We start from the raw sequence: 288,358 nt of genomic DNA on the forward strand, positions 1-288,358 counted from the left end.
ACCCTAAATCCGACCTAGGTGGAAGGAGTAATGTTATACGTAATGTGCTGCTCTAGAGGAAAATAAAGCATTGTATTGCAGAGAAGTCAGTGGTCAAAACGAGTGGATGCGAAGCAGTTTGCTATTCTTCAAGCATCTAAGTTGGCAGTTTGAATTAAGGGGAAACAGGACAGAAATATTCATACTTCACGTTTTAACTGGTGCAGATAGGCTTGGGACTATTGGAGTAAAGAAGTATCAATACAAATGTGTAATTTATGATGATGATAGTCCAGATACGATCTGTGTCCTTGTGAGTTTCTTTTTTCCTAGAAGAAAATACTTTCATGCAGTTCATATCATTTTAAGTCTATTAATAATTGTACAAAGCCTTAACAGCAGAGATTGTAATGTATATATTAATAATGCATTTGCAGAGAAAAATATACTAATGCTTTCCTAAATGCTCAATTAAACAATTACCTAATGCCACAAGGCATTAGTAATAGAGGGCAAGTATAGCCTTAAATCATTTTACGAGATTGTAGATGTCTACATGTTTTTCTAAGATGTGTAAGAGAGAAGAGGGTGTGGAGTGAAGCAGCCTGAGAGAAGAAGAGCATCCAGCCACTGTGACAAACAGCGTTGGGAGGCTGTCACAAGCTCTTTCTCCATGGCTCAGCTGGCCAGGAGATATGGATTGTCACTCCTGGGAATATTAAATATAATCACATCAGTCCGAGCCTAAAGGAAGGCACTTCTGGCTTCTTTCTTCCCTTTCTTCCTCCCTCCCTCACCCCAGCCCATCCTGGACATGTCCACATTAAAATGGAAACTGAATTAATCTATTATAAAACACCAAGCAAAAGCAGCAATCTGAGATGTGTTCAGCAAGCTTTCTTTTGAACTCAGGTAAATTTTACCTTATTTTTTTTCCCTAGAACATTTCTAATTCCGATGCAGCTCCTTTAGCAGTTATCTTTAAAACCCAATAAAAATCACCAATACAATTTGTTATGTTTCCTGAATTTTCTTTAGGCAGATTAGTAGATCTCTTCAGAGTAAAGTATAAGCGCTTATCACTTGCTGGTTTAAATTTCAACACTGTGGTTTTGGTCAGCCTGTTTACTTAGTGTATCTGCAGCAACCTTTGGCGTATCTCTGCAGCAGGGACCTAAAAAAGGAGTTGTGTAATGGAAAGTATTTACACACCACAGACCACACAATTTTTGTGCCATTCTTTTATCAGTTAAGCAAACTTTCAAGTCACCTGCCTACCATTTTTTAGATAAGCAACTCTGCAGATAAACTTAAATGACTTCTCTTAGGATCGTATGGCAATTTAGGTTAAAAAGAGCCTCAGGAGGTGTCTTCTCCAATCTCCTCCCCAAAGCAGGGTCAGCTCTGACGTCAGACCGGGTTGCTCAATACATTATCCAGTCAGGGCTTGAAAATCTCCAAGGATGAGTTTACAACTGTGGGCAACCTGCTCCACTGTTTGGGTGTTGTCACAGTAAAAAAGTTCTTTCTTATATAGTCAAAACCTCTTGTGTTTCAACTGTTGCCTGTTGTCAATTCATCTTCCCACCATGGACCCCAGTGAGGAGCCTGGCTCCATCTTCTCAGTGACCTCTTCACAGGTACTATGGGGCTTCTATCAGATCTCGTATGACTCTCTTCTCCAGGCTGGACAAGTTTCCAGTTTCCTCAATCTCTCCTCACGGAGCATGTGTTTTAGCCCTCAACCATGTTGGTGACCCCCTCCAGATGTCTAATTTAAAGTGCTAGGTGGAAGGGTATAATTGATCTACTGCCTATGATCCTGTTAATATCACCCAGGATGCTTTTTGACCTTCTTCGCTTCTAGGGCACACTGCTGGCTCATGTGCAGCTTGCTGTCTACCAAGACCCCAGGTCCTTCTCAGCAGAGCTGCTCCCCACCTGATCATTCCCCAGCCTGTGTCATTGCCAGGGGTTTTTCCTTCCCTGGTCCAGGCCTTTCCACGTGTCCTTGCTGAATTTCATAAGGTTTCTGTCGTCCCATTCCTCCAGCCCATGTAGGTCCTCCTGAGTGGTAGCCCTGCCCTTAAGTATGTGGACTGGTCCTCCCAACCTGCTGTCACCTGCAGGGTTGGTGAGAGTACACTCTGTCCCCTCTTCCAGGTCATGGATAAAGGTGTTAAACAGGACTAGGTCATAGGATAGACCCCTGCAGTACTTCACATTTTAGCATCCTCCGAGAGGTGTACACCACATTAACTACTCTCTGAGCCTGAGCATCCAACCAAGTGTTTACCCATCTCGTTGCCCACCTCTCCAGACCATAACATCCTAAGTTGGATACAGGAATATTGTTGGAGACATCACTGAAAGCTTGATAAAGTCAAAGTAAATGACATCTGCTGCTCTCCCCTCATCCACAAATCCAGTCATTTTATGATGGAAGGGAATCAAGTTGCTCATTTACCCTTGGTAAATCCAGACCTTCTCCTTCAGATGCCCAGAAATATGCTCCAGGAGGACATGAAATCAAAGTCAATGGCTTTGCTGTGGTAGGAGGGGGATTTTTGCTTACGGGAGACACTGCAGGGTGACCATTAACCTCCAACCAACCAAACACACCCAAACATTTCTGTTTCTATTGCCATGCGTTGTATTTTCTCTGCTTTCTAACCCCAAAGGAGTAAGGAGGAGGAGGAAAGAGCTGATTTAGCATTGCCTGACAGATGCAAGAGCAATTACCAGAACCCATCAAGGTTTTTCTCAGCTGCAGAGAGCGTGGAGAGCACATTTTGACAGCGTGCCACAGGCAGACAGGGTCCTGCTTTGTGTTATGTTGCAAATAAATAGCGCCTGGCCGTGTCAGGAGTTTATGCAGAGTTCTCAGCATCTGCTGAGGATCTGTCATTGAAGAGTTTCTTTTACTTCTCTGAACTGCAATACGAATTAAATAAAGCGTGCTGTCCTCAGCACACACTTTTACTGTGCCATAATAGGAATCAGAGCAGGGCAAAGCAATTAAAACACTTGAAAAAGAACAGGGAAGATGGAGACCGTGCGAGGGGCAGATCTAAACATCCCATTTCCATACAGTGGAGATGTGAGGCTGCTCTCTGGTGCAAGCTCTGAGACTGGGGAGTTATCCGGGCTACACGCATGGTTCTGACACATCTCATGGACTGAGCATAGAAATCCAGCCACTGATTCATCCTCTCCAGAAAATCCACCCCAGCAAATGTCTTCGTTCTCCTTCCCTGTGTCAAACCCAGCAGGGCAGCGTGGCCTGGGACCCACCACAGGTGATGTCCGTGTGCTTCTGTCTGCCATCACGTGTGGTCAGACGTGGAGCCCACGCATGACCAGAGCATCTTCTGAGCAGGTATAAACCCTTCCTTCCTTCCTTCCTTCCTTCCTTCCTTCCTTCCTTCCTTCCTTCCCTCCTTCCCTCCTTCCCTCCTTCCCTCCTTCCCTCCTTCCCTCCTTCCCTCCTTCCTTTCTCCCTCCCTTCCTTCCCTCCCTCCCTTCCTTCCTTCCTTCCTTCCTTCCTTCCTTCCTTCCTTCCCTCCTTCCCTCCTTCCCTCCTTCCCTCCTTCCCTCCTTCCCTCCTTCCTTCCCTCCTTCCCTTTCCTCCCTCCCTCCTTCCCTCCCTCCCTCCTTCCCTCCCTCCCTCCTTCCCTCCCTCCCTCCTTCCTTCCCTCCCTCCTTCCTTCCTTCTCTCCTTCCTTCCCTCCCTCCCTCCTTCCCTCCTTCCCTCCTTCCCTCCTTCCACCCATTATCAGGATCACATTTGCATTTGAAGAGCACTGATCAGAAAGAGGCCACTGCACCTCATTGTTAAGTCAGATTATTTTTTGTTCAACATCTCAGATCAAAAAGAGCTGCATTCCTCTTGCCCTAATAATACAGAGGCAAGAGGCACGGGGTTGTGTTTAGAGCTGGGGGCTCAGCAGTGCTTCTAGAACCCCCCTTTGGAGGGTGGACTCACCTGCCGAGCTCTCCACTGCTTTCCGCGTGTGGAAGATGTCTCAACAGGAGAAATAAAGCTGCTCTTCCTAGAAAATGTACAAATGTTCAATCACAATCACTCGCTAATATTGCTGCAGTTGTGCCAGGGAACAAAAGAGATGCCTGGCCCAAGATAAATCAACTCAGAAAACAGAGAAGAGCATTATTTGCCAGCTCAAAACCAAGTGCCCTGAGCCAACGCGTGCCATTTTTACCCTTCCCACGGCTGCCAAATGACTTGCTTAAGATGCGGCATTTCAGGTGGAGGAGCAGAAATAATGTGGGTTTCACACTGTAATACATTTATAGAGAATTCTCCCTGCAAAAAGCGTGTAACCTGAACACCCAGTTACAGGGTTGCTTGGAGACATCTTTGGACTGTCTCCATGCTCTGGATGCTCAGTGTGTTCTGACATGTCCTTACTTTGACTTAAATTTGTATTGTCTGTTCTTTCTATTTTTGTTTCTATTTCATTTGTATTTCTGTGGAAAAAAAAAAGAAATAATAGCATCTTTGGAATGCATGTTGGTTTCTGAACACTCTCTTTTTGCTGAAAGGTTTGTTCCTGAGAGACAGTGGCTAAAGCTCACAAGCTCCTGGCTGAGTAGATGCTGCCCTAATGAACCAGAAGTATAAATTCAGCTCTGTAGCCAGACTGAGAGGTCTTTGCTTTCAAGAAGAGTGTTGAATAAGAAACTACAGAAACAATTTGTGGGAAGGATGCTGTTTTAAAATACAGTCAGAAACATATTTTGTTATTTTTGCAATGTTTGTTAGAAAAAAAGCTGCCATTCACCTTGCTTGAATATTATTCTTATTTTCAAGCCTTGCATAGTAACATGTATGATCTCCATGAGCTGACGACTACAGGATACGGCCATGCTGCTGCATCATTCCCTTCACCGGCATTGCTCTTTCCCTGCCAGATCCCTTTCTGCCCATTATCCCTTCTATCCAAACAGCCATTTCCATCCCTGTGCCCTGGCAAGCTGAGCCAAGCCAAGCCATTTCCTTCTCCGGGATGCAAGCTGAGGTTAACCTGAGCCTCTTTTGTTTTCAGCTGAGTCTTTAACTGCATGGGAATGTGTGTGCTGAGAATGCTAACAGAAAGAGACATCTTTCCAAAACCCATGGGAAATATTAAGGTGAAAGAGAGAATTGTTGTTTGAAAGCCCCTCTATAGACTTTTCTCTGACTGGAGATTAGTGAGCCCTTTCTTAGCCGTAAGGTTAGTTTTTATAAAGACTTAATCATAGAATACCAGGTTGGAAGGGATTTAAAGATCATCTGGTCCAACCTTTCTTAGCAAAGTACAGTCTAGACAAGATGGCCCAGCACCCTGTCCAGCTGAATCTTCAAAGTGTCCAGTGTTGGGGAATCCACCACTTCATGGGGGAGATTATTCCAATGGCTGATTGTTCTCATCAGGAAAAATTACCCTCTTGTGTCCAACTGGAATCTCCCCAGGAGTAACTTATACCCATTACCCCTCATCTTTTCCATGCGATTCCCTGTAAAAAGGGAGTCTCCATCTTCTTTGTAGCCACTGGATGGTGATGAGGTCTCCCCTAAGATTTCTTTTCTCAAGGCTGAACAAACCCAGTTCTCTCAGCCTTTCCTCAAACTTCCCTTTTTAGGCCTAGGGCAGCGTTCAAAAATCCAAGCAGAGCAGCCAACACCACGGAGCCAAGACAGTGCACATCGCCGCGGTGCCGGTACCGCGGCGCCGGAGCAGCCGATGACAGGGCGGTTCTTCCTCTTCACGTGGTTTCAATTCACTTGGCAGGAGGTTTTTCTGGCACCAGGGAAAACAAAGCGGCAGGCAGCGAGCTTTGTCGGTAGGACTGCGAGGATGTCAGTCTGGCCTTTGGTGTTGTAATCCCTTATAAAGATTAGAACTGTTTTAATCAGGGTTATGAACTTTTCTGTTTGCTTGGGGTTTTGTTTGTTTTGGTTTGTTCAGTTTTGGGGTTTTTTTTTGTTGTTTCACAGAGGCATCATACCAGGAAAAGCCACAAATATTTTACTACAAACATGCTCACATCATTATAGTTTATTGCCCTCCCCAAATGGAAATGCACTTATATCACTATTAAATACTTACTGCTTTAAAGTTTACCAGTTTAAAAGCTTTAGAGAGAGAGAAAGCAATGCATTAACAAGTGCGAGGGTGAAGCGGCTTCAGAGGAAATACAGCATTTGTATATTATCTTGATTTTCTGTTCCATAATGAACAATGAGCGCTAAGGACATTCCCTGCTGCTGTGGCCACAGGGGCCAGGCTCAGTCCTTTAGCTTGGGTAGTGAAACAATATTTTCTGTGACTTTCATAATTTGCCTGAAAAATTGATGGGACAACTCTTCCCAGACCATTTGCTGGAGTATCTTCTCCCAGCGGTAACTGCGCTTGCTGTGGTTCTTTTAACAAATGTTTCTACCATAGCCTGTTATGAAAAGACCTTTTAGAATTAATTGCAAATGTTCCCCCTGATTTTAGGAGATGCTTGATGGAGTCATGGATTTTTGTACTTATACTTATGGCACAGAGCCTTCTCACTCTGCTGCAGCCCTTGCTATGTGAAGGAGAGTGAGTCTGACCTTAAACGTGCCGGTTTGGCTGCAAAAGCAAACCCGGTGTCCGGCTCAAATATCCACATCACTGTGCGAGGCTTGGAGGCTGGATCAGATGAACCTCAGGAGAAACCAGCCTCAAATTTCAGATAAACAACGTCAGGCAAGCAGATGCACAGGACTTGCCTTAAGCAAGGTTGAATGGTATTAAAAGACTAGAGTGGAAAACAACAACAACAAAAAATTAATAAAGAAGAAGCCCATTTAATTAGGCATTAGAGCCTCTGATGGGTAGCAACAGGGATCTGCAGAACTGGAGATGAAAAAATGCGATGCTTCAGATGACTCACACACGAGCCGTGAGTCACCTATTTGCATTTTTTCTTCAGCAGCAGCAGCAACAAGCAGAGGTATAAAAATTAATCTGAGTTCTTAGGGAGTAGCCTGTTTGCAAACCACACAGAAGAGCCATAGAATATGGCTATTTAATTCAAATTAGAGTTATAAAATGCTGATAATGTAATTGTATTCTCTAGTAATTACGGTCATGTCTATATGCTTCTGATCACTTACCTTGTGTTGGGGAGGGTAAGTGTTTTATTGCATCTGATTAAAGATATGAAGAGTAAGGTGGAGAGCTGTCTTAGGAAATAAGGTCGTTGACTTTCTTTTAAGTCAATATTGCTACTATTTAATTAGTGGCAGGAAGACAGAGCTCAGTTTACTTGGATTTTTAATGCAGCAGAAAAGCTACTAAAAATTCTGCTGAATATGTAGTCTAATCCAATTTGGGAACCCTTACTGTTTTCTGTCTTTGGAAATGATATATTTTGACATTTCTGATGTGTGGAGATGAAGGTGGATGAAAAGTTTTTGGCCTAGAAGCCCTAGGAGTCTCAGGCTGTAAGAGTTTCTTAGCGTCAGCTTCGTAAACCCCCATGTACAGCAGATACAGCGTGATGGGGACTTTATAGCACCTGAGAGCAACAACTCTTTTTTTTAACCACAAATGACTAGAGTTTGTTTTGCAGTAAAACCTACCAAAGCTTCTCATTAGACAAATACCATTTAAAGAAAAGGCAATTTTAATTTTTAAGCTCCTTTTTCATCAGTAAGGCACTAAAAATGATGCTTTCACATGTTCTTTAAGGGGCATTTCTCCAACCATCCTGTAGCAAATTGTGGTAGAACCAGTGTGAAACAACACTGCCAAAAACACTTGCCACCACAAGACTTACCTGAGAGGCCAGTTTGACATCCAATTTTGATCATTTCATTGGTTTAGAGTTGCTTTTATCTGATGTTTTACATACAGCTGCTCAGATCCTTCTCTATTCCCCCGTTCTTAGGGCATGTGAGAGAGAGATGTTTCATCCCTGGGGGCAATAGGGCTCCTTGTGAAATGCAGTTGCTCTTTTGCCTCCCTCTCTCCCCGACTGTGCTTGGTTTTGCTATTAAAACAATACTAAAAAAGCAATTCAAGAATCAGACTTATCTTTATCCTGAAGGAAAGAGCTTGTTTTGTTCAGACCTGCCAGGTAGGGTCCGTGCAGTTCTCTGATGTTTAATTTTTGGCTGACATACAGCCACTTTTCAAGTCTCTGGCAGCACAGGAAGAATGTATGTGGAGGTTTCAGTGCACAACCGAGACGAGAAACCTCACCTTCCCGCTGCTGTTTACTTCCTCAGCACATCTTGGCAGCGTCCCCCTGGTTTTCCTGCCATGTTTCATGTCTCCCACATTCATCATGCTGCTCCACAGCCAGCTCTGCTCCACACAGACCACCCTGCAAGCCTGGCCAGGACTCCAGGAGCTTTCTCGATGTGTCTTCTGCTGGCCTCCAGCCTGCTTTATTTGTCCTGCCATACAGCAGATGCAGAATGTAGGTCAGGCAGGAAGTGTTTACTTTCTCCCATGCTTTGGTTGTAGACCAGGTGCATTGAGGAACCAGCCTTGCAGGGATGGTCTTGCTCCTTAAATCCTCCTTCCCTGGGCTGCATTTCTGGGGCTACCACAGCAGGTGACTGACTCGTTGCCATCTCCATGTCCCCAGTTCATTTTGTTCAGGAACAAGAACAGTGCTCTGCCAGAACCTGTTTAGTGATTGGCCCCCTGTACTGGGCGCTGGTGAGGCTGTACCTCGAATCCTGTGTTCAGTTTTGGGCCCCTCATGACAAGAAAGACATGGAGGTGCTGGAGGGAGTTCAGAGAAGGACAACAAAGCTGTTGAGGGGCCTGGAGCACACGTCTGATGAGGAGCGGTTGAGGGAACTGGGGCTCTTCAGCCCGGAGAAAAGGAGGCTGAGGGGAGACCTTATCTCTGTCTACAACTACCTGAAAGAAGGTTGTAGCGTGGAGGGTGTTGGTCTCTTCTCCCAAATAACAAGGGACAGGACAAGAGCAAATGGCCTCAAGTTGCACCAGGGATGGTTCAGATTGGATATAAGGAAAAATTTCTTCCCAGAAAGGGTTGTCAGGCATTGGAACAGGCTGCCCAGGGAAGTGGTGGAGTCACCATCCCTGAAGGGGTTTAATAGATGTGTAGATGAGGCTCTTAGGGACATGGGTTAGTGCCAATGTTAGGTCAATGGTTGGCCTCAATGGTCTCAAGGGTCTCTTCCAACCAAAATGATTCTGTGATTCCCTGTACCAGGATCTCATTGACGGACTGTGTAATGCCCTGGCCCTGCTTCTGATGGCAGAGTAGAACAATGTTTGTCCTGATCTTCCCAACAGTGCTACAGCTTGTAAAAGGTGCTGCTGAGTCTTAACATCCCTTAACACTGTCTCTCAAATTACCTTGGTCTTTCCTGGCTTCTATCACATTCACAAGGATGAGAGTTCCCTTCTGCACCCAGCTGGCGATCATCTCACTCAACCTCTTCCTCTCTTCAGCTGGCTGCGCTATGATGCTCTGTCTGAGGTACCACTGATGTATTGACATGATGTTGGCCATAGTGCTTTCCTACCGAGACCAGCAGCAGATACATGTCTGTTTTGAGTGCCCCCATGCCTGTTCCCGTCTCCTCCTTACTCATTCTCTACTTCTATTTCTCCCAGACATTTATCTCCACATATTTGGCCTCCAAGCAAATACCTGCTGGCTTTACCACTTCTCCTTCTCCTTTGGGTTTATGTTTCTCTTCTTGTTTTCTGCAAGAAAGAGATGATACGTGGCTGGAGAGAGGACAGGAGGGGACTGGAGGTGGTGCCTTTATGTGCCAGCTGGAGGAGAATTCAGTCCACCAAAGGAACCAGGAGGCAATGAGTGATGGAGTTGCCCTTTTTGGAGGGATGGAGTGACACAGCAAGGATTCCCCTGCCCCCTTCCACTTGAACTTCCAAAATTGTGATCTATCCCTCTGAAAATGTGCTCAATTCCTAATTAACGAAGTCTTAGTTTGGAGAGCACCCAGCTACCAAGCCCACTCATTGCCATACACAGATAATTTTGGCTTTATTGACTTTCTTTAGCAATGGCAAATACTAGTCAGGGATGGCAATATTGCATTTAATGATAAAAAAGCTGACATGCCTTCGTGGGGAGAAAAAAAAATCAGCAAACCCCTTATTAAAGTGCTCTTTAGCACTTCAAAGCTAAAGAAAAGGCAGCAGAAGAGCCAGCAAGTGTGAACTGAAGCTGGACTAACTCAAATGGGAAGCTCAGATGACAGTTGCAGCTATAGCCATGGGTAGTTGACACCAATGTGTTCCCCGTTCTTCTGAGATCTTCAGATTGAGACAGATGCTATCTGGAAGAGATGTTCTCATAAATTATCCATCCTGTGGCTTTCTGCTGCCCTCTTATCGTAGCTTCTCCCTCATTTTGTGCCTTGTTGTACATCTATCACGTGTCATCACATCCTCACGATGGGGCACTCATGTTAAGTCACTCAACTGGAGGCCATGTGTGTTGTCCACATGGAATGGGAACACATCAAATCACAAGTTCTTCTAAAAGAGGAGTTCGGCATGACAAGTTTACTTGAACATGAAGCAGTGGGCGCTGTTATAGATGGAACAAAATGAGACATCATGGTTCTTGATGGCCTGGCAGTCATTGGCATTTCTGGCCTTAATCGCTGGAGTTCATTAATTGATTAAGCATATATTACTGGGTGACGTTGGCTGTGGTCTGGCTACATTACAACATGCACTAGGTAGCATTTAATTAGTCTAAAGTAACACACACCTACACCACAAGGGTACTTAACCTGTCTTAACTCTTTCTTAAATTGCTTTAGCTTCTGCCTGGAAATTACTAAATTCTGTTGTAATTGATTTAAGAAAGGGTTAAACTGGGTTAAGTACCTCTCCATTACATGCTCTTACTGCTTTAATTAGGTCAATTTAAAATCAATTTAGAAAACTTGCACCGGCTGGTTTAGCTAATGTAGATCACAATGTAGATGTGGTCAAAGAGCAAAATAATTCGCTGAGTCATTAATCATTTTTTATGGCCAAATGTTAGATGGTCTCTGTGACCCAAACTTAAGCTTTTGGTAAGCCTGAGTCTGCTGGGGCTGAAATGGTATTAAATGAGAAACAACTCCTCCATCCATGCTGTCTTAGACTCAAGCCTGGTTGGGCTTGGTCTACTTGTTTGACACTAGAGGTGTTGCTAGCTACAAGGCAGTCGGCAACCTCAGCGTTGCCCTGTGACCCTCAGGACAGCCTTCACCCACCTGGTCTGCTCCAGGCCTCAGTTTTGCTCCACCAGGACGCTTGTTGAAACAAGAACGACCATGCAGGTATTTATTGATAACAAACAGATGGCACAGTTGTCAAAGGTTGGACCTGAAGCCCAAAGCACCCTCATGGCTGTAACACATGATGTAGAGGAGAGTACTTCCATAATCACCCACTTCTGCAGCTCCTCCCTGGCATCACACTGGGATGCTGGTGGATCCAGAAACAGGGGGGACCACCAGGTAGCACTCAGTCTAGGTTCACCTCCCCACTGCCGGTGACAACCCATGGACAATGAAACCTAAATGGGAAGAATCACAGGAGATCAGTCTGCAGGACTGAGAGAGATCATCCGTTCTACCCCCTGCCTCCAGCCAGGACTGGCTATGGCAATGGCATTTATGACACAAGGGTGATCAGCTAGAGATCAACCTGCCAGGAAAGAGATTAAGGTGATGGGGATGAGAATCTGTGAGGACCACTGGGCAGAAACCCTGGGGCTCTTGTCCCACAGCCCAGTGGTTTGGACAAGAAAGTTGGGAAAATAATTGCAGGCTGTGCTGAACCCTGAGACGAGACACAAACACGATGAGCACCAAGGGACAGGCCCAGAAAGCCAGGAAAACCTCATTGCTCGCTGCAAGAGTCCATAACTTGGCCCAGAGTCAGAAGGGGAGACCAAGGCACATCATGGCATGGAGACATCCTGCTGCAAAGACACCCTCCTCCAGAGCAAGAGGTGGCTGTGGTGATTTGGGAAGGAAAAACCACTGAGCACAGATCCGCTTCCTCGCATTACAACTCTGCCCACAACATCGGCCAGAGTACCAAAAAATAAGAACATCAAGACAACCTCCGGACTTGGAATGTTTTGGGGTTTTGTGTGGGGCAAGGGGCAGGGACAGCTTTTGCTTTGGATGGGAGCAGCTCCCTGGCACCACTGTACTGCAGATGAGCAATAATATAAACTGGGAATCCTTGTTGGTGTGTATTGGGCATGTCAGTGTTGCCCTGAACCAGTTAACCATGCCGCTATCAAGCAGTTGTAAAACATCGCGGTAAAATCATCCTGATATCTGAAATATATCTGAAACCCCCGAAATAGCCAGGGGTTCAAATAGTTGTATATCAGACAGATTCAAGCACAGTGACTTGATCTGGTGACTCCATGAAAGCACCAATGCCGGGTCAGGACAAAACTCTCCATAGGCCACTGTCACCCTCCAACAGTGCCATTAAAAAAATAGAATGGGGAAGGTAGAGAATCACACAGAATCACAGAATCGACTGAGTTGGAAAAGACCTCAGAGATCATCAAGTCCAACCCTTGGTCCAACTCTAGTCTGTTTACTAGATCATGGCACTGAGTGCCATGTCCAACCTCACTTTAAAAACCTCCAGGGACGGCGAGTCCACCACCTCCCTGGGCAGCCATTCCAATGCCTGACCACTCTCTCTGGAAATAATTTCTTCCTAATATCCAGTCTAAATTTCCCCTGGCAGAGTTTAAGCCCATGCCCCCTTGTCCTATTGCTGACTGCCTGGGAGAAGAGACCAATCCCCACCTGGCTAGAACTGCCCTTCAGATAGTTATAGAGAGTGATGAGGTCACCTCTAAGCCTCCTCTTCTCCAGACTAAACAACCCCAGCTCCCTCAACCTCTCCCCATAGCTCTTGTGCTCAAGTCCCTTCACCAGTCTTGTTGCTCTTCTCTGGACCCGCTCCAGCACTTCAATGTCTTTCCTGAACTGAGGGGCCCAGAGGGTGATCATTTCTCTGTTTTTCTTCCTCAGATCTTGGCAAGCAGCAATGTGAGAGTTTCCTGAAGCCATCGTGGCCCAGAGATGCCCAGAACCCTCTATCTGTAAGAGCGAGATAAGGACTCGGCAAAACAAGTCGATTCAATGTGAATCATGCTAAGCCATTTATTACAGAAACAAGTCTCCTTATATACGTGACTATATTCTAATCACGCGTCCACACTCCAAGCATGGATTCATTAAATGAGTATCGTGGGCTGTCCATGCTCTGGAGTCTCACTGATGATACGTCTGATGATTCACGTCATGCCAGGACCCCGGTGATTGTGGAACGCCCCTCTTTCTCACAGCAGACTCTGCCCTCAGCTTCTCGAAACAGCCTTGAGACACCTTTGAGCCTGAGTAATTCAGCAACAGATCTTTATCTATCAAGACCCCTTCACATCTATCACCTGGACTAAGCTCTTCTTAAAGCTCTTCTTAAATCTTGCAGCAAGGAGTCCCATGGTTTAATGACTTCTGGGTATGAAACCATTTCCTTTCCTGCGGTTAAAGCTGTTTCCTGCCAACGTCTCCTGTGGATCACCAGGGCGAGAGCTGCGGTGCTACCACAGTGGTGAAGGATGCTCAAAGGGAAAGGATTGAGTCTCATGTGCTTGGAGGCTGTTTAAAAAGGCAATTCTTAGCCGAAAAGGAATGGGAATCTGGGAATTTTCATCCAGTACCTGGGCCAGAGGGTGAATGAGCAGGAGGGCGAGCAGCTGCAGGAGAAAATGCAGGTTGCCCCACGGTGCACCCATCCCTTTCTGGCTTCCAGGCTGTGCTTGGAGATGAATGTTTCACACCAAAGCTGAATTTGGGGGAAAGACAGAATTTCCCAGGTCAAATTTCACATTATTTTTCAGGTGTGCATTTCTCTACTGAAAGCAGATAGACTGGAGGAGAAGTCTTTCCTAATAGATAGTCAATAATTAATTTGCTTACCCCAGAACTACGGTGGTTTTGAATTCTCAGCCAAATAAGTGTTTGGGAAAAAGCACTGCTGTGTGATTTTTATCTACTTGCGGTAGTTGGACCAGCTTGTTCTCCACCCCCAGCCAAACTTCCCAGCTGCAACATTTAAATCTCTTAATAAATCACATTTCCCATGGCTTTTCATCACTGGGATGTGTCTTTTCCAACTCAAGGCCCTGGTTTTCCATCCTTAGAAGAGCCAGAAAAGCCGCAGCATTAGTTTTTCCAAGGAAATCCCTGCTCTGCCTGTTTGTCAAGCTGGATGTGAAGAGAATCACACGTGCGGAGCTGTGGGGACATCAGTCTCAGGTGCTTCACAACTGCTCATTCGCAGATTTGCAAAGGCACCACAAATATAACCATCTTGTTTCATACAGTCACAAAGCCATTGAACCTGCAGGTGTGCGTGCAAATTTCAAGGAGATTATTTGAATGAATAGTTATTCTTGCTCTGCAAAGACACTGCTGCAATCAACTTCTGCACTACTGGGTGGGCTCATTTCTATTTATTTGTATTTATATGCATAATTGTATGGACACTTATGCTGCACAGATTGTTTAAAGCTACATCAATGGGTCCAACCCTTGTCTTCTGATTCGCTCATCAGGAATATTATTGGCATGTAAATCTTTCATGAATAGTTGAAGTGATGTGTCAAAAAATATATATATTGCCACATACCTATATCATTACATACATATATATATATATATATATACATTCGAGATAGCGGTTTGGAGAGGTTATGTTTCTTTAAACAAAAAGTGACCATGTGATGAATTTAAATCTACAAAAGAAATAAAAATGAAAGGATGTATCTGAAAGCAATATCTTTTCTAATAGCCATAAGGAAAAAGGGGGTGTATCTCATCTTAGAGGTTGCACTTTTAAAAATACCATCGCACAGCACACATAGCACGTAATTACCCTCACCATATTCCTAAGCCTGAGAGCTGACAGTTACAGCTACCTGCAAAGGTACCGCCTGACGTTTCTGGGCTGGTACCCGGCAGAAGCCGACCATGAAATGTCACCGGAGATGTCCCCAGCTGCTCCACATCAGTCCTATCTGCAGCTTGGAGAAAAACATGAGAATGCAGCGTGATCGAGAGAGAGTAAACAGCTTGGAATGGGAAGGGGAAGCAAAGTCCTACTTCTCTGCAATCAGAGGCTGCTTCTGAGCGGAGAGAAGAGCTCCAAATTCTGCTCATTTGTAATATGTTGTCAGCTTTACATACAATATGTAATTACATGTCAGCCAGTCACAGTGTCCCCATTTCATGAGCTGAAGGAACAGATTTTATTTAAGACTGCAGAGTCCCTCTCCGAGACAGCTGGTCGTGCATGGGAATGTCCCACAGCCACCGTGGGGACACGGGGGACACTGTGGCCCTGCTGTCCTGCACACACGTACCCACGGAGACGACAAGAAAAAGTGACGCTTGTCGTTCCCTTCTGCCCTTGTCTCCGCTCTGTGGGGCACACGCCGCTTGCAGAGCGAAGTGATGGGTTTGGGCTGGCGCTGATAACCCCCTGTCCATCACAGCTAGGTTCAGCAGAGTGAAATCCTGCCCAAAGCATATCTGAAAGTGTATTATTAAATAATATATGGATATATAAATAGCTATTACATATATTATGTGCATTAAAAAGTTAACACAGCTGCTTGTGTTGGGATCCAGCCCAGCAGCGGGGCAGTGGGAGCAGACAGCCCTTTCTAAAGGCACTTTCCTCCCCTCCATCTTCCCTTTCCTCCTCCCTGCTCAGCACCACCACCCACTTAGTGCTGGCATTTAAGCCCAGCATTAAGTCAATATCAAATCCTCCTATACTCCAAATCATTTGGGGTATAGGAGGTGATTTCAGTCAGCTCTGACAAAGGGATGGAAAAACTTGGGGTTTGGGAGGTTTTAATTCATTTAAAGCAGCTATGGCCAAATTGGCAGTGGGTGAATCAGCTGCACATTTGCAGTACCCTCAGCAAGTGTTGACTCGCAGCCCAAAAAAATGAGATGGGAACCATCAGGGGTGATGCCTGGGTCATGGGTTACGTGCCGAGAGGTGGTGGGAAGGATGAGGATTCAGCCAGAAGTGTTTCAAGGTGAAGAGTAAAGATGGAACAGAGGCCCCAGAGATGAAGGACACTGGGAATTCAGGACATCTCAGTTGGGGTCCTCCAGGCCTTGCTCTTCCCTTTCTGGCCAGTGCTGTGCAGAACAGTGACAGAGCTGTGTTGACCACCATCCCTCTCTGATGTTTCCAAACTAAATCTCATGTGTTGCTTTTTCCTGGACAGTAAAAATCTCACCTCAGGGTCTGGCACTTTGTCCCAGCAATTAATTATTTACTCTCTTGCCTCACATCAGGGTCCAAAGGCCTGGTCACCTCTGAGAGCCACGTGGACCCAGTGCCCAGGCAGCAAGTAAAGAGGAGGGCAGAGAGGGTGGGCATTGACTTCCTTCCACCACAACGATGTACCCCAAAGCCCAGGTCTGGGGGATGCACCAGCATTTGCCATTCAAATAGGTGCCAGTAGATTTTCCAAGCAGAAAACAAAAAGACATACCTGGGAAAAGCACCTTCCTGGCAGTCCCACCGAGCCAGAAGCTGTAAGGGTGGTGGAGAGGGCAGGGGTGGCTTGAGAAGGCAACAGGCAGCAGAACGTCTTGGTCAGCACTGTGAGCAGGAGGTTGGTGGTCACTACAGTGACCTAGGACATGCTCTAGCTCTGATACACCCCTGCTACAACCCAGCTTACTGGTTTGATCTTTTATTTTTTTGAAAGCCTATGGTAACTCACAAATAGATTTCCATGATTTCCTTGAAAATAAAATCACTGAAACCCAAATCATATAATTCATTCTTATTATTCATTCATCTATATATTTTTCCAGCTTTCAAGCTCTTGACTACTAAATAAATGAAGTGTTTCTTTATTTTCAGTATTAGTGATCCCAGATATTCATAATCTCAGGCTACCTGATACCATAATATTTATTGAAAGTAACACATCTGCAGTTTGCTTTGTTTTCTGCCTTTAATGATCTGAGCTAATATGCTGAAGTCCTTAGCAGCAGCTGTCACAGTAAGAAACTTCCTCTTTCAAAAAAGAAAACAAACATTTTCAAGGAATCAGACCTCTGAGAGAAAGTACCCATTGCCACATGACATAACGTTATGTCAACGGTTTTGATTGCGGGGTGACAATAAAATCCTGGCAGATGTATTGTTAACCTCCTCTTCTCCCCCTTCCCTCTTTTGTCCCTCCCTCTCCCCCCTTCTCACTGTGGGCAGGCGATTGGGAGGAAAAGACAGAGAGAAGAGAGTTGGAAAAATTAAAGATGTTTTACTAATGCTACTGATAAGAATAGAGAAAATAATACAAAATATACAAAACCCATCTTGGAAGTCTCAGCAACTTCAGAGCCGGCACCCGAAGTCCTGGACTGGACTCTGCAGCCAACTGGAGCTGGATTCAGTCTCTCACTAGGCCTCAGTTCACAGGGACGACTCGCAAGGTCCTCTCCTAATGTCGGCCATAAGGAAAAGGGACAAAGGAAAAGGGAAGGGATGAGATCCTCGTGATCTCCCACTTTTATATGAAGTATTCACATTAATGGGATGTTATACTCCATTGGTCAGTTCCTTGGTCACCCGTTTCTCGTTGTCCCTCTCGTGAGATGTCCATCCGTGCTTATCAATAACCTCGCATTCCATTGCTATGTTTACCAAAATATATATTTGGTTCTCCAGGAAAATGCAGCTAATATGAAGGCTTTAGCTGACAGGCAAATTCACTAAAAGAGAAACTTGTGTTTTTAACAAAACCAGGACACATTATTACTGTTATCACCACGGCAGCTTTTTAAAAGGAGGAAACTGTCACAGCTGGAAAATCAAACACAGATTTAGAAAATTCCAGTTCTGTCACTGTCTGGACATTTGGGGCGAGCTGTGGTTTCACGGGGCTGCCTCTGTCACATGGATCCCTCCGGTGAAGGGAACAGCCTGTTTGGAGCCCAGGGGTTTGTGGAACTGCGCTGTTGGTGGGTAAAGCCACACAGCTCACATCTGTATCCAAATTCTCCCTAGGGTAATCAAAGAGGTGCTGGAAATACACGCTGGTTCACACTTGAGCATAGCATCTTCCCAACAGAAAATCCCCAAATCCCCAAAATCTTGTTTCTGGATGACCTCCAGCCATCAGTCTTCACATCTGCAGTATGCAGCCATCCCCAGGCCCCTCAGAGGGAGGATGAGGAGCGGTATTGGGGCTGCCCACAACCTCCCATCTCCTTACACACCCCAGAAGAAAGAGCAATCATTGGGCACTCAGCATTGCCAGGAGAGCACAGGACACAGCTGGGACTCAGCAGAGGTTTGGAGACCCATCCCTTGCCACACTGGAACTCTGCAGAGCCGTCCTACCACAGCACAGCCACTAACAGCATCCATGTTGTTCATCACACAGCACCAGGAGAAACCATGCACCTTCACAGCTTGTCCACATCAGCCCTGAAGAAGCTTCTCGTCATGTGCTATCACCTGAGTAAATCATCCGCTGGACTCCACTCCCCAAAATACCCCAGCAGAGAAGGAAACGAAAAGGTGAGTGGGGAGTTTTTAGCACCTGCTGAACATCCAACAGCTGGCCAGCAAACACGCTTTGGTCCCTGTTGCTTTTCAAATGTGACTTGGCACTTGCATGCCCATGTGGGAGGCGACACCACCATGCCCAATGCATGTCTGGCTGAAAAGCCTTGAAAACCCTTTTACTAACCCATGTGCCAAAGCCTCAGGATGGTTTGGGCTCATGGTAGTGGTTGGTGCTATTACACAAAATCACAGGAAGGTTGGGGTTGAAGGGACCTCTGGAGATCATCCAGTCCAACCCACCTGCTAAAGCAGGTTCACCAGAGCAGATCACACAGGAATGTGTCCAGGCAGGTTTGAATGTCTCCGGAGAAAGAGACTCCACATATGATGAAAGACAATGAATAGATGCGATCTTCTCATCCCACTCCCCTCAAAAAAAAATTGATTCTTGTGTTTATGACAACAAGTATTTTTTCCTTTACCTAGTTGATTGTTTCCCTTCAGGGTGGGGACAGGTGCATAGTATTATAATATAAATAGCATGCATTTGTCCATATGAAATTGTTTCCTGCTCTTTTACAAACTATTTCTCCAGTTTGCTGGAAGTTTTCTAAATGGAAATCCTGCCTTCTCATAAACTTACAGTCTCTCCAGTTTGGTGATCCTAAGCAAACTTAATAAGCTATTTTATCACCCAGATCATTAGCAAAAATACACTGAACCCTGGAGGAGTCCTGTTTCTGAGTGCAGGCATCTGAGTCCAGTTTTCCAACTGGTTATGTACTCGCACTATTTTTCTAAATGATATGTTCCCTTTTGGTTTTAAATATGTTTTAAGAGAACGTACTTAAGGTTTAACTTGTCTTAGAAAAGGTTATAAGGAAACTTTGGGTATTTCTGGCATAACCTGCTTAAAACAGGCAACTTCAGGTTGTTCAGAGCCTTCATCTTTATCCATAATAGCTCTTGTTGTGTCCTAGAAAGAAATAGTGTTGCTCGGACTAAATTTATTTCATCAGGAAATGCTTGGACTCGGACATGGCTACTTCTCCTAATAGCAAGAGGCCCCTGAGGTGTGAGAGCAGGAACAAAACCTCTCCCAAAGTCACAGGGGAGAAAAGAAAAGCCCTAGGCTGGGAAAGACTGTGCCCTATGGATAGATGGGGAGAGGGACGAATGTGCTAGCAGTGACCTAGCAGAGCATGCGGGGTCTGTTCCAGGGGAAATCTTGTTCCTGGGGATGTGTTTACCGAGCCCACGTGCTCCTCATCTGCATTAGAGCCCACTCACCAACTATAAACCACCTCAAAATAAGTGTCCCTGCCGTGGTTTGGTTTCTGGAGGTAGGAACTTTCTGCCGCAGGGCTTTCCACACAACACAGGAGTCATCAGTTAAAGCTGAGAAAAAACAGAGAAGTCACAGAAGTCATCTAAGCCAGCGTCTTGCAAGGTGACACCAAGTCAACGCCGAGTCAATGGTTGGACTCTATGATCTTGAGGCTGTCTTCCAACCAAACTGATCCTATGATTCTATAAGTGTCGCGGTTGAGACGGACAAACGACATGGACCAGGTTCTTTCAAGATGAAAGTAATAGATGCCATTTATTGCTACAAGTGCATTTTTATACAATTCTACCAGTTCATGTGTCTCTTCACTATTGGTTACAAGTTACAGCACTAACATCTCATTGGTTAATTTTTCTATCATCCATGTTATTCTTCTATCCCCTTCTCTCTCACGAGTACATCTCTCTCCGGATACTCCTTTACTCCCATCCTTCTCAAGGGTAAATCTTAATATCTCAAGGCTGATCTCTACCCTCATATTTTCTGTCAAGGATTCCACAGACCCGCTGCAGTTTCCCACATATAAGCCAAGCTTTAAGAGATGCAGTGATGGGTTTAGCCAGGCCTGGGAGCTCTGCTAGAAACATAAGCTAGTGACTGATGCAATGTGAAAATATTCCCCCGGCCCTCTCCCTCCTGGGGTTTGGCTGCTTCCTGGGTATTTTGCTTTCTGAAAGGTTTAGTGTGAGGAGTAATTGCCTGTAAAGTTCTAGTGAGACCAAGTGTAATTGATGTCTGGGAATTGAGTTAAATCTCTTCAGCGCATCATCGCACCTCTCTCCTGGTAGGGGGATTATCTGGCAGATGGAAACCGCATTCGGAAAGGCTGTTTGCTTCCCAAACACACTGTTTCTCTCCTCAGAACAGAGCAGAAAGTGATCACAGTCTGCAGCATACGAATGTATGTACTGCCCAGAAATGCCTGAGTCATCTGCCACGCTCCCAGGATCGGCAGAAATAGCATCACACATCCTCGAGACCTACTGAGCTGACCCAAAATTGAATGGCAAATGCCAGCAGCAAAGAGGCAGAGGAGCCCAAGCTCTGGGTCTTCCTTGGATCCATCATCTTGGGGTCTGGATCGTTTTTGATTATCCCATATGGCCAGAAGGTAGGAAAGCAGACTGGGAACCCCCATGCTAAAAGCGCAGGTTGTCCCTACAGCTGACTCAAGAGCTTCTGTGCTAGGAAATGTTCTCTCTTCTTGGACCAGCACAGCAGAGGACTCGTGCATGATGAAAACAGAAACCTTTATAGCCTCTTCTGTCTTTACTAGGACAATATAATAAGTACAGCTTGGACAGGCTGCTTCCTAAGCATAATTCTTTTCTTGCCACAGTGAGCAAAATTAAGGGTGGCTGTGGTTTGTGGGGTGCTAAAACAAGAACTGACTCAAAAGGGCCAGCGTGCTCTGCACAAGGCTTTCAGAGCTCACAAAAATAGCATTGCACATCTTTGAGGTGATCAGAACTGAAGCAAAGACAGAGCAAATGCAGCCAAGAAAGAGGTTTATGAGCCTTTATTTAGGAGCAGTGGCTTCCGCTGGCAAATCTCACAGTGTGCTGCAAAGTGCCTCTATTAAAGAAGTATTAACTGTGTTGCTGACGAGGCCCCCCAATGTCTGGAGGAGGGGTGTGATTTGTCTGAGATCATGAGACATCTGGATTTGAGCTGGGAACAGAGCCCAGATCCTGTGAGTGTTACAAACATTTGCTTTAATCACGTGGCGTTTTGCTTAACAGAAGCTTTGAGTTGCTCCAGCTTCGTTGCGCTAAATCAACCTGTAACAAGAACAACGTGGAACAGGTTGCCCAGAGAGGTGGTGGATGAACCATCCCTGGAGACATCCCAGACCAGGCTGGACGGGGCTCTGAGCAACCTGAGCTGGTGAAGATGTCCCTGCTCATGGCAGGGGTGGCACTGGGTGAGCTTTGAAGGGCCCTTCCAACACAAACTGTTCTATGATTCCATGGAAGGGAAGGCAGAGATGCTCTGACCTGATAGTAGGGCACTGACGAGGTGATGCCAGCTCTTCCACTAACCAGAAGCAGACACTAAATACTTCAGCAAGAAAAACAGTGACATTTTTGCTACTGAGTCAGAAAAAAAAAAAAAGTAGAAGACAATGCAAACCATAGCATGAGAACACCCACAATGGCCTAAAGCTCCCTCTGGATGTTGCAGTGTGGTATATTTGTGTCACACATCGAGGTAATTAATCATTGGCTGGCAAGCAGCTGTATCACTGTGGAGATGCATAGTTAAGAAATCACTCTTTTCCCCAGCGCACATAAGGGTCAACGGCCGATGGATTTTTCTGACATAGGGGAAAAAGCTTGGCACTGATACAGTAACCTTCACCCCACCTTAAATATATTAATACCAGCAGGCTTCACGTTAATGGGACTTTAGTCTTTAGACTTAGAAAGGACTTTACTGGTCCTTTCCCCTCCTCTCTCGCCCCTTGGTACTGCTTAACTCAGTGTGTTTACCTAGGATTTCTCCGGCTGTCATCCCAAACAGCTACTGTAAATACACTCTTTGACAGATACCCATCTAAATTTGTATCAGTTTCAATCACACCAGGTTTGATGCGACTCTCAGATGATGCTTCTGACTCTGGGAAGGAAAATCAGCCACGCATCGGGAGCGCTTTCCACGCCTACACATTCCACAAACTCTCACTGATCCGAGATGGTCCCCAAATAAATACAGAGGTGATGGCTCAAATGAGGCACTATCAAGAGGTGGGTGCCTTGGGTGGGTGTTTGGCTCCAGCATTGGAGTTTTGACCAACCCTGACCAAAATGTTTTGTATTAATCTGCCAGGAGGGACTCTCAGTCTCAAGAAAGGCAAGTTGTGTTTTGCAAAGCAGCTTAAGCTCGAGGAGCATACACCCATCACAAGTTTTCCTTATTTAATTTAGGTGGACATTTTTCACATGGTTTATCAGGCAGTGAATAAACAGTCTCTTATCCATAAGCCTCCTCCACTAATTTAAGCTAGATTCAGAAAATGATTTTATGGAAAAAAAAAAACAAGCAAGAGAACCGCAGATGTTGAAAGTGGTTTGGTTTATTTTATTCTGGCACAAACCTTTTCACAACTAAACCCACTTCAAACATTGTGGGTTATCAAGTAACTTCTCTAAGTCAAGGCTCAGATTAAATCTTTTGGTTGACTGCAGACAAAATGTCAGGTTTTGCTATACCAGGAAAACTCTTATCTCTTAGTTTGACGTATCATGTTCTGGGGTTTGTTTGGGGGTTTTTTGATGACCCAGCAAAGTGAAAAGCCAAAGTTAAGCCAACTCTTCAGGACACCCACGTTTCTAGTGTCAATGCTTCCAATTTCTCATCCATAAAACCTTATCTTAAAGGATCAGTTCTCACACAGAAGACATGGTACTCAGGAGTCCAAGTCCTACTGCATACCCCTTTCACCATGGTGGAGAAAGCTTTGCTTCCCTGGAATAACAGCTTTTCAAGAAAGAAAAGTCAATCCCATTTTAAACATTTCCTTTTAAAAAACCACCCACAAATCCCAGGAAGAGAAAACATTTGCCTTGTGTGGCTCTGTAGGGCTCTGTGGAACAAAGTCCCAGCTGCTGACTTAAATTCACAGTCAGAGAGGCCCTGGGAAATGCAGATCCTGTGGCACAGTCCCCGGGCTCTAATTCAGGATTTAGCTGCAATAGATGAATCCCAGTCTGGTTTTATGCTCCGTGGCCTGGCCAGGTGGATGGGCTGTAGGTCAGATGCTCTCTGTGCTGGTCTCCCATTCAACTCTCAAAATGAACCTGCAGAGATTCATTCCCATAAATATCCTGACGTGGAAACAGTTTGGGATGACAGATCTCAGCAGAAATTAGAGGGGAAAAAAAGAGAGAGAAGAAAAAACCTAATTAATTTCAGTTCATTGAATTTGAAACAAGGGGATTTTCGTGGACAGAAGGGAAAAGAAGCTGCTGCCAGCTCTGGCTTTCGTAACCATCCCACATCCAAGAGGGAGCAGGGACCTTCCGCAGTCACAGGGTGCTCAGCCAAGGGACAGGCTTCAGTATTGATGGGGGGACACATGACCTGGGCAGAGGAGGCATTTGGGCAGAGTGCAGTCACCTCAGCACCGCATGAGGGGAAGGCAGCAGCAATCCCAGCCTGTCCCTGCCTCCCTCCCCATAGCACCAGCCTTATCAGAAACATTAACCATGGGGAAGATGAGCTGTAACTCCATCGTGGGCTTTTGGAAAGGATGATAATCAGAGAATCATTTTGGTTGGAAGAAACTATCAAGATCACTGAGTGCAACCATAACCTAAATCTAGCACTAAACCATGTCCCTAAGAGCCTCATCTATGTGTCTTTTATACATCTCCAGGGGTGGTGATTCAACCACTTATCTGGGGAGCCTGTTCCACTGCTTCACAACCTCTTCCATGAAGAAATGTTTCCTAATATCCAATCTGAACTTGAGGCCATGATCACCACCAAGCAAGGGGGAAGCTCTAAGGAAACCAGAATGGGGATTAGGATACAGCTGGAGAACGCAGTTAAGTTGGGCACAGCTAGGTCTGGCTTTGCTGGAGCTTCAGCTACAAGAGCTGTTTGTGCAAGACAAAGCAATGCCTACAAAAACTCTGTAAGTGAAGGGTAAAGCCAAGAGCCTGGAAGAGCATTGCCTGGAAAGGACTTGGCTTCAAGGGGCCAACACAGAGACCTGGTGCCACTCAGTGGCAAACATTTGGATCAACAAAACCCCACAGTTCAAGGTAAAAGGGGTTAATCCTGTCCATGCTCCCAACACATGCTTTGCATCACCAAGCTGCTGCTGGCCTGTTAAGTTGAAGCACACATGTGGGCATCAGCTCCATCTCAGAGGAAGGAAGATGATCTTCACCAACCATCCCTCAAGTTGTAGGGCTCTGGCTGTGCCAGACACAACTGAGCAGACCCACAGCCCAATGGGTGGAGGAGCAGATGCACCATCAGCACCTTTAAAGAGCTGTTTCAGCAACACTCTCCTGCCCATAGCCCTGGCCCAGCCCCAAAACACGAGGCAAAGCATGAGAGCTGCTGTGGGAGCTTCAGTTACTGTAGAATTACGTCATGTTGTCTCCAGCACTGATGTTTGTGCAAAGAGGGGGTGAAACGGGTGCTCCCTGCTGCTGCCCCTCACTGGGCACCAGGGGGGGTCCAGCCTCAAACTCCTGCCCAGCTCAACAAGAGCAGGAATTCAGACTCCGCTGTCTTTCCAGTGGTAAAAATTTAGTTCTGTAGCTGTATCCAAAATTGAAGAATATCCACCAAGTCACAGTTGATCTCTGCAGGAGGCTGAGGGCACTGCTCTGGTTTGTAGCGCTATTTACACTCACAAGGCTATCAAGGCTAGAACACCTCTCAAATTCTGCGTCTTCCAGAACGAATCCAGGCTCCGGGCAGAGGAAATACAGTATAAAGGAAAGCAGAAGAACCCTGAAGTGTTTTGCAGAGCATTGATTTTTTTCCAAGGTAGCGCCCTGGGATTTTTCTGCAGAGCTGTTGTACTGTCAGCATACAATTTGCTCTACTTGCCCTTTCGGTTTTAATGTCCCATTAATAATGCATCTCTATATTTATTGCAGCTCGCGTTAATGTTCCAGTGTTACTTCTTGATCACCCGTTATTCTCTCTGTAGTGCTAGGCAAGGCTCCAAAACCCAAACAACAGCAGCAGTGTTACTACAGACCAAGCCACAGCCCCACCAGATCCCAGGCAGCGCTGCCAAGGAGGATCATTTATCTTGCCGATGCTGGCAGAGTGTGCGGCACCCAGGAAAACAGGAACAGCTCTGCATCCTCTCTGGCTCCAGGATCAGACCTGAACTTTTCCAGAGCAATTGAGTCAGCTCTTTTGAGGAATCTAAGCCAGAAAACTGTAAAGCATCATTAATGAGCAGCTTGCTTAATCCTGACTCTAATAGGAGCGGGAATGAGCTGTGGGGCTGGCTCTGGCCCACAGCTCAGCAACGCAGGCTTTGGTGGAGGATGCGCTAACGATGCCTACCTTGATCAACCTGGTGTTCCTGAACATGGCTGCTCCTTGACCCTTCAGCCAGCAGAGCCTTGATTTCTCACCCTCTGAGCACCACACTGTACCTCTGGCTCAGCATCCATGCTTGGCCATTGCTTGACCAGCATCCTCAAGCCTCACTGCACCAGTTCTGCACTGCAGAGCAAACCAGAAATGACAAGGGCAATGCTGAGGGAACTGGGTGGTTGCCTCACCAGGGGGTTACAGTGCACATCCCTACCTCAGGGCTTTATTACTCTCCTTTGCCTGAGGGACTGTGGGAAACTGCAGCGGGTCTGTGGAATCCTTGACAGAAAATATGGGGGTAGAGATCAGCCTTGAAGATATTAAGATTTACCCTTGAGAAGGATGGGAGTAAAGGAGTATCTCGAGATATGGAGTTGTACCCGTGAGAGAGGAGAGATGTACCCGTGAGAGAGAAGGGGATAGAAGAATAACATGGATGATAGCAAGTTTAACCAATGAGATGTTAGTGCTGTAACTTGTAACCAATAGTGAAAAGACACATGAACTGGCAGAATTGTATAAAAATGCACTTGTAGCAATAAATGGCATCTATTACTTTCATCTTGAAAGAATTTGGTCCATGTCGCTTGTCCGTCTCAACCGCGACAAGGGACATCCAACCCCCATCTTTCACATTGCAGGAAAATGCCTTAAATCCTGAAAAGGAGAGAGCCGTGTTCCTGTTTCGAGGCAGATTTCTCTCCACCCTTCTGGATGAGGCTGCACAAACACTAGGAGAAAGGTTTCTGTGGTCATCCAAGAAAGCCCTCATTTCCCTTCCCCGCCTCTGGGAACAGGGAACTCCCTCGTCCCTACGAACAGCACATGACATCCAGCAGCAGCAAAGAGTTTCAGAGCAGGAAAACTGCAGCTGTCCTTCCCCAGGCTGGTGGTCAGGGCACTGGGGAGGTGGGTTTGAAGCCCCTCAGGGCACTGCAGAGAGCCCAAAGAAGGTCTCCTGTGTCCTCACTGCCTGCCCTCAACACCACGCTCATGGGCACAACCAGACACGGTTCACCTCCTCTTCCCTGTCTGTATTTCAAAAGAAGCCACATTTTCTCTCTTTCAGTTATATTACTATTACACATTTGTCTACCAAACCTAGGGTCCTTCAGAGTGAAGCATCATCCATGCTGCTCAGCACAGACTGCAAGGAAAAGCAGGGAATGAAGATGGGTGTTGGACTCTTCTCCCAAGTAGCAAGTGATAGGATGAGAGGAAACGGCCTCAAGTTGTGCCAGGGATGGTTCAGATTGGATATTGGGAAAAAATTCTTCCCCAAAAAGGTTGTCAGGCATTGGAACAGGCTGCCCAGGGCAGTGGTGGAGTCACCATCCCTGGAGGGGTTTAAAAGACGTGTAGATGAGGCTCTCAGGGACACGGTTTAGTGCTCGAGGTTATGGTTGGATTTGATGATCTTGAGGGTCTTTTCCAGCCAAAATGATTCTATGATTTTCTGATTCTACACACAAAGTTTCCTCCTCTCCCTCCTGGCTGAGGTAGCAGGTTGCCCAGGCTGGGGGAGGCAGATCTCACTCTCACCTACCACACAGTGGTCACCTACAGACCCCATCCTCCAGCTCCACCCCGAAGATCAAGACTGACATGTTCAGCACTGAAACCTTCAAGACACTTGTTTGGATCTCAGCCTTTATGGGCAATGTTCACAAGTTTCTCCTGTCTGGCCTAGTCCCAGAGAAGGGAAAGGGTTTTGCCTTGGCTTGATTCATAGAATCAGAGAATCATTTTGGTTGGAAGAGACCCTCAAGATCATGAAGTCCAGCTATAACCTAAGTCTGGCACTAACCCATGTCCCGAAGAACCTAATCTGGATATCTTTTGAACCCCTCCAGGGATGGTGACTCCACTACTTCCATGGGCAGTACTTGATCCACCTGCCACCAGCCAGGACCACGCCTGGTCACCACAATCTGACCTTGTGTGAAGTGTCCCCAAGGTATCACATGCCCTTGTACTTGCCAAACCCCTCAGCAGATGAGGTGTCTTCCAGATTTCAGTACTTACTGGCAAGCTTCAAGTGGTTTGTCCAGAAAGGCTCTGTGTGTTTAAAGATCTCATGGAGCTGTTGTCACCAGTGCTTGGTTACTGACCTACACAAGCGTTAACAACAGAGGAACCAAGGATCTGGCAAAACAAACTTTTCTTCTCCCTGTCTTCTAATATTTAGCTTTGCTTTTGAGATGAAAGAAGCACTAATTCCTATTTGTATCCGTTCTCATTGCTTGGTTTAGGATTTTTTAAACATTTACTGGCAAGACCAAGCCTTCTGTTATGACTTCTTAAGCTTGAACGTAGCTCACTTTTCAAGCGCTGTGCAAATACAAGCTGATTTACTGTTACCAACACACCGAGAGGATTTCTTGTCCCCTATCTTACAGGTAACAAATCAGGATCAAACTGTGTATTTCGTGCCACACAAGTAGGATAAAACCTGCTGTCACGGAGGCACCCCGAGGTTAGTTTAAGGGGCAACAGGGTCCAAAACAACTTTTATCAAACCAGTGAGAAACAGGGTTTTAGCACCCCAAAAGTGACTTAAATACAGGTTCGGATATCAGTTGAGGAAAATTATTAAGGGGCAGCAACTAATACAATAGGCGGTCCACAGTGTGCATGCACGTGGCTTCACCAAAACAATGCCGGAGCCGTCCCTGAGTCTGGGAAGAGTCCACACCTGCCTGAACATGGTGTGGGGTTATTTTAAAGAGATACATGTACTCGTATGGAGTACGGAAAGTGTACACTCGCAATCCTGCGAGGGTAAATTTATAATACACTTGCAATCCTGCGAGGAGAGATACACGTGCAAACGTGCACGGAATATTACATGTGCTTATGTGCAAGCACGGGAGGAAAATACACCCGCGATTATGCGAGGATTAATTTTAGACGTGTTCGTATTGAGCAGGGAAAGTATGCGTGCATATGTGCACGGAAAGTAGATACACTCGCAATCCTGCGAGGGTTAATTTTACACATGCTTGTATTAAGCACGGAAAGTTACGCATGCTTATGTGGAAGCACAGGAGGAAAATACATGATTATGCGAGGATTAATTTTACACGTGCTCATATTGAGCACGGGAAGTTACATGTGCATATGTGCATGGAAAGTATAAATACACTCGCAATCCTGCGAGGAGAAGTTTTACTCACAGCCGTGGCGGCACGGCAAGCGGAGTCTCCATCCCGGGGGAGCTCTCAGCGGCAGCATCTTGCTCGTGCTCCGAGAGACCCGCGACAATGGGCTGAGTCTCGATGAGAGTCCTGTTTTTATATTGGCTGATCAGACCTGACTGTAGGCATTCCAGAAGCTTCTCTGCACCCCCATACTGGCTGTGGGTGCCCCTGACACCTCCAAACATCCCTGACACTGGCCGCAGGTGCCCAGCGGCTCAGTGGCGCCTCAGCACTCCCTTCTCCTAATGGCCCTGGCCAGGGTGCTCTGGGGCCAAACAAAAGAAGCTGTTAGCCTCAAACAGCAGAGAGGGAGATGTGCCTACTCCTTACATACTGAAGGAGGGAGGGAGAGAGAGGGGGGTTTGCATCCTGCCACACCTGCAATATATCCCTTGCTTGCCAAAGTGCGCTTGACCAGAAGCCGCTTAGATTTGTGAGGATCGCAGCCTCCCTTTCCAGCTGATTAACACCAAGTTCCTTCTCTTAGAGCTTTAAAAAATCCTCTTCCCCCGGCTTTCATACCTGCAAGTGCCAACCAGCCCGTTCCTGGAGTGCACGTTCAGTCATGCTCATCACTAAAGCTAAAGCTTTCCAGACAGATCGTTTGCTATTATTAACAAGAGATAGCACACAGAAAATATACAATTTTAGAAGCTACCACTTCTTTTCTCGCTCCTGCCACGTTTTTACAGCATGTCCTGGCACTCTACGGTGCAGCAGAGTGTTAAGAGATGGTTTCCAGGGAAGAAGAGCGTGGCCAGCGCCAGCACTGCATCCGACTTCTAAATCGCCTACAAATGGAAATGCAGCATCTGTACACAAACCAGAGGAAATCACCACAAGGTTTCACCATTTAGTATTAGGTTTGCATTATTTGTTTTTATCATTGCCAAAGATATTTGATGGAAGCCTTGTAAATAGTGCGCATTCAAAGGGATCCCGCAGAAAACAAGTCAAAAATAGCACAAAGAGCTCTTGGTGCCACCTGATGTGGTTCTTCACCACTTCCTACTGCTCGAGCTTGGTCTGCCACCAGAGAGAACCAGGTTTCCTCAGCCGCAAAACATGCCACTGAATTCTGATTCAGAGCAGTAGGATGCTTAAGAGGAAAAAAACAAAGAGGAAATCCCAGTTATTAATTTGCCTCTTATTTATTTGCAAAACTCCACTGTCATACTCCAAAGGGGCATTTCTAGTCTGTTCTTCTGGCATATCAGTCACAACCTCCTCCTCTATGAAATCGCATTTGCCAGCTCTTTGGGGTCTCTCATGCCAAAACTGACTCCATTTGTCCATTTTACAGAATTACAAAGCAGCCAGAGCCCCATTCATTATTCCAGCCTCCTCCCAGACTGTGTTTGGGGTACGTAGTTCACAAAAAATTGCACAGCAACAAGAACTGTTGCAAGGAAACACAGAACATTTAAAATACAGAAGATCTAGGTGGATAGAGCTACACATTGTGTGAAAAGAAGAGCTACACGTTGTGTCTCTGAGCACAGGAAGAAGGATATTTCTTCCACCTCTATTTTCTGCACACATGTGGATTTTTAACAAACCACAACTGCTCCCATCTCAGAAAAGAGCAGTTTAGATGATTCACAAGCCAACCTGCTCACCCTACGGATTAAAAGTAATCACTGCCTCAGGTGCCTTTTCTTCACAGTCTAAATGAAGCCCATTTATATGCCAAAACACGCACTCTTCTCCAGTCTTGGACACACAGACTCTCATCTGAGGTCCTGTTATTCTCTCTCCTTTTTGTCCATGAATCAACAGCCACTTACTTTGATTTCCTAAGCAGACACTAGGTAAGATCCGAACTGTAATGTTAGGTGCTTTCCTATAGCATCAGTTATTTCAGGACAGATCAGAATAGTTTTTCTGATACTAGCCTGTGCCTAAATTTTAAAAGCAGCTCAAAACTGAAAGGGGAGGTTGGCCCATCCTGCCATGATCAGAGCACGTTTTCCAAAAGAACTATCTATATTAGATAACCTGGGAGCAGGACTGACTACCCCCCTACTGAATTCATCACCATTTCCCATTCTGCAGGGAGCAAGAAACAGCAATTTGACACACAACGTGGTGTAAAACAAAGGATAGTCACTTCAGTACGTTTTCTCAAAATGAGACTATGTAATATTCAGAGGCACTTTCTTGTCCTGCTCATTTAGCATCCACCTTCTTTGTCCTCAAAAAGCATGTTGGCTGCCCCACAGCAGAACTCCTCACCACCGAAGCAGCACGGCAGCCTGGCAGGAGGACGGCTACAGGAACACCGGCCTCAGGAGCTCCAGACAGCAACAGAGAAACAAGCTGGTGCCTGGAAAAGGATGTCAAGTTGCTTCGGAAACTCAGTGTCTTTTCAGTTACAGAATCACAGACTGGTTGGGGTTGGAAGGGACCTCTGGAGATCATCCAGTCCAACCCACCTGCTAAAGCAGGTTCACCAGAGCAGATCACACAGGAAGGTGTCCAGGTGGGTTTGAATGTCTGCAGAGAAGGAGACTCCACAACCTCTCTGGGCAGCCTCTTCCAGGCTCTGGCACCTCAAAGTAAATAAGTTTCTCCTTACATTCAGATGGAACCTCCTGTGTTTCAGTCTGTGCCCATTGCCCCTGGTCCTGTCACTGGGCACCACTGAGAGGAGTCTGGTCCATCCTCTTGACACCCACCCTGGAGATATTTATGAACATTGATGAGATCCCCTCTCAGCTTCTCTTCTCCAGGCTGAACAGACTCAGCTCTCTCAGTCTCTCCTCATAAGAAAGATGCTCCAGACCCCTCATCATCTTTGCAGCACAGCATAATTTCACACACACACACACACATTTCAAATACACAGAATTTGTATGTGGATGTATTAAGCCAAAATATAAGACTAGTGAGTTTTGCTGTATTTCATGGTGCCGTAACTGCAAGGGTAATTCATTATCACAACACAATCAAAGCGATCTCTTAAGCCTCACAGAGAAGCAATGTGAACACTTGGATGAATGAGTTATTTGGGTCAAACTCTTTAGAGAATGAAAAGGTGCTGCATCTCCCGACAGAAAATGTGGCACAAATGCTCATGGCTGCAGGACTGTGAATATCTCTTACAGATCTTTCTCAGCCCATGGTCTGTAACAATATAGACTGCAGCCTGAAATTACAAATCTTTCTTTTACGACCTTTGTTCTTTCCCATCCAACCCTTTGTGAAACTGTATCTAACTAATACTTTCCCAGTTGTTTTCAGAATGGCATGTTTTTGAGACACACACAGCAGGTGCTAAGACTGGATAAAGACACAAATCTTTTACAAAGATTTGCAAAGTGAAACCAGAGAGCTACCAGTCTAATGCATTTGTTAAGCTTCAGCACAACTTGCCGTACATTTGACACAGATTTAAGGGGCTGAGGCCGAATGGAATCCATCAAGTAACTCCACAGGGGCTCTGTCACAATCCCAAACCGTCTCTCACTACCTGATCCAATCCCAGTTAGTGCGGCCCCACTGGAAGCAGGAGCTCCTCAGCTGGCCAAGTGAGCTCTGGAACCTTTCCTCTGGCTTAGAGGAACCACCGAGCACGATCAGGCGTTGAAATCTGTAAGAAAACTTGCCTATATGGTAGCGAGCAAACACCAAAGAATGTTAACTACTTGTGAGCGTTGCATTCTGATTAAAATCAAATGTATAAACAAGAAAATCTGATTTCTGAAGAGTGGCCAACAACTCTCAGCCACGTGATTTTCAGCATCTGAGTCAAAACGCTGGCTGTTGATCTCATCACAAAATTCCCCTCGGTTACACAGCCACATAATAGGGCACTCAGGATATTTCTTTGCAATGTCCTTTATTAAATACCCTCTTTGATACAGAATGTTTCAGCAAAAATAGTTTAAAAACTGTTTCAGTAATTCTTACAGGAATCTTTTGTGAAATCACTGTTACAGCAGCTCACACTGTCATTTAAAGAGTAAATCCTTTTCACATGTCAGGTTTCTCACTGTGCAGAGATCTGTTCCATGCAAAGAAGTCCTAAGAGCAGGCATTGGAAAATGCCTATAGAAACCAGGAAAAGTCTGAATTCTGGTCTTCAGCTAACAAAGAAATTTAACAATTGTGTCACAGACACATAATTCTTAGTAAATGAAGTAGCAGAACAGGAAAATGCATCCTCTAAAGCTTATAGAAATCATGACAGTGCACATAAGTACAGCAAAGAAGAGGATGTGCCTCAAGCACAAACACTTCAATACAACGTTGAAATGTCAGCACAGAACCGCCCAGTGACACTCGTGGGTCCCAGTGCTATTTTGACATCAAACAACCATGTGGCATCTGGCACAACCCCTCGAGATGGGATTCTGCCACAACAATCCAACAGCATCAACAGATTCTGCTTTGACTGTTGCACAGCCTGTTTGAGACCCAGACGGCCTCCTTCATTTCATTTTATTCTTTTCTATGTAAGCCAATAATCTCATTTTCACATTAGTGAACAGTAAATAAATGTTTCTTTGGATCAAAGCATAGCTCCTATAGGCGCAGATATTCTCCTTAAATTGATTAGGCTCATCGGGTGTCCAGATTAACAAACTTATTGGCAGAGGGAAGGTGACAGAGTATATGCCCTTGTCGCATAGCTGTAGCACATACGTATCTCCTATGATGAACATTTTAATCAGAATCCTGAAGTCATAACCACAACACTACGTAAGGGGTTGCTTGAGGTCAAACAAACCGGTCCCTCCTTTCACAACTTTTCCAACCACAAGGCATGCAGAAGGGGATCGCAGCTCATCGTGGGCACCTGTAACAGAACACAAACAAAATCACATCGGGATGTTTCCAGCGGTTTCTCAAAGGTCACTGCTGCAAAGAAAACATTTTGGTTTACAGGCGAGAAGTCTGGGTCAGGAGTCCCAAACTCTGCCAGCCCCTCCCACAACAACTATTATCTCATCCCAATCTTTTTATGCAAGCAGGGAATTAGGCCACACATTAGTAAAACTTTCCCTATTCAGCCTGTAAAGACAACACATTCTGAATTCTAAGACAACACAGATTTCCCCTTCCAGTGAACGCATTTTGCTGATAAAACAGATCACTAAAAAAAAACCCCCACATCAGTGAGGCAAACCCAAAGATTCCCTTTTCATTGCTGCCTTTTTCCTTTGTCAGACTGAATCCCTTTGATGTGGATTTTAAATCCTTCTGGCTAGACCCCAAGAGAACTTTTCACTGGAGAGACATTCCATGAATTCTTTTGATTTTGTGGTTACTCGCTGTAGCGAAATAGTGTCACAGAGATTTGGAAGCTCTCCAGATGACATGTCTGGCTAGGACCCATTTGCTTTCACTGTTTTTATAGGCCTCCAGGCCCTTTTTCATTCATCCTAACTATCAGCAAGCGGGAATTCTGTCATTAGAGCGGCTGGAAGATTGGAAGTGAAATTGTTACACTTTTGAGAAGGTTGGGTCATCTTTATTCTACTGAGCAAAACGTGCCGAACTCTGTGATACAGAGGACGGGGGGACGAGCTGCCCCATGGCACAGTGTCCGCTGTGTGCTCGCGGTTCTGAGCTCAGCTACAGATGAATAATTAAACAGCTGCTCTCCTAAGTGTGCGTCAGCTGAAGAGGAAAAAGGCTCCTTTGTTACACCATCAAGCAACACAGTCCTAAACATCCTGTTTGTTCATGTGACATTAACAAAGAGCTGTTCTTCAAGAACGCAGCCAAAGGGGCAGCACTTCTCGAATGGCACTTCTTAGGGCAGCTCTGCACAGCGGTCACAACCTTCTTTTTGCCTTCTTATTCATCGGGGCCATCAGCGAGCGCCCTTGTGGTAACTCTTTAAACGTACAGTCATCAGCTACATTAAGGCAAATTAGATCCAGACCGCTGCAATCCACATTACGACTTCCATTTTCATCCTGCTGAAATCAGTAACTCCCTCCAGTTGTAATCAGTGCGGCCTCCCTGCCAATTCGCCGTGCCCTTCTGTCAGTGTGCACTGTCTTTATTCATAATAAGATCCATAAATATAATTACATTTCATTTAGCAAAATACTTATTTCCATGGCAATATGTGACATAATGTAAATGGGAAACATCCTCTTCTACTCACCCCAGGTTTACACTTTTCCTTTCTGATTTTCAGATTAATTTTAAGTCAGTTGTAACACAACACTATTCATTAAAACCTACCGTTAGACAAATGAATCTGACCCTTTGTCTGTGTTTGAGGAAAAAAGGCAAAGACAGCAAAGTGCTACAAAGCAGAAATAAAACCAGAATCAAAGTAACAACCAGGAGGACTGTTCTCACTACAAAATTCTGAATAGCGCGGTTACAGAAGAGATGAAAATACAGGAGTTATAACAGAGACATGCAAACAAATCAGAGATAACCATAGAGACAGATAAAGGCAGATTTAGCAGTATTCCTATAACAATTCTTTAAAATCTAAAGGTTTGTTCTGAAATTGCCTATCTAGTTCTTAAAAAAAAGGAGTCACAGACCTCACAAATTATATGTGGGAGCTTACTTCATTTAAGCTGACAGAATTTTATTAGAAACATCTGGAACATTTTCCTAGGCAAGGGCTTAACTAAAATTTTAGCCTCTGGCATTTTTTTCTAATACAATTATGCGTTAGTCAATATAGCAGAAAGTTACAATGAAAACAAAGCACACGCAAAATGCTGCAGTAATTTAGTGCAAACTAAACCATTTACCCATCATTGTTGCTTCCTTCAAGAATTTGTAGCTCGTTTCAAACGTCATCTGTTGCAGGGGGGAGGAATTGGACTGAATTCCGAAACGATTCAGCGGTTTATAAAATCCTTCAAAACACATGTAATCCGCCACCAGTGAAAGGTGCCGAGGGTCCACCTCAATGCCTAAGAACGTAAGAAAGAGCAGTCAAAGCATTCAAAGGCTAACGTATTTTTTTAAGTAAGTGCCATCTAAGTTAAACCCCCTGAGTCAAATAAACATGGGGAACATCTCTATTAACATTCTCCTGGCAGTTGCAGCTCTTGGTGTGTAGCTGGCTTAACTGCTCCCCTCAAACATGCAGGAGAGGAAGACCTCACTATAATAGAAACTAATATCTCTCCAACTAAACTAAAATGTCAAGAATGCTGTAAGGTGGCAGCTGCTCTACATAAAATCAGGAAGGTCTGCATCATCTTTGTTTCTGCAGAAATGGATCACACATCTGAGAAGACCTTATTGCAGCCTTTCAGTACCTAAAAGGGGCCGATGAGAAAGATGGGGACAGACTTTTTAGCAGGGTATGTTGTGATGGGACAAGGGGTGATGGTTTTAAACTAAAAGAGGGGAGATTCAGGCTGGACATGAGGAAGAAATGTTTTACAGTGATGGTGGTGAAACACTGGCCCAGGTTGCCCAGAGAGGTGGTGGCTGAACCATCCCTGGAGACATCCCAGACCAGGCTGGACGGGGCTCTGAGCAACCTGATCTGGTGAAGATGTCCCTGCTCATGGCAGGGGTGGCACTGGATGAGCTTTGAAGGTCCCTTCCAACCCAAACTACTCTATGATTCAATTATATGTTTGTGACAGGACAGAGCTCTGACCCCTCACCGGGTTGCCCACATTAGCTAGACACAGGAGTCAGAAAGTTCTGCTGTTTTCTATGAATTTAGGCATCCACACAAAACCCCATTTAATCTGAAGAGGAATGGCACTTACTTCTAAATAATACTTGGAGTTAGTGTAACGGGGGATCATTAACAGCTCTGTCAACATTTACCTAGTGGTTCTTGAACCTGAAGGTCAGACCACACTGGGCTGCCAGCCAGCAAACCTGTGATATAACTTGTTGCTAAAATTCCCACTGTTACTAATCTTCCCTCTTTTCAATAGTTTAATTCATAGGAGGATTTAGCTTAGTTAAGGCAGATTCAACATGCCTGACTTTAGCAGCCTGTGAAGTCAGGCATCTTCCTTAATCTCTCTGACAAATCTGTGCAGAGGGCAGAACATCCAGGCAATGCAGCACAGCTATTTTAGGAAAGACATGAACTCAACTACAAAGGGACTCCCATCACTAAAAAGTCAGAGCAGGGCAAGATTAATCCTGTTCTCAGGGCCACCATGCAAGTCTAACATAGTTAGGATCCTCAGCCAATAATAGTTGACTTGTTTGGACCTTCCAGCTTGCAAAATATAAATATACCAGAACAGGAAAGCTCTGTGAACGGAAGATAAATTCAACCTTGTCTAACGGATTTTCTACTGATTAAATGGAACCTCCTAATTAACTAATGAAGTCTTCACAGAAAGCACTATAATGATTGAGATGATGAATAAGCGCAACTAAAAAATACATATAAATGTAAAGATGATGCAAAGACATAACTTTTTAAGCACTGTGGCTGGGTTTTCCCACCTTAATGATAATAAAATCTATATTTTAAAATACACAGAAATCTTACCATATACAGCAAATACATCTTTTATTTCCTTTATAATCACCTTCAGGGCAGACTCAATACCATAATTCTTAGCCATGGCATGAATATCATTGGAATAAAGTCTGTTCAGGTCCAGAATCTGAAAGTAAAAAAAAAATTATCAGAGACACAAGTCAGGACAGAAGTTACTTTGTATTTCCAAATAACTTAAGCTAAGCTAAAGTTATTTTTTCTCCATTTTTCATCAGCATAAGCAGCACCAACAGCTGCAGAACAACTAGGCAGCAGCTCAGAGTTAAACACAGACAAAAATGACTCTGGGGATTTACATTTAAGCTACTGATCACAGCCTTTTATACATGAATGAGAATATTGGAATCAAAACTCACCATAGGGGAAAATGATCTGAAATTAGAAAAAGCAAACAAACCAACCCCAAGGAGCAAGGGAACATGTTAAACTCTTGCAAGCAACTTAATGTAATACCCAGTCTGTCTCAGCCAGCCAGAACTTGTAGCAAGAGCAGTAAAGAAGATGTAGCATAAAACAATCCTGTATTTCTAGAGTTATGGGCTAGATGGCACAACCGAACTATTCATCTCCACGTCCTGCAATTCATTTAGATAGAACAACTCCCTCAAGTAACATTTAGAGAGACAGTTGCAAACACGGTGTGGAATTATCTGTCATTAGACACTGGGCTGCTGCACAAAAACTCATTTACAGGCTGCCCTGGAGAAAAGGCTCTGCCGAGCTCTCAACACCTCTGGGGGGAAAAAGGAGGAGGAAGAGAGTGTAAGAGTTAAAAAGGCCACATATCACCCCTGAGAAATGTAAATGGCACCCAGAATCCATCACCTCTCCTTAGAACACAAAAAAGATCATTCAAATGCAGGATTATAAACAGGTTACGTACATCAGAGTATCTGAACAGCTCTGCAAGGTTTATCCCTTCGGTATGCAGAACAAGTTCCTGTTCTCCGTGCTTGTTGGTACTTTCATTCAACAAGCACCGTGTGATTCCCTTCACTTCATGGATGACGGTGTTTCGCGCGACAGAGACGAGCAAGGAGGAGATGTCAAAATACACCTTCATTAGTGGAAGTGTCAGTGAAACCTAAGAGGAAAAAAAGAACCAACAACATAGTGTTGTTCTGTAAAAAAAGCTTGAATGTTGGGTACGCTGCTTTTTAGGCAAGAAGTAGACAACCTGAATTACCCAAGTTTTGTCTTTAGGAACATAAACGCTTGATGAGAATTAGAGCAGAACAATGCTAGTAACAACATCACATCCCATCCCAGGACCGTTCATCCACATTGCTTTCAAGATCTCTGAACTTACAATGACTGTTGTTTTTTGAGTGGCTTTCTCTGGGGAGTGGGGTATGTCTGTGTTGGGTTTTTTGGCTGGTTGGTTGTTTAAGATCACAGAATCACAGAATGTTAGGGATTGGAAGGGACTTCGAAGGACATTTAGACTTTTTCAACAGTCAAGTCATTGCTTTTATTCATCAAGAGCTACCCAGTGGTGGACCAAATATTTAAAGATTAAACCCCAATAAACCTCTCAAGACCCTGTTTTTTAAAATAACATTCCAGGCATTGTGAAAGTTAGAGGTCACTAAAATTTACGTCAAAAAGTACATTTGTACTGTCGCTTTTTTTGTATTAATATAGCAGTGCTGAGACAAAACAGCAGCACTGAAAAGATCTGTTTGTTATTGGAGTTACACGCAACCATCGCACAACCGCACACCGATGTTTCCATGCACCACCACCTTACCTCGCACCAAAGCTCATTTTCGGTGTCAAACAGGTAATCCTGTATCGATGGATGGCTGTCCAGAACTGCATTTATTCGCACGTCTGCTGACTGAAGTAATCGATCTTTTTTAGTTTGAGACACAAAGGAAAGATTTTGAGAACCATCACCATCTGCTTCTTTCTTATCTCCTTCAGCACTGGGAGTCCCTTCTTCTTTTTCCGAGTCGGCCTCTTCATCTTCTACATTCTCACCAGCGTCTTCTTCCCCGTTTTCCTCTTCACTCTCATAATCAACCTACAAAGAAACTACATTGTCCTTATCTGAGCCAGAACATGTAGAGAAACAAAGTGCACCATGAAACAGTACATCATGACAGCTGAGTTGTAACTATCTTGCCTGTGACACAAGGAAAATGCAACTCTGTTATAAAGAAAATAATACAACAGATTCAATTCAGTCTCTATTTCTTTATAATCTTGCCATTATTCCTCAGTATAGTCAGGGATGCTACAAGGTTTTTATGACTGTAGCAGAGCTCAGTCTTTCCCCCAGAAAAATTCTTCCCATAGTCCAACTCTGATGCAGGGATTCCCTCAGGATTTTACATTACTCTGACCTCTTGCTGAAATTACAGAAACCCACCTTTTAAGCAATAATTTTGAAGTAACGAGCATGGAAATAGATGCAGAGCCAGGGAGACTATTGATTAAGAACCACAGTAAAGTTTTAAAAACATGAACTACAGCACAGACAACCTGACTGCCAAACACATCTACCCAATGGCTGAAGAACAAGCCTTCAAACAAACCCCAGAAGATCTCTTCCATCTCTAACTTCCATGGTTCTGTATTAAAGGCCAGCAGTGATGAGGCTCAGTGATGATGACCATGGTCATCCGAAGTCCCATTCCGCATTGCTGGAGATTTCCTGCCCATTCACATCAAAACCCACCAGCACAAACAGACCTTTCTATCCCCATCCAACTCTTTTTTTAAGCCATTTGTTTCAGTGGCAGTTTTCCTTCCCAACTCAAACCGAAGCAGAAGAAATCGGGAATTAAAGCGCAGTGCCGAGCACCTATAATAAAACCATTACCTCTTCTTCCTGGTTCTTCCTCCGTTTTGCTTCTGTGGCATCCCCATCCCCTTCATCAGCTTCTGCATCAACAATGACCTCTTCTTCCTCTGCTGGAGCTTCTTGACTGTCCTGTGTCTGGAAAGCCAGGACAGACCAGATCATCAGGCTGACTGCCAGGAAGCACCAACTGCACCAAAAGGCTTTAGCCCGACATTTGGAATTTAACAATCCCTTGTTCAGTGTTCTGCTTTCAAGGACAAAGTAATTTCTGTGAGCCCGCTACTATAAAGAGATAATGAACTTACACTCATGATAACTTTTAACATTAAACAAGATGAGTATCTACAAGATAGATAAGCTATCTGCCTGCTTATGTGACAGTCTTTGATGGGACACGAGTGGCAGAAGGAACATGAGAAAGCCTTTCAATGAGAAAAGGATCTTCCCCAAAGTTTTGACACTTGACTACTACAGTGCTGCTACAGGACATTGATCTGGGAGCAAACGGAGAGTAATATGCTTTTGTCTCACTGAAGCTAAAATGAACAGGCATCATCAGGGTACAGTCTGAAGTAAACTCAGATTTAACACACAATAACTATGACTGCCAATTCCACTACAAATGGGATCTCTAGGAAGTAGAAATATTAAAGAAATACTACTTTGGAGTGAATATAGTAATTAACATGTATTACTACCTATGCTATCATGGTTATAAATTATCTAGCTTAGTACTAAATGATAAAAATTTTATTGATATTTTAAATTTTAACAACGAGAAAAAATACTAATGCAATTGTATAAGAGGTGAAGTAAACAGGGAGGAAAAAAATACAGTTCTATATAAATTTTGTTTGAAAGAGCAAGCATTTAAAGAAATTATATTTAAAGAATTTAAATTTAAAGAAATTAAATTTAAACAAACCATTTTCTGGAAGGAAACAGAAAAGATAGACAGGGTAATGCAGTGGTAGTGTTCCAAGTCATGTTACTAAAATTTAGGGAAAAAAAAATTAATGAAGTGGAGGTACTTGTGAAATGCTAAATTAAGGTGACAAATAGAATATATGAGCTCCAGGAGAGGCTACATGAGTATAGGCAAATAGCAGAAGGATACATCTATGAGGTGACAGAGACAGGAAAGATACGGGACTTTTATAAATTGATATTCATTTTTTTATTTGCAAAATTTCACAGAACCCTCCACTCCTTTAGTTCTTTAAAAATATTTGTCACTTCTAAGAACTACCGTGCAGGAACATGGCCACATTTTGACACAGTGATGCTACAGAGGATGGCAGCTCTACAGAGGTGTCCTCAGAGGACTGTCTCACTGAAGCTAAAATGAACAGGCATTATCAGAGTACAGTCTTAAGTAAACTCAGATTTAATACACAATAACTTTAATTTCCTTGTCAATTTTATGAGAATGCAAAGACAGTTTATGTACAAAGAAAATATTTAAGAAATAATTTAGTATTTTGTGTTCACATCGAAACACGCTACGCTTTTCCAAATTCTGGTTCTTAAAAGCAGGTAAAACAAGTGAGGCATTTTTCAGGAAATGTTTTTCTGTACCTTGTCTTGGTCACCATCTAAATCTTTCCGAGTGGCTTTCCGGGCGCTGACTTCAGTAAAAGATGCCATCTTTGCACTCTTCCTTTTAATTGCTTCCAGAAAAATCTTAAAGAACCTGAAAGAAGCAGCAACCCAGAACATCAAAGCTCAGCAGCACTGCACTCAATCTCAAGTTGTCAGAGAATTCATTTATTTCTTTTAATAAATTGCTTCATGACAGGACACATTCACTGGTGGATACAAAGGTACTTCTAGGATAAGGCAAATAAATTTTCTTCTCGTCCCTTTCCCATTCCTTTAAGAATCAAAAGGTTAGTATCATCTCTCTTACAAACAGATGCAGCCATGCATCCAAAACTTAAAATTATAAGCTTATCTGGACATAAAATCTGCACATCAAATTGAGCTTCAGAAGAGCTGGCTTAGTATTGGGCTTTCCTTTTTAAAATCAACAAGCACCTGCTAAATTGTTAAATAAAGGAACCCAGCATGAACTCATGTGGCCTGAAGAAATCAATGAAGTCTTTTTGCAAAACAAAAATAGCTTTCAATAGACCCTTATCATTAAATGTTCTACTTTTAACTACACCAATTTGGCCAGACATGAGGAAGGAAGCAGGGGAAAAAAGGGGAAAAAAAAAAAGCACCTTCTCTGATTGATTTTCTAAATAATAATTTAGGTAATAAAGGTTTAGTTCTGTTCAATGAGAGCACCAAGAGATACCTGAAGCATTCAAACATTTTTGAGGCTAATAAATACTTAAGCATCCAAAGATAAGGAATGAGATGCTGCTTTCACGTCTCCAGTGAAAGATCTGCCTTTGATACAATTCTGCACTGTCAAAATGACACAGACTTAACAGTCTTCATCCAAAGATAAGAAATGAGATGCTGCTCATATGCTCTTCACTGGAGACGTGAAAGATCTGCCTTTGATACAATTCTGCACTGTCAAAATGACACAGACTTAACAGTCTTCATCCAAAGATAAGAAATGAGATGCTGCTCATATGCTCTTCACTGGAGACGTGAAAGATCTGCCTTTGATACAATTCTGCACTGTCAAAATGACACAGACTTAACAGTCTTATTCAAGACGTAAAAAGCAACTGCGTAGATGCTTCTGCAAGCACCTCTGCAGCAGCTGTTGCTCTGAAAGCTGCAGTAATAAACATGCAGTGACCCACAGAGCACATGGAAAGGAGCAAATATTAACATGTTTGAAAGGAAACTCACCTTGTTTCCATGAAGTGCAAGATGTCCCTGGGCTTCACACACTTCTCCTCTTGGTAATATTCACGGGGCAAGAAATGGAATCTGATTTTGTAGAGGCGATGTTTGTTCTGCTTGCACTTCACACGCAGAGATTCCTCAATCTCAACTTTCTGCAACACCTACAAAAGCCCCAAGCAGGAACGTTACTCCTTTGGTGACGACACTTCATTTACTTCCTGCAACTCCAAAGCTTTCCATACCAGACCAGAATTACCCAAGACTAACTGGCAGACTTTGTGGCAGCTCCTGGGCAAAAGAACTCAACCCTATTGCACTCTTTGTGGCTTAAACTCCTCCTAACAATTAACTTGAACAATACTGGGAGAGGCCTCACCTCCCAACCCACTCCTACACAAAAGGCCACACTTCTTGGTGGGCCAACAGCTTCATTTTACTGACCCATGCTCATCCAGCATGACAGTATATAAGGGCAGAGCTGAGTCTTAACTCTATCCTTGCTGCTTTCAACTTGACAGAGTAAGACAGGAGAGGGTAGGGTGTGCGAGAGCACAGGAAAGACTGAGCTCCTAGGAAGAGAGGGAGCACGCAATATATCAGACTCATTCTGAATCAGATTTTGATATATTCACTCTCCAAGGAGCCACAGGTTTTGCTTGTATTGAGAACAGCAACTTGCATGAGGTTAGGAAAGGGTGGAGGACAAACAAAAACATCCTCTATGATAGTCAGAGCCAGATTAGCTTGTCTCTTAAAGACAAAACTCTAACTCTAGAGACTGACAAAAATGAGCTTAAAAAAAAGGCTATGGCAGTAAACATAAATCCTTGCCATTATGCTACTGCTATGTATGAACTATTACCTTCCCCCTTTACATTTTATAGAGTTTGTAGCCTGTGGCAACACTCTACAAGTTAAATTGAACTCAAGTCTCAGCCAGCCACAGTAACTGCAGTTATTTTCAATTCTCCTCTTCCAAGCAGATATTACAGGTTCAATATGCAAGAGGTGAAAAGAAAGGATCCTCTCACCTTGCGCCCACAGATAAGCCTTTAAAACCAGAAACTGCTACAAGGCCAGACTAAGCAATGAGCTCAAAGAGGAAATTGTTTTGCAGGCTCTCAAAGGATACACTGAACAGGAGGCTCACCTCAGCTAAGCACACTCTTGTGAGCTGCTTCTTAAGCTGCTTCACCTTCTTGAGAGCTTTCTTGGTATTGAACACAGGAACGCTCATTGTTGGCGTTTTAATATTTGCACTGGCCACCATCAGTATTTCCCGCAACCTTTAAATAAAGAATTAATCTTTTTAATTAAGCGATAAAAGCATTATATAATCAAATAAATATCCAGTTCATTCTATTAGGCAGCATGCAGCAGCTGCCAGTTCTACCAAAGCCATACGCATGACGAGCTGTGGTTACCACTGCTCTGCTCCTTCTCCCTTTTCTCCTTCCTCACCAGGCACAGCACAGCAGCATCTCTACTGCCTCAATTAGATTATCGTCCCAATTACGGGAAAAGAGATGATATTAACTTTTTCCAAGAACAGAGGAACTAATGAAGCCTGTTCCCTACAGATGCACAATGTACGCTCCTCATATTTTCTTCCTCTCCTCTGCTTCTCTGAAGTAACAAAACCATATCCCACCCAAGGCATCAGCACCCACGTTCTTCACAACAGGCTGATGATGTTGTAAACACGTGTGTGCTGATTAAAGTCATTGTCACCATGCAGAAGAGCCAGAGGAAACCCGGCTGCTATGAAACAGATCTCTAATAATACTAAACATGCCAGATTTCATAGTTGCAGTGAGATTTTGTGTGTGAAAGAAACAGGTTTAAAAGTTAGTAGGAGGATGAAGGGGGCAAACTCGCAGAGCACCACTTCTTTAGGCTGTACCAAATAAAATACATAAACACACAAGCCATTTGCTATGCATCAGACAAGAGTAAGGGGCCTTCATAGGTATTTTGTATCTGGAAAATTAATCAAAACAACCATAAAATTGGAAAACGCTGAAATAGTTCTGAAAAGGCACAATTTACAATTAAGATGAAGGATTATTTGCTCTTAAGATTACACATATACTTGCCAGTGAGATTACGCGCTATTACATGAACACCAAAAATGGCAAAGGACCCATTGAGAACAGTTTTCTCACCTCGGAATACCCAATGTGACATTCATTTCACCTCTTCCAGCAAAGTGGAAGGTGTTCAGAGTCATCTGTGTGGAAGGTTCCCCAATACTCTGAGCTGCAAGAAGACCCACAGCTTCTCCTGGGTCACAAAGAGATCGCTGCCACTTCAGGTACAACAGATCCTTTAATCTGTTAGGAAATAAGAGGTTTAGCTCAATGCAGTACAAAATAAAGAACTTGGGAGACACTGCAACACTGCTCAGTTCAGTCAAGTTACTTCTTTCAGCCAATTTCTCCTGGTAGTTTATGGATAAATACACTCCAGACACTGTAAAACTGTCTATCCCAATGTGATTTGACAATCATGGCCCATTAACACAGAACTGGGGCCTGGGCCAAACTGTATTTCAGTTCAGCTGCTAATTCCCAGAATGTCAGAAGAGAGTACGTTTACTCCTACTTGTTCATCTTATCCGCCTCACTAACTCCAAGGTGTGGCAAGAGTGTATTTTAACTGTTACTGTAAAATATTATTTTATATGTAGTGGAATAGCAATACACTGCTGTTATTCCATAAAACCTTTGCCAAAGCCTTTGGCAGCACAGAAAATTCATGTTGGGAAGAAACAGATCACCAGGACCTCTCCACTGCACATTAAATACACAGTTTCCAGGAATCTTTCTGAAACCCACTACGTTGTTTCACAAAGGTCACAAGGAAAACCAAGTGTTGATACACACCTTCCATCTTTAGCAATCTCAGTCCAAAAACAGATATATTTTTTCGGTTCAGTGCAAGGAAATAAAGACAGAAAAGTTACTACCTATCAGAAGAAAGCGTTGGATGCGTGTAACCTTGTCTGTTCTCAGATTCCCATCTGTTGATATAAGCTTCAACTCCATTTTCAAATGTTTCTGAAACAGATGCAAAATAAGTATCTGGACGCCAAACACCAAGGCTTGGGTCAGGACACTTATTTGCCTTCTTCAGATACTTTCTTCGCTTCTTCTCGTCTAGTTCATACCACATCTTCAGTAACTGAAAATAAGAGGGGATTTTTAAGCAAGCTGATTTATCTGCAGTAAAACCAAAACTAAAGAACACAGCAATCAAGCAAAGGAGGAGGGAAAGATTACCTGCGTAAAACTTAAGGGTGTATGTAACACACAGCAAACAACTCAGCTACAAATACGATATTCTCCATTTTCTGATGCTTAAACTTCTGATCCCCAATGATTTCAAGGCTCTTAACATGCTTGAAATAGTCAGTTATCTCTCCATAGTAACTAATCCAGATACCAGTGAAATACAGCCATATAAGAATGATTTTACTTAAGGAGTGAACCCCCTAAGCAGTCTTAAATCTTTCCTTCTAGCTGCCTATCACCTCGCCTGTCTAACGTTGGCGCAACAAAGGAGCTTCTCTGATTGTGAGCTGTTGACACTGAAGTCAAATAGTCCAGAGACCATAAACATAGCTTGCATCCTATACGTGCTAATCCATTTTATGTTTCTTCTTCAGTGTGCATTCAAGTAACATTTCAAATGTTGCATTTAATAAAGGAAAAAGTTATTACCTACTTAAAAAACAGAAATGAGCTACACCTATCTTTTACATGGTTTGTTGTTTGATGAAGGAGGAATTGGCTTGTGACATGAAGTCTGTCCACTGAGCTTTTGTCCTGGTTTTGTTAAAAACCAAGTTTCTCTTTCAGTGAATTTGCCTGTCAGCTAAAGTTTCATATTAGGTGCATTTTCCTGGAGAATCAGATACATGTTTTGGTAAACATAGCAATGGAACGCAAAGTTATTGATAAGCATGGATCAACATCTCATGAGAGGGGCAATGAGAAACAGGTGACCAAGAAACTGACCAACTGTGTATAACATTCCATTCACGTGAATACTTCATATAAAAGTGGGAGATCACGAGGATCTTGTCCCTTCCCTTTCCTTTGTCCCTTTTGCTTATGGCCAACATTAGGAAAGGACCTGTGGGTTGTCCCTGCGAACTGAGGCTTAGTGAGAGACTGAATCCAGCTCCGGTTGGCTGCAGAGTCCAGTCCAGGACTTTGGGTGCCGGCTCTGCAGTTGCTGAGACTTTCAAGATTGGTTTTGTATATTTCGTATTATTTTCTCTATTCTTATTAGTAGCATTAGTAAAACACTGTTAATTTTTCCAACTCTCTTCTCTCTGTCCTTCTTTCCCTCCCAATCGCCTGCCTGCAGTGGGAAGCGGGGAAAGAGAGGGATAAAAGGGGGAAGGGCGCGAGGAGGTTAACAATATATCTGCCAGGGTTTTATTGTCACCCCGCAATCAAAACCCTCAACAGCTTTATAATATAGATGATACATGTTTGTCTCAGTATATCTATCTACTGAAAGAAAAAAAAAAACACCCAACAAATAAACAGTGAACAAATCCACAGGCCAGATTGTTTTGAAGGTTATCAAAAGTGCCCATAGCAATGCAAATTCAGCATAGCTGAACAAAGGAAGCAGTGATTAGGCACAACATTAGCAGAGTTATAGATCTCAACACCTTCAACATGGAGTTTCACACTAACTGTCCAGGTTCTACCAGGGTAGATTCCTTGTGAAAGCAAGGTTGTGAAGCAGCATCCATTTGCATTTTGTGTCCATACGTACAACCGTCATAGAAATCACAACATATAGATTAGTGCCCTGATGTACAAGAAGCTGAAGCAAGAGTACTTTTCTGAAACACTAGAGGCTGGGCTGGCTCGGCCAGTTCTCATCCAGCTAGCAGATACCTGTCCATGCAAGAGAAACCTACTCTGGGTACATGAAAAAACAAAACAAACAACCCGGCAATAAACAAACAAAAACAATGCCCCAAAATCATCCACAAACGAGCTGTTTTCTAAAACCAGTGCTTCTGTGTTACCTGTAATGTGGCAGCATCTCTTCCATATTTGACTTCTCCTTCTGGAGTCTGTGCTTTAACACTTGCCATTTTCTTTTGGGCAAACAGCAGAAAACCTCCTTCTCTTTGCACAGAATTTTGGTGCCTGGCTCGCCACTTTTTGATGGCTTTGAACTGCTGGTTGGCTTGGTGAGACTCCATCCTTGTTAAAGCTTCATCCAGATGGTTTGTCTTCTGGATTACCTATTAGAAAGTTCCCTGTATGATTATCATTATTCTATGATGTTATGATTCTACGATTATTCTCTCTATGCTCACTGTAGCAGAAAAGGCAAAGCAAACTGAAAAGGTCATCTGCTGCCACTCAAAATGTTCAGCTGCTATAAAACAATTTTCCAAATGGGTTTTCAACCCAGCTGAGATTAAACTCCTTGTATCTTTAAATGACTAGCACCATTCTTTAATAACCAGTGATGATACTGGTAAAAGGAAGTCACTGAACTCAAGAGACTGAACAGTCAAGTCATGTGTGCTGAATCCAACTGCAGAGTTAGAACAGAAGACAAAAAGGAGAGCGCTTGGTGTGCTGTTGAAATTAAGACTGCTTAAATCATGCCACAGACTTAAGATTCATTCCCTTATTTTGAATATAATTGCAAAGAAAAAGAAAGTAGGTTAGTCTGAGACTGAGAGAAACAATTATGCCACCAGATCCCTATCAGATATGCCAGATGTTAACCATGCATTTCAGTCTCCTCCTTCACTCTATATAAATACTTATGATTTATGTGTTTTACCTCATAGTTTTCTGCAATGAAAGGAAACTGTTCGGGTTGCAAGAACTGAGTTTTAGGGATATCGAGGCCATCTTCTCCATATAGAAACTGCACCACGCTGCCATCGCTATCTCGTACAGTCAGGTCGTACTGAACTACCAGTCCTTCCAAATGTTTTATGACGCATCTGATCCAAAGGAAAAGAAAAGATGCTGTTAAGAGCTTACAAAGCAACAAGGATGATATAACTCTACCATGAAAAATACTGTTTTCATATCTTAAATGCACATAAGGGCTCATCAGGCATTTTGGAAGCCAAAAGTCACACAGACAAGGCACACAAATGAAACGTGCAATGATATCGCAAAGCTTTCTGCATGTTGCCCCTTCAGTTTCCTTGGACCGGAGTGACTTTGAACAAAATAGCAAATCACTCGCTATTTCTGCTGTCACTCTTCAAACAGTTGTCTCAAAAAAACGGGCATCCCTCCCTTTAGAACCCCTCACTACCCTCAGAAACAAAACAGTTCCATCTTCTGTATACTGGAGGTGTTGCTTGAATAAAGACAAAGGCCACACAATGTGGGCAAGAAAAACCAGAGTTGCTTGAAATTTGTACATCTTTACTTGTCACATGCAAAAGGATTTCTCATTGCTGCTGCTACATGCTGGAGATAACTTAGATGAAGTTCCATTTGATGTAGTCCTCCAAGTAGCCTTAGAACAAACATTAGTTACTGTGACAGTAAACACTTTTCTAAAAAGCAAGTACACTGAAGTTAATCTAAGCAATACAGGTGCTTCTTACAGTACTCTTACAAAAACAAACAAACAAAACCCCAAAAAAACAACAATACCACAAACCAACAAATCCACCCCAAATCAACAGGATCTTTTATAGGCTCAAATTCTATAAGAAGCCTCTTACCTTTGTAGGTACCCGGAACGGCTGGTTTTGACAGCTGTATCCACGAGACCTTCCCTGCCAGCCATGCAGTGAAAGAAGAATTCCTGAACACAAGCACAATATCATCAGTGTTCTACTGAGAAGTACACCGAGATCGGCAATTTATGTTCTTTCTCAAAAGCTACATATGAATGTAGGGTAAACAAAGCTGATTTATCTATAATCGCAGACACTGTATTAAAATAGCGAGATTTAAATAAACTTCAGTATAAGCACAAGGAGTATTAAGCTTACAGAAGGTTTGATCCCAGTGAGAAATCTGCCCGTCACAAATCCTCCCGAGCTAGGGGAAAAATCGTAAGGCTGGAAACAAGGCAGCGATTTGCCAGATGCCATCAGTGGGGGCCTTCGACCTTCCAGCTCTATCTGGCCCAGCAAACAAGAAATCTGAATGTAGACGGAAAAAAATGAAACATCAATTTTCCATCCAGCTTTTTCGTCACATGAGTTTAACAGTTTTTCTTGAAAATCATAGTAAAAAAATTAAAATATCCACTAAATCCTCTTAACTAAAGGTCAACATGTTCATGAAATGCTCCTGCTAGTAATGGGCAGAAAAGGCATACAGATCTCATCTAGGGGTTTTTTTAAGTTATTCCAGCTCCTTGACCCATCCTTAACATAAACATACAGAATGAGAATGGAAATTTTAATGCAAAGAGATGTGAAACTTAAACTATTGTATTTTTAGGTGCCTACATTACCATCGTCACCTCTCACTAAAACCAGAACAACAAAAAAACCCCAAAACAAACTGCCCTCTCTCTTGAGCTTTGGCCATTCTTTTCCACAGACAGATTTTTAGATGGCCTTTAATACAGCACTTGTTGCTTGGTGTCCGTATTGCAAAAGGCAAAATGAAAAAGCTGCTTTGCCATCTCTACCAAAATCAAAGTGAGATTTAGGTGCTTCTTATCAGTTGCGGAAGAAGCAAACAGAAGGGTCAATCTCCAAGAGACACCAGGAAATGTTCTCTTTTTCCTGCATAAGGTTTGAATGACCTGCTGCATTCCTGCTAGCAAAGTCTGCTGTTTCTATAAATCCCAGTTCCTAAGAATTGATGCAAAACAGAAGATCATAATAGAGATGGACTCTCCCCCATCACCCACTGAGGTCTTCATTACATCCTTCTAAAATTTTTCTACACCAAAAGCCTCCATTCCCAAAGCTCAGAATAAAAATCCACACAAGAGCTTCTCATTAGCTTCCATTCTAGGAAAAATCCCACGTGTATCTGGTAAGTATTCCAACTGGCATTACCTGCATTGTATTTACAGTGGATCCTTTGGCTCCTGACTGTACCATCAACTGCAAATTGTTCTCTGGAAAGCTCCTGTGGAGACCGAGGGGCATACAAACCTAAAGAGATGTGACGGGGCGAAGGGAACAAAACCAAACTATTAGTAAGACAATAAACCAAAGCAACTCCTGTTGAAGGCTTTCAAAAAGCCAAAGCGTGAGTAACCACGAACATTCCTATTCGTAATTTTAAAAGCATCTTGAATATTACGCCCTCAAGTTCCAAGAGGACAAGGCTGACGTGCACTGGCGAGGCAGGACGCAAAGCCTCGCGCTGAGGGCAGATGGAAATCTTCAGCCTCCAGAACAGCCCGCATCAACATTAAATTAACTTAATAACCAAGTCTCCAAACGAGATTAGTATACACAGATGCCTCGATGCCAACCTTGTTAACTTCATTGCTGTAATTGTTTACTTCCTCCTTGAATTTCAGATCAACCATGTTAAAATCCCTCTGGTCTTTGCAGAGATGGGCATCCTGCCATTTCCCTTGCACCTCTTCACATGATGCTGTTTCTGGCAAATTAAGAGCAGCTCTAACAGCCTGAAAGTAAAATATGGGGGATTTTAGGTGCTGAGCAGACAAGATTAAACAGGGCAGGATTTCAAAAAGTTTTAATTATGGGGAGAAAAAAATAATTCTGCAAGATAGACTTACTTCAATACCACCTTTTTTTGACTTTTCAATGATTTTTTTTCTTTTGTGGTCTGCTTTAGGTTTAACCAAAATATCTTCGATCCCTGTTAAAAGAGAGTAACAGACCACATCATGATCTAAACTGAATAAGAGTCAAGGAAGGAATCACATCTGGTGTCAGGGATTTTGAGAAAAGGAAGCGGGAAAAGAAAGTCACAATGAAAGATATAATAATCGTTCAAGATCAGATTAACTGCAGTTTGACGAGAAAAATCATCTGAATGTCTTCTTGAGGATGAGTGCATAGGCTGTCAACAAAACATGCAGCACCAGCTGTAATGGAAGTCAAACATTTACCACAAAATTTACAGTAGAATGAGATAAGCAGGACTCGACTAACAACGGAGTCCAGTTGAGGCCTGTATCTAGTGCAGTGCCTCAAGGGTCAGTACTGGGGACTATATTATTCTATATATTCATCAATGATTTGGATGAGGGAATAGAGTGTACTATCAGCAAGTTTGCTGATGACACCAAGCTGGGAGGAGTGGCTGACACGCCAGAGGCTGTGCTGCCATCAGAGACCTGGACAGGCTGGAGAGTTGGGCGGGGAATAACCTAATGAAATTTAACAAGGGCAAGTGTAGAGTCTTCAATCCGGGCAGGAACAACCCCAGGTTCCAGTATAAGTTGGGGAATGACCTGTTAGAGAGCAGCGTAGTGGAAAGGGACCTGGGGGTCCTGGGGACAGCAGGGTGACCATGAGCGAGCACTGGGCCCTTGTGGCCAGGAAGGCCAATGGTACCTGGGGTGGGTTAGAAGGGGAGTGGTCAGTAGGTCAGAGAGATTCTCCTGCCCCTCTGCTCTGCCCTGGGGAGACCACACCTGGAATATTGTGTCCAGTTGTGGCCCCTCAGTTCCAGCAGGACAGGGAACTGCTGGAGAGAGTCCAGCGCAGGGCAACAAAGATGCTGAAGGGAGTGGAGCATCTCCCGTGTGAGGAAAGGCTGAGGGAGCTGGGGCTCTGGAGCTTGGAGAAGAGGAGACTGAGGGGTGACCTCGTGTTTACAGATATATAAAGTGTGAGTGTCAGGAGGATGGAGCCAGGCTCTTCTCGGTGACAACCAGCGATAGGACAAGGGGTAATGGGTTCAAACTGGAACACAAAAGGTTCCACTTAAATTTGAGAAGAAACTTCTTCTCAGTGAGGGTGACAGAACACTGGACCAGGCTGCCCAGGGGGGTTGTGGAGTCTCCTTCTCTGCAGACATTCAAACCCGCCTGGACACCTTCCTGTGTAACCTCATCTGGGTGTTCCTGCTCTGGCAGGGGGATTGGACTGGATGAGCTTTTGAGGTCCCTTCCAATCCCTGACATTCTGGGATTCTGTAACCCCACAAAGTTCTTCCACCTCACTTTATCAGTTGTTCTGGTTTCTACACAACAGTTCCTTTTCCAAAAAGTAAAAATAACAGAAATTCTAGACAGAACTTCAACACAAGACGTTTAGACTGTACACTTTGATTAGGCAGGATAGAGAACTTGATGCACATATTCAATATTATCCTTTCCCTTTATGCTTAGAAGGCCAGCTGTGCACCAACCAGAACAAAAAAAGACCCCAAAAAAGGCTGCAAACAGCTATCCTACACTAGGACAGCCTTGCAAAACTCTATTTACAGAACTTTTAGCATGTATTACACCCAACAATTTCTGTTTCATACCTCTCTGCACTATAGCACTAGAGCATTAACCCTTGTTTTACTCACCCATTGTAAATCCCCTGTAGAGCTGCAGATAAGCAGTGAAGAGGCGTCCCAGACACGTTAGCACCTTCCCACTGGTTTTACCCCCATAGATTTCATAACAACAGTGGACCAGGCCATAGGCAGAGCTGCCAAAGTGAGCTTTGTCCAAAACTCCACACAATAATTCCCCATTTCTAATAATAACCTGAAAAGAAAACACAGTTATGCAGAAAAAAACCCAGAAATTTGGATCTTATGATGATCTCTCAAGTTTTTTTCTGTGAAATATACATGAAAATGAGTTTAAGGAAAAAGTTTTAAAAGCCCACATATCTGTGAACAGTTAAATATGGACAGATTACCTACACTTCCAGAATTTATAGTAGAAATGAAACTTCTGACACCTTCTGTATTTCCCCACCTATAAAGTCAAACAATGTAGACACATGGTCTAAGAAAAACAGACGGAATCTGTATCAGTCAGGATCAGAACAAGAGTTTTTCCTCACCCCCATGCCTGCCCTTTAATCACCACCTTCTGGCAGTAACTCTTGCTCACTATCTTTAACTTTGTCATCTACCTGCTCCACTTCCCATTCCTCTGCTCTATACACAGTTTTATGATGCCCCCAGCATACCTGAGATTCACACATGGAATCCAGACTGAAACATCTGTTTGCAGGTCCCTTCACCCAGGCGCTTCCACCAATCTTGGCTTTCCCAGACAAATTCAGTGGGACATGATCTTCTGGAATGATGTTTATTAACAAGGTAGAAACAACCTATATGGAAGGAGGAAGAGGAACTATTTATTTCCTATATTCCTTTCTCAACATAAAGAATTTGGCATGGAGGAGAAAAGCCACATCCTATATGTATTTTTTCCACTGAGAGCAAAGCTTTAAAAGCTCAGAAATCTCAAGCTTACAGGACAGGAATATCCTCTTGCTACTCCAGCTTTTGAAATATCAATGAGCTGAGACACAATTATTCAGAAACATACGGCGCCAAAGATTTTGCCAATAATTAGATAGATAATTTTTAAAATTGTCTTTTGGGTTTTACAGGAAAAACTGGCAAAGAATTTCCCCTCCTTTGCTGAGACACAACACTTGAATGGTAAACTCTCCCACTCACTTGGGCTTCCCAGATATTACATCAGTCTAATGATGATCTCAACCAAAAAGTCAAATACCAGAATATTTCCCTACAACCTTTAAATTCAGAGATTTAAAAGCACTGACTGGCACAGCCTGTTTACTTTAATGAACAAATTCCTTTTCTGCTCCTGTTCTTGTGAACCGCATCATGATACTTCAGTCTATAACACTGTTTAGAGCAGCAAGTAAAAGTACTATTCTAATACTGTCCTTTTAAATGAAAGATGAGGCTTATAGCTCAATAACACACATCAACATCTATGTGGTGTTAATTAGACAATGTGATCTGGCTTTTCAGCAACCTCAGCAGCACTGGTTTTAATATTAGCATTCGGCTTACTTTGGAACAACCAGCATTCTTTAACGCAAGAAATTATAAACTACCTGCTTTCCTGTCCATAATCGCTGCGGTTTCATAATGGCAGGAGGAAAGGTTTTAATTCTTCCTTTTTTGTCTGTTAGTCCTCGGTAAACGAGCTCCATATATTGCTCCCTGGTGAAGAAGCAGCCCCGGATTGTCATGCTGACTCCAGAAATCATGTGATCCTGGATCAAGCCGGGAAGTGGTTTCCCATCCTAAAGAGACAACAAGAAAAAGAGTTGGGGGGAGTAATAAGTCATGTGCTAGCAGCTCCCAAAATTATTCCAGCTGGATAAAAGCACTGAAGTCATTTGTAAAGAATGTGTCATCACAGCACAAGTCTCTACTAAATTTCTTCTGGGCACTGGCATTAAAAAGAAAGAGATCGTTTGGATGTGCTAAGCCTTGATGAAGAGAACAAGTGGAGACAGAATAGAAACCAGAAATTAAGTTCAAAAATAGATTTTGAGAAACAAACCAAACAAAAAACAACAAAAAACCAAATACAATGTAAAAACAGAACTCAATCTCATTCCTCAAACTCATGCCCCATCCCTGGAGACATCCCAGGCCAGGCTGGATGGGGCTCTGAGCAACCTGAGCTGGATGAAGATGTCCCTGCTCATGGCAGGGGTGGCACTAGATGAGCTTTGAAGGTCCCTTCCAACCCAAACTCTTCTACAATTCCATGATTCTATGATTCATTTATCATTAGACAAAACAAACAAAAAATTTCAAACAAAGTGATCTCACGTAGGAATGAATTTATCTGACAGTTTTATTTACCTTTGGAACAAGATACTGTTCATCAGTAAAGGCCAAGGTGTAGGCTTCTGCTCTACCCAGTTCGCTCTGTGGAAAATGCGCATTCATTTCATCACCATCAAAATCTGCGTTGTAAGCCTTGCAGTTTGCGTAGTGAAGCCTCAGCACTTTTTCTCCAGGTAGGATTCGGGCCCGGTGAGCTTGGATGGAGGGTCTGTGAAGAGTGGGCTGGCGGTTCAGCAAAAGGACATCTCCATTTTTAATGTGTCGACATACCTGCAAGAGAAATTTGGTTGCTGCCTATAGGGCATTTCCATGCACGCCTCTGAAAAGACCACATCTTAAAATATACACGCATGCAAAACATTTTCTTTCTGGTATTAGCATTCTGCACGAATGTTATAAGAGAATCAAGACTACTTGCCCCTGAACACCCTCTGCTCCCCACCAAACCACACTCAAAGGCTACGTATCCTCCATTAACTCCCACAAACCACAGCGATCAAACCAAGTTAATAGCATGCAAGCCCTGCTCTATCAATCTCTCCTCTCCCCTGGCAATACAGGGATCAAAGACTGTAGAAGAAAGAAAATTATGCCATTGGTAAATAAGAAAATAAACTATTTATCCAAAGCCCACTGGGCTGAACTGATAATACCCGTCACTGTACACGCAGCACTGGACATCCTAGAATAACGTAATAAATAATATGACCCAGTGGCTGAAGCAGAAGCCAGTGATCTCTGAATTCTAATATCAGCTTTGAGTACAACACAATTATTCTAATCTAGAAGAGTCTCTCAAAACATTCTCATTTTAATTTCTCTGTCAGTAACACCCATATATCAATTTAAATTATTATCAACAGGAGTACAATAAAGCTGTTTGTACACTCTTAAAACTGTTATGTTTACCTCTGTGACAGGCTCTGAGAGAACTGATACCACAGAGATAGTCTTAAATATTAAATCTCTACCATGCCTCTATGTGAGACTGGGGTATACCTAGCACACACTGTGAAAAGATTATTAATCACCAAAACTTTGCCGTAGCAGCTAAATTACAAGTTCTCAACTCTTGCAAGGGATGGAGATACAGTTACTATGAAGCTGCAAAGGTTGATTAAGCTGCATCTCTGAAGAAACAACTGAGAAAAGCACTAAGTATTTCAGAACGTTGATGTCTGTACAAACAGGTGGGTATCGCTGTGGCCATTTCTTGTTTCAGCAACTGTAAAATGAGATGGTGACGGGAAGATGGACCCCAGGTTACAGTGGCCAGGACTAAAACATGGACCACTCCTCCCCTGGTCGGTGCCACCACCAGCACGACTTACACAGAATGGAGGAAACTACTTTGTACATATTTATGGGCATCCCACTCCTGGAAGATACATCACACCTACTCCACAAGTAAACTGAATTTCAGCCTTCAGAACTACCAGCAAAAAAACTGCTTCAAATACAGAACCTATTTAATATTTCAGAAGAAGAGGAAGAGAAGACAATTTGCTGAGAAGGATGGGGAGGCAGGGGACATAAAAGCATAAAATGAAAGCAATATTTTATCTTCCATAGGGCTAAGACTTCCCAAGAATAGTCAGCTGTGAAAGAAAGACTACTCCACATCTTGGCAAGGTGTATGCCACACACTGCATATTAAGAGAAAAGTAAAATTAGGATGGAAAAACGATTTTTAGAAGTTGAAAATCCAGCTTGTCTTCCTACACCCCCTCCAACTTTTCCTCAGCCACCTACTAAAAGACAAGATAACCCCACCCTGGGAGTCTTTGTGAGTGTGGCCACTTGAATCACTAGCAAGGACAGTAGTATTATTATTTAAGAAAAGCACCGCAGGTGTGGGAAGGCTCTGAGAAGCCCTTTATCACACTCACAATCTTCAGTCCTGTCTGGGGCGCTCCTGATGAAGGGGTGAGGAGCTGCTTGGCGATGGCCTCGCGCTGGGTCAGGCTGCTGGCGCTCAACACCGTCCGAGATCCATCCTCGTTGACCACCATGGAGGCCCCTGGGTGAACCTTGGGGCCATTGATGACCGCCTGCCTCAGCTCTTTGACATTCCAGGGAGTGACCGGCTGAGGGTAAGTCAGTTTGGTCGCAAATACCTGGACAGGAGGGGAAAGAGGCAAGAAAAAAACAAGTTGTTGAACTTGGGCTTCAAACAGCACTAAGTCACTGAAAAAATAGTGTCAAGTGTTAACTCAAACAGTGTAAATGTTAATTACTTGAAGCTCTTGGAGGCACCTCGTCCTCAATCTGCTGTCATGCGAGGTAAATAGATTTCTGTTTTAAAATCCTCTACCATAAAAATAGAAACAACGTCCTTTTTACAATTTTGTATTGCAGTAGAAAAGGAAAACTCAGCATGATTTTAGATTCCGCAAACAAATCAAAAAATAAGGAGCTGGGTCTCTTTAGCTTGGAGGAGACTGAGCGACAACCTCATTAATGTTTATAAATATATAAAGGGTGAGTGTCAGGAGGATGGAGCCAGGCTCTTCTCGGTGACAACCAACGATAGGACAAGGGGTCATGGGTTCACAGGAGGTTCCATTTAAATTTGAGAAGAAACAACTTCTCAGTGAGGGTGACAGAGCCTGGAACAGGCTGCCCAGGGGGTTGTGGAGTCTCCTTCTCTGCAGACATTCCAACCCACCTGGACACCTTCCTATGTAATCTCATCTGGGTGTTCCTGGTCCATGGGGGGATGGGACACGATGATCATTTGAGGTCCCTTCCAACCCCTGACATTCTGTGCTTATGTGACCATTAGGTCTACTATTTGCAGACAGGCAAGCAGAAGAGACAATACAATGAAAAACTCAAATTCAGGGCTGGTGGCATCTCTGTGTGGCTAAAAATCATTAAGGATGAAGCTGGTGACATTATTACAGCTTTTTCTAACGGCTGCCATAGCTGTTACAAGATGCATTGTACAAAGGCAACGGGAGAAACAGGATCTACTTATAAAGTTTGCACCAATTCATAACCCCAGGAAGCAAGTACAGCTTTTTTTTTGTCTTTTTAACTCTCCCAGATGTGTTGTTCAGTGTAACACTAAGAATTTCCTGCTCTTCAATGCTCCTTTATTAACACATAGTGGTAACATACAACGACACACTGGGGAGGAAAGAGTCCAGATGAGTCAGAAAAATCTCTACATTTTAAGCTGCTTGCTGTGTAGCTGAAAGTGTTACATCTAGTTCAGTCCCCAGCTTCACCAAAAACAACCACTCCTTTATTTCTCCTTACCATAGGAATGCCAATCTCATTCGTACCAATGTACATATCAGGGCAAATGACTGATCGAGCGGCAAAATCCACACGCTTTCCCATCATGTGCTTGCGGAACAGTCCTTCCTTTTTCTCTAATAGCTTTGAAAACAGAAGTTAATGATTAAAATGTGAAAGAATGCAACATCAGACAGATTCTCCAGATATTACAGTGATGAGTAGCATGAAAATGCCTACAGGCTAACCACAAATATTTCACTTTTTTCTTATTCTATCGATTTATCTTATTTTAACTGTCTGTGACACACAAAGTCCAGAGTCTCTAAGACTCTGCCTGCCACCCACCTGACGAATACCAGGGTATTTTTCTGTCATTAATTTGTCCATGTCACTATCAAATACAATGTTGACGTGGCTCTGGAGACGAATCCAAGCGTTGTACAACTTATCTGCAATACTCTGTCCTGGAATCATTGTCAGGACAGAATGGTCCAGAGGTGCATTATTCTCTTCCGTCTCCTACAGAAACAGAAAATAGAAACTTGGATTTAAAAAAAAACCCACCTTCTATTTACTAGGCTGAAGTTATAGTATTAAATAGCAAATGAAACACAGGCCATTATTTTGCACCTCATTTCTTTTTTAAGCATTAATGATGGAAACTTAACTTTCCAATTATTACAACCAAGTGCCAAGCTTTAGAAACTGAATTGGATGGGGGATCTCCAGACATCACAGCCACATACACCAGTGGGATTTTAAGTGATAACTGCTAATCAATCATCTCCTGGTGATTGTCCTCCTTCCAAATTACACGTTACTGGTTAGTCACATCATGCTACACATCACGGTGCTACCAGTAAGTCCTATTCTTAGATAAAAATAATGTAAATCCAAGAGCTTTTTGCACCTACATCACTTTGTTTTCAGAGTCTAAAAGTCAGTTATTATCAGTCACATCTGAAACGCATTCACCGTCTGTCACCTCAAACGTTTTAAGAACACATCTCCACCTAGTGGGTAAATTCTGAGCAACTAAAAATGTTTCCAAAATGTTTTACGCTGAAGATGTAAATCAAGTTCAGCTGAAAATAAATCCAGTATCAAAGAACTCTCAGTAATACAATTCATGAGCAAATATGAAAAGAGGTACGGTGACATACATTGTTAATCACTGCTATATGACCACATGGACTGGTTGGTAGCAAACAAGCATTCTTACTAATTAATGTTATTTGTGAATATTTTGGATCTATTTAGACATCAGTGTTAAAAAATAACCACAATCACAATTGGTTTTAACATGCTTAGAAGAGAAAGTGGCTTTTTTCCTCATCATTTTTCATTCCATGAGATGCTGGAAAAATTCTATTGTGAACTGTGCCGTACATATTTCACTCTCCAGCAACAGGAGCCTGTTATGTCTCACGTAGAGTAATTCAACACAAAAACCATGACTAAAGGAGTCTGTGTAGAACGTTTTTGCCTTTGCACCAGGTGGGTGAGGAGAAACAGACATGAGCAAAAACAAATTCGAAAATAGAAAGCTATGGAGCACATCTCCAACAGTGTAAGCAGGAGCCTACCTGAACTCAACCCACATATCCAAAAAGATAACCAGCAAATCTTACCGTTTGGATTTCTTCTGTAACTTTTATTGGCTGACCTTCTTCTTTTGCCATGAAAACCAAGAGCTTCCGGATTATTTGGGCATCTTTCATGACAGCCTGCAGGTTCACAGTCTGACCATTCGTAAACAGCCGGTCTCCAACACGATTTACGGGACGATACCTACGACAGATCAAAATTACTTTAGAAGATTAAAGTCACCAAAGGGTAACATGATAAACTTCAAACATTCTAAGCTAAGTCTTCAACGCATGAAAAATAAGCCCTATAAACTGTCAGTGAGTATTTAAAAATTCTTATATTGTACTGCAACAGTAATAAAAGAGGAATGATTCCTTAACAAGAAATTCTACCGGTACTATACACTTATAATATTCTACAATAATTTAAAATACTAAAATACATTTTTTCATAGTTAGTATTTCAGTCCTTTAACAGGCTAATTTGAAATTATAATAAAACTTATCATCAGTTACCGCTGTGATTTTTATTACTATTTTTCTTAAACAGCCCGCTGACACTTTAGCAGAGCAGTGTCTGTACTACAGGTGTTTGTATCTCCAACTCCTGTGAAAGTTTCCGCTACAGCCTGTGATTTCTACAACAGTTTTTAGGTGGAAATTTTACCTCGAAGGTGGAACCACAAGCAGATCTAAAAAAAACATGTCTGGGCTGAATTCTGAATTCTCGTGGGGATTCATCCCAGGGAAGAGATAACGCAAAAAGAAACCTACGAAGATGCAACAGAAAAGATAAACTCATTATCACTGCTATCGTTTGGGAATCCAAACCCCGAGACGCACTTGGTCAATCAAGCCAAAAGCATCTCCTAAGTTAAATAATAGCGAGCTTGTTTAAAATGAAACCATTTAGGCATACTTTAGAAAAAACTCCCATTGTTCGTTTTGGTCACATATGTGATTTTTTAGAAACAATGCTGAAGAGAAACAGAGAGTATAGCAAAAGAAAAAGGCAAAATAGAAGCAGTTTCCAGCAACCAGCTGTGACTGACACCTGAAACCGCTTTGGTTCCGCTGGTAACTGCAGGCAGGTTCAGAGTACATGGAACTCAAAAAAAGAGATGGCTAAATACATTTGCAGCCTTTAACTGTGTAACTGTGGGGAATATTAGCTGTAGCACCATCTGAACAGCGAATTCTCTGTAAACAACAACTGTGATTTGTGGGGAGCCACAATTTGAGAAGAGCTGATCAAACGTATTCATTGAATTCAGCTCTGTGTTCACCAGCTACCAGTCACAAAAATCTGCCTTGCAGCCAGGAGCCCTCAAGGCAAAAGGCAAAGATTTGACAGGGAGTTTGTATGGGAACATTTGCAGATTTTGTACAGTAAATGATACAGAAAACAACGTAATGCTGCTCTTAACAACCACTACCTTCATTCTTCCACAGAGCCAAGATATATTCCTTGGCAGCCATCGGTGTCAGGTATCCTCTCTTCCCTAACTGGCTTTCATCAATAGCTGAAAAATAAAAATAAAATTATAATTTAAATAACATAACATAACATAAAATAAAATAAAATAAAATAAAATAAAATAAAATATTTATTTAAAAAAAAAAATCACAGGAGGTTACTTTGAAAGGTTTTTTCTTTGTTCACAATGCTAAGTGCTGGAAGTGCTCAGAAAAGGAATGGAAATACATAAGAAACACACTGCCTGACACCTACATTAAAATTATCATTAAAATGTTTGCTTTCGGAATATGAAATTACCTAAAGAAAGCCTTCCCCGTATGGGAAAAATAAGCCATTTCTGTGACTAACGGATATCAATATAAGTAACCGAAACAGAACTCAACTTTAACATCTGAAGCGTATGCTTTATTTGCTCAACGTTGAGCTGGACCTCTTCTTCAAATTGTCTCATCCACCAACCAAAACACACATGAAGGGTCACCCTGCAGCTGGGGAACACAGAACTGGGATTCAAGCATCACCAGTGAGCTTAAGGTTCCCATGATATACCCAACTGGATGAGACAATAGTGACAGTCAGCAATCCATTGACGTTATGAGTGCAGGCTGGCTGTATTTTGGTGGAAAAGGAAAATACATGGGTTTCAATATCCATTTCTCTTGCAGGCCAGCCCCTTGTAACCCAGAGAAGCCAGAGCACTTGACTCAATGAAAAGCAATTACCCCACAACCTCAGATAAAGTTTCCTACTCTTTTTTTAGCTAAGGTCCAGAAATCCAGATTTTTCCACCCTGAAACTTCAGTTCCCCGTTCCTTCAGACTGAAAACCTTTCCATCCCTAAAACACGAACGTATCAACACCAAGGTTAAAAGCGCTGCCTCCAAGGCCAATACAACGAGCAACCGTGACACAGGCTGTGCACAATGCACGTAACTGTACAGTCCATCCCATTTCAGAAGATATAATTCTTCACTTTAAAGAAAGCATTCAAGGGTATATCTCAAGGGTGTGTTGCATCTGGGCAGGAACAACCCCAGGTTCCAGTATAAGTTGGGGAATGACCTATTAGAGAGAGACCTGGGGTCCTGGTGGACAGCAGGATGACCATGAGCCAGCACTGGGCCCTTGTGGCCAGGAAGGCCAATGGTACCTGGGGTGGGTTAGAAGGGGGGTGGTCAGTAGGTCAGAGAGGTTCTCCTGCCCCTCTGCTCTGCCCTGGGGAGACCACACCTGGAATATTGTGTCCAGTTGTGGCCCCTCAGTTCCAGCAGGACAGGGAACTGCTGGAGAGAGTCCAGTGCAGGGCAACAAAGATGCTGAAGGGAGTGGAGCATCTCCCGTGTGAGGAAAGGCTGAGGGAGCTGGGGCTCTGGAGCTTGGAGAAGAGGAGACTGAGGGGTGACCTCGTTAATGGTTATAAATATATAAAGGGTGAGTGTCAGGAGGATGGAGCCAGGCTCTTCTCGGTGACAACCAGTGATAGGACAAGGGGTCATGGGTTCAAACTGGAATACAGGAGGTTCCACTTAAATTTGAGAAGAAACTTCCTCTCAGGGTAACAGAACACTGGCCCAGGCTGCCCAGGGGGGTTGTGGAGTCTCCTTCTCTGCAGACATTCAAACCCACCTGGACACCTTCCTGTGTAACCTCATCTGGGTGTTCCTGCTCCATGGGGGGATTGCACTGGATGAGCTTTTGAGGTCCCTTCCAATCCCTGACATTCTGTGATTCTGTGTTACAGCCTTTGAACACTGAGAGGAGGAAGATATTTGTTAGCTGTACTTCAGCTGTGAATGTTAACACAACTGGCAAGAATATGGCTAGTTTTGGAGCTTTCTGTGGCAAGGGAAGGTATTCTAAATCTGGCAACTCACCAGACCTACCAGAACGACGATTTTCTTCACTAGTATAAAACACACTCAGAGACTTTGGACTTAAAGGGGCTCAAAGAAAAGCCCCGAAGTAGCATCCTACAATGTGATGAGTGAAATCATAGTTGTCACTCAAAACCAGTAACACTGGGATACTCAACCTTTCCTGCCTTTGTTGAATGTGTGACGGACAGAACGTTAAATGTGTGATGGACGGGATGTTAAATGTGTTACAGACAGGATGTTAAAGCCAAGATCTGACCTTTCTGCTTTAGATCACTGACATTGCGCTTCTTCAGCCACAATTCCAGAGATTTAGCCTAGTATTTAAACCACAGACTAGCAAACGGCTTAAGCTCTCTCTATAAGCCTTTTATAAGGATTAAATAACTCACACATAAATCCACTTGAATTCTAACTGGCTGTGTAAAGGATCAAGGATACAACAAGAGGAGAAAAGTAAGTTTAAAGCAATTCAAACAGGTTAATTAAATCTGGAAAGTGTCACCTACTTTCTTTTCTGTCTTTCCCCTTTAAAAGGAAATTCTTCTGTGAGAGTTAGGATTACCTGATTTATTCTCTGAAGCGAGGTTGCTCATCTTTGTCCCAGTTAATTTTTTATCTGGTTTCTTTATTTTAAATATCTAGCAAAAAAATCTACCTGCCAAAAATGAAATGTCCCAAAACCACAGTGGAGTTGGCATAGGTTCTGCTTTTGTACTTTTATTCCCGACATACACTCCATGCTGCAAAAGCACAGGCGGCTTGCAAATAAAAACAATTAATGGAGTTAGGTACCCCCCTACTGTTTTAAGTTCTTTATAAATGAGTCACAAGTGCACAGCCACTGCTAGGAATCTGTGCACATTAAACACAGGAAAAGAAGTGCAAACATATTTGAGTAGAGGAGAAATACGTCACCTGCTGGCTCATCCAGAACGCCTTCCCCTCCTGCCTTATGGTACACTGCAGAAGGATAAGTTACTGTCAGCTTGCTATTATGTTCTTTTCGCACTAGTGATCTCCTGGCTCTTAAAGGGAAAAAAAATAAAACCAGGAAAGGCAGATGAAAGTTAATACAAATGTTCACAATACTTAACTTTACACCAGCTATTTACTTTGCCAGGTAGTTACACTCACTTGCAGTTTGGGCATCTCTTTGAACTCGTATGGACTTTCCAGAACTGTGCTATCAGTTTATTTCTACACTCGCATACATTTTTGACCTGATAGATAAATAAATAAATAAATAAAATACTTAAGAATAATGAAAACAATAAAAATAAATAAAAACATTTGATATGAAGAAGTTATTAAACAATTAATGTTAACTATCAACATGAACATTATTGGTATAAATGCACATACACATGTCCTTGCATTGATTTAATGCCTTTATCTCTAGTGTTCATTCCATCATCTTCGCATATTTGTTGGAAACAATGCTCACCACCCTCCTTTTTAAATTTATTTCAGAAATAGTCTTTATTTTTCAAGTCAGTACAGAATTCAAAAGCTTTTCTCTAATGATGAGTTAAGAAGGTAGAAGACTGATTAAAAAATCACTTATTTGGACTGCTCATACATGTAAAAATTACTTATAAAGTACTTAAAGTTAGTTTTGAAAAAAGGTTATTAGAAAGTAAACTCGCTTTATAAACAAATCTGCTCTAGGATGTTAGACCTCTAAATATCTTCTGCACTAACATTTTCCCTTAACTAACAATGTACGTTAAACTGCATTTAAATGGAAATGAGAATGTAATTACATAACTCTTTCTAAAAATTTCACTGTAATTCTGCAAATTTGCTGGATGCATGAGTTCTCACAATAGTCTGCAGCTCAAAACAGTTGGAGCATCATACAAAGAAGTATCAATATATATAGGTAATGTAGTGACAGCAGCATCAGATTATTTTCATATGATATTTACACCATCAAAACATTTCCCTATGTCAAGTGCATTTTCCAGAAACCTAATAGTTATAATAACAGGCAAGAGAATCTTTCTATGCGTAACTTCAGACATTTCACCCAGAGCGCACTCTAAATATAACACAGTTCAGAACTTGAGGACAAAATCTGAAGTCTGCACCAAGACAGACTTTCTTCTGCACGTTACTGTTTTAAAAGGACGAAACCTGAGATCTCAGGAGAAGTACTGATTGTACTTACATTTGAACACTGATCTGCTGCTTCATAATTCTGTAATATTTCCCGAACGTGGTTATTTAACTCTTCTTCAATTTCTGCGCCTGTTGCGTCTGCACATTGCTCTAAAAACTAAAAAAAAAAAACCACAATAAAAGAAGTTGGGATAGTTCTATAGTTACAGGAGCATCAACTCAAGGAGGAAAGGGAGAAATACATGGTACTTGCCCTGTTCAGAATGACTTCGAGCTCATGGACAGCATGTAGCAACCCTTTCTCCAGGACCTTCAGCTGACTCAGCAGTAAGTGAACCACAGCTCGAGTACACGTCAGCATGTGACAATTTAAACAAGAACCTCGAATTAGAAGGTATAATTTCTGAAAAGAAGAGAGAGGAAAGAAAGCTATTCCTGTAGATTTATTAGTTCGCACAGCAAGCAAGTAGATTGGTTTGAACTTAAAGAGAGTGCTATTATAACTGAGAAATTAGACTAATTATTAAATTTAATCATGAAGAAATAGACTGAAAAAAACCTTATTTCCTCCACATAAACCCATATGCAAAGCATGATCTGTAGACAAACTATCTGCAGACAATCTACATAAAAGCTATAGGAAAAGCCCATCATATCTACAGCAACTCTGGGACCGAGGCTGCTCGTACATTGTACTGTGACTACAGCTTCCAACAGCTTGTCCCATACAGGACCCAAAACTCCACACTAGTTAAATGAAATGTTCTGGTCACAAGCAGTATCAGCATCCCTCAAGATTCTTCATCGTCCTCAAGCTTTGGGAAAATATCAGTGGGTTTTATAATTCAGCATAGCACCAGTGGACTGAGAGCCTGGAGTTACTGCTCCGCGGTTTTGTTCCTTCATCAAATACAAGTGTTTTACTTCAAAGCTGGGATAAGACTACAAGTGGGATGGAGCTCATCTAACTTCAGTCACCTGAAAGTGAGGTTTTTAGTGTCATTTAGTAGCCTATGCAGGAGCCAGCTACTGTAAACAGGGAGATCAGCACCTCTGGAAGGAAATTCATCCCAGTTCTGGTTCCTCTTACAGGCTACATAAATCTTGCCCTGCATATAGACGCACTCCTCAATATCCAGAAAGAGCTAAAAAGTACAATGGGATTACACATCTAACTTTCAGAAGACCAAAATAAGGCAAATCCTGCCCTTATAGCCAGGAATGCTTTTATATTTAAAAGATGATCCTTCGAAAAAACTACCATATGAAGCACTTGGTAGAAATGTGCAGTCTGACCATCACTCGTTGCTTTCAAAACAAGCTTCTAACACCTGTCCTATAAGATGCACACCAAGTCAAATCTCTGCTTTACATCAGGTATCCCACATATCATGTAAATGCATCAGCTATAAAGATATTAGAAGTAAATGTCTAACTTCCAGATACAAGAAATCTTCTTGAGAGGCTTTTTTTTTTAAATTAAACAGGCTGATGGGTTTCTATACAGCTTCGCATTTTTCAACTCCCTGCTGCCACCAAACTTACACCACTATATTCTTCCATCTACTTGGCACACAAATTATGTCGCTCAGTGTGTTACTGGATAGGTTGTTGGGTTCTATGCACGTTGACCCAGTTTTCTAGAATAAATTGCTCTGGAATAAGAGGACCTATTGGGCAGAATGTACAACACAGCTACTAGGAGCAAAAACAAGCCCTGAATTCCATAAAGCACTTGGAGATCCCAGATTAAAAGTAGGCAGCTGCTCATGTAGGTTTATAGTAGTTGTTTAAAGGAAACAATGAACAACTTTTATTGTGCTGTTCATTTAATTAAGGCATGAGACCCAACAATTGGTTATATAGTTTAGTGATCAACATTCCCCCTCTCTTGTTCATCAACATTGAGTAAAACAATAGTTACAACAAAGTGCATATTTTGCAAAAGTCTAAGGAGTCTACTTGTATTGAACTATCATGGACAAAATCCTTTTCTACTACATTTGCTGTTATTAAACTCAGAGAGAAAACAGATCTTGGCACCTTTACTATTTCCAAGGACTACAAACTATGACAGCTTGAGCACCATCACCCATTTCACCAGCAAGACAATAATTAAGCATACATACATCAAAAAACAGAGGATTGTAGACAGGCAGAGGCAGTTCTATATGGCCAAAATGACCGGGGCAGTTGCTGAAGTTCTGCATGCAAGTCGCACACACTTCTTTGGAGTCTGGAGGTCCCAAAGCCAAGTCGTACAGTCCATTAAGGGCTGGATTCCCCATGTTATCCAAATACTGAGGATTTGTTATGGGTTTTACACTCAGTTTCCTGCAGTTGAAGGAAAAGAACAAAAATCAGTACTAGCCAACAGCCACATGATATTTACTTGAATGGTACCACTAATATTGACATTTATATCTACAGAGGGTTTTTTTTACTGATAAAAACATGTTATAGAGGGCACTTTGTGCATATAATGGGAATTTCTGTATCATTAACTTCATTGCGTGGGTACAAACATTCATACCACAGTAAATATTTCCTTTATATCTTTAGCCATTAGATTAAGTCATCAAGTAATTTTGTCTGTGTGTCCTGTCAAGCAGTGGGAGAGGTACAGAAAAGAATAAAAACACCTGGACAATGACAGCTGCACACCCTTGACTACACACAGAACCAAGATGTCCCTGCTCATGGCAGGGGATGGACTGGATGAGCTTTGAAGGTCCCTTCAACCCAAACTATTACACGATTCCATTAAATGCTGACAGCTCCCCAGATCTCCTGGAGAGACAACCTGGTGGAAAAAGCCACAAAAAAACCTCAGCAACAAAAATCTCAGCTCTGCGATAGTTACTCTGGTGTTAAATTATCTGAACAACTTCCCCTCGCTGAAACTTCCCAGGTCTTCTCAGTGCTGGACACTCTGTACCAGAGCCCAGGCCGGGTTGCCAGGAGTGTCGTCCCCATCATCCTTTCCTTATTCTTTCAAGCCCTTCAGCGGCCTCAGACAATGGGTCTGAGAGCCCCCCCCAAAGCCCTGCAACCCCCCCAATCCTTAAAAACCAAGGGGGAAACTCAGGTGCCGCTATGCCAGTGGCTGGTACGGGCCAGGGCGCAGCAGGACTACATGTCCCAGCAGGCAGCGCGCCAAGAGCCACGGAGGGCTGCCGGCGTTCTGGCGCAAGGCACGCCGGGAGTTGTAGTCACCAACAGCACACACCACGCGGAAAAACACCACAACCCCCCGCCTGCCTTGGATCCTCACCTGATCTCCTCGGCCGTGTACATCCCGAAGGAGACCCCAACCAGCCGCCGCCACGGCACCACTTTCGGCGGCCTCATGGTGACCGAGCGAGTCTTTCCCAGCCGACGATCCACCAGTCCCTGCAGCCAGGCTGCTGCGCCGCGGGAAGCACCACGCGGTTCCGGCAGCCGGGGGCAGGCGGAGCCGGGCGCTACCACCGCGGCGGAGGGGCGGTCTCCCCCCTACTCTGCGGGAGTGGTACCGCCCCCCTTCCCGGCGCGCACTGCGGCATGGCGGCGGGCCGGCTCGGGGGCAGCTCCTGGCTGCGGGCGGTATCGCTGAGCGGGCGGTGCTGCTTAACGGGAGGAAGGCGAGAGCGCTACCGGTAAGGCTCTGCCCTTCCCTCAGCGGAGGGAAGAGAAGGACTCGGCGGCGGCGGTGGCGCCGCGGAGGAATCAACGGGAGGGTGGGGGGTGGTCTGAGGAGTTGCGGCGCGAAAGGCCGCGCGTGCCTGGCGCGGTTCTAAGCCCTGTGGGGCGCTGTGCGCATGCGCGGTGGTGCCTTGGGCCCATGGTGGGCAAGGCGGGCTTGGCGTGGTCTGGGGCAGGGGAGCGACTCCTTTGGGTTTTTCCCTACTTTTGGTGGGTTCTGCGGCTCGGAGTCGCTCGGGAGTGCGTTTGAGCTGTTAAGTGATTCCTAGAGCTGCATCTCTACGAAAAAGCAGGGGGAAGGTTGCTTTCAGGGTGTGCATCGAGTGAAAAGGCCCCGCTCGACTGGATGCTCTTTATAGGCAAAACCTATCTCACGCCTGAAATGGCAAAATCATACCTAATAAGTTTATGTGACATAGGAACAGCTTGGTAAAGTACAGAGATATAAATTCATGTTAATACTGTCTCCCTCAGGGTCAAGGTCAGTGTAGAAGCACATGCAAATGCCAGGGTTACAGTAAGGCTTAGTGTTAGATTGATTATTGAGGAAAAAAAAGTATGTTCATGCAATTTTTTATTCGTATTAAAAGCAGTAAAATATGAGCAATTGTAGCAATCACATTTTGATTGGAAAAAGCTCTTGAGATCATCGAGTCCAACTGTTAACCTGGCACTAAACCACGTCCCTAAGAACCTCTGTCCTGCGGCTGATCTGAGCACAAAGCAGCCGCTTTGTGATACAGCACAAGCAAGTTGATGTGGATGTGCCTTCTACATCTGTGGTTACATGAGTGCTATCTGCAGCTCTGGAAGGACTGGGCACCTGGAACTAAACAGTCCTCATTTCCCTGCTCCCCCTGCTCAGGGTCTTCTGCTTGTATAAACACTATTTCAGTCTAAAATAGTTTGGAAAAGCTACTGCTTTCAGCTAGATCCTGACTATGTAACATAAATTGTCTTTTCTGATTTATGTTTCTTTCTAAGATGAAGTAATTTCTGAAAACTACTTTTAAAGCCATGGTAGCCCCAAAACTAAAGAATTACAAATTTTATGTAACATTATTTTCTTCATGTAACTTCTCGTCTCTTGAAACTAAGGCTTTAAGAGAAGCATCAAGTATGACTTTTATGGTAATAATTTGGAGTTAGTAATAGTGCAGCATTTCCAGTTACTTTTCCCCATGAATGTTTAATTAATTCTGTAGTCCAGAATTGTGTTAATGTACTTTTGCTGTACTAACGTGACTGCTATAAATTCCAAACTCTTTCTGGTTTCTAGGTGCTCTTCTAGTAGTACGGCTCTTGGGAAGACTGTGGAAAATTCAGAAGGTATGATGGCTTAATTACTAGTTCCTTGCCTTTGTCTTTTTATTCTCCATACAGCATAGTGTGTCAGGACATAAAGAACACACAAATGCCCTCTTTCCCCTTCTTGGGTTTTCTTTTGCCCCTCTTCATTGTGCAGAGATTTCTTGGCTTGACAACCCTCACCACCAACCAGCTCTGTGCTCTGAGAGCATGGGCTGAGTTGTCCAGTTCCACGAGCTGCCCTTTGAAATAGAAAAACTATAAAATAAAAATAAGGAGTTTTCCACCTTGATCCTGACAGCTTCCTTCATGTTCTTGCTTCTTCTCTGTACACCTTGCCATATTTCTGCTATGAGTTTTGTGAGAAGCATATATTGGGATGCTTGGAGTAATGTTGCACGTGAGAACAAGTTCCTGCTGGTCAGTAACAGCTCGTGGAAGGGCCACACAGAGGCAGTGGGAAAAGTGCCTGTGCAAACCCTGACTCTGGGGCTTGGAATCAGGATGTCCCACATGCTCCTCTGTGCAGGAATTTGCTAAGATGTTTTACTGACAACCTTCAGCTGCTTCTTTTGGTATTGTTCTTTTTTGCCTCTTTGGGAAAACTGGCAAAATTGGTCCTTGGGATGGAAGGAACTGAGCAATTGATGTCAGGCTGTTGGAGCAGAAATGTGAGAGGCCACTTTGCTGTAATATTCAGCAACTGAACTGCAGAAGCCACATGGGCAGAGATGGTAAACTTTGAACTGGGGGACTAAGAGTAGGAAAGCAAGGGACTGGGAAAAGCTGGGGCTCAAGTGAGAAGACACAGGATAAGGGATGACTGAAGAAGCTTGAGTGGGTAAATTGATACAATCTCTTTGACATTTGTTTACCACAGAGCCCTGATCCTGTCTTGACACACAACACATAAGGTCCCCACCAGCCTTTTCTATTATCATTGCAATAAATTGTGGCCTATATTAGATTATGGTTTTAAAATCCCCACTTTAGTACTTTCAGCTGGATCAGCTTACATCAGTTTTCACAAGATCACCATTTTCTTTGGGCTTCTATTTGTTTCTAATAACAGCTTTAATATTGTTTCTCACAGTTACTGAAGAGGAAATTGTGCTCCCCCGAAAGAAAACCTGGTGAGTGTTTACTGCTGTGGAACATCTCTTGACCTGGGAGAAAATAATTGTTAGAAAGCTAAATGTAGTCTGTCCACAAAAGTTGAAAAAGAAGGTTCAGATTGCTGTATTCCTGGATTTAATGTCCCACTAGTGGCTTTCCTGCTGACTGGGAGCTCTGGGAATATTCTTATCTATTTCTGTGCAGAATATGTACACTCCATTCCTGACCTTTCTTTTAACAACAGTTAAAAGGATTGAATTTTAAAGCATTGTTCTGTTTCCTTGTAAAAGAAACCATTCACTAAAAATCTCTAAAATCAAGTTCATTTGGCTGTCTGCACATGGGTGTGTTTCTTTCAGCAAAATAAACTTGACCATTGATAACTGGCTGAATAAATCCTGTTTAGAAATTATGCAGCTGAACAAAATCTATTTTGTTGGAAGCACCTAAGATTGAATTGCGTGACTGTACAGCAAAAATTGAGTTTATAGCCAAATGGTGTCTGCAGGTAAACATAAAATAAGCCCACCTTCACCTAAACAATTTCACTGGCCTTTCCTTAAAACACAACCGATGTCTGAAGGATCCACAGGCACAGGAGTCTCCAAGACTTGCGTCCGAGAGGGATTAATGTATCCATCCCTTAGAGATGGAGGGCTCGGAGACGAGCATTCTAGGGAATTTTTTCTGTCCCTTCCCTGTGTTCTTTCTTTCTTTCATAATATATAATAATGGCAGGAATGATAGCAGGAAACACACATGCTTTTCTAGTTTTCCCCAAGGTCTTGTCTTTTTCCTGTTGTTGCAGAACTGAGACCATTTTGGCAATTTTCCCTCCCTTTGCAAAAAGTGGTATTTTCTAAGTGCATTGTTTCCTAGAACTGGAAATCCTTATGAGCCAGGATAACTCTATGCTTGTTCTGCCTACAGTGTAATGCGTAACATTCAAAGTCTGCAAACAAATATTAAGCAAAGCTTCTTTATATTTAGGGATAAGCTAGCAGTTCTTCAGACATTGGCTTCTACTGTGAACAGGGTGAGTAGTTCCGTTCATCATGGAAACAAGTCGAGTTGCCCATCTCAAGTAATTGCCTTGCACACTGAAGGCTCTTCTACTTTGGCCATAAATGAAGGATGGGACTTTTACATCTGTTTTTAATAGGGCTTTCTCTTTTACTCAACACATTTTGCATCATTCTAATGCTAAGGGAGGGCTGTAATATTTTGATTAGGGTTTTTCTAGCATCAGGAGCAAGTTCTTTTACCATTTGAGCTTCCCATTCCAGGCACCTCTTCCTAATCTCAGTCCAGAAAGCGAGCCTTGAGCAATGAGGGGCTGCTCTTGCTAGGCCACAGCTGTAAATGCTGTGATGCCATTCTTTAATCCTATGTTTCTCGAGTTCTGGCAATTGAATCTGATCCTGCAAGTCCCCTCAGCCCCGCAAGACTTTTACAGTTGGGGTCCCACTTGCTTTGCAGGGCACTTATTGCTTGGTGTATTATGGTAAGGACCCTCTTGTTGTCACTGTGTTAATCTGTGTCTGTAAGGGAAATGCTTTTTAAACAATTTCCGAACAGGCTGAACCCTTTGGAACAAGGTGAACTTTTGTAAAATGAGCATCAGGAGGTGGTTATGGTGTAAGTGTTTATTTGCCTTAAATGCCATGAGACAGCGTGATATGACTACAGCACACCTGTGTGTTTAACTATAGACATTTCAATGCTGGATTCTCTTTTCTGCAGGATCCTACTGCTGCTCATTATGCGTTCCATGATGACCCTTTCCTTATGCCAAAAAACGCAGCCAATGCTGTAAGTATTTCCTTTCAAACCCTTGATAGTTTTCCCTCTTCCCCTTTCATCTAGGCAATGAAAACTCTAATTGGAGCCTAGTTTCGATTACAAAAGAAAATGAAGTGTCACATTTTCTTTCAGAATTTTCTCCTCTGTGTATTTCTGAATGCATAAAGACTGTGGGATTTCTGTGGACAAATCCACCCTGTGCACACAAAGTTCTCTCTTCTTCCTGCCCCTGTAGGGATATTCCAGCTGACACAGCTCTGTTAATATTAGTGCAAGTTAGTGCCTTACCTGCTGAGTTGTTCTGTTTCTCCATGTTCTTAGTCAGTTAAATAACTCCCAACAGTAATTCTTTAGGTAAGGTATTCAACCTATTGAAACTATTTACATACCTTGGATATAGACTGTGATTATGTGGCATTGCAAGCGTTGAGATTTTGCGCTTACAGTTTAGTTGAATTTGAATTAAATCTATGACTTAAAACACACAAGGTCACTAGTGTGTGTGTGTGTTACTACATAAACTACGTGTTGCCATCTAGCTGTCCTGACCAAGCCCCAGGAATTTTAGTTTTAGCACAGAGCAACTGCTTGGTAGGTTTGGCTTATGGAAGTTGCAGTATTGAGATGATAACAGAAAGGAAGAAGGAAAGGAGTATTCTCCTAATGTTATCTTTGCGTAAGATTGAAGATCATAAGGCTGAGGCAGGAGAAAGCAGAACTGGAGATGAGGGCAAGGAGGAAGTGCTGTGTGTGGTGTTAATTAAGGCGTAACGAGAAAGGACTGGGAGCTGAGAGATGTCATGGCAGATCCGTGGTATGGCTACGAGAGAACTTCAGTTCTGTGTGCCAGAGGTAAAGCCATTGAGAAGGCCAAAGGCAGCTGTTGAATGTGAAGAGTTTTAAATGAAACTGAAAAGGAAGGTCTGACTTTAGAATTGAGGAAAGGAGGTGAATGGGAATCAGGTGATGCTCTTGGAAATGACAGAGAAACATCTGAGTGCTGTAATTTGAAAAAGTTGCTTTCAAGCTTGAGGTAGTAGTGCAGCATTTCACATGTATGGTAGAGAACTTTGTCCCTTGACTAAGTGACAGAAAAATAAATTAAAGTCTCATTTAAAGAGCAGGTGTTCTTATATTGGCCTAAATACCAGAATGTTTTATCTGGAATGTTGTCTCACACCTGTATTTTTATTAAGAGGTGAAAAGGACACATGACTTTAATTTGATTCCATCAGAACACTCAGCTTTATGGAAAATGTTTTACTTACTCTCAGCCTTTTCATTGTGTTTCTTCATCTTGTTCTCTCATTCCTATGCAGCGTCTATTTTTATTGTCAAAGGAGTCTGGGAGAAATGCTGCAAAATACATTATTAAGCAATTTCCTCAATATTTTGACAAGACTTTTGCAGAGCCCAACGTACAGGTAAGCGTCTTGCTTTTAATTTTTGTTGTATTTGTGCATTGTCAGGTAGTGAAATCAACTGTAAGCCTGGTCCAAAACTAATACAAAAGGGTAATTTTGTTAACTATTTTGCAGACTGTTGTGAAAGCAGTGCTGCATTTCAATTGTTTTTCTGAAGCAAACATTTTTCCTGAGGAATCCTATATCATGTCCGATTCTTTAGATAACAATAAGAAAAGAAATGTTGTTTAGATGTTGACTTCCTAACATGAAAGTGGGAGATCAGGATACATGGTCCTTGATCACCAGGACTGCTGCTGTTAGACTGGGTGGGTTGGGAAATTATCAAAGCAGTGTATTGGGTGAAAAGTAAGCATGTTTGCTTTAGAGAGGATTTGAGCTTGTGTCTAACTTGCACTCTTTCCTTTTAGTGCTTGATGCCTGAGATTCTTACACCTCAGATTGAAGGAGTGAGTGAGGAAGCTCTAAAAGAGCGTATCCACCTCCGAAAGGTGAAAGATTCTGTGGACCTGTATGATCAGCTTGTACAAGCAGGTGTGTGATCACCTGCCAGATTCTGTGGTCGAACTCTACTTCAAGTTGTGGCAAAAATATTTTAGTAGCTGGCATGGACTGTGGGAACAATTTCATTATTATATTTCTGCATTTCACAACTAACTCCGCTATGGTGAAATGGTCCTCCAGAATTATTGGGCCCTCACTATCCACTGCTTGTCTGACATGTCACTTTGGTGATAAGGAGAACGGATGATTTCTTGGTCAAAGAGCAGGTGATCTGGTGTTGAGGTTCTTTTCCTTCTCTTCCAAAGTGGAAGAATTTCTGATGCAGTAGAGTAGGGCCTGTGGCTGGGCGATACCATTCTGCCCACAAAGGTTCTCGTGCAGTTGCATATTGGTTGGTATAACTACTTCTGTTCCAAGCACTTTGCTGCTGTGTTGAACTGGTAGAGCGTACCGGCTGGGTGCCCCTTCTGTGGACCTGCCCTCAATAAATGAGGAGGAAACGAGAAAACTGTAACTGCCACAGCCTCCGAAGGAGCAAAACTTACTGGGAAGATGAGACCTTCTCATATCTGCTCCAAGATGGAAAGGAGATGATTCCATCAAATAGTTCTTGCATCGGTTTTAAATCTGCGTCGTAGAAGGTGAAACACACGAAGTAGTCTTCACAGCAGGGTGTATGTGTCCTAGAAGTAGTTATGAAAAGCACTAGAAATTTCAGATGTCTTCTTGGGCTTGTGCTGCTTCACAGTTTTGACTGCCAGCTGCCTCTTTCCTCTCCCACTTGGTCAAGAAAACTCTACCTTTTCAGTGGCTTCAACAGAAAATCAGATACTGTAATTCAGTGTTAAAATTGGCTCCTGCTGTGGGTGGGTTTGTGGAAGTATTAGTGTCACACTCAGGTTTTACAGACTTGCTAGAGAACGCTTTTGTTGAAAGAGAACAAAGTGGCGTAGCTGGATGTTCAAAAGTTTTCTGATATGACAGCGGAATGGTGTGTTCTTTGCGACTGTTTTATGTCCTCATTTTCTATAGGTACTCCTGTATCTCTGGAGACCACAAACAGCCTTTTAGATTTGTTATGCTTCTATGGAGATGGAGAATTTACTCCAGAAAAAGAAGAAGAAGAAAAAGAGGATTTGGAAGAACCAGAGGTATAAAAAAACCTGTTGATGTCTATTTTTATTTCTTTCATATGTAGTGGGAGTGTATCAAGGTGATGTCAAGATTCTTGTACTGTGACTGCCTTCTGGAGAGATGGTGTGAGGTGGGTCAGATGCAGTCAACATTCCCAAGAGATAGGGCAGTTATAAAATCCTGTGTCTGATGTAGTAGCAAAACTAGTTTCTGTAAAGCTGAACTTAGTAGCTGGAACCCTAGTCTTGTCTTAGTTCTGCTGAACTGCCTTTAAATAACTGTTTCTCACTTGCAGCGTTGTTTTTATAGTTGCCTGTAAAGAAGAACTCTAGTACCTTTAGTGTAAAATCAGCTGGCTAATTTAACTTCCATATTAACTGCATTTCAATGAAGTTGAGGGCTCCTTGTGTGACCTCAGAGGAGCCGGTTGTGGGGTACAGTAGTAGATGTGTTGCACAATACTTGTCCCTGAGAAGACTGTTGAGGGAGAAGGAGTTTTACAGAGTATTTACTATAGTCTAATGATTCCCACCAACTCCACAAATACATATGATTTGTCTTATTAGTATGTTTAATAACACAAACGGTGTTCTTAATCTACTTATTGCTTCCTGAACATTATAATAGAAATTTATTTTAATGTAACCCATTAAAAAACACATTTGGTAGCATGTAAATTGCTGCCGAACTCCTGTGTTGTTAGCAAATCACATCACTTGCTGTTTAATCCTAACTTCAAACTCTGAGAAACTTATTTCTGCAAAAATCTCTCCAGGGGAACGCTTCAGAGCAGAAAGCTCCAAAGAGGCAATTCCAAAGAGGTTCACAGTCATCTGACTCTAGATGGAGGTATAGAAAATGTTGCCAATATTCCTGTATTTTGTGGGTTATGCACATGCATTGGTGTTATAAAACAGACTTAAAGACCTTTCTGCAGCTCATACTTGCAGGTGTTACTTGTTAAAAACTTCTGGGTTTGCTAATATTTTATTAAAGTGGTTGTAGAAGATCTCAGAGTATCACAAGTAATATATTTGAATATCAGCCCTTGGGAGTACAGCCCATTATTTGGTTATGTGTGTTGAATCTTTTTCCTAAAGGTGTCTTATACTTTGTTCTTTAACATTCAGCTTGTTCATTGATTCTAGGGAGAACAACAACGCTGAAAGAATATTTAAGATAATGCCAGAGAAGAATGCACACTCCTATTGCACAATGATCCGTGGGATGGTGAAGGTACAATTATCCTTCAGTGCTGTGAGGACTTTTTTCACCTTCTGAAGTCTCACACAGTCATAGAGATTATTTTTCTTGTTTGTTTTGCAGCATGGGGCTTCTGCTAAAGCTTATGACATGTACATAGACTTGCTGAATGAAAGACACAAAGGTAAGTGTCTCCTTGTGTTGGTTTGTGGTCGTCTAAGTAATAGGCACCCGTTGTAGGGTACGTGAATATTTCTTTCATGGCAGTGATGATTGGCGCAGGGGTACGGACCTCAGCTGGATCATGGGAGCTGAATGCAAACTGGTTCTTTCAGTGCAGCTGGCGTGTGGCTGGCTCGCTGGAAACAGGTTTGCATGAGACTTTGCCAAAATCTGAGCCATGTTAGAAGAAGCTTTCCTGTAAAATGCAATCATCAGTTAATATGAATTATCTTTCCTTTTCCAGCTGATGTACACACCTTCAATGCACTGATTGCAGCAGTCCCGTATCTAAAGGAGAGGTTCTTGGAGAGATGGGAATTAGCCAAGGTAAGGAGGTTGAGCAAAAGTGGTGAGGAAAGGGTAAGAGTGTAGGGGCTGGCTCTGCTCTGCCAGTAGAATTTTGCAGTTCTTAGAAGACTAAAAACGAGAGCTTTGTACAAAGATATTAATACCTGCTGCAAAGGAAGTGCACTGGTTTAAACATAGAAACTAACTATTGAGGAGTAGAAAATGTAGAACATACCTGATCCAAGAACTGTCTGGACAGAAAGTAATTGGGTAATTATGCTGGGAGATAAAAACAAACGATTTTACATAAAAACTCTTGGAATTGTAATTCACAATTGTATGATAGAAATGAAATTTTGAGGGGTAGCAGTAGAGGCTCTGGTTTTAATGACACAACATCAATAAAGAAAAATAGTATGACATTTAAGAATTTTCTTGATGTTCTAAACACAGATCTCCAAGCTCTAATCTGATGTAATTTTGTAGTCTTGGTTTTGGGGCAAATTAATTAAAAATTATATAGCACTCCCTTAATAAATGATCGGTTGGGGTACAGTTGTTCACTTGCAGACAGTGAGAAGGATTAGATTGAGGAAATGCGTGTCTGCCTACCTGAAAGCTGGACTATCCTCCATAACGTGTGAAGCACTAAGGATTTAGGTGTTTTGTTTAAGGTCTTCCTGAATCACATGGCTCAACAGAAGGTGCAACCAAATGTGCTCACTTTTAATGCTTTACTGAAGACTCTGAGAAGATGTGGTGGTGTAGGCAGAAGTATGTCTTTATCGGTAATAAAGGAAATGGAAGCACTTGATATAGGTAAGAGAACCAGAATGGTTAATATATTCCAGTACCGCCTCCAGAATAGTTAAGCATTCAGCAGTAAACAAAACAGTGTTCCTTAGTTGCAGGGAAGAAATCTAGAGCTTGTGGAAAAAAAGCATTTCTCAACTTCACTATTTGTTTATTTTTACAAGAGAACTGAGAAATAAAAATGTGCGAGTACTAAGCTGTGGCCACTCAGCAAGCCCATGCCTGTGAACTCCAAATGTAATCATCATCTTCAGTCTTTGTTGAGTGTTGATTACTACTTAGAATATGGTGTGTGCACTTAGTTCCTTAGGTCAAATAATTAAGAATTTTGATGCTGTAGTTGGGATTAGGAGCAGGTTTATCATTATATTTTTAGCTCTAGTTACCTCTAGCTACTCAAGGACGGGTGTGTGTATGCAGTGGGAGAGTGTGTCCTGGCACATAGGCTCTTTCTCAACTGCATCCTTATTGTAGTGTTGCTGTAGAAATAGTGAATAATAATAATAATGAATAGTGAAGAATAATAATAGTGAATTATTCACTATTATTATTATTATTCACTATTATTATTCTTCACTATTCATTATTATTATTCACTCTTTCTACAGCAACACTACAATAAGGATGCAGTTATATTTTGCAGCAGTTGGCTTCCCATAGATCAAGGAGATTTACTTCTCAAGCCAGTTCAGGTCCATATATCTACATATCTGCAGAAAAGAAGCTTTTGATCGAAAGATTTTTATCAGCAAGTTTGCTGATGACACCCAGCTGGGAGGAGTGGCTGACACACCAGAGGCTGTGCTGCCATCAGAGACCTGGACAGGCTGGAGAGTTGGGCAGGGAAACATTTAATGAAATATAACATGGGAAAATGTAGAGTCTTGTATCTGGGTAGGAACAACCCCAGGTTTCAGTATAAGTTGGGGAATGACCTATTAGAGAGCAGCGTAGGGGAAAGGGACCTGGGGGTCCTGGTGGACAGCAGGATGACCATGAGCCAGCACTGTGCCCTTGTGGCCAGGAAGGCCAATGGTACCTGGGGTGTATTAGAAGGGGGGTGGTTAGTAGGTCGAGAGTGGTTCTCTTTCCCCTCTGCCCTGGTGAGAACACACCTGGAATATTGTGTCCGGTTCTGGGCTGCTCAGTTCCAGAAGGACAGGGAACTGCTGGAGAGAGTCCAGCGCAGGGCAACAAAGATGATTAAGGGAGTGGAGCATCTCGCGTGTGAGGAAAGGCTGAGGGAGCTGGGGCTCTTTAGCTTGGAGAAGAGGAGACTGAGGGGTGACCTCATTAATGGTTATAAATGTATAAAGGGTGAGTGTCAGGAGGATGGAGCCAGGCTCTTCTCAGTGACAACCAGTGATAGGACAAGGGGTAATGGGTTCAAACTGGAACACAAGAGGTTCCACTTAAATTTGAGAAGAAACTTCCTCTCAGGGTAACAGAACACTGGAACAGGCTCCCCAGCGAGGTTGTGGAGTCTCCTACTCTGGAGACATTCAAAACCCACCTTCCTGTGTAACCTCATCTGGGTGTTCCTGCTTTGGCAGGGGGATTGAACTAGATGATCTTTCGAGGTCCTTTCCAATCCCTGACATTCTGTGATTCTGTGAAATGGTGGTTTTTGATGTCAAATAAACATTGCAAAACAGGGAATATCTGCACAACTGATTTGATGTCTTATGGAGTGTCCTTTGGCCTAGGAATGTGCTCGTTGGTACGCTCAAGATATGTTCATGAGCATAAGGGAACCTAGCTATGAAATACTGAATATTAGTATTCAATGAAAGCAGGGAAACTGGGCTGCTCGGCCCATAGCAATATGGTGCAGGGGGAGAAACTATAGGATAAATTTATCTGTGCTGTCTGGTTGGTGGGGCTGGAGACTGAATTAGTGCTCAGGCATAAAGCTCAGCCAAGAATGTCAAAGTAACTTCAATGTTTTTGCTTTTCAGAGCCCAGCCTTGCAACGTATAATCACCTTCTCTCTATATTGTATAAAGGCGGTATGTGCAATATCAACTTGTTCTCTTTAACACTTGCTGTAATGCTTCCCAAATGTGGTGGGTGAAGGTGGTTGATTAGTAGATTAAAACACAACTTCTTATGTGTGCAATCCTAATGTTATCTGAGCAGTTTGATTCTATTTAGGTGAAGAAAAAGCTAGAGGATCATAACCTCTTATAGGGATGGAAGAGTCCTTGTGGTTTTGGAACTGGCAGAACTGAAAAGAAAGTCCATTTCCTTTCCTTTTGTGGCAACGAGTTGATAAAGCCAAAGAGCAAATGTTACTAAGTCTCTGAGGAGGCTGGATCTGATGACAACGCTGTTGATTTGATAGACTGTGCCACTCACAGGGAAGAAATTGCACAGGGATTCTGTTATTCTGCAACAGCTCTGTGCATTGGAGCTGTCTTGAAATACAGCTGTGTTGGACGGCAGGAGCCCAACTGTTGGAGATCCTTTAGCTGCAAATCTGTAGGCACAGGAAGAGAATAGACATGATAGTCGTAACTGCAGTCCTTGTGTTTTAACAAATATGGAGGAACTGCTCTGGAATCTCTCTGGGTTTGGTTGTTGGTTTATTTCTTAATTGTTTCCCGTTTTAGTTTCTTTTTTTGTTTATGAAATGCCTTGCTTTTTGCAGTACAGTGTTCTAACAGACAACCTTCCAGGCCTGTTGGATTCCCTGCTAGAATGTACTTTTATCTTTCTGAATCTGCCCTGTTGTGCTGTGGAAATCTGGCAACAGTGGGGCAAATTTTAGAATAAACAAAACTGTAACTGGTGTGGAGCACCACGAGTAGGGACACAGATAGGAGAATTGTGACGCTTGTTTGAAATCACGTTGCTTGTTTCCATTTCCGTATTAAATTTACAGATTGACACTGATCACTAATGAAGTGCTTAGCATAACAGAGCTGTGACGTTGCTTTTCTGTTTGTCCCACAGTTGATCTTCACTCATCAGGCATCATCTCTGAGGTGATAGATGACGTTGAAAAGAGAAGTTTCACTCCCCAGGACCCTGATGATGGTACGGACTTCAATATATCTTGTGATCTGCCTTGTTTAAGCTTGGGTGAAAAGGTACCTGGGAAGGATGCATGCACCTTGCTTGGGTCAGTTCCTTCTGAGACTGTTTGGAGACAAAAGAAAGAACAAATTCTAGTGCTGGGAGGTTGTGCTGTGCATTGCTGCACTGCCTTCTGTGCAGAAGTAGGAGTGTAGCCCGTGTTTGAGCCCCACACAATAGAAAACACAAGGCTGTTTACAAGACCAGTTTAAGGAGGAACATCTGGTAGCAGCTTCATGAAATGATAAATGTCTGGTGAGCAGCAGGTTTTTGTTGTAGTGTGGTGTGAGTTCCTGCTCTAGTTCTTCCTAATCCTTTTCAGAAAACTGCATGGAATAAAACCTCATGCAAAACTGAAGCTTGGGTCTGTAGAAAGGGATAGATTCTGAACATGCCACATCTCACCGGCTCTTTCTGCCATGTGACTTTGTCCTTGGATGTTCGTAGCCTTTCTGTACATACAGAAGTAGACGCAGCTTCAATCTGAAGACACGTGGCCAAGAGGGGTCTGTAGCTGTGCTGTGTACAACATGGTGTTAACAAAGTGTTGAAAGCAGCTGACAGTTCTATATATGATAGGATGAAAAAGCTTCAGGAAACCAGCGATGAGTTGATATATTTTTTGACCATTCAAAGGACAAAGATTATGAGATTGTGTTGAAGTAGCATAGTAGGTCATCCTACCAGCGATTTGATTTTTTTATCCGCAGAAAGAAGCCTGGCAATAGTCAGAATGTTGTACACTGTCATTTCCTTCTGCCCTGGTGTGTGCATTATACCGTTTCTTGCTCTGGCTCTAAGCTGCTGCCAGAAGTGCAGACAGTGACGGTACCTGCTCTGCTCCCTCATGCTCGTTACAGAGATACCACCATTAGCAAAGGCAGTGACGATGGGCACAGAGCTACAGGAGTTGAATGAGCATTTCTACATAGTGATTTAAATAAAAAATGAGGTTGCTTATATAAGACTATATGATGGAGAAAAGTGGAAATTCCCTCTGAAAACACCAGACATGATCCCACAATACTGCTGCTGGCTATTTCTGTGGAAGAGCTAAAAACCTAAATGTCATCACATTATACTTCTTCAAAAGCTACTGTTTATCTGCATGCTCAGAAAGGCCTTGCTCCCACTGTGCAATGTGCAGTGCCCCAGCCAGGCTGTCACACGTTTGATTCTGCATACATAAGAAGAAAGAAACCACACTAGAACAACACAACAGGAAAAACTTGAAATCCTCTAAACTAGTAACAAAAAATAGTGAAATAATCAATTATGACAGATCTTTCAGTACTATTTAGGAACTTTTATTTTAACGACACCCAAACCCAACTCATATGCTGTGAACACACATCTTTAGACCCATAAAGTTCTTTTTCCAAGCAGTGCGGGCCAGAAATACAGTAATTTGAATGTGTTTTGCGGACGCTTTGTAAAGTTTTTCAAGATACTGTGGATTTGTCATATGGTCAATTATACCCTTTAAGTGTGATCACTACAGAACACAGATTCAGGAATAAATATACTCCATGAATCTGGAGCTTGAAAAACTGTAAACTCCAGAGCTCCACGTAAGAGCTGTTTTACTCTGGGAGATTAGATGTATGGACTTAAACACTCCATTCTCAGAAGGACTGAAACCTGAACGTGGAGTGTTGTAGCTCAGTTTGTCCTGGAATTTATTTAAATCAGCATTTCTTTTATTTTGTTTTCTTTTTTCCACTGAGAATTTTGCTAAAGTGTACAGGACTTTCCATTCTACACTTAGCATTTTTAAAATGGACTTTACAACTCAATGCACTTTGTAGTTTTTACAATGTATACAAATACATCTTAATAACTGGAACTGAAAACTGATATTTCACCTTAATGCTGCAAAAGAAATACTTTCAGTCATCATATAGGTTGTTCTGTTTCTGGCTGCTGAAACAGAGTGACCACTAAATTTCCAAAACAACAGTTGAATGCATTCATAATGATTTTAAAATAACTCCACCCTCATAATTATGCCAAGTGAAAAATACTTTCAAGTTGCCTGTAAAATGTCTGAGCAAGATGTATATGTAGATGTATTTTTACTCTTCTTCGAGGCGGGATCCTTGTGTTCTTTTGGTAATTGCTTTTGGAGAATTCAGGTTGACACTTTGAACAAAACTGAGGCTTCTTTTTCCTTAGTGTGTTGTTGTATGTGACCTGACTCTTTCCTTCAGGAACCTCTGTGTTCTCTGCAAGGCCTTTCCTTGGCACAGAGGATTCCGTAGACTGTAGCTGAAGTGCATACTGAGCACCCAAGTAACACACAAATGTTTTTTTGCACTTATAAGCATTAGTTAATTTATTAAGTCTTGCAAGGGAAAGGAAGGTGTGCTGTACCTAGCCGTTTTAAGTAAATTATCTTACAGGTCTTCCCACCATTTTGCTATTGACAACTAGCTGTTGTTTCAGTCTCTGGTAGCATCTGGTGCCCTTACATATCCTTCAGAAAACCCAAACCAGCTATGCAAAATTCTCAGCACACAAATGAAATGAGCTACTGAGCGGGACACTTTCTGTCCTTTGTCCCGCTGTGGCTTTCTTTGTCTCCCTCAGGCAGCATCAGTCCTTGTGCTGCTTTGAAACATCAGCCACAGAAAACAGAGTCAAAGCCTCAAAGAACTGGCAGGAGACATTTTCAGGGGGAGATGGTGTGTTCTTGGGCAGCTCTGGGTACACTCAAGTGCTGGGCAACCTGCCTGAACACCCATCTCTGTCACACGTGTTCTTTTGCACTGGAGTTAATAGAGAAGGTGAGTGACGTGGCTGCCTTTTTTTGTAGCCTGCCTGTTACACAAAAAATGCTGTCCTGCATCAAACAAGACAATGTAGTTTTTGTAAAACTACCTAAAGTCAAACAGATCATCTGCTTAAATGTCTCCAAAAGCACAGCAGTAGAGTTGCCTCCAGAACACTGGCTGGTGAAACTAACACACCAAAGTGCCTACATATTATGTCAATATCCCTGCTATGTTGTCAAACTGAGCTACAAATGCAGCTTTCTAATTGGACGTGTCTCATCCGTCCCCTGGGAGGCTGCGTTAACGAGCTGCTGGATGGCTCCTTGAAGGTTTGAAGCTAACAGACTGTTGTCTCTTTTTCAGCCAACTTTTTCCCCACTGCTATGCAAGCGGTGAGTACCTCTTCCCTGCAATCCGAATTCCTTTGAGCCCTCCAGCTGTTTCAGAGCTGCCTGCGAGTTTTCCAACGTGTCATACAAGGTTTAACTCTCAATATCTTCCCCTTTTCACCCGTGTCCATCACCTCCTGTAAATTTACTCCATAATTCTGCAGTTCTTTGCTTGATACCTCCTAAATTGGTAACGTCCATGCCTGTGATATGTGCATCCCTTGCTAGAGATGGCTGCATAAATCCCTGTCTGCTCTGACCTACCTCCTGCTTGTAATACTGCAGTGGTCAGACGATCTCTGCACCGAAAGGTGTCGGTTTAGGTTAGAAAGCTCTTGCCTATGTGTCACATATTTGTCTCAACAAAATGCCGAGACAGTAACTGCACTGAACTGCATCCCCTCAAAAATGTTTGTCAGCTCATTACTCTTCATGACAGTGGGTCTCGGAGGGATGTATTAAGTATTATATTCGGGAGCTTTAAAATCAGACTGGTTTATTGCAGTGCTGTGATCTTAAGGATATCAAGCTTGCCTGTCAGTTAAATAAGGCACTGGAGAAGGGAGACAACTGGAAATTCTTGGACATGGATCGGTTAAACACCTACTGGTGAGTGAAGTGCAGGTTCCCTTCAGTGTCTTGCGTGTTTTTGTCAATTTGAGTACGAACTGGAATTCGAACGTTGCGCAGAAGGGTGTTGCTTTGAACATCAGCTGGTTGTTGTGTGCACAGTTTTGGAATTAAGTGACAAAGTCCCTCTTAAGAACAGTAGTAGCTTAGGATTTATTTTTAGTTTGTGGCCTTGCCTGAAATCAAATATAGTGTCTTGGAGCATCAGTTTAGCTTAATACCCACCCAACAACTGCACCAACCAGTTGTATTTTCTACAATCCTGTTGTCCACTTAGGATGGCAGCTTAGGAGGTGACACCAAACCAGAGGCCAGGTCAGATCTGGTGCTCTGCACAGTGTTGCAGAGGTTGCAGTGCAGCAGGTGTGTTCAGGCACCAAACTGCCGTGTAATTCCACCATGTGACACTGTGATCGTAGCATCTGAAACGTCTTTACCAACATCATTAAGTGCTGCAGTCACTAAACGGATTTAAGTACTTGGAGCATACGGATTTGAAGAAAAGCGCTTCTAGGCATTGGAACTAGAGATGTTCCATTAAATTCATGAAAAGTAATTATAATCAAAATAAGATGTATTTTCAGGGCTGGGGTGATTCCTGTGATCTGACCTTATTTAATTTGTAAATAAATCAAGGGAAATTAATGGCAATTAATGTCATCTTGTACAGACGTTTTTCCTGTTCAGTGCCCCGGATCAAGGTTCCAGGTTTGTATTGCAAACCTGCACAAGTAACCAGGTTAATTTAGGTCACTTCTTAAAGTGGTTCTGAACCCCAGGTTGCATTTGAGAGGAAGTCAAGATACCTCAAGCCTGCTGGCAGGCAGGCAGATTGCATGCTTTAGAGATGTTTAAAAGGCCGTGGCCCAGTTCTTACTAATTCTACCAATTACTTAGTGTCAGCATGACGTTCTATCATAAAAAACGCTACTGCTTTTTTTATTATATGGAGTTTTGCAATCACACAGTGAAATTTCCCTGATCTGTGGTAGAAATCTGATCAGAACACCATCATTTGCTCATGTTTCTGTATGGTTTGGCTGATCTAATCGTTACTGAATTAGAACATTTTCCCCCCCGTAGGTCAAAATTCTTTTCATTGTTGTGTATGATGGAACAAATCGATATTGTGTTGAAATGGTACAAGGAAATGTCGTGTTCGGTAAGTGCATCTTAGGGTAAGCAAGCTTCACAGCTTTAGTGTGTAGCAGTTACAGTTTACTGAAGTGATTCTTTTCCTTTATCAGCTCTTTTATCCAACTCCAAAAAATATATTGGACCTTCTTCAAGCACTGGATGCAGCCAACCACTTGGAAGCCATCCCTTCAGTCTGGGAAGGTCAGTGATGGCCACATGGCTACATCAGCAGTTCAATAAAAGTCAGGAGCAATGAGTAGGGAGGTAGTTGGTCAATTTCCCGATGCTCAGAACATCCACGACCCCAATTTGATTCATTGAAATTAGTTGCCTGTTAAGAAGAGGAGACAAGAAAGCAGCTACAGGCTTTAGCACACAGCAAATATGGTACTGTCACCCAGCACTGAGGGAACAGACAGGGGTTTTTTTAGGGGTCCTTGGCAAAATGATGACAGCACCAAGTTGTAGTTAGAATTAAAGCTTTATTGTCTTCACAGGATTTTATGATTAGCATAGCATGGAATTTATAATCAGAATAGCACAGGATTTCTGTAAGCAGAATCTGTGTGGTACAATTGTATGAGTAGCATAGTACAGCATTTTATAGCACTACTGAGCTTGTGGGTTCTAATCATCTGGACCCTCTGCAGCTCGAGTCAAGTCTTAGTACTTGGTTTGCTGTATCAGCGTAAAAATCATCATGTAGCTTTGAAAAACATAAAAGAATATGAGTCACTGCTCAGTCCTCAGAGGAAGCAGATGACAGTGGAGGTGCCTCTGGCTGCTGGGGGGTCATGAGGCTCACTGTCCAGCAGTGTTTTGGGTCCAGGTTGCCACTTAGGACCTGGAACTGCTTGATTTTGGAGAGAGTGCTCTGTGGTTCCTTCCCTGTTCTGTGACAGGGTCACCACCACAGGGTGCTGGAGAGCTTGCAGGCCATTCAGGGGGGCAGTAGTCGACCTGACACCCAGGAATCTTCAGGTCGGCAGGGAGGGGAAGAAGAAATTCGTTTGGTTCATCTGCTTGGTGCACAGGACCTTCAGGGCCTGGTAATGAGGGGAAAGGGAACTAATATGAGAGCTGCTCAGTCACAGGGAGTTGTTGTTTGCCTTACAAAATGGCATTAGTTATGCTGACTGTATTACCAGGGGTTGGGAGCAGGGGTTACTGGTCACACCTACTAACTACTGCCTTTCTCTACACAGATGTGAAACAGTTGGGGTTTAATAGGAGACATGACGTGTTGGAAGAGCTCTTGTCTTTGATGAGCAGGGATCAGCACCCCAAGGAGGTGAGGAAGCTGTCCTGCTTTAACCCTGAGGAGCGGCTGAGCACCACGCAGCCACTCACTCACTCCCTCCCCAGTGGGGTGGGGTAGAGAATTTGAATAGTTAAAGTGCAAAAACTCGTGGGCTGAGATAAAGACAGTTTAATAAGCAAAACAAAATCAGGAATTGGTTCACCGCTTCCCATGGGCAAGCGGGTGTTCAGCCAGCTCCAGAAAAGCCGGATTCCATCATGTCTAACGGTTACTTGGCAATAGAAACGCCATCTCTCCAAATGTCCCCACTTCCTCCTTCTTCCACCAGCTTTATATACTGAGCATGATGTTACATGGTGTGGGATATCCTTGGGGTCAGCTGTCCCCACTGTGTCCCCTCCCAGTGTCTCGTGTCCCCCCAGCCCACTCGCTGGTGGGGGGTGTGAGGAGCAGGAAAGGCCTTGGCTCTTTGTAAGTGCTGCTCAGCGATAACTAAAACACCCCTGTGGTATCAACGCTGTTTGCAGCACAAATCCAGAACACAGCCCCTACCAGCTGCTATGAAGAAAATTAACTCCGTCCCAGCCAAAATCAGTGCAGAAGCTCAGGGAAAAGAGCTGTCTCCCCATTTCTGTGTGCAGCACACAGACTGTATTTGTCACATCAGTCTCAGAGGTCTAGTTCCGGCACATAAACCATTACGAATTTCCAGATCTCTGTGAGCTTATCCAGGTCTGCTAAACCCTTCGGATTGTCTTCAACCTATAGAGAAACCTCACGTTAATACAGACCAAGATCTCTTCATTAACAGGGTTTGGAAGAATAATCCAGCCCCGCCAGCCACATCACGTGGCAGAACTCAGGGACTTTTGGCAAAGGTGTCATCGCGGTAACTGGCTCCTCAAGCTGAGGAGGGTTAAGGGCTCAGGCCTGTTGCAGGGGTCTCAAATCCAGGTGGTCCTGCAAAGTTGCCTAGTGGGGACATTTGTCCTGACAGAAGTGATTTTCCTGCCAGGAGTAACCACTGTTGATTCACAAATTTAAATCGCACATGGGACAGACCTGTAGGATCCGAAGGGGGAATTGTACTGGAAAGGATATGTTAATTCTGGAGGTTTTGGCATTAGTAGCACGATCTTTTTTCACAGATTCAACTGGCGTTTGCCAGCTGTGCTGAAGACATCAAAGCTGTCCACGAGCCAAGCGGGAGGGAGCAGTTCCCCTTGGAATGGACCAGCAGCACGCTGGGCCACGTCGCTGTCTTGTTTGCCAGGGCTGGAAGAACCCAGGACGCTTGGTACGTGTGTGGCTGCCGTCAGCTCTTGGCTTAATCACACCAATCAAAAGCTAAGGCTGATTGCCTTGGAACGCTGGTGCAGACAAAGGGAGGGGATAAGTCTGTATTTTTCTTAATTTATTGTGCATTCTCAGCACCTTGTTGTAGTTTTGTATCTTAAAAAGAGCTTAGAACATGGTACAGCTGCTTCTGGCAAGGTGGAGTTTGATCATCGCTAAGCACTGCTGATTGCCTGCAGCTTCCCCTTCTCTAATTGTTAGACCTGTTTGGAATTCAAACTGCTCAAGAGATCAATTAGAGTTCAATTAAAGTTTTAATTAGAATTAACCCTGATTAAAAATGTAAAGAGAATATTTTTAGAACTCGTAGCTAAACACTTGAAATACTGGATAAAATATCTACCTTCCAATTTAAGGTTCTGAGCTATTTTCTGTTAAATACAGATTTTCTCTTTGCGCTGTTTCCTTTGAAACAAAGAAGTGGCAAGTGCCCTTCTAAAAACATGTAGTATTTTAAAGTAAATACGCCACCAGCTACACTTGTAGGTTTTTTTACCACTAGTTAAGCTATTCTGTGTTAAACTAATCAATGATAGAGCTGGTATACATTGCATCTGCCGGAATACAGCACAGGGTCTGTTTCACATCTGTGGGGAAGATCATTTCAGGAAATTGAGCTTGTCCGTGTTTCAGGGGGCTTAGCCAAGAGATTTAATACCTGTCTGTTCCTGTGCTTTGTGGTGGGATTTGTTTTTTAAGGGGTTTGTTTGTTTTCTTTTTGAACAGGAATATGATGGAGCGTTTCCAGCAAATCAATAGGATTCCCACGTGAGTGTTTGTGTGTTCTGAGCCTCCCCTTTGGCTGTGATTTTGTTATAACCGACAATAGTGGTCCGTAACTTACTGTTACCTGTGAAGCATGTGCGTGTCTGTCCCTGTGAGCACGAGTATGTTTATCCAAATGATTTGTTTCAACACCTGTCTAAAGAAATAGCAGAAATGCAAAGAGGAGGTTTAAGTGGTTGACCCTCAATGTCATCGAGTGAAGCTCTGGGACACGGATAACAGAGTCATTGAGTGACTCAGCATTAGAAATTGAAACTAGAACATCTCATTTCCTCTGTGTTCAGAAAAATTCGAATATGCTGTTAACCAAGCGTAGGTGCTTCAAAGGTGTCTGGGTTTCTGAAGATAAGTTTATCAGGTCAAATCCTGAATCCTGTGTGGCAACCTATTAGCCTGTAACATGAAGCTTTTCCCTGGGTTTTGGAGGAAAAAATTTAGTTTGAAGTTTGAAAGGCTGAGGGAGCTGGGGCTCTGGAGCTGGAGAAGAGGAGACTGAGGGGGTGACCTCATTAATGTTTATAAATATGTAAAGGGTGAGTGTCAGGAGGATGGAGCCAGGCTCTTCTCGGTGACAACCAATGATAGGACAAGGGGTAATGGGTTCAAACTGGAACACAAAAGATTCCACTTAAATTTGAGAAGAAACAACTTCTCAGTGAGTGTAACAGAGCCTGGAACAGGCTGCCCAGGGGGATTTTGGAGTCTCCTCCTCTGCAGACATTCAAACCTGTCTGGACACCTTCCTGTGTAACCTCATCTGGGTGTTCCTGCTCCGGCAGGGGGATTGAACCGGATGAGCTTTCAAGGTCCTTTCCAATCCCTGACATCCTGTGATTCTGTGAAGTAGAAAACAACTTCTAAGGCATAGTAATGCAGTTGAAAGAAACAGACAAACAAACCTAAGCAGCTGCTTGGTGCTCATGGAAATGAACACCTTAAATGTGATGTTGGAGATGGCAATGTCACCAAGACCCAGGACGTTCTCCAGGGCTGCCTGCACCAGGACAGTGTGTGGTGCCCAGAGCAGTTGGTTTGTGGCCCAAGGAAGCCCTTAGGCTGCCAAGCCACGTCAGAGCCCGAATCCATTTGAGGAACAGGGAAAGGAGAATTCTGAACTCATGGTGTAGCTGATGGTTTGCGGATCTCGTGCGTTACAAATGTGAAGGGAGATCAAGTCTTTTCCCTGCTGTTCCCAAATGGATCAGAGGTTCTTGTGGTTGAACTATCCTCTCCCTTCTCTGCCAAGCTCCCTGTGGCACCAGCTGCAAACACCTTCTTGTTTCCCTGCATGAAAGTGAGAGCGGTGTCCCCAGCTGCTGTCACAGGTGACAGAGGGGCAGAGCCAGCGCTTGGATGTGAAACGGAGCTGGCAGAGCAGAGCTGGCTGTCAGCAGCTCCCCGTGCCCGCGGCCAACGCGGCAGGGAGACACCTGCCTTGGGCTTAAAAGCTGTTATGGGTCTCTTTGAAGCTGGTGAGGGGTCTGGAGCACAAGTCTGGTGGGGAGCGGCTGAGGGAACTGGGGGGTTCAGCCTGGAGAAAAGGAGGCTGAGGGGAGACCTTATTGCTCTCTGCAGCTGCCTGAAAGGAGGTTGTAGCATGGAGGGGGTTACAAGTGACAGGAGGAGAGGAAATGGCCTCAAGTTGTGCCAGGGGAGGTTTAGATTGGATATTGGGAAAAATTTCTGCACAGAAGGGGTTGTCAGGCATTGGAACAGGCTGCCCAGGGCAGTGGTTGAATCACCATGGAGGTGTTTTCCAGCCAAAGCGATTCTATGATTCTGTACCTCTGCCAGCCACGTCAAAGAGGCTGAGGGCCTGATCTGGGGATTGTAAAGAGGGGAAGGTTGTTTAGGCTGTTGCTGAGGTGAGGTCCCTGTCCTGGGCAGTGAGCTGCTGTCCTCTGGTTTTATGCAAGGACAAGTATTGTTTTCTGCCAGAAGTTCACACGCACATCATATTGGTATGAGGTGAAACTCCTGGCAGGAGCAGAATGGGGCTGGTTGAGTGATCTGACAACATCCTCTCCTTCTCTAAAGCATCTGCTTGTAAGTTTGTGGCCATCTCATCCGGAGCCCCATGAGCAGCCACTGTTTGCCTTTGCTTTTGCAGTGACCAGGTGATGGATGAGTTCTTGAACTGTGCTAAACAAACCAATTGCCCAGATGAGGCGATTAAGCTGGTGAAGCTGGCGGCGGCCCTCGGTCTGCCTTCATCTCAACGTCTTAAAACCAGAACGGAGAAGGAATTTGAACTCTCTGAAAAGCAGAGGTAAGTCGGGGAACTTCATGTTACTGCTGGAGGGGTAGACAGGGTGTGGGAGGGGTAACTCCTGCAGAAAGGCTTCTCCACCAAGGCGGCAGAGCGCAGGCTTCAGAATGGCGTCCTTTTGTGTTTATGGGTCGCTTCACACCCCCAAAACGGTCCCTCAGTTTTCAATGCCACGCTGTATCCATCCCACCTAGGAGGGAAAATGACTTTCCACCATGGGGTAACCCTTATCCCCTGCTCAGATCTTTGCCTAGCTGGGTCTGGCCACCTAAAAGACTTTAATTTGAGGTTAGTAAATCAGGGAATTGGTACGGAATGGCCCTGCGTGTGGTGCAGAGCGCTGAGGCTCACAGTCAGTCTTCACTACATCCCACCAGCCACCAGTGTTGGTTGCTGAGCTGCTGCAGCCACGCTCAGATGATGGGATGAGCCTGAGGGACCACAGTTTGGAGCCAAGTCCTGCACCCTTGACATCTGTCCCACCCTTGTCTGTGTTTCCAAAAGGAAATGGGGGCCCTGGCCTGGCCTGTGAGGGCAGTAGTCATCAGACAGCCCATAATGTTCTCTTTGTTGGGGTTTACCCTGTGTTCTGGATTTCTTTCAAGCAAGAGTCACAAGAGGTGACTGATGACAGGGCTGTTTTCCATCTGCAGGAAGACATTGGAGAGTATCGAGTCAGACAGCGACAGCAGCGACAGTGACAGCGACAGTGACCGTGACTGACTGTGCCTCTCGCCTCCCTCGTGGCAGAACCGGAGGTGTCTGAGAAGTGAGATCACCCGTGGGCTGGCACTGCCGAGTGCTGCAGGACCTGCTTGGCAAGAGCAGGTTGTCCATGGTGGAGCAAGGCACAAGCTGTCCTGTTGTACCTTCTTGGTAACTTCAAACACAGCGTGGGCTGCACCAACACAGCCCAGCTGAGGTGCTGCAGGAGCGCTGCTGCCACAGGCTGCTCAGCACCTTCCAGGATTTGACACCTTGAGCGAGACTTCTGGGACTTCAACCTGCACCAGAGATAATTCCTTTCCAGCGAACTTTCATGAACCACTTAAATATCAAGTTCACTCTGTATGTAAACACCGTAAGCAATGCAATACTCATCACCTGTGGTTATTCCTCATCCTTTTTGGCGTTTTGGGATTGTAGATGTTAAAAAGCTACAATTTGTACAGCTGGAGACTATTTAATAAACAGCTGATACTAAATACTACTGTGCTCTGATCATCCCTGTGCAAAAACTGCTCTGTGATAAAGGTCAAGCTGATGCAGAAGGCAGCAGTAAAGCTCGTTGATGGCGATATTTGCTCCAGAGAGCAAACCTGCCTGTTCAGGACTGGGTGAGTAGTACAGTTTATGGGGTAGATGAAGGATGAAGGGCTCAGCGGCAGTGAGATGCTCTTTGCCTTATTGTACTGACAACTTAAAACTAGTTCGGTGAGGAGAAAAAGCCCCAGTTACTCAGTTCAGCAAGTGGGTAGTTAGTGTGTTTGATCATCTGTCCTCACTAGTGGTGAGAATGACAGGAACAGTAGGAGGAGGAAGGAGCTTGGTCTTTATGCGAGTTCTTATGGGTGAACCAAAGAAGAAACGTGCTGAGGTAGGAATCCACTAGAACAGGCTAAGTTACGTCTACTTAAACTTGGACTCATGCCTGGATTTCTTTTTTTACAGCTGTACAAATTAACAAATAGACACATTGATCACATCAATGAATTCTTGCTCCTTCAAAGGAGTAAAACAGAAGTTTTGTCTTCCTCAGGTCCTGGAGAAACACTGTTCCTCTACTGCCCAGCTCTGTTTGATTTTTTTAAACAAGACAGACCAGGAGAAAGTCGTTGAAGTCTTGTTTTATTCAGCTGACAAAGTGGCAAATGATTAATGGTAGGTTACAAACGTTATTTTGGTTGGATCACAAGCCCGCTTGGTAAGATGGGGAAACAAAACCTTTACACAAATTGTAGAGAAGCTTCCTGAAGTTGGTTGTCCTGATAACTCAAACCCAACACAAATACAACAAGGTGGTGAAGTTAAATACAGTGCAAGGAAACAAGACGGTACCCGTGCTTGGATGTAACGCTTCCCGCCCCTGCCAAGAGCTTTGCAACCCTCGGGAGATCCGAGGGTTTTTCTTTCCAGCACAAACGATTGTGAAACTGCAACCCTACCTCACTGCACCTGAGTTGTTCCCAACCCCACGGCGCTGGCGTACGCTGTCAGGATATCCACAATTTGTTTTGTTTCCAGGGTCATTCTCGCTTCGGTCAGCCAGTCGTGCGCCACTCGCCTCGACTCTCCTCTTAACTGGTTGACAAATTTAGCCGCCAGCTCCAGATCTCCGTGTTCGATGCAATAGGACGCGTAAGACAGTAATTTAAACGTATCGAGGTCGTCGGCGCTGAGCTCGGCCGGTGGCTTCAGCTGTTGAGGGTGAAACACAAGCAGCGACTGCAGGTAGGACAGGAAATATTGGTACAAGCTGTTTCTGGTTTCATCGATCATAGCCACTCTTTTGGCCAGTTTTTGGACTGTGTAGAACCGCGCTCTGAGCGCCTCCTCGCTGTACACTCCCCGTGTCAGGGACTCCGGTGGCAGGGCTGCTGTTAAGGCTTCTGTGAAGGCGTTGTCGGAGCAGCTGGCTTTGATGGCCTTCACCGCGCTCTCCAGCGGCTCCGTCGGACTATCCCCAGAGGCTGTTTTCATGCAATATTTAAGCGCTTCTACAGAAAGCCAGAGCTGATGGGCCTTTCTGGCTTCCTCTTCTGCTACTGCGTGACCTGCAAAAACAAGGCGAGAAGAAGAGTCTCAGCTGGGGGCGCATGGAGTTTAGACCAGAAGCAGCAAAAGCCTCCCCTCGTCAAAACTGCTTTCAAAAGCAGCCACCCCCTCAGCACTTGACCTCAAAGTAAATCTGCTCTACAATTTAGGAGCAGATCAAGAGAAAAGCTTTGGAGTCGTGCAGCTGGGATTTGCTGGCAAACCCAGGCCCATGTGCCTGAGCCCTATGTGCCTAAGCTTGGGTTTAGGCACCCAGGTCTGGGCAAGCGGCCTCTGGGGAATAGTGACTTCAGTCCTTAAAGAAAAGGGATTTCAGGGCTCACTCTCCACTGCCTGCTCGATTCCTTTCAGCCGGGCGTACGCGGTGTTTATATCCAGCGTGAAGTTGTCGAGCTGTTCCTGAGTAAGGCGTCTGAACTGCATTTCTTGTTCGCTGAGCTTCTCCGATAAGTTCTGAAAAAACAAGATACATACATCAGACCGGAAATGGCTGTTTAATTCTATTTACCTTATTTTTAATACGTGTGTCTGTAAATCTTGTTATTGCAGATACTAAATACAATATACCGGTATTAAGCCTTATTAGGGTGAATTTCACTGTTACGGCACTTAGAACTGTCAAAAATTCCTTGCCTATAGCAAAAGCTTTTAAGAGAAGTCTGAATAAAACCTACAATGTTCAGGTATTATATTTCATCTCTCAAAGAGGAGCAGCCCCCATTTCAGCCTTCTGTTAGATGGTACAGGACTCGCCTCTTGCTTTGCAAGGGTTTAAACATCCCCCAAATTCCCCTGGGGGTGTTTCTCATGTACCTGCTCAAATTCCACCTTCAGTTCCTGCTCCTGGATCTTCAGGACGTCCCTCAGGTGGTCGGTGTGGGCAGCAGCCTGGCGCCGCAGCTGGGTCCGCATTTCCCCCTCCATCACCTCTCGCACTTCTTCCACCTACACACACCAGCGGTTGTTACTACACCTCTATCGTCCAACTGTTTGTCACACACTGTGATTCTGTCATCCATCAACCGGCACTTTTCATCAAAGAGCCCATGTTTCATTTTAAAAAACTGTTACAACTGAGCCTGTTCCTAAAGCCTTGAAAAAAGCAGCTTCACAACCCCCAGCACCACAAACTTGTGGTTACATTCACTGGGCACTTCGTATCAAAATACTATAGAAAAGATACAGTGATATGACAAACTAATCACTCTAGTGTTTATAAACCAACTTCCAAACAAAATGTACTTCACCTTTTCCTATATGCTGTGATACTGTCTGAGTTGGACACAGTAATAAAACAGTAATATCCTTTTTAACCTGATCTTGTCTCAAACAGCCACTTGGGAGAGCGCAGGTTAGCACAAGGGAGCACAGCGCAGGTTTAGTTAAGAGCAGTTGAACAGCTTTTTGGTTTTATGAGCTTTTTTAGAGGATTGTGTCATTTCTGACCTTTCACTAAATGCACAGATGACAGTTCAGACAACTTTTTCAAAGAGCTCTAAATTAAGACCTGTTACTGAATGCTTTGAACTAACAGGCTATAGGTGAAACAATTAGTTTCCCTCATGTCAATACAACTTTCTCAACTAACGGCCAGTGTTTAATCTCATTTTCAGAGGTACGTATGTGAAAAAGGCAGCACTATTTGGCACGAGTGTCTGCCTGCAATACGGTATCTCAAAAGATAAAACCTCCAGTGCCCAAATTCCACCATTTGTAAGTTATATTTGGCTTCACGTCCAACACAGCATTAAAAGCCCGAGTTTTCCTGGTCCTTTTGAAAGAAATAAATCCCAAACCCCTCGCAAAGGGGAACAACACAGAGATACCTCGTGGAGGGGCTGCATAACCTTTAGGTGGCCACACTGGGTCAGGTCAAACATTTCCTCTGACCCAGGAATCCCAGCAGACAGGCACCATCAAAAAGTCATTCCTCTTTAGCTGGATGATATTACCATTCTACCTTTGCAGAAGTTTCTTTGCCCAACATCTCCTTCCCACCGTTAGCCTGGGGGTCACCCCATCTGAACTCTCCCATCGCTCCCAACATCCCAGTTGCTCCCCTGTGTACTTTTCTCTAACTCTCCTGCCTCCTTCTTGAGCCAGAGACTCAAGCAGGTCTGTTACCACCACTTTACCTTCCTCTCCTGTTCTGTTTCAATCTCACTTCTGTGATGCTCCAGTGCTTTGGCCACGGCCGCCTCAAATGCCTTTTTATCTTCAAGCTTCTGCTTCTCCAGGGCCGTCTCGATGTGCTGCTGTTCCCTCACTCGCTGCTCCGCCAGCTCCTTGTTCAACTGGTCGATGCGACGATGGGCGTGTGCGATGAGGGAATTTAAGTCGTCCGTCGATAACTGGTCGGCTACAGAAAACATGGGGCGTTAGGGAGGGCTGCAGGGAAATGCCGCCGTGCTGCTCCACTCGAGCACCCCAAGGCTCCTCGTGCTTGACCAACAAGCGTGTTTTATGGACAGTTTCTCAGCACGTCAAGCTCTGGAGCTGTGCTAACGCTCACCCAGTATCGCTTTCTGAGCCACACCAACAAGCAAGTGCTTTCTATCGCTGTAAGAGAAATTATCTTAGTGTCTCTGAAGCGATTCACAGCTCTTATTTACACTCCTGTATCCACATCACGCTCAATTAGAGGAGCCTTCCGACAACTTGGTCCATCTTTTTCTTTACACCTCTACATATTTTCCCCTGTGACAGCAGACAGAGCAGCAGGACACATAAAACCCCGGGGCTGACCGATACCTCCTGCTGGGTACTCGCTCACGGAAACCTGATCCTGAGAACACCGAAGTCACCGTGAGACACAGCCAGAATTACCTTCTCTCTCCAACAGTCCTCCAGAGCAACAATCACATTTCTTAGGCCAATTTGTACCTTGCGGGTTTGGCTGCTCCCAAGAGCAGCAGGGGTCACAGCTACATTTGTGTCTGCCGAGAGCTTTTGCTCTTGTTGTGCTGGGAGAGGAGGACACACGCTACGCCTGCAGCGCTTGGTGACCTGAGAACGGCACAGACTGTAAAACGCTGCAGCTCGTTTTGCTCTGGCTGCCGACGAACTCGGAAAACCAGGGTCTAAATAAAGCAAGTGCAATTCCACAGCCCTTCAGCCGTCCTGCTGGTGAGCGCTGGAGAAAGGGCTGGGCAGGAGGGCTCGGAGCAGCGGGACGTGTCCAGCACCACTAAGCTCAGCTGTTCAGCTTAACACTGTTACAAACAGAGTGGGGTTTCACTCCACTCCAGCTTTAGTAGGTTTCTTTGATCAGAAGGGAAAAAATAAATAATAATCGACCTCAGAATCAAATTGTTAATCAATATTGCTAGAATCAATCACGAAGGTCAAATTTGGAGAGGCGTGACAAGTTCAAATTAAACTAATCTGGTTTTGGTTTCAAGCAGAGGTTTCAGCGGCATCAGCAGGAGCTGGCGCTTCCAGCACCGCTCTGGAGCCAGGACTGTGGGTCTGCGTGAGGACAAACGTCTTCACACGGCATAACTGGAACCAGGCAAAGCTGCTGTTTCTCACTGGAACCTCAGCAGCAGGTATTGACCAGCTTAAATTCACAAAGAAAATTTAAACCTGGCTTTCTCAAGCCAGCAATCACACTCAGCTGGGAAGTGCTGCTAGACAAGTAGTTTGTGGTTTAAGCTAGACGTGCAAAACGACTGGAAAGGATCCCAAAGTGTTTTAGGAATGCAACACTTCACCCCTTTGTTGATATTGCTGGTAATTTAAAGTGATGTACCAGACGAACATCAAAAAGAACAGAGAAGAGATGACATTCACAAGAGCAGAACAAGTGACAGGAACTCACCTAAGTCAGTTACCTCTGCAACAGAAAGAGAAGAGGTTGGAAAAGTTAATGCACGTTCACTACAGCAAGTCAGTCATGCAAAAGTGAAATAGAAAACTCAGAGCTTGTTATAGAAATAGAAATACAGAAAATAGAAACAGAAAACTAAGAGCTTGTTATCTACAGTGCCTTAAACATAAGCCCAAGTTTTTAGGAATTTAGGAAGAACAGAATGTCACACTTAAGTGTCTCTTTATGTTATAGGCAAGATGTAGCGCAGAACATCCCAACCTCTTAAAATCACCGCTGGAAGCCCACGGGTTGATGTTGAAGTTTAGCCAGAGCAAGGAATACAAGCTTGAGGTAGAAAAGTGCAACAGGACACAGGAAATTTTAGTCTGACATTTCTAGATTCTTCTAAATCAGAAGCAGTTGGTTAAGAAACAAATTCCCAAGAGGCAGCCAAAGTCACAGACTCTAACAGGTCAGGCCCGTGTGCTTCAGTAGATCACACCACTAGGAAACTGAGTGTGCGGAAGCTACCGGGGGATTCCCGTCCCTCCCGTGAAAGCACAGTGGCACAAAACCCAAGATCCCTTTATCGTGCCCACGGAAAAGCAGCTCATGAGATTTCAGATCTCAGGCAAAGAATTGCATGAACAAAACATAAGATGCCGATTCGCTGCTTTGGTGCAGCATCCTGTATTGTTTGAGGTAAGCTACCGTGTTGATTTGGTTTAGAAATAACATACACTGGGGTAGGTAAGATATGAACAATTAATTCTTTCAGTGTATCTGTCATTTCAGGGAGTTCTTTATCGCTCTGTAATAAAGGTTTATGATAATCCCTATAATCAGAGAGCCAACCAGACAAGTACTTGATTTGATCCAAAGCTGGAGTGACCTGGCTGGCTGCTGGGAACACCAGGGGAGGGAAGAGATGTTTAAACAACCATATGATACTTGAACAACATTTTCTGAAACTCCCAATACAGCACAAGCAGTTCCCAGAATTAAGCCTCTTCGTAACATGTGCTTTTAGGTTACTTATTGTCAATGGGAATTAATTTTCACTTCAAACCAACCAAACAATAAATCAGGATGCTGGACGTGCAATTCGGTGGCTATGGTTACAGGAACACCACGAACCAAAGCGAGTGATGTGTCACAGGCACCAAGTGACCCTGAAATTGGAGACTTACTGAGCCCCTTCCAGCCGGGCTGCACGTCGGGGGTGATGCTGTCGAGCTCTCGCTGAAACTCTTCTCTAGCTGTAGCCACAAGCTCATGATACTGAGCTACGATCTTGGCCTCAGTTTGCGCTGCCTGAACCTGTAACAAACCAAAAGGACACTGGTTTATTTTTGAAGACAGGCCCTGAGTTAGCGGCAGATAACGTAACCCCCCGGACCAACAAAATCAAACTCGCTTGGGGGAGAAAAAACCCCACCCTGTGATATCAAACCTCTCGTATAGAATAATTATTTGCTGGAACTACCACTAATCCATTTTGCCTCATCCACAGACTGTAATAGATAGTCTGTAGCCTAGATAGGACCAAAAGAGTATCTTAAATTCAGTTAATATCTTTGAAGATCTCTAGCTCTTTTTCTCTGCTTGCAGCTGTCACATAGGCCTAATAACTCATCTTGTGGCAGCTGCCCCTCCTCTCAGTAAGTTCTGATGTTCTCATTATTAGGCTAAATTCACTCAAAACGCTCCTGGTGAATTATCAGCTGTCCTGCCAAGGGAGATAAATTTCATCTTTACAGTTCTTCCCCCGTTTTCTGAGCTGTAAAGTGATTTATGCAGCGAGCCACCAGTACACATTGCTCCTGCTCCTCCCTAACCTCATGCTAAACTCCTCTTGGCGTTAGCCGTGGTGCAAAGGAAGGACAGACGCCAATCAGGCTGCCCAGAGACTCTTTCAGGACAGAGTTCAAGTTCTCACAAAGATCTTGGCATGTCTGATTACTGGCAGCATAATCAGCTCAAAGACTGAGTCTAACTAAAAAGGCACGGAATTTACACTTTAAAAATACTTAACCTGCCACAAAGAGCTTAGAAACAGGAGGTCTGCGCAGGCTGCTGGGTTCTCCTTACTCTAAGGGCAACTATTTGTACAAATACTATACAAATACTCCGTGGAAGTGTCACCTTTTTCACGACATTGTCCAAGTCAACTATCAAATGATGAAGATTTTCTTCTGCAGTGACAATGTGAGATTTGGCTCCCGTGATCTGAGACTTCTTGGCATTCTCGATTACGCCTTTCATCTTCTCTAACTCTTCTCTGAAAAGAGAAGAAGCTGCTGATTATAACTCACAATAGGTCTTACGACATTACCCCAAATAAATATTTACTTTATGCCATCTGCATTTATAGGAAGAACTACTGGATAACTCTACAGGTGCTTCCCATCTTCCAGTTCTATGGCTAAGGTGCTTGAAATCTAAAGATGTCAGGGTGTCTATTCCATGTAAAATGAGAATTATTTACAGTACAATTAGTACTCAAGGCTTATCTGGAAGGGGAAGATGAAAGAAAGGAGTTAGTATTAGTAAACTAAGTTAGTGTCAGAAGGCAGAATTTCCATCACGCAACAGAGTATCCAGGAAACATTCTTAATATAGGTGGTTTACACTTGCAGAGAGTTTTGGACATGGTGACTGATGCAGATAAGTGAGGATGGGAGAAAATTTACAGAGCTCTGTAAAGATAGATTTATAATTTCTTTGTAATTGAGAAAGAACTGATCTCCCCGAGCATAATTGGAAATCAAAGAAAAAGCGAACAAGCATTTGTTTTCCAAATCCGTTCAAACCAATGGAGGTTTCTAATGACCTCATTGGAATAAGGAGCAAGTTTTAAAATAAATAAGGGCAAAGGCATCCAATAGAGCAGTAGAGAATGAAAGCTGGCACATCTAGGGTTTGCATTACCTTTGTTTCACTCTTTGAAACCTCAGTTACACCTCCGAACCATTTTCAGTCAGCACAGCAACTTCATAGGTAATAGAAGTTTATAACTTAAATGGCAACCATGCAATTTCGAGGAGGCTGCTGCCCCCTCAGCCTCAGCAGCATCAAAGGTTTCCAAATTTACTTCTACCCTCATTAACAAGGGCATCTCGGAGATATTTGTCTGTCATCTTATTGTTGCTGCTCTAACCCCTATGCAATGAGCCTGCACAGCAGACTCGATGCACATCCACGCGGTTCCTGCGGAACCCTGGGCCATGAGAAGTGCTCCTTTTCAGAATTCAGGTATTTCTTAGATGTGCTTAGTAAGAATCCATCCTTAAAAGCAACTCTGCTGACAGAACTGCCAAACGATGCTGCAAGGTTTTTCATTACAAGTCAAAGAAGTTGCTGATGTTACCGACTTAATACACAGAGACTGTAGTCATAGTGTCCTTACAATAGGTTTAATATTGACAATATTATCCAAAAATAATACTAAAAATGGATTCTTTTTAACTCTTGCTTAAACTTACCAACGCTATATATAAATTCTACAGAGATAAACAAGTTCTTAAAAACAGGATTGTTTCATACTCTTTGGTACAGCACCTAAGGCACCTAAGATGTACACATCCATTAGTATACGTGACTTCTTTTGATGTGGCACAAACACTTCAGTTTCATGTGAACACAGGCGACTGCATGCGTTCTAGAAACTCCTGTGTGTCTGCCAGCCCTCGCGTGGGCGATATTAATCCAATAAACCCCCAAAACAAGCAGCTCACTTGGCTTTCAGAAGGGCATCGGCGGCTTCATCCACCGCTCTCCTCCGATCCTTCAGCGCCTCCTCCACCGTGCGCCACTGGGATGACTTCTTCTCCCCAGCAGCCTAAGAAACACAGGTGCCTAATTAGGGTCATCACAATCAAGAAATACAAATAAAACAAAGCCTGTAAAGACTAAGAAGTTGCTACATTCACTTCACTCAAACTGAGCAACATTTTTGTGTTTTACCAACAGCACAGCTGGAAGCTTTATGAATTATTTTACTCTTCCAATATTTTGGTTTTGTTTGGTTCTTAATCTTAATGGCAACAGCCATTTGTCCACGCAGAAGAGCTTGAGGATCACTGTATGGTGCCACAAAATTTGGAAGGAAATCTCTACATGTATTTAAGTAACACTCTAAGTATTAAGCTTACAAGCAATTTTAAAGTACCGTAATACTTTAAAGTTGCTTAATTTTAAATAAGCTTATTACTTAAGCTTAAAATCCCAAGTGTTTGTTTAGTTGCCCATATGCCCCTGTTCGTTTGATTAACCACTAGATTATATTCTCTGCTCCAGAACTGGATAGGAAGCAGCGGTTCCACACAAACTCCAGTATTAACACACTAGAAGCACAAGCTGGTATTGTTTGTGCATGCCTTGCTCGTTTCCAGACACAACATGAACAATCCAGCCAGAAGATTTTGCCAAAGGGAATGGTGCAAAGAAATTATAGGGTGGGCAGTATGATACCCTAACTAGATCTAGGTAAAAAATGGGCTTGGGAATTGAAATACAATGTGAAGACTGTCAATGTATTAACTTCCTGCAAAAGAGAAATAAAGGAGTTGGGGAAAAAAGAACAAAATTCAAAAGCAAACCCACTGTGTTATTCAACTACACAACATTTCACAAGTGGAAAGATGAGTTGTGATAAAAGTAAAGCCACCGCAAGAAAAGCTTCCAGCTTTAATTGTGAAATGAATTGCTGAACACACTAATTTTTTAAAAGTCCCTATTTGTCCAGTTTACCTCAGAATTGTCCATGGCCTCCTTGAGTATTTGCGAATGTGCATTCACGGCTTGCACAGCAGATTCCTGGGCAGTGATCGCCTGAAGGGTCACACGAGTTGCTGTGCTCAGGGCTGCTTCTAGAGTTGCTGCAAGGGCTGGGAAAAAAATGAATTAACCGAATTAAACTAGAAAGAGCCTTAGAGTTAGTAAAATGGCACGTTATAGCCTCCGCATCTCCTGAGGTTATTTTATATGACCCAGAAGAGTTGGTTGGTGTGGGAGCGACGCTGCAGCCAACAGAAGAAGAAAAGTCAGCACAGCACGCTCCTGTTGAGTCTGTGCTCACAGCAGTAAAGCGACTCGGTGAAGCCCTTTGCTGCATTTCTGCAGGGGGACGCAGTTAAACCAACAGGTATTTTCCATCTTCATTTGTTACAATGGTTATTAAGAGGAAACAAGGAAATTTTCCTATTTACCACAAGAAAGATAAATTCCAAATGCAGTTATCCATCCTAGCCTAGAAGGTGGTGGACTCAACCACCTACTCCTGTTGGTACAGAAGCACAAATGAGCTATTAATTATTCAAGCAGGAACCAAACCAGAATGGTTAATCAGAGTGAGCAATGTCTGCTTTTCTGGAGTCAGGCATTTATTTTTAAGTTACCACCTTTCCAGGAAACATTCCTCTGGATATTTCAGTGTAACGTTTCAACTTCTTCACTTGCACAAAAGTCGTTGTACAAAGCAAACGGCTAATGCCAAACCTCTCGCTTCTGTTCACGTTGGTCTTCCACACCACACAAAGCTCGGGGCAGAAGCAGCAGCAGAGCACAACCAGTCTGCTCTGAGCCCATTAAGTTCAGGCTTGTACATCCTTCTCATCCCTCCTGTGCAACAAGGAGGGCTCGGGCTCTGGCTGAGGACCAAGGTGCTCAGAGGAAAGTCTGTGTGTGGTTGACACATCTGCAAAGATCTCATTTGAAATGCACAGCGGTGGGAAAGGTCAGATCAGAAGCAGCACGCTGCACCAGCGCCACTTCCACCACCAGCCCTTGCCATGCACAAAGAGAATCGTTTCAGTTAGAAGAGACCCTCAGGATCATCGAGTCCAACCATAACCTTACTCTGGCACTAAACCATGTCCCTAAGAACCTTATCTACACGTCTTTTAAACTCCTTCAGGGATAGTGACTCAGCCACTTCCATGGGCAGCCTGTTCCAATGCCTCACAACCCTTTCTGTTAAATGTTTCCTCATGTCCAATCTAAACTTCACCTGGTCCAACTTGAGGCCATTTCCTCTTGTCCCATCACTTGTCACTCAGGAGAAGAGTGAGGGGGGAGGCAAAGCTCATTTTTTTGGCAAGACACAAGGATTATGTGAGTTTTGGGACACAGGAAAAGCCAGACCACCTCTCAGTAACGCAGCTGGATTAACAGACTCAAGTTAGAACCCAAGCAAGGAATTGTCATAGTTCCCAACCCAGAACCTACAGGCAGCTCTTCACAGTTGTCTTGACACACCATCCCCAAACCACCACCCAACATGTTGAGGCAGCATCTCTGCAGCCAAGGAGCTGGGGATCGCTGAAGATGGCAACCCAAGCACAAGTCAACAGCACATTGCCACAGATCAAGTGAAGGAACGGTTTCCCTCTGATCAGCATCTACAAGATGACATCTGGAATACGGCATCTGCCTCAAGGTAAGAAAGATCAAAAAAAAACCAGGGAGTGAATGCTGGAGAAGCACAAAGATGGTTGTGGGGATGGGAGCACGTGACAGAGGTGAGAGGCTGAGGGGTCTGGGCTTGTTCTGACCTAAAGAAGAAAAGCCAAAGGGATGTTCAGGTAACACCTTCCACAGCTCAAAGAGTGTTAGAGACCGATTCAGGCTTCTCAGAGGTGCCCAGAACAAGGGCAAGAGGCAGCAGATCCAAGTGCCAAGAGAAATTAATAGGATGTATCGAGTTCTCCATCATAAGAAGCAATGGGTGGACTAGAGACCTTGGGTATCCATTCCAACCCCAAATTTTCCATCATTCTCTGACTATCAGTTATTTCTTAGTGGGTTGAAAAAGCTTCAACGCCAGTTATTGTGCCAACACAACACAAGGACAACAACAAAGAGACCTGTAAGCAACTTAGAACTCGAAAGCCAGTACAGTCCAACAATTCTTCTGCTATGTATAGGAAACCATCAATCTGGACTTACCCGATATCTTCTCCTGCTCCTCTTTGTCTTGCTGGGCAAGCCGGGCTGCAACTTCTTCTGGTGACCGTTCTTTTATAGCCTGGGAACCTTCGTGTTCTTTACCTATTCAGTAAAAAAGAGTTAAAATGTTGTAGCAGAAAGTCCAAATTAATACAGAGATTACTTGTAGGGAAGTAACTCTCTTTTCAAAACTGATTTTTATAGTTGATATTACTTTATAAGACCTAACTTCTGTATGAAGCCATGCTGAAACTGCCTCAAGTTTTTTTATACCCATAACAACCAGTCTCAAACCTTCTTAAAATTAAAAACAGTAGCATGGATACCTCACACGCATCTGTAGACTTTATGTTGTGTAATAACAAAAATATACAAAATTCAGAAGTGAAAGGCAAAGCAAGAACTGGAAAACACTTATGGAGCCAAGTTAAAATTTTAAGTGAATGTCTGTTCTTATTTTTTTGCGGTTCTCTTTGGCTGGACTTTCCAAGCATACCAAAAGTGAAGAAAGATTAGGGAGGGAGCTGCAGTGAATCCCAATTATACTCTATTCCATACCCTAAGGCTGCTTAAAACGCCTGTAAGAGTGACTATTGACCGCAGAAATTCTCTCAAGACCAACAGCAAGTCTGCATCTGAACTGAGATCTCTCAGCTCTCACACTCATGCTGCAACAAAACCCATCAGGTTACCTTTTAATAAAGCTGGATGCTAACTCAGAATAACGTATTTACTTACTGCTGCCATTCTTTTTATGAAATGTGTGCATACATAAAGAAATGAATAGAATCTCATCTGAAAGAAACTAACATAAAGAAGTGTTTCTTGTTGAGTTAAACAATAAATGCAGTTTCTTCACTTGGCCCCGGGCAGACAGGTTTTTAAGAACAGCAACCAGAAAGCTGCAAAGAGCAGAGGCAAAGCGGACTGTGCAAGTTCCAGTCCAGCCCCAAGTCAGGCTTTCCTCTTGTGCTCACCCTGCACCTGCCCCTGGCATCAATCTCAGCTGCTTCCTATGTTAAAAACCTATTTACAGACAATGGAAGTTTTCTTCTGCAAAAGGCACAAAGAATTACGCGTTTAAAAACTTACAAATACCAACACAGAAGTAAGAATTTCTGCACTCAAAGCTACAGGATTCTGTTTTAATTCATCGTGTTCATATGATCTTTTTCACCTTCTCCAGTCCGTATCCCCGGCGCTGGCACTGACACAGCTACACCTGTTGCAGAGATGATCTGTGCTGCAGCCTTGCCCGCTGGGAAGTACAGTTATAGAACAAAACCAGTTAGTATATATGAGCTATAATGTAAGAACTTAATTATTTTCCTCTGTAGAAACATATTCTTTGGACATGGAAATTATTATCTCCAGAAAAATACAGTTTCCTGGACAAACACATACACACACAGCTATGAGAGATAAATGTAAAAAGATGTCACAACCACTCCTCTCTAAACCAGTTCCATTTGATCTGGCTTTACAGTAGGCCACTAATTATCCAAAATTAAGCTTCTTGCGCTTGCACAAAGAAGAGGTAAATGGCTTCAGAGTGCAGTACCTAAAGTGCTCTTCCTGCTGAGTCTCATATCTCAATTGCGCAGGGTAATCATTGTTTGGGTCAGATGTCAAATATTCTAGAAGGTAAATACGTTTCCCAAAATAATAGCCAAAAAAAATAGCTAAAGCTATTTTAGACAAATTTTCTCAAGACTGAAAATAAAATGACATTAATTCAAAGAAATTATAACACTCATCCTCAACCACTCCACAGACTATTTTAATCTACCCTAGGATGTACGATGTCAGAGGTCACTAAGCCTTTTACTCCTCTCTGCATGACATTCTGTAAAGTTACCTTCTTTTTCCTCTGAAGGAGGAACAGCTTCTGTTTTGCTCATCTGGGGTTTGGTAACGGGCTGTTTAGACTCCTTCATTACTTCTGCTACAGATGAGATCTTCAGTGGACCTTGCTGTATCTTCAACAAATAAGAAATAGCATCAGTGTTCCAAACAGCCTGTGTCTCACTGATTCCATTGTAACAGGAAAGAACATTTTCACAACCAGATGACTGTGTCATAAATCTAAACTTCAAGGTACACATGAAAACAGCAGCAAGGCCACATAATCTCTTACCTTGATTTTTAATTTAGAAGGTATCTTTACAATTTTCACCTCTCCAAAACCAAAGGTATAGTAGTGGCATTTTCACTACAAATATTTATTAAGGTATGTATAAAAAGCAAATAATTTCATGCCTCAAACATTCCAAACACTTCTGAGTGTTTTTAAAGATAACATAGAAACTATAAAACCCACAAGTACATAAAGGTCTGAAACAATTCCAGAAAGCAGATGTCAATTATTTCCCCTTGGACATTATTTAGTCCATACAGGGATATCTTAAATTCATTCAGTTGACACTTTTTATTTCAAACCTCTTGAGGATTTATTGTCAAACCAAGTTAGGCCATCGGTTTTCTCTACCCAGCTTCAGTTTTTTGGGTAACTGCTCCAAAAACTGGCTCTCTCAATGGTAATTTTTTGTTCAGCAACACTTAGGGGAGTCACCCCTCCCACTCAGTTTCTAGGCAACTGCTTTTCAAGTTGTAGTTGAAAAAATATATAATTGTTTTAAAGACATGTAAATGCATAAAGATATGGGTTTTAAAAAAAAGAACAACATGATTTTTTTACTGATATCAGTGTGCAGAAGATGCTACAGGCATGGTGAGGGGTTGACAGGCATGGAAGAATCAGTTACGTGGTTTCCCTTTGAAAGGATTCAGATGCTGGTGTTTGGGGCAGACAAACACCTACTCGAGTTCAGAGTATTGTGAGGTTTTCTGTTATCAATCCTTTCATATCCATCACGCAAAGGCACAAGAGTTAGAGCCATGACTGGGCAGGAGATAATTTAACTTTGCTGTCTGACTGGTCTGTTTTGCAAAATTCACTAGTGCCTGTGATGCAGTAAGAACTTGGATGGTCACAAGTCAAGTGAAGCGAAAACCAGAAGAGAGACAGTTTTGGTTAACTGACATTCTCCCATTCATTAAGAACAGCTTGCTTAAACTCCAAATAAAAATATTTTGGGTTTCTTGAAGGTCAAATGGCTCCTGAAAGCTCAGGACAACCACGGCCATAGCAGCTTTTCAGCATTCTTGGATAACTGGGAAGCGTTTGCTTTCAGATGCAGGAAGAGAGAACCTTCCAGATTCCATTTCCAGAGCTGTGCTGAAGGCTGTATCGGGTTTTCCCTTCTGCAGGGTTGTGCCGTTAAGATTTCAGTGTCTGAGGATTATGCATTCAAATCTTCATTCATTCAAAAACATTCTTGTTCCTCTTCAAAACAGCTTCATCTTAGATTAACCGTTTTCTAATCCTGCTACATCACTAATTACGCTCTGGTGAAATAGTTAAATTCTACCATGTCACCTCTCTCCCCAGTTTATTTCCGACTATAAGCAGAGCAGCTATTTAGTTAGGATCCTAGTAGATGATTTTACTGTAAATAAGTTTTACAACCCACAGACCACAATCACAAGATGATAATGGGAAATGTAAATGAACACTGTTACGCAGCACCAAGTAGTACCTCCGTTCATGATTCTTAAACATTCTTAATTTAAGAATTCTTTAAAATTCTTGAATTTTTAGCACACAGCGAAGTTAATCAAAATTTGGAAACTAAGAGCAGATGCTCTCTTAAGAAAAGGGGAAGGGAAGGGAAGGGAAGGGAAGGGAAGGGAAGGGAAGGGAAGGGAAGGGAAGGGAAGGGAAGGGAAGGGAAGGGAAGGGAAGGGAAGGGAAGGGAAGGGAAGGGAAGGGAAGGGAAGGGAAGGGAAGGGAAGGGAAGGGAAGGGAAGGGAAGGGAAGGGAAGGGAAGGGAAGGGAAGGGAAGGGAAGGGAAGGGAAGGGAAGGGAACTTACTGGTTTCTTTGGCATCGGTGCGCTATAAGGTGCGGGACCAAGTGCCATCTCAAAGAGTTTATCCGAGTAGGGCACGGCCTTCTCCACGCTCTCCCGGAATTGCGGATCATAGCTGGCATACAGGACGGTTCCACCTACTCCTCCCCCCACAAACAGGACACTTGCACCGATGATTTTGCCTACAGAAATGCTAAGGAGGAAAGAAGAGTGAAAATTATATAAATCGTATTATATGACAAACATCTAAGGGTTTGTGAGGCGTTATACAGCTGGGGAGAACCACTGTGTTCCAGAAGCTTCCCAACAAACCCAGCACCCACTTTAAATCACTTTTAGCACCAGTGAAGCTCTGGTGCCGTACTGGTTCATGAGTGACCCAAAAATAAAATGGCAACACACAACCTTCCTTCTAAATACTGACCATCTTGCTTAGCTTCATTTAAATCTGACTGAATAAAGCATGGAACACACAAACCCATGAGAATAAGAGTTATTCAACAACAAAAACAATCCCACCATTACTGATTCGCTCTCATGTGGAACCAAGGAGCAGATTCCCCTCTCGCTCAACCAACAGAAGAACCAATTCCACCCTCCAACAGCTCCTACGTACCCAGGCTCTCCCGAGGGGGTGGCATATCCCCGGCACAGTCGTAAGGGACGGAGTGACGCTCTCCCACACCGGCTGTTCTGCAAGGGGAGGAGAAGGCGAGAGTTAAGCAGTGAGCACATGGAAACATCTCTTCATCCCAGCAGCACTGGATGGGTTTGCTCCATTGCCACGTCTTGCACACTCAACAAAAAGAAGCACCCAGCACTAACGCTGCAGCGCTGGACTCTGTTTTTCCTAAACAAAGAGTTTTCTCACATGCAGCTTGCAGGTTAAGGACATTTTAAGAACTAATTAATTAAGCATTTTGAAAAATTATTTAAAAAAAAAAAACAACCCAAACCAGCTTATTTCTGCATTTATTTTGCCTATTTCTGGTCCCTATCTCCCAGCCGGGCAGGATAACTGGGTTAGTTCAGAGCCTCTTCAACAATCTCATGCGCTAGAGCAGCGTAAAAGACAACAACAGCTGTTTAAACACTTAAAACTTCTCATTTCTGACAACATACAAGCAGTTCTCCTTGAGCTTCCAGCCCAAGAGACATAGGATTATAATATAAATTAAATTACTACATGAAGAGTGATGTTTCATTATATCCTACTTAACAAAAACCACATTACCCAAGATTTTTATCACCTTTGTATTTTAGCTGAAAATTAAGATTTACAAGAAAGACAGGTTGAGCAACTCCAGCCCACAGAATCCAAAACTCTGTCCCTCTCAGGTATTATTTTCTCCCACACATAAATTGCTAACAGAGGAATACAGGACACATGAGAAATCAGAGTGCAAGGCACAAAAGGATCTTTTCCCAGAGCTGAGATATTTTCGGCAACTACTATTTTTTCTGTAAAGAAGAAAAAAGAAAATTGGAAGATGCTTCACCACAGCATAATCCCCAAAAGACAAGTTTTCTATTTCCTTTGGCATATGGCAATAAGTAACAAGCACAAATCCTGTGGTTTAGGTCCCATCTTTGTCCAACAGTGTAAAGAGGAAAGGCAGGAACACCGAATTCTTATTCTTTCCAGAACAGCAGCCAAAATATTAAATTAGTAACAGGAGCACGTGTGCAGCAACAGGAAACGTGCTCTTCTTACCCCCGAGACCTTCGCGAGCTCTCACTGTGCTCCGTGGTTGATTTTCTGGTTCATGATGGACAGAACAAGAGACAAAATAACAAATACAGAATCATCAAATAGTTTGGGTTGGAAGGGATCTTCAAAGCTCATCCAGTGCCACCCCTGCCATGAGCAGGGACATCTTCACCAGCTCAGGTTGCTCAGAGCCCTGTCCAGCCTGGCCTGGGATGTATATTCTGTGATGTTTTTGACTATTAGACTTGATTGCCCCAGAAGCATACGCTGAGGCTTCACTGGCCTTTTCAAGGGGAACTTCACTAATAAAAGCCTCTTAAATAATTTCATAATTGACTGCTGGACACACTTCTGTGCCTTGACAGGACACTATTATACCATGAAGCACAGGATGAGCAAAATATTTGAGCATTATGCGTACAGCTCAACCCAATAAAATGAGGGAGGAAAAAAATAAAGTTACTTTGTGTTGAGATCAGCTCAATTTCAGTCCCTTTCAACACTCCGAGTGTATGTTATTTTGCCTAACGCTCCCCTGGAAATAAGCCCTCGCCTCCAAGGCCCTCATCTGGGTTTATGGAGGTTGTTCCACCCCATGCCACGGCAAGAGGGAGCTTACAGCAACCGACTCGCCCGTGCTCAGGCTGGACTTGCCTTCGAGGCGATGCTGGTGGCTGCCACAACTGTAACCTCGGTACCTGGGCTGGTACTTTCCTTTTCTTATCGGCTACAGACCCTCCTCACGCCAACCGATGGCAAATAGCACTGTACACAAAGAGTTTTCCCACCTTCGGTAAACACATCTGCTCTGGCACTTGGAAACAGGCAGCTGGTGGGTTCTGAAAGAAAACTTCTTATTGTTCAGCATTTGTGCTTTGTACATCAGGAGCGGGTTTTTTGTGGGATTTTTGGGTTTGGTCTAGATGCTCTGTGGATCAGATTATCTGTTGCAGGGGGTCCACAGGAGGTCACCAAGATGATCTGAGGCTGGAACAGCTCTGCTGGGGGGACAGGCTGAGAGAGTTGGGGTGTTCAGCTGGAGAAGAGAAGCCCCGGGGATATCTTATTGTGGCCTTTTAGTGCTTAAAATAGGCCAATAAAAAGATGAGGACAGACTTTTTAGCAGGGCCTGTTGCGAAAGGGCAAGGGGTGATGGTTTTAACCTAAAAGAGGGGAGATTCAGGAAGAAATTTTTGCCCCTGAGAGTGGTGAAACACTGGCCCAGGTTGTCCAGAGAGGTGGTGGATGAACCATCCCTGGAGACATCCCAGGCCAGGCTGGATGGGGCTCTGAGCAACCTGAGCTGGTGAAGATGTCCCTGCTCATGGCAGGGGTGGCACTGGATGAGCTTTGAAGGTCTCTTCCAACCCAAACTGTTCTATGATTCTATGATCTTTCGAGGTCCCATCCAAGCTGGGCTGCTCTAGGATTAGCCAAATCCTCGTTTTTGTTCATCAAGATGAGAGTAACCCAAACATGGGCACTCAGTCTACACTGTCAGACTCTCACTAGTGCACACGCAGCAATGACAGCAATAACTAAAACCAAAACAAATCCCCACCAACTTGCTCCTTCAAGATGCTGCAACAAACAGACACTCTCACTGTTGGCCAGGGGAACAACAACCACAAATCTTTAGGTATTAATGTCTTATGAATCACAGAAGCCCAAGTCTGATTTTCCTCCTTCACATCCAAATACACTACTACCTCAAAAAGTCACTGATTTCTTAAAAATAGTGTTGCTCTCTTTCGGCTGTCATAATAATCTTGCTTGTATTTGCTGTATCACTGTAACTTTGGAAACCTACAGGTAGTTTCTAATCTCCCCTTTGCATAACTTCCAGGAGCTGATCATTGTTTTAGACCCCTGTTATTTACAATAATGCCTCAAAGGATTCACAAGAAATAGATCACACAGATGTCACTATACCCTGTAAAAGGCAGAAATAAACCACTTGCTGTCCTGCAGAGGAGAACACAGAGAAAACCCTTGGGGTAAAGCATCACAGATCACTGTGGTCAGGGCAGAGCAGCTGTTGCTGTTCCTACCTCCTCCTCCCGCAGTTCCATGTGCTATTTGTTTCACCTAACTTCTTAAATCCTTATTATTTTACATTCATTATCTACTATTATACACTTTGCAGGGCACATCATGCCTTCGCTCTGGTTAATACTAAGAGCCCAAACACAGTGTTTGATGTTCTCCATAAGAGCGGGCAAAGAGCTCAGGTAGAACACAGCATGGCAGAACATCATTAAAAAAATAAACTCTGCCTTGCAGGCATATAATTCATGGCTGATTTCAAACAACCAGACCCAGGACACGCCATCCTAGGCATTCACACTGCCCTAGCTCATCCTCTCCTTATCACCAGGCATTTTGACCCAGAATTTGCACAGAACGAAGCTTGCGAGACATGTCCGGCTTTCTGCAAGTTGGGATGTGTGTATTTAAACAGAAAGAGCAAAGCAGAAGCGTCAGGGGAAGCTCGTCTTCATTATGATGGAGGTTAGGTGTAACGAGGATATCTGAGCACAGAACACTAATTTGCCATAATTCAAGGCTTCTGCCAAATATTGTAACTTTTTATTAAAAGCCCTGTTTCTTTTCAAAGAAATACTCCAAATAAGGGAAGGTGTTTTTCTGCAGTGCTGCACATGTAGCTGAAAACACTCATGAAATCGCTGTGACGAAGACCCACTTTTCCCACAGGCACAACTTCATTTTACTCATTAATAAACTCGCTGATCCCCCACGCGCAGAGTTCACAGTAAGACGGAAGGTTAACACTTCTCCAGGCTTCTCCCAGTCTCCTCTGCTGGGATTTTCCACACTTAGATCTTCATGCTGCTCCAGCTTTGGGGAGCAGCAGTTCCTTTGCTGTCCCCAAACCCGGCCACGCTCTGGCTCTCTCAGCCCACTCACACAACCCAGTACCATCATGGACCTGTCACTTCATGGGCCTGACCAGCTCCAGCTCTGCTGAGACAACCGGATTCTTTTCAACCTGTAAAGGAGCATCTTAACATCAAAAAAAATAGAAGCAGACTTGTCTCACTGCCAGCTTCTGTACATCATATAGGTTAAAAGGGTTTATTTCCATTCTTAAAAAACAAACTGTTGAATCTTGCCACTCCTAATATTAAAAAAACAAACACACACATATATTTTTTGGGTCTATCAAAGCAAAACAATCAGATTTTACTAGCTGAATAGCAAGGCAACAGTGAGGTGCTGTCACTCACTCTTTGATAATGTCACGGTCAGGTCTTTAGCAAACGGAGCAGGGCAAGAGAAACTCCTAAACAAGACATGAGACACACGGAGTCTCGTGTCAAAAAAGAAGGACTAAAGTGCAGACAGTGTAGTAAAGAGAAGAAAACAGAAGATGGATAATAAGATGTGAAAATCACGTCATTGTGGCTGCCTGGGTGTCACCGCAGCCGCAGCAGAGAATAAACCAACACGGCTGCTCCGGCAGGAACGGGTCTGTTGAACGTGTTCCCTGAGCAGCAAGGACACTTTCCCAAGGCAGCATGGCCAGATGGGACATCCTGGTGTCACCACCTTGGTGTCCCTTACAGGCCTGGCAGCATTCAAGTTTTAGTTGCTGAAAGTCCATGGGACCAGCAACTGTTTTCACATATATATACACCACAGTACAAGACAAAGCTTCCCTGTAATGTGAATAAAAAGAAGCAAAATGCAGAAAAAACTGTTTCACTACAAACACACTTTGCTGTCCAAATTACAGCTCTGTTGTACTTGGTCTCATTAAGAAATGAAGAAAAATTAAAAAATAAGTTATTTTTTTAAGGAAGAAAACAACCAGGAAAGGTACAGAAAACAACCTTGAGTGCTGTGGCACCTCTGTGTTTGGACAGTTCTTGCACCACATGTTTATAGACCGCAGACACATTTCCGAGCTGCAAAGCACTAAGTGGCTCTTCCAGCACTGCGCAGCCATTCCACCCACGTTCTTTTCAAGACTGAATACACGCACAGAGCCTGGAGTGATAAACATCTATGAACGCCTGCGGTTTGTCTTCTCAGCTCCAACCTTCCTGTAAACCCAGAGCCCTATTTCCATGGGCATCAGATGACTTGGCTTGGAGAATCCTCCAGCCTTATTAAGCAGCAAAGACCAGCTGCTGTGGTGGAAAAGGTTGGTGGTGATGGAATCAGATGTTGTTACTGTTAAGCAGACACCTCAGTTGGGCCCTTCCGTTCCAGAAGGACAGGGAACTGCGAGAGAGTCCAGTGCATGGCAACAAAGATGATGAAGAGCATGAGGAGAGGCTGAGGGAGCTGGGTCTCTTTAGCTCGGAGGAGACTGAGGCATGACCTCACTAATGTTTATAAATATGTAAAGGGTGAGTGTCATGAGGATGGAGCCAGGCTCTTCTGGGTGACAACCAATGATAGGACAAGGGGCAGTGGGTATAAACAGGAGGTTCCACTTAAATTTGAGAAGAAACTTCTTTGTAGTGATGGTGCCAGAGCCTGGCCCAGGCTGCCCAGGGGGGTTGTGGAGTCTCCTTCTCTGCAGACATTCAAACCCACCTGGACACCTTCCTGTGTAACCTCATCTGGGTGTTCCTGCTCCATGGGGGGATTGCACTGGATGAGCTTTTGAGGTCCCTTCCAATCCCTGACATTCTGTGATTCTGTGACCTGATCTACAAACTAGGGCCTGAGTAGAGGAGCCACCCTCATCTGTAAACCCTTGTAGCTTCTTAAAGTTGTCTGACTGCTTTACACAGGCTCTGCAGTGTATCATCACCCTCGTCTCTGCTGCCGAGGAAGGGCAAAGGTCTTTTGTATATTCTCTCCTCATGTGCCTGGCTGTGAGGACAGAAGGATCCTGTGACAGGCACTGGGTGCCACAGGCCCCGCACACCTGGTGGGTGACGCTGCTCGTCACCCTGGGCACCGAGCCCCCTTGTCAAGAACGGCACAGCGGGGGCAGAGCGGAGGAGGGCTGTGAGGGACCGGGGCGGTGAGGGACCGAGGGAGGCCGCGGCGGGTAAGACAAGGTCACGTCCTTCCCGCCGGTGAGCGGGCCCGCCCTCCCCGCCGCCGAGGAGCCGGCCGACCGTGTGGCACCGCCGGGCCCTGCCGCGCCTCGGGGCTGCGGCCGCCGCTCCCCGGCGCTGCCCCAAGGCCGGGACGGGCGGGAGAAGCGGCAGCGGGCCCGGTGCGGCAATGGCGACGGGGAGACTACAGCCCCCAGCATGCACCGCGGCGCGCCCCGCCCGCTCCCGCCGGGGCCGCCACACCCGGCGAGACCCGGCAGGGACTACAAGCCCCGGCGTGCCTTGCGGGCGACGCGCCCCTCCGCTCCGCGCAGGGCTGGCGCGCTGCACGCCGGGACTCGTAGTACACGCGGCCCACTGGCGGACAGCCCCCGCCCGCCCGAGCGACCCGTTGGCGCTCGCGGCTGCCCCTCAACAGCGCAGCAGCCAATCGCGGCCCGCGCGTGCAGAGTCATTCAGAAAAGCCGGAGCCGCGAGTAGAGGACGCGCCGCGCCCCGCAGCCCCTGCGCGCCCCCGCTGGCCCCGCTCGCCCCGCCAGCGGGCCCGGCCCGGCCCGGCCTCACCAGCCGGAGAACAGGAGACAGTGGGGACGGCCCGCGGGGTCTCCCCCCGGGGCTGCGCGCCGCCCTGCTCACCTGCACGGCCACAGCGAGCCCCGCTCGGTGACACGCCCGCAGCATGGCCTCGGACCGGCGGCCGGGCGGGCGGGCTGCAGGAAGGCGCCGTGCGCGGTAACTCCCAACGCCGCCCGTCTCCGCCCCCTCCCGGCGCGAGTAAAGCACAACGCGCATGCGCGCGGCCGCCAGCGCTTCCGTTACGCAGAGTGACGAGCGGCGCGTCCAATCAGAGGACGGGGAGCGGGGCGTATGCAAATGTCACATCCCGGCGTGTGTCCCTGACAGGAGGCGGCCCCGGGGGCACATGCGCCCAGACCGGTCCGTGGCCGCCCCGCTGGGGCCGTGCAGAGCTCCCTGGGAAGCAGTTGCCACCGGTTATCACCGGCGATGAGGCGGGCGCGGCAGCGAGGACGCGGCTGCCCGAAGGGGCCACAAGCAGCGCTCCGCTGGGCGGGGCCCGGCGCCGCTCCGCCCTCAGCGCAGCGTGGCCTTCGCCGGCCGCCGTAGCGCGGGGACATGGCGGCGGCGGCGGCGCGCGGGGCTGTGGCGGGTCGGTGCGCGGGGGCCGCGGGCGCCATGTCGGGCCGGGGGCGCTGCTCGCGAAATGGCGGCACCGGGCGGTGCCGCGGGGCGCCTCCTCAGGCTCTGTCGGTCTCTCCGCAGGGATCCTGGGCCGCTGGGCCCCCTGGGCCGCCCGCGGCCCCGCCGTGGGACGCGCTCTCTCCGGTCTCGCCGCCCGGCGCGTCGGCCGAGTGCGGGCACCAGCGGCGGCCCCGCTGTGGAAACCGCGGCTGCTCCCGGGGAACCCGCCTGGGGGAGGCGGCACCTCCATCCTCAGCAGGTACCGGCTGCGCCGCTTCTCCTTCTAGAAAAAGAGCTTAAAAGGAGATTTGCACAGGAGGTTCCATGTAAACGTGAGGAGAAACTTCTTGTCTTTGAGGTGCCAGAGCCTGGAACAGGCTGCCCAGGGAGGCTGTGGAGTCTCCCCCTCTGGAGACATTCAAACCCACCTGGACACCTTCCTGTGTGATCTGCTCTGGTGAACCTGCTTTAGCAGATGGGTTGGACTGGATGATCTCCAGAGGTCCCTTCAACCCCAACCAGTCTGGGATTTATATAAACCTCATCACCGGAGAAACCTCTCGGGCTGCTTTTTACTCTGTGTTAGCCCCGAGTCTCCCAATTCTGTCAGTAATGCCTGAAGCAGGAGGCAAAATGGAATATACTTTGGCGAAATAAGCTCTACAAAAAGCCGTGTTGCTAACAATCAGCACCGTTTCTCTTGCTGGGCATCAATATTTTTAAAGTAATTTCTGAATGCTGGTAACAGCGAGTGTTGTCCCTGAGTATTTAACTTCTTTCACTAGATGAAAAGGCTGGTTTGTGTGGAATAATAGCATGGAGATTATTTTTGACTAGAATTCACTGCGTTTAAGTGGAGTCCTTCATGTTAGATGAGCTCTTGACAACCTTCCGACAAGTCACAGCCACTTCTGATTTCTGTTTACATGAAAAACCCAGTGATTACTTCTAGAAAAAGATGTTTCTCACCTATTTTTTTTCCCTTTTTGGGGGATTCCTTTTTCCTTAGTGTCACATCTCTACTCCCAAACCTACTGCAGCAGCCAGCGAGGACTCTCACTTACTGTAGCTTACGGAAGGGGAAGAGGAAAACCGTGAAAGCCGTCACCGAGCGGTTTCTGCGCCTGCACAACGGCCTTTGGGTTAGGAGACAGGTGAGGTTTGTTTGGTTTTTGTGCTTGTTTTTGTAATAAAAGCATCTTTGCAGCCAGTGGGTTAAATGGTTTTCTTCCATTAGAGGGCAGCAGCTAGTGTGGAAATTAACAAAAGCTTCAGAGCCTCCTGTCTTCATCAAAGTGGGGAATTTTTTGCTGAGCAGTATTGCTGTATCTTTGGTGTATTTTCTTTTGCCAGTCTGGTTACAAGAAGAGGCTGTGGAAGAAGTCGGCTTCCCAGAAGAAGCGTTTGAGGGATCTGGTGCTGTGCACTAGGACGCAGTGTAAACTCCTTGATAAAATGACGACTTCTTTCTGGAAAAGAAGGAATTGGTATGTCGATGATCCCTACCAGAAATATCACGATCGCACGAATCTTCGTTTGTAAAGCTGGTGGTACGTGTGGTATGGTCTGAAGTTTAGAACATAAATATGTAATACCTGTTACTTATCTAAATAAACATATACATATCATCTGGTCAGAATTATGAGGATCAATGCCCAAAATAAAGAAATACTCAAGATTATCTTGAGCTGCAGTTTATATTTTACTCAGCAGAGGCCAAGCTGGTCACCTACATGTTCTGAGATCTGTTGGTTTCCTGCAGTCATTATGTACATGGATGAATATAATCTAAACATCACTAAAGGTGAACAATTCAGCATATTTCAGATTAAAATGTTTAAAATAAACATGTTTAAATAACCCCAGGGTGCATTTTGCTGTGTCTGTACTTATCGATGGCTCACTGAATAGAGTACCTTGGGGAAAGGGAGGAAGAGCAGAGTCCAGTTTGGTATTGTCACCTGTCACAGTACCAGATAAACTGTTGCCATGTCTCCGTTAAAAAGAACGAACAGTTTCATGTCTATATGTGTTTTCTATAACTGATCTAAAAATGCATTAGCCACCAATTTCATTACAGGACTCACATTCTGTGTCCTGTGTTGGGTTTTGTGTAGCTGAATATATATTCTTTGGGTCCTACATTATATCCTCAAGCAGTCACTTCTTGTTTATTTTTTATTTTTAAGCCTAATTATACTTCACACTTTATATCTCTGATCACACTTATATATGGAACAAAACCAAGGATATTTCTGGATTGTCCAGTGCAACGAGGCTCTGGTTTTGCTAACAGCTGGATCGGAGGTTTTCTCTACAAATCTGATACTCCAAGTGTATGAAAAGCAGTAGCTTCAAAACATTCACTAGTAATTAACCCATAATTAAGCTGATGGTCCCTGGTAGCAAGAGGTGGTTTGCTGTACAAGGCCGTAGCGTTTCAATGAATTCACTAATTACTCAGAGTGTTCAGTAGCTGTATTTTTTTTTCCAGTTCATAATACAGAAAGAAGTTCTGAAGGACATGCAGCACTTAGTGAATACATCTATATACAGTCAGCCAGAATTGAGATAAAAATAATACAGCGATCAAAGTAATTATTCTGGCCTGCCAGATACATTGAACAGACTAAAGATGTTTTTTCTTTTTTCTTTTTTTTTGAAAAAAAAAAGATTAAGACTTTATTCAAGGTGTATATCAAGCAGAATAACAAAACGTCAACCTTTGGAATCCTGGTGTAACGGCCGTCCTCGCGAGGCGTTAAATGTACCATGTCATCGCAGGTCTTTTCTACCCATCACAGGAAAGAAATCACATGAAGTGCACAATTACGACCCTTAAACAGTTTGTCTAAACGCAAATCCTGACATAGTGTCCTCCGCTATTTCGAATACGGTGCTAGATGCAAAACAGGTACCCGAAACAAAGAGTGAAAAAGGAGACTGTGATTAACGAGTCACAAGTCATCGCTAACGAGAACGCTTCCGAGAGCAGTCAGGGCAGCAGGTTGTTTACGTGAGGTGAAGGAGCATCGTCTCTCCCCGAGCGGTTTCTCCCTTCTGACAGGAATAAATAACCCGATTCTCTTTCTGTCTGCGCTGGGTTTGTACTTAACACAATTTAGATCAGCGTGGGATTAATTCCGAGGTGACAGCGACAGACATGAAGTCGCTCTTGTCTCTATTTGATGTGATCCTGATTCAGCAGGTGGTGGCTGCAGCTGTGCTGACCCTGGCCCCACGACAAGCGGATGCGCTGGGCGCTCACGCTTATTCTCTTCATAACTGAGGTGAGTTTATGGTAATGATGGAAATTATGGGTGAGGTAAGTCACAAGCCTGTTTTCCACAGACCATCTTCAGCTGCAGTTTCCTTCCCCTCAGCCTCAGTTTTACTCGTTTCAAATAATGCAGGTTTCACTTGAGCCTTGTGCTGGTTTAAAGCCAGATTTTCCAGGGCTGGCCTGTTCCTTTCTAGTTATGTACTCCCGACCATCTCTGAGATGCCAGGAGGTGCCTGCCTGCCCTGTAGAGCCTGAAATACCCCTGTAACTGAGCTCTTCTTACTTAATCCAGATCTTTTGCCAGTTTAAACCATCAGCTCAAGTCCTCCAAACAAACTCTTGGTTGCAAGGAGGGCTCAGGATCAGCGCAGGAAGGCGACTCGCTGAATCGGGCTTGTTCCTTGCCAGAGACAAGCTCAAAACTGGAACAAAAATCTTCATGCCTGGTATTAATTCTAAATAAATAGCCAAAAAGTTGAAATGACAGGACTTGGGGCAGCCCCTGTAAACAACCTGCGTGTGGAAGATGAGGAATCAAAAGCAAACAACCGTTCTCTTCCGCGTACAGAACACAACAGCACTAATGGACGTGGTTGGGCATTCACATTTCTTGTCTATCTATACACAAATATACAGCTCCGTTGATAAATTAATACATTTTTGCCAGAGATATGAAAAGGTTTATTTTTCTCCTTTATACAGTGAATGTTTTGAGAGATATAAGGCAACTCCCTTGTCAACAATTTCGCCTCAGCACTTAAAAAAATGCTAAACAGTCAAGTTTACAGTAAAACAGCAGATTAGACGCACATTTAATAGTTTTAGTAAGAATCAACATTAATACAGCGTGTCTGAGAATTTGTCAGGTGTTATGTAGCTCTATGTTGTTGGGGTTTTTGGCATAATTGAGTGCAAACTTGTCAGCTTTTTTATTTTATGGCAGCCCATTGCATAGCAGGGAAACTTTGCTTGCAACAGGATCTTATTTTCTGCTAACACTACAGGCAGCTTTTCTATTCCTTTTTAATGTTTGCCAAAAGAAATCAAATAAGCTCTAAAGCTACTTAAAAATAAAACACACAAGCTTAGCTCCTCAAAGCTTTTGCTGAGTATATTTCCAAGGACTGACTCTTCTTTAACTGCTATTTTGACAGGTTTGTTGGTTTTTTTCTGTTTACTTTCTGAAGACTTTTTCCTTCTTACCCATTGCAGAACATGATTGAATTAGCACAGGTAAAGGAAATAAAATTCTCAGGTAATGAGGCCAAATATTGTGGCAGACACAGGAAATACCTGCTTTGCTTTTTCCACTTCTCGGCCAGGTCAGATGAACATTTGTGTGTGTGCGTAGTTTATTTCTCTCTTCCCCATGTATGTAGGAAGCTCTGGGGGAAACCTCAGGGATCCATCACATGGACAGCGGGGACATCGATGCATCTCCAGCAGGGAGGAGGTTTCAAAGGCCACTTCAGATCTATCTCCGAGCCCGATGGCTCCAGCTGGCCATTGGCATCCTGCACCTGAGCTGGGTTAACGGTGCTGTCCACCATCGAGCCCCTGTGCTGATCATCAGTGACGGCACGTTCTACGTAACGCTAAATGTTTTTCTAGTCTATGTGACAGGTCCAAGAGCAAACACAAAGGGCCACGTAATTAACTGATGCGTGAATCTCACATGCTCAACACTTACAAGAGACACCAACTTGAAGCACAAATACACAAACCCTACCACGTCTTCCTCTTCTTTTGTATTTCTCATTTATATAGGGATACAAATACACCGCTCCTTCCGGTTCCTGTGGTTCTAACCAAACTCCAGGCTTCAGAAAGCAGCTCAGACCCAGCGCCCTGCTCTGCTCGCGCAATAATCCAGCAGCACATCACCGGGAAAGCCGAGCGCTGGGACTGATGCCGTTGCAGACACAGGAGAAAGATGCGTTTTCCCCTGGAAATGCATCACTACAGTAAGTCTAACTTCTCTCACTGCAGCTAGAACAAGCCTGGCTTGCTCACACTTTAAAACTGGCAGCAGAACATTTGCCACAAGCGATACAATCTAGTTCTAGCCACTGTTGTTTTCCACACAATACTCTCCTGGCTCAGGCTGATCAAAATTTTAAGACTCCCCCTTCATTACATGGTTGAAACCATTTATCTTCTCTTGCACATCTCTTCCTCGTCCTCTGTAAGTGGTTCTGTCTCTGTGTTTTTTAGCACAATGATTTTCTCAGAATACATGTGATCTACTTGCAGAAAGAGAAATAGAGTTGCAGCTCAGCTTTTGCTAAGGAATCTTACACATTTTGTACAGTCAAAGTACTTTGACATTTGTTACATCATTCACAGTCTTGAGGAGGAAGGGAGGAAAGAGAAATCCATGGCTTCCGCGAATCCACTTCATTAATGATAAAGCCATAAATAAATACACTGTCAATGCATCATCATGAGTAACTGATTATTTTCGTTTCCGCTGTGCATTCACAGAGCTAGAGCTATGCAGACACAAATGGGAATTGTAAATGTCCAGCGTTACGGGATTAGCGTGAGCGGGCGTACACTCTGCAAACGAAACCAGGACTCTTAACCCACAGGTGTCTGCCAGACCGTCCTACCTACGTCACGGACAAACGCGAGCAGGGTGTAACAGGAGACAGGGAGAGGAGAGAGAAAGGCCATGTCTACAATGCTGTACATCAAAGCACATCCATCCCGCTGCTGTTTCCTATGTTATGAACAAGTAGCTCTTTAAGGCAGAAGAGAGACATTCTGTGGATCTTGGTGCTATTGGCTCATTGCACTCACATTGTTTCAGTGGCAGAGGACGAGGTACTTTTCTTCCTGAAGCGAGGTCTAAGGGTCCTAGGCGGTGCCTGCGGAAAAGCAAGAGAGAAACTTCAGTGGCATAATAGGAAATGTTTTTTCTTTGCCTTAAAACTCACCCATCTTTGTGGCACCTCTGTGGCAACAATCCCATTCCAGGCATGAATCATCTTGGCCCTGGAGGTCATTAATGAATGACCAGCTGCAGACTGAACTCCTTTAAGAAAGTGGTTGGTTTAACTTACGGTAGCTCTGGGATCAAGAGAGCAAACTGGTGGCAGAACGGCAGCTCTGGTGTGTCCCAGCCCACCCTGCACTGTCCAACCCAGCCATAGCTCCTCCGAGGACACATCTCACAGAGCTGAAACATGCTGGGTCTGCGATTCTCACAAGGCAGAGCTCAAAAGAGGATCCTTTTTAAAAAAAGGATGGCTTGGGAGACAAGCCATACCCAATCCGTTGAAATTATTTTAGAAGCCAGCTATTGCCATTCTGCCTTGCAGTTGGCTGATGCAGAGAGCTTTAAAAAGGAGCCCTGAATGCCCAGGAGGAGCCAAACCAACTCCATGAAATCGGTTTACTGTGGTTAACCCTGTTCTCCAGACTCAGACAGAAATTAGTTAGACTAGCAAACAAACAAACAACCCCAAAAATTAAACTGCAGGACATACTTCTCTCAGAAGAGCTTTGGCATAGCGTTGTGTCTCGCAAGCTTCACAACAAGAAATAGAAAGAAGAAATAGATGTTGCAGAGGAGCACAAATTCTCCATGTGGAGACCTGTCACATCACCATGTAACACTGCAAGGCTCGGTAAGCTCTTCTACTCCATTTACATAAACATCCAAAGCTTTATTTTCTTTAATAGCATCAACCTATTTATCTGTAAGACTATGACAAGGTCTTGCCCTCCATTAAGACTTTGTAATTTTATAGGACTTTCCAACCCAAGATCATGCTGTATTTCCACATTCCTGTGATGCAGCAAGGTATAAATATTCATATAGATTAGAACTGCAGTGCAGTGAGGTTTTGTTTAGACTCTAAATCTCCATCTCTTTCAGTTTCCCCACAACGCAAGGCAGATTTTTGCAGAGATTGGATTAATCCAACACCCCACCCCAGCTTCCAAGCCTGAAATTTTATGCCACGTCCACACTGTGAATCCCCCAAAGCACGACAGAGCTGGATGGGATGGCTGCATCCAGAAGGGCACAGCTGGAGGAGAAAAGCTGAAGAACAAGCTGCTGTGTAGTGATGCCACACCAGCCCAGACTCCATAGCTGCTGGCTCTGAGTCGCTGTCTGTAAAGCAGGAGCTTGGGGACACAGCCTGTCAATGCCAGCAGCATCTCCTGCAGCATGGGAGAAGGCTGCTCTTGGGGAAGCCAGATGGCTCTTAAAGCAAATCAGCCATTAACTGCACAGTAAAGACTCTGAAATCAGGAATTAATTGCTCTGCTTTCTCTGAGAGGCCACTTGACAGCTCTGAGAGTAGCTACGGAGGCTGCACCTTTCCACGCTAAGAACAGAGCAGCGCAGCTTTTGGTGAGGTCCCGCCAGAGGTAGGACAACCCACTACAAGGTCACACAACCACTGACCGAACCACACTGCTCCGGCTGCCTCATGCTGGGCCAAGGGGAGGGTGGAACAAACCCGCTCCCCATGGTGGAGATCTCCCGGTTCAGATCCCAGAGCTGCTGGTGGTGTCTCCAACCTCCCTGCCCAGAACTGGAAGGAGTCTTTGCCTACAGCATCTCCCACTGAGGTTTTCTTTCCTCCACATGAAAATGTTGCCAAAAGTGATTTTGGCAAAGCACAGTTTGAGATCTCAGTCTACTTTAGTTTTTGTTTCCATAACACAACTCAAAACACACTTGTTAATACAGTGCCTAATTCTAGCTAGATCCAAGTTTTGCAATTCAGATCCAACTCTGAAGCCTTGTATAACTATTATCTCCACAGGCATTAATTCAGACTTCTTTGAGGAAACCACACATAAAGAAAAGTGAGTGATCCCATAGCAAGACCCAACCCTGAAAGACCAGAAGTACATTGTTTGGACTCAGTGTTTTTAGACCAAAAATGTTAATTCCCTGGAAGATCCGCATCGAAGGAGGAGCCTTGAAAATATGGAAGTACCTCAAGGGGTTGATCCTTCTTTTTGGGCCTTTTGTTCATGGATGCGCAATGCAATGAATCGTTCTCTTCATCATCTGAGAACATAGAGCCTTTTGTTTCACAGTTTGCCTCAGGTGGCTTTTCATACTTATTGTCCACACCTGTTTAACATGACCATTTACAGTCTAAATGTGAAGACAAAGGACGAGGAAATCAGTGATGGTTTGATTCACACCCCCCCAAATGCCACCTCACTGCAAAGCCATGCACCTTCCAAGGATTACTAGACAGCAGGTTCACACATCACACTCTAGTAATAGCAGCTGTGGGGTTAGAAATCAAAGGTTCTTGTTTATGAAGCCATTATAAACTCTACTTGGGTTATGTACATAGAATGTAGACTAAACTCACAGCCCCTGATGTTCTGGAAATTGACTCTTGAAAGATTTTTGGTTTTTTGATTCAGGCATATATAAAATAGCCGATTTCTTGAATTGCTGATTCCATCCATAGTTCCTGCATCTACTGCATCCAGAAGGAGTGTCCTCTAGAGGCCACCAAATGAGCATTAAAATCCTCTAGACAGTAGAGACAGCAGCCTGGGCTGCAGAAACATGAAGCACAGCGGCACTAATAGACTTAAAGCTGAGAGCGCTCAAGCCCAGCACCCAGTCTAAGATCCACCGAAGTCAACCAAAAGCTTCAACAGACCTTGAACAGACCCTCCTCAGGGGGTGTGTTGCTGCGAGACCAGAGCCAGGAAACATCTCTGTGTGTCACTGTGGAGTAAATCTTACAGAGCACCCACGATGGACCTGAAGGCAGAGTGTGACCACTAATGCCTGCTCGGTGGTTCTTATCCTTACGGCAAGATCCTTGAGGGACTTGTGATGACACACAACACTATTTACTGCCTTAAATCCAGACAGGGAAGCCAGATGGTAATTTTAATGGACAGTGCAAAGCAAGAGGTACAGAAGAGGACACTCAAGGTGACCAAGCTTTCTGATTCTTCACAGAGAATTTCTTATCAGCAAGGCTGGAGCTTCCTTGGACTGACAGTTCAGCTTTTTTCATTCTGAAACATGTAAGGAGTGGAAGTGTTTGCTGTCTAGATAGCATTAACTACAATTAATGGTCTATGCTTAGACCATTGTTATAAACAGAAATAATGCTCTGTGCTTCTTGTCTCAGCCTGACTGTAAGGCTGCTGGACCAAAGACTAAAACCAAAGAGGATTCTTAAACATCTAATACTTATGAATCAACTTAGATTCTTAAAGCACAAAAGAACTGAGTTCTCCAACAGCTCTTTCAGCTGGGTAATAGAGAGACCGAGGCAAATTGCTTTGGCTACAGCAACACCACAAGTCAGGAGCAGGTCACCAGGGCTCTCTCCAGTGCCAAATTCAAGTCAGCAGCTAAATTCTCTCAGCCCACAGGATGCAGCTGCTGCTCGAGCGAGCGGTGAGCATCATCCTCTGGCCACTGACCCAGCATTTCTACCCCTTTATCACCATTTGCATGGAAGACACCATCGCAGGTTTCCTTCCAGGAAGACCCAGAAGTCATCTTTTTTCCAGCTGTACTGAAAATGCTGATAGTCAAGTTGCAGTAATGCTGAATTGGGTTTTCTCTATATATGATTGTAGTGTGAAGACACGTGGCAAAATCAGTTCAGGAACATTTTATTTTAATTACTATTTTATCCATCCACTTGGGAAGTGAGAAATTTAGGAGGTGCCCAGCTTGGGTCATCTTGGATGTGGGAGCTGGTCTTTGCTTCTCTCTAAACCAATGAAGAATGGAGACAAGTTTGGTTTTAATGCCATTTGTTCAGAGCTTGAGCAAAGCCTGAACCAAACATGCCCAAATTTGCAGTCTGGAGGCCAAGTACTGCCCCTAATATCAATTCATATGACTGCTCCCAGCCGCCCTCTTCCCCAGAGGTCCCACAGGTATGGGTTGCGGGCTGGTCCAAAACCACATCCCCAGCCATGTGCTGCTGTGAGGAGACAACGGCTTTGCCCAGGCAAAAGAGCATTTCGAAAGGGCACAGAATGGATGTTGGAGAACCAGAATTAGAGCATGCAGTGGCCAAACTGCAGAGATACTGGCTGATGAAGCTGAGAGTGTACATGATCAAGCAAATGTGCCATGGTCCCTTTCTCCTACTACCAGCTGCTCCGCAGCAAAAGGACACAGAAGGAACTGTCGGCCCTGATAACACTCCTGGTAATCCCATGTTTTTCTAGCATACATTGCTTTCTACAATATTGTTCTCCCTCTCGAATTGCGTTCTGGGTGAAAAAGATAGCCCGGCAGCTATGCCACGTGTGTCATCTCCATGAGGGGCACAGCAGAGGCGCAGCTTCCTGCAGGCTCCTCCGTTCCCTCCATCAGCCTGAGCATCATGTCCATGTCCTGGAGCTGCTGCTGTGAAGATCAAGAGGAGAAATGGCACATACAGCTTTGGCGCCACAGCAGAGAGGTCCGGAAAATCCACTGGAATTTGGGCTGAGGGCCTCTTCTCCCCTGCTCCATCTCATCGTGAATGAGGCACTGAAAACCAGTGAATCAAGCACCAGTTTTGCTTCAGCCTCACTGAACTGGAAAAGGACAGAAGGGGATCTATCCAAGACCTTCCCACTATGTTTCTGACCATTGATCTTGAATATAGAGGGCTCTTTTTTTCAAGGCCTGGAGTGAGAAGGGGGGATTCCCTGCCCATCCTGCCTTGGGAAGGACATCTGTACTGTGGGCAATCCCAAACTCCTATTGATCTGGGGTGCCAGACTTTGTGCCACGTTTGTGGAAGCATCACACTCTTCTAGGACTGGGGGCAACTCATCTCTGAAGGGCTGCTGCTACTTGACCGCCAACTCCAAAGTTGGGGTTGTTTTTGTGAACGGAGTGACAACAGGATAAAAAGCTAATTATCCTACACCAAGAGAGTGAGGCCTCTGCAGGAGAAAGCGTAAAGCAGGGGATTAATCGGAATAATTATCACACATGTGAGGAATTAGTGAGAAAGGAGATAGAGGCTTAAAGTGAACGTTTGAGTTCTGGGACACCAAGGTGAAGACTGAGGAGCAAAACATGTTGTCAGGGCTGGCACAGGCTTCTCGAGGACAGCACTTGGCCTCGGGTGACCTCCTGTGTGTTTCTAAGAGCCGTCTTTAGGATCTGTGGCTGTGGGGCCTCAGTGCACTATCAGATGTCCCCAAAGTGGCAGAGCCAGCAGTGTGTGCTGCTTTAGGAAGCAGGTGACAGCCCCGGGGTCCGTGTCACAGCCAGGGTTGTGTAAAAGCATGGACCGTCAACCAGACGTCTGCTCTGTCTCTCTCATCTTTGGGAGACTCTTACTCCCCATCTCAGAGCAGGCTGCATTTTGCGTGTCTCCACCTCTTACACCTTTGTGTGGAGGGGCAGAATTGCTGCAGAAATGGGAAACCGGCTGGTGTGCCAGGGCAAAACCTGCTGATGCCTTTTGCAAAGATCTTTGCAGTATCCCGACCAGATAATGCTCCTCTTTTCATTAAAGCAAGACAGAATTTGACTGTGAACAGGCTAAGGAAACGGACCCCTTAATTCCAGTTAGTATCGTCTTAATTCCTTCAAAGGGAACCGATAAAACCAACACACTGTGTGGGAAGCCCTGAAGCTGGGCACGTTCCAAGTTAAAGTAGACATGGTTGGGATTTAAACTATGAAATTCACCACAGGCAACAACCCAACACAGACATGCGAATGTGGGGTCAGATCGTTGTCATCTTTAATCTCTGTGATTCTACATGGGATAAAAAATATCTCCCTTGCAAAACTCTTTCTACAGCAACAAATGGGATTCAGCAGCAAGTTGGTTTTTCAGCAGTCGCTTTGGTTCAGGCTCTGATCTATGCTGCTGTTTAAATCCAGAGTGACTCCTATGGATTTTCATGAGTACAACAGAGGCCAGGGCTTGGCCCCGTCTAATTACAGAGGAGCAAAGGACTTTGATCTAGAGCAGGATTAGTTGGAGTAGTTACATTTATACAGTCCTAAAATTCCATCCAGCCCTTTGAAGGCAACCGAGAGGCTGATGTGTGCTCCGGTGAAAGTGAGTTTGACACCCCCGATCTAGATCCTCTGAAAAATGTGGACACTTTAAAAGAATTCCAGTGGGAATCAGGTACCCCAATACCTTTGAGAGAAGCTGGACCCCCTTTACTTCCCAGCCAATAGCTCTTTCTCCTGACACTGTAATTATTTGGGAGCAATAGGGAAATCCACAGCCATAGACTACACGAACCAGGAGCAAGGTATTATATCAGGGTAGTGGAAAATAAAGTCACTCCAGAGCTAAGCCTTTCCAGGGGATAATTAATATAAGGAAGTTTGCACACCACTTAGTAAGAGCAAGAGAACAGATATTTATTATACGATGGCGATCAGCTTCTTTTCCCTGCAACAAAGACAAATTTGCCATCATTTCCAAAAGACATTGACCTAAGTCATGTACTTCCCCAACAGTTTTCATAGCCAAACCAAGAAGTTAGGAGCAGCCAACTCCAGCAGCACACACTGCCCAGGAGCCACAAAACAGAGGCAGACAGTCCTTTCCAAAGCTGAAGTCAAATGCAATCGAAGCAAACAAGTCTAATCACATCAACAAAGTCATCCGTTAATGAAAACGCATCCCACAAATGATTAAGTTGTTAAGTGCTAGTCTATTCCAAACACCTCAGAAGAAAACTCATGCAATCCATAACACTTACATCAGAGTCCCATAATATTTACATAGAGAAAAGGAAAGAATAAATTGTTAGGGGAAAACATTTGGATGTAGAGGGGGAAGGAACATTGTTTCAGAACATAGAAATCTTCATCTTTGCTTTCATAAGACCTGTGGTTCAACTGGAGTTTATTAAACAATGTTTTAACTTGCTATTGGTAAAATGCAAATGTACTTAAAGGACCTACTGATTTTCTATGATGTTTTTTTTTTCCCTGAAATAACCGAAGTAACGATGACAGTATTTTTAAATACCCAGAGAAAATTGCCATTCAGAGGTAGTGTTGCAGAGTGATGCAAATCCTCCCTGTAAAAACTTGATTCAACATTTAGTAAAGGGAAGTTCTATGGAATAAAATGCCTAGAGCAAAGAAAAGTTGTCATTTGTTCTCTAAGCTCAATGACAGAAAGGTTAAAAAAACCCCCATAAAACAAACAACAACCTGCAAATTCCCAACACAGGAGCTGGAAGCAAAACTGGCTAAGAACAAAAATGAAACCACCTACAGCATTTAATTGAATTAGTTCAGAGATACATGAATAGCCCCCTTGATGTAAAGTCAATTAGTTTTTTAAGCGTACTTTCTACTGTAATTATCTCATGTGCAATTTGTAGCATATGACAAAGAACGGGTTGGATACATCAAATATACCAATAAGGTGATTTGTTTACATGACAATTAAGTGAATGTCCCATTAAGGTCCTTGCTGCTCTGCACTCCTGGTTGTGTGTGATCTGTCACCGTGTCTTCGAGGTGACAATCACATGTAGGAAGAGATCCAACATAATCTTATTGGAAAGACTCCAGGGACTGGCTTTGCGTGGCTGGGCTGACTGTCAGTCACTGCTGAGCAGTGGTTTTTAAGGTGTTTGTTGCTGTATCAGTCACCACTATGGAGCACAACCCTTTTGAGCATGCTCAAAGAAACAGTCCCACTCATCACTAATGTCCTTGCACATTTCTTATATTGCCTAATGCTCCTGATCAGCATTTTAGTATCAAATACCCCCTCAAATACATGCAGCCACAACAGTTCTCCTGATATACAGCTGATTCTTCAATATCTGCTAGATGTATTAATTCTCCATGAGGATTAAAATTGTTCCTCCCTCTCAACCATGCCACAAGTCTTTGCAACAGCACCTAAGAGACGTTAGTTGAGTGAATACCATGGAACATAATATTTATTACTTCTTAAATGCCAGTTCCAAGCAAGCTTGTTTAACATTGACCCAGCGTTTAAGCATTTTCCAGGCACTGCCAAAAGACAAACAGATATCCCTGGAGATTTTCACTCCGTCCTTCCTGAAGGGGAAAAAAGAGCTCTTGTGTAATTGTGCCGTTGTTTGTTAACACTGCAGCCTCACCTTCCACAGGCCATGACCATAGAAGAGATAAATCAGAAACCTGCATAAAGCCCTGGGAGGAGATTTGCCAGCAAAGGCACTGAACGAGAGCAAGAAGAGCTGGCACAGAAGCTGTCAAGAAGACATGCTGCAGCGTATATAGAGGAACACGCTTGCATTTAGTGATGCTGCCCTGCACAAAGGAGGATGAATGTCCTGAAATGAGTCAACACTTGGTCATATGCAGAGCATAAGGGCGGCTGGAGTGAAGCAACTGGGCAGGGAAGAGCTTTTCTGGGAAGCAAACAGCTCCAGCAGCAGAAGAACCCACCACGGCGGACAGTGATGGATCTGCTCTCGCACAGGGTGAGCTCAGGCTGCTTCAGCCTGGCCTTCACTTTCTGCATAAATTCACATTTCACGGCACCTGCAGGCCACATCCTCAAGAAACCACCATGTTTCAGTCCAAACTATTTTCATCTTGTCTGGTGCTTCTCCCAGGGTATCATCTAAGGAGCAGGATGGGCAGATTTTTGCTCCCACCAGCCTGTGCTCTCCTAAGAGCTGTTGGGGGTTTCTATGAGTCACCCAGCGAGAGAAACAACCAAGTTTCACCCACAAGAGCATTAAGGCAACTGCTCCTGCCAAACCAAACTTTAATACCCCTGCTTGAGGTAAGACTTGGATATCTGCCCAATTAGACTGTAAACTCTTTGGAAATGAGTACTGTTAAAACTGGCTACATAAAAGTATGCACTAAGGAAAGATGAGTGACAATAGTTTAGGACAACTGAGTCCCACCTAAACCAACTTAGCTTCTTCTCTCTGCTTTTTGTGGCACTGAGAAAACGTGTTCACGTGACATAATCGGCTCTCTAGGCCACCAAAGCTGCACTTACAAAGGAGCATTTTAAACGGCGGGCTGTTGTCTGAGAGTGCATTAATGCATCTATTGCCTTGGAGACAGAGAAAGGGCAGCCTGTGGAGACAAAATGAACCCTCTATGAGATGGAGCCTCAGCATATCCCTATTAACACGGTCCAAGGGACTGGACTGTGTTGCGGAGGGTAGAAATAGTAAACCAAACCAATGTGAAAGGCAGGGCACTCAATTTAAACCAGATCAACATGACTTTGAGCCCAATTTGTAAACACATTGGACTGATTACTGCTTCAGTGTCATTAAATGACTTTCCTAAGATCAACTCATGTCTGTTAAGCACTTAGGGATTCAGTGATTCATTTTATAAATAACACTTTGAAGTCAAATCCATAAAATTGGTTTAGGCTAAAATTAGAATGGTGCTAATAAACTGCACTGTGAATACAGTATTATGTGATTGCTTAAACAGATCCCACCTTAAAGAGGCTTCGTTCTCTTGCCGTGGCACACTCACCCCAAATGGCCTAGTGCAAAGAACCAGAAAAGGATAACAGAGAGTGTGACAAACTGAATATGAAGGTTGGTTTGTCACCTACACAGTTTTCAAGAAGTCAGCGTTAGGATGGAATCACCGGCCTCCCAGCACTAACGCTGCACGGAGCTGCATGACACGTCAGGTGCAGGGCAGTGGGAAGGCACAGCCCAGCACTGAGCAAGTGACACAGCCAGCAGCGGTGACCGCAGGACGGTGGCAGCACCACGACCCTTCAGTCCCTCTGCTGCTGCCCCCAGGTTGATGTGTGCAAAGTAAACAAAACGCACATGGGACAAGAAGTAAAGGAGTTACAAAGGTCTTTTGCTTCCACCAGCAAAAGATGCTGCCAGCCTGCATTTCTTCTTTCTCCCTAGACAAGCTGCTTGGCATCCTCTGGCATGCCTGAATCTGAGGCCTCCCTCTCCTTTCATCTGCCACCGGGATGAAATGCAGAAGTGATTCGGTTCAGCTCTTAGCAACCAAGACACAGCACTGAAAACACCACTGGCAGCTGAACCGCTCACTACACTCCCAAGTTTGTAAACAGAAGTAAAGCTGGGGACAGTGGGACTTTTTTGCAAAAATGGCTCTAAACTGAAGCAGGGAGAGTCTGTTCAACCCTGTTTCATCATACCAGGGTCTGCTGCTGGGCTTTGTTATTTACCCTGCCTATCCCAAATACCAGTGTCATCTCCACCAACAGAGAAACACATGCCAGTCCTTAGTGAATAGTACAAAACAGGGTTAGGACTGAGGAAGGTTTGCTCTTGCTGCTTTCCTTGTGGTTTTACAGTGGCACTGGGGGATAAGGAACAGAAGTTACATTGGGGCAACAAGAACAGTGGTACATCCTCTGGAACAGAAAGTACTGAGATTTTTCTCCAGAGAAACACTCCCCAGCCTTGGGTAACGCAGGTCAGTAGGGTGAGAAGCACTGCAACACTCGCCATCAGCACACACACAGCTCACCAACTCGCTCGCAGCCTGGCATCCCACTGTTTTGTTCCCTTGGTGTTAGGAAACTCGGTGAGTAGGAGTGGCAGGAGCAAGCCAGGCTGGGGGGCACTGCCATGCCCAAAAGGGATGCACGGGTATCGGGGTGCAAGAGATCCAGCACTCACCTCTGAGGAGCCGGCACACCGAGCAACACGTGCACACTGAAAGAGGAGCTGAGCATTAGGAACTCATCAGGCTGAGCTGCTATCTCAGAAAACACTTGGCATCATTTTGAGGTGGACTTCGTGACCCCGGTGTGCGCTAAGAGACCATCGTCTCTACTCAGCAGCACGGAGCGCAGCCCCAGGAACACGCCACACACCAGGCTGTGTGCCCAGCGGGTGTTAGGGCTGGGATTACGTACAGCACCCTGGCTCTGTTCTCAGGTCACTAAACAGAAATAACTCCTGAGCAGAGGGGTCTGGGAGCACAGATAAGCAATGGGTAACACAGTGCAAAAAGCTGTATGATAATAAACACAGGGTGCAATACCGGGACTTGTATTGCTACACGCCTGGATTTTTTTCAGTCTGTTTAGACTTCTGCAAGCACTGATGCAGCCATTCACCCAGCTTCTGAAGGAAAACTCCACAGATCCCTGACTTTTGTAAATCAGGAATGTGCCAAGGAGTCCTGCAGGAATTATATTTTGGTGGAATTGCTGTAAGAATGAAAGGAACCAAGGGAATTGCATTGCATCCTTCAGTGCAAATGCAGGTGATTCACAGCTGTTCATAAAAGCATGACCTTCATCTTGTGGCTAGCTTGTGTTCCAGGAAAAAGCCTAGAAATAATTTCCAGTTTGAGTCTTCAAATTTAACCCTCACAGTGGCATCAATGACTCCAGATTAAAAAAGGTTTGGAGAAAACAAAAAAAAATAAAATAAAAAGGATTGAACTATGCATGATTTCTTTCATAACAATTATCCAGCACTGCCGATACCTAAAGTTCTTCCATAGTTTCACAGTCATTTTAAACCAGCGTAAACCAGCACTGCTGCTAAAAGCAAATGTCTCATTGCCCCTCAGGCTCTGGCCTCCACCTTCCTTATCCCATTGCTGATCCCTGTGCTGCTGCTCTCTACTGGCTCGAGGATCTGACTCAGCCAAGAGCAACCTGAAAGCAAGAAACAACATTTAACTTGAACCAGCTCCCTGGCTGGGGTCAAGGGGTTGGACTAGACGAGTTTTGAAGGTCCCTTCCAACCCAAACTATCCTATGATTCTATGAATAAGATTTAACCATGTCCAAAGGAAGAGACAGTGTGTTGCAGAAGCAAGCAGGTGGGTCACACCATTTCAACGGGAGTGCTGGCTACATTGGCTGGATGCTGCCATGAAACTGTGGCCTTTGTATAGAGATGAGTCTCAATCAACCTCAAGATATCTGCTGCCCTTGAGTTGCACAGAAGGTAGCTGATCAGAGTCTTATGATGGTTTATTCTCTGAGAGCTCATACGACATAAGTTGTTCTCACACATCTTTCTGGAGCTTTTATGGTTGGTGGGAACTGAACTACCCAGATGTATCCCAAATGCTGATGTTCCCCCACCTTTGTTCTGTCCTGCAAAGCCTTCAGCACTAAAATGTAAAACCAAAAAACAGCCTTGAGTCTCTCCTGCACAGAGGAGTGGTGAGTATCAGACAGCACACTGCACTTTCCTGCTTTGAAATCATTCCAGCTGTGAATGATCTCTGCCTGGGGTAAGCTCCAGAAGAAAGGGCACTCGCTCTGGGCAATACAGAGGCTGGCTCTGTAATTTGTGATGCTCTGGCCCAGACAGCATCACCTCTGGCCACCAGCCATCCCGTGATGCAACACACATCTCCTGCTGCTGCACTACATCCCCCCGACTCACTCAAAAGCAAGGCTGGCCTCCAGTGCCCAGCCCACGGTGGAGGATTCTGCTGGCATCAGCAACCCTGAGGCATGTTTGCATCAACTAGGGGATTGAGCTGTGTGACACAGAGGCCAATATCCCACTCCTCAAGTCACATGCATCACTCACCAGTCATCACAAGGGAAAAAGTTTTATCTGCACTGTCCAGGATGCTTTTAAGGGAATACTGTAAGGTTACGAAGTGCAAACTGTTAACAGAATCATTTCAGTTGGAAGAGACCCTCAAGATCATCGATTCCAACCATAACCTACCTCTGGCACTAAACCGTGTCCCTAAGAACCTCATCTATGTGTATTTTAATCCCCTCCAGGGATGGTGACTCCACCACTGCCCTGGGCAGCCTGTTCCAATGTCTGACAACCCTTTCCATGAAGAATTTTTTCCTAATATCCAATCTAAACCTCCCATGGTGCAACTTGAGGCCATTTCCTCTTGTCCTGTCACTTGCTACTTGGGAGAAGAGACCAACACCCTCCATGCTACAACCTCCTTTCAGCTACTTGTAGACAGCGATACGGTCTCCCCTCAGCCTCCTTTTCTCAATAAAGACATGTCTGTATGTGGATGGTTACTGCACATTTGCCAAAACAAAAGGATTGCCTTGAAAAATATTTGGAAATACTGTTCTGGAGCTTCCAGTTCTCTGTAATGACAAGTAGCCATATGACATTTACAGTTCTGCCTGTGGAAGAAGCACAGGTCGGAACATGCATTGAAGCTGAAATATCACAGGCTATCAGCAGGCTGCCAGAACACTAAATTGAGAAACGCTGAACTAAGAGCAAAGTGAAGGATTGGATTAGGAGGACAGGTGGTGGGGCTGTTACAGCAATGAGGGCAATGATCATGTATCCTCGGTGTGCACGTGCTTCACAGGGGCAACAGTGATGCCTCACGTACTGTGCTGTGTGTGGGGTCAGCAGCTGTACATAAATCACGGCAAAAGCCGCTTTTGCCGTTTTGTGTTGTCTGTGTGGAGCTTTTGCTGGGGTGTGAGGAGGAGAAAAAGAGTCTTTCTGATGGATGGGTGTGAATTCACCTGGAGCTGCCATACGCTGAGCAGTCTCAATACTGCGGACGGCCACCTCCATGAATGGGACTGTTCAGCTTATAGCAGGCACCATTGAAAAGACAGAAAAGAGAGAAAAAGATAGAGGAGAAGAAAGGTTAATTTCCCTTGTCTCAAAAGCAATTCTTGCATATTCTATTTCTTGGCCTCATAAGACACTTCAACAAGCAAAAAAGTTGGATGGGGCTCTGAGCAACTTGATCTGGGTGAAGATGTCCCTGCTCATGGCAGGGGGTTGGACTGGATGAGCTTTGAAGGTCCCTTCCAACCCAAACTATGCTACAATTCTATGAAAATAAACCTTTGCTGTGTCTGCATGTGGTCATTACTAACTAAATGCCAAGCTCTTCACACGGTGCTTTGTGTCAAGAGGGGATTCAGAGAGTCCCAAATCCATCCAACCAGCACCAGTCACATTATAAAATAACAACAATGGAAATGAAACAAGCTGAGTGGTTATTTAACATAGCCCAAGCACAGCGTGGTCCTGCAGCCAGCTTTTGGCCACAATCAAAGCCCATCGGTGTCAGGAGAGTCTTTTTGTGGGTTTCAGTGGGCTTGGAAGTCACTGTCACATCAGATCTGGCTGTGTTTTTATTGATCAGGGAATGGGACTCATCTAAACTCCTGTAACCTCAACTTAAAGTGCCATCTCTTGTCTTTGCCTCACTGTCCTAAGCGAGAGTGCATTTCCATGCACCAGTCATTCAGCAGCAAAGTTGGTTCAAGGAGCTTCTAATCCCTGTCCTCTTGTTTTCATAACATACCTACCCAAAGTTATTTTGGTGGCTCCCAATAAGGTGGATCATCAAATTGGTCTGAATTAAAAATAATCCATCAAAAACAGTAACAATAAGAATTTTTAATCTGAATCAAACACTAATTTACTGTAGGTCCCACAAGTCCCCTTAAGCTGATTTAATCAACAAGAAAACAACATAAGATTGTGAACGTAAAAGTGACCACTCAAGAAATTAAGAACAGCAGTGCCAGATCAGATGAAAGGTCTGGTCTGATCTGTCATCTGTCACCAGCAGCCGCAGTGGGCAGCGTATAATAAGAGGGTGAGCAACAGCAGTGCTTTCCCTGGCCATCCTCCCACCATCCACTGATTCACAGCTTGGGGACTGCTGTGACCTGAGACCCAGGGCAGCAGGACAGGTCCCCACACAGCAGCAGGTTTTGCTGTGAAAACCCGTATATATGAGAAAATAACTCCTGTTTTTTCCAAAGTGTGTTTGCTGCCTTAGGAGAACGGCTACACCATTTTCATGAGTCCACAGCTCTTTGCTACTGGACAGCTTGAGCAACCATAGCTAGGCTGTTCCATCACCTGAGGGTAGCGCTTGACATCTTGTTGTCATCAGGCTACTGTCCTTCCTCTCTTTGACATGGCTGTTGAGAAAATTAAGAGTCTGTGCTAGACGGAAAACACGTTCTTCAGTCATTATGCATCCCTGACAGCCGTATGAGAGAAATAATGATATATGGGACCATGTCTGGGCTCAGTGGGCCAGAACAGTGTCGTTTCACCCCAAATATGGCCCTCAGGATGTGATACAGTCTGGCTGATAGATCACACTCTTCCACACACACGCATACAGGATAGTTATGTCTCTGATCACTTCACCCCTCATTCCGACTACATATCCAGTTGTGCCCACACAAAACAGTACAAGGACTAGAGAGACCAGAACCACACCTTTCACTTAATCTGATTAAAAGTGAGAGGAAAGCTGTGGCCATAGTCTTCTACATGGCATGATGCCATGACCTGTGAGTGAAATCACCTGCTGATTAGCTATTTCAGCTTACCTGTAAAGAGAATTTATTCAACAGATGACATTAAAAACCAAAGAAACAGAGAAGCCTGCAAGCTACAGTTCTCAGAATTTGCAGAGACCTTGAAGGATACTCTTTAGGGGGCACAAGACATTTCTAATACATTCTGAGACTAAGGCAAGTAGAAGGGGTAGCAATCTACACAGGCTTGAAACACAGAATCACACAGAATGTCAGGGATTGGAAGGGACCTCGAAAGCTCATCCAGTCCAATCCCCCTGCTGGAGCAGGAACACCCAGATGAGGTTACACAGGAAGGTGTCCAGGCTGGTTCGAATGTCTCCAGAGTAGGAGACTCCACAATCCCCCTGGGCAGCCTGTTCCAGGCTCTGTTACCCTTGCTGAGAAGAAGTTTCTTCTCAAATTTAAGTGGAACCTCTTGTGTTGCAGTTTGAACCCATTACCCCTTGTCCTATCATTGGTTGTCACCCAGAAGAGCCTGGCTCCATCCTCCTTACACTCACTCTTTATATATTTGTAAACATGAATGAGGTCACCCCTCAGTCTCCTTTTCTCCAAGCTAAAGAGCCCCAGCTCCCTCAGCCTTTCCTCAGAAGGGAGATGAATGTTTGCACAGATCTCAACACACACAAGGCGAAACTGCTAAATTTCAGACTCGCCAGCATATGTTTCACAAGCTACCAAGTGCAACACGCCTGCAAGTTTCTGTGGTTTCTCATCACAGCAGTTGAGTTGTATGAACTTTGGTGGTGTTTGGGAATCCCAGAAGCCATTTGGAACCCCCTGCTTGGGATAGCCCTCCATGTCTCAGTTTTTTGAGATGTAGTTTGCAAAGCTATCTCCAGTTAAATGTTTCGGATCTGGGCTCACAAAGATTTCTTTAACCAAGTCTGAAATAAGTTTTTGTAACTAAATGCTCAGGAATGGATCTTGTTCCCACTGTGATGTTTCTTTGTTCTTTCAGAATTTGAAAACAAACCACTGCCCTTCAGAATGACTTGTTCTCCACAACAGTGCTTATGAAGGCATCCTTCACATCGTAAACAGCTGTCAGACCTTGGTCTCTGCTTCTAAGAGTGCTTTATACGGGTTTGATTTCTCAGTTGGCTTTACCAGTGACAAAATTCTGCAACTACAACTGTCAAGTCTTGTAACAGCTACTGTAGAGATTAGAAGCAGCACAAGTGGGCCTAATTCAAACAGACATGCTTATAACTCAGAGTTATGTTCAGATGACATAAGGCTATATCACCATATGAGGGCTTTGATGACAATAATGACCCTTGCCCACTAATGTGCATATCTTACTTTTGCACTTCCATTACCCCTCTCATTGAAAAGCCACCACAGTTTCCAGCCCCCAGCCCAAAGCCTGACTTTTCAGCTCAAGTTGCAAGGACTGGTACTGACTGCCTTGGTACCAGCCAGGAATAGTAACCACCAAACGATGATACTGTTTTCTCTCTCAAGCGCCAAGAGACTCAACAAGCATGTCTGTGTCCTGCAAATTCTGGTATGTGCTGCCTGCAATGCCTGTTTCTATATATTCCTGCCAAAGGCATGACTTCATTCAATGGTGCGATATTCCAGACAACACGACTCTGAAAATAACACTGGCGCTTACCTGAGCTGCCGGTGCCTTCCGATGCACTTCGGGATGTTTTTGGCTGGCTCTGTTTGCTACTTGTTCGTACAGTGACTGAAGGAGGGACAGTGCTGCTGCTGTCTCCACGAATCGTTGACAGGTCCTGCATGCTAAAGCTCCTTAGTCTCTCCGACAGGGCCCCCTGTCCCTAGTTAAACAAGCAAACAACACAAAAGTTAAGATTCCACAGTGTATTTTGAGCCTTTCTACCTCCTTGCTCATTAAAGTACAATGGGAAGAGAAAAAATTGCCTGGTCCAGTAACCTAGAGAGGACAAAAATGAGTTGTTAAAAGCATCATTTCCCTCTCTTTGCTCTTCCTTTCGGAGTGGTTCTATGTATAAATCCATTCACAATTTGACAGTGAGCATCTCAGATTCTTCAGTGAAGTCATTGGAGCTCGGAGTAGCCTTGGCCACATCTAAAGGAGCAGGATGTTGTTTTATCTTTCTGGTAGGTACTTTTCTTCACTAGGATCCAAGGCAAATAGGTGCTTGGCTTCGGAAACACAATTAAATAGTCTGCATCAAAACAACTCCATTTTAAAGTTATTCATCTATGATTATAGTGACCCAGCCATTCTCCGTCATATACAGAATTTCCAGAGCACAGAAAATCTGAAATTTCAAAGTAACAAAATGTTATTGTTAAATGCAAACTAAAATGTTAAATGCAGTGCTTTTTCCATGCAGCTTAAAGAAGAAATCAACTAATACAATATTTTCTATTCTATTTAGACTAGCTCTCAGTGAGGCAACAAACATATTCCTCAGTGAAAGGAATGCAGTTGTTCTTTGTAAAAGATGGGTCGGTTAAAAGAAACTTTTCATTAAAACTACATCCCATCAAAAAGTTGACTATAAGTATTCCTCCTTCTGAATTCTGCAACCTTCGTACTACACCACTGCCATAAAGTCAGAACACCAGAAAATACAATCAATACAAACCCTGTCTAACCTTCTCTGTTGGCTACATTAAGTGATATTCAGAATATAAGCAGCATTACTGATCAAAAGTATATCTACGTTTTGACATTTTGTTGGTGGGAAGAGGGTCTGAAAGATAATTCATAGTATATAGTCTTGAAAAAAATCTTGAAATGAATATATAGGGCCTGATTCTAAAATTATTTCTGCTACTGTAAATTAGGACAAATTCAATGGATGCTTTGAATGAGGCGAAATGGCAAACAACAGTAAATATTGCCCTGTTTAATAACGTAGTTAAGGTACATCATAGTGATTCAGACACCATCTTCATTTAGATTCGTATTTGTCAAAGCAGCACATAAGCGGAACACGGCCAGAGGGCTCAAGGTTGGGGCTGGACCAGAATCCATCACTGCTCCCTTCTGGGCTGCAGATTTCAGCATCCTGTCCCCAAACTCAACTCCAGAGCACATCCATTTAATCACTGGCAGGCTGTACATCCTGGACCACAGCACTTTCTGCATCAGCAAGAAGCACACAGCACACGATGAGAACTTCTTCAATGCTGTCCCGATGCATCAGCAGTAGAAATATGCATCACCTAAGAAAAATAAAACTGAACTGTCCTTTGTAGGGCAGAGTTACTCAAAAAGCTGCACTGGGATTTTTTCCTTCATTTTACTGAACTTTTGGTTTCTTAAGATCTTTCTATGTATGTTTTGTTTGGCAGCATTTTACATTCAGCTTACCTGCAGACTCACAGAGAAGTCTCCACACACCCACCATGCTCTACCTGCAGATTTACTTTCTCATTAGCCTGTTCTATTCTTTAAAGTATTTTAAATGAATTGGTCTTTTTCTCTTGTATTCCAAGACATTTCATTTGGCTGATTTTATATACTTGATAGCACAGTTTCTGGAGCTGAGGTTTTGTTAAAACCTCATCTCTGCCATCTCACTCTCCAACTGGCCACAAGAGTTGATGCCTGAACTTTGGGTCCTCCTGCCAGTGGCTGAGCCACTCTTGGGACATGTTCTCTCTCCAAGAGGCATCTCGAGTGACCCCTCTTAGGCCAGCCTAAGACAGATTTACTCTACAGTCTATGTCTGCAACTGTCACTGGGCTGACAACCCAAATACCATTTCATTCTAGCAAGTAATTTATGTATATGGACACGAGTCAGATTAGAGATGAGATTCATACGTCAGACCCACCTGGCAGAGAAGATGACACTAACACACCCCTTTGCATAGAAAATGAAGAAGATATGTTAATATTCTTGCATTGCAACTCATGATATAGTGGCATATAACGATCAAAAGCCCCAGAGACAGCTTTGAAACAACAAGGGCTTGATAAGTGCCTGCCATCTGTGGGTCCATACATATAATATGTACAAACACAGTTCTAAACACACAGTCACTGCACCTGTGCTAAACAACTTGGACTTCATCCAGGAAAGAAAAGACATTGTCTTAATCTTTGTTTTAATTTCACCTGAGTTTGTAACAGCAAAGATAAAGGTTGCTCAATCCATAAATAGGAAAATATTACTGTTCCTACCATTCTATGAAACAGTTTGTCCAAATCTCAGAAAGGCTCATGCTGAGTGAGGACACTGAACACATGTGAAAACCTGCTGACTTCTCTTTCACTTCTTTTCTTTCAAATTTTTGCACCTTCGGTCTTTGTAGGTATAGACTTGATTTAATTGCTCCTAGGGCACAACATAACACAATTCTTTCGCCATTACCACATTTCTACCTGACCCCAAATAGAAACACAACAGAAATTACGATTACAGCAGAATCAGAATGATTTCAGAGTAAAATGGAAAATGGTGTTATCAACCTTAATTTCCCTGACAGATAAGTAGCTGCTGTATATGAAATCACAAGCATTTGAAAAGCCAGCGCTGTGATGGTTTGCACTGCTGTAGTTATATGTTTCAGCAATAAAGACTTTTTCCAGCTGTAATGCTTATTGTTCCACAACAAGACTTATAATTTATTAACAAAAAAAAAAAACAAGTCAATAGCTTTATTTCACAACAGAATAGACTTTGCACACATCTTGGGCTGTGTTTGGGTAAAATAATCACGTGGAAGAGCAGCTGTTTTGGGGAATTTTGTTTACCATCTTGGCTACAATCATACAGATGCTCTTCTAACTGCTCCAGACATGGGAGGTGTCCCAGGAATTTCAGCACAGCGTGTGTCTGTACAGAGAGGAGATCCAGGTCCTGAAGCTACGTGTACACTGCAGGCCAGAGGCACATTTGCAGCTTGTCCACACAGATCTGGGCTAGTTTTATCCTAGAGAGTGTGACAGTAGTTATAGCATGACAGTAGTCACGGTAACATTTCACTGTGTCAAGAGCAAAACAGCACAATGATGTTATACAACCTTTGAAAAGGGGACTGGAAGGGCGGTGGGACTATGGATGATACCACCTCTCTCTCCCCTCACTGAAAAGCAGCTGCCCTGTCAGGATGATTGTGCTGGCAGTGTGGGACTTGTATTTTGGGGACTTCATCCCCTGGTAGAGGACACAAGTATGAAGTGGTGCTGGAAGACTGAGCTTTACTCTCTCTCCCTGGGCACAAGACTGCCTGACTAGACTCAACTTCTAGCCCATCCAGCTTCGCTCAGGACACAGACTGTCCCCATAAGCATGGAAATTCTGATCCACTAGTCAAGGATTTTGCTAGAGGGTGAGGTTTGGGTGGCAACAAGTGGCAGCAGGTGTGTCTCTGTTCCCTGCTCCCTATCATGTACATGCTCTCAAATTCATCTGATCTTGTCCCTAGGAAAGTTCACCCCATAGATAAGGCACGGCACAAGCTGAGAGCACATCTCTTCAGGCTTCATTCATCTCTTCTTCTCCCAGGACGCATCAGCCTCGCTGGGTACATACATAGGACAGTTTTCTCTCTACAGGGGCACAGAATGGCCAGGCTGGGGCAGGGCTTGGTGCTACTAAATCGGACAGAAGATAAATACTAAAAAGGACACAGTAATATCACCCCCCAGTAACTGCTATCACTTGTTATCAACCTTATTTAGATTCACGACAAACCCAATGGTATTATGGCATCACCCATCAAGACATGGATATTTAAGCTGCAGAAGCTTGTCTGTGATTCTATGGGAAGTTAAAGCTCCCATCCATGCAGCACAGTAATTAATGTAAAACTAATTTAGGTACGTCTCTACCAGCTTTGGTCAAAATTGCAACTGCAGCAAAGGTGTGCCTTACTTCCCCACATCTAGCACATTCTCTCCTTATTTTTGCTTTAAAAAACGGTATCAAAATCCCGAGCTTTCAAAGCCCGCTAACCTGCGTGCTGCCTTCCTCTAAATGTTGCGGACATCATCATTCCCAGAAATAAACGTCAACCTCTGTGGGCCCAGAGCACAAACACTGATGCAACCAATATTTGCTTGGAAGGATCAGAAATCTTGGTCCTTTCCAAGACCTGAAGTCATCTTTGTGTCAGGCAGTCTGAAAGGCACTCCATCAGAAATAGCTGCAACTGTCTTAATTACTCTGCCTCTCTATAATTAATCTCTGCATTCACATTTGAAGTACGACTTTTAAGATGGAGATGGATTTAGGAGTCTGGAAAAACTGGGTTTACATCAATTAATTACAAACATTCCACATACGTAGGTAGCTTTATGTAGGCTCTAGGTAAATAAAATCAGGCAAATAATTTAAAAATCTGCAATTTATATAGCAAAGTCCCATTAAATGATCCAAATATAAACAAATAACAGCATCTAGATTTTATCATACCTTCAGTCTGACAATCTGAAAGAATTCTGTAGACATTATTTAGGCTTCAAAACACTTATAATACCTATAAACTTCATTTTGCAGCTGTGGAAACTACAACACAGCACAGTGAAGCGACACAAATCAGGAACAAAAAGGTATCAGGTCATAAAATAGAAGCTTTTAATTTGGTTGTTGTTAATACAGGATGGCACCGTCTGGTCTTTTGCATCTTAAGATCAGCAGTTAATGGACAGGCAAAGGAAGACTAAGTCACACTCGTTTCCAGCACAATACTAAACCTGTTAATGTTCTCCTCTCTTTTTGCTGGGATTTTGGTTAGCAGTTCTCCTCCACGCCAGCAGACACATCTGCATGCACGTTACAGCCTCCATCCTGCAGATATTCATTTGCTACGAGGTGTGGTGCATGTTCCTAGGTCATGAGTTATCGCTATGGCGTCAGCAGGACTTCCCCAACCACACCAGTCTGAAAATGCTTGCTGGGATGCATCTTCACTTGGTGAGCCAAGTCCTGGCCTCACCAGCTTCACTGCAACCCCAAACCATCCAAACGGGTTCCCAGCGGTGGGAGAGATGCTCCCTTTAGCCATTAGCGAGATAAACCAAAGGCAAATGCAGCAGCTTGGCCAATGCAGTAGCAACAACCTGAGTTAGACAGGTTTTCCACATACAAAGCTCCCTGCCTGGCTGCTGGAGTCTCTCCGATTGCCAGCAGAGGACTTGGAAGGCATTTTGTTGATGAGATCAAAGACAGGCTTTTAAAGCTCAGCACGCGGGATCTACCCACTGGAAGCAGAGCAGACAGCATCTGGTCTCAGCCCAATCTCAGCTGAAAACAGTTCGACTAGTCTAATGGGGAGCCAGACGTTAGTTAGTGGTTAGTGTAGGCACTCAGCAAATTACCTGCCCTTTTTTGTGGTCCAAAAACAAGTGTAAATGAAGCAGCTGAGAGACCTAGCAAGGGAAAAGAGAGAGCCATTGTGGCAACACACATAAAAGCTTTGAGAATAAGGTCTATTTGAAGCATAAGTAATCGAGGCGAGACACGAGCACGACGCTGGGCACCATGTGCAGGCACTCACATACACATCAAAAGCAGGGACACCCACATGTGAACTACACCTTTGAACGCAGGTTCTCCCTCAGCTTTCCCAGAGAGATGGAGAAACCACTCCATAACCTCAGCTGACAGGGTGTTGCCTCATAAGTGCATTTAAAGAGTAAAGCAAATCATAAACACAACAGGCTGCCACTCCAGTCCTTGCACTTGATTGATGCTTCCCGCTGGAGAAACCCTCAGTGTGTGGCCACCTCTGTAATCCAGACTTAAGATCATTAAGAACAGAGTGCATTTACGACTAATTTAGGCACAGGATTATGTGAGGGACACGTGGCAGTCATTTTAGCCCTGGTGACTGACAGGGCTTCTGAGAAGTCGGGTAACACCGGGGAATTACAGCAACAAGCGGGAGTTTGCACACAGAAGCATTATCACGTCTGGCTGTGGGCAGGTCCTGCTAAAAGCAAAACCAGTGGCTTTATGCTCTGAGCACAGGCCTGAGTGAGGGAGGAAACTGCTTCTGCCACCATATTAACACAAATATCCTACAAACAATATCCTTATGGCCAGGGCCTGTGTGCTGTGCCCAGCCTGAGACAGCTCCATGGCTTGGAGATGCCAGACAGTATTCCAGACTCAAAGGGAAACCAGCTGACGTTAATATTGATGGTGGAAACTTAATTTCATCCACCCTTTTTGTTTGTGCAGTTCATTTCCTCTCCAGGGAACTGTTTGTTATTGTGTCTCCCAGCCTGGTCTCTCTGTATAAAATTATTGTTTGATTCTGCTGTCCTGTGCATTCACTGGCTATTGTTTGATTCTTGGAGACACGAACCGAAGAGCCAACAAGAGAGAGAAAGTGGAAACAGCACTGGGTTTCTATTGATTTGGGGAAAAAAAACCCCAAACAGATTCTCAAAGACTTAAGAGTGAAGACACCACAAGCTGTCACACCACGACAGGAACAGCTCACAAAATTCTGTGAGCAATGACATGCTAACATATGTTTCAAGAAAGCCATTTGGTATAGCATTACACAGCCATGAGATCTTTGATTTTAGATCCCAAATGGACATCCTTTACAGGAAGCTACTTTCAAAAGCAGCACGCTCAGCCGTCCTCGATAAAACTAATGCGTCCTCAAAGGTTTATCAAACTGCATTATTTTATATCACTCCTGGCTTCTGCAGCTCTTGGCCATGTCAGAGATCAGGGGACATAGTGTGGCCACTACAGATATGGTACTAAGCAGAGACAGAGCTGTTCACTGATACCTTTGGTAAGCAGAGAAACACTCTCCCGCCAAGCAGAGGGATCTCATTGTTACAAAGAGGCTTTATCCAGCCTATTAAAGGGAAGGATGCTCCCCACTCCATGCCTCCCTCTTTCCAATTCAAGTAAAATTGTGATTCTCCACCATCATGCCACAAAAGGCGGCATCTCCCTCTTACACAAGTTTGGGCTCCAAACTCCCACAGTAAACACGTCTCAATTTTCTTGGAAAATTAGGGGTCGACATATTGACTTTCAGGCAGTTGCACTGGCTATACCAGCTAGATGACAGAAATGAAGGAAAAGATACTGTTTGACTGATAAAATCCAAATGACCTCCAGTGTTTCTCTTCCAGTGCCCTGGTTTAAAAAACAGCCAACACAATGGGAAACTGCCTATAAATTCCCTGGGCTAAGGGACCCTAAAGTAGCAGAGCTGCGACTCCTCAGGGGCTGGTGAGCCCAAAGGTGGAAATAGAAGTGATGATGTTGGACCAGAGAGGTGGTTGTGAGCTGAAGCAATTTGGAAACCGCTGATGCTGCACTCCTGAACACTAAGGAGGTGGATGCACATCCTGAAACCCTCCTGCTTTCATCTGCATGTCTGGTTCTTTTAACCAACAACCAGAGTGATTGCCAGCTCTGGCAGCACCACAAGCCATATTTCCCCATGCATGAAAGGCTCCTGGACTGTTTCTCAGACTTATTAGGCACAAACAAGCCTTTCATCGATACCAATCATGCGTGCCTGCTCACTCCACCTCATTTATCATCTCCTGCCAAGGCACTGTGCCCACTGCCAGCAGCATATGTGCCCCACTCCCCTTCTAAAGGCAGGGGTACTGAGGGGCACACAATGGGCCACAGCACCAGCTGCTGTGCAAACAGTCCCTTCCCTAAGCACAGGAGGGCAGAAGGAGGGCAGAAAAAGGTCCATTATCAGAAACAACTGAGTTATGATGACCTGTTGGTTGTGAGATGTTTTCTGCAGGTATCCTTTGAAGAGCAGAGCTGAGGCTGCAGCTTGGGGATGGTTAAGTGGTTGAGAGGAGTATTTGTCTTGAGGGTGGGGAAAGATATTGACCTGTTTGGCAGAACTGGTTTGTTCGGGGCAAGGCATAAGGATACAAGCAAATAGGATCTGGGAAACCCAGGAGCTTGAAGGAGAGAGTCGGAAAGCTGGGGGAGAGTGTAAAATTGGTTGTAGATACAGGGGAGGCAACAGCGGGGCTGGGCAGGGTCTTGGGAAGAGAAGCAGGGAGTAAAAGGGTGGGGGATTGGGGACAGGGCAAGGCAGCAGTGGTGGAAGCCCCAGGGTGACAGATGGAGGATGAGAAAGTGCTGGGAGCATGGTGACAGCAAGGGAGGACACATGGGCGTGCTGGGGGAGGCTGCTGCTGCCTCCACACCATCGGTCCCTCTCCTCACTGCAGCCACACACGTGTCCCAGCCGCTCACACCAAAACCTGACTGGTGCCAATGAAATGCCCAGTTATGCCCAGGCCTCCATCTGACAGCTCCACTGCTGGAAAGAAGGTGGTGGACAGTGCCCAGGGCCCTTCGGAAGCAGGAAAGGCTGAACTAGTTGGAACTAATTGAAAACACACAAAAAGGAGCAGGATTTACTGCCTGGTCATCTAATCCTGCCATTTAGGCCAGACCCTCTTGAAGTCACAGCATGTGACAGAATGGCCAAACAATGAGGACAGGATTACAGAGCCCCAAATGAGATTATGCTCCTTGGTGGGGACACAAGCTGCTGAGAGCAGGGAGAAGATTGGTGTTGAGCATCTAGGAGGGGTAATAAGACCAGATATCCAATGCCCTCTCTGCTTAGAGAGAGTCAAAAATAGACTCTCTGGAGAGAGAGAAAACACCCAAGCGAGCCAGCTGGGCAGACTCAGGGTGCTTGGGACACTGACAGCTCCTCAGCCTGTAAAATGAATTGGCACACGTTTGTGCCAGCGCTGGCACAACTGTGGCTTCAAAACAAAACCGAGCAGGGGAAGGGAGCAGGAGGAAGGGGACAAGCCTGCACTTGGCTAACTAAAACTGCGGGCTATTTAAGATAGAAAGGAGAAAGGGTCAGGGGATCAGAGATAAGGAAAGTGTGGGTGTGCACAGCTTGCAGCGTCTTAGTGATAAATATATAAGTAGCAGCTTGTGACACACAAATCGGAGAGGAGCAGATTGTGCTGCTCAGTGGGTAAGTAGAATGAAGAGATGGGCCTTGCCCAAATCTTATCACAAAAGAAAAAAGATCATGACAGATCTTGTGCAACACAAGAAGATCTATTGCCACAGCTCGGAAAGAAATGAGAGGACAGGATTGTGCACAGTGGGAGACATGTCTCCAAGTATAGGAGATTTTAGATTAAAGCTAATTTATTGAAAACAGGTCTGTACAGAATGCACTTTCAGCCCAGCCTCTCTCTTTGCCACCAGAAGATGCTGACTTGCAAAGTCAGAGGGTCCATTTCTTAATACAAAACCATCTTTTTCTCACCCATCAATCCAAGTGAAGTAGGAAATAGGACAGATCCTCACATTCACTTGCCAGTAGAAGCCACGTTTTCCATGAGAGCTGCAGGAGCTCAGTGCTCCTGAATATATGGTCATCTCTATAGTTTCTAATTATAATACGATCCATTAAAGGCTGATACCCAAAGAACCTGTTCAGGGCTCACTTTCCCACCTACACACAACACTTATCAGCAGCTAACCTTGACATTGGGGAAAGCCAGGATAAGCCTTAGAAACTGTATTCTCTTTCCTCCCTTCCTGGAAACTTCCCCCCAAGGACAGGACCACAGTCTTGTCTGGCATCTGTCAGCTCAAAGTGTTTTGCATATAATTAGTCACTTAAACTTCTCTCATGCAGGATCATCTAGCTCTGTTATAATTCCTTCTCAAGTGAGCAAGTCAGGGTGCTGACATATATTTAATGGCAGCTGAAAACCAGGGCAATAGAAGCTGTTACCAGCCGTACCTGCTTGTATCGCTGCTCTCCTGGAATGGCTCTCTTCACAGCAGCAGGGACAGCTGAACACAGACACGTCCACACCTGACCCATCACACTTCACACCTCAAATACCTGAGGAACCCCAGCTCAGCACTCCTGTACTGCAACACATGGGGCTGTAAATCACAGCCATTCAGCTATCCCGGCCCAAAAGGCAAAAAATTCAGTTCGAGAAGGGCAGGGACAGAAGCTGCTTTACCCATTCCTGAACATTATACCATGAAGAGTGTAAATGTATTACGGATGTGGTCCCATGAGCAACAGAGTTAAGCTGTCTCCTTCTTGCCACCAGGAAGGGAAGATCTTGCTTTTCATTCCTTCAACCACACTCTTCACTCTGGTTCTGTCCCTTCCCTTGTGCTGGCTCGGGCACTCACGACACTTTTGTGGGCTCAAAAAACAGTATTCCCATTTTTTCCGTTTCTGGATTAGCTTTCTGATAGATTAGAGGTATCCTGAGGAGGTCCAAAGAGCTGGTGCATAGTAATGCACCAGGAGCACTACACCATTTTGGAGGAGAAGCGCTGTAAAATCAGCTCATGCCGTTTCGGACCTGCACCCTGAGGCACACAGAAGCAAACAACTCGCTGGAGGCCACAGGCCAAAGTGGTGAAGGAAGCCAGGAGTCCTATTTTGCCTCACATATTCAGAGTAATTTACATGTCAAGGTTGAACCAAAGACACGAAGAGTCCTTGCTTTGTTTTGAAAAAATCAGTCAATCCAATAGCAACGTCTCAAGCTTATCAATAGATCATTTTCACCTCCCCAAAGGAAAGACACAGGTCCATTTATAGGTTGCTATACCTTATCTGTTTTCTCTCAAGTTCAGCTGGCAGATGTACCATACAACAATATTACATAAGTCACAGAGTTGCTTTCTTCCAGCACTGAATGGGCAGCTTCATTAACTCATGCGAAACAACAGCTTCCTTGTACCCCGGAGACTCTTCTCCCTTCTATTCAGCTTCCCACTGCCACTGGAGCCACAGCTCAAGGCACTGAGATTCTTAAGCAAAACACCAGAAAAACAGAACAGTGAGAAGAAAAAACTGTGGTGCTGAGTATTTATTCAGGTTGAAAAGCTGATGAAGACACTGTTGCAGGGCTGAGATGAACTGGTTGTGCTGTGGGTCTGGGCTACTGTTGAGCTTCTCATACTCAGGAGCTCCCCAAAGAGGATTCCGAGTTTATTTGGGATTCACAAGTAGCTTCTCACTCTGTCCTAAAAACGGCTCTAGCACAGACAGTTTGCAGCACCTTGTAGGAAGGAGTTCAGAACACAGGCAGTGCTACAAAACAGGCATTCCCGGAGCCTATTTATGTCTGTGGTGCGACTTCTTCAGGCTTACACAGAAGCAGTAAAAGTGTCATGGAGGCATCACACAAATGTTGTTTTGTTGGGTATATAACACACAGCTTCGCTTTAGCTCCACATTTACCCCAGGTTTCAGTGCAGGTTAGGATTAGCCAGCAGTCCCTGGGTTAGCAGAGCCTATCCACTGCAGAGCAACAGTTCAGGAGAAGAACTGAGCCAGGCCTGACACTCACAGCCTCCACAATGCTTGGCAGGGAAAAAGGAGGCATTTTTTGTTTTTTCTTTGGAACAGGATTTAGCTGTTGCATATATTTGTGATCATAGGTGTGCATGGCACATCCCAGGGGCTCTGCACTTCTATAATACCTTGCATTCAACATACTTTATAGACTTTATAGTATTTGGCCTCCAAAGGATGTATTATGCATTTTTACAAAAGGTAATGCCCAGACATACTAAAATGATGTGCCTGAGGTCATAGGAAAAGCATTTGACAGAGGAAAAGAATTTCCTTCAACTTCCATTCACACGTTTTTCCTAATACCAGTACCCACCTTGCCCATATGTTTCTATTATCCTTTTGCAAGGGGAACTGTGTCTGACCGCATGAAAGCTGTATCTTTTATACAAGTCTTGCCTCCAGAATGCAAGGGTATAGTCACTGTCTGCATCTACCCTAAGCCATGATAATCCATGGCCAGAGAGCAGGACCACAAAACGCAGTTATCAGGTCCTTGCAGCTTTTGTGCAAGCAAAGGAACAGAGATAACAGCTATTTTCTAGTTCTGGCTCTAAGCCAGGAAGACAGTACATGATACACCTCCTCAGATGAGACCACTCACCCAGTATCTACTCACGCTCCAAATGCACCTAATGCCACTTCCCATTCACTCTTAAATAAACACATCTTCAGAGAACTAGGCACCGGGTATGTTACATGTAAGTCTTGCAGATAAACTTTTAGCCTTCATGACCTTCAGATCATGTCCACTTTCTGTGAGTACCCAAATTATATCATTAGGTCCTCCAGACTTCTCAACAACTCAGCACAACAACTGAAAAACTGGAGTGCAGATGGCCCTTCCCTTCACCATGGAAGGTGCTGACCAAAAAAAACCAACATTTCCCCGATAGAGTGTTAACTGTGTTCACCTAACGTCAGCATCTTTCAAGGAAGCATGCTTCTATTTTGACAGTAAAAATGAAGATTATAGGTTGCGGTCAACAGAATTGCTAATGCTGTCATCCAGGTACTGATGGAAAATGTAACATTCAGAGGCCTGAGGCAGACCCTAGTCTTAATCCATCATTTCCAGCCTCCTGTGGGTTCACTAGGTACCACACAGAATCACAGAATGGCTGGGGTTGGAAGGGACCTCTGGAGATCATCCAGTCCAACCCACCTGCTAAAGCAGATTCCCCAGAGCAGATCACACAGGAAGGTGTCCAGGAGGGTTTGAATGTCTGCAGAGAAGGAGACTCCACAGCCTCTCTGGGCAGCCTGTTCCAGGGCTCTGGCACCTCACAGGAATCAAGTTTCTCAATGTTTACATGGACACATACTGTTTTCATCCCAAGAGGGACCTGTGTGTCTGGTGAATGAGACACCAGGGGGCATGACAAAAAAATCATGGAGAGAATCCCTGCCCTCACCATCTCTCCCCCTCCACACTGTGGCTGCTGTAGGCAATGGATGCAGATGAGATGCCAGTGTCACCATCCTGACCCGCACCTTTACCTTTGAAGCTGCCATGACGGCTGCTGTGGCTGCGACGTTCAGGCCACGCTTCCCGAAGTGCACAAGGGCATCGTAGCTCCGGTCTTTTGCCTGGACGAGGCAGTCATCGATCTCCTGTTACAGCAGACGACAACAACAACAAAAAAAGAAAGCACAAGAAGAACAAATTCAGAGTGCTCCCAGCCTCAAACTCTTGGCTTCGCCAGGTCATCTTCTATGGAGGCAGACATCCTCCATTTCCTCCACCTTGGCTGAAGAGAAGTTCACAGCCAACGTCTGCAGAAAGGAAAGGTTTGCAGGGGAGCAGTAACTCCCACTGCAGGCTTTGGGAACTCTTTATTCTGTGAATGGCAGATTGGGACCCAAAGTTGGGATACACTTGCACAGTGCAACCACCACCAATAGGTCCTGAGAACAAGACAGACACATCTACCTGGGAAGAATGGACTGGAGTGTGTCAGGAGCCACTGGCAATCTATGGACCCTAAAGACAAATTGCATTGCCCCATAATTGAAAAGAATCAGATTATGACACTGGGTAGCTGCAGCTCTGCTGCCCTGGGTCCAGGACTAGTGGTCTCAGAAGTATCCAAGATATCTCTGCACATCACTGCAGTGTCCAGCTTCAACATGCCCATGGAACTGGTAGGTCCAGAGCTTCTGGACTTTGCTGTTCTAATACACAGTGAAATCGTTACAAAAATCCCTGCCCTCACCCACCCTCCCTCAAGACACAAGGATCTGGATGATAATGGATGACAACTTCTAGTACACAGCTACTGGATGTGCTGGGTTAGTAGGGACTGGAAGCTGTAAATAAGAGGTGGCAATCCAAAATGCACAAGCACTAGTTGTGAGAAGTGTAAGCAGAAGTTCACAGGAAGCAGAGAGATGGGACTGATCCCCACTGTCCTTATCGGACAGGACTGAGATACAACTGTTCATGCACTGCCTGTGGCTAAACATCTTTCATTTCCACAGCTGTCAATGTGGTAAACAGTTATTCACTTCTTGGTAGTTTGCATGTTGATACATGACTGATAGTTATCCCTGGCCCATGCATTCCCATGTGCCAAATGGATCCACCTGACAACATCCCATTCATAGCCACAGGCATCTCCTAGGCAAGCAAGTGATCCAAGCTGTAACGTCCCTCCTCAAAATTAGCATCATGAATTTGAGCAAGACATTTCTGAAGCTAGGACCTCACATGCTACATGCCTTACTTCAGCATGCTGTGCATCTCCCAGCCAGGTAAATGTTTACTAAGTGCCTTTCAGACAGGCTGGGTTATTTGTCTCATTGCTGCACCACATTTTAGGCAGAGCTGGGGACAAAGTTAAGGAGCCCTGGCTGCCAGACTCTGTTTCTCTAATTGTTATATCCAGCCACAACACAGCACTCCAGCTATATTCAGTCTGTATGTGCAAAGCAGCTCTAGGAGGTATTTTCAATCCCCCTCCCTCCGAACTTCTCAAGTGCACAAAGATGAGTTAATACATGTGAGTGCGCTGAACAGATGCCAGTATTTAAAAACACAACAACCACAAAGAACAAAAACACCCGTCAAAAGGAGATGATCAAATGACAGAGGAAGAGAATCAGCAGCTCCCAGTCCCTCAGTGAAAATGAGTGATACGAAGACTGGAGTAAACACACTGTAGATCTGCTCCACCCAGAGAGGACCCAGACACCTGTGATTACCTTTTCTTTTGAAGACAGTGTTGGATGAACAAATTTCCTGTAGAGGAGGCTGGAGCCTTTTGTATATGGAGACAGCAGCCAAGCTACAAAAGCTATTTTGAGTTCATAGTAGAATGGAAACCTAGAAGAAAAAGAGCTGTTAATGTCTGCTCCCAATTTAACCACTGCCCTTAATTAGAGATGCTCGGCACAGGAAGGGACTGGCCAGTCTAGCTTAGGGCAGCTTTCGCTTAGCAAAGAACTCCAAGACCAAACCACATTCACTTTCCTTGGCACACATCTCAATGGGTAAATCTTTACTCAGGTATCAGGGCCATTATTTAATGGTCTGGAAGAAACTCCGCTGTGTGATAAGAGGAGCTTTCTACATGCAAAGAGCACAGATGCTGCCTTCAGAGCATCCCCAGTCATTACAAAGGAGCAAATCAGTATTTCATTGATACACTTATGCACTTTTCATCTCTCTGCCTTTCTGCTTTTAAGATAACAACCAATACTACCTTTTCTAGGCAGGGACAAGCAAGAGTAGCGCAGAGACCCCATGGTGGCTGTGCACCAGCCCAGCCAGACCCCTGCTGTGACAGCACAGCACTGCTACCAAGCCTGCAGGGCCACGCCACACCCACATCTGACTGTATGGGCCTCTGTAATGCTCTACTCTGAGCATGGATTTGCCAGGTTGGTCTTCCACCTCACTGAGGATCTCTACAGCATACTTGATTTCACAGGCTGGACAAACCCTCTGTCATTCCTCCTGAGAGACTCACATAATACGTCCTCCAAAAAAACAAAGCTTCAGATGAACACAGTGGAGGTAGATCTGCATGCAAATTAGATAGAGAGACAATAATGTCTTTAATCTCATTTTCAATGGATCTGACATGTTGCCAAGTAGTCCAGATTCCCTTTGTCTGGAGGACTCAGTAGAGGCATGCAGTGCTATGGTGAATCAGGCTTTAGGTGAGGGTCATGCACTACCGCTAAATTTTCATCCTGAAGTCTACTGATCTCACTGGTTTCCACTAGAAACCCCTTACTAAAAAGGGGCAACCAAGTAACAAACATTTCCAAACGTGAGCATTCAAATTTAGAATCACAGAATCATAAAATCATTTCAGTTGGAAGAGAACATCAAGATCCAAGTCCAACCATAACCTAACCTAACTCTAGCACTAAACCATGTACCTAAGAACCTTGTCTAAATGCCTTTAAAAGCCCTCTATGGATGGTAACTCCATCACTTCCTTGGGAAGCCTGTTCCAATGCCTGACAACCCTTTCTACAAAGAATTTTTTCCCAATATCTAATCTAAACCCTGCCTGGTGCAACTTGAGGCCATTTCCTCCTGTCCTGTCACCAGCTACTTGGGGGAAGAGACCAACACCATCTGTGCTACGACCTCCTACTACCTGAAGGTAGTTGCAGACAGTGATAAGGTCTCCTCTCAGCCTCCTTTTCTCCAGGCTGAAAACCCCAGTTCCCTCAGCTGCTCCTCATAAGACTTGTGCTCCAGACCCCTCACCAGCTTTGTTGCCCTCTGAATCTGATAATTGGGCATTTATGTGCTCTCATCCTGACAGAGGTCACCAGGAATCCTTCCACTGGCACCAGAGAGCCCCCATCACTATGGGCTATCACTGTCCTCCAGCAAACCATAAACCCAGACTACCTAGGTATGAGCCAGGCAAAACATTCCAGGAACAACCACCCACGCAGTAACCTACAAACAAAATCCTGTGCTGCAGGGCTGTTTCTGCCTGTTCCCCAGAGAGTGGGTATTTACTGCAGGAGACAGCCAGGCAAGTCTAGAACTGTGCCTGCAGCTAAAGCTGCTGTTGTTTACGCGAGGATCTCTGCAAGCATCCAGCTCCACAATCAGCTTCGCCTCTCTCTGACAGGCAGGGGGTTGAGACTCCTCTAATGATTTCTCACTAATGAGATATCACTCAGCAGTTCTATCCTCTTTCTTGCTTTTCCTATGGCAGTACTGAGAAAGGAAACATGGTTCCTCCAGATGAAACACCTCTGTGCACCTGAAGCTGCTAACCCCATACTCAGGTGGCAGCGTACCTTTTTGCCCCTTTTTTCCCCTTGCAAACATTTCCATTTCATGCCAAAACCCCTCTCCCATCTGGTGCTCACCAGCAAAGAAAGATATCCGTGAACGTCTCTGCTGTCGTGAAGAGCGCGAATATGATCCAGTACATCATCCATTTGACCTGGTAAACAAAAACAGTAGCCGGGTCATTTTTCCCCAAGGGCCTTGAACTATCTCTTGCAGGAACAAGTGCACAGAATCGCTCTCACAGATTAAAAAAAAGGTTACTTTTTTTCCCCCACTACGTACTTTACAATTACTACAGACTTAAAGATGCCAGAGCTCCCCCCACCTCAGCACATAACACATCAGAGGCCCTTGGGAAGGAAGATTGTGGCCTTTAGGACTGGTCTCATGCAAAGAAGAGCAGCCTGATTCTGTCCCTACAGAGGAAGCTCCAGTGGCCAGCAGAGGACCATTGCATTAAAAATCTCACTTATCTCCTCTTCATAGCAAAGGTTAATATTTGGGTGTTGGCCACACTGCAATTGAGATAAAATGGAGTTATTACACTTATATAATATCCACAGGCAGGGGAAACTAGCCCGGCAGAGATAGAAGAGGTAAATGCCCATCCCATGACCCAGGGCTCAGGAGCACAATCAACTCACCGCAATTTATTGAATTAGTGTGCATGGGTTGAGTAGAGATGCATTCTCACATCCCCACCCTGAGCCCATTGCAGTGACAAGGGCAAGTCCATCAGCTTAAATCCCTTCCCTGGGGCTTAGGTGAGTGCGTTTTACCTCATATTGGCAGTGAAAGCACGCGCTGTGCTGTCACTGTGTTCAACTGCGGTAACTCCGCCGTGGGGTGGGTGATTTATGGACAGTCTCCTTTGTGGTGACAGCGACATACACAGAGAGAACCTTTGGGGACCGTGACTTGGTCAGGGAAACTGTAGTATAAGTAATTCAGGAATCCGGAGATTTTTGTGACTGAGCACTAAAAGGCATTTAAAAGCACAGCTAAATGCAGTATTGGTTCTTCTTGGGCTGGAAGTAAACAATGTATTTGTCACACACCATCAGCGCTTGCAGTGATTTTTATCAAGTGATGTGGTGCTCCTCTTTTGCGGTGCTGTCACCATAAAGATGATGTAAGGAATAATTTCCAAGTACTAGAGATGAGAGAGAAACCTTTTATTCCCCCTCAGTATTTTTTTCCAATGTAAAACTTGAAGTTCAAACAGTTTTAAGAATGTCTCTCCAAAGGAAAAGAGATGGTAAGAAAAAAGCTGGTAATTTAACTGAAAACTCTTGTTTAATTAACTATATTTGAAAATGGAGATCCCTAAGCAGCTTTGCTGGAATATTAGAAAGCTTAAGGAAGTAAAATCCATGAAAATCCCAGAATTAGAGAATTGGACCATGTTACCTATGGCAGGGATAACTGCTAGAGAATAAGGGAGGGCTGGAAAGAAGGCAGCACAAGACAGGCACCTACACCAGGTGCTGCTCTGGGGGAGGGAGGAAGGCGAGGCAATAAATCTGGATCTCACCAGCTCTGACATGGCTTGTTCCACCTTCTCCTCGATGCAGAGGGGACAGTCCCTGTAGTCTCCCTTCATCTCCCTGTGAGTACTGAAATTATTCGCTGAAGACCTGTCACCCACCTATATAACTGCTCCCCTGGGATTTATATTTATATGTATATTTTTATTTAGTGTTACAGCAGTAGTATGGAACTGCCAAATGCCCGAGTGTGTTGTCTTCCCAGAGCAGCTTCTGCCAGACTTTTTACATAGTGGCAACTCCCTCAAAGCCTCACTGCCAGCATGGTTCTCTCAGTTATACATTACTGATGGAAAAACTTCTAAGCATAAACCAAGATCTGGTGCTGATGGGCTTGGATCAGTCCAATACACCATTTATCAAAATGACTATTAGCAAGAAAAAGAAAAATAAACTACAGTGATAAAAGTTTTCACTAGTAAATGAAGGTTTGTACCGTGTCAGTGTAAATGACTTTTATTTTCTCCCAATCAGATCCCCAATGGATGTATTACCACAACTGGTGTATTCAAGTGAAAAACAATCATAAGTGCAGACCACATCTTAGATCAGCTGTTCCCATATTTGGGTCATGACCCCATGTGTCTGATGCGAGCTGCTCTTTTGCAGTTGAATTGCCAACAGGAACTGGACCCTTCAACAACATATTTTCCAGAAAGGGACTACGGAAATGTTAAATATCAGTGGCAGACACTGCTTGGGGATGCTAACGCACATCCTCAGCATTTCCAAGCAAAGGGTATATTCATACAAATCTTGAGAAGCATAGCTGTGCAAGGGCTGCAGGGACATTTTGCCTTAAGATGTGTTCTGTAATCCTTATGATTCTTGAAATATCCAAAATCATTATCTGAAGGAGGGGACTGGTAAAAAGGAAAAATCTCAGCAGCCATAGTGAGTCCCAGTTTGAGCTTGCACTGAGGACTTAGTGGTACAGCCACCTACGCTGTTATCTGGAGGGGAAAAGGGCCTTGTTATCCCTGGGATCTTGAGGGGATTGAAGAGTCGAGATCTAGAGGCTGAGTCAGGTTCAGTGAAGTTAACAGAGCTCAGGCTGTGAAGGGCGCTACAAATCCCACAGGACCCCAATGGCACCCAAGTGGTTTTGATTCTCCCACATTTCACTTTCCCTTATGACCCAACACACCTTTAGAAACTGGGGACCAGGGAAGATTTTTCCTCAAAAGGACAAGCCAGCACACCCAGCTGCCAGACCTGCCTGTAAATAGGTCACTCCATGGGACAGGATGTTTCCATCTGAGGATTCAGTCATATGTGCTTCCAGATGCCTCCTCTGATCCTTGGTTTGAATGAGCAGCTAAACCTTCAAGGCTTTTTGAAAAGGCTTTGATTTATGCTGCTCTTCAGAAACAAAGGAAAACACATAAAGCTCTGGATGCCAAACACCTTTAAAGTTGGCTGTATATAGCTCACACCACCAGAGAAACAGCAGACATTTGTCAAGGTGCACATCAACTCTGACAAGGAGCCAGAAGCACAAACCTGAGTCTACTTATTTTAGACTCATGCCCAGTGATCACCCAGCCCACCTTGGGGCCAGTCTTCCCCTTGCACTGGTTTACAAGCTTTCTCAGAATACAGGTGACACCTTTACAACATGGTGAGGGATAATCTCAGAAAACAAACCCTGCAGCACAGCCACAAACCTCATTACTCACATATTCTTTGATGTCCTTTGATTTCACGGCTTTGTAGGAATAATACGCGGGGTAAAGAGTGCCAAATATAAGCCTGCAAAAAAGCAAACAAACAAAAAATGTATTAAATTGATTTCCCATCACAGAGAAAGATTTTTTTTTTCCTGTCTGCTAAATGTGTTTCTTGCATCAGCAAAAAGTGTTAGGATTTAATTTAAGCTTGAGTGCACTAAGTACAGTACAGGAGTGATTTTGTGTCACTGAATTCAGACAAACTATTGCCAGTGACATGAATGAAGAGCAGGAATTCAGGCTGACTTTCGTTTTGCAATGGTTTCCATAGCTGTGCCTTGTGAGTTACACACAAAACAAAAACAAGAGAGGCCACTACATTTTTAAAAGGAAATTAAAAATCCAATTTCAAGATCATATAATGTGACACCAGGAATATACAAACATTGCTTTCAGAGGCGTGATGAAATGAGAATCATTTATACAAAATCCATTCCACCTCTATTCAATACTGTGAAAAACTGTCAGAGGGTAAAGCAGCATCCACCTTCTACCCACGCGAGGGTTTGAATGCTGTGGCCTTATATTAAATGGGCTAAAGGGAAGAGCTCTGTGCTGTTCAGTCAAGTTCATTTGGGCTCATTAAAGGAGAAGGAATTTGCCCACCAAGATATACCAACAGGATCAGGCCTAAAAATCCCAGCTCTACTGTTCTTTCACACAGTTTCTTTTCATTTTCAAGTCTGAAAAGGATGCTGCCAGCTTCAAGATTTCATGTCAGAAAGAAATAAGGATCTGTAAGTTAAAAATAGTATTACTCAGAAAAAAAACCAGGACTTTTTTATACTAAATCCTCTCTGCATCACTGCCTAGCTGCTCATTCACTTCAATTATTCTGGACATAAGCGTAGGCTTGTCAAAACCACTTTGCCCTGCCCAGGTTTCAGTCGGTTTTATTCAATGCAGTAGGATGATGCTGCAAAGTCTGAATTTAATAGATTGCAGGGGGGTGTTTATTGGTTTGCAACCTATAAAACAGCTGTTTTCACCGCTCTTGGGAATGGAAATGATCCATGTTTCACTCCCTAATTGTGGAGCCACATGGACCCGCAGTCATCTTTTCCATCCTGACAGTAGAAACTGTGTGCCGTGGGACTCATAATTACATCTGAGTCCATTACGTACGTAAGACATTAAAAATTAACACTCTGGGATGCACTGTACCATCGCACTTCCCGAAGATATTTGTGAAAGAATGGGGTGAGCTGCCACACATCTTGATTTCCAAAGCAGTGACCGAAGACAATTTGCCTGCTATTCATGGTGCTTACTGTAGCATGGCTGAGCAAAACCTGAAGCACAATGCAGACTCCAGAAAAACAGATTTTACAGAGGCTTCAGGCCGGCTTCAAAAAGCTTTGCTGGAAACAGTCATTTCTGAACCTCTTTCACCCACAGGGGCTGTGCTATATGCAGGGATTAGATACAAATGCTCAGAAAGGTTCTGGGAAATCAAATGCTTTTTTGGCCCTTGCAGTATCTTAACAAACAGCAACACCGGTAATGGCAAGGAAGAAAACACAGATCCTGTTCTCACTGAAGCTAATAACAAATATTCCCTCAGAGTTCAATGGTAGCAGGACCTAATTCAAAGAAGTTTGAGCTCACAAAAGGAAGAAAGCACCACAATATTCAGAAACTAACAGCCAAGCAGATGAGTAACATTTTTGGCTCTGCTTATAAAAAGTACCGCATTTCTGTCCTTCCTTCTTGGCCCAGGCTGGCTGCTATCTCACGCTTTTATTTCCTGCAAATAATCACTAAATGATTGATGTTAATTTCCTCAGTTTGTGCTAGTAACAGAAAAAAACTAGATCCTGAAGAAGAAAAGAGTTTACAGGATCACTAGAAAATAATAAGTTGCAGGCAATAAACACTTGAAAAAAATTCCCATGAAGGAAGGAAACTGTGCAACTGAGACAATTAATAAGGTGATGTGCTCTCCCTAATTTGGAGATTGAGAGTTTCACTGATTTGTCTTGTAGTGTGTTGTGTGCATATATGGACATTTATTACTGCTATGGTTTACCCGACCAAAAACTGGTTTAAGGAATGTTGGATCCCAGTCTTGTCGCTGCTGTAGCTGACTATGTGGCTTGGAGTTACTTAATCTCTGGGTACACCCTACAAATGGAAGATAAAAGACGTTCCAGGCATTTCTATAAAGCATATTCAGGGTTTTGGAGACAAATACCTGCATATGGACATATTCCAGTCTTCACTGGGCTTTGGATCAGGCTTGAATAAAATTGATTTAATTTGAACATATCCATCAATTCTCTATCTCTTCCCTCAGTTCCTCTCCCCAGCTAACGACAATACATCTCTCTTCCCCCTCATCTGTGCTTCCTGTGTAATTAAAGTTATTGTTGATTCCTGCCTTCCTTCATCCCCACGTTCAGACTCCTTCTGCCCACTATACATAAACTCAAGATTGATTCTTTGTCCCTCTGCCCAAGCCACTAAGTCATTCGTTGTCTAAGTCTCCTTTCCAGCCTCCCTTGTGTGCTTTACTGATCTCTGCCCCACCTGGATGTACCAGTATTTAAAACTCTTCCCCCTGCCTCTTACACACACACAGGGGCTACCCCCCTGCCTATCAAGTTGAAGTAATATTCTTTGCCTTGCCTCCTAGTGCCTGAAAAACTTTGCTCCAAACTATTGTCGGTTTGTTTTTGTCTTACATCCCACCTCAGTCACTTCTCTCCTTTAATGACCGTCCTGCCACCAGCTTCTTCCTCTGCTGTTCCTTGCACGTCTTCTCCCACACCCTGGAGCTTCTGCGCTCCTTGCTTCTCCATTGCATATCAGCCCATCACCTCTAAAACAAGCTCTTTCCTGACAGTTATCCTGACACCCCACAGTTTGAGGGGCAGCAGCCCAAACCACACAAATCCCACCCATGCCACTCTCCAGTTTCTCCTCATCTCTCTCATCTTCTTCTGCAACACTCCAGTTTTACCTGATGTTCTCTGAATCACATCACAGAACTTCAGCTCTCCTCCACATATCCCCCAAAATCACAGACTCAGTTCCCTCCCACGCTCATCAGCTGACCTGGGAACCACATGTGCTGTGACTCCTTCCATGGTACGTGCAACCAGTGCCCACCAGTTGGCAAGCTAAATTAACAACCTACCTGTGGAGTTAACACAACAGCTTTTACCTCCTGGCAGACACTGCTATGAGATGATCTCCCATCCAGCAGCTAATTCAGATAAATAATATAGAAACTTAATATTTGAGACCTCTCTGACCCATCTATTTTGGTCACAATCACTTTCCGGATCCAAAAGCTAGCAGCAGTGGAAAAACAGACTGCTTAAGCCTCATTTCCTTAGGAAACCAGGCTACAAATACAGAGTCAAACCCACTCCCCACCCATTTCCATCTGTCAAGGCTCCTTTGAATAAGCTACGTACCCTGGAAAGCCTTGGCTCTTTAACCCTCTGCGAAGAAGCAGAAATCCTGATCAGCAAAGCAGGGACTCCCAGAGCTTGATGTAGTAGTTGGTACATTTAAAGCTACAGAGATGTGTTCCCACAGCCTGGGCTAAAACAAACACACACCCTCAGGGTACAGGGAAAGGCAAGGAAGTGGTGACATTCACCAGTGAGTTGGGAAATCTCACTGGCAGCACTAAACAAATAACAACAACAGTCTAAGAATTCTTACACTGGTCCACACTGGAGATCTACATCAATTACAATTGCCTTGAAAAAGGACAAAACAGCAGCTCTAAAGAAATCACTGAAGAGTCAACTAATTGTGCAACAAGAGGCAAAAATCTAAGTAAAAGGTTAGTCTTCCTAAAGAATAGGATAAGGATTAAACCTGAAAATCTTATAATCCTATTAGGGACATCAGCAGCAGCAATCCCCAGTCTGGACCGATACATGTGCTTCTGGTCATTCTTTGTCAAAAGGGACACAGCGGAGGCAGAAGGGGAAAGGATAAGGGCAATGAAAGTGTGTGGGAGCGCACCGGGGATGATCCATAAGAGCGACTTTAAATGTTGCTTTTGCAAAGACCAATAACCAAAGTTATTTGTTCCTAACACTGATGCAGCGTAAGGGGATGTTCAACTGAATGAACGAAGTCAAAAAGGAGAGGAGAAACCCTCACTTATCACCAGGAGGTAATCTATGGAACCGAGTAACTGTATTTATTTGTACAATTACATTACATAGGATTGGGGTTTGGTTTTTGTTTTCATTATTCAAGTTTACCACTAAATGAGACAGTAAAGGATGAAGCTTCCCATATTGTGGAGTTTCCTGATTATCAGGGGAATATTAAAGCAACTGTTGGCTCCTCTTTAGTAAATCTCTGTCATGTTCCAGGGGAGCAGCTGTGCCACCACCAAACATCCTTCTGTCTCCACTTACCAGTACAGCCACAGCCAGCCCTGGCTATTGTATCTTTCTATTCCTTCTCCAAATCTGCTGACACAATGATCTGACCCCCATAGAGCACGAGCTGACTCAGACGTGATAATATTCCTAATCCATCTGGATTATAGCCTGGGGATGAGCATCGGAGCTGGTACCAGATCCTGGGAGGGTCTCACATGATGTCTCGAGTTCTGATGATTTGGTGATGCTGTTTTCCTCATGAGGGGCCTGGTCCTACAGCCATTTACCTGTAAAATTAACCCTCACATTCTGTACAGCAGCCACTGAAATAAATGGAACTACTCTCAGCAATTCTCAGCAGTACTGGCCAGGATGCAGGTTACCTCCAGAAATGCCTGCATATCCATTCTCTTGAGTATTTTTAATCACACAACTATTTTTTTATATGGTAACCTACTGTTACAAATATACGAGCACGGTGCTGTCCATGTCCCAGGCCATCCCAGTTTTGCTCATCTAGTTACCATGCCACCAGCAGTGTTTGGGCTGCCCAAACATTTAGAACATTGTACTACTACAACACAAATAGAACAGCCCTTATTTTGCCCATAAATAACCAACATTTCCACATCATCGACACGCAGCAGCCAAGATGGCAAACTTCTGCTCAAAACCAGCAATGGACACGTTTAGGAATCATGGAAATATTCCCTATTTCCTCAACGTGTTCACTGGATTGTGCACGCTTCTTCCACACGGAGCAGCAGCTGAGCTGTCACCATGCCAGCGTTCCTCACTGAAACCACTGAGAAGGGTGCCAATAGGTTTGCATTCCTTATTACCAGTCCTAATTAATGTTCACACAGTGCCGCAGATTAAAAATAAACACAACTGTCTTTGCATCAAAGGTTCCCAGTTTAAATCCAACAGCTGTCAAAGTGAAAACGAGCAGTGCACAAGGTCAAGGAAAGGGTTAATGTGAGCCTCTTGACAAGCCAAATGCCTGATATCCAAGAAGGGACTGGGGTGGAAGAAGCACCAGTTGCAGAGGAGGAGGCTTCAGACTGGTATTCCCTGGGAGGTGGCTCTTGTAGATGCTTTGTGGTCATTTTGCAGCAAAATAGGTCCTACACGGTGGCTCCAGGGCAGTCAGAAACTTGCTTGGTCACCCTCATGGCAACAGCTGATGCCATCCCCACCCTGGGACCCAGGAGATGTGGATACCCAGCCATGCCAACCTGACACCCTGATACACTGTCAGAATACCAAAGGCACATGGTGCCTCAGTGACAAAAACACAAAAACATCCCCCAGGGAAAGCACCGGGCCCTGACACCCCTGAAACAGATCAGGCTCACCTCAAACTCCATTTGCAACTGGAGTGAAACAAGTTTGCAGGGTTATAGAATCATAGAATGTCCTGAGTTGGAAGGGACCCACAAGGACCATCGAGTCCAACTCCTGTCCATGCATATGACAACCCCACAGTTCACACCATGTGTCTGAGGGTGTTGTCCAATCACTTCTTGAATACTGTCAGGCTTGGGGCTGTGACACCTCTCTGGGGAGCCTGTTCCAGTGCTCCAGCACCCTCTGGGTGAAGAGCCTTTTCCTAATGTCCAACCTAAACCCATGCTGCCAAGGACAACTGTGCTGCTGTGCCCATGTCACTTGTCCAGTCACGCACCGTCTCTGTGGATATTAACAAGGTGTGAAGCTCCACTTGAATGGTCATCCAGCACGTTCCTCTGCTTTAGGAAACATTCCTCCCCACCTCCTCGGTGTGTGACCTGCTTAGCTCCTCTGGACTGGCGAGACGTTGTCCTCCCGAGTACGTCTGCAGCACCAGGGACACCCACAGTGCCGAGGAAAGAAAGGGCAGGCCCAGGAGAGCTCAGTGTCTAACAGCTCCACTTTGCATCCAGATCCACCTCCAGCTTCTCAGACAGGCTACTACAGAACAGACTGCACACTTTGCCTCGGTTCACATAACCTACCGGCAGACGAAACCTAATCACTCCTCTTGGTGAAACTGTGGGGTGAAGGGATGCCAGACTGTCCTTCTAGCAGAAATAGCAGGAGCGAGGGCTGTCCTTGATGCTTCTAATTTGAGCAGCCTTGATCCTCCCAAAGCAGCACACACTCGTCTCCAGTTGACACCACCTTTTTTTTCCCACAGCCAGGGCACTCCTGACATGGGAGCTGGAAGACAGCCAGGCACAAACAGGTGAAGAGATGTGATGAGGAGGATGGGTGGAGGAAGCAGCCTTGGCCAGTCTGGAGCTATCACACAATTATTGCGTTCACTCACGTTGAGATCCTACACCCAGATTTGTCTAAAGAAGGCAAACGTGGTTTCCTTTTCCCCACTTGTTATAAACAGAAAATAGAAATGCTAAAATAACAACGCTATTGATGGGGAGACCTTGGAAAATATTTGGATTGTAAGATAATGCACCTGATGACTACTAAAACCAGCAGCAATGAAGGGTCTCACAGGGCTGATATTTACACTGATGTCCTTGAGTATCATATTTAAAGCCCAACCAAGATTAAGCGGGTGCTTCACCCTTTGCAGATTTATTGTTCCACGCTGTCGCCAAACTCAGGCAGAACTGCATCAGTTGACACACGAGCTAACACTTCTTGCAGAGCAGAAAAGGCCTATGTAGCTGCTATAAAAACACCCCATAGCTCCGCAGCTATTTTAGGAAGCAAATTTATTGCAGGTAGATGACTTACTAAGCTGGTCTCTTCTACTTCACGCTGTGTTCGGTGGAGCTGCCTGACCCAGCAGAGCTGGGCTGCTGATGAGCAAGGGGAATTTGTTTGCCCCCCAAGCACAGAGAGCGCGTAGGGCTGGTGAGGGGCCCCGATCCATCAGTGAGAAGCTGTGGATTGATAGGAACTTTGTGCCTGGCAAATGCCACCAGGCTCCCAGCAGCTGCCTGCAAGAGATAGTGTTTCGTCGGCCACATCGGAGGCATTTGGCCCGCTGCTGCTCCTCCCTTCTCTGCGCTGTGGCTCAGCGGGACCGCAGCAGAGAGCCATCCACAGCACCGAGCTTCCTCCCAGTCAGACCCTTTCAGGGGAGAACAAATAATTAATCAAAGCATGACACTGAGGGGAATAAAATCTGTGCCTTTTAGAGAAGAAAACATTCTCTGCTATGTGACCGGGTCAGATCTTCACTGGTCCACAAAGGCAGGGCTTAGCATCTGCATGCCCTTTGTGTTTTCCCTTCCCGGTACTGATCATATAGTCTCTGCTTTGAGAGCTCTGTCTTTTTTCCAAGACAAATAAATGGCAATTTGAAAACTAAATGGTATGTTTTAGATGGGAAGGGCTGCTTTTCCTGACTCTGGAGAGGGGGATGTTTATGTGGAAAAAGGCTTTTTTAGAAGCACTGACATTATATTCCAGAGATGACAGATGGCTGAAAATCTGTATTGAGAGTTAGCCTACAGATTTATAGTAGGCTCATGATACAAAAAGGCACAGAACGAGACATATAACCTAACCAAACTAATTTCTAGGCTAAAAGAGGTATAAAAAATGGATTGCATATCAACAAAGACACTCTGCTTGATTTTCATACAAAACCACAATGATTGTGCTACAAGTATTATATTGGAGTTATTTTAACTGATGCTATGTGGATCAACTTTTAGGAAGTGTAAACACATACAGGAATCCCAATTTAGAGCATAATCCTACAGCGTGTGTATCCTAAAACTCAGTTCAGGTCATGGAAGTCTTTCACCACCAAACCCCAAGTGCTACCACTGGCTGAAGAGACAGAGAGGAATACAAGAGCTCCTGTTTGCCTGTTCCTCACAGAAAGACAGCTTGAGATCTCTAGTGTTGTATTCACAGCACAGAAAACAGGAATAAAAACTAAATTAAACTAAAGCTCATGCAAATCAATTGCAACATGGGACCTCCTTAATGTTACTTCAGCTTCCCAGGGACAGAATATTACTAGAAGCGCTCAACTAAGTGCAAGGAATATTTTAATTCGCTGATATAATTTAAAAATCAAGCCAGTAAGTTAACAATAAATAGCGTAACCATCTGTAACCAACATGAACTTCTTGCATCTCTGAGGACTCTACAACTTCAACCTGAAAAACTAGATGACCAAACATTTGGAGGGATCAGCCACATCGAAAATACGTGGGACCCAACTCAGTCATTAGTTCTGTGTTCCAGAGCTGGTATTTAACTCCTAGTTAAGTGCAGCAGGGAAAAGGAAAAACAAACAAACCAAACCTCTTAAAACATCTCTTCTCATTTTGATAACACATTTCAAAGTGCACTGTAAATTTTAGTGACCTGTATCAAAGCCAACTGCATTTCCATTGATTTCTGATTATTTCTTTTTCATTAGTGTTTTATCTCTATTTTAAATGATAAGGCCAGTGAGATCCAGTTGAAATTATACAGGAAGCTCATGTCAGAGACATCAACACAACACAGTTTCCAACTCCAATTTTAAAGCAAGAGCGTAGGAAAGCTAAGGCAAGATGTTTCTACAGGTAATTTCAGAATATTCAGACCATCTTAATGCTTTCGTTGGTCCGGGTATCAGAATGCCACATGCTATATATAACAGCTGCGACATTGCAGGGAGTTCACAGGCCATGCAAACCACATTTCTCTTTATGTCCCACAGACACAGACCGGTATTTATCCTGGGTACCAACAGCATTTTAGGGAGGGGCTGAGCACCTGCTTTTTTGTACTAGGACCTGCATAATTCTTTTAAAAAAGGAAAGCAAGGAAAATAAGATACTGCCATACAGTATGAAAAAGACAGACTTCTAGTCTCTTCTCATATGCATTTGACAAAGATTTCTAGTGCAAATTTAATAGAATTCTTTCCTCCAGGGTCTTTTCTCATTTCATTCATCCATTTTAATCCCTCCATTTTATACTGGTAATAAAAGCATCTCACTGAAATGCATGGTACAACTGCGATAACCAAGGAGGGAGAGATCTCCAGCTGGAGCTAAACTGATAGAGACCAGCCTCCAGTCTAACCTAGACACAAAGGAGAGGAGATCAGAGGGACACAAACCTCTGGACTGAAGCCATGGATCACTAATCACAGCTTCTGGCTGCACCTCTGAATTCAGCTCCAACTACCAGTAATAATATTTGTCTCTAATTAAAATAAATTAGAAGAAAAATGACCATTTAGTGCATAATCCTAAATCACAGTGTTAGGATAAGTGATAAAAAACAGTATGTAGGAAAGCCTAAATAATACCCTGAAGTTCTCCTGAAGGCCATAGGGGACGGGCAGCACTTTGGCTTCTGTGCCAAGGAACCTTGTCACTGAGAGTAAGAGAACGTCCTGCAGGGTTGACTCCAGAGGAACTAGACTCACCCAGCACCTAAGAAGCAGCACCCATCTCCTGCCAGGTATAAATCTTCAGCTCATATTTGCCCGTATCAAAAAACAGCTCCTTAGATATTAAAAAAGCCCATCAACACTAAACCAAACCACTGTGAACACCTTTCTTCCCCACACTCTCCCATCAGAAAAGCAAAAGAATAAAACCTATGTGACATATCATTTAGTGTGTTACTGGACACTGTGCAAGTCAAAGAACGGTGAATGTAATATAAGAAATAGAAACGTGTCCTTTAGACTAGAATGACAGAGTAATCTAGGTAGGAAGAGATCTCTATGAGTCTTTAATCCAAAACAGAACAACTTTGAGTTTATACCAAATTGCTCTAGGCTCTGTCTGGTCAAGCTTTTAGTATCTGTGCCTCTGGACCCATTTGCCTACCCTTCCATTGGACTTACTGGACTTTGCTGGTGTCCTCCTTACACCAGGGAGACCCAAATGGGACACACTGCTCCTGCCAGACACTGTCTCACACTTGCCAAACACAGGGGAACAAACACATCCTCAACCTGCTGGTGAACCCTCTTAGTAAACGCATCCTCTGTTGAGACCTAAAAGAAAACAGCACTGCACACACTCGGAGGTGCAGAACAGGCAAGGAGACTTTTTGTTGCTGTTTGGAGAACCTTCTTGCTCAGCCACACCACCCCCTAGCCTTTGCAAGTGGTGTCCTCCCCTCCAGGAGCTAAGCTGGGGTCATGGTATGACAATAATAGATGTCACACTACAGCAGGATTCTGAAGATGCTCCTTTTAGCCTGTGCCAAATGAATCACAGAATGACAGAATGTCAGGGATTGGAAGGGACCTCAAAAGATCATCCAGTCCAATCCTCCCGCCGGAGCAGGAACACCCAGATGAGGTTACACAGGAAGGTGTCCAGGCGGGTTTGAATGTCTGCAGAGAAGGAGACTCCACAACCCCCCTGGGCAGCCTGTTCCAGGCTCTGTCACCCTCACTGAGAAGAAGTTTCTTCTCAAATTTAAGTGGAACCTCTTGTGTTGCAGTTTGAACCCATGACCCCTTGTCCTATCATTGGTTGTCACCGAGAAGAGCCTGGCTTCATCCTCGTGACACTCACCCTTTATATATTTATAAATATTAATGAGGTCACTCCTCAGTCTCCTCTTCTCCAAGCTCCAGAGCCCCAGCTCCCTCAGCCTTTCCTCACACGAGAGATGCTCCGCTCCCTTCAGCATCTTTGTTGCCCTGTGCTGGACTCTCTCCAGCAGTTCCCTGTCCTGCTGGAACTGAGGGACCCAGAACTAGACACAACATTCCAGATGTGGTCTCACCAGGGCAGAGTCGAGGGGAAGGAGAATCTCTCTGACCTACTAACCACCCCCATTCTAATACACCCCAGGATGTATGAGCTGTTGCAGTGGCACAAACCTCACTGAGCCACCTGCAAAACAAAATCTGAGTGTCAAGGGAAGTGAAGAACTGTACCACATTGGTACAACCCTGGGACTTAACATGGACGGGGTTGCCATTAGCAAAGAGCTTTAAAAAACAGGGTTTAGGGAGATGAAAACAATATTTACAAACACTTATTGCTTTGATTCTCTTGCATAGCTATTTTTAGCGAGCTAGAAGAAGAACAGTGAGATTCCCCTTATCTCTACAGCCACATATTCACAGCATAAGGCGTTGTGTCATTGTTAACTGTGTGGCATCACTGCAAAATGTAATGGTTTTATGGTAATGCTATTGCATGATCTATTCTTACATAAAACCACTAGCAGGGAAGTCATTAACAGCTTATTTACTTCTGTGCCAAACGGCGTAGCCCATGGCATGTATTTGGAGATAAAGTGACACATCCTTTCTTTTGCTGGAGCTGGGAACCTCACAGAGAAAATAAATTACCCATACACATGGCTAACAGTCACGCTATGATCATTTTTTAAAAGGATCAGAGGCTGCAACGTCCAGCAAAGCTTTGATGGAGCTAAAACATATTTAAATGGCTTCCTTAAATGACAATCTCCACCTCAGTGTCTAAATTCATCCTTTAGAAGTTGGAGAATTGTATTTTCAGGTTAAATGAAGAAAGATGAAATCAAACTGATTCTAAGAAGAGTTATATTCAGGAGAATTGTATTTTCAGGTTAAATGAAGAAAGATTAAATCAAACTGATTCTAAGAAGTTATATTCAGCACTTTCAAAGAGTTCACCTATGTTAGTGAAAGGACAAATACACACCCCAGGATTCGGGAAGCTTTAAATTCTCTGATCAACTAATTCTAAGAGGTTTTTCAGGACTATAACTGAGTGCATTGCAGGACTCTGGCCACAGAAACATCAGCATCTCTGTAAGTCTTGCCATCCTCAATCAGTTCCCTCCAAGCCCTTGGGAAATAGTTACTTTTCATCCTCCCTTTTTACAGACTGGTTTCTCACAGGCCCAGCTGAGTTATCCCCTGGTTGGACATTCGTCACCTAGTCCTGACATGAAAAGCCACATCTGTTGTACCTTTAACTTGCTTGGGTTGGGCAGAATATTGTCACTGTTTCTGGCTTGGAGCGCAGCAGCGCACAGCGTGGGTGTGCTGATAGACTCTCAGGAGGAGATGTAGTTGTGTAGCCTCTCAAATTCCTGCCATTCCCTCGGTACCATTTGCATGTTGCCCACAACCACAGCCCGAGTTAAAAATTTCTGACTTGCAATTCACTTCTGCAGGTGCGTGTGACAGATATAACTCCTGCAGTTTACAGAGGATTCTAAAATATCTTTGTTCTTTGCTCAGCAAAGAGTTAATATGTACAAATATACACATCAAGTCTGCAATACTGGAATACAGACACATTTCCTCAGCACATTTTTTAAAATGCAAGGTTTCTCTGCTGAACTTTGGAATCTCTTTGCATCTATTTAAATTTCCTGCATCACAATCCATCCCCATAACTGAATATTCTTCTGCTACAAAAAGACCATTCTTTCCCTGCTCCTCCCAAATCATTTTATCTCACTAAGTATCTCCAGGTTTTGCATTTCTCGACCAACACCTGATTCCTCTGTTTAATTTCTGGTGGTTTCCTACCTTTCCATAGCTTCTGCCTGAAGTTTAACAAGTTAAACACTTTCCTATTACTCCAAGGACTCTAGACTTGAGTCCCTGTAGTGTTTAAGTAAGTGAACTTTGGGTTTTTAACTAAAGATAAGACAGAGGAAGGAGTTTCTTTTAGCTTCCACCAATTTTCATAGCACTACTACTACTCACCTGCATTAGTTTTTAACAACTTGCTATTAGTTGAAGTACAGAGGAGACTTAATAGCAAGGACAGGTATCTATTGAAGCATCCTACGGCACAGCATTTCATACTGAAAGCTTCACCACATTAACTGGAAATCATATCTTTTGGATGGAGAGATTCTTAAAGTAAAAATCTTTAAAGAAACCTGAGACAACAGTCAGCTTTCTGAGATGATGAATATCTACATTGACTGTGCTGAAAATTAAATGGTTTTCAGCACTGGAAATCAGCAGCTGGGTCATAGCCCAGGTAGAACCCATGTGAGATGTGGAAAGAGAAATGACAATTTCCAGGCTACGCTTCTGGGCCAGCCTTTCTCACCTTCATCGTTACACGTAGATGATCTCACCCTGTGAGCCCAGCTTAGTGCTGCAGTTCTGCCAATTCTCACATTTGTCCATTTAATCTCACCAGGTGATTTCTTGGAAGTGCTTATAGGGCCAATTCCATTCAAAATAAATTCTCGGACTTGATGTTTTCTTAGAAAAGAGCAGGCAAACAACCTTGCAGGTTCAGAGTACAAATTAAAGGATCTTATGCACAGATATATACATTTATATGTGCACATTTTATAAAAGTCAGAATTTCAAATCCGGCCTCACAATTTGAAGAGGTGAATGGGTTAGACTCAGGGTTTTTTATTTCCTCCAGACAGCATTTTTGCTACCCAGATACTCAATCTTCATTCTGACAGAAGATGTCACGTTCCCATTTGCATTCAATTTTGATCTCTCCCAGACTTCTCCTATCTTTCCGAATTTCAGGCTTTGGCTGAGAGCATTACAGAGCTAAAAGGATAAAGCCACACCAGTCTCTTCTATTCTGGAATTGCCCAAGCACAAATGTGTTGAGATCAAAGCCCGTGACACAGACATATCTCCATTCTTACACCGTGAGGAATACCTCTTTGTTTCAGGCTTGGATAAAAAACCAGCATATTGTACAATTCAGAACAGTAAAGGCTTTGCCTCCTTCTTCTGGCTTAGTGACTCCATCTCTTTTTCCTTCTCACCTTCTCTTACACACATATACCTTGCAGCTGGCAGCTGCTCAACATATAAAATGAAATACAAACTCAGGCTTAGGAGCCAGATGGAGACTTTACAGAAATAACCTTAGAGGAAAGCAAAGGAACAACAGCCAATGCATCCAAGTCCATTGCAGAGATTTCTAAGCAGGCAGCTGCTTGAGAAGGCAGCTTGTACTTTTTGTGGAAACGCCCACACTGCCTGCTATCTTATGTATGCTTTCCCATCATTTATTCATTACACTACTGCTGGTTTAAATGCCACAGTCCAGTGTTTGTTCTCCTTTCCAGGCAAGAAGATTCACACAGAAAGATGACAGTGCTGGAAGTGCCACTCTCCAGAAACAAAGCATTGCTATTTGCAAAGTGAAATGCTTAACTGTTTCAAACACAACACGTAGCTGTATAACACGTGCCTCGAGAACTGTGTCTTCACCGACTTCAGCCATTTATGGACTGACTGCCCGGAGTGAGGTTTCTTGGTTTAAAGAATATATCTAAAACACAATAGTCTTTGAATAGGGATCCGATTTGTTACAGCCAAGTATCTGCAAACCTCAGCAGAATAATAATTGAAAAAGAATGCTGAGCTATTCCAGTGGCTGTACAGTACATCTTAGTGCAAAAAACTCAGGACACGCTACAGCAAAAAGAGGAAACATATCTAATCTGTAAGTACATCCTAGACAGAGAAGTGGGCAAAGGAGAGAGAGATTTTAGAGCATGAACTTATGTCCGATTAACTACAACTTGTACACAAACCACAAGGAAAGCAGACTGGTTCATTTGCCAGCACCATGCTAAATCCAGCGTAGTATTTATGTACTTAAAATGCATGTCCTGCCTCATGGATAGCAGGCAAGATCTTTCACTCTGGCTGTATGCAGTTTCTTAATTAGCTCTACCCATTCTGCAGTGATCTAGGAATAATCTGTAGAAATATGCAAAGGGTCTATATTATCAGTCACATATGTCACATCCCCTTGGGCCCTGGAAATGGCTGTCAGGGAGACCTTGGGATTCACAGTTCTGGGCAGTCTGCAAAGCAGCACTGAAAGGAATTTCAAACACCCCGGCACAGGGATGCAGCAGACGGTGATCGGCCTGCACACCGCACCCTGCAGCATCCTCTGTAACAGGTATTCAAAGTTACAGGGATGCAGTATGAGACACTGAGTTTCTCCCTGTATGACACAAAGTAGCTTTTAAAGTATACATGCTTGGGTGGACCGCTATAAGGCATTAGGATTCTTTTGGCTGAATCTAAAGAGAGTGGGCTCATTCTCTTCATTCTCAGCCTTCAGTGGGTATTCACATTCACTACAGAGAAGCTCAATAGTGGAGCTCAACAGACAGCTCCAGATCTGAGGTCAGAGATATCTTGATTACAGGCTTTAGGTCTGCCCATTTGACCGGCTTTGGTTGGTGAAGTACACATGAAGCCATATGCCAACCTAGTGACGAAATGCCCAACAACAAAATGCCAGAAAGGATAAAATAACTGTCCTGACAGAATCATGTATTTGGGAGTCTTCTATCCTCAACCTGTCACCACTCAAAGGGCAGTTTAATTAAGGTTCATAAGAAAAAAGTGTTCTTTTATCTTGAACTGGCCCATTTCCATCCTATAATATTCAATTTCCTAGGATCCAGCTGGCACCTTCTACAAGGCCCTCACCATTCTGGGCTTCAACCTTGGGATTCTGACCTGGGTAGATTTACACCACTCACTGACTTCAGCAGAGCTGCACTAGTTAACACAATTTGAGGCCCTGGTATTGCCTTAGGGATAAGAAAATTATTGAGGTTTGCACTGAATCAGCATTTTCCAGCTATTAATTCCCTCTGTTTGCAGAACATCCACCCTTGGACCTTCAGGTTTACCACAAGCCAGGACTGGGAATTTTTTTGGCAGTTCTTGTTAGAATTTGGCAGTGCAGCACTCAGCCTATGTCCACTGACAGAACACAGAAGCTGCAATTATCCAGATATTAACCAGGGGGTTTTGTTGTTGTTGGCTTCCCCCTTCCTCCCTGCCCCATATACTGTGGGGTTTTTTTGTTAGAAGGTTACATTGAGAACTCTTCTACTAAATTCCATCTTTTCTGTTTGGATGATGACTTTGACTTTCACAAGGATTCTGTAACTCTGATCATGTGCCTGTAAGGCTTTTTTGAGCATATAAAATGATATAATTCTTCAATTGCTACACTAGAGAAAAAAGAGTCAGTGCAATTCCTGATGCATCCAAGAATCTCCACATCTTCCAGGTGAATGTGTGGTTACTCAATTATCTCTAAGTGTTCAGGTGCTAGACTGCCATTGCAAATTCCGGTGTAACTGTCAGCTTTAACACAACACACTATATACAAGGATCTCAAAATGCTACCCAAATACTGATGAAAGAAGTTTTATCTAATGCTGTGAGATGGAAGACAATAATTAGCACAGACACAGGTATAGGCAGCAAGGCATAGAGACTCTGGTAGGTCTGTTCAATATTACCACAATGTTACATGTTAGAGACGTTCTATTTCCTAACATACAGATTCACGACAGTTATAGCTCTATACATCCGCAGATATGGATATATCTAAGAAAGAGAGATACACCCTGAACAAAGATCATTAGATCGCAGTTTCTCACTAAATCATCATCAGCAGGGGATTGGTTTGACTGATCGCAGTCTCACAACTATGAAAAGAGGTGAGCACAATATAACAAACATGAGAAAATTCCAACATTTATGCAGTAAACTATTCACTCTTATTTCATTGCCTGTGTTTTTAAGGTATCTGGTTCAAATAACAGCTTTCTCCGTGCATTTGATCCTACAAGAAAGACCCATTCTGTATATAGGACAGCAGAGTCTGTTGCCATGGAAATTATTATGATCTACTTAAATTGCACAAACCCAGCCTTATGGGGTATATTCCCTTAAGTATCTCAATTTAATTATTAATGTTCTTTGTAAATAGCAACATATTTCTGTTTTGGCTGAAATCCTTATAAGCAGAGTGAAAACACTAAGCCTGGAACGTAGAATCCTTTGTTCAGCTGCAAGACAGGTGCAATTAAGTCAAGGAAGACACGAATGGCCTCCAAGCTGCCCTGCCAATGTGCTTTAACTCAGACCTACATGGAACATCTGGAAAGGAGAAAATCCCATTCGGTGCCTCTGTCCATTAGGTCCCTGGTGCCTCTGCTGTGATTTCCAGAAAAAAATACAAGCTAGGATAGTGGGGTTTTATTGGCAGAGGCACATGTTCAGTGGAATCTGAACACTGACCATCAATTCATTTCCATATAGTCACCACACATTCTCCAGCCATGTACTCATTCTCCAGCCATGCAAACCCAGTGAAACCATTCAGTCTTCTCCCATGAAATACATCACTAAACCCAAAGCTGTTTAGCTTCAGCTCCAGCACCCATCTTTGTCTTCCAAGCATCACCATTAATTCAACAGGCAGATTTTACACACGGTGTACACACGATAATACCACACGGTGTTATTCAGGCTGATCTAACATAGGATAGTTTCTTGTGGGTCACATACTATGGGTGGTTCATAGGTCTAAGTTTAGACATGCACAGACACATGTTCTTCTCAAGTTCTCAGCAGAAGAGGCAGCAGGACAAGCAGAAACCTTCCACAAGCAGGATGAGGCTCAAGAGCCTTGAACTGCTCGTCCACAGAAGGGCCCAATGCAGAGTAGAGCCCATAGCAGCTCGGTGGGAACAGAGCAGCAAGTTTATCACCGTGGCTGCTTAACATGACCTGCAGGCTGGGCAACCTGCTGTCCCCACGTGCTCACAGCAAGTGTTAGAGCATTTGTGCCTAAGGCCTCAAGACAAAGGTGGCCATGAAATGTTGTGATGAGAGGAGAACGTCTTCCTGGGATTGCTCTGCTCTTGATCTTGACCAGGTGCATCCCATCCAGTCCTCCTTAGAAGGGTATTCCTCATTAAATGGCATCTAAAGTTCCTGGTTTGACTCCTCCATGAGTGTTTCTCAGGGGCTGACCCTCAGGAGAACTCTGCCACAACAGAGACCAGTCTACGCAAAACATCCCAGAGCACCCCTGAACTTTCGCTAGGTCAAAAATTTCAACTTAAAATTCATATTTACATTGCCTTTTCAATTCTACTCCAGCAAGTGGACCTCGTGCTCACGTCAGGGTCTATCACATGTAAAGCAGAACTAGAAGTTTAGATGGACAGAAGTTATCACTAAACCTATTTTGCAGGTACCAAATTAAGAAAGAATATATAACTTGCCCTCTTCCCACAAGGAGACTGCATGACTGCTGAATCCAGGCTCTTGGTATTCTCACACACAATCTGCAGCACAAATCCTTCCCTTCTCTCTCACACAAGACTGGTTATTGGTCATGAGCCTCCCTCGAAAACATGAGGCAAGATACGCCTGTCAGCCTTTGGCCTTCCTCTAAAAACACACACTTAGAGGCTGGAGACAAGAAACAGAATAAATTAGCTCAACTGAGCTGAATGAAAAGAAGCAACAGTATGAACTCAGCAGAACAGAAATGCTTCTTGAACAGGAGCTGCAATTGCTTGTTGATGCTGACAGCATTGAATGGCTCAGTAGATGCAAAGGCAGGCTGCACACATTGCCCTGGCATCCCTGGGACCCATCCAAAACAGCACAAAATTCCAGACACGAGGGGCATTCTTTCTAGCTCCTCACAAACAGGTTCTTCAATACTGGTTTTGTTGTCCCGTAAAATTTGTCATTTTGGAAAGCAGAAGATTACTGTTGGCTCCATGAGAGAGAAGGGGGAAAGATGGACTGTAGCTTTATTGACCAGTTGATTGATTCCTTCTCTGGAATTGGTTTGTTGTTTATTTGCAATCAGTGCATTAGCAGTAAGGGACACAGCAAGCAAGACAGCAGCATTTGAAGAAACAAACCTTCACTAAGTGTGACGCCACACCAGCGTTCCCAGCTGTCGCTTCCAAGATTCAGTCTCCAACTTGACACCTAATCCTCTGCCTCCATATAAATGTGTCTCTCTCCTGAAACATAATCTTCACTCTTCATTTCTACTTACTGTACAAACAACTTCTTCACCACCAGCCTTGCCCTTCTTCTGGCTGGGGCAGCTTTTGCCCACCTGCAAGTCACTGCAAAATGTGTCTACAAGAAACAAAAAGAACCTACTAAGGAGATACTGCTGCTCTCACCTTCATATCAAAAGATGGAGTGGTTCTGTATATGAAGCTTGGGAAAGTACCACCCATGTCCCTATTTCAGCAAGTGACAGGACAAGAGGAAATGGCCTCGAGTTGTGTCAGGGGAGGTTTAGATTGGAAATTAGGAAACATTTCTTCATGGAGAGGGTTGTCAGGCATTGGAACAGGCTGCCCAGGGAAGTGGTGGAGTCACCATCCCTGGAGAGGTTTAAAAGACGTATAGATGAGGTTCTTAGGGACATGGTTTAGTGCTAGAGTTAGGTTATGGTTAGACTTGATGATCCTGAGGGTCTCTTCCAACCAAAAGAATTCTGTGATTCTATTATTCTATGATGCTGGCATGTCACTGCAGGTCTGGAGTGCCTTCTCAGGTCCTGTCTGCAGAATGAGCAGGCGTGTCCTGTTATCTCAGTCTTTCCCTCCAGAAGCACACGAGTCACGGAAAGATAAAACACAGTTTTCATTTTGTCACTTCTTCTAGTTCATTCTCGCCTCTCTGCTCACCATCTGTTTTGCCTGTGTTTCATCAGTTTAAATTAGGAGCTCCTCAGAGGAGGAATCTTGTCTTACTACATGCATGTGAAATGCCAAACCAGAACATGAACACTGTACCAGTAATAGCATCACAAAGAAATTACCAAGGAGCACAGGATCAGTCTCATAAGTGATTCACCTAGAAGACAGAGTTGCATTTATTCACACATCATTAATTTTTATATTACTACAGAACTTAGGAGAACTAAATAGAGACTAAAGTCCACTGTCTAGGGTGCTGTAAAAACAAAAATACTAAATAAGACTTCCTGCTCAAAAGAGTTTACAAACTAAACATACAAATGATAACATAGACACCTTCCTCTGCAAAAAGCAGCATGTGATTAACTTCAACAACACAGGTGATTTAAGTAGTATTTTGCCATATAAGTGTTTTGCATGTGAAGAGCTTGATTACAGGGATTCATCCCTCCCTCAAGCCATTTCACCTCACAAGACCTACCTGAAATCTGCTGACTGGCCCCGACAAGTCAAGTGGGCAAGCCAACAAAAGGAAATCTAGACTCAGATCCTACCTGCCTAATGAGGACACAAAAGCAATTTTGATATATGAAGGTTCTACAGCAATCCAAACTGGCCATTACTTCTGCAGCACTCAAGTCCTCACCTGGCCTTATGATCAGCCTGAAAGTTCCCAAGATACCATCTCTGGCTGCTGAAAGCATGGGAGCGGAAAGGCAAATGCAGTGCTCAGTGCTCAGAAAAAACTGCTTAAGAAGTATTAGGCATGATTACACTCCCCTCTTTGTCCTCTCTGCAACCAAGTATTTCCTCTTGACCAAACAGCTCTCGAGGCCACACATTAATGGGAGCTCCTTGGAGATGTTTCTCTCCCTCTGTTAACTGCAATAAGAGCACGGAAGAGTGTTTCTCAGCCTTTCCTATTCACTGGACCATCTGACCCTTTAAAAGAAACATACAGCTCATTTTGTATCCCACTGTTGCTTAAGGATAGACGACAAATAATAAATCACATGGTACAATGTCAAAGTGTTAGTATTTAACAAAACTGTAATCCAGGAGACATAATTACAAAACCTGTAACTAAAAATGTAAAAAGCGGTTATCACCTGATTAAATCAGTTAGTACATAACTGAGGACTGCCTGGACAAGGGGTTTTGGTTTAGAGAGGAAACATTTTCATGGACTGTCCGATTTTTGTGGACATCCAGCCACCTGCGGACCACAGGTTGAGTAACTTGTCTCTAAACCTCCCTACTGGGACTAAGTAACCAATTTTAGGTAATAAAATAAGGCAATTTGGCTGTTGCATTCTGCCGTCTATGGCATTGAGGACGGCACTGAGAATCTGAATGGCAATGGGTCATTATTCCAAATATTTAAGTCTTTGGTTGTTTGACTGCTTCAGGTAGCATCTATTTAAGTCTGTAGTTTTGTTCTATCCCTCTCACAACCCATCATGAATCCATAAAACTAATGACAAACAGAATGCCCAGTTCCCTTGATCAGATCCTCTTTCATTAATGTATTGATCAAGGAGCCTGGAGGAAATATATTACCTGTTATCACAAGTTTTCTGTGGAATATTGGACACCTCACTTGATCTTCCTGTGCCTCAGTGCCCTTACCAGTACAACAGCAGTAAAAATCATTTCAATGACACAATACTTACTAAATTAATGCTTCAATATGCTTTAATACAGCAAAATGGAAAGGGTCCCACAGGGGTAAAAATACTGCATTAAGGCAGCTGTGAAGGCCAAGCCCCTTAGCTACATTCCATAACCTCTGGTTTGGTAAAACATCCTTCCTAACCAAACCAGGACTAGTAACATCTGCGATGTGCATGCAAGAAAACCTTCCCCATTGGGGCTGATAGCATTTCCAGCACATCTGTGCTCGTGCAGGAAAATCTGGGTCATGGCTGACAAAGCAGCCGGCAGCGTTATCCCCTGCAGCGGGATCAGTGCGGTCACATTTCACGGGAAGGGCAAAGCAAATGTCGCACCTGCGCTGGACGCTCCCCTGTCACTTACTGTCACCAACAGGTTCTGCCCCCTCCGCAGAGCCCTAAAGGCCGCAGCAGAGATGCACGTGGTGGGTGCTAGGCTGAGCTGGGGGCCACAGAGACCACTTGCTCTTCATCCAAGGGAGAGCAGCCATGCAAGACCGCAAGATCTGTTTCAGAGGGATGACACCACCTTATTGTATAGGTAACGTTTCTTAGCACATTCTGCATATACGGCAGGTGGTCTGTCCTTCCCACTTCCCAGCTTCAGAGTCTCCTGTAAACTCATCCCACAGCCCTGGCTGAGAGCTCAAGTCACACCAGGTTTATTGCTTTATTTTCAGATAATTCTGCATCACTGTTGTTGAGGCCTGTACAAAGCAATAAATACCAGAATCCTTCCCATCACCTGCCAGCACCAATTAAATCATGTAGAGTGTGAAGAAGGACCTTCACGTATGTGATATGTATTAACTGAAAGGCTAATCAATAAGCAAGAGCACGGGGCCACATTCTGCCTTCATGAGAACAGCCCTCCCGCACCTGAGCAGATCCTATCTGTAGTAAAGCAGATACAAGTTATCATTTACATCATATAATATCTCCTATATGACTTTTTTTTTCCCATTCATAAATCTCTTCAGGTTTTCTATATACATGAAAAGCTGGAGGAGGAAAGACTTGCTAAGTATCTCTAAAATGGAAATTCTTTGCTGATGTAAGCAGTGTCTTTTGATTAAATCGATGTCTGACTCAGTAGCACTATGGATTTACACCAGCTCAGGATGGGGGTGGCCAATCTCACATACCCTTACTAAAATGGCATCATGCTAACCAAGAAAGAGAAAGCTGACAAATTGTGACGGGGAAGGAAATTTCACTCATCAGTTTAAAAACTATATTGGTTCCTCTTTGGTTTTGTTCAGACCTACCTATTTCCAGTGACAGCTGCAAGAAATGATGTATCTGATAAATCTCCACTCCCTGTTACTTCCACACAGGGCCAGAAATTCCCAGTGAACATATCTGAGGCTGCCACCCTATTTCACATCAAAACATAAGAGATCAGACAGGCCATTACTGGTATTTTGATTTAAAAGAAAACAAATATAGGCAAAAAAACATAATGAAGGCTGTGGGTTTTGACCATGAAGAACATATTTAACCGCTTTGTAATAATTTGTACTGCACTCCTGAGCTCCTCACCACAGGATTTAAAGTGCTTAAGTCACCCAGTATCAGCACAACTATTGATGACCTGTCTGATCCAACCTCATTTCCACTGACATCTCCTTCCTCTACCATGTGTTGCAGATTGAAAGGCTTTCAACAGGCAGTGCGAAGTGCCTGACATTCCGAATTGGAGCCAATGCCTGTACTTCTGTTCTGCATGATCCCAAGCACAGAAAGCAATTCCCATGTTTCTGGGAAGAGGATTTCCACGCAAACACGATAGGCTGCATTTATATATATCACTTTTAACTTCAAAATGCTTTTAGACAACAGCCAAAAGATACAGCAGACCAGTAATCACCTCGGATTGCCAGTGCTGTGCCCTGTAGCTGAACTGGAGTGCAACAACAAAGACAGATCCCAAGTCCTTCTGCTAGAGTGGCCTCTACCACTTGAAGCAAAAAAGAATCTCCATCAAAATGAACAGCCATAAACTGTGGATGGTAGGACCTGCCACTGATCCCTTCTGGTCTGTCTCAGCGAAGATAAATTCAGCACAGTTCATTACGCTTCACAGATGAGGAAACTGAGATACAGGTGTTCCAGGATGTCCTTTGAGATGTACTCAGAGATGATGAATTAAAAACGGGCTGTAATTAACCCACAAATAATAATGCTATCCCATTCCAGTTATTTTGAGAGACAAAGTAACCAATAACTCCAAAATGCAACACTTGTGATTACGGTGATCCCAGACATCCCTTGGTGGAAAAGTCACCTGTAATCTACTACCATGAGGAAATGAACATGACTTTGTTCATGTCGAAGTGAGTGAAAAAACTACCCGGACCACAAGAGGATGAAAATTGAGCTCTTAATGGAAAAAGATACCTAGGGACAGGATTATCTTTTTATTTTGCATTTGTACACTACCTAGCGCAGATCCTGACAATAATGAAGTCTTTAACATGCAGCGATGGCAGTAGAAGATGCTGTTCTGAAGTTTTTATCTGTTCTCTTCTGGGGGTTACCAGCACACAGCTCTGCAGGCAGAACAGAACAAGCCAGCACTCTGGACCAGCGTTAACACGAAGTCCAAACACTACAGTTGAAATGATGAAAGAGGTTTGCAATAAACTGCCTGACTTCCCACTGAAGTGGGTGAGAAGTGCTCACAGACTCTTCTCCTTCAGCAACATTTTGGAAATAGAAACTGTCAAGTAAGAGATTGTAACAACCACATCAGAGACAGTGGAAGTGACAAAGCACCCAAGAGCCACAGCAAAGGTTTGCTTTCCATTATAAAGCCCTTCTTAGCTGAGTCATATCAGACACAACCTCCACAGAGATCAGCAGAAGTTTTAAGAGCACAAAGTAATAATCCCAGTGTGACTAAACCACACCACACCGCTTTCCTCATATTCCTTATCAGCTGGAAAGATCTGATGAAAAAAACAACTAAATAGGCACAAGCAGGGGAAAAAAAAGCCCAACAAGGTAGCCATGCTACCTAACAGCACAGCTCTCTGTACTGATGGATCAGCTACTCATAATGAGATGGAGAAACCAGATTAAATAGATTAAATCTTTGTCATGATCCTAATCTCAAGACCACTGTATGCTGAGGATCCACCCAACAGTGAAGCTGAGCGAGCGCAGGCCTGCGCTGTACGTAGAGCTTGGCCTTCTGGCCCATGTGGTGCTGCACACACCCCTGGGCTGAAGAATCAGCTCAGCACATAAGAAGCTCACAGTGGTCGCCAGCAATTAAGCCACCTGCATATCCTTGTTTGTTTTCGCCTAAAAGTGCAGCAACAAGTTCTCTTGTGAACATCCTTTTCATTTGACAGTTGAAATGATGAATAGAACTGCCTTTGTTTTTTTTTCTCTGAAAAATAAAATAATAGAAGGGCTTAAAAGGCCAAAATGAAAAGTAACCTTTCCCCAGACAAATCTGCATGGTGTGCTGCATCCAGACTGCAGGGTTGTTCCATGTTAGGCAGCTCAAGGTTTCCAGCATCTGAAGGGAGGTAAGATTATTTATACTCTCCTCTATTTCTCTATAATGGCAGCTCTAGGAAATAGTGTTTCATGCAATACTCCACAAAGCCCGAGTTTCATGCTAGTATCATAACAAACTAGCACTTCCTGGTGCAAACCATTCTTAAAGGATGGATGTTTTGCAATGCATGGATGCACAGCAATGCAAAGAAAGTGGTGATCAAGCTTGGCTTGCCCCAGGTTTCCTTGCAAAATTATTTTTTAATTATTACTGTGATTACAAAATTAATAATACGTACACTGCGTATTCCAATTGTTATTTAGTGTTGGAAATCTAGTATAACAAATAATTGGTACCACTCCCTCCACAGCTGATTTCATGCTGTGACATGCTATTCAGATAAATGAAGCTGAAGAGAATGGGAACGTCTATATGTTCAGCTAATCACCCGGCTGCAGATGTCAACTCCTCTATGTCCTGCCCCTGTCATATTTTTACCCAGCCCATGTGTCTTAGATGGAATCACTCATGTATACGTGCATGTACTGAGGCAAGTAAGTTAAACTACCATCTCCCTGTAGACATTCTTTGTTCTTGAGGATTAGCTGGGTTACACGATGACAGGTTTTTTCAAAGTGGAAATTAGCCAGTAGAGAAGAAAGAGAAGCAGCCTTGGACAATACATGTTATATCTCACATTGCTGTCAGAGATATCTGCACAGTTATACTGTTCAAATTAAATAACTTAAATATTTAGCATGCTTTCGCAAAATGAAGTGCAAATGGCTAGCAACAGCTGCAGCTGAATCCAGACCATATACCTCCAGGGGTTAAATTCAACTCTGGAACCCCCAAAAATCTTGATACCTGACAGCTACCCAATGTCTCAGTGATACAGAGAGATAGCTAAGGTCAAGGTGAGTTTTCCTTTTGATATTTCATCTCATATGGCAAAAGAGGAGACCTTGAAAAAAATGCCTTCCTGGAACTATCCTGATGGTGCAACATCATGGCACGTTTCTTTCAGACAAAGAAAGTGACAGGCCCTTGCAGACCCTCTAGAATAACTTCAGAACCCAACAGATGTTTTCCTGAGTCTGCAGCTATATGTACCAGACAGAGAAAACTGGCAAATTGTTCATCTGATTCACTGTACTAACCTTGACCAGCCACATTTCCAGAAGGGAGATGGATCAGCCATCCCGCTGCCCCACCTTAAGCCTAAACTGCTCCCCCAGGGATTTTCCAAGTGGCATCAAAAATGCCCTTTTCTTACTTAATCTCTTCTCAGGTGGGGCAGATGAGCATATATCTTGAGCTTGCTCCATTTTCCCCTGATACCTGGAAAGAATTTCCAGGGAATTTCTACACGTATTCCCACCTACACCACTTGCAGCCATGGAAAAGCTGTAGGGCAAGTGGAAAGAGCCACACGCTTCTCCTCCGAGGCTGACAGATTAAAGGCAAAACGAGAACATCTTTTGAGAGGGTAGGCGGCAAGTTGCAAGGAGGAAAGAAATTTTTGATATTTATTTTATAGGGAAAAAAGAGAGAGAAGAAAGCAGCGGTGGCGGCCGGGAGAGCCCAGCGCCCTCTCGCGAGTCCCAGCCCGCCGAGCCCCGCTTAACAAAGCGCCGCTGCCCTAACCCACGTCCATTTTCCCACCCGTTGATGCTCGATTCCCCCTCCAGACCCCGAGCCCGTTTGTCGCCGAGCAGCGCTCGATGCCACCCGCTCTCCTCCTCCGCTGTCACCTTGCGCCGTACAGCATTACGCCCTCCAGCCGCTGATAATTTTCCCACGTTGGAAAATACCGTTGGACCCCACCTATATTTTCCCTCACTCATCAAGCAGCCGAACCCCCCATCCCTAACAACCACCCGCTAAATTTAGCCGAGTCGCCGCCACCGCGTCTTTACAGCAGAGGCGAGCGGGACGGGCAGCCGGCACGGCACGGACAGACGCACGGACATCCAGACACACGGCCGTTGCAGGTGCCCGAGCGGTAGCTACTCACACCACCAGCCTGGAGATGATCCATGAGACCATGGCGTTGCCTGCCGCAGGGCTGGCTCTCCCGGCAGGGAGGGCTCACCCCGGCTCCTCGCCCGCCGCCGGCCGCCGCCCGAGTGAGCGGGGCGGGCGGCTCGGCCATCCGGCCCCGCAGCCTCAGCGCAGCCTCACTGGCGGCGCCGCCGGCAGCCAACGCGCAGCCGGGCCCGGGCGCGGAGATTGGGCAGAGCCCACGGCCGCCCCCCGCCCCGCTCGGTGCTGTGGGAGGGGGAGGAGGAGCAGGACCCCCCTACCCGCTCTCACCGGGAGACCCCCGGGTGTGTGGGGGGGGTTTCGGGGCTGGGAGAGGGTGGTGGCTGCGCCAGACGGGTCCCTTGCCCACGCTGCGGCAACGGGCGGGCAGGCGGGCGCCTCTGGAGCACCGCAGCCCAGCGGGACACGGAGCGAACGCTATCGAGTGTTCATATCAAACTAAGGGTCCCAATGGTGGTGTTTGGCTTCTTGGATATAAAGGAAGAGACGGATACCCCTCCACGCCCCAAAGTTTGTAGGCACAACCGACAAACACGTTAGCTGCAAGGTCCAGGTGGATCCCCACCTTGCCACGTTAGTTTTTGTCAGGGAGTCTCACAGGTATAAAGTGCAATTTCCACAAGGAACATTTGCCAACGTGCAGAGCAGACATTGGCTCGACTTGCAGGTTTTTCTTCCCTAAGTTTCCTTTGGGTTCTTCTTTTCCTTTGTTACATTGACACATGTCAAATATTATTAGACTGTCAGAAATAACCTTCATAGAATCATGGAATCATTTGCTTGGAAGTGACCCTTAAGATCATCGAATCCAACGATAACCTAAATCTAGCACTAAACCATGAACCTCATCTATACGTCTTTTAAACATCTCCAGGGATGGTGACTTCCACTGCTTTGGGGTTTTTTTCTTCTACCAGAAGCACACATGCCATAGGAATTCATGATGTGGTTTAGTCTCATGGCAATCCTTAGACCTCAAAGTTGTCACCAGGAGACCAGTCTCAAGCTTCCCTGGGAGGCTGCTCTGTGGAGTGGCTGCCCTGGCTGCAGGTGCTAGGGCCAGGGCCCTGGCCACCCTGGCTGCACCATGAAATCCTGGCCTTCATCCCTGACACGTTATTTTCTAGGACTGTACATATGCAGCGAAATTTCCCTGTCATTCTGAGACAGCATAGCTGAAAGAGGCTGAAATTCCCTAATATATAATGAGTAACCTGTAAGGAACTCTTCCAGGGAGAGGCTGAACACTTCAAGGCAGAGGTAGCAGAGCTAGGAGATGATCATAGACCTCTCCAGTCCCAGCTGGCCACAGCCACCCTTGCACTCCACCTCCACAGGGGGACGAGCATCACACAATACCCAGCCCTTACCTAACACCTTTCTTCTGCTCAGCTAAAAGTCTCCCGTAATGGGATAATCTTTTGTGAGCTTTCTGAACCTGGTCCTCAGAAAACCTAGAGCACCCACAGTCTTCAGCTAAAGCTGCAAGTATAGACATACATGTAGTTAAAGTTCAACACCTCTAAAAATTATCTTCTGGGAGGAGCACGTCAATCGCCACATTGCTCCTCTCTCTGTAGTGGGTCCGTTCCTCCACCAGAGGGAACTTCCACCCCACGGTGAGACCTGGAAGGAGCTGCCACCTCCTCACCCACTGCAAGCAGCTCTGCTACAAACACCACTGTTTTCTGGGTACAGCTGGAGGTACGAGGCTACCACCAAACATTCCTGCCCCAAGGACTCCAAGTCCCTACAGCGGCAACACTTTGCTATACAAGCACCACAAAGACAGGACTGGGTGGTCTGCTGCCATAAACAAGTGTAAATTAGTGTCTTCTCCAGACATGACTGTTCTCTGGAAGAGCTGCGTTCTCTCCAAAATAAGCCATTAGGCCATTTTAGCCCAAGCTCTAAGGCAATGAATCATCCTGTGGCTGTCTTGCTTGTGTATCACAGCCAAATAAGTACTTCAAAATCTGTTATCAAAGACTTTTCATGTATCGGGACTATTTAATGTGAGACTTTAGACTGCATGTTGGCAGACGCTGCACAACATTATTACAGTAAATGATGTGTTATTATCAAGTATAAGACACAGATCTCTGCACAAAAATTTGTGTAATCACCACAGTGCAGTCACTTAATACTTGCTGTATATTTCAAGCACAGAAAAAATGGGCCAACAGAAGAAGATACCAGATCTTAAAGAAAGACAACACAGAGGACAACATGCAAAGCTGCAGCAAAACATTTTAGTGCCCAGAGCATAACTCAGTCTCATGTCCTCTTGGCTCCTTCCAGCCTCTTCCAGCTCAACATGTTCCCTGCAATTCCTGCCAGTTGCCATCGCGGCTGACCTGCCACTCTCTGGGCAACAACCCTCAGCAGGGCTTGAAGATATTTTCTTCTGCTCAGCAGCAATCTTTGACAGCACATCTTTGTACTTTGTACACAACTGACACAGTCACCACCAGACCACTGTTGACTGATCTTAAGCCTCAAATGTACACAGATAGTTCGGTGATGGAAAACCTAAGGAGCCTGTTTATTCGAATACAAGCAGCTTTACTTAAATAGCTATTTGGTAAACGGAAGATGAAGAGGAGAAATTCAGCTCTACTGAGTCATTAGTGCAAGAGTGACAATGGCCCCTACCTGCTCTTTATGGGCTGGGTCTTAGCTCCATATGTAAGCTCAACATATGATATCCCAAGCATCCTGGAAAGAGGCTTTGCTTGAAGAAAGCCCTTCTGCCTGCCCAAGCCTATAAAGAAATAACAGACATATAAGAAGAGTTGAAGGTGTAGGGACATATATGAATTAATTTACACAGCCCATTCAGCAGAGAAAACACTTGATTCTAGTGGAACATTTTGGAATGGTTTCAGCAGTGGAAGAAGGTCAGGCAGTGCAAAATCCTATACAGATTGTACCCTTAGATGGTTTGATCTCTGTCTCCCAAACAACAAAATAAACCAGCTTTGTTAATGAAGGCAGAACCACCTACCTTGCCCTGATTACTATGCAGACTTCTCCTAGCAACTGCTCTTCCTGAGCAGTTCACAGCCATGGAAAGTCTGATCCCCCAAAAGCTCTGCCATAATCACTCATTCCTCTTTGGCCACAGGCAGGGGGGATGTCAGCCTCACAGCTGAACAACAACTGCCAAACCAAGACCTTTTAGAACAAGAAGAGTGACTGATACATATGTACAGGGCACTCTGTTATCAAATCTAGAAAAGGTTAGGAAGTAGCAAGTGGAGATGACTCTTATCAAGAAGGCACATCCTCCAACAGAGTGAACCTACCTGAGAGGCATTTCAGAACAGCTTGAGAAGAACAGACAACCTGGCTAAGAAATGTCTCCAAGTACAGTGAAAAATATCAGACAGGAAACCTGCAGTGATGTTTAGGTGCTGAAGTTCAAGTGGGGAAAACAAAATAACAAAATCAACATAAAAATAAACTAAATACACGTTCAATAGCAACAGTGCACCCATATATTCTGTAGTATTGTTACAGTACCTAAAAAGTACCAGGAGAAGAAATATAGTTTGATCAGGAAATAATTTGCACCTCATCAAGGAACATATATACACACACATATACACATATATAAGTACATATGCTCAGCCTCTTGGAAGAGAAATGTTTGGTCTTCTATTCACTGGAAAAGAACGGGTGACCTATTGCATTTACCTCCTGACTTCTGCTTGGGAAGCAAAAGAATAAACAAATGAACCAAAACTTAGAAAGACAACATGAAAATTCAGAGCAAAAACCCAAGACGAATGCAGCTCCTGAATACAGTAATAAAAAATGCGCATTTCTAAACCTACAGCTTTACTAACGGATACGGGCTAGATACAAAAAGGTTAATCCTACTCTATGAGGAGTATTGTTAAAGCATGTGGAGACAGTCAGCATTTTCTGGCTGCCATTTCCATCTTTATTATTGAATTACTTGCTTTAGAGCTATGGCCATTAGCAAAGAGAGATTAAGAAATGCCTATTTTGACTCAAAAGTGGTGTGGTCTGGCATTTGAGCTGGGAACTGTGACTGCTGAGAAACACTGTTCATTCTCAATGACTCACTACAAGAGCTTGGGGAAAACACAGAGAACAGCATGCTTGAATGTATCATTTGGCTTTGGGCAAACTAAGTGGGATAGCTTGGTACCAAATATCCTAACACAAACTCTATAGCACAAAGATCAGCCACTGGTACTCAACACCTCCAAATATTAAGCTCGGAATACCTAAAGTTGTGCATAAAAGTGTCTTCTGAGAAGTCTGTTCTTTGTTTCCCATATTCCCGTTCTGTAACTTACATGATACAAGACACCTCTGCCTTGGAATAAATCCATGCATCTTAGATTAATTCAGTAGTGGCTGTGAGGCACCTGCAGACCCTTCAACTCCATGGGAAGTTATGTTTTCCATTCTACTATTTCAGAATGAAGAAAATGCTTGGGTTACAGCATTTTATAAACTGATGAAAAAAAAAATGACTGTATCTCAGACCGGAACTTATTTTTTCAGCCTTAAATGCTAATAAAGACATTAATAAATTACCACTATTATTACAGTACTTCTGACACTTAGATTTGTTTTCTCATCCCTTGTAATCTGCTACCATCTTTCCAACTCAGCCTAGTCATGCACAATCATCAGGTCTATTTGATGTCTCCAAATGATCTGCCTGTCTCGGGTTTATGTTCTAAACACCCTGCTACAGACAGCTTATAACAAATATGGAAAAAGAAAGGAAACAGTTCAATGAAAAAATTACATATGAGCAAAGCAAATGGTGATCAGAAACTATTGGAAGGGAGATCTTCTGGATCAAATTTTACAGCCTCCTGCTACAGCAGGTAAGAAGAGCCACTGCCTCCTCTTAGGGATGTGACATACAACTCCCTTATTTTTATGAAGTGCTTCTCCCTGTCCTTGCCAGACAAGAACCTACCCACATATTTGATAAAGACTGCAATCAGAGAGGAAGACGGGCTGCTCAGATAATCTTGGTTGGATGCCTGGAGAATGTCATCTTGGCATTTCCCCATGGCAGGTTCAGATTCTCCCCATCTTCCTCCTGAGGCTTTTATTCTCCATGAACACCAGCTCTCTGCATGTCTGCTGCAGTGAGAAGACAAGCATGACAGACACATTCCCCCTGTTAAGGAAACTTCTAAAAGAACAACTGCAAGAGTGACTTCTAATATTAAGGAATACTCTCAAGACTGGAAACCAGCAGCAAGACCAAGCCTATTCCAGCTTTAAAACAGGACATTTGAACATTCTGAAAAAGTAAAGGGAAAAAGTCACTTTCTGGGCAAACTGCTGTGGAGGACGCACAATCCACTCTTTAAATTTTCTGCTGTGTGCCTCTCTGAGCCCTAAATATCAGCTGCTGCCAGACAGGAGATACTAAGACACATAGAGCTTTGGTCTGATCCATTGTATCTGTTCTTACATTCCTGCATTGGAAGGATGGGCTTTTTGGAATTATATTATTTTTGGAACTATATTATACTATTTTTGGAACTATACTACTGTATAGTGTTTAATGATGACTACAATACAACAGTAAAGGTACTGAAGGATGACTCAGCCATGTTCTTGCCCTTAAAGCAGACGCAGAGAGAAAGGAGAGAGTTAATTAAGTGCTAGTGTGAACATTACACTTGCTAAAGTGGGATGTTGAGAGAAATATGGCCAATGCATGGCCTTGAGGTTTCACTGAGGCACCATGCAGATGGGAAAGTTAAAGATAACGAGAAGCTGTAAATAATGAGCAAAAGGGGCTTCTCTTATTAGCAGAAGAGAGGGGGTTTCCTTCAAGAAAACAGAGAAGAAATGTGGGGCAGGCTGTGGACAGCCCTAATTATGTTAGGAGAAAGCTGAAGGACCACTGCAGATGGGACTTAGCAGTTTCTGGAGACAGGCTGTCTTCGTGGACTGATGTAATACAAAAATTGAAGGCAACGGAGAGGAAAGCAAAGTGGGCTTCTGCACCATCCCCTGCTGAATCACCTTTAACCAACCAATTTGGTATCTCAGGCATTGCTCTGTTTAGCAGTATCCTGTACACAGGCAAAATTACTAAGCAATTATTAGCTTTGTAAAAACATGCTTTAATAATTGTATAAATGCTACTTCATGGTAAGTTTTAATAAAAAGCTGCTATTGACCTTCAGGATCCATTGAAATCCCAGCACAAACCAGGATGTGGCACGTACAGATTTCAGTTTCGTGCAGAGGCCCAAGGGAGGCAGGAGGGAACTGGCTGTGCTGGCGCACCTGGCAGAGACGCCTTCCCAGAGGAGCTGCTCAGTACTTGCAGGTGAGCAGCAACCGCACTGTGAACATACTCACTGCTCCAGGGGTTTTCTCATACTTTACCAGGGCTTTCCTCCTCCTCTCGTACACCACAATGCACCTGCCTCTCCCATACGTGTCCTGTTCTGTTCTTTTCAAGGTGTGTAAACCATCCACCACTTTCTCCTCAGCTATAAATGCAAAGAGAAGTGCTGAGTGTCAAAGCACAGGGTATATTAAAGACACTGACTCTCATACCATGTATAGTCATGAACATGAAATTCCACCACACTAAGCTAGGTCTACTTCTATTTAATTTTGCAAAAAGTAAAAAGAATGTCAGGAAAAATATGCCTCTTTATCCGGACACATTATATAACTAGATTTTTTTCTCTGCAGTCAGGGTATATAAAAACTTGCGGTATCATCCTGCTTCTCTCATGATGTGGCAGTAAGAACATGAATTAATTGTCTTCCCATGGAGAGAAAAAAGCCAAGCTCCAAAATTGAAATGGAAAATAATGAAAACAAAAAACCAAACCAGGATCCAAACAAACAACTTAGAGGCTTCCACAAAAATACAAAGGAAAAATACACTCACTGTGATAAGATTTTTCAAGTTACCTTCTATGGGCTATTTATAGAGGACCCCATCTCTATAAACATTGCCCCCTTTTGAAGACTGATGATATCTCACTTTAATGTCACTATTAATGAGACGAGATAAGAGTTTCTTGGCTAGTGTCTGTTTACAGCTTCCAAAGGTCAGAGTGAGTGCTGTGGGAACAGCATATAGAGTACTCCCTTTATTTGGTACTGGGAAGTGATAATATTCCAACACATTTCTAAATTACGCGTGTCCGACCGAGGAAAGCTCCAGTACTTTTTCCTCACAGTGATCCAGTCCGACTGCTTAGCAAAAGATCTGAAAAGGCTACAGCACAAAATGGAATTTGAGCTACTAGAAGTTTATACTGTGATACCATAAACTACTCTACAACAATAATGAAGAGGAACAAGAAAAGATAACAGCCAACTGCTAAAAAAAATTAAAAATAAAAAGAAGTGCATTTGTGCTCCATCTTGATTTCCCATATCAGTCTCCAGCCTGAAAATGGCAAGTTCCAACCTCTCGAGCTAACAGAAGCATTTGCAAGCATGTGTTCTCCCCCTCACTCCCTCCATCCATGCTCTGATAAGACTCTTAATTGCAATGTCTGCAGGTGATGGAGTGTTTTCTGTACTCTCTTCTCCCTCAGACCCCATTTCAGCCATCCTCTGTTGAAAACACTTCCAATGTCTGTTACAGCTCAGATTATCCAAGCACCACTGAAACAAAATGGAGAAAACAAAGGCAGTGAGCAGGAGGGTGACAGTGTACCTGTGTGTCCGCAAATCACACGGTCTGCCCAGAATCACCCTGAAACCAGTCAGGGCACTGATAAAGGTCTTGCTGTAGTAACACAGAGTTTAGTCGGAGTAGTCAGGGTGATTTTCAGTTCATGTTGAGCTCCATACCTGACTCTGTAGAGTAACTGAACAATTCAGGTTGCAAGTAGCCTGTGGAGGTCATCTGGTCCAACCTCTAGCTTAAACCAGAGCCAGCTTTGAAGATGCGTTACACTGGGGAGGGCTTTATCTCCAGCTAATATTTTATAAAGTAGTCTAGACACGACTTTGTGAACTGCGGCTCTTACAACGCAGTGGGACATGAGATATTTTAACCTTACAACAAGTCTGCAGAACTGGTGTGGTAGGCAGAGCCCTGGAGCTGTCTTAGCACCGAGGATGTCTTCCCCCAGCACAGCAGCTATTGGACCACTGTGCAATAGGTTGTGTTACAAACCTCTTACTGGTAACGACTAGGTCAAGACATTGTTCTTTTGACTTGGAAACTGGGTCTGTAGAAGTCAAGCACATCCTTCTATTCACAATAGGCAAGCGGAGTTCAAACCCTGGTTTTGGGCTATAATAAACACACACGGTGGGCAGCTGCAGCCATTACTTACGAGTTAATCCCTGTAATATGCTTTGTTAATCTAACTACAATGATCAAGTGGTATGGAACATATTCAGCATACCCATAGGGTGCATGTTAGATTAACAGGATTACCTGCTGCTGATGGTAATACTACCCTGTATTTATTCAGCACTTCTCTGAAGAACAGAAAGTACTTATAAAAGTAGGTAAATATTTGTTAATCCCAGAGAGGAAAATGTGAGTGTAAAGAGGTTAAGTAACAACACCAGTTCTATACAGCGAACCAGTAGCAACATCCCTGGGCACATGATCTAACACAGCATTTCTTAAGCCATCGGTTGATATGACCTGCTCATAAAGTCCTAACAATTACAGCACATCCTGGTTTCTCACACTGACAGTCTGCTTATAAAGCAACATTTCTCTTACTAGTTAAGCTTCTATTTTCACTACTCACTTTTTGCTAACTTTTAAAGAGTTTACACAAAATATATTTGGAGAGCAAGTATATAGGTTACGATGGTAAACCTAGCAAAGGGATCACCTTTTCCTTTGTGCTGTAGCACATGTAACACACTGTGCTATGGAATAGTCATATGCAAGCATTCTGAGCCATTTAAAATGTATTTGGTGTCTCTTCTAGCCTGTGTTCATAAATTCTTATTTTGCATTCCTTGTACAAACACTAGCACTCTGATAAAATAATGAACTTTAAGAACAAAGTGCTTCTTTTCTTTAAAAGATCCTTTCTGGCCACAAACAAATCCTGTGATTCTTGTCTTTAGATATTATTCTTCTAATGTTCAAAAGGTCATCTGTACCCCTGGAAACCTGTGAACCCTGAACATGCACTGTACTGCTTATTAGCTCATTAGTGCCTCACACTAACATTCACTCGCAGTAGCTTTCAATGAAGTAAAAAAAAAAAATCAATGCCTACCCAATTTGGGCAACAATGTGTAAACTGAAGAGTAGCACAGACATCATCCCACCTTATGTTTGTATCTAGTCCAGCATTTACTTGAAAGGAAAGGGTGGAACATAAGTCAATAATCAGGAACCTCTACAGCAAAGGAGAAGGATCAGACACCTCCGAGGGATAATTTGTCCCACTTATTGTAGACAAGTATTCCGGACATGCTTCTCTTCATTCCCTGCAGTGCAAGCCCAGACGACGAGATGCCTGCTGGTGGATGAAGTTCATTAAATGCTCATTTTTTGCATTGGCAGTTTGAGACCTACATGTTATACGAAGTGAGACACATCCTACCCCTGCTGCAACCAGAGGCATAATGCTAATCACCTCTGTGGTGTGAGTCAGGGAAACTAACACCTGACATACAATCACACCTTCTAAAATTCAAAGTCCTCCAATGATCCACTGATTTTTTTTTCCTCAACACTGCATTTATAAAATCCCTTTCAGCTTCATCAACTATTTCAATCACCTAAAATATTTCCCTTCTTGCTTTTAAAATAAATCCATCTCTAGCCATCTCAAGGCAGGCATACAGGTTTTAAGCTACTCCTCATTTCTTGAACAGTGACATTCCCAAGTAACTTGCATGTGTATCTTATATTGTCATTAGAAAACTGCAGCTGTAAATGTTATACTGTGATTATTTGTGCACAGGAAATAAGAGTAAGAAGCAGCACTAGCAACGTTTGCTGCAGCACAAGTTCTTCTGCAAAGGAAACTGGAAAATGTTGTTTATACTTTTTTGAGAACTACAGTTAGGTAACTATGCTATTTAGGGCATTAGATATTGGGAAGCAAGAAAAGTTCAATTTTACCTTCTTATGCTTTTTAGAATAAATGAGAGGCAAGACAGAATGCAATCGTCCTCTTCAAGAGGACTGACATATGATCTCTTAAAAATCAGCAGATGAAATTTCTGGTTTCACTGGAGTTGGGAATTTGCTTTAAAACTACTGTTTTAATTTTAGGTACAAACCTTTACTGCCAAAGTCTAGGGTTTGGAGAACAGCCATTAGTCTCTGACAACTGTGAACAGAGATGGTTCAGGAAAACACACTGTTACGTTTCACTGACAGGTAGTTCACTTGGGGAGCCTTATGAAAAGGAGTAAGAAATTAGAAATGACTATGTGTTTTTCAGTGGTAAATAGAGTGAGTCGTCCCCCAGCAGCCAGCACCAGTATCAGTGTCCATCTGCACCACAGAGAATCCAGTTGCCATCCCAGTGGCTTTACAAGTGTCCAGTGCTCCCTCCACAGGGCTGGTGATGCAGGGAGAGCAGAGCTGAGACTCAAAGAGCATCACTAACAACCTGCAACTCACAGCTGTACCTATTTTTTATGTAATTCTGTTGCATTTTCTCTAATTAAGCTGCAGAAAAAAGCATAATGCCCATTGCCAATTTCTAGACTGAGAGGATGGGGAAGGTGGAAGCTGTTTTGAAGGCACGACTGTCAGCTGCTTTGATTTTGCTGTGAATATACTTTAATAAAAATCTCTACTCTCGCTCATGTATTATTTCTTGTCCCTTTATCTGAAACAGATGAGTCAATCCCAATTGAATATTAAATATATTCTGGGAAAAATATGCTTCACAATTATGCTTTTTTCCTCCCTGGCATAGGGAGCATAAACACTTATTAAAGTTTAAAAGAAAAAGGCAATATGAGGATTAAAATAATATTTAATTAGTAGCTATAGCACTCATCATCTTTCAGGTGCACAACACAAAGCAATTCATAAGAATTGTTATTGTTATCCCCATCTCACAGAGAAACAAGGTAAATTAAATGATCTGCCTAATGACACACTTAGTGTTAGATTCCAGACATGGCTCCCAGCTCTGTGCTCCACCAACTAGGTCACATTTAGCAACATATGATTTTGAAAAATTCCCTGTTCTATAGTCACCAATATTTGATATCTTAACCATTCACTCTCTTTTTTTCCTTCAGGTTCAGTGATACTGAAGAGAGACTGAGAAAGCTGGGTCTGTTCAGACTGAAGAAGAGAAGCTGAGAGGGGATCTCATCAATGTTTATAAATATCTCAAGGGTGGGTGTCAAGAGGATGGACCAGACTCCTTTCAGTGGTGCCCAATGATAGGATGAGGGGCAATGGGCACAGGCTGAACCACAGGAGGTTCCATCTGAATATGAGGAGAAACTTCTTTACTTTGAGGTGCCAGAGCCCTGGAACGGGCTGCCCAGAGAGGTTGTGGAGTCTCCTTCTCTGCAGACATTCAAACCCACCTGGACACATTCCTGTGTGATCTGCTCTGGGGAACCTGCTTTAGCAGGTGGGTTGGACTGGATGATCTCCAGAGGTCCCTTCCAACCCCAACCAGTCTGGGATTCTGTGATACTGAAGCTAATAGCGTGACCCCAGCTTTATTAATATTGTATCAGCATAATGTGCAGAATTTGCCAAACCAGAAAAAGGCTGTATTTTCCTCAGTTGACTGTTGACAGGAAATGATCCTGTCTTTTCCTACCGGAATCAGAGTTATTACACTAGGAGGTAAACCATACATTAAATTACTGAGGTTGAATGTGTCCCAAATACTTGCAACAGAATACACATGTGGTTTTGAAAAACCCAAAGCAGCACTGTGAATTTTGTCCAAATGTTCCTAGAGAAGAGTGTAGCAGGCTGGTTTAATATTAATAAAATTTCTATCACCTAGACTAGGATTCATGGACCAGACACCTTGCTACACATGCCCGGGAGCATGAATTGCCAATATTTCTTGTCAGATCCAGAAGAGAAGGGTGTAACTTTCCTCCCAAGGGAAGAAGCTCAATCAGTTTTGTTGAAAACTAGAAGAGACAGCAGCGAGCACTTCTCATCAACTTTGAGAACCTCCCTGGTATCAGCAGAGAATGGTGTAAGTGCTTACTGATCTTTGCCAATCCAGGTTATGTTATTTTAATGACGAAAGAGCCTGGACATTATTCAGTAGCAGAATCTGAATAACATGAGGTGCTTTCAATTTATTGTGAGGCTTTTGGAGGTAAAGCAAAAGAACAAAGAACAGTTTTCTTCAGCTCATTAAAAAATGTTGCTTAAAGTTCACAGTGTAGCTTTATTTAACTTTTTGTGCCTCTTTTTGTACATGGGTAGAAATATCACCGAGACATTCCTGCTGTGCTGGCAGCCTCTAAGACTTGATTCAATTATATCCATCAAGATAATATTGATTTGCATTTTTTTATTAAAGAATGATACCCTGAACCCTTTGAATAATTAACTCCTCTGGGGAAAGGGCTTTTTTTCTTCTAAAACAGGTCTTCTTCATCTGGAGCAGCCAAGGAAAAAAAAAATCAGCATGTAATTACTAACCACTGTTTATGTCTAATGTTTGTTCGTGGTTATTCTTCAAAGGTTATTGCATCACTCTATCTATAAACACCTGTCTACTTTTAGAATTAATCTGAAAAATTTAATATCCAATCATAATCCCCAGACAATACTTAACATCCTATTAAATAATTGAATCATTAAATGTTAAATTGATAGTCAATTAAAAGTTAACAGTTGATCTTGATTTATTATCCTCAAAGTCTTTTCACAATTTCCTGTTTCTACAGTTGCGATAGAAAACCTGAGTCCCACTGACTCATAGCTATCAAAAGAAAACCAAACTAATCCCCACTGCAGAGTATGCACGGCGGTGGAAAAGGATCAAGTTCAGCATTTCCTATGGAATTTTTCCTCCAGCAAGTGAACTTAATTGCATAGCATTGTAAGGTACGTTGTGTCAAAGTATGTGCTTCCTATAGCTTTAGACACGGAGACAATATTAACTAATGTAAGCCATAAATTGTTTTATTTTAACTGATAGTAAAGAGATAAGCATGGAAAAAAAAGAGACAGAACTAGTCCTGCTGGTCTGGCAAAACTGATCCATGTGAGGTGTGCTGAGGTAACACAAACGTACCTGAGAAAGAGCTAATACAGCCTTTTATCTTTCCATGCTACAACTAGAGCTACACTGAGCAGAAGTAACCAACCTGCTTTAGCTATTTAAGCAGTAATTAAACTACATCAGTTTGGGTGCTAGTGAATAACAAAGCTTCTGGCAGTCTGTTATCACTCATTCCTTAGCACTGTATCTCAAGACATTCAGGAGAAATGAAGCTGGGGGGTGTCTCCCAAAGCCCTGTTTCTAGTTCGCGTGGCTGGTATTTTTGCAGGCTGACCATAAGCACTTTCAACTCTAATTACACATCCTTACACCTTCGTCACTAATCATAAGAAGATAAAGCACTTTATTTTCTCTTTCTGTGCGTGCTCAGCCCCCAACAGGGTTTTGATTCAGAATGAAAACCTTTAAATATTGCTACACTTGAGATTTTAAAAACCAGTACCTATAAGATCTTGCATGGACCGTTGTTGTAACTGCACAGGGATTTGTGGGCTTATCCTGGAAATGAAGGAGGAGAGCCCCAAAAAGCAATTTCTCCCCACTTATCACACAAAACATCTTCCAAAACCACAATGCTGTGATGGTTAATGTTGGCTACCAGCTGAATAAAATGTCCCAAGTTCTTGCCAAGTACCTGTGATTGTTTTAGACAGTGGGACACCAATTTTCAAGCACAAATACTTGAAGAGCACATCCAGATTTTTTATGCAGAGAAGAAGGCTTAAATGCCCCAATGTGGATTATTTCAGGCATTGATAGTTACAAAACTGGCTCTTGAGTTTTACCACAGATATTGTTAAATACTAATTTCTGTTCACCTGTAGCTTCTTACACTTTTTTTTCCTAGTGATACTACATCCAAAAGTGCTGGTACTTACTTAAAGGTGGCTGAAAGGAATCATTTATTCAAGCATGTTCTGAAGCCACTGTTTAAAGAGCATGTGTTTGCAGAGATTACTAGTTACCTATTAGCAGTTCAACCCCATACACAGAGCCAGCTGTAAAAAAAGATGCCCAAGACTCCTTGCAGGCAGAAGAAACTGCTTTGTAGTTTATCAGTTCCGTATATTTACAGCAATAGTTTGTTTTGTGGGTACTTTGCATGGTATTTTGTTAGTTTCTTTGCAAGCATTTTGGTATTTCCATTGACACACTGTGTGAGGGTGGACATATACACACAAAACTTCTCTAGTAGACATTAGTTTTTGTGGAAACCATTGTGAGTGCTGATAAAATAACCAGGTATGAAAAACAATCTTTTTCTGTATTGTATGTTTAAAATCATGGTCACATGGATTGGGAAATATACTCTAAAACTATGCAACAAATTCAGAGATGTTTATAGTCACAACTTAAAATTTTGTATCTTTGACATTGTGATGCAGGATTTCACTGCTTACTCCAAATTTATAACTTTTAAAGAAGCCAGATCATTTTAAAAAGGTATTTGGCCCTGATCTAACTTTTCCAAGGAATGAAGAATCCTAGGGAAGTGAAGCAAATATCTCATTATCTTCTCTGCCTGAAAATGAAATGATATTTTATCTGGCTTCAGCTTCGAGCCCCTGGGTCTTGGATACCTCTACTCTTTCAGTACTGAAAACTTGGTTGCACCCCAAGTGCGTGATTTTTGTCTAAGCTGCTGTCAACTTTTACTCTGCCCGTTTCACCATTTTATCTTCTAGTCTTTGCTAATTTATTTTATATACATTCAAAATATTGCATTTTGATCACACGACCCAGCATCATTGCCTATACAAGTTCATTTTCAATGTCATTCATGGACTATGTCACTGTAGCTGTCACCCTCTGCTTGCTCTCTTGGCCCTCTAGGTCAGTACCTACTCAAACTAACACATTTTAAAACACCTTTGATCAATCTTCATGTTACTCTTTGCAAATGGGAGCTGCTCATTCACAAAACCCACATTATTGTCTTTCAAACCTCTCCTTAACACTTTATTCTGGGGCTAATGGGGAAAAAAAATTACCATTAAACAACTGGAGTGCTACCAACAGCTTGATCCACTGTATTGACTAACATTGTTCTCTTGTTGCCTAATATCACCCTTCCTGCATGTATTAATCAGCTACTCATTAATGCAAAGTGTTGTGTAGCCATAAAAACAAGGAGTTTTAAATAAGGGGAACAGACAACACCTGTGTTGTATGATGTAAATGCTGTACAGCTGCTGTTACAAAAGTCAAATACCTACTGTGGAACAAGTAATTTGGTAGTTTCAAATACAGCTTGCTTTACACAATATCTTCTCACAAATTCTATTTTGTAGGCCTAGTCTATACACTAAATATTTAAATCTGAGAAGCAAACATACCTGTTTTCAGTGCCCACTAACGAGTACTTCTTCAGTCTACATGCAGTTGCTGATATATTAGACCCATTTTCTATTATTCAATTTTGTTCGCTCGTTTGTTTTCCCTGCTGAAAATGCTACATATTACCAGGTTCTTCTTGTTGTGAGGAATCACTGGGGAGGCCTTAAAGTTACCCAGGAACTTGAGCTGCCTGATTTCCATGGCGTGAAGGACAGTTGCTCCTTCATCATGGCGCACGGGGATTTTTTTTAATGCCTTTTGATTTCATAAACAAACGCATTTGTTCGAATGTAGCAGCAGGCGAGTGGTCAGTGGAAGGTCCTGAAGCAAATTGGTGGAGAAAAATTACAAAAAATGAATTTAACGCAAACGTGGGACTGGATTTGACAAAATGGATGATGAGACCAGAGTGTGGCAGGAATATCCCACCTGCATTGAAGCCCTCACCACTGTCCGACGGGGAGTTTTTGGAGCTCAGACATCTCTTGTGATGGAAGGAACCCCAAAGAAAGCACAAGCTGAACGCCACCAGCTTCCAGTAAACTGGATGACTCATCAACTTCATGGCCTCGGGTACTTTATTCATTTTTGATCTTCTTCCTCCCACATCTTCTGGTAGAAAAGTCTTATGGTAAAAGATGAGAATGCGTGTCTTGCTAGGTCACTGCAAAATACGATCAGCTAGCTTAACGTAGTCTCAGTTTAACTACAGAGCAGTCAGACAGAAAGGGACCTGGGGGTACTAATTGACAGGAAGCTCAACATGAGCCATCAGTGTGCCCAGGTGGCCAAGAAGGCCAACGATATCCCGTCCTGTATCCAAACTAGCGTGGTCAGCAGGACAAGGGCAGTGATCCTTCCCCTGTGCTCTGCATTGGGGAGGCCACACCTGGAGTGTTGTGTTCAGTTCTGGACCCCTCAGTTCAGGAAAGACATTGAAGTGCTGGAGCGGGTCCAGAGAAGAGCAACACGACTGGTGAAGGGACCTGAACACAAGCCCTATGGGGAGAGGCTGAGAGAGCTGGGGTTGTTCAGTCTGGAGAAGAGGAGGCTTAGAGGTGAGCTCAGCACTCTCCGTAACTACCTGCAGGGCAGTTCTAGCCAGGTGGGGATTGGTCTCTTCTCCCAGGCATCAGCAATAGGACAAGGGGCCATGGGCTTCAACTCTGCCAGGGGAAATTTAGGCTGGATATTAGAAAGCAATTGTTTCCAGAGAGAGTGGTCAGGCATTGGAATGGCTGCCCAGGGAGGTGGTGGACTCACCGTCCCTGGAGGTTTTTAAACTGAGATTGGACATGGCACTTAGTGCCATGATCTAGTAAACAGACTAGAGCTGGACCAAGGGTTGGACTCGATGATCTCTGAGGTCTTTTCCAACCCAGTCGATTCTGTGATTCTACTTGGTTCTCTCATGATTATGACATTAGGACAAGGTTTTTCACCGAGAGGTGCTGGACACTGAACAGGCTCCCCAGGGAGGTGTCACAGCCCCAACCTGACAGTGTTCAAGAAGAGACTGGACAACACCCTCAGACACACGGTGTGAACTGTGGGGTTGTCACATGCAGAGACAGGAGTTGGACTGGATGATCCTTGTGGATCTTTCCAACTCAGGACATTCTCTGATTCTATCATCTCCTTGAATCTTTCAGGAGAGCACCAAGGTCTTGTGTGACAGGAGGTCATAGCATGGAGCATATTGGTCTCTTCTCCCAAGTAGCAAGTGACAGGATGAGAGGAAATGGCCTCAAGTTGCTCCAGGGGAGGTTTAGATTGGAAATTAGGAAACATTTATTCACAGAAAGGGTTGTGAGGCATTGGAACAGGCTGCCCAGGGAAGTGGTGGAGACACCATCCCTGCAAGGCTTTCAAAGATGTACAGATGAGGTTTTTAGGGACGTGGTTCAGTGTTAGATTTAGGTTACAGTTGGACTCGCTGATCTCAAAGGCCTCTTCCCAACAAAATGATTCTATGAATAAGGGATCTGAGATGGCGGACAACATTCACTTGTAGATGAACCGCTTTAACCCAGCTCAACCCCAGCTCCTCTAAAGCTTTCTAACCTCCCAAGGCACCTCTAGCGCGCGTTATTTGCTCCCCTACAACTCCTCCCATCACACAAGAGCCCCTGGTCCCCATTCCCCTCAGCTCCAGGGCAGCTGCACAAGATGGCGGCCCGAGAGGCGCCTCCGCCCGCCCCCGGCGCCGCCGCCCGCCACCGCGCACGCGCAGACGGCGGCCTGCAGCGCCCCCGCAGGTGCACTGCGCCCACCGCGCCTGCGCAGAAGCGCCCCACAGGTGCCCCCTCCCCCTGTGCTATATCTGAGTACGCCGCGAACCGCACGTATAAGCGGCCGTTTCACGCCTCTTGCCTCCCTCAGATCCCTCCGCTGACCCCAAAGGCGACCCTTATAGCTCACGGCTCAGCCCGCCTAAGGTAGAAGCATAAGCCTCAAGGGGCGCTACGGCCTCAAGCACGTTTGTTTTTCCGTTTGGCCCCATATTTGGGCTCTTCGTGGACGTGGGCGGGCTGGCGGACTCCTTCCCTCAGAGCTCCGCGGAAGGATACGTATCCTTTTTAATCCACCATCTGCTGAGCAACGGTTTCGAGGCGTGGCCAGGAACGCCGGCACCGCCTCTCCGGGCCAATCGCAGCGGGAGGCTTGCTGCGAGCCCCGCCCCGCTGGTGCGGCAGAGCCAATAGGAGCGGGGGATGGGGCAGGGGGCGGGCGCGCGGGTGAGGGGGGTGTGTGCGCGGTCCGGGGAGCAGCGCTCGCCGCAGTCGCTGTTGCTGGGGCCGGGTGGGGGGAAGCGCCGCGATCGTCGAACCTGCTGCCCGGGCGCCCTGTGACCGCGGGGTGCGCCGGGTGGGGACCGGCGGCAGGGGCCGGGCCGGGGCAGCAGGTGAGAGTGAGGGGCAATGCTTGGGGGCAGGGAGGAGCGGGGTGTTGGTGTGGCCGAGAGGCGTCCAGGAGGAGCTCGGCCCGCTCGCCTGTTTCCCTGCGCTCCCTTCAGCCGTCGCTTCGGTCCCTCGGAGGGGAGGGAACAAAGAGACGGCGGGGGCCGGGGTGGGGACGGCTCGGAGCTGTTGCTTTCCACCCACTCTCGCAATGATTAACAGGACCGTGGGCAAGGGAGCGTCCTGGGGGTGTCTGAGGGGCCGGGAGAGGGAGGGAAGAGGACAGAGGAAGCGCCGCCGCTCCCGCCCGGGCCCCGCGGCCCGTTGTGGGGAGCCCCGCTGCCCGCCCTCCGGTTCTGATGTTGTTTTCCCCTCTGCTCCCTCCCCGGAGGCCTCCCGATGAGTTAAAATGGTGCTGAGGCTCGAGGGGAGCTGGTCGCTGCTGGTGGGGAAGAGGTTCCTGAGCCTGTGGGAGGAGGAGGACGGGCCGTGGGACACGGCGCGGGTCCTGGAATGGCCCTGGAAGGCGGGCAAGATCCGGGCGGTCTCGCACACGGACATCTCCAAACAGGACCTGAAGGTAACGGGGAACTTTGGGAGAGACCTTCTGCAACGAGCGGGCTGGCGCTGTGACCTGGAAACTTCGTGTGCGTTCTATATCTGTAGATATATGGGTGTCTGTATACACGCACACATATATATATATGCTATTGTTGGGGGAGAGAGGTCTTTTGGGGCAACTTGTCTGCTGAACATGCTGGAAAACACGTGTATCTCTGGCTGAAGCCCCCAATGTGCTTGTACTGATGCCGGAAATTACCTCAAACTAATTAGAACTGCGCTCTCTTCCACCAGCGATTTGAAAACTTCCGGGTTTTATTGCACCAAGGTTTTATTTCTGCGTGTTTCCTAAACATGATTTAAGACCTTGTCAGTTGTAAAGATTTTTTTTCCCCGTACATTGCACTTATGAACCTGAAACACTCCTATGTTGGTGTGACAGGTGATTTTTCTTTCTAGCTCTTTCATAGAATCATTTTGTTGGAAGAGACCCTTAAGATCATCAAGTCCAACCATAACCTAAATGTAGCTCTAAACCACATCCCTAAGAGCCTCAAAGAATCATTTGGTTGGAAGAATAGCCGGTAATGAACAAGTACTTCTGTTGTCTTAAAAGATGTACTGCATTCCTGTACGGTGCTGGAAGTTTCTTGGATGCTTCTTGCATGGTTGTCCCTTCTAAATAATGATTACCAACAGGATTTTTAAACGTGCAATCAGTTATTGCAAACTTAGTGTAATTTGTTAGCTGTAGTTTGGGTGAAAGTCAAGTGACTTTCACGCTTTGACTGGGAAGCTCTTGAAGGGCTGTTTGGCAACTCTAGTCAGTAAAACTATTCAGCCATGTCTGAGTAATTACTATAGTATACAAAGTATTTGCTAAGGACAAAACTCCTTTATAGTAAAGACAGCTTATTACGTGGTCCTCTTATTCATTTCCACAAGGGACTTTGGTGGCAGTCGGTTCTGACGGCAAGAACAGTAGCGTCTTTCCATTAAACTGGTTTCCTTGCTTTTCTTTTTTAATGGGAAGAATTTTGTGACCTCTGATTATTTGACTGAACACCTGTTCCTAGTCACATAACAAGATATCTTATGTGTTTCTAACTCTTTTTTTGAAAGTGGTAACTTTGTTATGAAGAGTTGCTGGTTGTTAGAGGCTGAGCTTGTTGTGGATCTGCAGCAGTGCCAGAGTTTTGGCCCCTTTTGGCCAGCTGGGCTCTCCTTATGCTGTTGTTGGAGTGAGGAGGAGGATGGTGCTGCTGCAGAAAGCTCTTAAGGACCTTTTCTGGGACTCAGAGGGAGCAGGTGCTGTGAGGGACTTTACTGTGAGCCTTGTAACTGGTTACGGTTCTGCCAGAAGGGATTGACTTAATGCATTCTCCAGTGAAAGTGTTAAAGAAGTTGCAAAGTAGAAAATTGAAGCGTAGAGAGCTTTTGTACCCAAAACACATGCTATTTCTTTTCCTCTCTCGCAGCTTTGTGGAAGAGTAATGTATAGTTGAACCTAAAATAGTAATGGACCAGAAGGGAAAAAAGAAGTCTATAAAGGAGTAGAAATATTCAATCTTTTGGTACAGAGTCAGGAGAAAGCTACAGAATAGAAGGACTGTCAACTACTTTTGAAAGTGTTTTCTGAACTGTATTTTCCTGTTTGTGCGGTGTTAATACTATAGACAAAACAAGCCATTCTGGTTCTGGTACTTGTGTTATTTGCTTATCTCTTTGTTTCTGTGAACTTCAAATTAACTGAATTCATTTCTACACTCATTAGTTTTACACCTCCTCTCTGTGGTAATGCTGTTTTGTGTGCATGCTTTTACTTGCCTTTCCCCTTAGAGGGAAGCTAAACACAAGACAATGTTTCTAAGATTCACTCAACTGAGGTTTCTCTGCTGTTAGAGTAAATTAGTTAAATGTATTTAGACTGAGTCATTATATTTTAAGGTAAGAGGGAGTAATCTTTCTGAGAGCAGTGTTCTCTACCAAGATATTTCAATTCTGCTATTGGCAAAGTGGTACTTGTCATCTTTCCCAATCCTTTGCTGATCTCCCTGTGTTGCCTATGAAAGAAGAGTAATACCATCCCAAAGAAACTGGTCAAGCCACCAGGTTTTTGCCATGAAGTGACAATTGCATTCCTCTTGAAAAGTTTGTATGTCTTCGGAGATTTGTAAAGGTTAGTAACAATTAAGAGAGGCAGCAAATGACCTTCATATTATATAATTTGTTCACCTTTGCTGGAATACCGCCATTTGTGCTTTCAGTAAATAAACTAAACTTATTCTTTGGGACTCTTAAGATATTTCTGGAAAAACAGCTTGTTTGTTCAAGTACTCTAATTTAGAGTTTGTGAAAAACGCATGTGACGCTACTGTATACAATCCTTTGAAGTTCTTTTTTTCTGTGTTTTTTCGCTGATTGTAATAAGTGGTGACAGAGTTAACACATTTAACTGCCCTTGAGCAGCAGAGGACTTTTTGAGTGGTAGGGTTAAATAGGAATATTAATCTTTTATCTTGACAGTAACAATAGCAAACCAGTTAATGTTGTCTGTCACTTATGAAATACTAGGTCAGCCTGGAATGCCTTATTATGTGACAAAAAGGCAATAATCATCTTTGCATTATAAGCATTTCTAATGATATTTTTTTTAGGAGATTGGTGTTTATCCTTTTGCATGTTGCATATGTCTTGAGTTTTGTGGTTAGTCACTCCTTGACTTTGTTTCCTTCCTGTAGATTTGTGTAGAATTTGATGATGAGCCATGGGAAAAAAGAAGGTGGATAGAAGTCTATAGCCATAAAATGAAAGCATTCCTGGTGGAGCAAAAGCTGGTACTGGCTGAAAGAAGATCTCAAGACAATCCAATGTGTCCTGTCCAGTGGCCTGCAATGGCAAGTATAGGCTTGGCCTAACTCACTTCGGTTCTGCAGTTCCATCTTCTAAGGACAGCGTTGTTACAAGTGTGAATTTCTCAAGTACAGCTATACTTGTGGACTCCTACATATGATCTGAAGGGAGACTAAAAGTCTTTGTACAGCTAGAGCTTGGCAGAGGTTGCAAGTGTTTGGACTGAGTATGTTGTGCCTGGAGATAAAGGAATGTATTTTTATATCTTTTGTATTTTACGACTTCCCTCCCAAACCATTGTGCTGTACAGCGTTAATTCCTTCTCTCCCTAGTCTCATGTTTCTTCCTTCTGTCGTGGAACTGCAGTTAAGAATAGGAAGAAAAAGGGTGAATAATAGGTTTCTAAGGGTAACCTGTATTTTTATCTTAAATTCTTGTTTTACTGTGCCTCAAGTACTGTTGATTCTTCAATGGTTCTTGATTTGAGACAAAAATAATTGGAATGACTTATGTGATGGCTGCCTGCCACAGATAACTTGTGAAATCTGGGTTTCGTGCATATGAAAACCTGAGCTGTGCTGTATGAGCCAGTGAACTAAGCTTTCTGGAGCCGCCACGCATGGCTGGCTCGGCAAATTGTCCCGTGGAGGTGAACAGGGAACATTTCTTAATGTATTCAGCCAATATAGTTTTACTTGACTACTTTGGATACAGCTACTCATAAAAGTAGTTATGAAATAAATGAAGATGTAAATTTGTAGAAGATTAATTATGCTGAAGTTGTAGTCAATGTTTAATACTCTTAACTTTGCTAGGTATGAAGCGTGCAGTGTAATTCGTATTACTGTGTTTTAGCTGAAGTTTTTTGTAAGCAAATCTAATGTAAGCAGATACTTATTGTAAGTAAGGCCAAATAGAATGGGAGTGGAAGTGGAAAAATGGATCGTTCATTTTATTTTCCAACCCGTGCATCAGTATCAGCATTTCTACTAGTAGATTTTACTGATAAAATGTTCTGAAAAAACCTACTTATTTGATCTTAGCAGTTGTTTCTTTACAAGTATCTGAACAGTTCAGACTGGATACTTGTCACACATAAAGTTTCCTTTATGATGCCTTTGAAGTGTGGTTCATGCAGTGCAGATGTTTCAAACTCGTTTAGCAGAGGAACAATGTAGCATAAAGTACAATACTGGAGCTTGCCCTGGCAAAGAAGGCTTGTGTAGTGGGAGGGGGAGGGGAAAAAACAAGGTAGGAGAGAAGGCGGTCGAAAAAGGGATGTGTTCCTGACAAATGGAATGGCTTTGCAGAACTCTTGTCATGACCAGTCACTCCTGGGAAGGCTCGTGTTCCTCTTATGGTGAGACTGGCCTTTTGCCAATGCTGTCATAGCTGAAGCAAAAACAGCAAAGGGGAAGAAAGTCTTTGTCTGCTTGATCTGTCCTTTTAAAACCAAACACGTACTCTATCAAAATAATTTTTGTTTTCTTTTAAATGGGGCACAGATGTGCCTTTCAGGTAGGGAGGAGTGTTCTTGCCACTGCTGGTGTTCTAGGCCTGCTCAGAGCTGTTACTGCAGGACTAGACAAAACTTAACCTTGAATGTATTAGGGAAGAGTTCAGAGGCTTTTAAAGGAAATTTTTATTTCTCATCTCTTTTTAAAGCCTTTGGAATACCTGAGCACAATTTCATCATTGCACTGCAGTGGTATAACACCTTTGATGTTATTCAAGTCATCATATGCCTAAACTAAGCCTTCAGTTTATTATCAATGTTGCATGAGCTTTGAGAACTGCAGTATAAGTCCTGCAGCAAGCCTTACTGATTTGCTAATTATTCCCTCAATCCACTATAAGGAGGGCTTTTTTTCATCAACATATCCACAATTAGAACTCTTAATATTAGTAATTTCTTCATGCTGAGATGAGTTATTAATGATTGTTAATAACAGCCACCTGAACTGAATTCCTTACTCTTTCTAATAAAGTAAATTAATTTCAAGTATAGTCCAGTAGCTACTTTATTAGGCGCGTGTTAGAAATGTTATTAGAAACTTGTTTTGCTTCCAGAGTTATGTGTAGATGTGGTATCTTAACAGAGAAATAAATGCAAAACTAAAATGATAAGGAATAAGATCATACATACTCTCTTTCTAAGAAAATGTTCATCACTTTTCTAGACTTACAAATCCTTAGTGGACAAAGCTGGCTTGGGATCAATGGTTTCAGTACGCTATCTCGGTGAAGAGAAATGTGTTTTTCTTCATGAAAACCTTTTGACACCCATTCAGGTAACCTTGCATGATATTATAAAGATGGAAGATAAGTCTTTTATCTTGGTATTTAAAATGTTGAGTTAGCGTGTTCTAAATGCAAACTTTAGATGGGTAAAAACTTAGAAGGCGTAGTTGTTCATTGCCATAACTCATAAATATCAGTTCTGAATGTAATATGTGTGTTGATTAAAAACTTTCTGAAGCTGATCCAGGACATGGTTGTGTAAGAGAGCTGGATGAGGGAGTGTGCTAGGACAGGTACTCAGTTCTGGTGACAGCAGCTGTATCATGTTGATGGTGGAATTAGTCTGGAATAGTTTCCCTTTGTTCTTGTGAACATGGTTGTCATTACTATGGAAGGAGTTGTGGGGGTGTCTGGAATAAATCTTGCTATTTAGTAGAAACACATCACGTCTAATCCTAAACAAATGTGGAAGTGGACAGGATGTAAATGAGAGGGCTGAAATTATAGTCCCTTTATTGAGCACCAGGAGGAAAGTTTGTTAGTGAAAATTAGGTAGAAGCTGGCTGAAAAAATTGCCCTGTGTGACTGACTGGTCAGGAATTTTGAAGAATAGTATCTGCTAATGATACAGAATGTAACCATTTCAGGAAACTGCTCTGAAGACTTATAAACATTCTGAATAAAACTTGTAATAGATGTCCCATGTTGAAACTGCTGGTTGTGCCATCATTAGTGTTCTACTTTGACTTGTTAACAGTTAGCAAACAGATAATTCCTCTTGCAAAACTAATGAAAGAATCACTTAAAGCTAAATTTGAGTTGTAGATTGTTGCCTTGCCCGTGTTGGCTTAATAAAAGAGTAAAGATTTCTTTATGTAAAAGTCTTATCTCCATACTGGAATGAAGAAGATTGCTTTTCTGGCATCTTGAATAACAGCGTCTTGACTACTAACTCTTGAGCCTTCTGCTTCTTACAAACATCAGAGCAGTGCTTGGGACAAAAAAAAAGTATCCTTTTTTAATGTCACTCTGAGCCATTGTTAAAAGCGTGCTCTAAACTTTCAATTTCAGAATCAGTTCTAAGTGTTGTCAAGCAGATTGTTTTAGATAACAATGGAAAGAACCTAATGTATAAATACATGCCGCTGAATAATTATGAATTATTTAGATGTAGCTGACTTTTCATTCATATGAACATTTTATAATGGTGTCTTGAGGGGGACTGGATCCTGGCATTATTATAACTAGAAACATAAAACTTAAAATATTGTCCTTATATCTGCTCAGGACTTCTTATAAATTGCTGCTTCTGAGAACTTTAAATCTTACATTAAAAATGGATGGTTCAGTTAAACTTAGTGCTTATTAGCAGTACAATAAAATAAAGCTAGATTGTTTTTTGGAACAATGTTGAAGTGGACCTAGAGAGCTTGCTTTAGTCTGGCTTGCAGATGGCCATTCCACATCAGTGGTGAGGAAACGATGTCTTCTTCAATAAATAGAATATCCTAGGAGCTGGAGGAACACAGCATAATGAGAAACTTGTTGGCTTTCTATGAGTTTCTGCTATCTTGTTTCTAAACATTGTGTCTTTTAGTTAATCAAAAGCATTATACATAATACAAACTTTTTTCTTTCTGTTTTTTATACCTACATAGGATATGGACAGTTCCAGGCTTCCTCTAAAGGATGATCAAATTGTTAATGAAGAAATTCAGGCTTTGGTTAAGAAACACCTTGACGAAACCCGTTTGGTACAAGGTACAAGCGTAGTCTGTAGTGTAAAGGTCTGGCAAGAAATACTTGAGCCAAAAAGGAAGTCTTTGCAGTGATGGTGTAAATTACAGTAATCTGATTTAGAGAGAAAAGCTTTTTTAAAATACTGATGCCACTTTCACAGCAGTGAATGCAAAATGTGGAGGATTATAGAGATTTAAGTTTCAAGTATTTCCATTGTAGAAGCTAGTACATAATTTGGGTACATGTAGATGGCCTGGCACTTGTGAAAGGGAGATCAGGTTTGTATCAGTTCTCACTGAAATTTTTGGGACTTGTTTATTGTTTCAAGTAGTTAGATTTTTTTATTATTATTATTTTTCAGTCTGCTTGCTTGTTTATTAAAACTTCCAGAGTCCTATATAGAAACTACTTTTTTAGTCAAGTTAAAATTATTTTTACCTTTGCCAGCTTCAAATTCTGAATTACTGGGTTCATACAGGTATATTTGTAGTCACATACATGCATATGCAAGAAATGTCTTGCTTTTTTTGAAAATCAAGTGTTGCAACTTAGAGTTGTCTTTTCCAATACTGTAAAAAGAGGAAAAGTTCACACATGATAATTGAATCTTCATTTCTATGTCCACTGCCTTTCTCTGTCTGAAATCTGGACGTCAGTCTGGCTGTTGCTGCATGTCTCGACCTCCAAAACACTTCATTGAACTGTTCCAGGCAGGGAGTAGCTGGAACATGGTTTTATCATGTTTTCTTCCCCCTGCTGAACTCTGTGGAAGTTGTCTCAGGGTTCTCAGTTCATTTTGCTTACTTGCATTTTACATGGGGTACTATTGTCAAATTCGTGTTGGTAACTGTGATGATTTTCATGCTCCCTTTTTCTTTTTTTTGTTTTTTCAATTGTTAAGGTGGAAAAAACATAATTGGTTCAAAAATTAGAATTTACAGCCTGGATCCGTCTACTCAGTGGTTCACAGCGGTTGTTGTCAATGGTAATCCAGCTACAAGAACTTTAGAAGTCAACTGTCAGGAGGTAAAATCCAGTTGCTTTGAGTTTATAGAGTTGGGGGATGGGTAGGATCTTGTCTTTGTGTCACCACCAACACATTTTTTTAAATTCCATCCTTACTCTAATAAGCTTAAAAAAATGGGGATCAATGTAGTGCAGAATAATCTATTACCTCAGTGTTTCTGTATTACTTTGTGCTGCTGGTAGAATTATCAAACAAGTGGCTTGCTACACAGAATAAGGGAGATCTGGAATTTTTATATACTGAGCAGACAGGGCTCTGAAGCACCAGTTTGTGTGTTTTCATGCAGAGATACTTGTCTTAACAATGAGTCATTAAATTCAGTTTGGCATTCAAAGAACCTAGACGTGTCTAAGCTTAGTCTATGCCACATCGAAGATAAGTACATTCAAATGGTAATTTTCACTTCTCTAAATGGCTGCTTCTGTGTTTTTTGTTTCTTTCCAAGATTCCAGCTTTAAAAACTCTTGATCCAGAGTTAATTCACGTTGAAATCATATATGACAACAATGGAAAATGCGGTAAGACCTGTTAGTGTTTGTATTTCAAACTCTAACTAGTGTATTTGTGATAGACTAATCTTGATCACCTTCTTTTCCAGATAAATCTAAAAGAATTGGGGGCCTGAAAAGGAAGTCATCTGAGAATAGTGGAAGTGTTGATGTTAAACACACAAAATCTTCTCCTGAGGTAATGTCTTACTATGTTATATATGACTGTTATGTAATGGTTATGTCATTTCTCAGAACACAAATACGGATTAGATAGGAAAGTCAAATAATAGATATAATCCCTGGGAGGGTGTGTTGAGTTCTTTGGAACTTGTCTAGGCCTGGGTAAAACATCTTGTCTTGTGATAATCTGAGAAAAAGTTACTGAGCCTTGAAGGTGTAAAGTGTTGATTTTTGTTGTTGTGGTAGTGTTTTTGGTTTGGTTTGGGTTTTTTTTGTGTGTGTTTTTTGTTTTTGTTTAAACTGTGCTTTTTGCGTCCTCCTTCTGCTTAAGAGTTAAACCTGCCTGATCACCTATTCCGTAGTGGGAGAAAATACAAAATAGTTCTCAAGTTTATTACCCTTGCTTTGCATGTTCTTTAAGTATTTTGTACTGAAACCCAAACCCTCAGCTACACTTGCAAGCTTTGAGTATTAAAGCTACACAAGCAGCAGTCTGGAAGAGTGTTGTTATAGTACAAAAAGGGAATATGGTTACTTTTTTAGTATTTCTATGTCTGCATTTACTTCTTTTGTGAGTGACCTGCCAAGTATCACTGAGATCAAAGAAGACTTTCTCAAAGGTCAAAACATGATCTGGGTAACTTAAGTATAGAAATGCAAATGAAAAATAATGGCTTGGCTAAAGAACAGTACTTCAAACTTACCCTATAATTTTCTCCCAGCATTTCAGACCAAAATTTGTGTTTTAGGCAGGAGTAGCCATCTGGAAGCTCTAGAGCAGTGGTGGGGCAGAAGGGTTGGGTTTTGACTTTGTTGTGGGTGGTTTGGTGGTTTTTTTGACATCTTGATTTTTTTCTTTGGTTTCTGTGCAGTCAGTCCTGTGCTGAGTCAATTATGTAGGTCTGGTTAATGACTGGATATCATTATTAGGAGCCTTTAATAGCTTCACAAAGATACAGCATGAGGTAGCAAGTCCAGGTTAAGATTCCTCAATGAAAAGAGTGATCTGTCTTTTATTTACTGCTGAGGAGGAATGTGCGTGAAGTAGCCAGTGCATTGCAGTCATGCTCTGCTGATGTTGTTTTTATAGCTTGTGTTTGAGTGTATTTAGCATCTTTTGGGTGCTCAATTTGCCATTCTTCAGCTTTCTGCAAATTCAGCCACTGAGCAGCCTGCTTGACACAGGCAAAGCTGGTCTTTACTTCTTATTCCAAATGTCTGCAGAAGAGTTACTGTGATCTGAATTTGTAGCTTGTTTTGTGATACTTTTTCCTTAAAGTAGTGAAGTTCTCATTTTCTGGTCTCCCTTTCTTTGAAGGACTGGATCTGTTATCACTTTTGCACTCTTTGGGAAATGTCTTGCCACTATTTTCTCAAAATAGTTACAAGTGAGTGTACTTTCTAATAATGAAAACACAATCTCCATTTGTTTCTCAGATTTTTTTGCTGGATCTGAATATATGGGAGTGATAAACCAAAGCCATATTTTTTGTTTAACATAGTAGGTGATAGTACTCCGATTTCTAATTTGCAGTTAATTAATTCCAGTGTTTTTTGAGACTTGTCTTGATGCCTGACAGCTGTGTTATACCAAAGCAGAAAGGAAATATTTTGGAGCTGATGGTAACAATCTGTAGTGTAACTTCAGCAGTAAGTTGAGCATGTGGGAGTGGAATGTGGATGTTAGAGCTGAGGAAGGAGCCCCACAAAAAACTACTGTTTTTAAAGACACTTGCAAATTTGGTAGGCCTGTTGTATTCCTAAAAGAACTGTAGCTTTGTGAGGTGGGTGATTTAATCGGCACAGGATTTCTTAGTGCTTTCTAGAATCCCACTATAAAGGTTTTTCTCACTACAGAGAAGTTCACATCTAGATTTTTGGTGATGTCAGATTAGCTTCACAGTTTTAATTTTCTCTGGGATTTTCAGATGAGCTCTGAAAGCTATTTCAGAATTCTGATTACTGCAATTATTTTAGAAAATCATTGCACTGGCAGTTATGAAAAGCAGAGCTTTCTCTCTTCCTTTCTGCCCTCTTAATATACACCTTCCTTCCCCCCCGAATTTTGTTGTTAATTGAAGGAAACTGAATGAACATGAACAGTATTTCATGGAACATGTAAGGTGTAAAAAAACACTCTAAGGTCTTTCTGTTTTATAGTCTGAGAGAGGAATGATCTTCAATGAGCTTTATGAAACACGGCGGGAAGGGCATTCATGTGTTTTTGTTTTTAAGCTGAACCTTGCAAATCAGTATTTCTGTTACCGTGGATTTTCCTAACTGTTAAAATCTCCCTTACAGGTTTCTCCCAGTCAGGGACAAGTGCAGTCAGTACCAACCGTGTTGGGTGAAGCACTGCTGGGATGTACTCCTGCAAATAAAGACCAAAGGCATCCAGGCCTGCCCCTGCCAGCGAACTCACCACCCAATTTTGGTGCAGAAACTCCTCAGGGGTAAGGAGTCAGTTTATGCTTATGCAGACTTTTTCCCCTCCAAAAATAACTCAAATTCTTAGCCAAACTTACTCAGAAGTCATTTTAAAGAACTGTGGTAACTGATCTTCTGTAATATTGCCATTGAAAAGTGTTAGACTTAATTACCCTGGATACATAATTTACTTATGTCATATTTTTCTTTGAGGTAGTTGCCCTTCAATGTCACAAACGAATGTCACTGCTTCATTGTACCTATGTGTAAACTAATGGGTTATACATAGGTGTGGTGCCTCGTTTTCGACAAACGCGTTCCTCCCCTATCCCCAGGAAAAACAGAACTCATCCAAGCAGGTGTCCTGTACATCAGCTTCTCGCAGATCAAGTACAGGTCCTCAGTTACATTTCTGTTGAACACCAGTGCCTTTAAACTTCTTTACCCCAATTTTATCACAGAAGTGAGCATAATGGTAGAAATAGTGTGACAGAAAAACTGAAATTTTGTGTATTAGCTTCAAAAGAAGTGGTATAGAATTTGTTCCTACTTCATTTTGAGTATATATTTCACAAGATAAATGCAGAAAGAATTTTTTTCATTTGAGCTTTTTGTGTTAGAGCAGTTTTACTGTCTCAAATATAAACTTGTAGGTGCCAGCCAGGACTTCCTTGAGTATTAGAATCTCCTCACACAGACATGGAAGTGAAAAGCATTTGGTTATACAGCTGTTGCATGGAGAAAATGAGACAGTAGCTGTTTAATTGTGAGAGAAGGTAGTGGAGTGGCTGCAGTGCTTATATTTGCGTGTGCCTTTGTGTGTACAGCTTTATCATTCTGTCTAACTTAAAAAAATCAAAACCAAAAAACCCCCACAGAAAACCCCCAAAAAACCTAAACAAAAACCCCCTCAAAACCACAAACCTATTTAACCTCACACAAAATCTCAGAACAGCAGAGTTCAAAGTATGTGGTTAAATATATTCTTTCAAGCTTGAAATGTGGCTAGATTAAGCAGCTGATGCCCTGATTATTTTGACACCTTTTTCTTTTCTGATTATTGCATGTTGCATTTTTCAGCACATGTAGACGAAGCTTACCGGAAACTCATCCTTTTTGTCTTAATACTGGAATTAATCCATTGAAGGAAAATCTGACGGCCTTTCCTAAAGTGGGGTTTATATCTAAAGAACAAACTCAAAATCTCAACGATCAAAATGGTAAATATACCTCTTTGACAACCTCAAGATCTCCATCTTTGAATAATTCAGTTAACGAAAAAGGAACCAACCTGAAAAATACAAATGAACATCTTCTGAAACCCGCAACAAACTTTCCAAAAGAGTGTATTTCTGTAAAACAGTTGCAACACCTTAACTCTTCCATAGCAATACCCAGAGTCAGCAGCACTCTTGAACTGCAGCGGACTTTGGATTGTAGACCCTCAACCTCGGATGCTCATCTTCTTCCTTTTACCGAGCCTGGAGTTAAATCACAAAGCAATTGCAATAGCCAGAAGAGCCACAAAGGAAAAAAGACTGATGAACTTATGGACATGGAATTTTTTATTAGAAGAAATTCAAATGAGGTTCTTTATGACAGGAATGAAAATGAAAGCTGTTGGACTGGAAGTGCCAAGGTCCAAGATAATAGTAAGTCTTTTTAAAACTTCTTGTCATTTGAAAGTCCTTGTCATTTCTGTGTAACTCCATTTGAGTAGATTCTTTGCAACATATGCAAAATTAGTAATTTGAATTGTGTGAGTGAGCTGGAATTCGAGTAATTTGTGGGTTCTGTTACAAGGGGATGGCAATAAACTTGAGAAAAACATCCTTTCCTGATGAAGGAAAACAACTAATCATTAATTTCTATAAATAAGTTATTACCAAATGTATACAAGAACAGAATGGCAAAATGAGTTACGAAAACAAGGTTCTGTTTGGAATGCAAATGCCCGTGGCATAATGAGACACTGCTTATTTTTTCATAATGGTTCTAAGTTTTGTGTGATGAGAGATAGAAGTTGAGAACAACAATGCTTTGTCAAGGGGGCTTTCATTTAATAACTGTTCTGAAAACAAAACAAAGAAACAACCCAACCCCAAAACAACCCACCTTGTTTTTGTGTCTTCTGTGACCCAGTTCTACTTGGTGAGCTCTTGAAGTTTTCCAGGTGTCAGGAAAGGCTGTATAAGGAGCTGGACTCCTGATGTTATGGATTGTTCTGTGCATTAGGTGGTATAGCTGGTCATTCAGGGTTCTGGGAATCTCCCTATGCACCCATCTCTTCTTTCTTTCCAATCTCATGTTGCTCTGTCTTGGATTACCATGTGCTGTTCCATTATTAACATACTTAACATGGGTACACGGCCAGCCAAGCAGTTGCTAGTGTACCCCGTTAGTCCTCACCCGCAGTATGGGAAGAAGAGAGATGTTTGGCATCTGTTCTAGTACGGTGCTGAAAGCCGTTGCATTGTGAAGGGTGAAAACAGGAGCGAGAAATGGCCAGGTTGTATTTCTGTCTTCATTAATTGTGAAATATGATTTCTAATGCCCTGGTCTACTCAGTGCTCAGATACTCCAGCTCTGATGGCTGAAGAGCTTTCATTAAAAGCAGACACTCTGAAAATACTCCTCTGTGGAGGAGAGAAATGAACAGTTAAACTTGTGTCCACGGACTATGGCTTCAGTGGAACTTGAGAAAGTTTCCGCTGATCTGAAAAGAGGTGTCTGCCAGCTGTAAATATCTTAGCAGAACTTTGTTTCAATGTCACGTGAAACTTATAAGAAAAGTTGTCATGGATCTCTCACTAAAATACATTTGCTTGCACTGTTATATGGGAAACTGAAGCCTGTCTAATCTGCACTACTCTTCCCTGCAGTAATTGTTCGCAAGTCAATTTTAGCAGATGCTTCTAAAGTGAAGAAGCTGCAGCAAAGTGGAGAAGCATTTGTTCAGGATGGTTCCTGCAATAATATCGCGCCTCACTTGCATAAATGCAGGGAATGCCGTTTGGACAGTTATCGGAAGAACAAAGAGCAAAGAGACTCTACTGTCTTTTGTCGATTCTTTCACTTTAGAAGGTAAGAAGAATTTTGATTCTATAGAGACCTTGATGTTCTTTAAATGTGAATAACATGCCCCGTGCCTGAGTTGGACATAGGACCCTTTTTCCTCTTTTGAATTGGAGGCTGTTGAGTGTTCACTATTAGTTATAATATGGACCAGTTATTTGATCAAAGTGGTTTAATTTACACACCGACATCCAGCAGTTTAGAAGCAGAGACCTAATGTTAAGCTATAAGGCTAATATACCAAACTAATTTTCTTGGGGTTTTTTTAGCCCTTAGAAATTTTTTAACTGCTTCATTTGAGTAGAAAATATTTTGGCAGGATTTTGAGCTCTTTATTTTGTTGTTCTTGGCTGAGTGCCAGTGGGATAACGAGTTTAGTTTGAGTGCTACAGCTCAGTAGTATTGGAAATAAAAGTGAGAGGATGGATTCTGTGCGTGTCTCCCAGATTTTAGTTGGACACATGAAATGTTAGATGTACATCCACAGCTGCAGTAGAGTTGCAGTAAGTGGCCAAGAACCTTTAGCTGGAGTCTTGAGATAGAGATGGGCAAAATAATAATTTACGTTGTGTTCCTCCATTCTTTTTTACACTTTACACTTAAGAGTTTGTGCAATTTCTTTAAGCTGCCCTTAAGAAACATTGAATCAGTTCACTTGCTGGGTTTCGGGAGGGCAGACGGAGAGAGGGTCAGCAAGGCAACTTTTAGGGAAACCTGGTGACTCTGGTGTGGTGGTTGCGTTTCCAAACCTGATATGCAGCTTTAGATCCCTCATACCCCACCCACAGACCCCAGAGCCTGATTCTTGAGTTGCACAAAGGTCTTTTAATGTTTTATCTCTTCAGCTCTTACAACACCATGCGGAACCCTTTGAAAAAGTGTTAAACTGTTACTTGAAGCCTCTCTGTAAGGCCAGGGTGGATGTTGTCAAACTGCAGTGTCTGGCTGGTTTTTAACATGCCATTTCCTTTGGTTTCAAGTTGTGTAAATGTTTTGCCGGAACTATTTGATCTGATGTCCAGATGTTATTCATGCTTCTTTTTGTTTCTCCCCTCCACCCCATTTAAGCTTTGCAGGATGAACTGTGTTTTATGGGAAGAAGGTAACACTTGTTGATATTGGAGAGGAAAAGTGAAAATACTAGTTATCACAAGGGAGATGGGAAGCTTACTTAATTTCAGCTTTCCTTTTGATTTTCAGAGGAATTTCTTCTGTTTGAGTGTGTAGGTAGAGTAAAAAAAACCCTGTCAAGCTGGTGAAGAGAGAAAACCAAAAGCAGAAAGGTTACAAAGATCATGAAAAAACCAGTACTCTTCTACTCTTTCGTTTGTTGCTTGATGCTTATTCTTCTATTGTGACACCTTCACCCCCCCTTGCAGGTTTTCTAGCTAAAGGTTTAAAAAAATGTTGCTAATAAATGAAGCTCAGATTAGAGAGTTTACTATAGTAAATCTTGGAATAATCAGACATCAACTAAAACATTCAAAAATATGTGAGACTGTGTTAATTCATCTTTTCAGGGTAAGAATCCAGACTTGCAGTGCAGTTCAAACAACTTGAATCCTTCAGTTTAGAACTTGAGGCTGATGGAACTGTCTCTTTATTGAATGTGAAATCTGTAAAGCCTGAAGATGACATTTGTCTGATATCAGTTGCCAGCACATGTTTTTTTGCCACACTTAACACTATAGTGAGCACATGTTGCCATCAGAAGTCAACTTCCCTCTGCAACATTTAGTAAAAAGGTTCCTGTAAACAGGAGCAGAACTCTTGATATTTCTTATTTAATAAACTGTTAATAATACAGGTCTCATTCTTTCCAACTACTCCAAATCATTCAGTCTTACTCAAACTTTGCTTTATTTTTTTCTTTTGACAGCTACTTCTAAATTAATTGTTACTGAAATGTATTCTCTATGTTAGTCTAACTTCTCTTGTGAGTTGTACATAGCTCTAGATGAAATCCTTATCGTTACCTCCCCTAGATATTGATCGCCAATGCATTTTAAAAATTATGTTTACCTAATTTGGTTTTATGTGGAAAAAAATATATTAGGAAAAGTACCTTGAGTCTTTTTTAACAATTAGTACATTAAGCATGCTTACAGCTAACGATCAGTATGTTCATCTGTGTCTGTAACTATTGGGAGTTATACTCATTGACATATAGTATACATGTTTACAGTTCAGACATTGACTCATTGGGATGAATGTAAACTAATAAAACATTTGAGATAATGAATTTTACTCCTTTTCTCCCTCTTTGCACAGGTTGCAGTTCAATAAGCATGGGATACTGCGGGAGGAAGGTTTCTTAACTCCAAATAAGTATGACCCTGAGGCTATTAGCTTGTGGCTGCCTTTAGCAAAAAATGTCGTGGGTCTGGATCTCGACACAGCCAAGTATATCCTGGCCAACATTGGAGACCACTTCTGTCAGCTAGTGATATCTGAAAAGGAAGTCATGTCAACGATTGAACCACACAGTAAGACCAATTTTCTCTATTTTAACAGCTTGATGTGAAACTTTAAGCTTCTGACCTGTGTGGAAAATGTATTGCAAGCATTTGGAAATCTTGTATAAGACTTGAGTGTTTCCTTCTCCGAGGGAGGTGATGGTTAAGATCTAGTGTGAACTAGTGTCAACAGCTCTACTCGAAGTTGGGGGAAACTAATTCTACCCTTCTTTGTGTCAGAAGACTTTTCTCAGGTTTTCAAATTACTTTTCCTATTGCAGACAGTATAATTCTGTTATGAAACAAAGTGTAAAGAAAATAAACAGCAGGCAGCTGACAATCTATTCCTAGCATGTAAATGAAATAAAGCTTTCATTTTGACTGCACAGATTCTGCTAGATTGCTTTGGTCCTATTTGATTGTTCTTGCATAATGGACCTAATGCTGCTTGTCAAGTCAGTAAAGAAATCTTTTTCCTCCACCTAGAAGGTTCTAGTAGGAGTGTTTCAGGTGATTTTACATACAGGTGCTATTGATGGGGTGACTGTTGAGCATCCTCAGTGCAGACAGGACAGACTTTGCAACCTCAGACACAGGTGTTTGGCCATATCAAAACCTTTCTGTAGCAAACATGAGCAGACCAATAAAGAAGATTGTGTTCTTGCATAATCACTTGTCAGGGTAGAATGGCTCTTAAAACAATATTTGTTTTTTGGATTATATGACAGAGATGCAATACAATTTAGAAGACTTGTTTACCCAGTGACTTCTACATTTGGCTAGTATTGATGTTATCAATAGATCATGTCAGTTTTCCAGTCACTCCAAAGTTTTAATAGGAAAAAAACTGAGCAGGCTTGAATACCTTTCAAAAGGGGAGGGAAAGACTTTAGATATTTTGGAAGTGCTTGCTGTGAGGTCTTACCCTGGATTTCTTTAATCTGTTAGCTCTGCTTTTTGCTTGAAGTTGAAGGTATTCAGGCCTGTGGAGCTGAAATATCAACAGCCAGAGTGAGAGGTGCAGACTGGAATACCAAAACACCTTCAGAACGATGAAATTTTGGGTAGAGTTCATGAAACAAAGGGGGAGATAGGGTGTTTCTTAATGGCAGAGGATGCATCTGTTAGCATACCTACCAGAAACATCCTCTGCTTCAAGAAAAAAAGACACATGTGACTTCTGGAGTTGGTTTGAAAGGAGCAAAATGTCACTAATTCCTCTTTGATTGTTTATTGCCCTGGCTGGTGAGAGTAAGGGAACTCAATTTCATTAAAACTGAGGATATTTTAATGCCCTGGATAGGAAAGAAGTCATTTACAGTCTAGGTACTCATTCTTCTTTAAACAGTACGGTGAAAGAGTCCTCACTCAGTTGGCACAGGAAAAAAGGTAGATTCTCTTACCACCCTCATTTAAAGTTACAGTAAACTTTTCTTGGCCGAGTTCGGTTGAAATTATACCTTTCCATAAAAACTGTGGCTCAGACAAACTCACCTTTTCCAAAATGTCAAAATATTTTGTTCAAGTTTTTTGGGGGATCAGTTGTTTTGATGTTTTTGGACTCTACAGTATGTCTCAGGGTCAGCACTTCTCTCTTTTACCAGTGAATTACTGGACTCTGGCAGGTAGAGCCATATGACAAGTGAGAGGAACAAAACTATTTGCAAGAGTTTCTGGAAGATTAAATAGGCACAAGTGAAATTATCTCCATGTAGTAAAAGATTGACTAGTGTAAAAAGAACAGCTTTTTAGGTCACATTGCTCCTTGGTCACCAAGTGCCGAAAGGAGACAGAGGCGAAGTCAGGCTATGGAGAGGAAACAAAGAGCAGGAGGAGGAGAGAAGGGCAAAAGTAGAAAACTGAAATATTAAATGACATGCAACAGATAACAAAAAAAGAGAAATCTTCATTCTCTTTTGGGGAAATTGAAGATTGACCTAGAAAATGGTAACTATAATGTGAGTTTTTAAAGGGCAGAGAAGGTGATATTTAGACCTCTGTCTCTTAGAAAAATTTTACAGCAAGTAGTCAAACAATTTTACCCTGCCTTAGCAACAGATTGTGCCACACTGTTCTAGTTTTGTTCCATACATAGTTAATGGGCATTATACAGAAGAAAAACAACAGATGTCTTGGATCCTGGTGTGTTTTTTTTAGCGTACGTTAGGACGTGGTCTCTCATAACTTGCTTTTAAAAAGAAGAAACACTGTGGGCAGAGAACTTCAGAGAAGTTACAAGCACAGAAGGAGGCAGATGTGTGCTTTTTGTCTACTCTAGTTTTCTAGCTGGCAACATAATGAAGATCAGGCTATAATAATCTGTACATAATGTGACCCTGGAAGGGCTTGTGATTTTTTGGAAGATATTGTCAATGTTTGGGATGTTTCGAGCGAACTGAAGAAGTGACATGGGGTGAGGAGGATGGAATATGATGGGTATATAAGAAACCTGCACAGCAATGATCAGTTCTTCTGAGGTTTTATACACCCCTATAAACATACAGAAAACCTGCTAAAAGGTAAAGAACTACTTGCCCATTATGCTATTGGATAGAGGACAAGGACAAACTGATTTGGGCAAGATAGCTTGCTAGTAGTAACTTAATTTTTTTCCAGGGTAGCCGTGAAATTTCTACTGAGGCAAATGTCAGCAGTGTGCATGTTAACTTGAGCAAACATGTCAGGAATAAGAGGTGTAGTTGGGCTGCACAGGAGAAAGCAAAACCAGTCTTGATTGCTTAGACTCCCTTCTAGACCTACTTGTCTGAATCTGTAATAGCCAAGGCTTTGTTGTGGAGTTTAAATACAAAACCAAGTTTGAGTCTTACAGAATCATAGAAAGGTGTTAAACAGCACTGGTCACAGTACTGACTCTGAGGAATGCCAGTTGGCGTTGGTCTCCACTTGGCTATCGAGCCATTGACAGTGTCAAATGCTTTGAACAAATCCAGGTGGATGATGTCAGTTGCTCTTCCCTTATCCACTGACACCGCAACCCTGGTGTAGAAGCCACCACACTTATCAGGCATGATTTGCCCTTTGCGAAGCCATGTTTGCCATCACCTCCTTATTTTCCATGTGCCTTCACATAGTTTCTGGGAGGATCTATTCCATGATCTTGCCAGGGACAGATGTGAGATTGACTGGCCTGTAGTTCCCTGGATCTTCTTTTTTTTCTTTCTTTAAAAATGTGGGTAATGTTTCTTCTTTTTACTGGGAAATTTACCAGACTGCCATGACTTTTCAAATATGATGGATAGTGGCTTAGCAGCTTCATCCACCAGTTCCCTCAGGACCTGTGGATGCATCTAATCAGGTCCTATAGACTTGTGCAACTTCAGGTTCCTCAGATGGTGTCAAACCTGATCTTCTCCTACTGTGGGCAGTTTTTCATTCTCCAGTCCCTGCCTGTACCTTCTGTGACTTGGGTGGCATGGCCAGAGCACTTGGTGGTGAAGACTGAGGCAAAAAACTCATTGAGTACCCAGCCTTCTCCATATCCTGGGTAACCAGGTCTCCTGTTCCCTTTTGGAAAGGGCCCATATTTTCCCTAGTCTTCCTTTTATCGCTGATGTACTTAGAGAAGCTTTTCTTGTTTTCCTTGAGATTCCTAGCCAAATTTAATTCTATCAGGGCCTTAGCTTTCCTAACCTGATCCCTGGCTGCTTGGACAATTTCCTCCCAAACTACCTGTCCTTGCTTCCAGCTTCTGGTTTGTGTTTGAGTTTGTCCAGGAGTTCCTTGTACATCCATTCAGGCCTCAGTTCCTCTTTGTTGCGATACATCACTCCTGAGCTTAGAGAAGGTGATCCTTGAATATTAACCAGCTCTCTTGGACCCCTCTTCCCTCCAGGCCTTTATCCCATGGTACTCAGCCAAGCAGATCCCTCAAGAGGCCAAAGTCTGTTCTCCCAAAGTCCAGGATAGAGAGTTTGCTGTGTGCCCTCCTCACTGCCCTAAGGGTTGTGAACTCCACCATTCCACAGTCATTGCAGCCGAGGCTGCCCTTGAGCTTCACATTCCTCACCAGCCCCTCCTTGTTGGTGGGAACACCTCTCCTCATTGGCCCCTCCACTGCTTGCAGAAGGAAGTTATCAACACATTCCAGGAACCTCCTGGTTTGCTTCTGCCCTGCTGTGTTGTCCCTCCAATAGATATTGGAGTCCCCCACAAGGACCAGAGTTTGTGAATGTGAGGCTGCTCCCACCTGTCTATAGAGGGTCTCATTGGCTTGGTCTTCCTGGTCAGGTGGCTTGTAGCAGAACCCCACTATAATGTCACCTGTCCCTGTCCTCCCTTTACTCCTGACTCATAAGCTCTTGATCAGCTCCTCAGCCATCCCAGGTGGAGCTCTGTGCATTCTAGCAGGTCACTGATGCAGACACCCCCTCTCATCTCCCCTACCTGTTCCTCTGAAAGACCTTGTGTCCTTCCATCCGAACGCTCCGGTCCCAGCAGCCACCCCACCACCTCTCAGTGATGCCAATAAGATCATATCCCTGCAGGTGCGCACACTTCTCCAACTCCTCTGGTTTATTCCCCATGCTATGAGTGTTTGCAGAGAGGCATTTAAATGTTACTAATTTATCACTGAAGTAGTTTAATGTAGGTATATTTAACATAAAAATATTTTGTTTAAAATAACCCTTTGTCTGCTTTGTCAATTCCCACAGGGCAGGTAGCCTGGAAGCGAGCGGTTCGTGGCGTTCGAGAGATGTGTGATGTCTGTGACACCACAATCTTCAACCTCCACTGGGTCTGCTCCAAGTGCGGCTTCGGTGTCTGTGTGGATTGTTACAGGATGAGGAAAAAAAGCTCTCATGAAGGTGAGAATTCATATTGCTACTTCAAACAAAGCGGGGAGAGGGGAAAGAAAAACCTTTATTTTGAGCTTGGAAGTCAAGAACAACCTTAAACAACAAGACTTTTATGAGAATGTAACAAGGTGGATGGATGATGGCAGAGCAGTGGATGTGGTCTACTTTGACTTCAGTAAAGCCTTTGACACAGTCTCCCACAGCATCCTCACAGCTAAGTTGAGGAGGTGTGGTCTAGACAATAGAGTAGGGAGGTGGGTTGCAAACTGGCTTAAGGAGAGAAGCCAGAGAGTGGTAGTCAGTGGTGCGGAGTCTAGTTGGAGGCCAGTATCTAGTGCGGTGCCTCAGGGGTCAGTACTGGGGCCAATATTATTCACTATATTCATTAACGATTTAGACAAGGGAATAGAGTGCATTATCAGCAAATTGGCTGATGACACCCAGCTGGGAGGAGTGGCTGACACACCAGAGTGCTGTGCTGCCATCCAGTGGGACCTGGACAGGCTGGAGAGTTGGGCAGGGAATAACCTAATGAAATTTAACAAGGGCAAGTGTAGAGTCCTGCATCTGGGCAGGAACAACCCCAGGTTCCAGTGTAGGTTGGGAAATTACATATTAGAGAGCAGTGTAGGGGAAAGGGACCTGGGGGTCCTGGTGGACAACAGGATGACCATGAGTCAGCACTGGGCCCTTGTGGTCAGGAAGGCCAATGGCATCCTGGGGTGTATTACAAGGAGGGTGGTTAGTAGATTGAGAGAGGTCCTCCTTCCCCTCTACTCTGCCCTGGTGAGACCACACCTGGAATATTGTGTCCAGTTCTGGGCCCCTCAGTTCCAGAAGGACAGGGAACTGCTGGAGAGGATCCAGTGTAGGGCAACGAAGATGATTAAGGGAGTGGAGCATCTCCCTTATGAAGAAAGGCTGAGGGAGCTGGGTCTCTTTAGTTTGGAGAAGAGGAGAGTGAGGGGTGACCTTATTAATGTTTATAAATATATAAAAGGTGAGTGTCAGGAGGATGGAGCCAGGCTCTTCTCGGTGGCAACCAATGATAGGACAAGGGGTAATGGGATCAAGCTGGAACACAAGAGGTTCCACTTAAATTTGAGAAAAAACTACTTCTCAGTAAGGGTGACAGACACTGGCACAGGCTGCCCAGGGGGGTTGTGGAGTCTCCTTCTCTGGAGACATTCAAAACCTGCCTGGACATGTTCCTGTGCCACCTCACCTAGGCGTTCCTGCTCCGGTGGGGGGATTGGACTAGATGATCCTTTGAGGTCCCTTCCAATCCCAAACACACTGTGATACTGTAATAAGCCTTCCCAACAAAAAAAAAAAAAAACCCAAACATGTTGTAGACCTGTGGTTTCATATATCAGTAACAGTAAAACACGTAACTTTCCAGAGGAGGATGAAAGATGCGTTAATAAAACAACTAAATGGTTTTGTTTTACAGATGATGACTCGGATACTTTCTCCTGGTTTAAATGTGTGAAGGGGCAGGAACACGAACCAGAGAATCTAATGCCTACGCAAATAATTCCCGGAAAAGGTATTTTACATATTTAGTTGGGATGAAAAAAGGCTGTAGGCTTTTGCTGTCTTTTGTATGTTGTTTATATCGTATTAAGGGTGTTTTTTTAGTAATAAAGTTAATAAAAGTTTAGTATTTATCGTCCAAAGACTGGAACAGCCTATGTACTTAGTACTCTTATTATATTTTATATTTACAAAGAAACAGAAAAACTTCTTGTTTAATGCTGAACTGTGTTTGTGTACTATTATCTACCTGCATAGCATATACAATTTCTATAAGTCTTACTGGATGCTGGATATTCTAATTACACGTGAGCTCACTAATGACTCTTTTTCCTTCAGCTCTCTATGATGTTGGTGATATCGTTCACTCCATAAGAACAAAATGGGGAATAAAGGCAAATTGTCCTTGTGCAAATAAGCAGTTCAAGGCACTATCAAAGCCGACTCTGAAGGAGGATTCAAAACAGGTATTTCTACTCTTTGTCTCACACTGTGTAGTATAGGTTTGGCTCAGTCTACTACCCATATTTGAAGCCACCGGTATCTGATTTTGGAGGTTTGCTAATTCTGTCTACCACTGATAATCCCACCATGTAGGTTTTTGTTCAAAATTTGTGTTCAGTATTTGTCTTTCTTTTCTTTTTTAAGTTTTGGGGAAAATCATGTTGTGTCACTTTGGCAAGTTGATGTGTCAGTAAGTGACCTATCCCTGAAAAATGCTCAGTGAGGATTTTTGAGAGTAAAAATAAGATTAGATTAAGAGAACCCTTAAGATAAGAGTCTTAAGAACAGACTAGTGGTAATGCTTGCAAATTGTAGGCTCTCCCTTGGGTTCTGGAGATATAGTACATGCAGCATCTAAAAGAATAAGTAGGGAGGAAGAACACCGAGAGCACTGGAGTTCATTAAAGATCTAAACATGAATAAAATTGAGGGCTAGAGCAGTATGGAGAAGCACTCATTTCTCTGGGAATCCCAGTAGAAAGTTTGATACTCTACTAAAAACCAAAACACCCTATGTTTATTTGTAGATGGAAGTAGTGGCTTTTTGCTTTTTTAAAATAGAGGACAAATTAATGGCTTAGTTTTGCAGCATCTTGCAAGAAACCAGCTGAATTAAGTAATTTTTATTTTGTGATATCCTTATGCCTAAGCTTATTTTGAGAATTAAAGTGTTGTCATAAGTGTAAGAGGCAAACTGGACTTGACTTTGGTGCTGGTAATCAATACAAGAATCTGTTACCTCGAACCTCCAAACAAGTAGATAAATCAATTGCACAGGAGATGTATAGGAGTCCTGGTCTTGGCTTGTGCTGGCCAGGCCAGTGCTGCACTCCCAGGCAGGTGATTTAGACCTGGCAGGTGTTCTAGTCTACGGAACTGGACCTCTAGCTTAGCCCTGGGCTGCACATCAGCTATCACTGGAATTGTGAGAGCGCTGCTACCGTGTTTCCCCAAAAATAAGACCTACCCTAAAAATAAGCCCTAGCATGATTTTTCAGGATTTTCGAGGATGGTCAAAATAAAAGCCCTACTCCAAAAATAAGCCCTAGTTACAGTTAATTTTAAAAAGCTCAATTTGAATAGTGTCCAGGCAGCTATACATGTAAAAAAATAAGCATCTTTTGGAGCAAAAATTGATATAAGACCCTGACTTATTTTAGGGGAAACAGGGTTTTGCTTTTGGTTGCCAAAGCAGTCCCAGAAAATGTACCTGGAAACTTGGCTTGTCTCAGGGGTGATGGACTTCATTGCCTGCTCTTAAGGGTGGGAGATCCCAAATCCTGCCGGGTCGTCATCTCCGTCTGACACTGAGATGCAATGCTGACCTCTTGTGGAGATCACATAGTTTGTGAAGGGCCAAACCATTTTTGAGTAAAATAATCAAATTGGAAGAGCTTGCTTCCTCTTCTTGATTAGCGTTTGTGTCTAAACAAGTTCTCCCTTTGTTTTTTCAGAACTTAGTACCTGGTGAGAGGACCAGCCTTCAACACAACAGTTTTGTCCTGAGCCCACAAGTCACTACACATGACCCTCCTCTGAAGTCAACAATTGGAAGTAAACAAACTACTGCAGTAAATACTTCTCCTTCATTAAGTTGGTTATCAAATTTAATGAGTGGAAATGTGAATAAAGAAAACAAAGGTATGTGCTGAACCAGTGAGGAATAAAACCTTTGTGGCTGTTTGTCAGAAGAATATAGACCAAAGCCGGCAATATTTTGTGTTGAGAATGATACGATCTGCTTGTTGGGATGGGTGTTCAGTGCCTATATCGCAAAACAGGTCCCTGGCAGTGACTTGGCATAAAACCTGTCAGGTTAGCATGTTCTTTTTGAAAACTGGCTTAACATACCATTGATATAAGTATTCTTGAAAATTCAATTTGTGAATGTATTTACTTTAGAATATGTGATTTTAAAAACTTCAGAGTATTGAAGCAAGTGAAAGGAATATTTAATCTGTGTATATAGAGAGGATATATATATATATGTACATAGATACATGTATGCAAACGAGAGTATCTTCTTGTTTTAAAATAAAATAAAAATCCAAAGCATATACTTCTCATAGTTCAGAGGATCAATCCTTGCTTCATTCTTAGATACGTTCTGTTATTTTTTTCATTTCAGAGAAACTCCTCATTCCTGTTTCGAAGAATGAAAACAAACCTCTTCAAACACTTCCCAGTTTAGCTAAGCCTGCTGCGGCCCTGCAGACATTCAACAGTGCAATATTAACACCTGTGAGCAACAATAACACGGGGTTCTTGCGGAATCTGTTGAACTCTTCAGGAGGGAAGGTATATGAAACATTTTGCTTTACGGCTTTAAGTTGACAGCAGGCTTTAGACTACTGTTCTAAACCTGTGAACAGCTACCACAGACACTTATCACAGTAGGTGAAATTCTGTTGTTGTTTGGGAAAAAGGACTTAATTCAGTGTCAGTGTTGCAGCGTTCCAGTTAGTGCTTTCTAGAATAGAAGCTCAGTGGTACTATCAGTATGTCTGACCTGGTGAGGAACTGGGAACCAAGCGGTAAAGCAGATGGATTTACTGCCTGGCAAGTGCATTAATTGGCATGTCCATTAGACTCAAAAAAAGCAGCATCAAGGAACTTACAGATACAACAAAAAAACGTTTTGTGGTGGATGACTGTCCTCCTCACACCTGGTTTGCAGACAGGTTCACTTCAAATGTTCCCAACCTTTCTTTGCTCTTACAGATATGACTTCAAAACGATGGGGTAAAGTATTGTCCTTGAGAGCTTCTTGATGAAACTGTTGTTTGATATAAAGTCCTGTTCTGTGCTGTATTTCATATGTTTAGGGAATAGACTGTGGTGCTGAAATGTTAATCAGAGCAGAACTTCTGATGCCAGAATGCTGTAGACAAAGTGTCAGAAGTGGCACTGACATTTAGTGACACTGAATTTCTAGACAGCGAAGTTCTGCAGAGTTTTGTTTCTCTGTGTCGCTTTGAGCTCAAGTGAAAAATTTTGAAAGTGGTAAATAATCTTCTTTTAAGATCTGCAACAAAAAAGTGCCCCAACTTATTTTTTGTTCTTTTTCCTCTCTTTTTTTTTTTTAAATCAGACAGACAATGGACTCAAGAGTACACCCAAAATCCTCGATGACATTTTTGCTTCCCTGGTGCAAAATAGAACCATTACAGACTTGCCTAAGAAACCTCAAGGACTGACTATAAAGCCCACGATAATGGGCTTTGATACGCCCCACTACTGGTTGTGTGACAACCGCTTGCTGTGTCTTCAAGACCCCAACAATGAAAGCAATTGGAACGTCTTCAGAGAGTGCTGGAAGCAGGGACAGGTATGGAAGTTCTTCTGAGTTTTCTGTTTTCAGATGATGTGTTTTACCCATAGTGCAGTGAAAAGCAATGCTAAACCTTCATAAAATACGCTGCACGAACACTGTTAGATCCTTTGATAAAGAGATCTGTATTTTACTATTTGAAACCAGTTTCTAACCACCCTGCTGAACTTACAGCTCTGCATAAAAAGCTGCCTTGTTAGCTTGAAATAAAGAACGATCAAATGCAGGGCATAATTCTGGTGAGGCAGCCTGAGCATTTGGAAAATAGAATGTTTGCAAAGTGCCTGTGTTCAAATGTTCAGTACATTTTATGCATTACCCTGTTCAGTTTGGAATCGGAATTTTTGGTGTGTAATACTTCTTGAGAATATTTTCTTCTTCTTTGTAGCCTGTAATGGTGTCAGGAGTGCATCACAAATTAAATGCGGACCTTTGGAGACCAGAGTCCTTTAGGAAGGAATTTGGCCAGCAGGAAGTAGATCTGGTTAACTGCAGGACCAATGAAATCATCACTGGAGCTACTGTAGGGGATTTCTGGGATGGATTTGAAGATATTTCAAGTAAGTAGTGTGAATTTTTCTTCCAAGAGGTAAAACATTTAGTAGAAGTACTCTTGCCCCAGCACAAATTTGCCATCATTAAGCAGTCTCAGGCAGCGTAGAAGACATTCTAGGGTCCTGCTTCATCCTGGATAGTGTGTCTGCAATGTGTTCTCACCATGTGTGATTGTGGAATGGATAGGAATTGTCAGCTCTGTGGAGGGTTTTCCTTCAGGAGTATGTTTGGCTGGTATTAGTCTTTTGGGGAAACATTCTGAGAAAGTTTGGGATCTCCCTACCAAGTAGGTTCATCTCTCACTTTTTCTGCCCAGTGGAGTGAAACATAAAAGAGCATCTGTGGGGTTTGTGCTCACAAGGTAGTTGGATTTTGCCGCTTTAACTTGCAGGTGCCTTTTTTGCCAAAGGAACCAAAGTTATTCTGTATAAAAGTGTGTTTTGAGGAGGTGAGCATGAGGTTTGGCATTGTTTTCACTTCTAGGTACGAACTTTTTTCAGGAGAATTAATACTTGCCGTGGCATACGGGGCTCTACTTAATCTGTTTGTGTGATGTAAACTCATGGAATTTAGTACTTGGGGCTGGAAAGCTCATTTAGACTTTTCTGCCACTTGATCTGTGAAAAGATTTGGCTTTATCATCAGCCTCAAACACCAAACAGTTGCTGGAGCTAAATTGCAGCTGAGCTCGCAAAGGCCACTTGTCTGGTCTGAACTCTCCTGTTGTAACACGTTTCACAGCAGTGATACCCACCGGTGTGTCAGACAAACCTGTATGTCCCGTTCTGCACTAAGAGTTGTGAAATGAACATGATTTTAAACTAAGATGAGGCTTTGTCTTAATTCTTTGGATTTTGAATTGTACCGCTACTACAAACTAAGAGTGTTAATATTTGACAACAGGTCGCCTGAGAACAGAAGAAGGAGAGCCAATGGTGTTGAAGCTTAAAGATTGGCCTCCAGGAGAAGACTTCAGAGATATGATGCCTTCTCGGTATGAATTTACAAAGAAACTCTTTATCACTTGTGTGAGACACCCCCAAAATAATGGCCTGTAGGAATACTGTTATGTTTTGGCCCCTGCTTCAGCCTCAAAGCAGCTGGTTGCATGTGAACCATGTTGTTTCTCAGAGATGCTTGATGCAGCTGGAAATGCTAAACAAGTTTTCTGATGAACATTTATGTAGTTAATTGTATTTATTGTCAGGTAAAGTGAGTACTTAAAATTGCTAATGATTGGTTAAACCTCGAAAGCTTCCCAAAAGCCTGAGTAATTTTTAAATCTAAAGTTCAGTAGAAGCTTATTATTTTTTTGTGAAACCTTTTTAAGTCTTAGCGTTGAGATTATTACACAAGGAAATAGCATTACTCTGGAGCAGTTACATTTGTTTCTCTGCTATATTCCTGTGTCTTGATTGTTCTGTTCCTTTTCACGGTGTACAGTAACCCCTCTGGGGGAAGGAGTACTGTTTCTCAACTGAAGAAAGCTTTTGTTTTGGTGTATTTCAGTCTTTTTTTTTATCAGTTCTTAACATTAAATTGTGCTGTATTACTTTAGGTTTGATGATTTGATGAAAAATATTCCATTGCCAGAATACACGAGGAGAGGCGGCAAGCTCAACCTTGCCTCTCGGCTTCCCAACTATTTTGTGCGACCAGATTTGGGCCCCAAGATGTACAATGCATACGGTAAGGCATTTTTCACTCTAAAGGCCACGTTGACTCCACTTTCAAATTAAAAGTTACTATCAATTAAATGAATCCTTAGTGCTGTAGGCAACTTGATTGATCTTATTGATCTGAAAACCTAATTCTGGCTCACTTATCATATAATGCTCTGGATATCATTAATACCTATTTTATTAGACTTTTTTTTTCCAGGTGGTTTCAAGCCAATAATATTTTTTCCCAGTCTACCCATGAACTTGCACCACGTGTATACACAAGCTCCCTTTCGCATAGCTGGCCACATATCTGTTGTGATGCTATTACTTCTGGCTGTATCACTTCTGTTGCATCCCCTTTTGAGGCCGTATCATATAGTTTTTAATCTCCTTTTGAGTGGTTCTTTCAGGCTCGTTCATCTGCTGTCGTTCAAAAGCCATTTAAAACTTTAAGCGGGATTGTGTCCAGTTTAAACTGCTTTAGAAAATATGACTTTGATATATCATACAGGCCAGATATAGATACAGATCCATGTGTCAGCCTGTTAACTGTAATAATTGGGAAGACACAAGCAAGGTGGGGCAAGGTTGTGGATATAAAGTGTACTGCTGTACTGGAATAATTGCTAATAGAAGTAAAAGCTTTGGGTTTTTCAGGTAGTGCTACTGAAAGGGGCATTAGGTTTCTTTTTGTCTTACTAATGTACCTCTACTTTTTGTTTCCCTCAGGCTTAATAACACCAGAAGATAGAAAATACGGCACAACAAACCTCCATTTAGACGTGTCTGATGCAGCGAATGTCATGGTTTATGTGGGTATCCCCAAGGGCCAGGCTGATCAAGAGGAAGGTGAGGTCTTTGTGTTCTGAAGGGGTTATTTCTGTGCATGGATGGAAGGCCCTTTAGTGTAACTGCTCATGTCTACTCCAAACAGAAGTGCTTAAAACCATACAAGATGGCGATTCTGATGAATTGACAATTAAGCGTTTTACTGAAAGTCGAGAAAAGCCTGGAGCTCTGTGGCACATTTATGCTGCTAAAGACACAGAGAAGATCAGGGAGTTCCTTAAAAAGGTAAGCTGTTGTATCTTAAAAACTCAGCTTTGTGTAGGGCTTGCAAATACATATCCTTGGGCTTTTCTCCCCTTTCCATCCCAGTTGTTCTGAAAACAAATGTACCAGAGTTGTATCCAAGACAAAAGTTGTTGTGTGTCATGAATCTTGTAGGATCTGAGAAGGGTGGTGAGTTGAAGCTCGAAGTTACCCTGTAGGTAACCACGCTGCTTCTGCCTGCGCTTCTTACAGCACGAGCAACGATGGTGTGTAATGAACATGTTGGCAAAAACATTGTTTAATCTTCAACTAGATCCTTCTTAAAAGCATGTGAGATGTTCTTGGGAAATGCCAGAGCAATATGTGGCACATAAAGTTCTTCCTTCTCCTCTCACTTTTCCTACCTTTTTTTTTCTATACCTTTGTGAGGTTTGAATTGAGGGGAAAAAAACATGAGGTATTTTGAGTGATTTCTTTCATGGGAGTTAAAGGTTTGAGATGTGATACTACATCCAAAAGAGTTTGTTTCAGTATTGAAATTCACCATAAATGGTCCAGAGTTGTTGGCAGTCTTAATTCTGGAACTTACTTAGTGCTCTAAAAGTGGAAAGAGCTACTATGTTGATGTTTAAAAGAATAAATGGAATTATATGAACAACTGTTGGCTTTGTCAGCCTGGCTACCATCTTGGGCAGAAGCTTAGTGAGGCTACAGGGGATTTGTGTAGTATTAACAAGGAACAAATCTTGGTAAAACATGATACTGGCTTTGATAAGCAATTTTGAGCTTTGACATCTATGTCTCACACTGTTTGTATGACAGTTGCCTGCAGGCGTGAGGTGTTCCAGCAGCTTGTCTTAGAGTAGAACCAGGCTGTGTATTGCCTCCCAAAAGAGTTTTCAGGCTACAGTCCTGGATGTAAATGACTGCCACAGCAAATTGGATTTATACTGGAACTTCTTTCATTAAACCTCTCCCGACATCCCTCAAATTTCTGTTCTGAAGCACTTGCTGTGCCTCCCAGCCTTATTTCTCCTGGAAATCGAGTTAGTATCCTCTGTTTTGGTCAGTGAGCACACTGAGTTGTGCTGGCCTTGGGGCTGAATTCCACACTCAGGATGTTCTGTTCCAGTTACAGGCTATAGTAGTGTTAGAGTGTGATCCCGTATATGACAGTGGTTCCTGCAGTGAACACACACACGCGCCACTTAACCCTTCAGTTTCTTCTTACTGTAAATTTGGCTTGCTTGCATTTCCCATATCCACCTTTGCAATATGTCTGTGAAGCGAGAGGGGCTGGGAAACGAACCCTTGCCAAGGAAACCAAGGACTGAATAAGAATCCAAACCTTTTATCGTGGTATTTAGTGGTGCGAATCACTCGAGCTGGTGTGCGTATGGAACCACAGGTACATTGCGACTGTCCAGTGAGACCGGTCTGTTGTAACACCTCTTGTCTTGTGACTTTTCAGGTTGCGGAAGAGCAAGGTCAAGAAAACCCTGTAGATCACGATCCCATTCACGATCAGAGTTGGTACTTGGACCGATCGCTAAGAAAACGCCTTCATCAAGAGTACGGAGTTCAAGGCTGGGCTATTGTACAGTTTCTAGGAGATGTAGTTTTCATTCCAGCTGGAGCTCCACACCAGGTAAGGACCAGGGAGGGACACGGTTGCGGCCTGGCCAGACATTTGAGCACACGGCTAATTCTTGTTTGTTCTCTCTAGGTTCATAATTTGTACAGTTGTATTAAAGTTGCAGAAGACTTTGTATCCCCAGAGCATGTCAAACATTGCTTCTGGCTCACTCAGGAATTTAGATATCTGTCGCATACGCATACGAACCATGAAGATAAATTGCAGGTAATTTACGGATGCTCTAGATGAACCCTGTCCCTCCTCCCTCTGTCAAAAAAGCAAACCAACCCAAAACAAAACAGCTAAACAGTCACCAAAAAGCAACAACCAACCCTCACCAAACCCATAAGGTGAAGATTTAGCTCTCCAGAACTCAAGTTGCTTTTGCATTAGATCAGCGCTAATGTATTGGATCTTGAGGAATTCTACTAGGTGTAGAATTTCTACTAGGAGGAAGAATTTCTATTAGGTGTACTCTATGTGAACTTGTTTTAGCAGGTGGGTTGGACCAGATGATCTCCAGGGGTCCCTTCCAACCCAGTCCAGTCTGTGAATTCCCATAGGTTTTTGAATTGTTACAGTTCTTTAGTAGTTTTGAGGATGTCTTCTGAAGCTTCTCCTGAAATTCTTTTGAAACGCTTCCTTCTTCCATTTCTTACATTTTCCCTTTAGCTGAACTCTTGATGATGATCTTGGGCTACACATTTTCAGTTTATATCCCGTTAGACTTTGAGCCTTGTTCTCACAAGTGATTTGTGTTTAAACTGAGAGCGCAGGGGCTGTGGGGAAGCTGTGCAGATGCGTTCTGGATGCCAGTCATCCAACCTGACCTTAACCGTGCCGTTTACGTGCCAAACCAAAGCCCTTTTCTCCCCTCCCAGGTGAAGAATGTCATATACCACGCTGTGAAGGACGCAGTCGGGATACTGAGAGCTAACGAGTCCAGCCTTAGCAGACCGTGAAGCAGAAAGCCTTAACCACACACTATGAAACAGAAGCGTTGGCAGCTGTTTTAACTACTCAGTCAGGACCTCTGTGGACTTTGAGATTCTATGAATGTTACCTCAATCTTCCTTTTGGCAGTACCAGAGGATCGTGGTACTATGTTCTGTGTATTCTTCCAATGTTTACAAACCTGATCTGTATATGTAGTAATATGTATGGACTGTGGCATACTGTGAATGCTCAGTTGCAATAGAACTTTATATGGAGTTGCTCTCCAAGCTGTACAAAATACCTCCTATAAAACTGTCGGAAACTATTCCAAATTACTCATTTGAAAAATATTATTCAAGACATTGTAAAGCTCCAATTTTTAAAATGTATTTTGGGGTGGGAGGAAGTATGGAGTCACCCAACTTAATAATCAATTTACATAAAAAGAAGAATGCGGTTCTGGAATTTCACATTAACATAGAACTAGCATTTAAAAGTAGCTTTAAGCTATTGTATAGTAAGATAGAGATGGGGGTTAACCATCTTTAGGTAAATGTATTTAAATTTCTAAATGTTAAAAGAAACTTTTAATCGAATGTCTTCTGTTTGAAACTGCTCTTTAATTTGAACTGATGTTTGATTCTCTGGTTTTTAACACTGAATGGTCTACATAAAAATTCTTCTATTTCAGACATTGTTCCTTGCCTGGCTTCTTCAATTGACTCCTTACAATGTAGTTAATTCCGTGCAGCGTTTTGAAATGCAAGAACAAGTTGTGTAGCATATACTATACTGTTCATATAATTTCTTAAAGTATCTGAGGGCTTAGAGTGTTGAATTGAGTAACAGATCTGTTTGTTATTTATATATAATCACTTTTTTTGGTTAACCACAGCACGATGTAGCTCAACTGCTGCTTTTCTGCCACTGCCAGTACAATGGTCTGTATCAAATGAGTTTTGCAGGCTCAGACTGTAAACATCATAAAACTTAAACTGGAGGGGTCAGGAGTGGGGAAGTGCAGCTCTTCCCTGCTTAGATAAAGGAACTTTTCTGTTATTGGTGTCCTGGACAGCTCATGGGAAGAGCCAGGCACCAGGGGAACCTCCTGGTTGTGTAGAGTTCAGAAAGTGACTTTTGGGTAAATTTTGGATAAAAAAAAAGTGACTTTTGGGTAAATTCCTCTCCCTCTAGTAATTTACCTGCTGCTAATGATCAGCATGAACTGTTCAGTCTCAGGTGACATTTGTTTCTCAAATAAACTTTCTCTTACCCATCTTTAAGTCCCCACAGTGGAGCTGAGGTGGAGGTGACTTGCAGGGAGCAGCAATCTTCATCAGGTTAGAATAAAATGGGACAGTAAAGGGTTTGGCTGCTGTGAGTAGGTACATCTGCTTCCTTCTCAGAGGGAGACACAAGCAAGGAATTGAGGCAGGTGGGAGGCAGCAGAAGTGCTGGGTGTTTGTTCTCCTCCTGCGAGGAGATGTTCTGGCTCACTTGGCTTATGCTACCAGTTTAAATTCTGCTGAGCAACACCCCTCTGTGTTCAGAACTTCCCTCTGTCTCTACTTGCTGATGCTATGAGCCTGTTTCTAGTCACTTCACCTGATTCCATGAGGAAAAGCAATAAAGCCTTTTAGATTTGGCATTTTGCGCTTGAACTAGTTAAGTATCCTTAAAGGCAAAGCTTCAGCTCACTGATCTCTCTGAAGACACAGAGATGAAACAGCCAAATGGCTTTTCCCAGAGCCAGCTGGAGTGTTCATGGGGAGCAGAGTACAGGTGCACTGCGTGAGTCACGCTGACCTTACACGTGTGAAAAGACCCATTGGTGAAGCTGCATTTTGAACCTTCTTACCACTGCACTGTTCAATGTTTTTCCTGTAGTGTTATCTACCCATTTTTCTGCCTTGTCCTCTCTGGATTTTTGAGACCACAAGAAACAAATAGTCCCATGTGCCCATTCTTATTAGGTTTGGGGTGGAGATGAAACACTTGAATCGCACTGTTCTCTAAAGGAGTGTTGGGGTGACCAAGCCGGTGTCATCCCTGCCTGGGTGACCTTCACCAGCGCAGAGGTGAACAGTTGCTTTTTACAGTTGAAACTGGAAGGTGCTGGACACCCTTCAGGTGTCCATGTGTCTGGTCTGTTCTCCCATCCTTCCTGTTGGAACACAAGTATTTAGAGACTTAGTTTTCTTTCAGAATCTTCCTTAAAATTAGAAACACCTTTGCCTGTGAGGCTTTTGTGGCATTAACACATTCAGGCAAGTGATGCCATGGATATGTGCTCTATAACCTACCTTTTGTGAGTCAAAACAGCTTTTCCTTGAGAGGAAACACCTCTCTTTGGGTGTTGGATTGCCTTGGCCCTAAAAAGGTATTGCATGAGCAGCAGATGGTTTTTTACCACTGGGGAATGTGACAGGATAGTACCTGGAATGATTTGGGATGTTAAATAGCTGCTCTGACTGAAAGCTTTTCTTTAAATAAACCGTGAAGGTCATAAATGTGCTGAAGACAAAAACAAAAGGTGTTCTAAAACCTGGAGAGGGAGCTGTCAGAGGTGGATATTGCTTGTGAATTGATACAAACTAAACACTAATGTTAAAAGCAGCTTTAATAAAATCTGTAGTGATTCAGATAAACAAAGATCTTACACCACTGCAGGTTTGTGGTAGCAGACTAAGCCAAAGTGCCTCTGAGGGAAAGATGCTACTTGAAGCTAAGAATGTATTTTCAGGACTTTATATCTAAAATTACATGATGTGACACCACCATTTCACCACAGCCTCTCTGAGGGGAGACGGGCTGAACAGAAAACGGTAAGATAATCTTAACAGCCTGCACCCCCCAACAAGAAGTATATTACAGTAGTTTCTTGGAGAACACGCTCCCCAGGAAGAAAAAAATAAAATATATATATTACATAAAGTATTCTCACATATTAAGTTTTGTATTTTAAATGTAGGACAGAATATCCCATTGCAAAAGGAAAAAAGGCAAAGTGTCCAGCGGCGTTGCGCCCTCAGCTGCGGAGCGTGGCCAGTCGTGACTGCATGGCCTCGATGTCCTCCTCCTCGTCCACTGCGGCGGCCGCTCCCATGGGCTCGGGCTCCGGGAGAGCATCTGTGACTTTACTCGGCGCTTTGCCCAAGGCCCCTGCAAACGACAAACAGGTTCGTTAGTGTGCGCTTGGTCTTCATTTAATACATTAAATATAATTCAATCTGTTGTTCTGTTACAGGACACACATGGGAACTGGGTGGTGTCCCAGTGGGGGATACAAGGTAACAGGCAGGAACTGGGGAGCTGTGCTCTCAGCGTGTCACAGCTGAACACAGCTCCAGTGCTTGCATTTGTCACACCGTGTCATGAGAAGCACAGGTAAGGAGTGGGCTAAGCTTCAATTAAGTCAAATAATTAAACGAGTAGATCATTACTTCATCAGCTGTAAGGCAGGAATCATAACCTGAAGACTCAACACAGCTGAGATTATTTCCTGGCTTCATTAATAATAGCGTCTCTAGTCAATCACAGAGATGTCACCTTGTGAAGAGGATCCGCTGGACAAACACTGATCTGTAAAAGCGTCAATGAGAGCGCTGCAGCGACACCGGCTGCTGCTCATCCCTTCATGTTCTGAGCGGCCTTCCCGGCCAGTATTCCCTGAGAAACCAGCTTGTCAGAGCACTCTGCCCGCTGTAAAGGCAGAGACACCACGGGCCAGGTGCAGCTGAGTCAGAACAGACGAAGGTTTAAATCGCTGCATCTTACTGACCGGAGCGGGGGCTCCGCTCTCGCAAACATAAACTCACCAGCTGTAATTTCAAAAAGGATTTTGTCGATTTCCATCTCTGCTTCCTCTTCCATTTCCTCCTGATCCTCCAGGCCCTCGAAGGTGTCCTCCAGCATTTCCTCTATAATACCAGCCTGGCAGAAAACAAACAAGGCAGCACGTGATGCCCTTGGAAACTGCAGAGTGAGTAATTCCTGCTTCGGAGATGAGGTGATGCCTCTCCAGGTGTTTTCCAGCTGCTCGCTCGCTGCTCCAGCTTTCTGGATCAAGGCCATCCTGTTGCACGAGGGTGGCCAGCACGCCTGCCTAGAGCTTAAGCTCTAACATGCTGTAAAATCAGTGTTTGCCACAGCATTCCTCTGCAGGGCCTGCAGGTGTGGCCAAATTGTTCCCATGTACAATGGCAAAATCATTAAGAAATAAGCTGACTTGACCTCAACAATCTAGAGTGGTAAGAGAGGGGAAAAAGCAAAACACCTGTGGTCGTTAAAATAAAAATAACCACGACAAGAAGTAACGTGATTCAAAATCAGAGCACTTTCAGCACACCGTGATACCACACCAGATGTTTTATAGCTGTATCACAACACCTGTCTTGCCCGAGATGGGACTTGCAGCTTCCCACTCCACAACAGGCTGCGTTGTGTCTTTTGTCATGAACATTTTCACCCCTGATAGCAGGAAATTCAGTCTCCCCAGCACAGAGCGGCTCAGGGACATGGGTGACAGCGTGAACCTGTTCAAGCCTCAGGCTCCCTCGGATGCCCGAGCAACAACCGCTCCGTACGATCTTCCTCCCTCCATCCTCAACCTGAGCAGCTTTTTTCAGCTTCGAGCTTTACACCAGACATGTTTGCAGGTATCACTGACTCAGGGTTTTCCCTAAATACAGTAACCTGTTAGAAAGTCCCCAGCTATTAACGTGCTGCTTTAATTCCTGTTTGTTAGCGCTCACACAAGTCTCCGACAAAGGGGCCACCTGTGGGGGTTGCAACCCCACCCAGGGCCACTTGAGAACCTGGATACCCAGGGGAAAAAAAAAAAAGCTATTTTGGGGAAAAACAATTCCCATTATGCAAGTGCAATGAGATGAAGCGCTGAAGCAGCGCCCCCCGTGTTCCCAAAACTCCTGCCGAATGGGAAAAGGCAGCAATGATCAGTCGCTGCCACCAGCACAATGCACCAGTGGCTCCGCGATACCTCGATCGTTGCAGGATGGGATGGAACAATTCTGGACATAGATAAAAGGTGGAAAGCACCAGAAATTATCTCAGAGTGGAAATTTACTCACCGAAATCAATGATCTTGTAACCCTATCAATAGTGATGCTAAAGCAAGACCCTCTGATCTCTCCTGGATCCCCCCGGGCTGTGAGCGGCACCTCCCTCTGACAGGGATGCCCAAAAGAGTCACAGTATCACACAGAATCACGGTATGTTTGGGATTGGAAGGGACCTCAAAAGATCATCCAGTCCAATCCCCCTACTGGAGCAGGAACACCCAGATGAGGTTACACAGGAAGGTGTCCAGGCGGGTTTGAATGTCTCCAGAGAAGGAGACTCCACAACCCCCCTGGGCAGCCTGTTCCAGTGTTCTGTTACCCTTACTGAGAAGAAGTTTCTTCTCAAATTTAAGTGGAACCTCTTGTGTTCCAGCTTGATCCCATTACCCCTTGTCCTATCGTTGGTTGTTACCGAGAAGAGCCTGGCTCCATCCTCATGGCACTCACCCTTTATATATTTATAAACATTAATGAGTTCACCCCTCAGTCTCCTCTTCTCCAAGCTCCAGAGCCCCAGCTCCCTCAGCCTTTCCTCACACGGGAGATGCTCCACTCCCTTCAGCATCTTTGTTGCCCTGCGCTGGACTCTCTCCAGCAGTTCCCCATCCTGCTGGAACTGAGGGGCCACAACTGGACACAATATTCCAGGTGTGGTCTCCCCAGGGCAGAGTAGAGGGGCAGGAGAACCTCTCTCGATCTACTAACCATCCCCCTTCTAATCCACCCCAGGTACCATTGGCCTTCCTGGCCACAAGGGCCCAGTGCTGGCTCATGGTCATCCTGCTGTCCACCAGGACTCCCAGGTCCCTTTCCCCTACGCTGCTCTCTAATATGTAATTTCCCAACCTATACTGGCACCTGGGGTTGTTCCTGCCCAGATTCAAGACTCTACACTTGCCCTTGTTATATTTCATTGAATTTTTCCCTGCCCAACTCTCCAGCCTGTCCAGGTCTCTGATGGCAGCACAGCCTCTGGCGTGTCAGCCACTCCTCCCAGCTTAGCGTCATCAGCAAACTTGCTGATAGTGCACTCTATTCCCTTGTCTAAATCGTTAATGAATATATTGAATAATATTGGCCCCAGTACTGACCCCTGAGGCACCGCACTAGATACTGGCCTCCAACTAGACCCCCCACCTTCGACTACTAATCATCTGCTGACAATTCTACAAGGATCTCAGCCCCATGTGCCGGTAAAGACAGATTTCTCGAGATTCAACAAGTGTTCGCTGAGAAATGTGACACTCAAAGCAAGTCATTCGCTAAACTCTAGAGGGAAATTTTAGCAATAGGTGTATCTACCCATATATTACACATATATTCACATCTCCATGGATTAATGTGTGTTAGTGTGTGATTTATAACCCTGTATGCGTGTTTTAGTCCCATATTTACATGTGCTTACGTGTGCATGATATATTTCTTTTGTAAGTACAGTGTGACCCTGCCATCATCAAATCTTTAAGTCGCTGTATCAATTATAACAAATTACTTTAAATCACTTCATTAATTACCTGCTGATTAGGAGTTATCGGAAATCATATATTAGACTTGTGATCTACCTCAATAAATCTCAAATTGCTGCTAAACCAAAAAAAAAATATATCAATTTTGCGACAACACCAAAGCGTTCGCACTGCAACCAACCACCTCCCGTTCAGCCAGGTCGCGTTTCTGTTCTGGATCTTACCTTCATCATCTCTTTGGATAACTCCCTCATCGTTGCTTGGATTTCAGGGATTTTTACTAGGTTTTGCATAGCTTTCATCACTTCTGTGCTCTTCTGCAATGAACCTGCGACTCTCAGGACAGCTGTGAAGGAGACAGGAAAGCTTAATCCCTGCACCACCCAAAGCACAGAAATTACATCCTGTGTACACAGATAGAAATTTGTTTGCATTTAGGCGATTTAATCTTAAAAAGAAACAGATATCCCGCTTCTTCATCCTTGTCTACCTTCCTGCAAAAGCTCAACTTCAAGCCATATTAAAATACAACATTTCTAAGCGAAGATACCAGTCCTGTGTGATCAGCTGGAGCAATATGGGCCTCCTGCCTGCAGACTTTAGCCCATGTGCCCCCAGTTCATAAAGAGCCAGAGCTCCTGGTGAGGGTTTCGCCGGCACAGCCACAATCCTGCATCCAACCGCTGACCAAACTCGTGAGCAGTGGAAACTTAACACTGGCAGCTCTAGTGTGATACTTTCACAGCAAAAAGTAAGCTAGAAAATGAATCCTGAAGCAGATAAGCTGGAAACAAGAGATTAGCCAGGTGGGGATTGGTCTCTTCTCCCAGGCAGTCAGCAATAGGACAAGGGTGCATGGGCTTCAACTCTGCCAGGGGAAATTTAGGCTGGATATTAGAAAGAAATTCTTTACAGAGAGAGTGGTCAGGCATTGGAACGGCTGCCCAGGGAGGTGCTGGACTCACCGTCTCTGGAGGTTTTTAAACTGAGATTGGACATGGCACTCAGTGCCATGATCTAGTCAATGGACTGGAGTTGGACCAAGGGTTGGACTTGATGATCTCTGAGGTCTTTTCCAGCCCAGTCGATTCTGTGATTCTGTAGTTTAAATGGAATTTAACAATACTCTTTCCCAAAGGCTACCCTAATACTATAAGTTATGAGTTCTTTTCATGGATGTTGATATACCAAGAACAAAGCACAATAAATGAGGCTACTTTGAGGTTCTGGAATTGTGCCATCTAGCCTTGCAGCTTCCCAGCTATGGAGAACTCACCTGTTGCTATGTAAAATGGTCACTCCTTAATGAAGCAAAACGAAGGTACAGCATATGTTACTTCTCATTTTAATGCTTCATTTCTTTAAGAACATTACACTTGTGATGTTAACAAACTAACAGCCTTGCCTTTAGCCATCATTTCCCAAGATGAAGCCCCAGACTGAATTCCAGATTCCTTCCGACTGCTCAGGTAACCATTACAGAACATTCCCAGTAAGATGCTGGTACCAGCAATAAAGAGGAGGCTGCTTTGAAGCTTCAAGCTCCAAGGATGGTCCCTCCTTCCCCTCCTGAATGTTACACTGAAGGTTCACATTGCGACTCCTGATTTGTCACTCATCTCGTGTTAAATCTACTGGCAACATGCTGGGGTGGAGGGAAATCCTCTGACATTTCAGTAGCACCTTAACCCCCAAGGTCCTTCCCTGTCTTTAATTGTCTCTGCTCTGCTCTTCTAACAGCTTCAATGATCTAAGGCAGGAAAAATCCTGCAGGAAGTCTGTTACAACAGGTTTCTGATGTGGGTGAGGAATGAGGGAAATACCCCAGTACTGGAGGAGCACAAAGGACTGAGGAAGGTTTATGGGAAGCCAGGTATTGAACCACGGGGAAAATCAATTCATCCACATCAAGGAAATCAAATACTGCACCCCCATCCCCGTTTAGGACTCGGTAAGCGTCCTAAGACTCACTAGAGAAACAATAATTGATGAGATGAAAGGGGCTCCACGGGGATACAGGGATATTCAAGCTGTTTAGGAATACACACTAGAAATGTGCCCCCAGTTACAGTTTCAGAGCACGTGATTTTCATGTCACCGCAACCCTCATGCTCCAAGGAAAGGGGTTAGATTGTCTGATGAGCAGCTAATCAGAGGAAACATCGAGCTAGTGAGGATCTGGGGGACCCCGGGAAGGTAACTGGGAGCTCCCCGACTACTCCAGAGCCCAGGGTGGGAAACACATCCAGACAGAGCAGCGGGGAGACAATCTCCAGAACATCCTGCAGACTAACAGGGTTATTGCCAACAGGGATATAGGAATCAGTACGGGATGGAGGGGAAAAGTACATTCTTTTAACCAACAAAAACTTATTATGGGACATTTTAAGGGGGTTGTGATTGAACGTCAGAAACTTTTTATGGCTTATTTAGAGGAAAGACAAAGAGCAAGGGACGGTCAAGAAACTGCTCTCTGGATCTGCTATGGGAGGATTTTCCCAGGTCCTGGAGCCCACTGGGATGAACTGCCTTGCACAAGAGAACTGCTTCCAAATTTAAGCTCAGCCTGAGCTTGACCTTGGAAACTTGGACATCATCTCTAGAGCTAGAGGAGAGGAGTCATTGCACTGGGGCTCAGAAGTTCTTACCCAGCTGGTTCTTCATCCCCATGAGGACAGAGTTCATGTGAGCTTTGGACGCGTAGAGTTTGCTCACAGCCCTTCGAGAGCGGATCAGTTCCTTCGCCAGGATCACACACACGTCTCTCTGACCCTTTTTGGCAGCATCCTTTATCGACCGCTTCACCTTCTCCTCTTCCCTCTGGATATCTGGAATACAGAAAAACACAGCAAATAATGACAAACTGCTAAGGATTTGGAAGAGAAACACCATTTTGTTTGGGTGTGTTTTCAATAAAAGAATGATTTCTGCTTGATTTCAGATCCCCCCTGTTGCTCAAAGACCTTGCTCTAGGTTGATTTACATGTTAGCTGATTCATTCAGCTAAACATTAATAGGAAAATTCTCATTACTAAACATCCAGCTCTTTAATATCCTTCACAGTTCTGAGTACTGGAAAGGACTATCCAAGAAAATCACTATGTGAAGCTGAGCTAAGATTAATTCTTAAGAAGCAAAAAAGGTCCAGTAAGAACCAAATACTCTGAGGTGACTGTTACAACTTCCTGACTATTAAACTGGTCTGATAGAAATATATCTATAAATACACATATACGTATATAATATAGCCACACGGCACTGATTTGTTGCTTACAAGATTAACTCCTCTGTATTCATCACCAGAGAGCCCCACTGCACCACAGAGGGACAAAGTTGTCATAAGGAGCATAAAACTAGAAATCTCAGAAGACAGCCAGGCATTTTATTAGCAAAAATACTTACCTGCCAGGTTACATCCAAAGCTTAACCATATGATCACCTTCAAGGGAATCTGAGGGATGTTGTAGGTGAAATTGTCCTGTTTCTAAATTCCCAAAATGTCATTTTTTAAAAAAAAAAATGCATTCTGAAAGATTGTAGAAAGCTGATCTCTCAGAGGCTAGAAAGTTTCAGATAAACACTGCCTTTAATAGAACAGCATAACCGCTTATATAGTGAATTTATAAGGGTGTGCCCACAACTTTGAGAGTTACTTAGAACCACAAATTTGTTAATTACTGCCAAAAAAAGTCTTCATTCTTGCAGACAGACTTAATTATCCCCCTCATCAGGCATAACTCATTGACCGTCAACTGGCCACCCAACCACATTTATACTTGTAGGAGTTAAGGTCCTGGAGTTTGTACTGCTCACAGTTCAAACACACTTGCATTAGGTGCTCGTATCAACTGGCATATTCAATTTATAAGCTGGCTGCCTGCTGCCAAAGCTATGGAGAATTTCTCACACAAAACTAATAAGCTGGTTAATTGTTAGATACAACTTAAAACAGAGTGTTCCAGCTCTCCTGCTATCCAGCTTCATTCAACAGCTTTTTATAAGAGCACGCTGGAACAGGAATACCGAACTAAGCCTGCACTACATGAGCACCAAATAGTTGGATTTGAAATATTATAGACTCAATAGGCTTCCTTAAATAATGAGGGTTTCTCTAGCAAGTCTGATGTGACTGTTGATAAACCTGTTTTGTCATTTAACATTGGCCGTGCGGCAGGAGGCACGTACCTCAAAAAGCTCCAAATAACAAACGCAGGAACAAGCGGGGGCCATATCAACCCCCTTCCTTTTCCAGACCAGAAACTGATGAAATGTGGAGCTAAGAGTCCGCAAAAAAGTTCTCCTGAAGTAAATAAATAATTCAGATAGCGAGGGTTAGGTTCACGTCCTACGAAGTTGAAGGAAATGTCCAAAAGAATAAGTATTTCTGGCGAAGGCTTTGTTCAAATTTAGGGGGTTTTGAGTGTTCTTGATTTATACCTGACAGAAGTCACACACAGGCAAGAATCAAGTTGCCCTTTTATACAAATAAAAGCATCAATACACACTTTCTGGTACTTCTTGATTTCAATAGATCTTCTCACATAGGAGCCCGTGGACTCTGTACCAGCTGAATCATTCTCTCAGTGCCATTCAACGGCGCCTTTATCCTAAAGGGCTGGTAGAAATCTGCAAGATTGTAATCAGGAAAACATACTCCTCACTGCTTCCCCACTGTTATTTGCAGAAACGTCATGAGCTTGAAGAGATCTGTAAGTCAGACATGGGAGCGAGCCAATTTCCAGGTCAGAACACATAAGAAAACGCTGAAATGGCACAGGAGAAACCGGAAAGCACCAGGAGCACCCCAGCAGTACTCAGAAATGACAACATGCGCTTTGGCAGGCTGAAAACAACCACAAATGTTGTGTTACTACATCCAAACTAGCGCGGTGGCCCCGTCTGCCACTGAATGCTTTTCTGCTCGCATGACAAACTGCTGAATGTGAGATTGGTGGCAAAAATATGCGAGACGAGGCAACTGCATCTCTGAAGGGCAATGCCAGCTACGCACCTCTAGTGAGCCCAAGTCACTACACGGTCCCTCTGTGGCTCTGCCAGGCCCAGCAGTGGCACAAAACGCCGTCGAGAGGGACCTGCGAGCTCAGTAAGGCACAAAGTTACTGTATTCCTATTATATATTAACTTGAAAAAGCCAAGGATGCTTTTCATTTCTTTGAGCCACCCATGCAACCCGCAGCACGCAGAAATCACGGCAACAGCGAGAGTCCAACAACAGATGGTTCGAAACAGCGTGGACGAGACGAGCCAAGTGTTGGAGTGATCCCAGCTCAGCCAGTCAGCCCCAAGCAGATCTGAGTGTTGTTGTATCACAACACGTCTATAACAGCACAGAGGAACTCAAACAGGCCCCAGCCCAGCATCCTTACCTGAAAATTATAGCGATTTCTTGCCTAAGTCTCAACTGAAATGATAAAAACACAGCAGAACCCAGCTACAGTGGGTAATTTGGGGAAAAAAACCCAACCTTTAGCAGCGCACGTGGCTGTCGTCTCTCAGCAGCAGCCTGCTGGTCTGATGAGTGCCCAGCACAACAGCCTACACTCAGTAAGATGTGAAATCCCACCACAATACGGGCATCACAAAGATATTCCGTATTTTGCTTTAATGAGAATCATGAGAACAGCAGATGGCTGGTGGTTAGTCTAAGCTCCTACATGTTGAGCTGTATTTCTTGGAATATAACGCTCTGAAATGCACATACAGACATATTTAGAGCTGTTGCAATGATTAGATTTAAATCCATGTCAAAATATCAGACTACCATATAACCCAGTATCTACACAGGCCATTAGAATTATTACAGCATGCATAAAGTTGAGCGAAATCTGAAATTTCCAGAAACCACCAACAGTTAACATGTGGGTCATTTGCTCCCATGGAAGATGTGACCTCTAAGCCACACTTTGCTATCGAGATCAGCCATGTTTCAGCTGCTCTGCGCCCAGTACAGCCACACAAAGCGCTTCAGAGAATGCAAAACAATTCACAAGCGTAACGAGCATCACTGTCCATCGGTTTTCCTGGAAGAGGCACAAACCCTGCCTCATGCGAGGGATGAGGACAAGGACAGGCTCTGTACTGCACGAGCAGCTCTCTCCAACCAACTCGTACAAATCTACAAGCTGGAGAACACACGTGGCAGCTCATTCCAGGCACGTGGGGCTGGGGAGCAAAGCAGGAGGGAGAACACACTACTCGGGTCACTCGAAACAGGCACATGCCCAATAACCAGGTGCTGACATAAAATCTCCTTCACTAGCACATCCCACAGACTAGTCCTGAAGGCAGGGTAGGAAACCAAAAGAGGAAAACAGAATCTAGACCCAAACCTATTTTCAGATTCCGGGAAGGGAGGCAGAAGAGAGAACAAGAAACTGAACTAGCAGCAGTGTAATAAGAAGTAACTCCTCTGCTTTTCAAGACCTCTTCAAAAGTGTAATGCCCATAATTTAAAAGCAAAACACCCACTGAGAAAAGTATTTTTCTTCCTCTCTCCTATTTTTAATTTTCTGGAGCAGGTTACTTCTGTTTAGCACGTGCACTTCATTCCAGTACATACCCACGGAACTTTCTACTCGTGGAATTGCATACTATTCATTAAACCAAGATCACTGAAGTTCTGGATAATACATCTAACTCATCTTATAAAATGGAATTTAAGAGCATTATGTCTTACTAGGACCACAAACTATTCAGGTTCTTTTGAAAATTTTACTTGGAGAATTGACAGCAATGTCATTTTGTAACACAGATAAGTCTGGCCCCAGGATCACATTCATCTTAATTCCCGATGCAATAGAGTACCTCGGATTATTAGATTTCACACCCTTTCCCCAATTAAAGCAAAAAAACCCCTTGAAGGCAAACAGAGAACAGAAAAATGAAGAATGAAACATAAGTACAAACCTCTGATCTGTCTATCAACCACTCTCATTTCTTTCCTTATCTTCAAGGACCATTCATTGACCTTAAAAAGAGAAAGTGAGTGTTACTTGAAATTCCAACTTTAAAACAACGTTTTTATACTTTCACACAACTGAATCATTTGATATCAGAAGAAGCCCTTCACAATCCACAGGCTTTGAGTTATGAATCATGTTTAAATGTTTCACTATTCCAATAATAAAAAAGGAAACAAACATTGCAGAGATACCACTGATTACCGCTCTCCTCTGAACATCCAGACAAGGAGTTACGAAGGATGCAAGGTGTGAATCTGAGGTGTTCACGTCACAGCGATGTCACTGTGCAGAGGGAACTTGCCGCACGGGATTTCAGAATAAGGCAGAACCTTTGGCACAGGATGGCAGCAGCAAGAGTGCTTCAGTCAGAAGGAACCCCAGGAGGTCTCCAAGCCAACCTCCTGCTCACAGGACCAAGCTCAGAGGCCAGACAGGTTCTTTGGAGCCAAGTCCATTGAGTTTTGACACTCTGCAAAGGCAGAGACTTCATGGCTGCTCTGGGCATCTGTTCCAGCACCTAATAATAATGGGGGTCCTGGTGGACAGCAGGATGACCATGAGCCAGCACTGGGCCCTTGTGGCTAGGAAGGCCAGTGGTACCTGGGGTGGATTAGAAGGGGGGTAGTTAGGTGGTCAGTAGGTCAGAGAGGTTCTCCTGCCCCTCGACTCTGCCCTGGTGAGACCACATCTGGAATATTGTGTCCAGTTCTGGGTCCCTCAGTTCCAGAAGGACAGGGAACTGCTGGAGAGAGTCCAGCGCAGGGCAACGAAGATGATGAAGGGAGTGGAGCATCTCCCGTGTGAGGAAAGGCTGAGGGAGCTGGGGCTCTGGAGCTTGGAGAAGAGGAGACTGAGGGGTGACCTCATTAATGTTTACAAGTACATAAAGGGTGAGTGTCAGGAGGATGGAGCCAGGCTCTTCTCAGTGACAACCAATGGCAGGACAAAGGGTAATGGGTTCAAACTGGAACACAAGAGGTTCCACTTAAATATGAGAAGAAACTTCTCAGTGAGTGTAACAGAGCCTGGACCAGGCTGCCCAGGGGGGTTGTGGAGTCTCCTTCTCTGCAGACATTCAAACCCACCTGGACACCTTCCTGTGTAACCTCATCTGGGTGTTCCTGCTCCGGTGGGGGAATTGGACTGGATGATCTTCTGAGGTCCCTTCCAATCCCTAACATTCTGTGATTCTGTAATCGCTCTGATGGTGAAGGACTTTCCTCATGGCCAATTCAAAATCCTCCTGTGGCTGTAGCCCCTTTCCTGACACTGGGCACACCTGAGAAGTACCTGGCTCTGTCTTCACTACAACCTCACAAAAGGCAGTGAAAGGCTTTAGACCCTTGTCCCTTCTCCAAGCTAAAATGAGCCCAGTTTCCTCGGCTTCTAATCCCGTGTCATGTGCTCCAGCCCTCCACCATCTCAGTGGCCCTCAGCCATGCTCTCCCCAGTTTGTTGATATCCTTCACGCACTGGGTGCCCAAACCAGGACACTGTTTTGCAGATGTGGCCTCACGAATGCTGAATGTAGCAGAGTAATTGAACAACCATTTGCCTCGACACGCTGATTACAGCTTGTTAATGCAGACACGCTGCCAGCTCCTGTTTATTACACGTGGGAATCCCAGGTCCCTTCCTGCAGAGCTGCCACCCGCCCCCACGTGCAGGGCTGGTTGCCCTATGTACTCAACCTGGTGCTGCTCAACACCATGAGGTTCCTGCTGGATCCCTCTGTTCCAGCCTTCCTGGCTCCCCAAGACAGGGCATGAGGGAGGTGGCGATCAACCCTTCACAGAATCACAGACTGGTTTGGGTTGGAAGGGACCTCTGGAGATCATCCAGTCCAACCCATCTGCTAAAGCAGGTTCACCAGAGCAGATCACACAGGAATGTGTCCAGGTGGGTTTGAATGTCTGCAGAGAAGGAGACTCCACAGCCTCTCTGGGCAGCCTGTTCCAGGGCTCTGGCATCTCACAGTAAAGAAGTTTCTTCTTGTGTTTAGATGGAACCTCCTGTGCTTCAGTCTGTGCCCCAACTACCTCTTTGGGGAAGCAGAGCCATCACACAAGCAGCAGCTGCCAGACATCCAACCCAGAACTTGAAGCATTTGTGGCAAACACCGAAGCAGAGAGGGGCTGTATAACACCAGGACCAAGAACAGGGAGATAACATCAGCGTATGAACAAAGTGCCAAGTGTTCGTAGAGCTCTGATGCTACTTTTGTTATTAGCAGCACAAATTTTGCACAGTATATAAGAAAAAAACCACAACCCCAAAGTATTATGATGACCTGTAGTTCGTGAGTGCACTTGCACATTGTACCTGCTAGTGCTGCAGCCACTCAAGTCATCTAGTTGGCTGTAGGAATGGTTTCACATAAAAATCACAGCAATTTTTATGTGATTTTTTGAATTCAGATAAGAGGTTCATTTACCTGAATAAGCTCTATAACAGAACTGTAAAAAGAGTGCTCTTCAGTGCACGAGACCAGGGGAACACAACAGATTCTTAGACTTACTGGTCTCAACAGAAATGCTCTCGGTCATGATGAACAAGACCATGTTTTGACTACAGAGAATAACCATCAGCCAAGTTGCCCAAGCACAAAATCTGCTGAAAAAAAAAAGAAAATCCAAATGCAAAAGCCCTGTAGAGCTCTGTGTGTACACATTATGGGTGTGCAGAAGTTTTGAAGGGGTTTCAGAAAGCTCCTGTGCCTTTAGTTGACTCCTGTTTTATTCTAGGGGAAAAAACCCTCAAAAACAAAACAAAACAAAAAACAACACATACACAAAAATAAAAACAAAAAACAATAGCAACACAACAAAAAACCATGACCACCAAGGACCAACTGCAGCCTCCCATCTTGTTCTTCAGAACAGAGCAGAACTGTCATATAGATTAGGTCCTCACCCTAATAAGAAGGTCCCTCTTTTGAGGAAGAGACTGAGGTAAAACATAAATGAACTCTGGCTGGCCAAGTGTCATGTCTCCAATGCAACGTCTTCCAGAGATTTGCTCTAAAACTTGTATTCTAGAAGTAACCAACATGCATCAAGCCTTCATGTATAAGCACAATCAGCAACTGTCAAATGCACCACAGCAGGATGCACAGATTCTGTCTCCATGACACACAGAGACACCATTAAACCATGACTGGCCATATGTTGTCATCAATCCTGCTGACTCTTACAGCAGAAAACTCTTTGATAGCTCATCCCTACTACTGCCCAGGAATACACTTCCAGTTACACCAGACATGGCAATTTGTGGAGCAGTAAAGAAGCTGCAGAGCCGATCGCATGCAGGATGCCAGGGATACAGCTACAAACCACAGCACAATGCAGTGCAGAGGTAGCGATGCTGGGAACAGAAGAACTTTGATCAACTAAACGAGGCTAATTACCCTCCAGCACACCTCCAGGCTGATGAAGTTTTTCTGCTTCCAGTTCTGACACAAGCAAAAACGCCATTCTCAACAGCACTGCATCACACCAGAGTCAGACAGCAAAACACTGCACTGAAACAAACCACTTGGACTATACTAGAGGAAAATGACTTTTTTTAGCTCAACCAACCCAGACTTGACATTAAAAGTATAGTAAACCCTCAGCTTTAGACAGGCTGAAATGCATCACTGGCTCCTCACATGTACTCATAGAATGTCCTGAGTTGGAAGAGACCCACAAGGATCATCCAGTCCAACTCCTGTCTCTGCATGTGACAACCCCACAGTTCACATCATGTGTCTGAGGGTGTTGTCCAGTCTCTTCTTGAACACTGTCAGGCTTGGGGCTGTGACACCTCCCTGGGGAGCCTGTTCCAGTGTCCAGCACCCTCTAGGTGAAGAATCTTTTCCTCATGTCCAACCTAAACCTCCCCTGGCACATCTTCCTGACATTCCTTCGGGTTCTGACTGAAGATGTTTGCCTTGTATCATTCATAAATAAACAGAGAGCAAGCATATGAATGAAGCCTGGGTGAATCACTGCCACCAAAAAAACCCACAACCTCTTCCCATCGTCAGCCCCTCCTGTGGGGCTGGGATTGCTTTCTCCAGCCCTGCCCAGGGACAGCACATCGTGTACAGCGGTTGGCATATACGAGGTAAGTCTTGTTGCTTCCCCATCATCTAGTAGGCAGAACTAACCTCTTCTTCCATCTAAAGCTGCTCAGTTAGATAAAGGAGGAAATAAACGTCTTATTAACAGGTTTCTCAATATCTGTTAGGGCCTGTGAAGTCACCACATCAGCCTGCAACCCAAGAGCATGCTCATGATGGCAAGATGACCTAAGTCACTCCTCCCTATGTGCCAGACACGGCTATTTTTCAGCACCTTTGCCATATTATCTGCAAACAGCTCCAAGAAGACACACAGATACGCTGTGTTACTGGAAAACACAACAAGCTTGTCAGTTATTGAAGGGGAACGAGTGGTCAGACATGAAACAAGAATTTATCTGCGCAGTGTAACCACATCGTGTGCAGTAAGCACTTTGCTGCTTCATCTCACCACTGAGAGCAGCAGCTTCCAAACTCCCCTTCTTTCTGTGGTTTCCAACACCACCCATGAACAGAGGAGACTATAACCAACCTGCGGGTGCTCTGACACAGGCATAGGAAGAAGAGAAAATAAACTATCAAAGGTATACGTGTCACTTGATGCTGTCACCCAACAAGCAAGGACTATAACCTGCATCCCCGGGACTTGGTTGCTACAAAGCAGAAGGGAATAGCTGTGACACTAAAGCTCTTCTAAGTCTTGAATTTCAGTGTCTGTCACCTTCTCCCTGTTGCTTTTTTAGTATCTCTAATGTATTCGATTTTTTCTCCCCACCAAACAGCAGATGCTTTTATCAATGCATTAGCAGTGACTCATAAAAGGCAACAGTGAAATCTGTCGGTATATTGATCATTTCATTTCTCTACGACATTAGAAATCTATGGTTAGAAGCAAGGCTTACACAGTCTGTCTGCAGACTCAAAAAAATACCAAAACAAACTCAAACCCCAAGTCCTAATATTTCAGCTATTCATATTTTTAAGGCTTGTTTTGCAACAGGAGCTAGAAGCCCCTAATGAAGCCAGAGGACTAGAAGATCTGGAACATTAGTAATAACGAGCTAAAAATCCACGAGCCACTGACTAAGCCTCCCCAAACAGGCCACCCAAGACACGCTGCTTCTTTGGCTACTGCTCTTGTGGCCTAAGAAGCCCCTCCACGCCTTTCACACGGCTGGTGTGCTGCATTACAGAAGAAATCATAGGTTAGCTTTGGTTGGAAGGGACCTTCAGAGCTCATCCAGTGCCACCCCTGCCATGAGCAGGGACATCTTCACCAGATCAGGTTGCTCAGAGCCCCGTCCAGCCTGGCCTGGGATGTCTCCTGGGATGGTTCATCCACCACCTCTCTGGGCGACCCGGGACAGGCTCTCACCACCCTGTGTCAAAAATTCCCTCCTCATGTGCAGCCCGAGGTAACCGAGCGTGGGTTCCCCCGTTCGGGACAAGGGCTCCCCAGGGCCCCTCAACCCCGTGGGGCGCGGCCTCCCGCCTCCCCTCAGGCCCAGGCCGGGTGCACCCAGGCCAGGCCCCCGGCCCCTCCACAGGCCCCGCCCGGCGCCATGACAACGGCACACGCCCAGCCCGCCCCCTCGCGAGCCGCACGCCCCCGCGGGGCCTCACCAGCTCCTTGGGCGGCTTCTCGGGGGTCTTCCCGAACAGGCCCATGGCGGCCGCCGCCTCCCGCCGCCCGGCCCTTCCGGGTTCTCGGCCCCGCCCGCTGACAGGTGTGGGGCCGCCCCGCCCCTTCCCAGCGCATGCGCGCCCTCCGCCCCGCCCCCGCCGGCACCGTGCATGCGCCGCCGCTGCGGGAGGGGCGGGGCGAGAGCTCTCCGACAGCCCCGCCCTTCGGGAGGGTCCCAATGGTCACATGGCTTCACACGGCCCCGCGCCGCTTCACACGGCCCCAGGGAGCCCCCCCCCCCCCCCCCCCCCCCCCCCGCCCCTCTGCGCACGGCCCCGTAAAGCCCCACAGCGCCCCGACAGCCCCGCAGCGCTGCGGGAGGAGCAGGCGCGCAGGATGGAGTATGGAAGCATAACAGGGTTTGGCTGCGGGGCTTCTGCTGTTTACAGAGTCACAGAATGTCAGGGAGTGGAAGGGACCTCGAAAGCTCATCCAGTCCAATCCCCCCATGGAGCAGGAACACCCAGATGAGGTTACACAGGAAGGTGTCCAGGCGGGTTGGAATGTCTGCGGACAAGGAGACTCCACAACCCTCTGGGCAGCCTGTTCCAGGCTCTGTCACCCTCACTGAGAAGTTTCTTACATTTAAATGGAACCTCCTGTGTTCCAGTTTATACCCATTGCCCTATCGTTGGATGTCACCGATGAGAGCCGGGCTCTATCCTCGCTGAGGCACCTTCTCTTGACTGCAGGGTGGTGCAGTTTATGGTGGGCTGTTCCTGTCAAGAGCAATAAAAGCAGATGACAGGGCAGGTTACGTCACCACCTGCCCTCCCTCAGTCGCACAGATCGCAGGAAAGCACAGTGAAAGACTTCACAAAATCTAGACGTGCAAGGCAGGACTCAAACTACACTTGCATCTTTCCCTCGCAGCGCAGAGAAGACCCTGCAAAGAAAACCAGCCGATGGATGTCGCCTGCTTGGTGTTCAGCTGCCGGGGCTCCTTTGGAGATGCCCCACCAGCCAGGCCTGGCACGTCGCCATCCCCTGCGGCTCTTTCCACAGTGAAGGCCACATCCCCTGGCCAACGTGATCCGGCAGCTCAGAGCCACCCGCTGGGTGCTGCAGGGCCAGCTCTGGCAAGTCACTTCGCTCCTTGCACCCCAATGCACAACCTGAGACACACAGGACTCGAAATGATCACCGATGCACAGACAGAGTGCAAAAGCTTAGGAAGTAATACCCTATACTGTCATTTTTTAATTCCCAGAGACACACGTTTTAATAACATACAAAACGTACGGTTCACCTCTGTCCCTTTTCCTTCCAAGACCTAGTACACAACAAAGACAGTTCTACATAACCCTGACAGCGTTCAAGAAGAGACTGGACAACGTCCTCAGACACATGGTGTGAACTGTGGGGTTGTCACGTGCAGGGACAGGAGCTGGACTCAATCCTTGTGGGTCCCTTCCAGCTCAGGACATTCTGTGATTCTATAAATACACTTCAAAAAGGAGAGATCTTCTGTTGAACTGGGTACCAGCAGTGGGAAAGACAGCGTAACAAAACAGTAATCGCTGAGACTGCCCAAGACGGTCAGAGGTGATCTAAATCCACCCTCTCTTAACAGCAGCAAAAACCACACATCTCCCTCATTAAGCCTCCTGAAATAAGTAACCTCACATCAATCATTTGACATTTTCTGTTTACAGCTGGTCACCAGCTTCGAGGCACAAGAGGTTAGAGAATAGAACGCTACTTCAAGAACGCTTAGCATCTCTGTTAACTCCAGACACTCTGCGAATACCAGCACAACCCAGCCCACTGAGGCAAAACAGGCAAGCAGCAAAACTGCTGACCTTGTTACAGGCACAGTCTTTGCTCTGTTCTGCGGATTTTAAACTGTCAACACGTTGGGTAAGGGCTGTCTGGGATTCTGCGCTCCGCAGAAAACAATTCTACTTGGGTGTTTCTGCTGCTACTGACAACAAGCATTTCATTAAACAAATACATCCGACTGCTTTTTCTTTCCTGCTGGGACTACCGATACTCCACACCAGCTGCTGCATATTTTGAAACAGATGCATCCACCAGGAACCTGATCACAACAATTTATATAGCCCAGGCTAACGGAGACAAGGGGACCCAACCTGCAGTCACAGCTACCTACTGGTCATAATTATCTGCTCATATGGAAGTGCCTTCTGTGGCTCTCCTGCTAATTAAAGAGCAGTTTGTGTCATTTATCAAAAGAATTGGACTCGTGGAGCAACTGATGTCATTAAAACAAGTCTTCAGCTGGAACAGGTGTGCACGATGGTTTGCAAACCAGGCTGAATCTGCGCGCAGGAGCTGCTTGGGCCCAGGCTCTGTATGAGGAGGTCAGATTTCAGCAGCAGAGCATGCGGTGCCCCCGGGACACGGCATTGTTTGAACTTACTGCTCGCCGTGTTTGGCAGAACGCCGAGGTGCCAGCGAAAGGCTATGGCGGACTTTGATACAGCTTGTGTACTTCAGTATATCAGCTACAGCCTGATTTAGATTCACAGACTCTGCTTTGCCTTTGGAGATGGTAAAACCCTCAGCTCAGTGCCGGTTTCAAGCCAGTCCTGAAACAATGTGGCTTTCAACCCCAGCTACTACTTATAAGCACTTAAGTGTCATATAGCTGCACAAATTGGCAGCAGAAATGCTCTTTGCCCTCGTTATGCCTCTCCACTGCTCTGCTGTGGCGGTAATGACAGATAAAGGGCATGTACAGGCAGGCCTCAACTGGAATAAAAATTGCTTTCTGGACCACAGGAGAGTTGGTGATATTCTGCCCCTGGTAGCTCCCTGCTTCAGCACTGCAATAGGAAAAAGGAAACAAGTGGGGAAAAAGTATTCACAATTAAAACTAGCTCTTCTTGTAATTAGCAGAATATCTTCTTGGGAAGACACCTGGTGACTGTAGGCATGAAACATTTGTTATTTAAAAAAAATAGTGCCCAGGTTCTCTGGACAGCTCTGTGAGCACTAACCTCCCAACTCTTTGTACAGGCACTGAGAGGTGGGCCCTAACTACTAAGGGACCCATGTTTACATTCCTGTCATCTTCATTTAATTATCCTCCATTTATCCCAGGTGGGCAAGAACTAGGAAAGAAAGAAAACAATGAGACTCTCGCTTCTATTGTGGCACATAAAACAAGTGAAAACACCTTCCTAGTTTAGCCTTTTCTTCCACTTACATCATCTCATGTGATTTTTTTTTTCCCAGTCAACATTTCCTCTGGATTTTTCAGCCAGATCATTTCTGAAAGGTATAACCAAAACCACAGGTTCATATTGAAATTTAAAAACAATAGACTTGTTTTCTTCATAGCATCCAACAACCACTCTTCTCCAAGAAATGAGAAATCACTTCAAAATACCAAAAGTTGGAATCTAGCAATTTTTACCTTTACAAGCCGGTTTTGTCACTGCATGACAATATTCTGCTACTTCACCATGGTTTGAGGCTGTAGAGGAGCTAAAGTCTTTCTAGATGTCTGCAGATGAGGGTGCTGGAGAGCTGGCTGGTAGAAGAGGATCTTGTTCTGATAATCAGTTGTAATCAACTAATTGTAATCAACTGGAAAACCACTGGTCAAGCAGAGAAGCACCTCGGTGAACCACCACTGGCTTCTGCTCGACCAGCGGCTAACGCTGGAGCAACCAATTCCTGCATTGCTAGGAGATGATTTATTAGTCACAAAAAGTTGTGTTATATTTTTATTGTCTTCACAGATAAATCAGACCAGCAAGACATCCGTAACCATACACACAAAATATTTATCAAAACAATTAACATTACAAATCTCCTTTTAAAATAATTTATTTCACCGATTTCTTTTTTAAATGGTACTGTCTTACAACATAGATTATTCAACAAAGATGTGCTGAACAGACTCTAAAATAAGAAACATTTAAATTAAGCGATTTTCTCCAATTAGAATTTCAATTTCACCCACATCCTGACTTGTAAACGTTTGCTGGAATACGCTTCTGTTGTAGGCTTGGTTTTTGTGCTTACAAACCCAGCATCAAGTTTCCAGATGTTGAAAAGAAAAAGTTATTGTACGCTAAGTATGCATTCAGTTCAACATACAAGGCAACCAAATGATTCTGTCGTTAACGTTAGCATCATGTACATTTTTAATTCACTGCACTAACATTTAAACTAAAACTTCAAACCACATAATCTGTTAAGTGACTAACATTTAAAAGGCAAGCAGTAATATCCTGAAAGCTTACGGAGGACGTCGGCGCGCAGCTAAGACGGGGTATCGTTGGACAAAGGCTGCGGGTGTGTGTATGGCTGCTTTTTTTTGTACGAAGCCCACCTGCAGACGGGGCAGCAGTGTCGCCCGCCGGCCAGCCACATCACGATGCAATTCTGGTGGAACACGTGGCCGCACGGCAAGCCCATGAGCAGGCAACCGTTGGCAAAATTTTCTAGACACACAACACACTCCGTACAGTGCAACATCTCGGAGGGCCATGCCGACCAATCCGGCTCCATGGCGCCTGCGGTGCCGTACGAGCCGTAGGATCTCGCTTTCCGTTCGTATGGCTCGCGATGACAATATTTGTTGGCACACGAACAGGTCTCGGCGTCGCACTGACGCTCTCCTTCACCGCACCTATGAGAGGTGTTTAGCTCATCATCCTCCGAGACGTCTTTTTCGCTATTGAAGAGCTCTTTGTTTTCGCTGTCAGAGTCACTTTCGCTGTCTTGAAATGTTTCCAGCATTTCCTCATCGGAATGGATGCCGAGGCATTTAAACCTCCACATGGGTAAGTTTTTTATGTAATCAGTTGGTATCAGAGGGTGAAGCCAGAGATCGGGGAAGGCCAACCGCTCTAAGAACAAATCCGGGTCTTCATCCCAATCCGAGTCAAAAGGAAAGTGTTGAAAAGAAGCAATAGGATGAAACAAGTAGCTGGTGTACCAGTCCCAGAGGCTCGACAGCCACTCCAGGTTATTAGCGTTTACTTCATCCGTGTTGTTATTGCGTCTTCTTTTCTTCTCAAAGTAATCGATGAGTAACCCGTGACCGAGGTACGTGCTGAGGAAGAGGGCTGGATGTGAAGAGTAGAACATCCAGTCGGCTCTTACCCAAGAAGCCAATGTAGTTGTGTTAGAGTACCTGAAGAGTTTTAAACTGTACTCATAAAAGCTGTCTAAGTAAGGTAGTTGCAAAAAACCTAACACGGGTAGCCAGGAAATAATTAATAATGAATTATACGTCCCTAAAGTGCTTATAAGAACCACAAAACGCTTTATAGTAGCGCCTTGTGTGATAAACAGGTCCATCCAAGCCATCAGATTAACCAAAACTAAGCTTAAAACAAATAAATCATTAACTTCTGGTTGTAACGAGCGCAAAAAGGAATCCATGGCACGTAGTGATATAAATTCACCGGTGTTATTTCCATACCTGTAAATCCCCTCGGGAGTCCTAAGTATGTAGGATGGTGTCTTGTAGACTCCAATTTCTGCCATGTAACTTTTATTGTCCCAATTTTCCACGTTCACAAAAATAAACTCTACTCTTCCAGTAAACTTCACACTTAGTGCAGAGAAGAACGCCGGAGGCTGGTCGAGGCTGGCAAACAGGTATATTTTTACACGGTACTGGTCACTTTTGTTCCATTCTTCCTTTAAATGTTCCGAGTTGTAGATGGTTTTGATCCGAGAAGCAGCGTGGGCTGTGATCCATTTGAAAATGTGCTCCACTTCGATTTTGCGCCCGCTGTATTCCTTCAGCATGACTTTTCCCTTGGAGGTACTGGTTTGCGGAACCGACATGATGAGGGTGGATTTCAGCCAACCCCTCCTCCTGCAGTATCTACGAAGAAAATGGCAAGTTAGATTGCAAAGTTTCATACCCCTTCAATTTCTGTTATGAGCCCAAAAATGAGACACCCTGAGCACCTGGGAGTCTTTACATACAACACCAGGAAACAGGCACCAAATATTCTCCGGCAAAGTGTATTTATTCTTACATTTGTTATCTTGCAGAAATGTTGAAATATGTATTCATAAAATAGGGAAAGGAATAGTGTTAATTTTCATGGGTCATTCTAGTAAACAAGGCCATACAGTCATTCACGCTTTGTAACTGGATTTGAAAAATATGCAAGCTGACTCTTCGCTATAAAGCTTTAGTATTAAAAGCTGATTTTCCACCGCCTTCCAGCCAAGAAAATAACCACTACAGCATAACTCAACATCCCCCAGGTTTCCCAAATCTGCAGGTAACTTTCCCAGCGCTTCCTTCCATCCCAGTCCTGCCAAGCAGCAGAGGCATGCTGTTAAAAATCAGTCTGTTGCATCCTTCCAAAACGGCCCCAGTGGGAAGCACAGCTGCCTTAATGAAGCTGACAAGTGTCCACTTCCCACTGGGGCCGTTTTGGAAGGATGCAGACAGGCTACGAGGTGTGGTGAGAGAGCCCACCACAAAACCTGTGGTGGAGGAAGCCGATACGTGCTGCTGGATGATTTAGGCTAAAAGTATACCCCTATTGTCTGGCAGGCAGAGTGCTGAGGTGTGGAACCCCAAATCTATACCTAAAAGAAGAGGAACCCTGAGTCATGGTCCAGACCCCAGCAACTGTGAGAGCAGTCTGGTGACTCAGAAGGTCCCTTCCCTCGTGCGTCTTTTGTACCAGCGTCATTATGCCACCCAATTTCTCTGGGCTCCCCAGCTGAAGAAGGATAAGGAGTTACTGGAGGGCTATGAAGATGCTGAGGGGTCTGGAGCATCTTTCTTATGAGGAGAGATTGAGAGAGCTGGGTCTGTTCAGCCTGGAGAAGCTGGGAGGGGATCTCATCAATGTTTATAAATATCTCCAGGATGGGTGTCAAGAGGATGGAGCCAGACTACTTTCACTGGTGCCCAACAATAGGATGAGGGGCAATGGGCACAGACTGAAACACAGGAGGTTCCATCTGAATATGAGGAGAAACGTCTTCACTGTGAGGTGCCAGAGCCTGGAACAGTCTGCCCAGAGAGGTTGTGGAGTCTCCTTCTCTGCAGACATTCAAACCCGCCTGGACACATTCCTGTGTGATGTGCTCTGGTGAACCTGCTTTAGCAGGTGGGTTGGACTGGATGATCTCCAGAGGTCCCTTCCAACCCCAACCAGTCTGGTTCTGTGATTCTCTAGTCTTCCTTCTAGGAAATGTCTGGCAAGTTTCAGCAATCAAAACATGACACAGCCGGCAGGCACACAAGCTGTCTCTCAGATCCCTGCACGCTGAAACAGGGGCCACCAGCCTCATTCACTAGCCACCCTACCTACATCCTCTCTGGTTTTGGTCTGTCAGCGTATGTTTAGACAATTACAACTCCTCATCTCAGGAGTCTGAATGTAACATTTTTACAAGGAGCCACAAGATATTATCCTACTAATAAAGGTATCCTGACTACTGTAGTGCACAGTGTTCTGAATTTCAGCTGCAACCTGATGAAAATGATTCACGAGGGTTTACTCAACAAAACGTTTCTTGTATCAAGAGAAAATGAATTCATTTAAAACATAATATTTGATCATAACATTAAAACTAGTTAGAAGCTATGCAAAGAGAAACCCTGCCAAATTTTTAAGAGGCTCAAATACCAGTGTTTTGATTATACAAGATTATTTTGCATAAGCACTGTAAAGTCTAAGATATTTCTCTTATGATTAACTGTGAGATTTCTGTAAACATTTAGGACTTAAGCTGCGTAAGACAAACGCATATCCATACGCACCACTGGAATTATAGACAAAGTTTCCTGTCATGTGAAACAAATGCCTCCAACCAAATGTTAAAAGAAAAGTTCTTTTTACAGCAGCACAGAATTATTAATAGCTTCTTTGGCTCCACTCTTCTTCCTGTTTCTAAATCATATGCAAACAACAGTGAATCCTGCACAGCACACTGTATGTTGTCAAAGGGTGTGTGCAAATTTCTATATAAACACACACACCTTTGTCACGGAACAGGATTTGTCGGGCACCCTGAAAAGCAGGCACTGTTTGCAAGGTTTATGCCAACCTGTATTTCTCCTTTCCAGATGTCAATGGAACGACTCTACAACTCATATAGAGTTCTCTTACTTGGGCTATATATGTAATATATTCAGCTTTGTTCTAAGCAAGCACAGTTCTTGTCCCCAAATGCCTGGACTATAAGGCCATATTCTTCTATTCATTCCCTTCCATTGCTGTATCACGCTCCACGTAGTCTAATCATGTATTTCCCACATGATGCTTTAGGAAGCTGCAGATCCCTGTTTATGGTGCTGATAAATAATGTAATGGAGAATTCGGAACAGACTTTAGCAGAAATAAAACCAAGAATAAAGCCACCTTCTGTCACAGCTACATTTACAACACAGCAAGCCCTGCTGCCAGAACACAGCTGAGCCTTACAATACTCTCGGGGTTTAGATAATCCTTTAAGAATATACCTGGGGTCACTGGAACAGTTAAAAGTGCCCGTACGTATGCCGAATCTTGATACTTTCTTCACCATTTTCTCCCAGTGGACTTTACCCACCAGTGGGCTTCTGTCGTTTGCTATGACCTATTGCCAAAAGGAAATAATAATTTAGCATTACAATAAGTTTGCTTCCCGAAATGAAGAGCAAGTCTCATGAAAACAGAGATCCAGTCACCCCTCATTCTGTTTTCTTCTTCTCTTACAATAGGTATGGATACAACTGGTAGTAACACTGTCTTTGCAGAGTGAAACTCTAAGACACAAATATAGTTTCTGCAGAAAGACAAAAGTACAGCATCATTTTACGTACCCATTAAGACAGTAAAATCAGTGGTAGTTAAAATAAAAACCTAGAGAAAAAACCAAAACTATCGTTAACCAGTTCATAGTAGGGAGGAAAGGAATAGGGTTCAGCAAGTCCCTCTTCTTCACAGTAAGACAGACCATTAGTTTATTACTATTCTCCATAAAACATTACAACATACCAAGGAAATGTTGTCTCAGAGCAAGTAAAGTAAGTTGGAATGTATGTCCCTAGTACCAAATCTGCTTGCCACAGCCACTTCCAAGCAGTGGGAACTAGTGATTAAACTCTCAGGTAATGCTGAAAAATCCCGATTATTTCCAGCTTTGCCAGTGACTCACTCTTTGTGACTTTACGTGACTGTTCCACCAACTCCAATGTCCCATCTGCCAATTCAGGATGATAATTCACTGTGATATGTCCCAAGATCTAATTTGTTCTAACCTATTCTATTGAAGGAGTACTTCAGGTCCCTTAGACATAAGCTTCTGCAGACACAAATGACAAAGAATAAGCACTAATCCTCCAATTTACAGGGATGGGAAAAGAGAAAAATAAAGAAAAGGAAAATAAAAGCCTGCCTGCCCACAGCTGACAGGTAATTTTTGAATGACATGACTGATCATGTGTTATTCCATGAGCTGTCACAGTTTCTATTTTAGAAATGCCTCATGTGCTTCTACAGGCTGCCTGCTTAACCACTTAAAATACATTTTAAAATCAAGTTTTGAAACTTCCATTTGTTAGGTATGTGTTTACCCACTATTAAACTTCTCCCAGTCATTTTCTGACTTAATAACTCACAGAAAATTTAAGTAAGAGAATTCACTAAGCAGAACATCGTGCATAGGGAAACAAAGTTAAACTGAAGTTACAGATAACACTCCCATTCCACTGAGCCCAAAACATTTAGATAAAAACACAGATGAACATCTAGATAAGAATTATTCTCCAAACACACACATCACATAGAAAAGTGTTTCTGATCAGCTAAACGGAACCTTCAAGCGCCAAGACAGACAGCTGGGCAAATCTGCCATATTATTGAGGCTTCTTTACATCACCCAATGGAACTGAAGCAATTACTTTGGGTATTTTAAGCTTATTTAAACTAAGAGAGACCACGTTCCTAAAGACACCTTAACACCAGTGTATCTTTAGAGCTACAACATCATGATAAAGGCATCCACCATAGTAAGAAATGACTACATTTTATTAGTAAGCATAAAAGTAACACGTTGGTAACTGGATTACCTCTTTGGTACAACCACTCAGAGACTGGCTGCTTCCAAAATTGTGCGTGCACGTTCAGAATACACTACTGCTGCGTGCAGGAGAACCCGTCCTGCTCAGCTCTCTCTTCTGTTCCATATTGCAATATTCACTTTAAGATCAAGAGAAGGAGGGTTGTTGCAAACACAGTCACCCGTGTGTTTTACTGGCCTTTCCTCTTGGGGAAAGTTATTTATGCTGTAGGACACCAGAACTAGCAGTTTGTATTGAAAGAACCCTACTATGGTTTTGCACACTGAAGCTTTGTATAATTTCTTGGGCTTACGATTTATTTTTTAAATGTCATTACGGCAAAAAACCCACCCAAATAAACACATCCATTGCAGCTGCTCCTCGCAGACAACACCCACTTACAACACTGGGAGTTCACACCACACAGAGGCAAGGGTTTGTATTTTGGAAAGCGGTTGAGCACCTCTGGGGATGAGGGACTTGCAGAAATTGCTGCAGGTTAAGCAATCGCAATGTAATCCGGTTTAAATTAACAGATAACTTGCAAACACTTTGAGCAGATTTTATTTAAGAAGTGTGAATATTGATAAGCTAAGAAACTGAGCTTAAAAACCTGCGACTGAGGAGACCAGGAATGTGAATGCAGAAGGGGCCTGGCAATTCTTCAAGCCCAAGGTGTTAAAGCCATCAGGATTTTCTATTTCAAGCCAGGGGAAAACAAGTTGTCAAGTCCTGCACTTCTTCCTAGCAAGCGCTTCAAAAATATGTTAGAAATAGTTTTGAGAATCTACAAGGAATGAAAAAAGGTCAAGAGGAAGAGCTGGCAAAGAAAGATATGTGAGAAATCAGAAAAATGTAAGGAAAAATGAGCAATTCAAGTTAGACCATACGAAGTACATTACAAGCTGCACCAAAGGGTTTTTTTCAGTCATATGAATAAGAATACAAGAGGGAGAAAAGCAGCAGGATCACCATACAATGAAGACAGGATAGAAATGTAAAATCATTTTCTTTTTCAAATGAAAATAATGCTCTGAGTCAGTTTTCAATGAAGGGCAGCTGGTTGGCCAGGGGCAGGGTAGCAAGTGTATGAGAACAGACTCTATCACCTGAAGATGGAAACAAAACTCAATTTAATACACTTAAATCAGAGTAAGCTGGTAATGTTCATCTCAGAACTGCAATACAATCAGCACACAAAATTACACATGAACCTGCAAAGGTTTCTGATAAAATCCCTGTCAGAGCAATTTACATTTTGACAGGAGAATAACAAGTTAGTAACTATATTTAAGAGCGAATGAAAAAATAAAAATTATCCCATCAGTGTGTAGAACAAAACTGTAGAATGAATTTTAGAGGTGCAGTGACAGTTGAATTTTCCACCCCTTTCCAGCGTGGAACTACTGAAGATGTTTCATTCCCAATTAAGTTGAGGGTTAAAATCCTGTAGAAAAAGAACAGAGTTTCAAGAGAAAAGGAAATGTATTACCCTTTCTGTAGTTTGGTAGGGTATCTAGTACTGTGCCACATGGACTGGAGAGCTGGGTGGAGAAAACTTTAATGAAATATAACAAGGGCAAGTGTAGAGTCTTCAATCTGGGTAGGAACAACCCCAGGTTCCAGTATAAGTTGGGGAATGACCTATTAGAGAGCAGTGTAGGGGAAAGGGACCTGGGGGTCCTGGGGACAGCAGGATGACCATGAGCCAGCACTGGGCCCTTGTGGCCAGGAAGGCCAATGGTACCTGGGGTGGATTAGAAGGGGGGTGGTCAGTAGGTCAGAGAGATTCTCCTGCCCCTCTACTCTGCCCTGGGGAGACCACACCTGGAATATTGTGTCCAGTTCTGGGCCCCTCAGTTCCAGCAGGACAGGGAACTGCTGGAGAGAGTCCAGCACAGGGCAACAAAGATGCTGAAGGGAGTGGAGCATCTCCCGTGTGAGGAAAGGCTGAGGGAGCTGGGGCTCTGGAGCTTGGAGAAGAGGAGACTGAGGGGTGACCTCATTAATGTTTACAGATATATAAAGGGTGAGTGTCAGGAGGATGGAGCCAGGCTCTTCTCAGTGACAACCAATGATAGGACAAGGGGTAATGGGTTCAAACTGGAACACAAGAGGTTCCACTTAAATTTGAGAAGAAACTTCTTCTCAGTAAGGGTAACAGAACACTGGAACAGGCTGCCCAGGGGGGTTGTGGAGTCTCCTTCTCTGCAGACATTCAAACCCGCCTGGACACCTTCCTGTGTAACCTCATCTGGGTGTTCCTGCTCCATGGAGGGATTGCACTGGATGAGTTTTTGAGGTCCCTTCCAATCCCTGACATTCTGCGATTCTGTGAACATTTCCAGAACTGGAGATCAGTTTTTATAGAGAGATAAAAAGAGGTTTTAAAGTAAGAAAGAAATTGGCTGAGGCAAGAAAACATCAAAATGCCAGGAAGGCGCTAACAGACTTCTTAATAGATTTACCTCAGAGCTCAGTTCAGCATATATTCCAATTAATGCCCTTCCTGCAGAAACTTCAAGTCTCCCAAAGGCATTTGTAGATGACATAAAATTGGGAAGGACGTCGATGTACAAAGAGGATTATAACCCCATACGGGAAGAGCTGCACAAATCTTGTAATGCAGAGTGTCAGAAATGAAATTGAATCCAATAATGAACAGGACACTCGGGGAGTTCATCAGTTAGAAACAGCCATGGGAGGAAAAGCTTGGGTCTGGTAGTCGATCCAAAAGGAACTATTGAGCCATCAATATTCACTGGCTGTGAAATAAGCAAAGCCCAGGACATATTATGCCCAACAAAAACTGGTCGATCGATCTCATGTACTGGGAGCAGTGGGGTAGACACCAGGACTCAGTGAAATTAAAACGTGATGTCAATGTAAGTGCAATAGGAACCAATGAGCCATGAGGACGCCTTGGTCGGAAGTCAGATACACCTTTCCAAGAGCAGCCGATAGTATTCCAATGAGACAACTTACGATTTAAGAGAGACAGCACGGTATTTCATGAAAAACACCTATTCCACAGTCTAGCAGAGACCTGAACTCGCTCCTCAAGAAGGTGCCTTTCAGTCATATGCTCTATGGCATTTTAAAGAAATGAAGACAAAGATCATGCTCACAATCTGCAACTTATCATATGTCAGAGCGACAAATAAGCCAATGAAGATAACTCAATCCATTAGTCATCTTAATGCACTAAGAGAATCCAATAGGATCAAAATAACCCTGCCATTTAACAATGCCACATCATGGAATAGATCTTCTCCATAGTTCAGACCTAACCCAGGCCAGAAGACTGGCTCTGACTGCAGAATTACCATCTCTATGTATGAATTACCAGCTTCTTTAGCAGAAGAAGATGCTGGAGCGAAGGCCAGGCCCTCCGTGGGCATCCATCCACAAAATCCCTCTGACTTCTCAGACACAAGTTTCTTCATGTTCCCTCTGTGAATTTAGGAGGACCACACCATATCCCAACAGGTCAGGAGATTCTCACTGACGACACTGAAATAGTGCAGGTGAGTTATGCCACCAAGATGTCCAAAGTAAAAATGCAAAGGTGGGGGGTTGGAAATCCCCTTTATTTCTACATGATCTGATTGAGTTTTCTTGTGTAGTTTCTCTAAATACCTAAAAAGGTGGCTTCCAGATACCACAGAAAACAAAGTAGAATTCTTCTAGGGACATATAATAATGAAATAATAAAAAATCCTGATGATTTCAACAAGTATTTGCACAGGCGCCTTTTGCATTGGAAGAGTTCTACTGACTTCGAATTAGACAGAACTGTCCCAAAAGAGGCAAATCAAGAATGTAATTAACAGTATTATTTTGATCTGTAAGGTAAAATAGTCATAGTTATGACATGAAAAAAGCAAACAGACTTTAAGAATACCCTGGGGACAGAAAGATCACCTGGTTAGCCTGTACGTGTCCCATGATGGCACTCAAGATGATCTGTTCCCTAATATTCCCCAGCACCGAGCTCTGTTTTGGAGCAGATCATCTGGAGTGCCATCACACAGCACATACAGATAGTAGCCTTATTCAAGCATTCTTCTATTTTCTGTTCATTTAAACCTGATACTATTCAATCCCTCTTAGACAGGTACGTAGAGATTTCAAAACAGGTCACTGTAACAAGATGTGGTCTCAGTAAGTTTTGATGCTCACTCAACTAAAAATGCTCAGATATCACAAGGCATGATAATGAAAGTCAGAGACTGACAAATGCACAACATGGTATTTCGACTTCCATTTATTTTAACCAATCCTAACTCCTTCAATTCCTTTCTCTGCTTTATTCTATGGTTAAGATATATAGAGGAAAGAAACGTACTAACCATTTGATGGATGAGAAGAATTACAGCATGATGGGGGAAAGACCTTACACACATTCTCATAGCAAAGATACTAAAGAAGGATTAACTTGTATTTTTTTTAATGGGGAACAATCTGCAATGTAACGTGCCCAGGACCAGGTATACCATCTGGAACAAAAACAACACTCTTACAAGTTGCCTCCACTCCAACAACTTCTGGTGGACAGCAGGATGACCATGAGCCAGCACTGGGCCCTTGTGGCCAGGAAGGCCAGTGGTACCTGGGGTGGATTAGAAGGGGGTGGTCAGTAGGTCAGAGAGGTTCTCCTGCCCCTCGACTCTGCCCTGGTGAGAGCACATCTGGAATATTGTGTCCAGTTCTGGGCCCCTCAGTTCCAGCAGGACAGGGAACTGCTGGAGAGAGTCCAGCACAGGGCAACAAAGATGCTGAAGGGAGTGGAGCATCTCCCGTGTGAGGAAAGGCTGAGGGAGCTGAGGCTCTGGAGCTTGGAGAAGAGGAGACTGAGGGGTGAACTCATTAATGTTTATAAATATAAAAAGGGTGAGTGTCAGGAGGATGGAGCCAGGCTCTTCTTGGTGACAACCAATGACAGGACAAAGGGTAATGGGTTCAAATTGGAACACAAGAGGTTCCACCTAAATATGAGAAGAAACTTCTCAGTGAGGGTGACAGAGCCTGGAACAGGCTGCCCAGGGGGGTTGTGGAGTCTCCTTCTCTGCAGACATTCAAACCCGCCTGGACACCTTCCTGTGTAACCTCATCTGGGTGTTCCTGCTCCGGTGGGGGGATTGGACTGGATGAGCTTTTGAGGTCCCTTCCAACCCCTGACATTCTGTGATTCTGTGAACTTGCAGCAACCCGAGGACTTTGCAGACCACGGTATATGCAACAACTTCCCACAGAACCTGAACACCCTTGACAGGTAGCTTTTCTAAAGAGGACATTTTAAAAATCAGCCCTTAAAAACTAGTTTTTACTGCTTCTAACAGCCTCAGGGACCTAAAGTAACCCCAGTAACACTAAAGCGAAAAACATCCCGATGAATCGTCTACTTTGCACCTTCAACAGCACTCGTGCCTTACCCGTTTGATTAAGAGTCATTCCATTTGTGGTTGTTACATTGTGCCTGAGACGGGAACAACACTAAAAAAAGAGAACTCACAGCATAAACAAGAATTGTGAGATCACCACAATACAGGAGAGCTCTGAGTTAAGTGATGCACATGTGTTTTATATACGTAATTGTGACAGAAAGAATACTCATATTGGCAGCATCTCTCAGCCTTTATGGGATAGGAATATGTGCCACAAAGGGAAGAGAAAACTGTACCAAAATGAAATCACCAACGGAAACTCAGGCATGATCTAAGCTGGAATTTAGCCAGGATACCAGGTGTCAGGCACACCATTTTGCATATGCACAGATAGTCCAAACTCTGTTTGACAGCTTAGCCACAAAGACAATCTTCCACAAATCTTCCATGCACTCGCTGGAAGATTTTTAGGGATCCACAAAGATACGAAGGTTCAAAAAGCCTCCGCTTCTTCAGTGCTTTTCATAGAACCCTTTATAATCAACAGCTATGTTGCAAACTTTCCTCTCATAAATAAAACAGAAGTAAAAATAATTGGACAATTCTCATTTAGGAATACAATTAATTATAAATGGGCTGGTGAGTTATTTATTAGATGCATGGAAAAAAAAAGCCAGCTTATTCCAGATAATGTCAATAAGTTTCTACATGGCTATCTACACTTTTATTAATTCTGAGACATCTCACTCTCTCTTTATTATTCGGCATTGTGCTGATAGAGCTGAATTTCCGCATTGTTGCTCTTTCCTAAGAACTTACAACTGTTTCAGAATCCATCCATATGGATTAAAGATGTCTGGAGCTTTTTTGCTTTTCTTTTCTGAGAAAGAAACCATGAGAAATTAGATCAAAACAGGCAAAGACAGGAGACCACAAGCACCACAGCATGCAAAAATTAACCACCTCAAGACTACATGTAGTTTCTCAAGGGAGATGGGGTGTCCTGTGCACCTACATCAACAGTTCAGTTAAGCTGTCAGTTAAATCAGAGGTTGAGAATAAATGAGCTTCTGTAATGAATTAATACAGATATGCTGACAATGTGAGAGCTATTACATTCAGCTGATGGTGTTCTGCACCCTTAACTGGATATGAAGACTCTCAAGAAAGATACTAGAAGTTAAAATCAGATATTCTAAGGTAAATAATCCTGGAGGGTGACTGAAGAAGACACATAATGAGTGATGTATTTGAAAAGAATTGAGTGTTTCTACTTGATTTCCTTTCCTTGATCACCTGGCAGAATTAAAAAGGTAAATATGAAAATTACTTATCCTACAACCAAGCAAAAGAAAGAACAAATGAACCACCAACAAAATCCTGTAGGCAAATCCCTGGCTCTATGACTACACCACTTGAACAAGAAGCTGAGACACAGAACAGAGAGCAACATCTTGTATCCATAATAATGCCCTTTGTACCTCTACCAGACACCATCAAAATGTTTGTCCTCCTGCTTCAATGCCGGGAATAAAGTTCCCTTTACTTCTCTCTACCACTATGTTACAGACTCTTAAAGTAAAAATATAAATTAATTCAGATTTTAACTTCATTCAAAGAGGATTTTTCTCTGTAGGTCATTTACTGTAAGTTTTTAAAGAGTCATAATGGCTGCAATATTGTTGGATGTGACAGGCTTCCAGAGACTAACCAGAGCGCTTGAGCCATAGCAGAGTCTGGAAAAGCAAGAACATCATGTGTTACTCCTCTACCAACAAGAGAAACAGCTTTAGAAACTACGACACATCATCCCTGCTCACCAAATAAGTGCCCAACAGCAGCTGGCAAGCAAGAAGAAAGGCATAAACGGTGATGAGATCATGAGTTAATAGGAGAGAGGACACACAGCTCTCTGTGGCTCTACAGAAGCTCCACGTAGGAGCAGAGGGCACACTGGTAAATAAATCACCACCGAACCTGGATGCTTTGCATGTGGATTTCCAGAAAGTAAAGAAACAAAGCCACGAAACATGGTTTCCTTGTGCATGGACTTTGACTTTCTTCAAGGAATTAGTCTTGCTGGCTCTAAACGAAAAAACTCGCATCCAAATTTGTACTAAATGTATCAAGAAATAATAATTGTTTCTTCTTTTTCCTTTAATGCTCTGTGCACAATGATCACATTACTAGCCTGTGCCACCCCAGAAATTTCAAAATACAAATCGCCTTCAGAGTCTCCATCCTCCCATACATCACCATAAAGTCTTCAATACAACTCAACCAGCAGCACCTGTGCCAGCTGAGCCAGAGCTGTTCCCCTCCCTCTCCTGCTTCCCAGCAGCCCTGGAGCATCTCCCTTATGAGGAAAGGCTGAGGGAGCTGGGGCTCTGGAGCTTGGAGGAGACTGAGGGGTGACCTCATTAATGTTGACAAATATATAAAGGGTGAGTGTCAGGAGGATGGAGCCAGGCTCTTCTCAGTGACAACCAATGATAGGACAAGGGGTAATGGGTTCAAACTGGAACACAAGAGGTTCCACTTAAATGTGACAAGAAACTTCTTCTCAGTGAGGGTGCCAGAGCCTGGACCAGGCTGCCCAGGGGGGTTGTGGAGTCTCCATCTCCGGAGTCATTCAAACCCACCTGGACACCTTCCTGTGTAACCTCATCTGGGTGTTCCTGCTCCATGGGGGGATTGGACTGGAGGAGCGTTTGAGGTCCCTTCCAATCCCTGACATTCTGGGATTCTGTGGAACAGGGATCGAGGGTCAGGATCCTGAAAAGGATCTGGAGATCCATTCTGCTTCGCAGCTGGTGGCAACAACGGAGCAGGAGAATGCGCTGACCCTGCCTGCGGCCACCAAACCCATCCATGAGGCATCCTCACTCTCCTGCTGTCACCTGCCTAAGCATCCAGCTGATTAATTAAACATAATGTTTCCACAGGATGCTGAACTGTAAAGGAAAGCGGGCAAGGGAGGGTAATCGAGGATTAGAACATGGAAGTGATGATACAAACAGCTTGGGAGGGATGAAGTCTGAGAAAGGAACACCAGAAAACCTGTGAAAGGACATGAAGAATCCAGCACAGGAGTTACGGGGAGGGACGGAGCAAATGAAAACTTAAAGTGATGAAAACTCATGAGGCAAGACTGAAAAAAAATAAAATATATTTGACATGTCTAGTGGTTTTTATTGTGGCGAAACAGACAAATAGCGTTCAACAACTAAACTATTCAGTAAATACCACTAATTTTTTTTTTCCACAGCTATTGTAACCAACTGAATAGCTGTGCAAATATTCCCAGAACGATGACAACATTAATCACACTAGAGATATCACAACGCAGCCCATCTGATCTGCTATTATGAAGCTAGCTGAAAATATATTACGATTAAAATTCTGTGAGCAACCAACAACAGAGAACTACCATATTTTACTCTTTTGAGCTGTATGTGGAGGAGGAAAGGGTTTTCATAGCATATTTATGCTTGTATTTGTCAACTAGCTTGGAGATGTGTAAACTTCCTTTCAACACTCTTTCTCTGCTTGAAGAACCCCCTCCAGTATGATTTAAACCCAAAACATAGATTCAATAAATACCCAATATATTTTTCCCAAAACACAAATGCCATTTTGATTGTGGAGGTAATTTGCCCTCTCATTGTCTAGTTTAGGGTGAGATCTGATGTGGTGACAGTGTAAGTCATTAATAACAGGAAGTCACTAGAGCTTCATAATCTATTTAAACAGAAAACATGAAGTGAGGAGAGCAGACAAACCAGGTGGGATAGCTGTCAACTGAACAGTTAATTGTTTGGTGGAGAACTTTGATTGTCTGATGTGGCTGTTAGCAGGGAACTTATGCCTTAAAAAAACCTCTTATCAATAGAGAAGTTGATGCAGAAAAGCATTTTTACGTTTTGCTCTAGATTACATAGGTTTGATGATATACTGTTTCACAATCCTATTTGCAAAAGTATTTCTTTTCCTAAACATTCTCCTATTTTCATGCAGCACCGGGGATGCACGCTCGAAAAAGAGCAGTGGGTCCACGAGGTGTAGGGGAAGGTTGACTTTAAACTACTGGAGTGTGTTGTAGAAGCAGCCTGGCAGCCTGAGAAGGAGCACACGGAGATCTTGCCTTCGTGAAGGCGTAACGGAGATTTAAAAAATACACTTTAAAGTGCCCCTTAGACAAACAGAAACTTGAACTGGTTGCGTTTGAGCAGGTAATACCAGCAAAAGGAAGAGCAACCCCAGAGGCCCCTCTCCTGTGCCAGCCGGGAGCATCTTACACTTACAGCACCTACTTCACACATCATACAAGCTCTTACAATACCAAGGCCAAGTACTTGCGTAGTCTGTGTGCTGCTTCACTTGTCTTCTGATTCTAAAGTAGCTGGTTTTCAAAAAGCAATCCACAGAATAACAGGGGTTTTTTTCTTTCTGTCTGTATAGGAACTATGTCATTTTCAGCCTTTCTTGTTTTATGGAACGGATTTATTCCTTATGATCTCCCTGATGCAGCTTATATTTCTCATCATCTCTCTATCATATGTTTTTACTACTAGTTAACTATGCTCACGAACTCCTCCTTTGAAACATATTTGGGATGTGATAAATATATATTTTTAAAAGGTCAATTTTCTATACCTGTACCAGCCAGATCCCATCTTTTGTGTCTTCTACAAGCTCATAGAAGTGCATTTCCCCACTAAAGTTAGTACTGGAAACCGATTCAGAGGCCTCTTCCTCCTTGAGAGCAGAATAGAGCTCTCCTTCCATGAGGTCTCCTGAAAAAGAGACAATTAGAGAAATTAGATTAAAAAGGCACTTGAGAAAGATTGTTTCACAAATTCTAGTAACAGCTTCGCTAACCATATTTTACATGGTTTCTCAAAGAATGTTTTCAGTAGGAAGGTAGCTAAACTGAAAAGTTAGAATTCTATCTGTAGTTTCGTGACTATGAACAATTTTACTTCAGTTGTCAGACCACAAGACATGAATACGACTCTTCTGACCGCACGGATGTACCACACACGCAGCTGCGCGCACAAACGAATAAATCACAGAATCAACTGGGTTGGAAAAGACCTCAGAGATCATCAAGTCCAACCCTTGGTCCAACTCCAGTCCATTGACTAGATCATGGCACTGAGTGCCATGTCCAATCTCAGTTTAAAAACCTCCAGGGCCGGTGAGTCCAGCACCTCCCTGGGCAGCCATTCCAATGCCTGACCACTCTCTCTGCAAAGAATTGCCTTCTAATATCCAGCCTGAATTTCCCCTGGCAGAGTTGAAGCCCGTGCCCCCTTGTCCTATTGCTGACTGCCTAGGAGAAGAGACCAATCCCACCTGGCTAGAACTGCCCTTCAGGTAGTTCTAGAGAGTGCTGAGCTCACCTCTAAGCCTCCTCTTCTCCAGACTAAACAAGCCCAGCTCCCTCAGCCTCTCCCCATAGGGCTTGTGTTCAAATGAACATTCTCTAAGCCTCACTCTCCGAAAATAACAACATTCTATGGCTGAAAGTTATTTTAATTCACGTATCTTTGCTTTCATTTCACGGGATAGTAACTTTGCAGCAACTAACTTCTTAACATCGATAATTCAAACAGACTTTCAGAATTCCAATCAGTAATTCTGTACCAATAAAACAAGCAAAACCCCCACAACCATTTCAAGTTAAAAACCACCAACAACACAACATTCCAAGTAAAAATCTCAGGTAGAATATTTTCACCATTGGGTCTTGTTTGCAAAGTTGGAAAAAGTTCCCATGAATTCTGATCCTAGTGACGCAAGGAGCTCACAGTAAAATCATCCATGTGCCCCTTGTAATCTCATTTCCTTCTCATGTTCTATTTCACAATCATTACAAACGCTGCTAATGACAACTAGCATTCTAGTAACTAATCTATTAAGCTTCAAGAAATCAAGGTTTGTCCTGGCTGTTTCCTTCCAAACGTGAAATAAAAAAGCGTTACAGCTGAAACCCTTGAGGGGTTTCCAAAAGTATTCATAGAATTTATTAAAAAAAAACACCAAACCACAACATGGAAAAATGCTGCAAAGCCTGTTGGTATGAGAAATGTTTCCATGACATTTGAAGAAGTAGGTTAATACAGTTTGTTTGGAGTTAAACACTTCTCTGCAGCATTTTGCAACCCAAACATCCTGAAAGTACCTGACAGCCAAGGAGTGAAAGTGATTGGGAACAAAAGTGAAATCGCCTGATGCTTTTTTACTGGTGAAGCAACACAGCGAATAAACAACATGAATAAACAATGAACAATAAAAGCAAATTAGATTTAAATACCCAGCATTAATATAAATTATTTAAAAGAGTTAGCGTTTTTAAGGTTATGGCACTCAGTATGTTCATCCCAATCCTACTCTTTCTTTCTGTCCAGACCTTTAACCCCCTGGCTGTGCACCGCGATCACTGGGATTTCTCTCTCTCCTGGATCAGCGGACCCTTGGACCATGGATTTAAAGCAGCTACTCAGATTTTCCTGCTTGGCTGGCACTCCGGCTATTACATCAGCCCCATCTCCCAGCCCTTGGGGCTGCTCCCTCTGACCGCCCCAGGCCAGCACCCCGACTTCCAAAGCACTTCGGTCATTCCTTGTATCTCCTTTGCTCTTCACCCTTCCCTGTTCATCACCCCCAACACCCACCTCTTTCACCTGCTGTCCGTTACTTCCCAAACACCTCCCTGCCCTTTTTCCAAGCCATCTTTTGGACACAAGATCTATTTCTGCTCTTCTTGTGTACAACCACCGTGTAAAACCCTTCTGCTCCTCGGCTGTAAAATCACTGCTCCGCTCAGTCCCCATCTTCACGGTAATAACATCAGCAAAGGACAGGAATACACGGGGAAACCCGGCCCCAGCTGTAAACAGTAACCCCCTGCATATATCTGGATATTTTTTCCCCTCCTCGTTTTTCACAGCAGACGACGTTCCCTTTCTGTGCAACCCCCACCTCGCCCGTCCTGACCCCGACCGCCCACCGCAGCCACCCGGCGGAGCTCCCGGGGAAGAGCCACCCTTCGGTGCCCCGTCCAACCGCGGCCTTTTCCCTCCCCGCGGCCCATTCGGGCTTTCAAACGGGTTTTTAACGTCGCCATCCCCGAGCTTCCCCTCGGCCCAAGGGCCGAGAGGCCGGAGCGGTTACATGGAGGAAGGCGCGGGAGGGGGGACCGGTTTCCTCCCCACGTTCGCCCTGCGCTGGCCCGCAGGCGTGGGCAGCAGCGCCCGGTTCTCCAGCCCAAGGGCGCCGGGACTCACCGGGGACCGACCTCCTACCATCCCTCCCTCCCTCCCCACGCGTGGGTGGCGGCGGGGAAAACCCCCGCGTACCTGACTTCTCCACTAGCTCCCGCACATCCTTCTTCTCGGGCAGCCCCGAGTAGCCCAAACCCCGGCACTCCAGGATGGTCCGCAGCTTCCTGAAGCTCAACGCCACCGGGTCCACCAGCTGCGTGGCGAGGAAGCCGCTCTCGTACCACGCCACGGCCTCGAACACCCTGGCCAGGACGAAGAGCGCCAGGAAGTAGAGCAGCAAACAGCACAGCTTCACCCACATCTTCCCGCCGGGGAGCCGAGCCGGAGGCCGGGCTGCCGCGGGGCGGGGACGGGAAGGGACAACGGGGCTGTCAGCGCCGCGGGACCGCGGCCCCCCCGCCCGCCTCCCGCCGCTCGCCCCGCCCCGGCGGAGACGCGGCCGCCGGCGGAGACATAACAAGTGACGTGAGGCCGGGGCGGGGCGGAGCGGGGGGACCCGGGGCTGTGTGTCCCCCCGCGAACCACCCACCCGGTGATTCAGCACCGCGGCCCGACCCGGGGGCACCGGGCTCGGGTGGTGGTGGCGTCCCCGGCAGCGACTTTGGACCCGCCGGCTGCGCTTGTTGCAAAATATATATATATATTATATATTCTTTCACATATATATATATATAAACATTGAATATCAGTTTGCGGGGCGATCCAAACATTTCTCACGAGAAGAAAAATATTTACACAGCTGGGATGGAGTCGATGTGTTTGCACAGTTTTAAGGCGGTTTAATGGGCGCAGCGGACGGGGAGGTAAAATGTAACCCCCCCGCTCCTCCTTTTAGCCGCCGCTAAAGCAAATAGTAAAGTGAAAGCCCTCAGTACGGGGGGAAATGGGGATTCGGAGGCTTTGCGTTGGCACTTGGAGCTTGTCGTGCTGAACCAACAGTAAAAAGCAACCGGTGAGCAGCACCGTGACTTCAGGAAAAGGTTTAAATTGGGGCTGTTCTCCCAGTTGGAATCATTTGGAGCGCAGTGGGGATGCTCATTTCAGTGCATCCACAAATAATCATCCTGGGCTACACAAGAATTGTTAGGCTGCAAAGGTGTGATTTAATCTGCTACAAAAGATGTACTAAAATCAAGCTTCATCTTCGAGACGGGGCCCTTCTCCGAAGGAAACGCAACATTTCTTTTGTATGTTCAGTTATTTTAGGAATCCATAATTTGCATGAAAATTGCCATCTCATACAGATGAACACAAAAATAGCACAGCTTAATTTTAAAAACACTTGACAACCCCCCAGCGTGTACACGCTTAAGTAATTCTGTACTATTGAATTTCAAAAAGACACATTAGTATTGACCTGTAGAAAGCATTTCAACCCCTGTACTCCTCCGAGCCTTTAAAACACATTTACAGGGTTCTCAGTGTGCTGATGTGATTTAGAAAGGAAACAAACAAACACAACAACAAAAACAAACCTCAAAAACAAACCAAACCAAAAACACCCAGGTTCAGCTTGTTTTGTCACACAGCCACCTCGACCCCTTTGAAAGGAAAAATCATGACACTGTTTTCTCCAGCCATGGGCTTATTTTGTTTCTTGAAAGAGCAAGAGTGGAAGGACTGCAGAAGTAGCTGCTCACAAACGAAGCCCTCATGGGCTGGTTAATGTTGTGCTTCACACTGGGAGTCATATAACCCTTTATTCATAATTTTTATGTGATAAAGATGAGAGGTGGACAGCAAACCCCAGCTGTGCCGATGCTGCCTGATTGAATACAAAGGGATTTGGAGCGAGCCTGGGGTGGGAGGCCCAGCTGGGCCAGACTGGACCCGAGGCACAGCCCAGCGAAGGAGCTGGCGGGAGGCCGGGCTCAAGTGCTGCGGTTTGGTAAATTCCTCCTTCCACAGAGCCAGGGCCCATCTCCCTAATGAGAAAGTGGCAAAGCATCAAGAAGATGAATCCTTTCCCCCTGGCAAAAAAACAAGAGAGTGGTTTTGTTATTGGAGCTGGCAGAGCCAGAGTTGTTCAATAAAACACACACTCGGTGTCCCCTGCCAGGAGGGCCGGAGGCAGGCTCGCCCTGGAAACACACCCCACGAACACAGTTCTTCTGCAAAAGCTTCGTGAAAGGCTCGTTTCTTTTGTCACACATCTGAGATGTTGCCTGATTTCTCTACCTTTTGTTTCAAGTGAGCGTATGTGAAGCGATAGGTGGGAGGAAGAGATGGCGTGTTTGAAAAGGAACCTTGTATATTGAACTGTAGTTAGAAGACACGTTGCCTCTTTTTTTTGGTGGTTGGTTTGTTTTTAATGAGCACCACATCCCCCTCTCACCCCAGTCCCTGTGTTTCTCCCCTGTAGCTCATTCAGAGACGCCCTCCAGCAGGAAAGCACCCAGCAACAACTACAACTCTATGCTCACAGCTAAACTATTTGCAACACCAACCACTGGAGAGGCTGTCACCGACATGTCATTTCCTAATGCTCATGGGCTGAGTTAAATCAATTCTTAACATTCCCCAGTGGTAACTGATGACGAGGCCCCTGCAGAGACGGAGCTAATGAACTGCCAAAACTCAAAACCCTGGGGTCATTTCAGGAAAGCGAAAAAGATGTTTCAAACCACTACTCGAAACCCCTCACAACAACCAAAAGCGAAGCAGCAACCAACACAGAAGGTCCCAGGCAATGAGGTGAGATGGGGCAGAGCTGCATGTAAAGAGCAGGGATGGGTACGGCCAAGAACTGCAGGTGATGAGTTGTCCAAAAGCCTGGCAGAGAAAACTAAAACCCATTCAGTTCCTCTCCCAGGCTCTCTGGTCCTTCTCTTCCTTCCCACCTTTATATTCCTGAGAACACTGGAAATTGTTGTATTTTCTAGATACAGTTGCATTTGCTGCATTCCACTTACAACTCAGAATGTCTTTGACGTGTCACCTGCAAACCATTTTTCAAGGAGTTTTAATTATCTGGAAAATTTAAATATCTTAACAGTGAATTAAAATTCATTTGGGCTGAAGACAAAGACAACACGCTGACATTTTTAAAGACCCCAGGGTTAACTCCACCAAATTAACAACATTAAACAGACATCAGTCAGTCAGTCCTGTGCTCATAGAGCAAATATTACAAATGTGAAGAGAACGAAGAATATAAATTCCGCTTTTAACCAAAAACCCAAAGCAGGGATCTGCTTTTAAACAATTTTGGCAGTAAAAATATTTTACTCTGATTTACGAGAGAATGAGACGATATCTTCAGAACTGGGACAACCATCTTTTCTTGTCAGACAGCCAAACTTGAAGCCTCTGCTGCCCGTTGATAAATGACAAGGATTCCCTCTCCTCCCCCATCCTCTCTGACGAGCGGTTGCTGACTGCGCAGCCTGGCAATACAGACAATAATCCACTTTCCAGACTTCTATGGGGAACATTAAGAAAAGTACTGTCATTTTGAAGTCAGTAAAACCAAAGACTGAAAATCTTAACTCCATCCCTTAACACCTCCAAATATTATCATACTCTTTTTTTTTGGACAGTCTTAATGTTGCCATATATCAAGATAAATTTCAGCAAACTAATATTTAAACTACCTGAAACACCCACTTCCTAAGAGTCAGCCAGCTCTGTAAATACCACTGTTAGGAGTTCACTAACATAGAGGCTCTTGATGTACTTTTTAAGCAGCACAGGTGCATCTCAACACATTTTGATGTATGATATGAAACCGTGACTACCTGTCATTATCTGATATTTACTAAGTAAACCAACAAGCCTGTATGAGGATCTCTAAGCAAGACAACAGCAGCCCAGATACTATTTTGTCACATGTAGAGGAGTTTTAAATCAGAGGATGTTTCCTGCTATCTACGAGCAGCCACGCTGAAGTAGATTTAATATATACATGTTATTCTGCAATAGAATGTTCAGTATTTGACACCTCAGCTAAAGCACTGGCTGTTTGGGTGAGGCAATCCCAGTGTGACCCAGCAGTGACTCACACACTAATTCAGGTTGGACGGGACTGCAGGAGGTTATAAAGTCCAACCTCCTGCTCAACGCAGGGTAAGCTGTGGCACCCAAGCAGGTTGCTCTGGGCTGTACACAGTCCGCAGTTGTACTTGATACTCACCCCTTCCTCTCCTGTGGCAATTTTCTTTTCCTATGAACATGGAGCAGTCAACAGCACAGAAACGTACATCAGCCAAAGCCAAAAAAACCTACAGGAGTAGGATAAATTACTTAAAGCTGGAAATATAAGACATGTTTTTGCTAGGCAGTGTTGTTGGGTTTTTTGTTTGTTTTTGTTTTGTTTTGGTAACAGTGAAAAACTATTTGTTTCTCCTTGGAGTAGATTAAACTCTTGTTTAATGACCTCCCAAAAAAATCAGGAGACCTTGCCTGAATGTGCTGAGAGATGACAGAGGGGATCACAGTGGCAAAGAACATAACAAGCTAAACCAGTGTGCTTATGACATAAGATGGCATTTGCATGTCTTTAAACTTCATATATGATTACATAAAGAGCAAGAAGCTGTTTGGGCCTAAATCTGACAGAATGATCGTGACTTGTAAGCAGCTGCATGTCGTGTATTCTTATGAGAATACAGATTTCTCTGTTTTCTTGTCCTGTCCCAGCAGTATGGGCACAGATGAAACAACATGGTCCCAGACTCAGACCAAATGCTGGTTTGCAGTCAACTTTGTCCACATTTATTAGGAGCTTTGGTTGTACTGTGCTATGGAAAACACAAGCTCATATCTGGCTTGTGCTGCTGCTTCCAAATATTGAAGTGAGTATGTTAAGCAAGTGGTACTCAAGCTGAGGCATTTATTTCAAGTACACTTTTACGAGATATTTGCCAGTCAGATCACAGAATCCCAGACTGGCTGGGTTTCTCTTTGCATAGCTTCTAACTAGTTTTAATGTTATGATCAAATATTATGTTTTAAATGAATTCGTTTTCTCTTGATACAAGAAATGTTTTGTTGAGTAAACCCTCGTGAATCATTTTCATCAGGTTGCAGCTGAAACACTGAACACTGTACACTACAGTAGTCAGGATACCTTTATTAGTAGGATAATATCTTGTGGCTCCTTGTAAAAATGTTACATTCAGACTCCTGAGATGAGGAGTTGTAATTGTCTAAACATACGCTGACAGACCAAAACCAGAGAGGATGTAGGTAGGGTGGCTGGTGAATGAGGCTGGTGGCCCCTGTTTCAGCGTGCAGGGATCTGAGAGACAGCTTGTGTGCCTGCCGGCTGTGTCATGTTTTGATTGCTGAAACTTGCCAGACATTTCCTAGAAGGAAGACTAGAGAATCACAGAACCAGACTGGTTGGGGTTGGAAGGGACCTCTGGAGATCATCCAGTCCAACCCACCTGCTAAAGCAGGTTCACCAGAGCAGATCACACAGGAATGTGTCCAGGTGGGTTTGAATGTCTGCAGAGAAGGAGACTCCACAACCTCTCTGGGCAGCCTGTTCCAGGGCTC

At 43.8% G+C, this 288,358-nt stretch overlaps 8 protein-coding genes across 17 annotated transcripts; 3 read left to right on the plus strand and 5 right to left on the minus strand.

Annotated features, from left to right (window-relative positions):
- Window positions 1–33,778: 33,778 nt before the first annotated feature.
- POLR1A (RNA polymerase I subunit A) lies at window positions 33,779–69,888 on the minus strand. The gene is made up of 34 exons (XM_080343615.1): window positions 69,670–69,888; window positions 68,525–68,729; window positions 66,649–66,798; window positions 66,445–66,552; window positions 65,409–65,494; window positions 65,190–65,299; window positions 62,354–62,440; window positions 61,585–61,687; window positions 60,960–61,119; window positions 59,674–59,847; window positions 59,347–59,469; window positions 57,972–58,199; window positions 56,098–56,352; window positions 55,335–55,526; window positions 54,429–54,572; window positions 53,812–53,995; window positions 52,064–52,146; window positions 51,791–51,949; window positions 51,366–51,464; window positions 50,340–50,492; window positions 50,067–50,149; window positions 49,160–49,325; window positions 48,384–48,605; window positions 46,299–46,513; window positions 45,496–45,663; window positions 44,481–44,616; window positions 43,334–43,491; window positions 42,098–42,212; window positions 40,538–40,654; window positions 39,461–39,736; window positions 38,594–38,794; window positions 37,699–37,816; window positions 35,972–36,136; window positions 33,779–34,041 (listed from the first exon to the last, which is right to left on the minus strand). Exons 1-34 carry the CDS (start codon window positions 69,744–69,746, stop codon window positions 33,941–33,943), a joined length of 5,121 nt encoding a protein of 1,706 aa, XP_080199741.1. The 5' UTR covers window positions 69,747–69,888; the 3' UTR covers window positions 33,779–33,940.
- A 50-nt stretch (window positions 69,889–69,938) lies between these two features.
- On the plus strand, window positions 69,939–94,729 carry PTCD3 (pentatricopeptide repeat domain 3; the record flags this gene model as incomplete). 2 transcript variants are annotated; one of them, XM_080343756.1, is made up of 24 exons in its annotated part: window positions 69,939–70,033; window positions 71,359–71,408; window positions 72,481–72,520; window positions 73,494–73,539; window positions 74,247–74,315; window positions 75,626–75,730; window positions 76,141–76,264; window positions 77,267–77,385; window positions 78,144–78,217; window positions 78,517–78,604; window positions 78,695–78,755; window positions 79,038–79,120; window positions 79,756–79,900; window positions 81,853–81,903; window positions 82,850–82,933; window positions 86,110–86,138; window positions 86,641–86,744; window positions 87,849–87,927; window positions 88,013–88,103; window positions 89,108–89,193; window positions 90,312–90,460; window positions 91,246–91,287; window positions 93,416–93,574; window positions 94,228–94,729. In XM_080343756.1, the coding sequence occupies 24 exons, from the start codon at window positions 69,939–69,941 to the stop codon at window positions 94,295–94,297; spliced, it is 2,043 nt and encodes a 680-aa protein (XP_080199882.1). In that variant the 3' UTR covers window positions 94,298–94,729. The 2 variants fall into 2 exon arrangements, with proteins under 2 accessions (XP_080199882.1, XP_080199883.1); XM_080343757.1 differs by lacking the exons at window positions 69,939–70,033; window positions 71,359–71,408; window positions 73,494–73,539 and having other exon boundaries at window positions 72,480–72,520.
- A 657-nt stretch (window positions 94,730–95,386) lies between these two features.
- On the minus strand, window positions 95,387–118,551 carry IMMT (inner membrane mitochondrial protein). 2 transcript variants are annotated; one of them, XM_080343820.1, is made up of 14 exons: window positions 118,426–118,551; window positions 111,656–111,732; window positions 111,043–111,232; window positions 108,967–109,087; window positions 108,286–108,366; window positions 107,109–107,210; window positions 104,913–105,049; window positions 103,898–104,001; window positions 102,306–102,441; window positions 101,351–101,480; window positions 98,485–98,708; window positions 97,163–97,294; window positions 96,673–96,802; window positions 95,387–96,348 (listed from the first exon to the last, which is right to left on the minus strand). In XM_080343820.1, exons 1-14 carry the CDS (start codon window positions 118,468–118,470, stop codon window positions 95,741–95,743), a joined length of 2,217 nt encoding a protein of 738 aa, XP_080199946.1. In that variant the 5' UTR covers window positions 118,471–118,551; the 3' UTR covers window positions 95,387–95,740. The 2 variants fall into 2 exon arrangements, with proteins under 2 accessions (XP_080199946.1, XP_080199947.1); XM_080343821.1 differs by having other exon boundaries at window positions 111,656–111,727; window positions 118,426–118,530.
- A 337-nt stretch (window positions 118,552–118,888) lies between these two features.
- Window positions 118,889–120,841, plus strand: MRPL35 (mitochondrial ribosomal protein L35). Its single transcript, XM_080344012.1, has 4 exons — window positions 118,889–118,957; window positions 119,071–119,248; window positions 119,999–120,143; window positions 120,343–120,841. Exons 1-4 carry the CDS (start codon window positions 118,924–118,926, stop codon window positions 120,529–120,531), a joined length of 546 nt encoding a protein of 181 aa, XP_080200138.1. The 5' UTR covers window positions 118,889–118,923; the 3' UTR covers window positions 120,532–120,841.
- Window positions 120,842–125,070: 4,229 nt separating this feature from the next.
- Window positions 125,071–189,375, minus strand: REEP1 (receptor accessory protein 1; the record flags this gene model as incomplete). Its single annotated transcript, XM_080344341.1, has 6 exons — window positions 125,071–125,142; window positions 155,304–155,417; window positions 157,008–157,128; window positions 159,150–159,226; window positions 162,299–162,371; window positions 189,344–189,375. The coding sequence occupies 6 exons, from the start codon at window positions 189,373–189,375 to the stop codon at window positions 125,071–125,073; spliced, it is 489 nt and encodes a 162-aa protein (XP_080200467.1).
- An 18,321-nt stretch (window positions 189,376–207,696) lies between these two features.
- KDM3A (lysine demethylase 3A) lies at window positions 207,697–241,584 on the plus strand. 3 transcript variants are annotated; one of them, XM_080343688.1, is made up of 27 exons: window positions 207,697–207,822; window positions 208,209–208,397; window positions 211,120–211,275; window positions 213,412–213,522; window positions 215,131–215,233; window positions 216,114–216,238; window positions 216,685–216,757; window positions 216,838–216,926; window positions 219,212–219,363; window positions 220,418–220,557; window positions 220,726–220,989; window positions 222,220–222,421; window positions 224,684–224,898; window positions 229,542–229,694; window positions 231,139–231,234; window positions 231,561–231,688; window positions 233,180–233,366; window positions 233,854–234,023; window positions 234,817–235,053; window positions 235,445–235,616; window positions 236,515–236,605; window positions 237,170–237,300; window positions 238,005–238,124; window positions 238,210–238,349; window positions 239,800–239,976; window positions 240,055–240,189; window positions 240,846–241,584. In XM_080343688.1, exons 2-27 carry the CDS (start codon window positions 208,227–208,229, stop codon window positions 240,924–240,926), a joined length of 3,819 nt encoding a protein of 1,272 aa, XP_080199814.1. In that variant the 5' UTR covers window positions 207,697–207,822; window positions 208,209–208,226; the 3' UTR covers window positions 240,927–241,584. The 3 variants fall into 3 exon arrangements, with proteins under 3 accessions (XP_080199814.1, XP_080199813.1, XP_080199815.1); XM_080343687.1 differs by having other exon boundaries at window positions 220,418–220,989; XM_080343689.1 differs by lacking the exons at window positions 237,170–237,300; window positions 238,005–238,124; window positions 238,210–238,349; ... (1 more) ...; window positions 240,055–240,189; window positions 240,846–241,584 and adding an exon at window positions 236,003–236,059 and having other exon boundaries at window positions 220,418–220,989; window positions 236,515–236,610.
- Window positions 241,585–243,502: 1,918 nt separating this feature from the next.
- On the minus strand, window positions 243,503–260,232 carry CHMP3 (charged multivesicular body protein 3). 5 transcript variants are annotated; one of them, XM_080344409.1, is made up of 7 exons: window positions 260,117–260,206; window positions 254,632–255,030; window positions 254,375–254,435; window positions 250,096–250,275; window positions 247,672–247,793; window positions 244,719–244,833; window positions 243,503–244,062 (listed from the first exon to the last, which is right to left on the minus strand). In XM_080344409.1, exons 3-7 carry the CDS (start codon window positions 254,400–254,402, stop codon window positions 243,929–243,931), a joined length of 579 nt encoding a protein of 192 aa, XP_080200535.1. In that variant the 5' UTR covers window positions 254,403–254,435; window positions 254,632–255,030; window positions 260,117–260,206; the 3' UTR covers window positions 243,503–243,928. The 5 variants fall into 5 exon arrangements, with proteins under 5 accessions (XP_080200535.1, XP_080200537.1, XP_080200536.1 ...); XM_080344411.1 differs by lacking the exon at window positions 254,632–255,030 and adding an exon at window positions 256,865–257,040 and having other exon boundaries at window positions 260,117–260,195; XM_080344410.1 differs by lacking the exon at window positions 254,632–255,030 and adding an exon at window positions 256,865–257,043 and having other exon boundaries at window positions 260,117–260,160.
- Window positions 260,233–264,355: 4,123 nt separating this feature from the next.
- On the minus strand, window positions 264,356–283,160 carry RNF103 (ring finger protein 103; the record flags this gene model as incomplete). Of its 2 annotated transcripts, XM_080344405.1 has the most annotated exons (4): window positions 264,356–265,992; window positions 268,603–268,718; window positions 280,227–280,366; window positions 282,935–283,160. In XM_080344405.1, the coding sequence occupies 4 exons, from the start codon at window positions 283,158–283,160 to the stop codon at window positions 264,414–264,416; spliced, it is 2,061 nt and encodes a 686-aa protein (XP_080200531.1). In that variant the 3' UTR covers window positions 264,356–264,413. The 2 variants fall into 2 exon arrangements, with proteins under 2 accessions (XP_080200531.1, XP_080200532.1); XM_080344406.1 differs by lacking the exons at window positions 264,356–265,992; window positions 268,603–268,718 and adding an exon at window positions 271,529–271,630.
- Window positions 283,161–288,358: the final 5,198 nt, after the last annotated feature.

This window comes from Nesoenas mayeri (genome assembly GCF_963082525.1).
Source record: "Nesoenas mayeri genome assembly, chromosome: 4".
In the NCBI taxonomy this organism is placed as follows: domain Eukaryota; kingdom Metazoa; phylum Chordata; class Aves; order Columbiformes; family Columbidae; genus Nesoenas; species Nesoenas mayeri.

Bases quoted from the DNA above. Each gene is read 5' to 3' on its own strand.
- POLR1A (XM_080343615.1), bottom strand. From the start codon at position 69,746: ATGAGGCCGCCGAAAGTGGTGCCGTGGCGGCGGCTGGTTGGGGTCTCC. The intron at 54,573-55,334 runs GTAGTTTATAAT...CCTTCCATATAG, and splicing joins GATTATGGACAGGAAAGCAG to GTTGTTTCTACCTTGTTAAT. The intron at 53,996-54,428 runs GTATGCTGGGGG...TTTTCTTTTCAG, and splicing joins ATTCCATGTGTGAATCTCAG to GTTATTATTAGAAATGGGGA.
- IMMT (XM_080343820.1), bottom strand. From the start codon at position 118,470: ATGCTGCGGGCGTGTCACCGAGCGGGGCTCGCTGTGGCCGTGCAG. The intron at 97,295-98,484 runs GTAAAGTGGTGG...TGGTGTGTGTAG, and splicing joins AAACAGAACAGGAGAGGAAG to GTGGAAGAAGTGCGAGAGGT. The intron at 96,803-97,162 runs GTACATGAGAAA...TTGTTTTTTCAG, and splicing joins TGAAGGTGGAATTTGAGCAG to AACTTATCGGAGAAGCTCAG.
- MRPL35 (XM_080344012.1), top strand. From the start codon at position 118,924: ATGGCGGCGGCGGCGGCGCGCGGGGCTGTGGCGG. The intron at 118,958-119,070 runs GTCGGTGCGCGG...GTCTCTCCGCAG, and splicing joins GGCGCGCGGGGCTGTGGCGG to GGATCCTGGGCCGCTGGGCC. The intron at 120,144-120,342 runs GTGAGGTTTGTT...TTCTTTTGCCAG, and splicing joins GCCTTTGGGTTAGGAGACAG to TCTGGTTACAAGAAGAGGCT.
- KDM3A (XM_080343687.1), top strand. From the start codon at position 208,227: ATGGTGCTGAGGCTCGAGGGGAGCTGGTCGCTGCTGGTGGGGAAGAGG. The intron at 220,990-222,219 runs GTAAGTCTTTTT...TCTTCCCTGCAG, and splicing joins TGCCAAGGTCCAAGATAATA to TAATTGTTCGCAAGTCAATT. The intron at 234,024-234,816 runs GTATATGAAACA...TTTTTAAATCAG, and splicing joins TGAACTCTTCAGGAGGGAAG to ACAGACAATGGACTCAAGAG.
- CHMP3 (XM_080344407.1), bottom strand. From the start codon at position 260,161: ATGGGCCTGTTCGGGAAGACCCCCGAGAAGCCGCCCAAGGAGCTG. The intron at 250,276-254,374 runs GTTTGTACTTAT...TCTGTATTCCAG, and splicing joins GGTTGATAGACAGATCAGAG to ATATCCAGAGGGAAGAGGAG. The intron at 247,794-250,095 runs GTAAGAACTTCT...TCTCCTTCACAG, and splicing joins GGGGATGAAGAACCAGCTGG to CTGTCCTGAGAGTCGCAGGT.